We start from the raw sequence: 288,358 nt of genomic DNA, 5'->3' as shown, positions 1-288,358 counted from the left end.
ATCCTGTAAATCCTGACACAATCTATCCATTGTCTGATCTCATGATCTGCATTCCCCTGATTTTCCCAGATAATCCTCTGGAAAACCAACCAGTAAGCTGCATGACTCCTCTGCCTCCACATCCATCATTACTACACCACACCCCCTACCCAACTAGAAGTTGCCTTTTGTGAGTTCTCCTTCCGACCTTTGGACACACTGGCTTCTCTGCTGTAGATTCTCATATCCAACAGGCAGCCAGGCTGTCTCAGGTTTAGTGTGCGCTAACCATTTATCACCAGGAGGTTAAAAAAAGGCAGCTGTGAAAACATTAATTGCAATATTTCCTTTTCTTAAGGTCAGTCTCCTCAATTGCTGTTGTGCTCTTGCCTTGCTCTCATCGACAAGTTTTCAGAAAATTGGGGAAACTCCGTGGATGTGGTGTGAAATTTCAAAGCTTGTGAAATATATTTCCAGTTGAGTGACTAGCAAATGACAATAAGCAACCAACCTCTCCTAGAGGGTTATACATGATCAGCTTACCATATTCCAGCTAAAAGACAGGTTGGAGCTGTCTTCCTGAACCACATATTTTTGTCACTTTTAACCCTCACATGCATCAAATCCATATGCTATTTCAGGTTAATATTTGCATTCACTCTTTATCTTACCCTCACACTCTACCTATTTTGACTTTTCTGTTAATCAAACAATCAGGAGAAAATCAAAATTCAGTTCAGTATACAAAGATAATAATCATAAATAAGTGGCATAATATCGAAACCATAGAAACGATTATACTCCTACACTGTCTTTAAGTTAGAATTATTAGTCTGCTTGTTATGTCTCTACATGCAGGCATTTTCTTTTCTTGGAATCAGGAAGTGGAAAACCTTCTTACATTTTGTGATCTTCTTTGAAGAATTCACTTCTAACTGAAGCCATTCAGTAACTTCCTGACTGCTTCCATCCCAGTACTCTCTGTGCAAGATCTACCAACAGACATCCTTTGGATCAAGAAATGGGAAACATGGGAAGTCATTAACAAATTCCTCGTGACAAATCCTTTCTGTTGAATGAAAGGCTATGAATTACCGCCACGAGTGGTCTTTGCTAACAGGTTCAGAACAGGCTGGGGCACTTACCCACCAGGATCAAACACCACCTCCCTACACTATCAGCCATGTTCAACCTATTTCATGCAATTCTGCCCTCACCCATTCCCCTCTTTTCAGAACAACAAAATGTTTCTATTGTTGTCGTTTTCTACCCCACTGGTCTTCACATTCAAAGTATTATCTTCTATTCTTGCCATGTCCGGCAGGATGCCTTCACCAAACACATTTTCCCATCTTCTCCACTATTAGTATTCCACATGGACAATTCCAGTGTCAATCAATCATGTCCTTCCTATAATGCGGTAACCAGAACTGCACACAGTACTCCTTGGACTTTAGCTGAACCAAGGTCCTGTAAGCTCCAAAACAAAACTATCTGCTCTTAGAATCTATGCCTCAACTAATAAAATCAAGAGTCCCATATGCTTTCTTAATTACATTATTATTCTGTCCTGCCACCTTCAGGGATGTGTGAACAAGCACCCCAAGATTCCTTGGTTCCTCTTAGTTTTCTAGTGTCTTGCTCTTCATTGAGTATTCTTTACAAACACTGACTTTACAAACCTCTGTATTGTCCATTGTAATGACCCAGACCTTCAGTTAACCCCCTTAGTCCCATGGCCTTTTCCATTCTTGAGCTGCTGCAAACTTCCAATGAAGCTCAATGCTAGCTGGAGGAACAACATCTCACTTTCCACTTAGGCATCTTACAGCTTCTAGGACTCATCATTGACTTCAACAGCCTGTATGAGCACTATCATTCATTTTAATAATCCCCTGTCTCATCATCCAAACCTATAATTATCAACTATTTCACCCTACAATCTCACCTTTCCTACCATTAACATTGTCTTTTGATCTGAGCACCCTCACCTCATCCCTCCTCCTTTTTTGTCAATAGAGTGTCATCATACCAGAGAGTGCAATCTGCAAAGAGTGGAACTTGAGAGTTTGGTAAAGGTGGCAGTTTAAGAGTTAACTTCTTGCTTTCTTAAAATCTATTACGAGCAGTGCCGTGGTAAGATTAACTGTTTAATTGGGTTTAATTTCCAGAGAAGATACTTATGTATCTGTTAGACCTAAGGAAAGTGAAAACAAGCTATCCTAGTGGGTGGGATTGCTATAGCTTCCAGTAGTTAATTGGGCCGTCAATTAAAATGCTTGTTAAAACAGGTTCAAGAGGTAGTGTATAAAAATTGAATGCAATTTTTATGAAACACATTCTGCAAGGAGTTTGTAAATGTACGAGTGTGGTAATACAGAGGTGGTTATGGGGGTAGAAGCCATTTCTGTGTCTGGTCTTCCAAACCACATCCACTGATCAGTGGGGGCATGACAGCAGACCACGGCCAAGATGTGGCAGATAAGCCAGTGTGACATCACAGGTAAGTAATTAGTAGGTGAGTATTTCTCTCTTCTACCTATTCTTATTTGTGTTCAGGTTAGGATATTATTAAATTGGAGAGGGTTCAGAAAAGATTTATAAGGATATTGCTGGGACTGGAGAGCTTGAGTTAAAAGGAGAGGCTGGATAGGTTGGGACTTGTTTCACTGGAGTGTAAGAGGTTTGAGGGGTGACTATGCAGAGGTTTATTAAATCTTGAGGGGCATGGATAAAGTGAATAGCCAAGGTCTTTCTTCCCTAGGCTAGTGCTCAAAACTAGATAGTATATTTTTAAGGTGAGAGGAGAAAGATTTAAAAGGGACCTGAGAGGCAACTTTTCACATAGAGAGTGGTGCGTATGTGGAATGAACTGTCAGAGCAAGTGGCAGATGCAGGTATAGTTATAAGACATTTGGATAGTTTTTTTTTGATTAGCTTAGTTTGGGAAACTTGATTGGTATGGATGAGTTGGATCAAACGGTCTATTTCCGTGCTACATAACTGTACGACTATGACTTTAAAGGCTGAATAGAAGAAATATTGATAGAATAATTTACTATTGACCTTCAGTTGTTAAACAACAAATTGAAAATCAATTTAATTAAGATTGCCTGGTCCTGTATCTCTGTGTTGTGGTTGCAACTTGTGGGACTGCAAGACCCTCCTGTGTTTCACGATGAACACATCTGTAGCACATGCTGGGTGCACAAGGAATTTCAGCTCAGTGTTGATAAGCTAGAGTCCAAGCATCAAACACTGTGACATATCAGGGAGGGGGAAGTTACCTGGACACTGTTTCAGGTGGCTTAGGTTAATGCCCTTGAATTTGGTCAGGGACAGGAGGTGTGATTATGAGTGAGGCAGGTAGAGCTGCAGGAGCCTCAGCCTCTGTTCTGGTCCAAGAAATTCAAGATTTTGTTCCCTGTGTGGACAAGAGTAGGGAGGATGAGCAAACCGATCATGGCATTGCAGCACAGGGAGTCATTCAAGTGGAGGGAGAGAAAGAAGAAGTGTAGTCATAATCAGAGATAGTATAGTAAGGGAATAGTCACTGTTTTCTGTAGCCAGTACCGACAGTCCTGAAAGCCATGTTGCCTACGAATTACTGGGTTAAAGATATCTCATATGGCCTGCAGAGGAACTTGGAGTAGGAGGGGAAAGATCTAGTTGTGTGGTCCATGTAGATGCCAATTATACAGGTAGAGTGAAGAAAAAAATTCTGCTGAAGGAATCCAAGCAGCTAGGTACAAAATTAAAAAGCAAATACATAAACGTAATAATCTCCAGATGACTACCTGAGCTATGAGCTAATTAGCACAGAGTCAATAAGATTAAAATGATAAATACATAGTTCGAAGCTCAGTGTAGAAGAGATGGTTTTGAATTCTTGGGCCATTGGCACTGGGGAAGGAGTGAGCTGTTCTGCTGACAAGGGTTCCAACTGAATCATGCTGGGACTAGAGTCAAGGTGGATCTCATAACTAAATCTGTGAATAGGACTTCTAGTTGGGCTTTGGTTGCATGGAAAATTAGAAAAATCAAAAGTATAAGGAGAAGATAGTCATACAGTTTAATGATAAAGCTGATTAGTACCAGAAAATGAAAGCAAGGGACAGTGGGTGTGAATCTCATAATGCAAAAAGAATCATACAAGAGAAGGAAAATTGATAATAGGTCTAAAAGACTGTATAGTAAAAAATGAGGTCTGCAGATGCTGGAGATCACAGCTGCAAATGTGTTGCTGGTCAAAGCACAGCAGACCAGGCAGCATCTCAGGAATAGAGAATTCGACGTTTCGAGCATAAGCCCTTCATCAGGAATTCTCTTATTCCTGATGAAGGGCTTATGCTCGAAACGTCGAATTCTCTATTCCTGAGATGCTGCCTGGCCTGCTGTGCTTTGACCAGCAACACATTTGCAGCTAAAAGACTGTATATCTGAACATGCATTGCATTAAAAATAATATTAATGAGATAACAGCATACAAATAAATGGGTATAAGTTACTGGTGATTACTGAGACATGGCTGCTGGAAGACTGGGAATTGAATATCCAAGGGTGCTGTGTTTTGGAAGGATACACAGTGGGGAAAAGGAGGTGTAGCTTTGTTAATAAATCAGTCTTAGTTGAGAGAAGTAGCAAAAGAAAGAAGTCCCTGGTGGGTGTAATTTATTAGGTACACAAACAGTAGTTGTACTGCATTAACCAGGAAATATTAGTGGTTTGCAGTGAAGGTACAACAATAAACCTTGCTGATTTAATGTCTGTGAAGTGCACTAATCAAATTGGCAAGGGTAGTTTTGAGGAAGGTTTCATAGAGTATATTAGAGATTGTGTTTCCTCGAGCAATATGTTGAGTAATAAACTAGAAAGTAGATTATTTTGGATCTAGTATTGAGTAATGAGATGGGACTGGTTAATGATCTCATAGGAAAGAGTGATCATAATATGATAGACTTTTAAATTCAGTTGCAGACAAGAAACTTCTGCCCAAACATGGCTGGATCTGGAGCAGCAACTGAAACCAGGAACTAACTGGACAAATCGAATACAAGCAGAAACTTACCTTCTCTATTGGGTCCTAAGCAAACTCTCTCCAGTACAAAAACACACATTATCTGCTACACTGGATCCTAAGCAGACCATCTGCAAAAATACACGAAACTGCAACCTACCTGCTCCACAGGGAAGGATCACTTAACTGGAAGCAGTCACAGTCCATTCCACCAGACCACAAAAACATAAGAAACCTGCACGGAAGTGGGGTAAGCATACCGGCCTGCTAGTAGGACTGAAACAACATGGTTTCAAGACCAGCCTTGCTAGCTTACTCCTAGCAAACTTACATTCTCTGGAGAACAAGATGGATGAACTCCGATCACAGCTCAGCTTCCAGCATGAACTGTGGGACCATTGCACACTCTGCTTCACAGAAACCTGGCTCATTCCCGACTGTGCACTTCAGACTGATGGTTTTTCTATCCATTGTATAGACCACACAGCATCCTTGGGTAAGACAAAGGGTGGAGGGATTTGCTTTCAAATCAACAATTTGTGGTGCATGGACATTGCAACCCTGGACAGCCATTGCTGTTCAAACCTTGAATTACTCACCATCAAATGCTGCCCCTTCTATCTACCACAGAAATTTACCTCTGCTATACTAACTGTTGGTACATATTGCCCCAAGCAAAGGTTGAGGAAGCTCTGGATGTTCTACACTCCACCACTAACACCCTGGAGACGGAACACTCCGAGGCCCTGTTTATTGTAACTGGCAATTTCAGTCAAGCCAATCTAAGGAAGGTATTGCTCAAGTACCTCCAAAACATTACCTGCCCCACCAGGCACCTGAACATTTTAGGCCACTGCTACACCACTGTGAAAGATGGCTATCACTCCATCCCCCACCCTCATTTCAGGAAATCTGACCTCAATGCCATGTTTCTTCTCCCAGCTTACAGGCAAAAGCTCAAGCAGGGACCCCTCGCGGACACAGGTCCAGTGTTGGTCAGAGGAGGCAGAGGATCAACTCCAGTGCTGTCTGGGAATCGGCTGATTGGGCCATGTTCAAACAGTCTGCAGTATCTCGGACAGGTACATCAACATTGTCACATACTTTATCAGTAAGTGTGTGGAGGACTGCATACCAAGGAAGTCAATTCAGTGTTCCCAACAGGAAACCATGGATGAATCAGGACATACAGAACCTGCTAAAAATCAGGCATGAGGCCTTCAGATCAGGAGACCCACTCAAATACACGGAATTCCTGTATGACCTTCGCAAAGCCGTTAACACAGCCAAGGACCAATACTGATCCAAACTAGAGACCCAGACAGATACCTGGTGACTATGGCAAAGACTGAATGACATCACAGGTTCCAAAGAAAATGCAAGATAGCAGAGGATGACACATCCCTCCTAGATCATCTCAACGCCTTTTATGCTCGCTTTGAGCAGAATTTTGGCAGAGGTAGCACCTACTCCGACAAGTCCTGATGAACCTATCCAAACAGTCACTGCATCAGATGTCAGATCAGTTTTCCTTCATGTGAATCCAAAGAAAGAGATGGGACCAGATGAAGTACCAGGCCTTGCACACAGAGCATGTGCACATCAGCTGGCAGAGGTATTCTCGGACATCTTCAACCTCTCCCTGCAGCAGGACACTGTCCCTGCCTGTTTGACGAGGGCCAACATCATCCCTAAGAAGGCTCATGCAACACGTCTCAATGACTGCCACCCAATGGTCCTAACATCAGTGGTCATGAAGTGCTTTGAAAGGCTGGTCTTGTCATTAATCTACTCGAGCCTCCCCATTACTCTTGACCCACTCCAATTTGCCTATCAGACCAACAGATCCACGTCAGATGCCATATCACTTGCCCTTCATTCCTCCCTAGAACATCTTGACACCAAGGACAGCCACGTAAGAATCCTACTCATTGATTATAGTTCAGCCTTCAATAGCATTATCCCCTCGAGACTGATTACTAAACTTAATGATCTCGGACTAAGCCCCACTCTCTGCAACTAGATCCTCAGTTTCCTGACCTACAGGTCACAATCAGTAAAGACTGGGGACAATATTTCATCCTCACTAACACACAACACTGGAGCCCCCCACGGACGAGTCCTCAGCCTCTTACTGTACTCACTGTACACTCATGACTGCATTGCCAAATACCAAACTAATGCCATTTACAAGCTCGCTGATGACACCACCACAGAGGGTCGAATCTCAGATGGCGATGAAACAGACTCCAGATGGAAGGTGGAAGACCTGGAAAAATGGTGCACTGAGAACAATCTAGCGCTCAGTGCCAGCAAAACCAAGGAATTCATTATTGACTTTCGGCAGGATGTTACTCATGCCCCCCTACACATTAACAGCACAGAGGTAGAACAAGTGGAGAATGTCAAGCTCATGGGAGTGGTCATCCACAACAAGCTTTCTTGGACTCTTCATGTGGTCGCACTGGTTACAAAGGCCCAACAATGTCTCCTCTTCTTCAGGCAGTTGAGGAAATTTGGCATGATGGCAAATACCCATGCCAACTTTTATAGGTGTGCCATCGAGAGCATTCTGTCTGGATGAATCACTACCTGGTACGGCAACTGTACCATTCAAGATTGGAGATGGTTACAGAGAGTGATGAACTCAGCCCAGACAATCACAAAGGCCAACCTCCCATCTATAGAATCCATCAACCAGGCCTGTTGTCAAGGAAAGGTCGCCAACATGTGGGCGGCACGGTGGCATAGTGGGCGGCACGGTGGCACAGTGGTTAGCACTGCTGCCTCACAGCGCCTCAGACCCAGGTTCAATTCCCGACTCAGGCGACTGACTGTGTGGAGTTTGCACGTTCTCCCCGTGTCTGCGTGGGTTTCCTCCGGGTGCTCCGGTTTCCTCCCACAGTCCAAAGATGTGCGGGTCAGGTGAATTGGCCATGCTAAATTGCCCGTAGTGTTAGGTAAGGGGTAAATGTAGGGGTATGGGTGGGTTTCGCTTCGGCGGGTTGGTGTGGACTTGTTGGGCCGAAGGGCCTGTTTCCACACTGTAAGTCTAATCTAATCTAAAAAAAAACATTCTCAAAGCTCCATCCCATTCTGGCAAAGTTTTTCTACAACCTCTACCAGTGGGGAGAAGGTACAGAAGCCTGAACATATGCACCAGCTGGTTTCAAAACAGTTTCTATCTGGTGCTAGAACACTGAATGGACTCAAACTCTTATCAGTCACCTGTACCTGTGTTTTTGTTTATGCCGCTATTTACCTATTATTTACATATCGCTGCTACTCAACTGTGTGATTTGCCAGTACTGCTCGCAAAACAAACCTTTTCATTGTGACTCTGTACACGTGACAATAAATAAATTCAATTCAATAAATCAATTCAACTGAGTCCCACACTAGCATTATGGTGTTAAACAAAGGACATTATATAGGTTTGAGGATGCTTTTGGCCCTCGTGGACTGAGAAGAAAGACTTAAAAAGTAGGACAGTTGATGATCAGTGGCAAACATTTTGGGATTGAGCAAAGATTCACAAGATCTCTTCCAGGGCTGAGGAACTTGTTACCTCGATAGATTGGAGATGTTGCGATTGTTTTCCTTGAAAGAAAGGTGGTTAAAAAGAGATTTGATTGTGGCATTCAAAATCCTGAGAAATCTGGACAGAGTAGAGACCAAGTGCAGCCTATCTTGTTAAACTTCTCTTCCCTGAGTCCTGCACTGTCATCTCTAATTATAAGTATGGGGATCCTGAACCTTTATTTCTCTGCTATCTCCCCTTCTGCCCTCTCTAAGTTCATCTTGTCCAAGTTCAACCTTTTCTCCCTCAAACCTATTCCCAGAAAATGCTGAGTATCTGACTTCACCTCGTGATCATCTAACATCTATAACAGACAAGCATCTATATTCTAAGAAAGCCCTCTTTGTTTCTCAATTTGATTCACTTGTCTACCTCTGTTTCTCCTCCAGTCCTAGAAATCTCTGAAATATCGTCCTCTTGGAATCCTGGACTATGTAACATACCGGAGAAAAGAGCTGGAGTCTATCTTTAAATTCAAAATGATTCTGGAATTCAGTAAGCAGTCTATGCAGCCAAAGACAGAATCTAATAATGTGTTATATGGTTCAGGTAGTTCTGACTATAAATGGGTATGTTACCCTCTAAGCAGCTTGTGTCTATTGAGTTAAAGAGTGGAGATGACTGCTCTACCAGTGGGTATAACAAGGTTGATAGAGAATAATAGTTTAGGGCATCCAAGGTGAAGACAAGGTTGAAGAAATCAATAGCTGTAAAAGTGCAATGGCACATTAGGGCTTTTAGGAAGAGCAGTTTTAAGGGGTGAGAGAATGTTTGTTTGTTTGTTTTTCAGAGATGGATACAACAGAAGAAAGATTGGTCATTCAAGGGAGTTGCACATGGAATGCTTCAGAATGATTCATTTGTCTATGTTTGGTTCAATGTGAAAAGCCATGTGAAACGACAAGGCCCAGGGGAGCCCAAGAACATGCACTGGTGAGTTGACAATGGAGGGAGAGATTCAGGGAGGGCCAGAGATCAGCATGATGAGTTGAGACCAGGTGGAAAAACAATCATTTAGCACAGGGATGAGGGGGGAATGATGCAATATTTGGCCCATCATATCACTACTATTCTCACTTCATTCTCAAGTGAACAGATATTTTGGAAGAAGATACATAGAGGTCCAGTGAACTGATTTACTGTCAAAATCCACAGGGGGAAGACGGAGTAGGGCAGGGTCAAGGTTGCTAAGATTAGCCCACAGTAGGAGCACCAGGCAAGAAGATCCATGAGACAGTTGAAAGGGACAACTGTGGTAGGTGCTCTAAATTGCCGAGACCAATTACTTCAATAAGCTCTGTAGAGAATGTCCAGTGACTTATAAAGGAAACTTTCAGGTTTATCTGAAAGCGAATCAAATTTGGGATAGTAGAGGAGTATTGGCAGGTTGGGATAAGAAACTAGAGTTGGGAGGCTAGAGTACGCGAGAGAAGATACAAAAGAGGTCATTACAATTGTAAAGAGGCACCTGAGGGGTAAATGGAAAGAATATTGTGAAAAAATTGTGAAAGAGTGATAGACTTGGGTGCAGGGTGGCAGCCTATATGTGCACATAAATAGACTCAAAGTTCAAGTTACATAGATATATAAACTGCAAAATAAAATGTGTTTAAACATTGTTTTAAAACAAATTCTCTCATGACCTCAACATTTTGGGAAACAGACAAACAAATAGTTTAAAAATAGTTTTATTTAACAGTTAAGCCAGTCAGTGAAGCCACAGGCTTGTGAAAGATATTACAGAAATGTACATTCTGTATTTTTAGAAAAAAACCTTTTTAACTTTCATAATAATCACATATTATTTTGGGAGAAAATACTGTACTAAAAATAACAGTGAATGCAAGAGATGTCTGTATAAGATGCAAAGGCCTAATACCCATCTAACCAGTACTAAATGGGTAGTCCTGAGTTTCAAATTTCTCACAGTTTGTCAGATAACTGATATTTATCTGTAGTAATGTCCATGCATATGTATTTTATAGTAAGAGTCATTGAGGTCATCATCAGATACCTGAATTGGGCAATCAGAATAAGTAGGAAAAAGTGAGGACTGCAGATGCTGGAGTACCAGAGTTGAAAAATGTGGTGCTGGAAAAACACAGCAGGCCAGGCAGCATCCAAGGAGCAGGAGAATCGACGTTTTGGGCATAACTCCCTTCTTCAATTTCCTGAAGAAGGACTTATGCCCGAAACGTCGATTCTCCTGCTCCTCGGATGCTGCCTGGCCTGCTGTGTTTTTCCAGCACCACATTTTTCAATCAGAATAAGTGCAATGCTAAATAGTATTCCTTTACCTTAGCTGAGAAAAACATACTCAACATGTACCTGAATCATATCACGTGATGTTTTCATAATCATTGAGAGTTCTAATTCAATCATTTGAATGATGAAATTGCAAAAAAGTTTAAAGACTAGTAATTCATTCAAAGCAACATTTGTTATATAGAAACTTGTCAATGACAGTGACATCTGTCTGCACTGATATCACTGAATTGAGTAGAACAATTGTATTGAAATAGAACAGTTAATTGCAGAACACTGACCACAGCCTGACGACAGCACAGGAAGAAACCTTTACATAGCTTGGGTGAAAGCAAATAACTTGGAAATGTGCCAGGAAACCAACAGTGAATCAAGCAACTAATTAATAAATGCAATTCCAGAAGATTTGATTTGAATTTTTACCATCATGTATAACAAGGTTCAGTGAAAAATGTTATTTTATGTGCTTTACAAGCAAATCACACTATACAGTTACATCAGGGTTACAGAACAGAGTGCAGGATACAATGTCACAGCTGCCAAGAAGATGCAGAGAGAGATTAGCATTAACATTAAAAAGGTCCATTCAAAGGTCTGATAACAACAGGAAAGAAGCTATTCTTGAATCTGCTCGTTTGCATATAATTTTTTATATCTCCTGAAGAGAATTGGATGTGAACTCTTTCAAGACTGTATTTATTCTATAAGCCCATGAAAATGTTCACTGGAGACTTTAAAAAGGAAGTTAAAAGATCTGTATTGGGGGTCAGGGTTCCCACGTCGGGGCATTGTTGTGCTGGGGCGGGACAGGTCATGGGCTAGTTGTAGGGAAGGTGATAGGGTGGTCTCCCCGTGGGTGGGCCTGGCGCGTTGCGTCTTCCAGAGCGCCTTCCGGCCGGACGCTCACCCCCCCGTCCCTGCCAGAGGCTGAGGCATTGGAAGCCTCTGGCTTAGCCCCCGCTGCCGGGGCTTGTGGTGTTGAATTCGGGGGAGGGGGAGTGGGTGAAGTAGCGCCACCCTCAGCCATTGGTGTGGACTGGGCAGCCTTCTGGGTGGGGCAGTTTTTCCTTGTGCCCCACCTCACAGTACAGGTGGCACCGCATGCCGTCTGCCATCCAGAAGACACAGTAGGCTATGCCGTCGTCGAGGAGGTTAAACGAACCCTCGGTGACCTGCTCCCGGGCCAAGCAAATGAACACCTGGCGTCGGAAGAAGTATATGTGCCGGAGGGCAGGGTCCTTAAGACCGAGCAGGAGCAGTTGGACACCTGACCGGATCTCCCTTAAGGTGTTGAGGTGGGGAAGAAGGAGCTCACTGGCGATGAAGGGCAGGATGTTGGAGATCACAATTCTCTGGGCCGTAACCTCCAAAGGGTCGCCAGGCAGATGTGTCCCGCCCACAGTGAGCCCCCTCGCCATAGCTAGGTGGACCGCCTGCTCGGTCTTGAGGAAAAAGACGGCCTTCCCATACATCCTGGCTGCAGCAACGATGGCCAGTGGGCTGACCACACTAGCCATGGCCCTGCTGCAGGCGTCGATGGTGATGTTGGGGTGGGGATAGGCCTTGACCCCCAGGTGTTTAGTCAGGTGCCTAAAGGGGGGTCGTGGTTGCAGCCAGGGTTGGAACAGCCGAGCCAAAGGCAGCGGCTACCCCAGTGTAGGTGCGGCTGGGCCCTGCGACCTTCGGGCTCGCCATGCTTTTGCTGTCTGCCACTGGTGGAAACAGGCATGACAAGAGTCCAGTCGGGGCCCCAGGCAGCAGCAGCGTGGAGGCAGGCCTCAGTCAACAGCAGCAGTGGAGGCAGGCCTCAGACAAGACCCAGGCAGCACCGGAGTGAGTCCCAGGTAGGCCCTTGGACACAGCGATGGGGGCAGGCCTGTTGGGGGGAGGGGTCCCCAAGGCAAGTCCCGGGCAGCCCCAAAGAGTCCCAGGCAGCAGTGGTGGAGGTGGGCCTCTAAAAGCAACAGCGGTGGAGGTCCTGGGAGAGGCCCAAACTGAGTCCCAGGCAGCAGCAGTGAGGCAGGCCCCAAGCAGTAGCAGCTGAGGCAGGTCCAGATGGGGTCCCAGAGACTTCAGTCCCAGGTCAGCAGCAACACTCCCTTGACCTAGGTGAGGCCCAGGCTGCAGCTCAAAAAGCAGGCCCAGGACTCAGAGCTCTCACCTCCTTCTACCTTTGTCTTCTTCTTTCTTTTTTCTTCTTCTCAGAGCTCTGTGGATGTGGGGCAGCTAGTCCAAAGACAGTTCGCTTCGCAACAGACCCCCCACCACCACCCCCCCCAGCACGACAATGCCCCCGCGGCCGTGCCAGCGTCACCCTGGCGTGGGAACCCTGACCCCCAAACCTGTACCTGATCCTGGCCCTGCTGCACCCACTGACCCCACACCCAACTCCTGCCCCGTTACAGTAACCCCTGGGGCATGAACACCTGGCCCAGGAGTCCCCGAGCCCGTGCCCTGCCACTAACCTGGGAGGAACCACCACTGCCTCACCTCCTGCAGCAACTGTGTCTCTGGGCCACTGCCCTGCCCTGCTCCACCCCAACCCATCAAACCTCACCAACACCTGATAAACCTGGGGCAGTGCAGGGCAGGGGGCAGGAAGTGACACAGCTGACCCTCCCCACCCAAGCCATGCCCCCCTGCCTTCCCCCAGCCAATAGTATTCTGGGAAAGACTGGGGGGGGGGGAATCCTCGGGCCACATGACCACCAAGGCGGGTGGGGAGGGGAAGACCCATAAATTCCTCTCCCCCCCTTGCTCTGGGGAAGAGGTGCCACCCTTTGGAGGGGAGAGATATCCTAGCAGCATGTCGGTGGCACTGTGCCTCTCCAAGGGATGAGCCTACGGTGTCTCCTACATGTCCCGCACCACGGACTAACCTGCCCGAACCCCCAGGGGCTACAGCAGGACCTTCTGCTGCCATAATTCCTCTGGCCCCTGAGGAGGACTTTAAAACCACATAGGCCGTGGTGCAGTTGACAACAGTGAACTCTCCGCTGGGTCGTCGAGCGGTGGAGGGGAGGAAGGTGTTATCGTCACTTCTCCCTCACAGACTGTTTTTCCAGGGGCCTTGTCCCTGGGGGAGGACCTTTTCTCTGAGGAGCCTGGCATCCTGGTGTTGGGAGAGGAGTGGGGCCCCAAGCCTCTGCTGCCCGACAACCCGTACTCGGGGCATTCCGGAAAGGGGTGCGCCGAGGAAGGTACCACCGGTGACCCTGGGGGTGGTGTCGCTGGGGGTTTGAGGCCAGTTGGCGGATCCGGACCAGCCCCTATTCTCTCGGTGGGGGAGGGGTTGGTGACCGAGGGCAACCTACTGGAGGAGGGTTCGGGATCGGTGGTGGACACTGGGACGACGTGGAGTCTGTCTCCAGTGACATTTTTGAGTCCCGGGTGCCCGCCACTGATCACCCACTCGAGGAGCTCTGGGAGTTTGTCGAGGAAACTCGGAGTCGCCGGGATAGAGCCCAACTGGCGCTTGACCGCTGGAGCTCCTTTGAGACCGTCTACTGTTCGGCCCAAGCTGCTTGCCAGGCGCCTGGGCTCAACGTGAATGAGCGAAAGCGAATCAGGAACTTTCTGGGGACACGCCTGCTGAGGGATTTCTGTGCCCCTCCCTCATCCTCCCAGTAAATGTATATAGTTTGTAACTGTACTGGTGGTGGTTGCATAATGCTCCCGACATGAAGACAACTATAACCAGACTCAACATCAAAGGCAGCAGGGAGTCACAGCGCAAATTCCAGACCCCCTTGGTCCTTCGGGATGGGAGGTATGCGGTGTGCTTTCTGCAAGCAATCCACACTACCCCGGGAGACGAAGCCACCTGGCTCCTGGAGTGGCAAGGTGAGGTCTACATAAGTCACATCACCCGCAGATCTGGTGGGGTGGCTATATTGTTGGGTCCTGCATTTTCAGCCAGTGATCTTGGGAGTCAGGGAGCCTGTGCCTGACGTTTGCTTCACCTGACGGTTTGGCTGGAGGGCGCGGTGCTTCACTAGGTGAATGTCTACGCTCCCCTGCCCGAGCCAAGGCAAGCGAGCTGATTCAGAGAAGTATCCGCTCATCTCCCCTCCATCGACGAAAGCCAGTGCGCCACCATCAGGGGAGATTTAACTGCGTCCTCGAGGACAGGGACCACGGCGGTGCCTGCAACAGTTGGGCGTCAGGGAGGAGGTTGGCGGACTTGGTCAAGTCCTTCGACCTGGTGAACGTCTGGTGGAATCTCCATCCCGACTCCATCGCCTTCACCTTCATGAGGCCTGGGATCAGAGTGTCCAGAATCGACTGCCTGTACGTTTCATGGGCATATGCCTCCTGTTTTCTGACGGCCTCCACACAGCAGGTGTCGTGCACGGACCATCACCTGGTGTGGGTGGAACTCCTTCCGTTCGGCGCCCGGCTTGGCTCCACGCACTGGCACTTTAACAACCTGCTGCTAGAGGACGAGTGGTTCCGGGATTCGTTTTGTCATTTCTGAGCTGGCTGGAGAAGGAAGTGGGGAAGCTTTCCCTCCCTGAGGCTATGGTGGGACGTGGGCAAGGCTCACGTCCGCGTTTTCTGTCAGAAGTATGCGAAGGGGTCAACAAAGAGGCGGACATCCAGGATCTGGGGAGTTAGAGAGGGAGATGCTCGACCTGGAGTCACGCCTCGGTCAACCTGACGCGGACCTGCCATGAGCGGGGTGTACGAAGAGAAGAAGGTCACGCTCTGAGACCTGCAGCGCGTCGGGGAACGTACGTGAGACTGTGGATCCAGCTCCTCCAGGACCTGGCCCGCGGCTCCCCCTTCTTCGACTTGCTGGAAAAAAGGCATAGCACCCGTCAGCAGCTCCTTGTGCTGCTGGCCGACGACAGGACCCTTGTCTCAGATCTGGAGGGTATTCGGCCCACATCCAAAGCTATTATACGGCTCTGTTCTCTCCAGATCCATCCAGGAGAATGCTCGCAGAAATCTGTGGGAGGACCTGCTGTGGCTCGACGCTCCCGTCACCTTAGACGAGTTGACCGGCACCCTCGACCGGCTCTCGAGTGGCAAATCCCCAGGGCTGGACGGGCTGACTGTGGAGTTCTTCAGGGCGTTCTGGGACATTCTGGGGAGCGACTCCGCACAGGTCCTGGGGAAATGTCTAAATGCCGGAGAGCTGCCCCTTTCTTGGTGCAGGGCGGTCATCATCCTGCTGCCAAAGAAGGGGGACCTTCGTTCTTTAAAGAACTGGGTCTGGTCTCCCTCCTCGGCACGGACTACAAAATCTTTGCCACGGTATTGTCTTCCAGCCTGGCTTCTGTGCTGGCCCACATGATTCACCCGGACCAGTCCTACACAGTCCCGGGCCGGAGGATACACGACAACGTCTACCTGGTCCAGTACCTGATCCATTTCTGTCGACATGCTGGTCTGCCGAGCGCCTTCCTGTCTCTCGACCAGGAGAAGGCGTTCGATAGGGTCGATCACGAGTACCTGCTCGGGACTTTGCGGGCATTCTGGTTCGGGACGCAGTTCGTCGCCCAGATCTGACTTTTGTACACCGCCAGAGTGTCTGGTTAAAGTTAACGGGTCCCTGATGGCGCCCCTTCGCTTCGGGAGAGGAGTATGTCAAGGCTGCCCCCTGTCCGGCCAGCTGTATTCCCTGTGCGTGGAGCCTTTCCTGCGCCCCTTGTGGAGGAGGTTGTCGGGGCTGGTTCTGCGCGGCATGGGCACGGGGGTGGTCCTCTCGACCTACGCCGATGACATGCTCCTCATTTTTTCACCTCCCCGGCTGACCTGGGGAGGATGCACGAGTGCCAGGCCGTGTACTCGGCAGCGTCTTGCGCCAGGATCAACTGGGCCAAATGTTCCGGATTACTGGTTGGTCCATGGCGGGTGGACTCTCTGCCGAAGGAGTTACGGGGGTTCAGCTGGAGTACCACCCATTTCCTCTACCACAGCCCAGCTGAGGAATCCTGGCCAGCAAACTGGCAGGAGCCGGAGGCCAAAGTCTTGGCTCGCCTAGGCCGCTGGACAGGACTGCTCCGAGTGCTATCTTACAGGAGTCGAGTGCTGCTCATAAATCAGCTGGTGGCTGCCATGCTGTGGTACTGGCTGGTCACTTTGGTCCCTCCTCCTGACTTTGTCGCTGACATCCAGAGAACGTTGGTCAACTTCTGGGACTAAAAGTTGCACTGGGTCGCTGCACAGGTTTTGAGTGTCCTTATTGAGGAGGGCGGTCAGTCACTGGTGTGTGTCTGCACCCAGGTCACGACGTTCCGCCTTCAGACCTTGCAGCGATATCTTTACGTCGAGCCTCCTCCTAGGTGTTGCGCCCTGGCGACATATTTTTTCCACCGGCTGCGTAGCCTCAACTACGACATGCAGCTCCTATTCGTCGACCGTGATGGTTTGGAGGTCGGCCTCAAGACGCTGTCTGTCTTTTACCAGGAGCTGATCACTGTCTGGAACATGTCGATTTGCGTCGCGCCTACCGTCTGGCAGGAGTAGCGTCTGTCGTCAGGGAGCCGTTGCTCAGGAATCCGCACCTCCGTACTCGTGGTTTCAAGTGGCTGTCAGAGGGGAGAGCCATGGCGGCGAGGGTGACCAGGCTCAGGGACATGCTGGGTGCCAGAGTCCTACAGCAGCTTCCAGCCCAGGCCATAACGAATAGGGCAGCGGTATACATCTGGTACGTGGCCACCGCCATCCGATGCCTTAAAAGGCGGTGCTCGGACCCGACATTGTACACCAGTTGGAGGATGCTCAGGTGTGCGTTGGGACCCCATCTGCGCTCACCCTAGCCCGGAAGGAATTTCACATTGGCTCCAAGGTCCTGTACTTCCCATGGGAGCCTGTGCCCCACAACCTGAACCGCCTCTGGAATTTTAATTTTGCCCCTTTTTACGGACGTAAAAAGGCGGGCCCTGTATCTACTGCTGCTGCACACCGTCCACCTCTTCTCCCTCATCCACTGTCTGAACACGCTTTGGCGTGCCCACTTGCCACCAGGCGGTAGGAATCCCCAGTGGAGGGCTCTCTACGCGGGAGTCCTCCCCCTTTCTCTCGGGGATCTGGGGTGGAGGGTGCTGCACGCAGAGGCCCCCTGCAACCTCAGATTGCGGTGGTTCACGGACTCCCAGTCCAACTGCTTGTTCTGTGGAGTCCGTGGACCATGTGTATATTGGGTGTGGGCGTTTGCACTCCCTTTTTGATTTTCTTAAAAACCTCCTCCTCTGCTTTTGGTTGCACTTCAGTCCCACGCTCCTGCTCTTTGGGCACCCAGTACAGAGGAGGGAGGGCCGGTCTGAAGACCTCCTTGTGGGTCTGCTCCCGGGCCTGGCCAAACTGGCCATAAACAGGTCCAGGCAGCGGGCCATGGAAGGGGTCGTTAGGGCCAACTGCCTGCCTCTCTTCCACAGCTACGTTAGAGCCTGGGTGTCCTTGGAGAAGGAGCATGCGGTCTCCACCAACACCCTGGAGTTGTTCAGGGAGAGGTGGGCGCCACAGGGAGTGGAGTGCATTATTTCACCTTCCAACTCTATTTTGATTTGATCTCTGCCCTCGACTTCACTGTTTGATCACACAGCATTGCCCTTTGATGTGAAGGGCACTGGCCACTCAGGTGTTTCCTTCTTCCTGGTGGTGGAAATTTGAATAAAGATTCGTGCACCTTGTGTCTTTCACTGTGTCTCACAACTGCACACACACACACACAACATGGGTGCTGTGGGAAAAATATAAGCACTATCATGGTTAGGCAGTAGTGTGTGGGTTAAAAAAAAACAGGAGTGTCAGACCTCCTGTTCTGAGAGCTGTCTCTGAGAGATCAGTGTCAAGAACTCTCCACAGCTAAGGGTGACTTGGTGACATGTGCAGTTCCTTCCCTTGACAATGCTTCCATTTCAAGGATTTGAGTTTCTTCCAATTCCTAGTGTTGAAGTATCTGAGGAGAAGAAGCCTGTCTCAGTTTAGAGACACGTGGTTCACACTGACATTCACGTGTGGGTATGTCCATGAAGTTCCAAACTTCTGATTTTTCAGATGATGACAATACTATTTTAGTAATTTACTCCCCAGTAAGGAGTGGAGCTAAACGGAACTACAGTCACTGTCGTAGCTGTTAAAAGCACTAGACAGTGTAACAATAATGTGTCTTCAAGAGATGTCTGTCCTGTTTCTATTGCAGACATTCTAATCTGGTCTATATAGCTATAACTGCCACCTCTGTGCAAGATCATAATTAGCTTTCAGACAATGCAATCCTACTTCTGTACTTATTCACTCGACATCGAAAGAAGCCCACTAAGAGAGATGCATGACCACCATTTAGAATGGAGAAATCACTATGTAGTAGGCTCTGCATGTCTCTTGACAGAGTGAAACCTTCCTCAAAAGATGAAAAAAACAAGACTTTTGAAGGCTTTGATTATGCTGCGGCCTTCTTCCAATGGAAGAATTAATATTCCAGATGGAACATCTTCCATTAGCTGCTCTGCCATTGCAGATCTGTTTTCCAGAGCCTTAACAAAGCTTTTGACAAGGTCCCACTCAAGGGATTAGTGAAGAAAATTAAAGCTCATGATATCAGAGGTAATGTATTGACATGGATAGAGAATTGGTTGGCAAACTGAAAGCAGAGATTTGGAATAAATGGATCCTTTTCAAAGTGGCAGGCAGTGATGAGTGGGGTGCTGTAGGGTTCAGTACTTGAACCCCAGCTGTTCACAATGTACATTAATGATTTAAACAAATGAATTGAATACAATATTTCCAAACTTGCAGATGACACTAAGCTGGTTAGAAGTGTATGCTGTGAGGAGGATGCTAAGAGGCTGCAGGGTGACTTGGACAGACTGGCTGAGTGGGCACTTATTAGGCAAACGCAGTATACTATGGGTAATTATGAGGTTATTTACTTTGGTCACAAAAACAGGAAGGCAGATGATTATCTGAATGGTGGCAGTTTAGGAAAATGTAAGGTGCAACAAGACTTGGGTATCATGGTGGAACAGTTACTGAAGGTTGGCATGCAGGTGTAGCAGGCAGTGAGGAAAGTTAATGCCATGTTGGCCCTTATAGTGAGAAGATTTGAGCATCGGAATAAGGATTTCTTGCTGCAGTTATACAGGGTCTTGGTGAAGCCGCACCTTGAGTATTGTGTGCAGTGCTGTCCTCTAGTCTGAGGAAGGACATTTTTGCTATTGAGGGAGTCCAGCGAAGGTTTGCCAGACTGATTCCCAGGATGGCAGGACTGACATATGAGGAAAGATTGGGCTAGTATTCACTGGAATTTAGAAGAATAAGGGGGTCTCACAGAAACATATAAAATCCTGATGGGGCTGGACAGGCTAGATGCAGGAAGAATGTTCCTGATGTTGGGGAAGTCCAGGAGTAGAGGCCACAGTCTAAGAATAAGGGGTAAGCCATTCAGGACTGAAATGAGGAAGAATTTCTTCACTTGGAGAAGTGAAGCTATGAAATTTTCTCCCACAGAAAACTGTTGGGACCAGTTCACTAGACATATTCCAAAGGAAACTGGATATGGCCCTTGTGGCTCAAGGGATCAAGTGGTATGGAGAGAAAGCAGAAATGGGATACTGAAGTTGCATGATCAGCTGTTACCATATTGAATGGTGTTGCTGGATTGAAGGGACAAATGGCTTATTCCTGCACTTGTTTTCCATGTCGATTGCTGAATACTCCTAGGGTTCCTGACAAGCCTTCACAGTAACCAAAACAGCTCAGGACATAAGGATGTCCAACTGTACTTCACCCGGTTTTGATCAACAACTTATGAAGTACTTTATATAAAGAAAAACACTCAACTTCATAGAATCACAGAATTGCTATGGAGCAGAAGAAAACTATTCATCCTGTAATGCTTACATCGGTTCTATTACCTAATGTCAATCTCCTGCATTTTCCCATTGCCCTACACATTTCTACCCAAATGACCATTCAATGCTTTCGATGAGATGCATGAGGCAACAGATATCATTGCAACAATACTCAATTAGGATTCAGTACCTTCAGGTAAGAAAGGCACATGCAGGTATACATTATTTTTAAAATTGGGAAGCGTAAGAAAGCAATTGTGTTGCATCTTCCATGCTCCCAATATCCCAAAGCATCATACCAAAGTAATCAAGAATGCATGTTTGTAAGTTAATCATAGTTGTTTCTATATTTAACTTTGCATGGATAGATGAATGCTGATGCAGACTTCTACCTGCTGTAGAATATCGGCAAGCAATATTTCTCATTTATCCTGAATGGGAGAAGGGAATCTCCATTTAATTATTGCATAAAGAAATAAGCAGGTAAATGACAATGTAATTATAAAGAACATGGGAACAGCAACAGCATGCAAAATGAGTTGACTTGTTTCCTACATATTTTAATGAAACACTTGAAGTACAGAAATATTCAATCACTTAAAGCTGCATTGCCAAAAAATTGTCATCCAGTGTGCCTAGAGGACAAAGTCTCTAGCTGCTAGAGAGTTTAATAATAACTGCAGCAAAAGCACATGTGTAAATTAATATCTTAAATGGAAAGGAACCCAAGATGAGAAATTTAACAGCAACAATTCATCCCAGAAAGAAATGGAAAGTATTTGTATTTTTTTTATCAAAATAAACCACATGGAGTCAAAACTCCTGTAAATATCAGTGTCAGAATGGGTAGTGCTAACTGGACCAGAACCAAATCAGAACCATTAACAGCAGTCACCACAACCTATCCTTCAATCCTTGCAAATCCTTGTTGAAATCTTTGATAGAAACTACTCAACAATTTAAAACAAAAGAAACTTGAGCTTGCCCCTCTAATTGCCCTAACCTTATGGGTGGCACAGTGGTTAGCACTGCTGCCTCACAGCATCAGAGACCTGGGTTCAATTCCCGCCTCAGGTAACTGTCTGTGTGAAGTTTGCACATTCTCCCAGTGTCTGCGTGGGTTTCCTCTGGGTGCTCTGGTTTCCTCCCACCGTCCAAAAATGTGCAGCATAGGTGAACTGCCCATGCTAAATTGCCCATAGTGTTCCGTGAAGGGGTAAATGTAGGGGAATGGATTTGGGTGGGTTGCTCTTCGGAGGGTCGGTGTGGACTTGTTGGGCCGAAGGGCCTGTTTCCACACTGTAAGTAATCTAATCTAACATACTTCAGTTGTTGGAACTTGCAACACTGCATTGAAAGATTTTGGGCTCAAGACCACTCCCTTTCGTAGGTACAGAAGCTGTAAGTATCGTAATAGGGAGATAAGCAGAGAACGCAAAGAATGAGGAGTAAAAACAAAGTGCTGGAGATATCCAACTGGTCTGGCAACATTCTATCAAGACAGAAGCAGAATTTATATTTCTAGTCCAGTATATTATTTCCAAAAACTTTCTGTTTTTACTTCAGATTTCCAACATGATTATATTTTTGCTTTTATCCAAGAACAGTGAGATCTATTTTAATATATTCTTTTGTGTGTGCCTGGCATTTGGTCAGACAGGCAGGCTAGCTGGAGGTAGGTGGCTATAGCCAGGGAACTAAAAGGACAAGACCTAGGAACAAGAATTATGGATGGAACATGAGGTCAGGCTAGGAGAGAAGCAAGAACATTGAAGGATTGGGAGGGTTGGAGATGAGGCCTGAAGTGGGAAAGGCCGCTGATCGAGGCAGCACGGAGAGAGAAGTTGCCGAGTCAGCCAAAGATAGTTAGAAGTTTTCTTATGGGGTCAAGGAGAGCACTCCTACTTCTTCCAGTCCACAACAAGGTCACTGTGTATGTTTCTGGCTGAGATAAGTAGATTCTTGATTAATAGAAGAATCAAGGGAAACAGAGAATAGACATGAACGTGGATGTGAGAAATCTCAGGTCAGTGAAGATCCTGTTGAATGGTGTTCCAGGCTTGAATACGGCCTTCTGCTGCTGAGACTTAATGGCCTACTGCTGTTCCTACTTCTTATGGTCTGACATGTTCTGAAACACATTCTTGAGACTGCTGCATCTATCTTTATTTTACTGTCATGTTTTCCAGGTGAAAGCCTAATTTGAATATGCTACATGTCCAACCTCCCAAAAGCATGTTTCTTCAATTTTCCAGATTTATCCTATCACCTTTGCCCCTCAACCCCACAACAGGAGTTGTGTTGCCCTTATCTTCTGTCTACTAGCCTTCAAATTCAATTAATGAAACATTTCCAACACTTTCGCTCTAACATTACTAAAAACAACCTACATTTGCCCCATTGCTATGGCCAGATTCACTCCTCAACCACCCTGAATGGCCTTTCCCAGTAAGGGACGTCACGCACACACAGGAAATATACCACAACCACAGGGATGCCAAGACAGCAGACTTCCTAGCAGCACTAGAATGCACACTCAGGAACAATGGACTGACAGAAGAGACACAACAAACAGTGAGACAAACGGTCATACCTATGATAAGAAAAAGACAAACATACAACCTCAACACCAAGGAGAGGGAAGCACTGAAAGCACTAAGAAACGATAAGAACATAATCATACTACCAGCAGATAAAGGCAGAATGACGGTCATCCTAGATAAATCAGATTACATCAAAAAAGCACAACAACTACTCGCAGATACCAACACCTACCAAATGAAGGATTCTGACCCCACACCACAACTCACCAATAGAATAAATAACACACTAAGGAATCTACAAAAAAATGGACAGATAACCAAAGCTGACTTACAAAGAATGAAACCGGAAAGCAACAACACCCCCAGATTCTATGGACTACCCAAAGTACACAAACCAGACATCCCACTCAGACCCATAGTATCACTACCAGGGACACCAGCATACAAACTGGCCAAAGAACTACAACAGAAACTGAAACACCTGGTCAGCGGATCCAAACACTCCATACAATCAACACAGGAATTCTTGGACGTCATCAGGAATACACACATAGACAAAGAAGAAACCATGATCTCATTCGACGTGACGGCACTGTTCACTTCGATTGACAAAACCCTAGCCAGAGAAATAATAGCCAACCTACTGGACATACAGAACAGAAAACAGGAGGCGGAACCTATCAACAAAGACGGCATACTTAAACTACTGGACTTGTGCCTCACTACACACTTTACATTCAACAATCAGATATACGAACAAATCAACGGAACACCCATGGGATCACCAATCTCGGGACTCATAGCAGAGGCAGTTATGCAAAGGTTAAAACAAACAGCCCTACTACAAATTCAACCCAAACTCTGGGTCAGATATGTCGATGACACGTTCGTAATCATCAAAAACACGGAAATAGAAAAAACACACCGGATCATCAACGCCACACTCACAGGAATCCGATTCACAAGAGAAGAAAAGGATAGCCAACTCCCATTCCTAGACGTGATAGTACAGAGAACACCGAACGGAGAATTCACCACAAGGGTACACAGAAAAACAACACACACAGACCAAGTCCTAAACTATGAAAGTAACCACCCCAACACACACAAACGAAGCTGCATCAGGACACTATTCAAAAGAGCCACAACACACTGCAGTACACCAGAACTGCAAAAAGAGGAAGAGGAACACCTACACAAGGTATTCGCCAAAAACGGATACCCGCGCAACTTTATCAACAGATGCCTAAGAGACAGACCACGGAACAAGGACATGCCACAACCAAAAGGACTAGCCACACTACCATACATCAGGAGCATTTCAGAACTGACAGCCAGACTACTGCGACCCTTAGGACTCATAACGGCACACAAACCAACAGCCACGTTCAGACAACAACTCACTAGAACAAAGGACCCGATACCCAACATGAGCAAAACTAATGTAGTTTACAAAATACCATGCAAGGACTGCACAAAACACTATATAGGACAAACAGGAAGACAGCTAACAATCCGCATACATGAACATCAACTAGCCACGAAACGACACGACCAGCTATCCCTAGTAGCCACACACGCAGACAACAAGCAACATGAATTCGACTGGGAAAACACTACTATCATAGGGCAAGCCAGACAGAGAACAGCCAGGGAATTCCTAGAGGCATGGCATTCATCCACAAACTCCATCAACAAACACATCGACCTGGACCCAATATACCAACCACTACAGCGGAAAGCTGAAACTGACACCCGGAAGCGGCAAGGACAGACCACTATAAATACCGGAAGAAACATCAAAGAAGCGCTTCGCAGGAGGCTCCAGAGCACTGATGATGTCGCCTAGCCAGGGGATGAAACGTTTGCAACAAAAACTTCCAGCTCGGCGAACAGAACCACAACAGGAAATATAGCACTTACCTTTTTATCTTCTCCGTCCCCATCATCCAAAGCTGCAATCCCTCCTTTGACATGAAACAGCAGATTGCATCTGCATTTTTTGCTTCAATTTAATCCACTGTATTCAATGCTGAGATGTAGTTTCCTAAATGCTGAGGAGACCAAACACAGACACTCCATTCAGCCTCCAAGCATAACCTGACCTTTCAATCGCCCATCATTTTAAATCACTGACCATCCTCAATCTTACACTTCTAGCTAGTAAAGCTCACATTCCAAGAATAAAGAAAAAGGGTCCTCAATACATTTTGAAATTGTGCCTTTCAAACAAGCTTAAGCTATTACTGTAGATTAAGTATTGGTCCTAGTAACAAATTCTGGATAACTCCCTTTTCCACCAATATCATTTCTTTTGACTCAGCCAACTTCCTCCTGGTTTATATGAAAAGTCATTGACCTGAAATGTTCACTTGATTTCTCTCCTACAGATAGTACCTGATCTGCGTATTTCCAGTATATTCTGCAGTTACTTCAGATAACCAACATTAATACACAGCATTTTGCTTTTTGCAAGAGTAAACCATTGTTGGGGGAAGGGGGTGTAGGGGGATGAGGGAGTCACCCCCAATCCATTCCTTTTCTTAATGGACATCTATTAACAAATACATTGCCGATGGTTGTCAGTCATGAACAATTGTTACTAACACTTCTTTCACTCCACCAAATTCCAGGTTTTAGGAGCCCAGTGCAATATCTGTGCTATTATGAAGTGTCTTTTCTGTCATGATCAAGTAGTGGTAGAGATATAATGACCAATATGTTTGAAGTTTTTGTATTTAGACAAAGTAATGCAGGGATAGGGTAGGGGGATAGGTCGGTGTGGACTTGTTGGGTCAAATGGCATGTTTCCACTCTGTGGGCATTCTATGAAGGTGATTTCAAGCCTTTTGTGGGTGGCATGGTGGCACAGTGGTTAGCACTGCTACCTCACAGCACCAGAGACCCGGGTTCAGTTCCCGCCTCAGGCGACTGACTGGGTGGTGTTTGCACATTCTCCCTGTGTCTGCATGAGATTCCTCCGAATGCTCCGGTTTCCTCCCACAGTCCAAAGATGTGCAGGTCAGGTGAATTGGTCATGCGAAATTTCCCGTAGTGTTAGGTGTAGGGGTATGGGTGGGTTGCGCTTTGGCAGGTCGGTGTGGACTTGTTGGGCCGAAGGGCCTGTTTCCACACTGAAAGTAATCTAATTCAACCTTGCAGAGACATTATCCTTTTGCTTACTCTACTAGGAAAGCAAACAAAAATATAACCCAATAGCTTAATTGGAATGTATGCTGCTGCTGCAGATCTTAGCTGTGCACATCAAGAAGGTCCGGTTTTGTTCCTGAGAGGATATCATGGCATGAACAACTGACTTTGGTATCTTTAGGTTGAGCAGGTCAGGGTTCCTTCTCCAAATGCAACCTAACCATATTTCTCCGAATCATGTGTGGCTGGGCATTAAATAATGACTAGGTTGAAGCTTCTGTACTAAAAACAAAAACTGCTTGAACTCCTCAGTGAGTCAAGTAGCACCTGTGGGGAGAACGGTTAATGGTTGGATTTTACTAAACTTCTGGGAATTTGGCTGGGAAAGGAATATGGTAGAAGAAGTCACCACAGGATATTAGCAAAGATGAGTGGGACAGCTTCTGAGCAACTAGAGGTGGACATCCAATCAAAACAATGAATTGACCAGTTATGGTCTATGCCTGGCATTTTACGACCATCAGGAGCTGCTGCCATGTGGGGAATTCCAAGCGATTTTCATTCTGCCCACTCCACAGTCCAAGCACGGGTTCCTAGGTATGGCCTAGTGGTATTATTGCTTGACTATTAATCCAGCGAGGAGAAAGTGAGGACTGCAGATGCTGGAGATCAGAGCTGAAAATGTGTTGCTAGAAAAGTGCAGGAGGTCAGGCAGCATCCAAGGAGCAGGAGAATCAACATTTCGGGCATGAGCCCTTCTTCGAGAAACTAATGCTCTGGGGACCTGGGTCCGAATCTTGTCATGGCAATTGGTGAAATTGAATTCAATAAAAATCTGGAATTACGAATCTAATGATGATCATTGATGATCTATTGTCCATTATCGTGAAAACCTATCTAGTTCACTAATGCCCTTTAAGGAGAAAAACTGTCATTCTTACCTAATCTGGCCTACATATGCTTGATACTTAACTTCTCTGTGGGCGATTCAGGATGGGAAATATATTCTGGCCTAGCTAGTGATACCAATATCCTGTGAATAATAAAAAAGTAATCTGCCTCATAAATAGATGTCCTGGTTTTCCAGGGTGTCTCAGCACAGAGGTGCCTGTATTTCACCTTCCTGCAGCTCAGCACCAGGGAACTCTATGGATGGCACTACCAAAGGCTGTGGATTTCTGAATGAGCCATCAGTTCTGGGAGACAGACAGCTTTCCCAGCAGTGGCTCCTTAATTAGTGGTCACCAGGAAAATGTCATGGTGCCTATCCTCACCCTTTTGGGTCTTACTTTCAATCCTGTCAACCAGCCAACTCACTTTTATGGAAGTGTTTCGGGTCACTGACATTTCATCAAAATTTACTTTTGTTTTCAACGTAGATTTGTCAATTAACCTGTCAATACCCACTGTCAGGTTTGTTACTTTGTTACATCAAATAAAATACTTAAGTGAGGTACAGATGGGCATCCTCATCCCAGTGATGCATCAATACATCTGGAGAGGAAGAGAAAGAATGATAATTAGTGTTGAAATGGATGAGACTATATCTACTTTAAATTAGTAATCATTTGTAGATTGGATGTTGAGTCAAACATAATAGACCACAAAACTAAAAACAGTTTTCATACATATGCCAGCAACTGCCACAATGAAATAAAATGCCAAGCATCCTACGCTAATTAGGCTGCATAAATGAGATAATGCTGTAGGCATAAAAAGAAATACTGAAAATGCTGAAAGACTGAACTTAAAAAAAAGAAAGGGCACAGTGAGCCAGTCAGTATTTGTGAAATAACAGGTTTTGAGTAACGTTCATCAAACCAATAACTTTCCATGATTACATGCAACATTATTATGCCAAATGGTCGGGGCAGGGCAATGTCCCATTAAAAACACCCATAAATTTCTACAATTAACACATGCGGCAGAGTTCACTGCCTGAGATCAGCAGTTTTGCAACGTTAGCCCTCAGGGATCATCAACATAGTTCTGAGTGGATCTATGCAGTAGCAAACTGCTTGTTTTAACAAACCACATTTCTAAATATAAATCACATTGCAGACCAACACAAACTGTCAACTATATGATGGTGTGTTTTATTTTATTCAAAATTACATAAAATGAAGTGTATAATCACAATATAATGATATCATGAGGGTTTGTGCAGGAAAGGCAGGGGAATTGAGGATGCATTTGGAAAACTAGTCAAGAAACTATGGGCTAAATGTTCCCAGCTGTGATTGATGTTGGCATTTGCAAGAAAATTAAGAAAATCAAATGAGATTTGCTGTAAGGAAATTCCCAACATCAAGAGCAGAAATTCGAAGTGAGTGGCAAAAGGACTATTTGCATTCATTAACATCACATTACTAGTTAATACCATCTCATTGATTTGCAGATTCCCATTCTTCCACCCACCACTAGATCATGAATGGCAACAATTCCTAACATGGAAGTCAACGTTGTTATCTGGCAACTCCAGCTTGCCACTTGCTCTACCAGTAGTCACCAACATTTCAGGGTATGTTCAATGGTCAATGACCACATGCACCTCATGTCGACCACGACTCCAGGTCCCTGTCGGCAAAGTGGAGCGCCAATTTCCCTCTGTCCAACATGCCTGGGGCAATTGACAGAAGCCTTGCAGATCCATACTGCCAGAACTTGACTTGATGCAAAGTACAGCAGACCTACAAAGGTGGCACAAATGCCAGGAATCAAAGGAGATCCCAGCAATACAAGATACCTCTGCTTCTGGTGAAGGAGACAATTCAAGATGCAAGCTGTCATGGGCTGTGGTGCATAAGTAATGAAGTGAGTTTGGGTGGAAAAGCCCTCCATGCAACTCAAGAAAATAAGCACTTAGCCAATTTCTGTTAAAATTCAGCCCTATCATGGTGAACCATGTAATTATTAGCTATTTGTTGACATCTTTTACTTAACAACAGAGTTTTGTATTGAGAAACCCCACTGTAGAGAACACTGATCAAGGTTGAAAAAAGAGAACAGGATAGCGTCTAGCTTAAAAGCCAACAAACAGAAGGAAAGTTCCCCAAGGGAGCCTTCCACATCCATCAAAGTTTCATCTGCACATCCACTAATGTCATTTATTGTATCTGTTGCTCCAAATGTGGGCTCCTCTACATTGGGGAGACTGGACGCCACGCTTCAGGGAACATCTCCAGGACACCCACACCAATCAACCCCACCGCCTCGTGGCCCAACATTTCAACTCCCCCTCCCACTCTGCTGAGGACATGTAGGTCCTGGGCCGCCTCCACCACTGCTCCCTCACCAGCGACGTCTGGAGGAAGAATGCCTCATTTTCCGCCTTGGAACACTTCAATCCCAGGGCATCAATGTGGACTTCAACAATTTCTTCATTTCCCCTCCCCGCACCTTACCTCCATCCTTCCAGCTCAGCACTATCCCTATGACCTGCCCTACCTGCCAATCCCCCTCCCCACCCTATCCACTCCACCCTCCCCTCTGACCTATCACCTCCATCCCGATCCCCATCCACCTATTGTACTCTTTACTACCTTCTCCCCAGCCCTACCATGTCACCTCCTCTCCACCCCCCACCCCACCCATCCCCACTTATCTTTCCACCCTGGAGGCTCCCTGCCTCTATTCCTGATGAAGGGCTTTTACCCGAAACATCAATTTTCTTGCTCCTAGGATGCTGCCTGACCTGCTGTGCTTTTGCAGCACCACTCTCAGCTAAACTTTGGTTTCCAGCATCTGCAGGCCTCACTTTTGCCTAGAAGGAAAGTTAGCCCAATTGAGGTATGGAGTCTGGCAGTCCTCTAATGAGTTAAAAAAAGACAAAAGTTTCAATTAATCTGTACCTCAGTAGAAGATCCTGGGATTGTGGACAGTTACATTTATGGGGTTTAGAAAAAACAAGACAGAAGTGATAATCCACCTAATTTCCATTTAATGTAATAGAAATCTTGAAATGCTTCATAGAGGCATTCCATAATTTGGCATAGGATTACAGAATTGTTACAGTAAGATGACATTTTGTCCATCGTGTTTGCACCAGCTCTTGTAATTCTCTTCGTGCTATTTTTTTCACCTTCACCCCATATTACTGTACAATTTTCCTTTTCAGGTAACAATGTAAATACTCTTTCAATTGTTACAATACAGGATAAACCCTCCTTCTTAATTTAAACCAGCAATACAGAAATGACTCATCCCATGCAGTAAACTGTGAAAATTTAAAAGGCCAAGAACTATTTAAAGTAAAAACTAACAACTTTATTTCTTAAGGTATAACAGAGAATAATTAACTAACAACTATTTACAACCCCTTCCTCTAACCTATCTTTTACCTTCCCTTCTATAATACTAGTCTGATAAAAGCCTCAATTAAGATTGACCAAAATTCAACTTTTCAAAAAACTAGCCAGATGTTGAATCTTCTTTTCTTCTTCTTAGGGATTTCTGCTTTACAGGTTACTGATCCAAAAAAGGTACCTTTAAGAGAGTTATTCTCCAGGCAGTCTGTAGATGTCATTGGCTTGGCAGTTCTCCTTCAACTGTTCAGGGTTTCCCGGTCTTATATTCCAAAGCATGGAATTGTGTCATTGGCATTTAAGATTGTCAATATACTAAATTGAAACTTGATTGGAATTTGGTATTTTGAGGGTAGAATTTAAACTGATTGGCCGAATTTGAATTTGTTTTTGTCATCTCCAGGCAACCCAGCTAACCTAGCTTTCGACCAAGTGTTACGCTGTTACCTTATTGAGAACACTTGGTGCTGTCAGGTAGTTCTGCTAGCTTTTAACATTCTTAAAGGTACAGAAAACCTACATGTTCAGAATATGTCACCCCTTAAGAAAAAAACGAACCACCAAATTGAAAAAGTTGCTTTTTTTTATTCTTTAAACACATTACCCTAACATACAGATAACTTTAATCTAAGTTCACCTTATTGTCTTCCCACATGTATACAACATTAAATAAAGACAAATCTCATCTAAACTTTATCAGTTAAATCCACGCATCTGCGATTACATTTTATGACCCACATGTACAATTTTTAAATTAATAGTCTGTAACATAAGACTCTAACAAAATTGTCTCATATTCATGTCTTTAAAGCGTTCTAAGAACGTAAGTGGATTGTGATCCATGTACACAACTATCTCCGACACATTGTTCATGACATACACATTAAAATGTTGTAAAGCCAGTAGCAAACCAATAGTTCCTTTTTGATTGTGGAGTATTTCCTTCGGTGAATGTTGATCTTCGAAAAGTAACCAACTGGCATTTCAACCCCAGCCTCATCTTACTGTGGGGGTACAGTCCAAACTCTTATGTCACTACCATCAATGACAACTTTAAGAGGTTTTGAAAAGTTTGGTGTAGCTAAAACTGGTATATCCATTTCAAATGGTCGAATGCCTCCTGACATTGTTCGGTCCACTGAAACTTTGTGTTCTTCTTCAGCAAATCGTTAATGGTGCCACTACACTGATGAAGTTTGGAACTAACTTCTGACAGAATCTGCTGAGTCCTTAGAATTGAAGCACCTCTTTCTTTGAGACTGGTTGTGGAAATTCCTCAATGGCCTTCATCTTTGGGTTCCATGGGGTCAATCTTCCATGATCGATGTTATGTCCCAAGAATATCACCTCTGCTTTCGTGAATTTAGTTTTATTTAAGTTTAATCACCAGTTTTACTTCTCATAGTCATTCAAAGAGCTCTGCCAATTGTACCATGTAATCTTTCCAGGACTTACTAAGATCACTACATCGTCCAAATAGACTACACAATGTGTTAACCCAGCCACAACTGTGTTCATGAGTCTTTGGAATGTGGCAGGTGCAGTCTTCATTCCAAAGGGCATCACTTTAAACTGATATAGCCCATTTGGGATTAAAAACACAGAAATTTATTTCGCCACCTCTGATAACGGTACTTACCAATAACCACGCATTAAGTCTAACCTGATGATGTTACTGGCTTGTCCTACTTTCTCAATACAGTCCTCTAATCCAGGAATTGGATATGTGTCCAATTTTGTAATGGCATTGACCATCTGATAATTCATGCAGAATTGTTGAGTCCCGTCTGGTTTGGGAATTAAGACGATCGCCAAACTCCACTCGCTCTGGCTTGGTTCGATGATGTCCTCGGGGAAAAATTGAGGACTGCAGATGCTGGAGAATACAGTCAAGATTAGAGTGGTGCTGGAAAAGCACAGCAGGTAAGGCAGCATCTGAGGAGCATGAAGCTTGACATTTCGGGCAGGAGCCCTTCATCAGGAGCCCTTCCAAAACATCAATTTTCCTGCTCCTCAGAAGCTGCCTAACCTGCTGTGCTTTTCCAGTACCACTCTAAGCTCAATTATGTCCTCGTTGAACATGGCCTCCACCTCCATCTGGACCTGTATGGCTTTGAAAGAGTTAAGCCGATAGGGGTGTTGTTTTGTTGGAGCAGTGTCCTCTCTGTCTACTTCATATACAATAGCATTAGTCCTCCCCATCTGATTCTTATATATGTACATACACTGCAGTAACAAATCTTTCAACTGCGTTCTATGCTCCTGAGACAGATGGCTTACTAACCTATCCCACTCCTCAAGGACTTCTTCATTTTTTAATCTATTTTGAGACACATCAAAATCCATATCATCTGGATTTGATTCCTCACTCTGCAGAGCAGTAACTGACACCTGTTTCTCCAGTTCTTTCTCTCTACTATATTACGGTTCCAACATGTTCACATGACATACCTGATATCTGTTTTTCTATCTGGAATCTTTACTAAATAGTTCACTTGACTCAACTTTTCCTCAATTTGATAGGAACCACTAAACCTGGCTTTGAAGGGATCTCCTATCACTGGTAACAGCACTAACATGTCATCCTTCAGGAAAACGTCCGAGTCTCAGAGCTTTTATCTGCCACCTGCTTAATTCTATACTGTGCCCTCTTCAGGTGCTGTTTAACTAACTCACCTACTTGATTTAGTCTCTCCCTCACATCCGATACATAATCTAAGTGTGAGAATTCTGACTTGGTCCTGTCAATTTATCTTTAATTATTTTCAAGGGGCCCCTCACTTCATGTCTGAATAATAACTTGAAGGGAGTGAACTGGGTAGATTCATTTGAGGCATCTCTAATGGCAAACAATACGAATGGAATACCTCTATCCCAATTATTCGGGTAATCCTGACACTATGCTCTAAACATGGTCCTAAAGATCTGATGCTACCTTCCCAAAGCTCACTGGGATTCAGGATGATAAACATTGGATTTAACATGCTGTCCATAACCTCTTTAAACAGCCTACCAGTAAAATTTGACCCTTGGTCTGACTGAATCTCCCTGAGTACCCCAAACATAGAACATAGAACATAGAAGGATACAGCGCAGTACAGGCCCTTCGGCCCTCGATGTTGCGCCGACCGAATCCTACCTAACCTATACTAGCCCAATAACTTCCAAATGCCTATCCAATGCCCGCTTAAATGACCATAAAGAAGGAGAGTTCACCACTGATACGGGCAGGGCATTCCATGAACTCACAACCCGCTGTGTGAAGAATCTACCCCTAACATCTGTCCTATACCTACCACCCCTTAATTTAAAGCTATGTCCCCTAGTAACACCTGACTCCATTAGCGGTAAAAGGTTCTTAGTATCTACCCTATCTAAACCCCTAATCATCTTATACACTTCTATCAGATCTCCCCTAAACCTTCTCTTCTCCAATGAGAACAGCCCCAAGTGCCTCAGCCTTTCCTCATAAGATTTTCCTACCATTCCAGGCAACATCCTGGTAAACCTCCTCTGCACTCGTTCTAAAGCTTCCACATCCTTCCTATAGTATGGCGACCAAAACTGCACACAATACTCCAGATGAGGCCTCACCAGAGTCTTATACAACTGCAACATGACCTCAGGACTCCGGAACTCAATTCCTCTGCCAATAAAGCCCAGTACACCATATGCCTTCCTCACAGCACTATTTACCTGGGTGGCAACTTTCAGAGATCTGTGTACATGGACACCAAGATCCCTCTGCTCATCCACACTACCAAGTAGCCTACCATTAGCCCAGTAATCCATCATCTTGTTATTCCTACCAAAGTGAACGACTTCGCACTTAGCTACATTGAATTCCATTTGCCACATTTCCGCCCAGCTCTGCAACTTATCTATATCCCGCTGTAACCTACCACTTCCTTCCTCACTATCCACAACTCCACCGACTTTTGTGTCATCCGCAAACTTGCTTACCCAGCTTTCAAGTCCTTCCTCTAGATCATTTATAAAGATAACAAAAAGCAATGGTCCCAAAACAGATCCTTGTGGTACACCGCTAGTAACTGCGCTCCAAGATGAACATAATCCATCAACTACTACCCTCTGTCTCCTTCCAGCCAGCCAATTCCTAATCCAAACCTCTAATGTATCCTCAATGCCATACCTCCGTAGTTTTAGCATTAGCCTACCATGGGGAACCTTATCGAACGCCTTACTAAAATCCATATACACAACATCTACTGCTTTACCCTCGTCCACTTCCTTAGTCACCTTCTCAAAGAACTCAATAAGGTTTGTGAGGCACGACCTGCCCTTCACAAAACCATGCTGGCTATCCCTGATCACGTTATTCCTACCCAGATGTTCATAAATCTTATCCCTTACCATTCTCTCTAAGACTTTGCCCACCACTGAAGTCAGACTCACTGGCCTATAGTTACTAGGGCTATCCCTACTCCCTTTCTTGAACAATTAGAGGAGGTGGAAGGGTGGGAGGCACTACTCGTGTAGTGCCTCGGGTGACTCGCCTACGCGTTTAAATAAGGGGAGAAAAAAAACCTTACCCAAGTAACCTAGCGCGCCTTCCGGGTCTGCTACCGCTTTTTTTGAAAGAAAACTTTAAATTTTTAACTATTAAATAAACGACCAAACTTACCCACCAGCCGTCGCGAAGTCTTCCGAGAGACTGAGGCCTAAAACTCGGAGCCCGCGTTTAAATAAGGGGAGAAAAAAAACCTTACCCAAGTAACCTAGCGCGCCTTCCGGGTCTGCTACCGCTTTTTTTGAAAGAAAACTTTAAATTTTTAACTATTAAATAAATGACCAAACTTACCCACCAGCCGTCGCGAAGTCTTCCGAGAGACTGAGGCCTAAAACTCGGAGCCCGCGTTTAAATAAGGGGAGAAAAAAAACCTTACCCAAGTAACCTAGCGCGCCTTCCGGGTCTGCTACCGCTTTTTTTGAAAGAAAACTTTAAATTTTTAACTATTAAATAAACGACCAAACTTACCCACCAGCCGTCGCGAAGTCTTCCGAGAGACTGAGGCCTAAAACTCGGAGCCCGCGTTTAAATAAGGGGAGAAAAAAAACCTTACCCAAGTAACCTAGCGCGCCTTCCGGGTCTGCTACCGCTTTTAACCATGTGAAGAAAGCTATTAACTCCTCTACCACCTTTGTTGCCTTGATATTCCAGAATGGAATTGTCTCTGGAAATCTGGTAGAAACATTCATTATGGTTAACAAGTACTGGTTCCCACTTTTAGCTCTTGGGAGGGCACCTACATTATCAATTATAACCTGCGTGAAAGATTCTTCAAATGCGGGAATTGGCAACAACGGTGCTGGTTTAATTACCGCCTGTGGCTTACCTACCATTTGGCACGTATGACACATTCAGCAAACGATAACCACATCCTGTTGCATTCAGGCCAATAAAATCATTTTTGTACCTTGGCCTGAGTCTGTCATGCCCCTAGGTGACCTCCTACAGGTAGTTCATGTGCTACCTGTAACACCTCCTGTCTGTATGCTACCAACAACACAATCTGGTGCACTTCGGCCCATTTCTCCTCTGCACTAACCTGCTGTGGGTCTCAATTTCCATCATAGATTTATATCTTTCAGATAATAACCCTCCAGAATCTTCTCTGCCTCCTTTTCCGAGTACATACCCACATATGTATCTTCTATTGTCTTGTCTTGCTGGTGAAAGTCTCTTAGCCTTTCAGGTGTAAACACTTCTGACTGACCCTCTGCCTGTTCAGGTTTTTTTCCTGCACCATTATGTCAAACAGGGTATCAGCTAACTGAACCTCAACTCCTTCATCTTTCTCTTTACTTTTCGCTTTACGTTGTGACTTACGATTGTGGGATCTGGTTTCCCACACAGTCTGGGAAAATACCAGGATATTTCTGTTTTAACTCCTCAGTTTCTTGGTCTTCCTTGGGCTTCTCCACAACAAGGGGTGTCACTCCTACCTTGGATCCTGCCAAATCACTCCCAAGAACAAACTGAATTCCTGCAACTGACACTCTGCCAATCACTCCCACTGTAACTTCCCCCGTCTTGAATTGGTACTCCAACCTGATCTTACATATGGGAATGCTAAATTTCTGTCCATCTATTCCACAAATTACCACACTCACAGGTAACACATCAGAAAGAGTATATATTTGTGCATCCCTTACTATCAGCGACTGGTTAGATCCTGTATCTCTTAAAATTATAACTCTTGTCCTTCTCCACCTATTTTTTCTGAGTAAACTTTACTCACAGAAGCAAATTCTTTATAGAGATCAGGCACTAACTGCATTTCCAACCCCTGCCAAGACTGTGCATTGTCCTGCAACTCCTCAGCTCTTCTTAGGGTCTCCTCTACTACCTTCACTAATGCCACTGGCTTAGCTTCTTTTAACACATCTTTTCCCACAGTACCTTTCTTTAATGACCAGCACTGTAATTTTATGTGTCCCACCTTCTGGCATCGAAAACAGCTTTTCCCAGTGCCCTTCTGAAACCAAAGTCACTGTAATTTTCTGCGTCCCGCTCCATTACAGAGAAAATACCTCAGGCCTTTTACCTTCTGTCCACACTCTTGGGCTTCTCTTTTATCCTGTGGTAAATTCTTACCAGTGCTCTCTACTCTTGGTTTCATAGTGTAGGATCTCCCCTTCTCCTAAATTCTTTCACTCACAGGACGAAATCCTGGCCGGAAGCTTGACTTATGCACCAACATGTACTCATCTGCTAATTCTGCTGCCCTCCTCATTTCCTGAAATTTCTGTTCCTCCAAGTGAATTGTTACCATCTTTGGAAGTGAGTTTTTAAATTCCTCCAGCAGAATAATCTCTCTTAGAGGCTCAAATACCCTATATATTTTCAAAGCACGCACCCATCGATCAAAATGACTATGTTTAATTCTTTGGAACTCAACATAAGTCTTACCTAGTTCCTTCTTTGTGTTTCTGAACCATTGTCTATATGCTTCTGGTATCAATTCATAAGCACTTAAAATAGCCCATTTAACCTCTTTATAATCTCTTGACCCCTCATCTGACAGTGCGGCAAATACCTTACCAGCTCTGCCTACTAGTTTAGCCTGAACTAGCATTACCCACAAATCCTCAGACCACTCCATCCTGGCTAGCCAATTTTTCAAATGCAGTAAAAAAAGGCTTCAACATCTTTCTCATCAAAATGTGGCAGAATTTTGACATATTTATATATATCACCACATTCTCTTTTAATCTCCATCCTGTTAACTTGACTTTGCTGACTATGTTGCAACTTCTCAAGTTCAAATTCTCTCTCTTTTTATCTCTTTTCTCTCGCTTTCTCTTTCACTCTCCCTCACTTTTTCTCTTTCCCTTTGTTTATCTTCCAACTCCATTTTCCTCAACAGTAATTTAGGTTTTCTATCTCAACTGCACTTGTCTGTTTCTCTGATACACCTAAGTGTTTGAGTAATTCCCTTACAATTTCAGCTTTACTTTTGTCCTTGGTTAAACCCAAATCTAACTTATTTGCTAATTCTAAAAGTGTGATCTTTTTCTTTCCTTCTAAACTTGCTTGGCTAATTTGAGAATCATCTTCAAATCCCAGAACCTCTTTCACAATTTTAGGAGCCATTTCTCTCGCTTTTAATTTAATCAATCACAGGTCACCTGTTACGAAGATGTGGGTGTACTGTACATTTAAGAGAGTTAAAAGCTAGCAGTGAAAGCACCAAGTGTTCTCAATAAGATACAATGTAACATGTGCTCCAGCTACTTGGGGTAGCAGAGTAGCTGTTGGCTGGAAACGACAAAACAGATTTGAGTTAGACCAATCAGTTTAAATTATACCCCAAAAAATACCAAACTCCAATCTAGTTTGAATTTATTATATTGACTATCTTAAAGGCCAATGACAGAATCTGATGCTTTAGGGTATAAGACAGGGGAAAATTGAACAGTTGAGAGGAGAGCTGCCAAGCTACCAACATGTAAATACTGTCTGAAAAATAGTTCTCTTAAAAGGTACCTTTATTGAGGTAGAATTCCCAAGAAGAAAAGACAGGAATACAGAGAAAACTGAAAGCTGCCAGGTTTTGAGATAAGAAGTTTTGTTTTGTAAATCTTAATTGGGAGTTTTATCAGACTAGTATTGTTGAAGGGGAAGATAAAAGATAGGAGAGGAAGGAGTTGTAAATAGTTGATAGTTAATTATTCTCTGTTGTACTTTAAGAAATAGAAGTTGTTAATTTTTACTTTAAATAGTGCTTGGCCTCTCAAATTTCCACAGATTACGTGCACGGGATAAATCTTTTCTGTGTTGCTGTTTTAAATTAAGCAGGAGTGTTTACCCCATGTCATAACACACCAAAATTATCTCACCTATGTTTTATTTAAAGATCTAGGACACTAACCTGCAAGTGTTTAAATCTGCTGAGATTTTTCGTACCCCCAAATCTATTCAAATCTGTCTGAACTAGTTCAAATCCTGATGACAAGCCCCCAAACTGTGACGACATGGGGTAAACACTCCTGCTTAATTTAAACCAGCGACACAGAAATTATTTATCCCATGCAGTAATCTGTGAAACTTCGAGAGGCTAAGGACTACTTAAAGTAACAATTAATAACTTTATTTCTTAAGATATAACAAAGAATAATTAACTAACAACTATTACAACCTCTTCCTCTAACCTATCTTTTACCTTCCCTTCTACAATACTTGTCTGATAAAACCCCCGATTAAGATTTCCAAAATTCAACTTTTCAAAAAGCCAGCCAGATGTCGAATCTTCTTTTCTTCTTCTTAGGGATTTCTGCTTCACTGGTTACTGATCCATAAAGGTACCTTTAAGAGACCTATTCTCTGGGCAGTCTGTAGATGTCGTCAGCTTGGCAGTTCTCCTTCAACTGTTCAGAGTTTCCTGGTCTTATATTCCAAAGCATTGGATTGTGTCATTAGCTTTTAAGATTATCAATATACTAAATTCAAACTTGATTGGAGTTTGGTATTTTGGGGGTAAAATTTAAACTGATTGGCTGAATTTGAATTTGCTTTTGTCATCTCCAGTCCACCCAGCTAATCTAGCTTTTGACCAAGTGTTACATCGTTACTTAATTCAGAACACTTGGTGCCATCAGGCAGTTCTGCTAGCTTTTATCTTTCTTAAAGGTACAGTATATCCACATTTTCATAACATAAAAGAACCTGCCTCCATCACAATCTTAGGCAACACATTCCAATAATTAACCATTTGATGTGTGAAAAAGTTTTCTTTGATATTGGTTTTGCTTATTTTGCTAATAATTTTAAATTTGACTTTATCAATTCTTGTCATGTATACTGAGGTACAGGGAAAAGTGCTGTCTTAGGTGCCTTAAAAGCAGATTGTACTATACAAGTGCATCAGGCTAACAGAACAGAGTGCAGGATACAATGTTCCAGGTGCTGAGGAGGAGCGAAGACCAACAATAATATTAAAGAGTCCATTCAAAAGTCTGATAAGTGGGGGAGAAGCTGTGTTTGAATCTGTTAACTGATGTATAGAAACTTTTGTATTTTCTGCTGACATGAGAGTATAATGAGGTGGGAGAGGTTTTTGAATATGTTGGTTGCTTTCCCAAGGCAACAGGAAGAATAGCTAAAGTTAGTGCATGGGAATTTGGTTTGCGTAATATACTGTGCTGTGTTCACAACTCTCTGTTGTTTCTTTTGGTCTTAGGAAGAGCAGTTGCCATACCATTCTGTGATACATCCAGATAGATACATCTACAAAAGTATGTTAGAGTATTTATGGACGTGCCAAATTTTCTTAGCCTCCTAAGTAAGTAAAGGTGTTTCTGTGCTTTCTTGACCATAGAGTCAATGTGGATGGACCAGGGCAGATTGTTGATGATTGTCACTCCCAGGAACTAGAATTGGCCATGCTAAATTGCCCGTAGTGTTAGGTAAGGGGTAAATGTAGGGGTATGGGTGGGTTGCACTTCGGCGGGTCGGTGTGGACTTGTTGGGCCGAAGGGCCTGTTTCCACACTGTAAGTAATCTAATCTAATCTAATCTAATCTAGATAGTATCAACCACCTCCACCTCAGCACCACAGATGGGGCATGCCCAACACTCTGCTTCCTGAAGTCTCAGTCCTTTCACAAGTGAGAACAGATTCTCCCTACCTACTCTGTCAAAGTGTCTCATGACTTTAACTAATTATCCTCTCAGGTTTGTTTCTTCGGAAGCAAACAGATCCAATTTCTCCAATCTTATCTTCACAACCGATGTTCTTCATCCCTGGATTCATTTTTGTGAATCATTTCTGCACCTTTGCAATGCCTTCACATTCTTCGTAAAGTGCAGTATCTAGAACCGAACACATTACTCCAGCTAAGGCCAAACTTGTATGTTATGCAAGTTCAGCATAACTACCCTGCTCTTGAACTCTATTCCCCTATTATTAAATACTGGAATGCTATAGGCTTTAATAACCATTCTCTTAACCTGCCCTGGACAGGGCTTTTGCCCGAAACACCGATTTTCCTGCTCCTCGGATGCTGCCTGAACTGCTGTGCTTTTCTAGCACCTTTCTACTCCTGGACAGTTAGTGATTTATAGATGCATATGTTCCTCATTTAGTGCTCTTTATTTATTATCTCTCTAGGTTTTGCCAACCAAAATGAATTACTTCACATTTCTCCACACAAAACTTATCTGCCACTTGCCTGCACATTTGCCTGCCTGTCCCCGTGTGATACCGAGTCACCTAAAGAAATATTTGTTCAGATGACCAAAGATTTCATCAAAGGGGTAGGTTTTAATGAGTATCATTAAACAGCAAAGGATATTATCAAGGCAGAGAGCTGTAGGAGGGAAATTCTGGGGTGTGGTGTCAAATATCTCAGAGGATTTTGAAGTTGGAGAAGGTTAGAGACGTAAGAGATGGGAAAGGCCACTGAGAGAAGGATGAAAATTTTCAGATCAAAAGCTTGCTTCACTGGGAGTGTTTCAACAGCAAATGAATTGTCACAGCAGCAATGTTTGCTGATGTTACAATAGGCAGTGTTAGCAATAATGTAAATATATAGTCAGAGGACCACCTTGGGATAAAATTCAACATCTCAGTTGCAAACAGACTGGTACAAGCTCAATTCTTCACCAGAGAATAGCATAGAGTTGATAATTAGGAAATGAAGTTCAGAGGTTGTCCAAATATAATGCGTAAGCCTTCCAAACTACCTGGATGAGATTTCTGCTCATCTAGTTCTGTTTAGGGGATGAGAAATCTGAAAATTTAGCAAGAGTGATGGACTCAAAATAGATGCTAATGAGGTTGAGATGGGCATCTTCAGCATGAGTGTGAAACCTGACACTGTACATTCAGCTGATGACCTCAAAGACTAGCATGTTATTGAGAAATAGGAATAAGCTTTGCCTTTTAACTTTGTTCAAAGGTATGAATGTTGTACTTCTCTGAAGCATCTACTACTTCAAAACAAAGTACATTATGCACAGTGCAACATACTGTCCCTGACCAGATATGTCATTGCCCTTTGAAACAAACTGTATTGAGAAAAGACAGAAGTCCCACAAAATCAACATCAGCTGGAATTGATAAACCCTCTGTTCCCATCATAATTTTTCTTTTCCTGAATTTAAGCAAGTGTATTAACACTGGGGTGAGTATACATGGCAATAGGGGTAAACACAAGTGGAAAGGCAATGGCATTGTGGCATTAATGCTGGACTGTTCATCTAGAGACCCAGGTAATGTGCTGGGGACTCGGGATTGAATCCCATTATAACAGATGGTAGAATTTGAAATCAATAATAAAAATATGAGTCTAATGATGACCAAGAATCCGTTGCTGATTGTCAGAAAAACTAGTTCACTGATGCCCTTTTAGGAATGAAACTGTCACCTTTACTTAGTCTGGCCTACATGTGACTCCAGACCCTGTAATATGGTTGATGCTTAAAACTGCCCTCTGGGCAATTATGGATGGGTAATAAATGTTGGCCAAGTCAGTGAGGCTCACATCCTGTGAATGAACATTTTTTTAAAAAGTGCTCATTTTAATCCCTTCTCCAGACTTCTATGTAAAAGCCAAAACTCAAATGAAAGGAAAAATCCTTTAAAACTTCAAATATTTTAGCACCATTGCTTCCAGACTGTTTGATGGTTCATAGAGACTGCACACAAAGACATTTAAAGCAGAAGAAGAGTTCACATGATAATGAGTAAGCAAGCTAGGACACCAGAGGGGCAATTACATTTCTCCAAACATTCTCCTTTTGCTACAAAAATAATAAAAAGTACATTACATATTTGTCATTAAATGTTATGCAAGTTACTATTATGCATGGTCAGAAAGAAAATTATCATTCCTTACCAAAACAGTGTATTAACTCGAGTCAGTTTTACTTTTTTTGTGTCTGGATATGTATTGTGCAGGTCTCCTAATGGTATGAATAGGTATTGTCATTGGCTGTTCTTCTATTAGCTACTCATTCGTTTTTTCTCAGGTGAGTATAATTCTCATACTGGGTGTTGTTGTCATGGTAACTGTTGTTGCTATCCATTTCTGTTGCAGAAGAACAGTGAGTCTCTGGGACTGGGAGACTTTCTGTACACATTGTAGGTGGCAAGATAACTTCTTTCTGATCCACTGCCTGCAGTGCAGGCACAGCTTTTCCAACACAGATGTCTGCAATAATGACAAAATATTTGGTCATACATTTGATATATACAATTGGTTTGACAATTGTTCAATGCAGGGCATAAGTTTCATTTATTTGGATTCTTGTTAAGAATGTTTAATATTTGAACTCTGACTGACTTGTCACTGCTCAGCAAAGATTTGGCATTTTTTTTATCAAATAACAATTTGGTTTTCTTACATTCACTTTAGTTTTGTCACTTACATTAGTTAGTGTTTCCAGCTTCAGTAGTCTTGGAAGAATAGTTTAATTGTAACATGCCATTAATCTTTGGGCTGGACAATTTTCCATCCATTTAGTAGGTCTATTTCTCATTCGAAGATTGCCCTGGTGCTGGATTCACTCAATTTCTTTAAATTCCTTTGCAAGTTTTCATGTCACCTGAGCCTTTCAATTTGACTCAGGACATGTAGAGATGGTGTTTTCCCACTGTTTTGTTCAGTGGCTGAGTCTCATCTGAAAAATCGCAAGACAAAGGTCCTCCACCAGCCTGGCCCGGTATTGTAGAGTGACGACCCCAGTCATCAAGGTCTTTAGAGAGTGTTGAAAATGTGTTGCTGGTTAAAGCACAGCAGGTTAGGCAGCATCCAAGGAACAGGAAATTCGACATTTCGGGCCAGAGCCCTTCATCAGGAATGAAGGGCTCTGGCCCGAAACGTCGAATTTCCTGTTCCTTGGATGCTGCCTAACCGGCTGTGCTTTAACCAGCAACACATTTTCAGCTCTGATCTCCAGCATCTGCAGACCTCACTTTTTACTCTTTAGAGAGTGTTGACAACTTCTAAATACCTCAGGTGTACCCTGTCAGCGAAAGCAGCTATTGAGCTCTTGAGCACAGTGTGTTAGCTAGCCATCGACCATCTGAGGAAAAGAGTGCTCGAGGACAAAAACATTAGATCCAACACCAATATCATGGTTTTACAGAGCTGTGGTGGTTCCATCCTCCTATATAGCTCTGAAACATGGACTGTCTACAGCACACACACCTCAAGGCACTGGAGCAGTATCATCAACACAAGATCCTGTCTGCACAAGATTTTGCGAATCCGCTGGGAAGAAAGACACACAAATGCCAGTGTTCTCAACCAGGTCAACAGCCTCAACTTTGAGGCAGTGACCATCCTTGATCAGCTGTGATCGGCCGGGCATGTCATTCACATGACCGACACAAGATTCCCTAAGCAAGTACTTTGCTCCCAGTTTTAAAACGGCAGGCGACCCCCAGGACGACAAAAGAAGTGCTTCAGTGATATCCTCAAAGCCTCACTGCACTCCAACAGACACCTGCGAATTACTGGCCCAAGACTGTCCCAAGTAGAAGAGGACATTCCGGGAAGGTGTTGAGCGCCTTGTGACTTGCTGTCGGAAAATGCAGAGGCCAGGGGAAAACATTATAAGGAGCGTGTTGCCATAGCAATAGCCCACCCATCCTTTTCCCATGACCTTTTTCTGCCCCAAGTGTAAGAGTATGTGGAAGCCGGATTGTTCAGTACAGCCACCTACTGACTCACCCTGAGAGTGAACAAGAGTTATCTTTCTCAGTGAGGCATCGCCAATGATGATGGTGATGTTGAATGCTGAATTGAGGCCATTGTTATTCATCATAATGTTGGAAATAGCAGATTGAATGGAGTGTGCTTTCTGGCAATCCATAGCCTCACTGGTAGTCATTGATGCCAGCTGGTCTAACTTTCAGTAATCTGAACAGAAGTCAACAGTGACCAGGTAATCAGTTCCTGTGAGAGTGAAGACGCCAAGCCTCATCAACAGTCTCTTTGGGATATTATGTGCCATAGCTGGCCCTTTAGATTGTCAAGCCTGTTATTTGTTAATAGCACTGCACTGGCTGGCATGGTCCTGGATCTCATCATTCATATTTCATCAATAAAACATTTCTCTTGCCTTCCTTAGACTAGAATCAATTCCATGGTGGCTTGCATGAATGTACTCAGCATTGCTTTTCCCATCTTATTAGAGGTAATCACTTTATTTCCTTTGATGAAGATGCTATCTTGAGTTATCATTTCATCTCTGTAAGGTCAATACTCACTTATGGCAACGATGTCTGTCATTGGTGCTTTTAGGCTAATCTCCCATCACTGCTTCCTGCAGCACTCAGAGTATTTTGTTGCATAGTTTGCTTGATTTGATCAAGACACTTGTCTTTCAGACTCAATATGCAAACCTTTTCAGGCCTGCTTGGAGCATTCAGAAGGGTGGGTTAAAGAGTGTGGCAGAATTCTTTGGGAGGCAAAAGTTCATTTTCCTGATGATGGGTTATATATTGCTATTAAGTTTTCAAAACCTTCCAGGAAGGTCAGCTTTCCAAAGGTTCATGGTCAGGAACACTTTTGCATTCATTAGCATATCATAAATATTCATTAACACCTCAGCCAACTGGAATTACATTCACAACCAATTGTGTAGGCCAAAAACAGGGAGCGTATATTGTTCACAACATGACTATCTGTATAAATGTATATTTGATGTGCACCTGGCAGGATAGAACATTTCTTCAATACTCATGTGAGTACAAACTTCTTCCGTTACTTGTCTCCTTCACAAAAAAATTATTGCACAAATTCTTAAAATGTATGAAGCTGTTCCAAATTAATCAGTTCATGAGAAGTCTCAGTTATATGCACTTAAGCCTGTTATTATTACATGTCTAAAGTAGAGGCCTGATAGGGCCAGCAAGCCTGCCGAAGCAAGGCAATCACGTTGGTTGACTTCAGCAAAACTGAAGGAGGCAAGACAGCATTGCTGAACTCAAAAGGGGACTCAACTCAATTGCCATCTTTTGTGGTTGTATTCTTGGCCATTGGTAGCCTTTAATAAAAGCTATAAAATATGAATGTTCTCTGAGTTATAATGAAAGGTGTTTGAGTCTAGATTATAGTGGTGCTGGAAAAGCACAGCAGTTCAGGCAGCATCCGAGGAGCAGTAAAATCGACGTTTCGGGCAAAAGCCCTTCATCAGGAATACAGACAGAGAGCCTGAAGGGTGGAGAGATAAGTGAGAGGAGGGTGGGGGTGGGGAGAAAATAGCATAGAGTACAATAGGTGAGTGGGAGAGGGGATGATGGTGATAGGTCAGAGGGGAGGGGGTAGTGGATAGATGGAAAAGAAGATAGGAGGGTCGGACAGGTCATGGGGACAGATGGGGGAAGGGGAAGTTCCAAACTTCTAGCTCAGCACTGTCCTACCTGCCTATCTTCTTTTCCACCTATCCACTCCACCCACCCACCCACGACCTATCACCTTCATCCCCTCCCCCACTCACCTATTGTACTCTATGCTACTTTCTCCCCATCCCCATCCTCCTCTCACTTATCTCTCCACCCTTCAGGCTCTCTGCCTGTATTCCTGATGAAGGGCTTTTGCCCAAAACGTTGATTTTACTGCTCCTCGGATGCTGCCTGAACTGCTGTGCTTTTCCAGCACCACTCTAATCTAGACTTTGGTTTCCAGCATCTGCAGTCATTATTTTTACCATGAAAGGTGAATGAGCTGATGGTGCATGTATTCTGGATTATTGTACCTCGTTCTTTGTTTTAAATGTGCACTGTGGCAAATATGTGAAATATAATATCATTCTGATACAAACAGTGCAACATTGGTATCTGCAATGAAGTGACAGGCATTGCTTCCATATGAGGGATCTGATGGAGATGCCTGGTACCCAATCTTGTGCATGACAGTTCTCAGCATGTGGAAAAAATGCCAAATCACACACTCGTAAGAGCATGAAACAGTGTATAGATTGTGATACATACCCTGGCACAGCATAACAGATCATCCATTCTCCTGTGGTACTGGAGCATTGTTCACTGGCACTGACTTCCACAGCCAACTCTGTCCAATATGTCTTTTCAGTTAGTTGTACAGTCGTGATTCCAACCTCAGGAAAAAAAAATCCATCTCGCTTAGACAGCCTTCAGGAGAACGTCCCAGAATACATCATGAAATTGTGGCACCCATTTTTTGTCTGGTCTATGCATCTCCAGAAGTAGGAAGGGGTGACAGAGTTTGATTGATGCTCCTGGTTTGCAAAGTGTAAAGTGCTGACTAGGTGCCTTTAAATATAAAATGCAGAAAATGCAGCTTGGAAGGTTTATGCAGGTGCCATAACCTGCTGCCTGGCCGTCACTAAAATTTAGTTTTACCTGCACATCCACCAATATCATTTGTTGTATTCGTTGCTCCTGATACAGTCTCCTCTACCTTGGGGAGACTGGACGCCTCCTAGCAGAGCGCTTTAGGGAACATCTCCGGGACACCCGTACCAATCAACCCCGTGGCTCAACATTTCAACTCCTCCTTCCATTCTGCTGAGGCCATGGAAGTCCTGGGCCTCCTTCAGCGCCGCTCCCTCACCACCAGATGGCTGGAGGAAGAACACCTCATCTTCCACCTTGGAACACCTCAACTCCAGGGCATCAATGTGGACTTCAACAGTTTCCTCATTTCCCCTTCCTCCACCTCACCCTAGTTCCAAACTTCCAGCTCAGCACTGTCCCCATGACTTGTCCTACCTGCCTATCTTCTTTTCCACCTATCCACTCCACCCTCCTCCCTAACGTATCACCTTCATCCCCTCCCCCACTCACCTATTGTACTCTATGCTACATTCTTCCCACCCCCTAGCTTATCTCTCCACCCTTCAGGCTCTCTGCCTTTATTCCTGATGAAGGGCTTTTGCCAGAAACGTCGATTTTACTGCTCCTCGGATGCTGCCTGAACTGCTGTGATCTTCCAGCACCACTAATCCAGAATCTGGTTTCCAGCATCTGCAGTCATTATTTTTACCTTAGCATTCCACCTGTACATGAATAAGTAATGAACTTAAAAGAACTTCATCATCATTAGAAAACCTGCCCCCAACTCTATGCAGAAATACCTCTCACTTTCCGGCCTGCCCCTACACTTAGTCTAAAAAAAACTAAAGTTCCACTCAATGTCCCTGATGACTTTCAGATCATGTCGTCAAAATGTTGGCAAGGCCTTCAATTAACCAAAGAACTCACTTATCTTCTGCCTATCCACTCGTATGAGTTTTGTTTTGGTGGTCTGTTGGTGGCTTCCTAATGGGCTCACTACCAACTTGGAAATAAAAGGGAAAGTTGATCCATTGTTGATCCCAGACACATATTGATTAAAATGTTCACAAGCAAAAAGAATAGCCAGTGCTTTTCCTTTAGCTGAATGTGGCATCATCCAGTTGTGTTAACATCGTGGATGCAAAACAACAGGTTGTCCTTGTTGTGTAAAAGTTGGCTCCAGGACCTATCTCACTGGCATTACACAGCAAAGTAAAATTTATCATTAGCATCAGCACTGGCATTGTCATCACTGGTTCTTCAAATCAAGTGAAGGCTGCTTCTTCTTCCATGCCCCAATGTCACTACAGAACATTAGCAGTGAGTATGTATAGAGTTTACACTCTGATTACAAATTAGACATTAACTTTGTTAAATAGTTCACAAATCCTCGCACTGCTTTCATATCTATTGGTCACTGCATCTCTGCCGCAGTTCCCATCTTGTTAGGATCATGATAAAACTCTTCTGCTGTCAGTACATGATCTATGCATTTGACTTCAGGCACTCCAATTGCATACTTTTCTTGTTCAACGTCAGGTTCATCAGGCAAATTTTCTCTAGCAGTTGTATTGTTCTGACTGTGGCCTCTGATGGCTTCTTCCATTCTCCACAGCCATAGACTAGTAGATCAACTACAATAATTTACATTCGAGAAGGTTACTGCTGAACATTTGGCAATATTCTTCTTCTGGAGCAGTGGAAATGTCAAGTCACATGCACAACTATCTGCTTCTCTCAAATGGTTTCCAGAATGTAATTAGAAAGTTGTTGCTTTCCTCCAATGTCACTTGTTAGTAATCATTCTTCAAAGCAAGGAAAGTAAAGACTTATGCTTGACAGGTTGTGGCAAAACCTCTTCAATAGTTGGCATAGGGTAGTGCAATCTCTTCAAAGGTTTATTGAGTTAATATGGATACATATGTATTCTCAGTTTTCAGGTTTCTTTTCACCATTGCCATGCTGTCAATCTAATTTATAAGAGTTGTCACTTCCTTGATGACTCCTTTCTTTTCCAGCTTTTTAGTCTTGTTTTTCAAGGTTGGACTGCAGGCAACGAGAGCCTTCCTTGGTAAATGCTACATTGGTATCACACTTTCATTCACTTCAAAGTGATTGCACCAGGAATCACAGAATTTCTATAGTGTGGACGCAGGCCATTTAGTCCACAGTTCGCACCAACCCTCTGAAAAGCCTCCCACCCAGATCCACCCTGCTACCTTACCTCTGTAACCCTGCACACTATGGGTAATTTAGCATGGCCAATCCATCTAACCTGCACATCTTCAGACTGTGGGAGGAAACCCACACAGACATGGGGACAATATGCACACAGTCACCTGAGGCTGGAATCGAACCCAGATCTCTGGCACTGTGAGGCAGCAATGCTGACCAATGAGCCACTATGACACCCTCTAAGGCCTGTAGAAACACCTTTGTAATCCTTCAGGATCTGTTCGGCAGTCAATGGCTTAATGTCTTGCAAAACTCTGCAAACCACCTTTGGCACAGTGAGGCTTACTAGTCCAAGTTTTAGACTTGATTCAGGTCAGCTGTTTGAATTGTTTTCAATATATACTATCTGGAACTCCAGATGTTTGTTTTTTCATTGAATTGGGCTTCAGCCTATTATTCCACTTGGCATGAATATTGTTCCAACGGTTTATCTCAACTATACTTTCAACAGTTTCATTTATGGGTTGCAGTTTTGAACAACTTTGCACAGGTTGCTCATGATTTTGTACAATGTAGTGTTTTTTTATCTGACACTTTACATTTTTCTTAATGCTTTCCTTCTGCAGTTATCATTCCTGAAGTCACAATCTCTTTATCACCTTTAGACCAAACGATGTTAACGTTTTGTATAGCGTAAAGTGATCTGTCAGAAATATTAGCTAGCATCCCTCCAGCAGACTTATTTTGCTTCTTTCTAAATAAAATGTATTTACAAATTGATGCAGATTCTTGAAATTGAGATATGACGCTTGACATGTTTCCTTTCCTGTTGTGTGACATCCTGAGCAATATTGACATCCTGCCCTCTGTCCTTGACCTTACTGCAAATATTTCTTCCTAGTTTACAGTATATTTTTCAGCCTTGGAATGACTCTTAGCATAATGCAAAACTTCATTTGTTCTCCTATTAAAACTCTCTTGCTAATAATTGACAAACTCAAAGCTACTGAATATGTCGAGAGCTCTCTTGAGTGTAAGTTTCTCCTCTTTGAGTAGGTATATAAATCCTCAGGACCTGATCAGATGTACCTGAGAATTCTGTGGAAGCTAGAGAAATAATTGCTGGGCCTCTTGCTGAGATATTTGTATCTTCAATAGTCACAGGTGAGGTGCCGGAAGAATGGAGGTTGGCTAATGTGGTGCCACTGTTTAAGAAGGGTAGTAAGGACAAGCCAGGGAACGATAGACCAGTGAGCCAGACTTCAGTGGTGGGCAAGCTGTTGGAGGGAATCCTGAGGGACAGGATGTACATGTATTTGGAAAGGCAAGGACTGATTAGGGATAGTCAATATGGCTTTGTGCGTGTGAAATCATATCTCACAAACTTGATTGAGTTTTTTGAAGAAGTAACAAAGAAGATTGAAGAGGGCAAAGCGGTAGATGTGATCTATAGTGACTTCAGTAAGGCTTTTGACAAGGTTCCCCATGGGACACTGGTAAGCAAGGTTAGATCTCACGGAATACAGGGAGAACTAACCATTTGGATACAGCATTGGCTCAAAGGTAGGAGACAAAGATGGTTGTGGAAGATTGTTTTTCAGACTGGAGATCTGTAACTAGTGGAGTGCCACAAGGATCGGTGCTGGGCCCTCTACGTTTTGTCATTTACATAAATGATTTGGGTGCGAACATATGAGTACAGTTAGTAAGTTTACAGATGACACCAAAATTGGAGGTGTCGTGGACAGCGAAGAGGGTTACCTCAGATTACAACAGGATCTTGACCAGATGGGCCAATGGGCTGAGAAGTGGCAGATGGAGTTTAATTCAGATAAATGCGAGGTGCTGCATTTTGGGAAAGCAAATCTTAGCAGGACTTATACACTTAATGGTAAAGTCCTAGGGAGTGTTGCTGAACAAAGAGACCTTGGATTGCAGGTTCATAGCTCCTTGAAAGTGGAGTCGCAAGTAGATAGGATAGTGAAGAAGGCGTTTGGTATGCTTTCCTTTATTGGTCACAGTATTGAGTACAGGAGTTGGGAGGTCATGTTGCGACTGTACAGGACATTGGTTAGACCACTGTTGGAATATTGCGTGCATTTCTGGTCTCCTTCCTATCGGAAAGATGTTGTGAAACTTGAAAGGGTTCAAAAAGGATTTACAAGGATGTTGCCAGGGTTGGAGAATTTGAGCTACAGGGAGAGGCTTAACAGGCTGGGGCTGTATTCCCTGGAGTGTCGGAGGCTGAAGGGTGACCTTATAGAAATTTACAAAATTATGAGTGGCATGGATAGGGTAAATAGACAAAGTCTTTTCCCTAGGGTCGGGGAGTCCAGAACTAGAGGGCATAGGTTTAGGGTGAGAGGAGAAAAGTATAAAAGAGACATATGGGGCAACTTTTTCACACAGAGGATGGTACGTGTATGAATGAGCTGCTAGAGGAAGTGGTGGAGGCTGGTACAATTGCAACATTTAAAAGGTATTTGGATGGGTATATGGAAGAAAGGGCTTGGAGGGATACGAGCCAGGTACTGGCAGGTGGAACTAGATTAGGTTGGAATATCTAGTCGGCATGGACGGGTTGGACCGAAGAGTCTGTTTCCATGTTGTACATCTCTATGACTCTATGTTCTCTCAAGGTTGGTTCTCTCATTCCAGATATAATCTTATCTTTGATTTAGACTGGGTAATTCTGGAGGACAAGGAGCCTGAATTCTGTTGCAGTGTTTATGTCTCAGTTTTAACCACAGGTTCATGTGATTTTCAGCCGGTTGAAGCCGGATGTAACAAGGTTTCATGCTACAGGAGGCACAGGAAACCTTTTATTTCCATCAATGTTATATGAAGACCGGAATGACCAGGAATGTTCCGACTGCTAACACAAAATGCACTGAGCATAGTGTTGTATATTCTAGGTCGGTTATATTCCTTGAACTCAGCTGATCTTCCATCATAAACCATTCCGTCCCTCCAAACACTCATCATTCATCTATCCTCCAGGCATATAAACATATTTTGAAATGCAACTGGTTCTTTATAATTTGATTTTATTTATTACTGTCATGTGTACCAAGGTACAGTGAAAAATGTTGTCTTATGTGCTTTACAAGTGCATCAGGGTAACAGAGTAGAGTGCAAGATACAATGATATGGCTGCCAAGAAAATACAGAGAGAAATAACAAAAATATTCTCAACTTAGTAACACAGCCTTATTCCTCCATCTTTCATTTTTATAACTGATAACATTCAAAAAGCATTTAAAAATACATCTTTTTGAAAATCTCTACATTTTTCTCCTGCAGCAGTGTCTTGGAAAAGAATCTACAGTTTATGGAAACTTCTGGACAACCGTTTAGGTTTACCCAACTCACTTAGGCTTCTCACTTCCTCAGGCCACAGATATGTTGTGCCCTGCAGATCTGTCTTTGCCTTGCAAACAACTACTTCAAATAATCCCTGACAGCCTCATCAATCTTACAGACCAATAGTGATTTAATTTCTGCTGGCTTTGGGCAGAGTTCAGATTCAGAATGATAAAATCTTCACCACTATTACCATCTTGCAATGGTTTGGCTAAACTGAAGGGCTTATGCCCGAAACGGCGATTATCCTGCTTCTTGGATGCTGCCTGATCTGCTGCACTTTTCCAGCAACACATTTTTCAGCTCTGATCTCCAGCATCTGCAGTCCTCACTTTCTCCTATATCTTCAGATGTCAACATCTGGCACCATCTCATGATTTATCTCAGGTTTCTTATATAGATTCAACACTGCCAATCTCTCTCATGATTATTAGTGTACAGTCTACATTAATGTAATCTAATACCTGTAGGAAGGATTGGTGACAGTAAAGACTGTCTACACAACATCAGGGAAGGATGTCCACATGATGTCTTGGGCGAGAGATTGATTCGGTTTTGGTTAACAGTAACTTTCTTTCTTTGGTTAACTTTCTTTCATATTATGTAATAGCTAGTTACATTACATCTGGGATACACGATGGTCTCTTGTGACCAATTATGCTCAACTTAAGAGTATGTTCGTGTTACCTCCACTGCTAGTGAAATATTTTGGTACATACATTAAACTACATTGTTACAACATGTTTGAAATTCAGGGTGATTCCTCCCAGAAACAGTCCTTTATATCTTGATAGGTACAGTTTATTTGTGATAAAAATAGAAAGTGTTGGGAAAGTACAACCGGTCTGGCAACATCTGTTGAAATACAGAAAAAGAGTCTACATTTTGAGTCCAACAACTTTGCTTTGGAATTTTTTTTGTGCTTATCTCATGTTGTCAGTTAACTCTTTTATGTACTAATAAATTATGCAACAGATGAAAATGAGATTCTGGAGTACCATTAAACATTAATAAATAATAAGGGCCAGGAAATGGTGGGTGCCACAAGGATGAAGAAGTCTTGCCCCATTTTCTGCTGGTATGAGAAAATAAGTCCAGCCCAAATTCAGCAGGGCAATCTGAACTCAATTCAGAGTTCAAACAGATCCCTTTTGCAGTTTTAAGCATCTAAACTTGTAACGTGGGAGTCATACATTCATGGGGTACATGCAAACACCCTTGAGCTGTGGATGTGGACTGTTTAATTATCATGATCTGATATTGTCTTCATGCACTCACTTTAAACTGTAGAAAAAAATATATTTCCAATGGACTATTATTGGCAGACTTTCTATAGTAGAGTTATGTCCCAAGCAGGTATTGGGTTCACAGCTTAAGGAGCCTTTGAGGAATAACTGATTTTGATGTGAGATATAAATATGAGTGTGAATTTATAAGAAATTAACCACTTGATATTTAAAAGATTTAACAAGGCTTCAGGATTGAAACCTTTTTCCACTACCAGATATGTAGGTGGAGAATTTGGATTTTTAGATTTCTTCATGGATTCTGAGATCAGCTGATATGGATACTAGGTGAATTGGCATTGTATTGGCATGGAAGTTTTGCTTGCCTCATTACTATGTCACAGATCTTCCCTTTTGTTCTTCGTCCACCCTCCCTTTGTTTAATATCTCTAAATTTTCAAAACCAATTTTTGCTCAATAATTCCACCTCAGTTTAAAGCACCCATTCAGAGTCAGATCTTGCTCTCAAGGGCCTGCTGACTCTGGAAACTGATCCTAGGCAGCCATGATAGTGAGGATTGTTAGTTTTCTGTGAATTCATCACAATTGTGATAACAGCAGTTGGACCCTCTAGCATCTGCCTCTCACACCTGTCAACCCTCCCACTAATGTTCCATGGCCCCATGTTTCATACCAACTCAATGCAATCCCATACCCTCTCTGCCTGTTGATGCCAACCTATGTTCCTCATCACCCTCCATGACTTTTTGTACCTCCCATGCCAACTTAATACCCCCACTAACCCCTCACTTCCTCAATCCCTATTTTGCATCTCCCCACAGAATTCATGTCAGATACGAAAGAAAAATCTTGTGGAAGCCAGAAATCTGAAGCCATAATAGAACCATACCTCATTCAGCCTGCCAACATCTGTGGAATGAGAAAAAAGAATGAACATCTTTGGGGTTGATCTTCAAAACTGAGAACAGTTTGAAAAGTAATAGGCCTGAAGGGCAATTGAAGGAGGGGAGGTTAGGAAAAGAATAAAAAGGAAGGCCTGTAAAAGGGTGAAAGACGAAAGGTGGTGCACTGCCAAAAGACTTTGTGAAGGAGCAAGCAAAAAAAAACAAGTACCTTCAGAAAGAGTTGGTGACAGGATTATATAATCATATAGAGCAGTCATTATTGGGTAGCTCGGATGTTCATCAGAAATGCAGGCGGGACACTGACCTCATTGGAATGTCAGTTGGCCTGCCTCTCACTCCCTGTCAATCAAGACCTAGTCCCCGCCCCTCATGCGCACCGAATGGCGGGCGGGCATAGGACAGCTGCTATTGGCGTCCATTGGATCGAGAGCATGTCAATCCGATAGAGGCGGCCGGGCATAGTGGGCGTTACGCCTTTCGATTGGACAAGGGAGCTGTCAGTCCATGGTTGGGGCGGGGCACTGCTGGAGTGACGGTTTTGGGCCTAGGTGATATTTTTGTTGTGAGAGGAAACAGTAGCTTGAAGAGAGAGAGAGAGAAAAATAATACGGGAGAGAGAAAAAGGTCAAATCAAAGACGGAGGCGAGTCGGTGACAGATCGGGCTCGACAACGGGAAGCGTAAACAAAATCGAAATGTGACATTTTATTTCTTCCAGTTTCGAAGATGACACCGTTTGCTGCGGGAGCCGGTTTGGGAGGGAGCGGGCGGGCGGGTGATTTATACCGGGCCGGGCTGCAGCTGGACGGATCAGGCCGCTTCCTCCAGCAGGGCCTTTCGTAAATGACCAAGTGTGCTCAGGCGGGAGCCGGGACCCCCAAAATTGACCACCATTTGGGCGGAGGAGGGAGGTTGGTGTTGTGGAAGACTCTGAAATTTTTCCCCTCTCTCTCCCCCTGATGTCTCAGTTATCTTTCTCAGGCTCGTTTTTTTTCCCCTCCTCTTTAAAAACTAGCTTTTAAGTTGTCCGCGCTCGAACAAACAGCAATTTTGTTTTCTTTTGTTAGTGTTAGGACGCGAGAAGTTTGATTTTTACCTTTAGTGGATATAATTGCTGACTTTCCTGAGTTGTTTGTCCAGATATACTGTTTCTCAGTTTTTGTGTTAGATAAATACAAGTACGAGATTTTGGTCTCCTTGCCACTTTCCACCTCTCCTTTCGCCCCATTCCCATTCTTCCCCCCCCCCCCAAGTTATTTTTTAATTCATCAGTGTATTGCTTCTCATTTGTTTCCTGTCAATTTGTGATCCTATTTGGTCGAGAAGTGTCAACTACTTGGCATTTGTAACGATGTCCTAAGAAATGTTTCTCTCTCCGTCCAATCCACATGCGATCAATGCGCTCCAATTGTATTTAATTTCCCTGTCCTGCTATCCCTTCCATTCAGGCAGTGGTCAAGCTGCATATCGAGATTGGACGTTGATAAGTGTTCAATGAATTGAGTAATAGATATTAGCTTTGCTATGAGGTTTAGAGGTGTTGGTTAGAGTTTGTATGCATAGGATTTTTTCAAACTAAATTGATTTCCAGTGGGATTACTTTTGTGAAGACTCAGGTAAAGGGTGTTATTTTACTTGATTGTGCCCATTTCTGCAAGTAGATAGAAAGGAAGGGAGTAGCTAAAATGAGTACTGTTCCTTAAGGGATGACATTTGTGAGTTAAAAATGACAGCAAGGAAATATATACTTTCAAAAGTATTTTATATCTGTCTCTGCAGTAAAAGACATAAAAGTTTTAGTATTGGGAGAAAATTGAGGGCAAAAGGGATGTAGAAACTTAATCACTAAGACGAGAGGTATAAGTATTTGCAAATTTCAAGTGCTAAGACTTACTATTACACTGGACAGATGGCTTGCATCGATATGATCTTAAACGAAGTGGTATCAAGGTTAATGGATACATTATTTATAATCTTCCAGAATTTGCTAAAAAATGGCATATCTGTTCAAGGATAGTAACTGAAATCTGGAAGCTCGGTCAGTAAGCATAAAATTGTTTATTAGAAAAATGTTGGGTCAGTTGTATGTCATAGGGCATTTAGAAAACCGTATTAACCCTGCTTGATTGTATTATCAGATTGAAATCATATTTGATGAACTTATTCAGTTCCATGAGGATGTAACAAGCAGGGTAAAGAGAGACTAGAAGATGTTTGAATTTCCAAAAGTAATTGAGGTCCCATGGAAGGTTACTGCTATGCAAAAGTTAAGAGTTTTTGATGTTGTGTAATACAGATATATTTTATTAGCTTTAGATCGAGGATTGACTGACAAACTGGGAGCAACGAGTGGGAATAAGTTGGAGATTGTCAGGTCAACAAAGCAAAATTTTTCAAGTGCCATTGAGTTCACAGGGCCTCAATGATTTACATCCACATGCAATATAGACTGTAGGGGCTAAGAACATTTTAGCCAACTGAGACACAAAGAGAATTGGGAAATAAATCTTGAAGAAATGTCAGAAATCTACAAAAGAATATAATTTTGATTATGGGAATGAGTAGAAATTTGACAGTACAGGAAACTGATGTATACTTTAGCAAAAAAGAAGATAAAAGTACAATATTACTCAATTGAAAGAGAGTGCAGGGCGTTGTAGTGCAGAGGGATTTGGGTGTTATTGTACATTGAGTCAAAAGATAAGCATGTATTTACAGCAAGTAATTAAAGGAAATGGAATGTTATTCTTCATTAAAAGAAGAATGGAGTATAAAAATAGGGAAGTCTTGTTACTACTGTATCGACATTGTTGAGACCTCGCCTAGAGTATTGTGCACTGTTTGGTCTTTTATTTAAAGAGGGATAAACTTGCATTAGTGTCACTTCACAGAAGGTTTACTCCGAGGATGAAAGGTGGTCTTATGACGAAATGTTGAGCAGGCTTAGCCTGCACTCAGTGGAGTTTAGAAGAAATAAAGATCATCTTCTTGAAACCAATCAGATAGTAAGAGGACTAGACAGGATAAATGCTGAGAGAATGTTTTTCTTCTTGAAGGAATCTAGAACCAGGGACACAGTTTCAAAATAGTGAGATTTGTATGTGAGGCAGAGGTGAGGGAGAATTTCTTCTGAGGATTGTTAATCTTTAGAATTCTTTATTCACCAGTAAGCTTGGAAGACTACATAATTGTCTAACTCAGCCTTGAACTTTTTTTACATGTTTATTATGCAAGGAAGTTGATAGTTATTGACAGGCCGGCAGTAAGGTGATGTTAAAGCCTCAGTCATGTCAGCAATGATATTATTGAATGGCAGAATTGCATTTCTTTACAAATAACCTAATGCTGCTCCTGTTTGTTTTTCAGCAGGCCAGATTTTCTGGATATTGAGTAACAGCAGGAAATAATTATTCTTTCTTTTTAAACTTCAGTTATGATTTGTTTATACTTGACATGAGTTAGGAGTTCTAGAAGTAAAGAATATGCTTGTGTCTGTAAAATTGTTTGTGATGATTCACTTTTATAAGGACAGGAGTGTTTTCTGCTAAGCTGGAGTGGTGTCTCTGAGGCCACAAAGTCTAATTGTCAAGTAAACAAGCTCAGGTCAATCATTTAATTATCTTGTCTGGAGCTTTGGAGACTGGGAAGTGCTGATAATATTTAGACTTCAAGCAATGGTTGTTACAAATTTGAGAGTATTAGGTCACTAGAAATTTGATCTATTTTCCATGTTTGTTTGAAAATGTTAAGCTCCCTGCTACTGTGGTTGAAAGTCGGAATTGACTTTATTGTAAAAGTAATGTTCATGTTACTGTGATTGAATTAGATCTCCCATCATCTATTCAAATTAAACGTATGAGCTAATATACACTGTTACAGTGTGTAGAATCCTTGGTACTGAATGTAATAAACAAGAGGAATAGCTATAGAATTCCTAAGTAGAAAGACTTCAGCAAAAAAAACACTTCAGCAACAAAGTTCTTTTTTAACATTTTTAATCCCTGATGTTTCAACCTTGGCTTCAGTAAAACACATTTACCGGAGTGAAATATTGTGCATTCAATCCCACTGCAGTGATTTAAATTCATAATCTGGCTACACCTATCTAATAGTGCACTGCACTTCTGACGATGTTACTTTTCAAATGAGACATTAAATTGAGGCTCCATTTTCCCTTTTGCGTAATTGTAACAGGAGCCATGGCACTTTCTAAAGAAGACTAGAGGAATTCTGTAATCCTGGCCAAAAAATCATTGCACTGGTATTATATGCCGTTTCACTTGTGGGACTTTGCTGTGCACTAATTGGCTGTAGTGTGTCCTTGTATGACAATGGTGACTATATTTCCGAAGTAATATAGTGACTGAAATGCTTTGAAATGGTCTAAGGTTTTGAAAGATTTTAGGCATGAATCCTTTTACCTTGCTTCCTTCATTTGAAAAATGTGTTTTTAGTCTTGCTAGTTGCCAGCTGAACTTTCAGAGGAACCTTGGGGAAATATAGTTAATACTAAACCATCATTGTTAACGACGACAGTTAACCTTGATGCATAACAAATCTGCCACTTTTTAAGGAAGGGAATTTATGTTCAGTCTTTGCTTTACAATCCCTATGCTGGTCAGATTGTCCTGTGGGTAGTACCTTGACTGCATTATTTTCATCTCTTTAATTTTGAATTTACTGTATTACTGTCTTTTTTCCCCCAAAAGATGGTTGTAACTTAGCAGTGGCTAGTTGGGTAAAGAACCATGTTAAGTTTATGCAAAGATTTTTTTTAATCCAAAGAGGCTGGGAATTGTTTCCTTTTATTTGTAGCCAGGAATTTCCTAATTCCCCAGAGGAAAGAATACAGTTTCCTTTACTGAGACAGTCCTGGAAGTAATGACAAAGCGTATTGTCATTTTCAGCTATTTGGGGAATGTGCCTCAGAAAACACAAGTTATGACATGACAGTATTCTCTGTTACTTGCCCACAGTCTTGAAATATAATTGAACCCTTAATTTTCTGACTGAAGAAGAGTATTGCATGTTCAGCTAACAATAGACAGAAACAAAAATGGTTCAGAAATGTTTCTTAAAGTACTTCAAAGGTCAGGCTGGACATTCAACATTATTTACAATTGCCATAAATTGGCTAAAGTCGTAGAGATGTACAGCACAGAAACAAACCCTTTAGTCTCCGCGCAGACCAGATATCCTAAACTAATCTAGTCCTGTTTGCCAGCCCATATCCCTCTAAACCCTTCCTTCCTATTCATATACTCATCCAGATGCCTTCTAAATGTTGGAGGCTGGTACAATTACATCACTTCTCTGGCAGCTCATTCCATACACTCACCATTGTCTGCACGAAAAAGTTGCTCCTTGGGTCCCTAGTTCTGGACTCCCCTACACCAGGAAAAAGACATTATTTATTTACCCTATCCATGCCTCTCATGATTTTATAAACGTCTATAAGGTCATCCCTCGGCCTCTGACGCTGCAGGAAAAGCAGCCTCAGCCTATTCAGCTTCGTCCTAAAGCTCCAACCTGGCAACATCCTTGTAAGTCTTTTCTGAACCATTTCAAGTTTCACAACATCCATCCTATAGGAGGGATATCAGAATTGCACACAATATTCTATACATGGCCTAATTAATGTTCTGTACAGCTCCAACATGACCTCCCAACTCCTATACTTTATGCTGTGACCAATAAAGAGTCTGTTGTGTAATTGTTTCACAGGCATTCATCATTGGTGTCATTCTAGTGATAGTAGAGTAGCAAAGATATGTTCCATGACGTTCCTTCCAAAGAGTAATGTGGACCTTTTGCTTTCCAGCTTGATATTTTTATTCAACCTGTTCAGTGATGTTATGTGGAGCAGATGGGACTTGAACCTGAACTGCTGGTGTCAGAGAAAAGGACAATACCACTTCACCACAAAGCCCTGCTCCACAACTAGAAACTTTTTTTTTAAAAAAACCTGTTTAGAGATGTTACGCCACAGTTTTGGCGCAGATGGGACTTGAACTCAGGTCTCCTGGCTCAGAGGTAATGGCACCGTCACTGTGCCACAAAGCTCAGCCCTCCAGCTGCTACTTTTATTTACCTATCTTCTCAATCAGCCTGTTCAGAGATGTTATTACACTCCTCGGAAACAGGTGGGACTCAAACCCAAATTTTTGGACCAGAGTTAGAGCCACAAGAGGGCCCTTCTGCTTTGCAGCTAAAATTAGACACAAATCAGGTTAAGGCCTCTACCCAGTTCAAGGCAAATGCATGACTGTGGCCCTGCACACAAACAGAATTTTGTCTGTCATGTGCCTAGCTTAGGGCAAACTTTTGGAAAAGTTTCATTTGTCTGAACTCAAAGTAATTGACATATTTGCTAATACTTATAAATAAAGAGCAGTTGACTGCAGGAAAAGAATTAACAATGCTAGTTAAGGTTAAGTTGAAGGCAGGTTATTGATCTGGTTATATGGTAGAAGGCATAAAGTATAAATCATGGATATATATTCAAATTGGTGGGAAATGTCAAGTGATGAACCAGATTTGCTTTAGAACCTTGGTTATTCACGAATAATACTTTGCTGATATAGAACATACATCTGAGTTGCTGATGAAGAAGTTTGGTCATGAAGTCAATAGCATAAAATTACCAAAAAGTTTTGATAATTTAAGCAAATGCATCACAGTAAATGTGAGGCCATCCACTTTAAACCAATAAGGGCTAGATCCTAGATTTATTAAAACTGGAATTTTGGAAAGTGGACATCAACAACAGCATGTTAGGGTTCTGTATAGATAGATCACGGAAATATGGCGATTAGGCAGAAAAACATCTGTAGCTTCAGTCATTTAGACCATTAGTTGTTTTCTTTAGGTGGTTAAAATGTAAAGGAGAGGAAGTTTTCTAGTCATGTAAAACCTTGCTTGCATCATATCTAAAATGCAGTGCACTTTTCTAGACAGCACAACATTTAAAGGATACGGTAGCGCCTCGATTTACGAATTTAATCTGTTCCAGGACCCGGTTCGCGAACCGAATCAATTTTTCCCATTGTTTGGATAGCGCAGGAATACTTAGACGGCTATCCACAGCGCACACGCCAAAGATGGACTGAATGGGATCACAAGGGGCCTGAGAGCTTTTGCATTCAACAAGCGCGTAGCAAAGCAGAACAATGAAACCACGTGGTCACACAAGGGCTTTTTGCTTTCGTACCTTCGTACGTACCTTGAATTTCGTACGTATGTTGAAGCAAAATTTTACATACAATCCTGTTTGTAAACCGACTTGTTCATGAACAGGGTCGCTCGTATGTCGAGGCGCTACTGTTTTTTGGTTTTGAAAGGAATGAAGTGCTCTAAGGCTAAACTATGGAGAGAGATTACATGACAAAAGGTAGTGAGTCCTGGTATATAGGTAGGCAGAATGGCTGCCTTCTTGGATTACATATCATGGCTTTGTCGGCTTTCCAAAGGAGCAATATAGCTTGGGCTGCATCCTGACTTGCTCCCTGTTCCCCTGCAATTTCTTCCTTTCCAGATAAAAAGCAAATTCCCTCTTAAGTGCTTTTATTGAACCTGCTGGTCAGGCAGCCTAGCAACTTTCTAAGTGTTTTTTTTTCCCCTCCTAGAATCCCTACAGTGTGGAAACAGGCCGTTCAACCCAATGAGTCCACACCAACCCTCCAGAAAGCATCCCGTCCAGACCCACCCTGTGACTCTATCCCTATAACCCTGCATTTCCCATGGCTTATCCATCTAGCACATCCCTGGACTTTATGGGCAATTTTGCATAGCCCAGCCACCTAACCTGCACGTCTTTGGACAGTGGGAAGAAACAGGAGCACCTGGAGGCGACCCATGCAGACACAGGGAGAGCACACAAACTCCACATAGACAGTCACAGGCTGTAATTGGACTCTGCTCCCAGAGCTGTGAAGCAGCATTGCTAACCACTGAGCCATTGTACTGCCCATTTCCTTTTCTTTTGTCAATACCTTAAATATGTGCTGTTTGGTTCTCAATCGTACCACCACCAGAAATCGTTTATCTTTTATCTTTTCTGTCCGTACCTTTCATGGTTTTCAAAATCTTTTCTGAAATCTCCTTTCACATTCCATTCTGTTAAGGAAACAACTCGAACTCTTCCAATTTATATACGTCACTGAAGTTCCTCATTCCTGGAACTATTTTTGTTATCTTTGCACTCTAAGCGCTTTGCATCTTTCCTAAAGTATGGTGCCCAGAACGGAATACATTATCCAAGGCTGAACTAGCATTAAGTTTAACAAGTGTAACCAATTGAAAGATGATTTAATTGCAAGGATTTTGGATTTTGAAAAGAGTTGATAGGATTTATGTTGATGGACATTTAGGATTAAGCGACATCATAGCTGGTCCATTCAGGAAAGGAGTTCGGCAACACAATGCAGAGTGGTAGAAGTGTAGAACACTGAGTATTCTAACTCTCAGAAGCTAGATCAGTTGATGTTTTAATTTTATTTTTAATCTCCTTGTTCAGAAATGTTGTGACACACCTCCATGGCAGATGGGTTTGAACCTGGATATTCTGGCCAAGAGGTAGGGTCACTACCACTAAGCCACAACAGCCCCAATTAATAATTTCAATGATGATCAGTAGGCCTTTGTTGAGGAAGAATATTAAGGAAATGAGGGCTGTTGTGAAGTTGCATTGTCTTTACCCCTGAACCAGGAGGCCTGGGTTTAAGTCCCATATGCTCCAGAGGTATGTAATTGCACAGGTTGCTTAGAAATGTCTTTTAAAATAAAGCCATAAGATACATGAATTAATTTGGGATTCAGGTTACCCATGATCTCATTGAATGGTTGAACTGTTTGGGTAGCAGGCTGAATGCAATAAAACATATTAGTAGGTCACAAATAGATAATGTGTTTCGACTCCAGAAATTGATGTTGTCATTTCTACTGTTCCTAACTATATATGGATTCAGAAATGATTTGGGGCAAATGGTTTACAGATGTTGAATTTAGTTGGAGCGCAATTGACATCTTGAAGATAGTAAGTAAATGACCAAAAAATTGGCAATATTTACAAATGAATAAAACAAAATCTGATGGACCTTAGGGGAAATGTTAGAAAAAAATGTGTACGTTGACAGTAAGTCAAGGTATTGCAGATTAGAAGACTGATAAATGATTGAGTGGGATGAATCTCACTGGAAATACTGGAATATATCCAGAAGTGCAGAACAGTATGTCAATAAGCCAGTAAAATTCTGAACTGTGCAGTATTGCCAGTTATCTAGCGTATGTATTTTGAGGCCATATACTAGAGCAGTATGGTACACTTTGAGTATCTGCCCTCTAACATCTGGATGAGCACAAAGGATAAGTTTGAGCTTTAATGTCTAAAAATTACTTTATAAGCTTTGTTTGTGCATGCAAGTCAGTTTTTAAATTTTTAGCTAAAAGGGGAAGATGTTGACAATAGGCAGGTAAATGATTAATTTTGGAAATGTAGAGAATCAGAGGAAATTGATTTAAGGTAATTGACAAAAAAAACAGTGCTGACATGAAGGAAAAGCACTTACAGCAGTGAGTAAAGGAAGGTGACATCTAGGCTTCAAAAAGAAAACTGGATTGTCATGTGAACAGGAAAATATTACAAGGCTGCATGTAATTTGTGGAGAGTGGGACCTTTTTGCAGAGACCTAACACAATCTATTTTTCTAATCATCCTATTCAGAGTTGTATTGCACACCTCTGGAGCAGGTGGGACTTAAATCTCAGACTCTTGTTCCACGGGTAGGAATGCTGCCTCTAGGTGCCAAGAGGGCCCCCAGAAAACTAGCACAAATGCTTCCGGCCAAATTGTCACCACCTGCGCTGTATCCAATGATTCTGTGAAAAAATTTGCTGTCTTTGAACAATGAGTTGGAAGCAAAGGCTCTGGTTTTTTGAGATGCAGAACTGGAAACTGATGAAAGGGAGCTGAAATTGTAACCTCATTTACAGTGTTATCTTTTTATATACTGATGACCTCTTTCATAAAATCTTAATTTGTGATTTGTATTCATTATGGGTAAATTTCAGACTGGTGTGTTTTAACCCAGTGACAGGGCAAATGGCCCACCTAAATTTTCAATTGAACACAAACAGAATCCTCATTAAAATGAATACATTACCGTAGTGCTTAACTTTAGAGCAGCATTGATGTATCTTCAATTAAGCTCTCAATCAAAACCACAGTGAATACAAGGTTGTAGGAAATTTCACAGTTCAGTCTTTTCTGACTATAGTCCACCGATCATAAAACCTGAATATTATCTAATTTTCTAGCCCAAGCCTTAAATATGATTTAAATTATAAGCTCGAAATATTGATGGTGCAAGTTGAAAGATTGAATTCAGAGTTTGGCAACCAATTTGCACTATTACAGCACTGAAGTGCATTGGTTGCAGTGATACTTTTGCCCTCAATGTGTAGATTAAAAACACAAATCTTTATTGACAATGTTTTTGTTGCCCTTCGAAGGCAGTTCCATGGAAACTGAGGATGACTTTTTCCAATATGGTATTGTGGGTTCTGAAGTAACGAAATAGGCCGCTGTATTAGAAAACACTGCCACAGATGGGACAAGTCAAGTTTAAAGACATGGTAGGTTGAGGTGCTTGGGTGTTCGCAAGCTCCTTTGGCTCTTTGCACTTGACCTTCATCTCAGTCTGTCAAAGATGCTCAAAGTGGTTGGAATCTTTGTAGTGCTTCTTCTTCAGTCTGAGCAGTCTTGAGCAAGAGTTTCCTATCAAATTAGTGGGTGTACTTTTTTTGTTTCACAAGAAGGCTTTGAGGACATGGTTGAAAAATTCCCTTCACCCTCTGGATAACTGTTTGCTGTGACAGAGCTCAGAGTAGAGAGCTTCGATTGGATGTCTTCTGTCAGGTATGCAGATGATGTGGTCTGTTCAGCATGTCTTATTGTCAGTAACCATTATTTCTGTCCTGAGAGAAGACACTGATATTAGACTACATGTCCTGCAAGTTGATTTACAGCAGGGTTTTGTACAAAACTGCAATGGTCAACACCTTTTGTTTCCTAGCCTGTACTGTCAGTCATAATTGAAGATATTTTGGAGTTTGATTTATATTCAGTACAGTGAGTTATTCAAGGTAGTTTATGTTGCATTATTCATATTGATTTCAAAGTAGAGCTGAGAAAAGACTTCTAAATTTAATAGTTGTTTATATTTTTCATACAACTTAAGCAGATTTTGGAATACTTCCCAAAAACTATTTTCTCTTCCAGTTTTCTGATTTGTTGGCCTTTTTACCTTTCGAAATAAAAAAAACGGCAGATGCTGGAATCCAAAATAAACAGGCAAGAGGATGGAAGAATGCAGCAAGCCAGCCAGCATCAGGAGGTGGAGAAGTTGACCTTTCGCATGTACCCCTTCTTCAGGACTGGGTCCAGAAGAAGAGTTACACTTGAAATGTTGTCTTCTCCGCCTCCTCATGCTGCTTGGCTTAGCTGTATTCTTCCAGCCTCCCGCCAGCCTTTTACCTTTAGCACATTAGAAGTAAAAAATGGATCCTGTGGATGAAATATAGTGGTTTTTTGATATTGACTTATTTATGTTGATGCTATGTCATGGCTGACACAATTTGATATATAGTATTCAGTAAAGCAAGCCAAAAGTCAGTCATAACTTTGTCATTTTTGTTATCTTCCGAACTGCATGTCGCTTTATCATTTGTCAGCCCTGACAAGGACAAGTTCTGTGTCATGTTTTAAAATCTTGTCAAAGGCATTTTGCGTCAGCTCACCCGAACAGCACACGTGCGCGCACACTCACTTTTTTAGTGTTTCACTGCCAATATCAATCCTCTTCAGTGGCCGTGAATTGGTCTCTTTGAGTTAGAAGTTAGACCCCCATAGAGTTTATGATCTGGATGAATGTCTTGAACATTAATGAGGATACTACAATGCCAGAGGTACCAATTTTTAGATAAGATGTCATCCAACATATATTTGTTCAGATGGATGCAAAAGACCATGTGGTGATCAGGAAGTTATGCAGTGTCCCAACTAATAGTTATCTCTGAACTCATGCCATCAACATACATCAATTTGTCACCTGTTTGCTCTGGACAAATCAGCTACAGTGTTTCCCTCTGTAAGTAACCACAGTTCTGAGGTAATTTATTAGCTATAAATCATTGAAATATCATGATCACCTGAAAGAATGTATATGAATACAAATTCTTTCTTCCTAATTTGTTTCATCTAAACTTTGCATTTTAATTTGACACCTTGCAAACATTTTCCCTTGGGTGTTAATGTCTAGGATAGCACCAGGGTACCATGGGGTGGCACAGTGGCTCACAGCATCAGGGACCTGGGTTCAAATCCACCCTTGGGAGACTGTGAAAACTCCATACAGACATTCTGCCTGCCTGCATGGGTTTCCTCCCACAGTCCAAAGATGTGCAGTCAGGTGGATTGACCATGCTAAATTGCTCATAGTGTCCAGGTGAGGTGGATTAGCCATGGGAAATGTAGGGTTACAGGGATAGAGTGGGGGGGGTCAGTGTGGACTCGATGGGTTGAATGGCGTGCTTTCACACTAGGCATTCTGTGATACTACCAAAATTCCAAGCAGTGTTGTCTGAGACTAGGTAGTGAATAAAATGAGCTTGTGGTGAGTCTACTTCAAAGCATTGCTCTCACTTTATCCTTTAGAAGTGCCTCCTGTCAACTTTGCAGCTCCATCCAGTCTGGTATAACACTAAATGATAAAGGTAAAGCTGCCATAGTCTTAGACTATAGGGTTCCTCTCACTTTGAAGAGAGATGATAGGTGGTAGTTTAATCTGAGGGACACCATGCCTCAGATATGGGGAGATGTTGAGAAGGGCAGTCTTCATTGTGCAGTAATTGAACCCACGCTGCTCGCATCACTCTGCATCATAAACTAGTCATCAAGCTAACTCAACTAAACTCTGCAGTCTACCTGTGAATTGTGGTGGGCAATTGAATAATTCATTGGAGGAGGCTGCTCCATAAATATCATCTCCAATGATTGGGAACCCAGTACATCAGTGTACAAGACACGACTGAAGCATTTTGCAACAGTCTTCAGCTGGAATTGGATGAACAGTCTTGACCTCCTCCAGAGTTCCCCAGCATTACAAGCAGTGATATTAATAAACATTTGAAGGCACTGGATACAGCAAAGATTTTCCCTCCAACATAAGGTCACAAGTGAGGATATTTGCTGATTGTACAGTGTACTCTCAACCTCAATTGTGACTTCTCATACTTAAGCAACATATGTCTAATCTTAGCAAAACTTCGAAATGTCCTGGTTTGGGTTGACAAATGGAAAGTACATTTGTGCCAGATAACAATCCTATCCAACAAGTGAGTCAAACTATTGTCACTTGACACTCAGTGGCTTTACCGTCTCCTACTATCAACATTCTGAGGGTTACCATTGACCAGAAACTGAACTGGACTAGATCAGAAACTAGGAACCCGTAGCAGGTAAGTTACTACCTAACTCCTAAATCTCTTCACCATCTACAAGGCTCAGGTCAAGAGTGTGATGGTATATTCCCCACTTGCTTGTTGAATGCAACTCCACCAACACTGAAGAAGCTTGACACTATCTAGGACAAAGCATCCTGCTTGATTGGGCCCACATTAGTAAATTTCCTCCCCCACTGACACACAATTACACTAGTGTGCCCGTTTATACGATTCACTGAGGAAATTTACCAAGATTCCTCAGGTAGCACCTTACAAATCCTTGGCCACTGTCCATCTATGAGGACAGAGGCAGCAGATACACAGAACATCATCACCTTCAAGTTCCCTGCTGAACCACCCACAAATGTGACATTAAGCTATTGGCGATCCTTCAACTTCACTTGATCAAAACTCTAGAACTCCCTTCCTTACTGTGTTTTAAGTGTACTTTGCCCAATAGACTACAGCAGTTCAAGAAGGCAGTTCATCATCATATTCTGAAGGGCAACTTCAGAAGGGCAGGAGTAATTAAAAACTGGCCCAACCAACAAAGGTAACATCCCAGGATTGAATTTAGAATCAGCTTAATTGTCATGTACTCAAATGAGTACAGTGAAAATTGTACAAGTTGCTGATGTGGTTCCATCTTCCTTAGAAAGGTCCCTAAGTACAGCTGCTTCTCTTACAGTTCTGAGAAAATTAGAGAAGTAAAAAGTCCAGCATTGCAGATTTTATGAATAAATGATAAAATGAAGGGAAAAAAGTTCAGAACAATTATCTTCCAACCCAGTCCAGGCTGGCACCCAGCCCCCAGTCCGCCTGGGCCTTGACTGCAGACCACACCATGCTTCACCTCTGGCTTCATGAAGCTGGGAGATCACTCTGGAATTGCCTCAAGACCAAAGGTCCAATAGGTGGTGTTGGCTTAAGGTTTGGAGCACAGACTCATCTGCTGCCTTTCACTCAAGGTAATTAATTTCTTTTAAAACTTGTCTGTTCACTAGTTTGAATGGTGCTCATTATCTGTTTGTGATGAGATAGGAAGAGCTATTAGTACCTCCAAGGAAATATTGTCCAGGAGTTTCTGTTTATCTTTGAAAATGTTCATTGAATTTAAAAAAAAGGTCTCTTGTGATTTCTTCTTAAGATTCGTGTAGTTTAGTCTTGATACCAGCTGAATCTGCAGAAATAGTCATGTGACTTCTCAGCCATTTTCTTAGCTTTTCTGTCCATTTCAAGCCAGATTAATTTTCTTTATGAAATAAAGTTACAAATCACAACACCAGGTTATAGTCCAACAGGTTTCGGAGCGGCACTCCAAAAGCTAGTGTTTCCAATTAAACCTGTTGGACTATAACTTGGTGTGTGATTTGTAACTTTGTATACTTCAGTCCAACACCAACATCTCCAAATCATGACTTTATAAAATATGTAGCAACGCATCCATGACTCTTTAAAAGTACTGAATTTATTGTCTCAGCTGTAGGACGTGGCTGGGAGAGGGCTAAACCTAAAGTTGAATGACTGATTTGCCTAACATATCTCCACATGTCCAGCTGCAGGGTTCAAGTGAGCAATATGGCATGTTGAAGATGGATCACTGGATTGAACATTTAAATTAAAGCTGAAGTTAATTAGTGCAGATAAACATAAAGTATCTTTAATTGAAGTTTCTCTGATTTGATCTCATATGTATGTGATAACCTTGTCAATCAAACTTTTCCAGACTCCTTCCATATTAGTAAATTGTCAGATTGCATACCTGCCATCCAATCTTGATGCACAGAAATATCCTCCAATTAAATGTTGAGAAATATTGAAATTTGAAGCTAATGCGTTTTGTCTCAATTTCAGAATTCTCTACCAATTTAGTCTCTACAGTGAGACTAAAACCACTTTATTTGTGATATTTTTATTATATTTGAAATCCTAATCCATACCTTTTTTTCCTGAATGTGACTATTTCAGCATACTATTGGATTCTCGCACCTTACTCTCTGTAAACATGAGATCATCTTAAACTGTCCTCCCTACAATCTTAATATCAAGTCCCACTCCCCATGCTTGCTAACCTACAGTGGCTTCATCAACAACGTCTTGACTCCTCATCCTTGTTTTCAAATTCCTCCATAATCTTGTCCCTTACGATATCTCAGCAACCTCCAAGATATCCACGCTCATCTATCTATGAACTCTCCTATTCTAATTTTAATTAGCTTTAGTTGCCATGTTTTCAGTTGTTTCATCCTAAGTTCTGGAATTCTTTTCTGTATCTTGTTCTGTTCATTTTAAGACATTTCTTTAAAGCCAGTGCTTTGCCCAAGTTTATTTTGTTTGTTCATGGGATATAGGCATCATTAGGCAGGCTTGTAATTATAGCGCATACCCCGATGCCCTGTAGAACTCAAAAGTCAATCACTTTACTGAATCAAATGTTGACTAAACTAGATAAATGCCTTATTTGTTTCCCCACTAGTAAACCAGATGGATTTTTATGATAATCAACAGTAATTGCATAGTCACAAGTTTTTTTTTAATTTTCTGGTTTTCGTATTCACATTTTCCCCAGCTACCATGGTGGGTTTTGAATGCAAGTCCCCAGAACATTAGCCTAGGGCTACACTGTGCTTCCTCAGCATTTTAGTAATCTAACCTAAATCTCTTTTGTGGTTCAGTGTTATATTTTATCATGCTCCTTAGAAGTGCCTTTATAGACATTTATTAAATTTTAAATGCTATATCAGTGTAATATATTGGCACGTACTGCTTTGTATGCCATATTGATCAGGAGATTCTCTGTTTTGAAATGCTTCATTAGCCACGCGTTTGATTTCAATGATGAAAATCATAGACTTTTGACCCAACAGTACCCTCAGCCTCACCATCTTTAGCATCATAAATTGCCTTCTGTTCTTTGTAAGATCTTAAAATGTAGCTGACACTGCTTTGCTTTCAGCTCCAGACACAATTGTGCTGAGGCTTAAAACAAGAAAGAGGATAAATCATGTTTTTAAAATCTCAGTGCTATCTCGAATTGAGCAGTCAGTTGGTGTACGTGCCATTCAGTGTCTGCCCTGCCACTGTCAGGTACATCTTAGTTGAAGAATGTACTACATTTCACCAAAATGTACTTTAATCACATCTCCCAGTCCTGTGACCTCCAACTTTGGGATAGGTCAGAGTAGCATTGAAGCATTATATCCATTGTGGCACACTATCTTAAACTTGTAATATGTGTTTTTTTTATTGCTGGGTCGAAAGTGCTACCTAAAACTATTATTTATATATAATTTGGACAAAGGGTACAGGAGTTCAAGGAGACAATAAGCAATAAATAAAACTACGTCAGTGTTCTCCATGTCCTGTGGGTGGTCAGGATTTCACAGCTGGTCTTAGATTAGATTAGACTTACAGTGTGGAAACAGGCCCTTCGGCCCAACAAGTCCACACCGACCCGCCGAAGCGCAACCCACCCATACCCCTACATTTACCCCTACCTAACACTACGGGCAATTTAGCATGGCCAATTCACCTGACCTGCACATCTTTGGACTGTGGGAGGAAACCGGAGCACCCGGAGGAAACCCACGCAGACACGGGGAGAACGTGCAAACTCCACACAGTCAGTCGCCTGAGTCGGGAATTGAACCCGGGTCTCAGGCGCTGTGAGGCAGCAGTGCTAACCACTGTGCCACCGTGCCGCCCATTCCTGGAAGTTGGCAAGAGAAAAATTAATGATTATTAATCCTAATTACCATTCACCAACAATGTTTCAGGAAATTAGTGTGTCGTGAGGACTGAATTGTTGTCTGTGATTGACTTGGAATGATGGTTGAGTGAGGAACAAAAGTGATTGATAAAGCTGAATTTGGTGAGGATGAGCATACTTCAGTTGAGTTAAAAATCTTGGTGCGCTATACGTCAGGTATAATTCTAGTCCTTGAAATCAAACGTGTAACTGATGTGATAAATCAAAATGGCGAGTTGCCTGACCAATATGGTTAACTTTCAAGTTTGCTATTTATGGCTATCACCTTCAAATGGAAAAGATAAGTTTAAAAAGAAAAACGTATGTTGGCTTTTTCTCTGGCTTATGTTGTGGAAAAGAGCATTTCACTTGTTTATTTCAAATTCTCTAGCCTTTGGATGCAGACATATTTGTATTTTCGATGACCAAATGTAATGTGAGAATTATTTGCCATGTTTTTTTTGAGGCTGATACTCATTGTTTTGCCTAACACCTGTTGATGATTGGGGGAAAGTTTCCTGTTCATTTACATTCACTGGGCCTATATTGCTTTCAACAACAATCACCTTAAGATTTTTCTTGAAAATTATGTCCAGTTTCCATAATTTCCAGTCTCTGTTTCTTAAAGGGTTCTATATATGTCATCCGACCGTGTTTACCCACATAAAGATTCAACTTTGTTTTTTCAAAAATTAAATCTTTGTGAACTTGCATTGTGAGAATAGATTCATCCTACTGACTCATTCTGATTAAAATTTTAGATAAACATAATCCCTATGGCTCACCTCCCTAAATCTGCTGATAGACCTAGCTCTACATTATTTCCATAACTCCAAGCTTTCCTATGATTTTAAAAAATCTAATAACCTAATTAAAATCTGGCTCCTTCATTTTGAAAAAATATTATTCGTTGTGAATTTATCTGCTACTGATCTGTTAGTGGATGCTCTCACAATCCACTTTATGACTCTTGATTAATTCTGCTCACGATATAAAAATTATGCCCTCTGGTTACTTATTCATTGACAAGTAAGAGTAATTTATCCTCTGCTTTATCAGTGTTTGAGAATTGCTTCCAAATAAGGTCTTCAGTCTTTTACAGTGGGGACATATGCTAATGTGTTCACGGATCCACCAGCTGAAGACAACTATGCTTCAGCCTGCTTTAAGGTAGATTTGACTTTGCAATAATAACAGTTACTTGTATTTCTGTAGCACCTCTTTAAGGCAGTGAAAAATTTAAGTTTCTTTCAAATTCAAAGCACTTAGAAAATATTAATTTCAGTTCAGAACTGGAACTGTTTAATGTTGGTTAATGAAGGTAATCAATCAGTAAAACCTGCCTGTAGCTCTGGTCTGAATTTTGCCAACAATTTTCACTTTCACCTTCCAATGATAAAACAAAGGAGGAAGCAGTAATTATCTCAATTAAATTATTTATAAAGCACCTCTCAAAATTTCAGGTTGCAATTGTTTTAATGTATAGAGTCACTTTGAGTATATTAAGATCTTAGCAGCAATTAGATAAAAGATTTAGTTCAGTTTTGTTTTGGTTGAGGGATATATATTTGTAAAGAAAAGGGAATCTCCTTTTTGGAATAGGCCAGTTGAAGCTTTGCAGAAGGACAGCATTTTCCACAGTGTAGCACTCCTTGATCTCATTCCATCATGTGCAGTTAAGTCTCAGGAATAAAATTGAACCTATGACTTTGACTTGAAGGGAAGTGTGTTATTACTCTGACAAGGCTGACTATCTTGGCAGTGCAATTTGTGTGGAATATGTTTTGTGAATGAAAACTTTTAGACCTGAGTAGGACATTTAAAAGGAGCTACTTTTAACAGACGTGAGTTTAAAATAAGTTGTTACCCATGGTAAGTTCACCCTTTATTGAAAGAACTCATTAAATTCACTTTTATCCTTTCACTTAACACTGAGGGTGTGACCAATTAATCAACTGTAGGGTCACAAAAATAACTTGGGTCAGTCTGGTGCGTTTGTAAACTTTCTCACCCATTGAATTGTACGTGTATCTGCATACATGTTCTCAGAATGACTGAGTTAGCAGACTTTCTGGAAAAACAAACTAATGAAGTTGTTCAAGTTGTGTTGCAATGCCTCATTTCATTTGAAATTTGTTTAAAACTTAAAGCCATTGGTTAGAGGTGACCTTGGCTAAAGTAATAACTTGTGTTACTGCAATATTGGCTGTCTTTTTTGTATTTGTGTTTTAATAAATGCAAATTTATTCTTAATAAGTTATTTATTAAAGTTTGGTGGTGAGATTCTAAATGTTTTTGAGATGTTGGGGGGTCACACAAGATTTGAACAGGGCCTGCTGGTCGAGGTATTGCTGTGCCGTGAGCCCTTTTCTGCCAGAAAATTTGACTGAACTGTTTTCGAGACAAACAGTTCGCCACTATCCTTCTCAAATGTGAAGTTTGAAGTTGTTGCCTAATCAATTTAATCTGAGACGATACTAAATAGCTCTACAGTAGGTGGGACTTGAACCTAGGCCTCCCGGCTCAGAGGCAGGGGTACTCCTACTCCATAAGAACTTGTCTATGGTGCAATTCTACTATTTTACTGTTCAGGCATGTATTGCATCTCCTTGAGCAGATGGGACTTGAACCTGAGTTTCCTGACTCAGAGATAGAAGCACTACCATTATGAACAAGAGTTTCCTTGTACGGAATAATGGCCTAGCCAGCCACTTTAGTTTCCATTAACCCTAAATGTCAACCGTTATAAGTAAATTTTGGATATTTTTTAATCTGCTTGTTTAAGGCCTCTTACCGCACATCTTTGAAGCAGTTGGAACTTGAATTGGAGTCTCCTGTCCCAGAAGTAGGACATAACTACTGTACCACATAGCCCTGGTAGTGCATTGTTTCTTTTATATTTAGACATATTCTTAGACTGCAAGTGAATGGTTTGTTTTTTATTACCCATCACCAAATCACCTGTGGGTTTTTTTTTCCATATGTTAACCCCCACCACCACTAAATTGACCATGTTGTCCAATTTTTTTTTTAATTTACATGCAAACCTCATGAAGAGGAAATTGAGATTCTAAAGTTGATTCTATTATAGAGGCCATCTGTAGCTAATATGGTGGAAGAATCGAGTACGTCAGCTAAATAAACTTAAGCTGTACAGGTAGCATTGCTTCTGTGCTACAGTTGTTGTAAAACACTTTAATATTAGTCAAATCAGTCTTGTATATGAAGCAATAATAATATGTGGGCCAGAACATTCAAGCATTATATGCCCCAAAAATGCCTGACATGCCTGAACAGGTTGATTTAAGAATAGTTTTTAATATTATTGATGTTTTCATGATTTGTAAGACTTCCCAACTGAAGTGATAAGATATTTTCTACCTTATTTAAATGGTTCATGTCAAATCCACATGCTACTCTAAAGGTGCACTAGTTTGTTCTATTCGAATATTTGAGTGTGAAATTAAGGTATGGAGAAAAACAAATCAGCACAGACTGGATTGGCTGCTTGTCTTGTGTTTATTGTAGCATTCTATAATTCTTTGATTTGAAGCATGATTTCTGTTTTGTTGAATCGGTGATATTGTGATCAGTAGTCACATATGCCAATTACTATTCAGAGCAATTGGTGCATTAATTAAAGGCCCTAGGAAGCCCTTGTTGGATTATTCTATGAAATCTGATAGGATAGATACGTAGCTTGAGTATATAAATTAACTGCAGTAAACGTCATCTTGACAAAACCAAATTAATGCAAATCTAGTTTATTTACTGTTTTAATGTTTTTTAAGAATGGAGCATTAGAATGGCCTTCTGTTTTCACTGATAGAATTCCCATGTGGTTTGATTGCCAAGAAAGTGAAGACTAAAAATTATCAATATATAGCTTACTAGTTTGCCATGCCATGAAGTGTATTTTTCCACAGACAAGTTAATTCATTTTTTTTACTTGTTATTACTCCAAATTAAATGCATTTTATTCCCACATTAATAAATTGCAGGGAAAGACTGTTCAAAGTTTTGTCCATTCTGAGACAAGTCAACAGGTTATTTAAGTGTTGTAATGACTGACAAATGAGAGAGCCACTTCATTGCATCACTCATTTGTGTTGTACCAATTCAAAACTGAAGCATTTGGTGGTTTTGGACTTCGGCTGTATAAAAGCCACTTAAACTGATGACAGTACAGAGAGTAATGTCAATGTGCTTACAAAAAGAATCAACACTCCTGGCCTCCCAAGGTATTCATGAGCTCTCTCAATATTCTTACTGTGGCACATTCTTGACATCTGTGTGCATCGGTATTCTAATTATATTATAAGAAACCATTTATCTATTGTGAACTTTGTCACCAGAAATGAATCTAAATAGTCCTGGAGATTTTCTGGGAGACCTTGCAGTAATAAATGTTGCTCATACCTTTTTATTAACTATCAGGTCATATAAAAGTGGTTGTTAAGGGCATTAAGTTTTCTATTTCAAGTACGTTGCTGTACTAAATAAAGCAGTGAGACTCGCACTAGGAGGAGCAAGTAGGCTAATGAAAACCCAATTATTGGCCTTCTCACATTGTTTTGAAATCAGAAATACTAAGTGATAAACTTGACTGGTTTTAGGGTATGCTTATATCAATAGATCAAAATAGCTATTTTTAGAATAGTTTTGGTTATGCATCAAGTTAGTCAGTATACTGTACTATGAATTTATCATTATTAAAATGGTCTGAGTTTGAAAAACTATGCCCCTTAGTCAAATTAAAGTCAGTTTGAATTGTACTTTTATATGATCTCATGTTTATTCCTCGTCCTTCTCTCTTCCTTCCTGTTCCTGTCAAACTAAAAGTAGTTCCCTGTTTTTGCGAATTCAGATGGAAATTCCTGCAGCTTGTTTTGTATATTGGCAGGTGTTCTTTTCTGTCTTTACTTGCCTCACGACTTTAACCGTTTTCATGTTACTTAATTTAGGATTTTGTTTCCACACATCTGTGTATTCTGTTCATACACGTGTGATATCTTTCTTAAGTCATCAAATAACATTCAAGCCCATGAATTATTATATATAAATTTGTGTCCTTATTTGAGTCAAAATGCTTTAATGATCAAGTGTTTTATTGAATTTTCTTTCATTTCCTTTTGAGAGAATCACGAATAAATGGAAATAATCGTCCAAAGCCTTGTCTAAATTGGCATGCATTGTTTTGGCATGATGAAGCTTAGCTGTTGGAAACATGTCCTGACTTGGATCATTTTTTTTTGTCTAAAGTTCCCTCATGCACTCTTTTTCCGTGCTGGTTGACGCTAACTATTGCAAGTAAAATTCCTGGCAAATGACTGGACCACTTCTTTTGTATTATCTCCCTTGTATTGGTACTTGGATCAGTTGAAGTGCAGTACACCTACTGGTATCCTTTTGAATATGTTGCTGTTGACTGAAATTTATTTGTGTATTGGCCTTGCATCAGGTTTGAAACTGATTTTAAGGAAAAATTACAGAAGAAGCCACTAACAATCTGAGGGTGTCCTCCAGCTGTTAAACACTAAATTTATGATTCGCCAAAACTCCACAATCAAGTTGCATTTTCTTTGGAGCTCACACTGAAGTATGTTTTCAATATTTAATGAACAGTAGTTGCATTTTTAAAAGCATCTACCATCACTCATGTATGTTAGCTGATTTCTGTCCAGTAGAGCATATTGAAAGTCTCAAAAGTAAGCTTTTTATTATTAAATTTTGCAAGAAATATCAGAATAGAATACTACCGTTACAAAATACTGCTATTGCCGTTTGTCTTTAAATTTAAGAAAATGCCAAAAATTATTTCATATTCCCTCCATTCCTACTCTACTTTCTTCCAAAATTCCTCCAAACTGAGAACTTGTTGTTCTGAATCATTACTTCTGTTTCTTTTTCCTAGGCACTATTTTTTGTTGCATTGCATTTCCAACATTTGTAATATTTTGCTTTGGACTCTAGTAAAGATCCAGATTTTAGTCTGGCTGCCAACATGGACTAAACAGCAAGCTAGCAGAGAGCCACTTGATCCAGGGGAGTTATGTCCAATGTACTTTGACAAGCTTACAGCATTTAGCATCCATAGATTATTTACTACTTGAAATTTGAAAGCTTTCATCAAAATGCAATTCAATTGGCTATTTTTAAGAGATAGCATGTAAAATAAGAAACATCAGGAATTGGCTGCATTTTCTCTTGCATAATACTTTTCAGAAAATTAAAAAAATCTATGTAGTAAACACGTCAACAGATATTTTACTTTAAGTATTTTTTCAGTACATAGGAACTGGTGACAGTGTTCAACTCTGTGCGAAGCATTGCCTGATGTAACTTAAGCCCCACTCTGACATGATAGTCTCTGTCTTGTTTGCTGCACTGGAAAGCAGTGAGCTGGTTTGTTTGGTCCCTCTGTTCTTCCAGCTGAACTCCTCTTTCCTGTGCACCTCTTCCAATGCTTTTGCATTGTATTACATTGGAGTCTAACTCTAGAGGTCACAGCTGTCATAACTGTCTCCCAGTTATTAGTGTCAGATCCTACTATTTTGATATTTTGCTTGCAGTTTCCCTTTCAATGAAGTTACAGATGCCCAGAATGTCACAGTGACTGTACAGAAGATCATGAGGTATGCGGCCATCTTTCATCAGTTAATCTGACTGAGCCAAAATATAGGTGTAGCAATGATAGTATGCGAATGGAATTGCTACACACCAAGATCTTTTTGTTGGTAATCTTGCCCTGTCATGATGTCAGGGATATATCTGAGACAGTGAAGGTGGAAATTGTTCAGTCTTCTACAATGGTGAGAAAAAACTGAATGTATTACTTGCACATCTGTTATCACCGCAGAGGCTTGTATGGTTGAGCAGTAGCTTCCTTTTCTGAGGTAGGCAAGCTTTAGTTTAATTGCCTGCAATATTTCAAGGCATCAGTCTCCATCCAAACAAATGGCTGAAATAGCTTAGAGGTAAGGAAACCTCAAATAGTCTACGTTGAAGTCAGAGTTTGGAGTCAAACTGCTGCTGAGAATATGTTCTCTCTGTCCCAATTCCCTGCAGTCAACCCTTGCGAGTTTGAATACTCGGGCATCCATCCACTTTGAAAGAATCATTTTATAAAGTGAGGATTTTCTTCACAACCAAAACACATTATTTAAAACAGAAAGTAATATCATATACAGAACCAATACAGCAGTGTGGAAAATTTGACATTTGACTGATTTGTTGAATTAACAGGCTTCTGTTTGTTATCAAGCAATTTACAGAAATTTTAAGTTTATTTTGGATATTTGCAATAGCCAATCAATGTCTGCATTCAGGCACTTACATTCAATCATGAATATAAGAGAGCAATACAAAATTAATTTCACAAATTCATAGAGACAGAAGGTAAATGGTGTTTTGCTGGTACTTTGCAGGTGAAATCTGAATTCAGAAAAATCTGGAACTAAAGGAAAGTTGAATGGCTGCCGTGTAGCCACTGTCAATTGTCCTAAAAACCCACGTGCTTCCCTCGTATCCTATAGAGGAGGAAATCTTTCCTCTTACCTGATCTGACCTGCATATGTCTCCAGATCACAGCAATTGATTGACTCAAAAATGCCCTCTATGCAATTAGGAATGGGTGATAAAGGTTGGCCCAGCTAGTAATGTCTGCATCCATGGATTAATATTTTAATTTTCTTTGAAACTGGAAATGAACTTTTGTTTGTGATTTGGGCCCATAATAAGATACACTATTGAAATTTGTGGACAAGGACTCGAGAGGGACTCCAGATTGATACTCTGAAATTACATATTTAATTGATAGGACTAGAATTTCTTGGGTTAGAGTGTCAGAAGACCATGTCGTCACTTGGCTACTGAATAGCAAAAGGCAAAAACATGTATTCTGTATAATGAAAAATTTTGTATTCCTGCAAAGTTGAGCTCATTAGTTTGTCAAATATATCCACCATGTATAATGAAGTAAACTTCAGCTGCTAAGCTTTTCTCACTTATTTACATACTTTTACTCAAATAAGCCCACTTGTTTCAATGACCATCCATCCAGAAATATGACCCCACTACTTAGTTGCTTTTTAAGACCAAGTTTTAACCAAGCAAATCTCGTTGTATTGTCTTCAGTAGATGGTTCCTGAGGTCAGACTGTAGTGTTAATCCCAATTTGCCAAAGCTGCTTTGATAGCGTTTTCCAAACCTTCAACTTCTACTATCTTGCAAAGGAAGGGCAGCAGCTGCATTGGGACAACATACTTTCTAAGTACAGCACCTGGAAAATTGAGCCCGTTGAGCATTTATTGAAACTGTGACTGATTTGCAACATAACTCCGCATACCCATATCCTTTAAATTTCAGAACTGCACACTGCTAAGAATGAAGATCTTTCATTCCTTTGTGTCTGTGCTGGTTCTCTGAGCATTTTAACTTTGTACCAATTTCTCCTGCCTTTTTCGATAACCTAGTGCATTGTTTCTATTTAAGTACTCATCAGTAACCAAGAGGGCATCTTGAATGTCTTAATTAAGACAATCTGTACTGCTATTCCACACCCCAGTGTCTTGCTGGTGTGGATACACTTTTTTTTTCCACTCGCCTTTTTCATTTACTTCTTTGGCAAAACAATTCAAAACTGTACCTTTTGCTTCTTGATTCATTCTGAGGGGGAAAACTCTGTCCAGATCCCTCCATGATTTTGAAACTATTGAATTGCCTTTGAGCATTCTCTTCAAAGAAGACAGCTACTCCAATCTTAACTCATGATGGAACTGCCTCATCTCTGGAATCATTCTCATAAACACCTAAACAGCTTCCAATGATTTCACATCCTTCCTATAGCATGCAATCCAGAACTAGACACCATATTCCAGCTGAGTATTTTTTATTATAAGCCTAGAATTATTTATGCTTTGTCAACTGCTCTCTCCAACAATACTGGTGTCATCAATGATCTTTCTACCCCTGTTCCTGCTTTAGAATCCTATCCCTTTATTTTATTTTGTCTGTCCATCTTAATCCTACCAAAATGCACCACCTTACTGCATTGATCATCTCCACTATTTTGCAAATGTTCTGTTGAAGTTCTGCACAGATCACACAATGTTTCCAAGTTTTATATCGTCTGCATACTTTGAAATTGCCCCCTGAACACCAAGTTTTAGATCACTGATATATAGCAGAAAAAGCAATGGTCCCAACATAAACCCCTGGAAAACTTCATTACAAACCTTCTAGCCAAAGAAAATCCAGTATTATTCTTTGTTTTCTATTTTGTATTAATAAATAACTGCCAATTTTGTAACCACATTGCTACTGTCACTTTTATTCCATGAGCTATAATCTCAAGTCTGTTGTGTAGCATTGTGTCAAACACTTCTAGGAAGTCCACATATACTATATCAAAGAACATTACCTTCATTGACCACCTTTGTTAACTCAAAGAAAACTCTAGCAAGTTTGAGAAACATGATTTCCCCTTAGAAATCCATGCCAACTTTTCCTAAACAACCCACCATTTTCCATGAGGCTACTAATTGCTTCCTGAATAATTGTTTCTTGAGTTTTCCCATTTAAAAATGTCAGTTTAATTTCAAAATTATTGGGCTTATCACTGCAACCTTTTCTGAACAGGAGTGTTGTGGAGCCTCTTCTTGAGATTATGAAACATTATGACCAGTATCCCTGCACTCAATTCCTTCACAAACTAGGGTGTTTCTCCTCCAGTCCTTGTGTCTTGTCAACTTTTAAGTACCAACCATCTATATAACACCCCTCCTAATCCTTGAACCCTACTAGAGAGAAATTTTCATGCTTAGCCACCATGGTTTCAGTCACATTGATATCACCTGATGAAGGAGCGGCACTCCAAAAGCTAGTATGCTTCCAATTAAACCTGTTGGACTATAACCTGGTATTGTGTGATTTTAAACTTTCTGAACAGCCTCCTATGCATTAATATCCATCTGTAAATAATGTGGCCAATCTAATGCACAGTACACCAGATGCAGTCTCACCAGTGCCTTGGACAGTTGAAGCATAATATCCCACTTTTGTATGCAGTGCCCCTCTTGAAAAATGATAACGTTGTTAGCTTAAATACTTGCTAATGTTTGGATTTGTGCAGAAGGGCATCTAGATCCCTCTGCATCTCAGACGTAAGGAAATTTCTCACTGTTTAGATCATGTGCTTTTTTATTCTTCAGTCTAAAGTGGACAACTTCTTACTTTCCCAGATAGTATTCCATTTGCCATATCTTCACCCCCTCAGCCTATCTTTCTACAACTACCTTGTGTTGTCTTCACAACTTAACTTCCTACCTATCGTATGTCATCGGTAAATTTGGTAACTTACATTCATCTAAATCTCGTGTAAATTTTAGACATTTGAAGTCCATGCCATTGGGGGAGGAAAGAGCATTCATTATCTCTTGACAACCTAAAAAAGACCCATTTGCACCTACTTTCTGCTTATTGTTAGCCCACCAGCCTTCTATCCATGTCAACATGCTGCTTCTAACAGCATGAGCTTTTATTTTCCACAATATTCTTGATGTGCCATCTTGTCAACTGTCTTCTGGAAATCCAATATCTGTATGAGCCCCTTTATCAATAGTACATGTTACCCATTATCAAAAACTCCAATAAGCTGGTTAAGCATGTTTTCCTTTCACAAAGCCACGTTGATGTAACTGATTCTTTGAACTTATCCAAGTTGTCTGTCATAGCTCCTTCAATGATTAGCTTCTAACAAATTCCTTATTACAGCTGTTAAGCTAATTGACCTGTTGTTTGTTACAATTGTGCACTCCATAATCACCTGATGAAGGAGCAGTGCTCCGAAAGCTAGTGCTTCCAATTAAACCTGTTGGACTATTATCTGGTGTTGTGTGATTTGTAACTTGACCTGTTGTTGCTTACTTTCCATCTCCCTCCCTTTAGTTACATTTGTTACTGTCTAATGGGACCATTCCCAAATGAAGGTTTTTTTTAAACAGGTAAAACCAATGTAACTACCTCTTTTAGGGCCCTATGGTGCAGTCCTGTGAGGACCAAGGAACTCGTTCACCCACAGGGGCAGCACTTACTCGGTATTACTACTACTGTGATGATTGTAACTTTCCCAAATTCCTTCCTCCCTTCTGTTTCCTGATTTATTTCTGCTTCTGGAATGTTTCAAAAGTCTCACCACTTTAATTATTTCAAGCAAAAGCTGCCATAGTGAGATTTGAGCCCATGTCCCTAGAGTATTAGCCTCAGTGTCTGAATTACTAGTCTATTGACAATGCCATTCTACCATCATCTTTTTGTTTTTCAAACAATAATCTTATGCTATGTAGCTGATTATGCCAGGTCTCGTGGTATACTGGCATGAACAATTTGTGGTGATAAATTGGGATAGCAATTAAAGGCCAGAAAAGGAGATAATCACAAATAACTACGGGAAAATGTTTAACTTCCGGATTCATTTAATTGCAGTTGAAAGCTGATTTCTTTCCCTTCCAAATTGCTGTCTGAGTAAGTTGGTGGCTGGTGTTTTTCTTTCTCACCATTTTTGTGTTGTCTTAAAATCAACAATTTGAGAACAAAATGATATAGTTTCCTATCATTTCTAGAGGAACCAGGAACAAGTTTTTTAAGAAATGAGTTTTTTTCTGCAAGTGTAGATGCATTTTTTTACTAAAGCGATTTCCTCATTGTTTGCATAAAATGTCTTTTTTTTTAGTTATAGGGGAAGGTAGTGCAATGACTTAATTTTTGATGTTTCAATTCTATATCTATTTGCAAGTGTAAAGTTGGCTGCAGAGCAAAAATATATTTGGCCTTTGACAATGGGGAAAAAGAGACTTTTTAATGTTACATAAAGTTTGGAAAATAGAGGAGGGGAGGTGGTGATGCCAAATCTTCTTAACTTCTTAAGGAAGCTTGAAGGTAAGGAGCAGCAACTTTGAGATTTTTTTTTCCCTGTTGCATATCTGGTTTCTTGTATTCTACATGATTTATTTATTCAATTTTATTAACAAGTTGAGTTGTAAGTTGTATCTTGGAATCATGGATATAAATCATCTCTTCTCAATTTAGAATTGGTATTTGCATGGTAGTTTTGCATGACTATTGATCACCCATATACTTCAGAATTGGCTGACTTAGAAGTGATAAGCAAAAGCTTTCAGAGATTTAGTCTGACTGTATTTCAAAGAGCAATGCTTCTCTACATACAGTAAAAACCGGAAATGCTTAGCAGATCTGGCAACACTTGTAGCCAGAGAAACAGTCATTTTGTATGCTTGGCAATTCAGTAATTATGTTGGCAACCAATGGTTGAGGTGATTTTTGCTTTTGCTAAAGGATATAGATAAGCTTCATAATCATGAGCATAAAATATTCAACTAATAGAGGTGAAAGAGGTTAAAACAGAACATTAATTGAGGTAATGGGGAGCGATTTGGATTAGAATTAAACATTTACAGATCGTGGAGAAAATTAAAACATGTAGAGGGGTTAAAAACGCATGTAATTTTTGAATGAGTAGACTTGAGGATAGAGAAATGAAACAAAGACAACTTATTTTAAATTGAGGTTTGCACAGTGAATTTATTTTACTGCAACTCCAGAAAAAATATTTAGCTCAGCTTGTTATTTGTTCTAATGGATTAAAAGTTTATATGTTCTTCACATGATTTGAATCTAGTTTTTTTGTCTTTACCACAATACAATAATCAGAATAAAAACTCTCAATATGTTACTGTTTTGCATATTAACAAAACTGCCTCATTATAGCCATTCACTGAAAATTGTTCTTCTTTTCAGAGAATTTTGAATTGATGCTGAATAATGAGTATAATCTTCTGGTTTGGTTAAAAATGGTAAGTAGCAAATAACAGGATAAGTTATAACTCATTTAATATGCAAGTAGATTTTATGGTTGAATAACTAGTTTTATTTTTGAACCATGCCCATGCTTCTTTCAACACCACCAGTTTTAGAGTAAAATTGAGTTTGAAGATTAAATTCTAACATAAATAGTGTTTGTTACCATGGTGGGTTTAGAGAGCTAGGACCTTTTGCTCTATGAATGTAAAATTGATTTTGTGGCCTGCTTATTTGGACCTGAAAAACATATGATGTGCAGGTGCACCAAGAATGCTTGTTCTGCTTGTATGGAAGTCAGTCCCTTATGTTTTCTTGATAATTATAAGTTCCTGAATAAAAGATTTTACAAGGATGTTGCCAGTGTTAGAGAGTTTGAGCTATAGGGAGAGGCCGAATAGGCTGGGGCTATTTTCCCTGGATCATTGGAGGCTGAGGGATGGCCTTATTGGGGTTTATAAAACTGAGAGGCATGGGTATGGTAAATGGACGAGGTCTTCTCCCCTTGATAGGGGAGTCTAAAACTAGAGTGCAAAGGTTTAAGGTGAGAGGGGAAAGATTTAAAAGGGACCTAAGGGGCACCATTTTCACGCAGAGTGGTGCATGTATGGAATGAGCTGCCAGAGGAAGTGGTGGAGGCTGGTGCAATTACAACATCTAAAAGACATCTGGATGGGTGTATGAATAGGAAGGCATTGGACGAGTTGAACGAAAGGAGCTGTACATCTGAGCTTTACATCTCTATGACTCTTAAGTTCCACATGGTAGACTGCTCTGGAATGTTTAGATTGCATGGAATACAGGGCAAGCTGGCACATCGGATATAAAATTGGCTTGATGGTAGGAAGTGGAGGGTAATAGTGTAACAATGCTGGAGGCCTGTGACTAGTGGAGTGCCTCAGAGGTCCGTGCTGAGCCCATTACTGTTTGTTTATCTATATCAATGATTTGGATAAGAATGTACAAGGCATGTTGTAAAAGGTAAGTTTGCTGATGACACTAAAATTGTGGACAGTCAGAAATTGCAGCAGGATCTTAATCAGCTGAGGAAGTGAGATGCAATATGGCAAATGGAGTTTAATATAGATAAGTGTGAAGTCTTGCATTTTGGAAAGTCAAATCAAAGTAGGAGTTTCATGGTGAATGGTTGGAGCTTAAGGAATCGAGTGGAACAGGAGGATCTTGGAGTTCTCTGAAAGTGGAGACACAGGTAGGCCGGACTATGAAGGCAGCTTTTTCCTCACTGGCCTTCATCAGTCAGGGCATTGAGTATCTAAGTTGGGAAGTTATGTTGCAGTTATACACTGGTGAGGCTGCACTTGGAAAATTCTGTTCAGTTTTGGTCACTTTGTTATAGGAAGGATGTTATTAAACTAGAAAGAGTGCCGAAGAAATTTGCAAAGATATTTCCTGGGCTTAATGGCATGAATGATAGGGAAAAAGTTGAACAAGCGAGGGCTTTTTTTCTTTAGAGTGTAGGCAACTGAGGGGGGGACCTTTATAAGATCGAGAGGCATGGTTGGGTGAATGCATTCAGTCTTTTTCTCAGGATCGGGGAATCAAGGACCACAGGAATCAGTTTAAGGTTACAGGGGAAAGAATAAAAGGGAACTTGAGGGTCAACCTTTTTACATAGAGGGTGGTACGCATATGGAATGAGTTGCCAGCAGAAGCGATTGGTGCAAGTACATTAACAACATTTAAAAGGCATTTGGACAGATACGTGGATAGTAAAGAATATGGGTCGAGTGCAGGGCAATGGTGTTAGCATGAATGGACATTTTGGTTGGCATGGACCAGTTTGGGCCAAAGGGCACTTTTCTGTGCTGGAGGTCTCTGACTCCATTAGAAAAGAAAAATCAATTTTAAATTGATAATTTTACTTTTTTTTCTCTCTTTCTGGAAGCTAGTTAAGTACTTGAATTTCTAGGTTGAACCTGTACTTTCTCAAAGACCAAAAGAGATTTTACAAAGTGTGATTCTTAATCATAATGTTAGGTTACAGAATGGAAGTTAGATAAAATAAGTTAGTCTGACTAGCTGACATGCATTGTTAGGACTTTTTTGTGTTCTCCATGACTCCCATGATGCCTCATTTAGTGATATTCTTCTGTGTTGCCTACAAACTAAGAATAAGTGGACATTTTTTGATTTTTGTAGCATGAAGTTGAGAAGTGAAAATATTATTTTTTTTTAAATTGGTTTTTTACATATTGTAGAAGAAACTTAAGGTTCAATAGCAAATTCATGAGCAGTTGCAGATTTTTGAAGTGCAAAGGGATCTAGTTGTTCTAATGCATAAGGTGTAAAAATTTAATATGTAGGCACACCAACTAATTGTGAAAGCTAATGGAATGCCATCCATTGAACATAAAAGTTAGTATTCAAGCTCCTGTTATGCAATCATTCCTGATGAAGAGCTTATGCCCGAAACATCGAATTTCCTGTTTCTTGGATGCTGCCTGACCTGCTGCGCTTTTCCAGCAACACATTTTCAGCACAGGAAATCAATGAGACCATGTCTCTCATACTGGTGGAGGTTTGGTCTCCTTATTTAAGCAAGGCTGTGAACACGGTTTAGAGGAGGTTTACTAGATTGATACCCAAAATGAACATGTTTGATTAGATTAGATTACTTACAGTGTGGAAACAGGCCCTTTGGCCCAACAAGTCCACACTGACCCGCCGAAGCGCAACCCACCCGTACCCTTACATATACCCCTTACCTAACACTACAGGCAATTTAGCATGGCCAATTCACCTGACCTGCACATCTTTGGACTGTGGGAGGAAACCGGAGCACCCGGAGGAAACCCACACAGACACGGGGAGAACATGCAAACTCCACACAGTCAGTCGCCTGAGGCAGGAATTGAACCCAGGTCCCTGGCGCTGTGAGGCAGCAATGCTAACCACTGTGCCACCGTGCCGCCGTGTCTTAGAGAAAAAATTGGACCGGCTGCCCTTGTTTACATGGACATATAGAAGAGTAAAGGTTGAGTTGACTGAAGTTTATAAGACACTGAATGGACGTGATGAGATGGATTTGGAAAACATGTCTCCTTTGTGGGTGAGTCCATAACTTGTGGCACTTTTCAAAAAAAAATTTAACGCACACTTTCAGGGCACAGATGAGAGGACTATCTTTTCTGGTTGTCTGACTTTAGTACTCGACCTCTGAAGGCAGTAGAGGCAGAGTCATTGAATATTAAAGTGGAGGTAAATATATTCTTGTTGGTCAAGAGCATCACAGGTTATTGGTAATAGATGAAAGTATGAAATTTGGAGCAAATGATCAGCCGTGATTTTGGTTAATACCATCTCAAGCTTACTCCTAACTCATATGTTAATGTGTTACCCACAGCTAATGTTGCATAGTTTAGTACCTTTGTGTCTGACACTGTTTTGTGCTCTGATTCTCTTTTCTGAAATGATATAATGCAACCTACTTTTAGCAAATACTCCTCTGATGACAAGATTAAAATAAAAGCATACGTTGGAAATACTCAACAGCTCAGGCTGTAGAAAAAATCTTTGTAGAGAAAATTAACCTTTCAAGTGGATGATAACACTTCTGAACTGACAAAAGAGAAAACAGTAAGAATTTAACTTGGCAACTTAACACTCAGTAATGATTGACCAACAGTGTCATCAAGCTACATCAGTGTTGTCATATTGAATATCATGGTGGCATTTGACCAAATCTGACACCATGGAGTCACGTTAATAATTGTACAGCAGAATGTTGTTCAAACAGGTACAGCATAAATATTGCATACATTATTGTTCTGCTTTACAGAAATATTGGTGACAATACATTTTCATGTTGGATCTCTGGTCAAAATGCAGTTGTGGTTTGTTGCTGTAAACATCCCCGACTGGAAGCTGTAAATGTCTCTCCAGCTTTCAGTCAGATGTTTGCGGCCACCGGCTACATCTAAACAGATTCTTCAAAATGGTTGGAGTTGCTTGATCTTTTCCTTTTTTAACTTTTGACTCACTTGGACATAATTAATTCCTCCAGGATAATTACCTTAAAAAATTACTTCAGAATACATTCACAATTCTCTTCATATAATTTAAAAATAAAATGTTAGAAGATTTCTGATGTTTTGGCCTAACTGGTGAGGAAGCTAAGCTGACTGAGATTTTGAAATTTATCTCATCTGGATTGGATTGACGTGACCTTTATGCAATAAAGTATTCAACTATTGCCTTCAATGGTTAAGTAACTACTAATCATCCTTGTAACATTGACAAGAACAGAATGGCAGTAAGAACCCCCAAGAATCAAAGATTTGGCTTGCTGTCTGTGCCATGTTCTTCCAGTTCAGTCAGGTGGATTTCAGAAATTATCACTACTGTTTTCCCCACCTGTTCGATTTTCAATTGGTTGCTCATTTGATGTGAGGTTGCGATAGAGATTGGTTGACAGCTTCATAACTTTTAGATTAGATAGTATTGTGCCTCTCTTGATTTTGGATTCAGTTGTTCATTTTTCCATGACATCATTGTCAGGCAGGAAAGTGTTTGGTACTCATCCAAGCTGCAACAGTTTTAAATTTAAACACAGCTGTCAGCTGAATGGTGTATCCTTTCAATCCCAACATGGTAACGATTCAGTCGTGAGTACCCTTCAAATGTGCCTTTCTATGTTTTGAAATTGATGAGTTTAACATGAGCATTGTTTTAAAGTTCATTTTTGGTGGAGAAACAGAACAGCGTTGCAGTTTCTGAAATAATAACTAATGGTTTATTCAAAGGTGGTAAGATTGGGAACCTAATACTTGCAACATGATATTCTGGGGAAATTGGAGAGAGAGAGGGTTACAATATTGAAAAAAGATTTGATTGAAGGGAGTAATATGATTGAAGAATTTATTTGATATGAATTAAAGAACAATAGACGAGCTATTGTGCTACTGTGTCATTATTATAGACAACTGAATAATGGGAAGATGATAGAAGAATCAAATTAATGAATTTTATAAGACTTTAGACTAAGAATAAAAGGAGACCTCAAATATCCTAATATTGACTTAAAGTCAATGTAAAGGACAAAAAGGGAGGAATTATTGAAAGATTTACAAGAGAATATTTTGGATCATGATGGATGGAAGCAGTGCTGATTCTGGAAAATGAAGTGGAGTAAATGTCATGTTTTGGTGGAAGAACTTTGAAGAAAAATATTCATATTAGGATTGTAATAGTTAATGAAAATGATAAAGTAAAATTAAGCTTAAAATACTTGTCTATCAGAGGGTTAACATCAATGAGTAATAAATTATGGGGTTCAGGTATGTTGGAATAAATTGCTGGATAGACTTGTAATTGAACAATGACTGTTTCAGAGTAGTTGCAGTCCCAGTTTAGTGAATGGACATGCATGCAAGCTCAGGCCGCTCTGGAAGATGAAAGAAGTAACAATAAGAGACAAAATAAACTTATGAAAATGTTAAAGTTCGGGATAGACTAAAGAGCCCCAACTGAATATATAAAGTACAGAGTTTTAAAAGGAAATAAGCAAAACTATGAGAGCAGGGGTTGTAGCGGTACTCCTACCTCTGGGCCTGAAGCTGCAGGTTCAAAACCTACCTCCCCATAAATGTGTCATAACATGACTGAACGTGTGGATTTAATAATATGTAAAAATGGATTTAAAACATTTTCTAAGCTGAAAAGAGAGCTTATTTATGATCAAAAAGTAAATAATACATATGTAGAAGGTATATTTTAAGTTGGTGCTTTGCATCTGTCACCAAAAGAGAAGAAGATGGCATCAGTGTAGGGATAAGGAAAGGTCATACTAGCTATGATGAAAATAAAGAAGAGATCACTTTAAAAATTCACATATTTTCAAAATAGAAAAGCCATCTTGTCCTGATGGGCTGCATCCTTGATTACTGAGAAAAGTAAAGGTAGACATTGTAGAGGCTCTAGCCACAATCTTACAATTTTCTTTGGATTTGGGAGTAATTTCAGAGGACTGGAGGATTGCCAATATTATAACCCTGCTTTAAAAAGTGGATGGAACCTAAACCTAGTGATAGGCCAATCAACCAACTGTTATTAAAGGAAAATCTTTGAGTGGATAATATGTAAAATGAATTGGCATTTAGAAAAGTATGGACCATGAAATCCAACCAGATTTGTTAGAGGTTTGAAGTCCCTGAGAGATTAATTAGGGTAATGCAGTTGAGTTTATTTATGGGACTTTCAAAAGGCATTTGACAGATAACTAATTGTAAAATTAAAGCCCTTGGGATTAAAAAGATAATGACCATGTGGACGCAAAACGAGTGTATGGTCAGAAAGCAGAGAATAGTGCTGAATAGTCATTATTCAGTCTGGAGAGATATGTGCAGAGGTATTGAAAGAAGTTGGTTTGGGGACTTCTGCTCAGGACTTGTGTATGCAAGGCATAATTTCAAAGTTTGTACAAAATTTGGAACGAAGTAGTTCATAGGGTAGTAACTGACTTCAGGAAATCTTAGTCTGGTGAAATGGGATGACATGCCAAATTAAATTTTGCAGTGAAGTATAGTGGACAGATTTCTAATCGTTAAAGGAATCCAGGTTTATGGGATAAGGTGAAAAAGTGAAGTTGATGATTATCCGATCTGCCATGATCTGGTTGGGCCAAATTCCTACTTGTCGTCTTATGGTCTTGAGTGTGAAGTAATGTATTTATAGGAAGAATAAGAGTCAAAATCAATTTTAAAGGGGAGTAGTTCCAGAATTTCCAGAAGCTAGGGGAGGTGGTGACTTGGAAGTATAGTAATCCAGAACCCCTGAGGATATGAGTTGGAATCCTATCACAATGTTAAATTTGAATTTGATAAAAATCTGAAATAATGTTTCTAAAAAAAATCTATTGGTGGCCAAGTAACCACTGTTTGTCATAAAAGCTCACCTGGTTCACTAATATTCTTTGGGAAAGGAAATCTGCCACCCTTGCCTGGTCTGGCCTACATACAACTCCAGATCCACAACAAAGTGGTTGATGCCATTCTGACAGTTAGGAATGTGCAGGAACGCTGGCCTAGCCAGCAACGTTCATATTCTATGAACAAATAAAAAGAAATTTTTAAAAAGCTAAAGTCCTTCAGAGTCCAGAAAACAAAAGGTTTCATCTTGATGGCAAAGCTGAGGAGAAACGTTTCCAGAAACGAAAGGCTGGAAACCAAGGACTCAATTAGGTCATGGCAAATGAACCAGAGGCATTTTTTAAAATACAAGTTGTCATCATTCCTGATTATCCACTGTCTTAAAGGTTGATGGGAACAAATTTAGAAGTAAATTTGAAAAGTACATTGGATTAACAGTTAGAAGGGAATACAGTGCTAAGAAGGCAATGGGGAATTGGGGACAACTTGGATAACTGTACCAAATAACTGCCACAGTTATGATGGCTAAATGGTCATCCATGCTGTAGCATTTTGCAACACAGATTTTTTTAAATGTGTATTATTACCATTATGGTGATTGCTCTAGGAAGTGGTGCTGTCTGAGAAAATGGTAGAACCAAACACAAGATGTTTTTCTGCTGATTTGAATTTGCTAGTACTGATCTTCGTGTGTAATTATCTTCTGTAATCCTGCTTATTTACTTTCTGACGGTATTCTTCTATATTTATCCTTTCAATATTACTTATCCATCTCTTTTCTAAATAATGTTACAATGTCATCGTCTTAATTACCTGTGATAAATAGTTCACAGGTACTGTAACATGCTGATATTATAAACTGATAATCCAAAGACCTCAAGTAATAATCCATGAAATGTGTTCTTTATCTGTAAAGGATCTTTTAAATGTATTACATAAAAAAGGAAATGCCAAAAATACTTTGTCTAACAGTAACTGTAGAGCAAGGGCAAGTTGGATTGAAGGGTCTGATTCCAAGCTGTATGACTTTGATTTTGAGAAGGAAATTGATAAGGGGTGAGATTTATTGCTCCTATCCATTTTGTCTGGGGGAGTAGGGGTTATGAGGTTAGGCAACCAGGTGAAGTGTGCAGATCCTCTCACCTTTCTGACTCCCTGCAATTTAATGTAAGGATCGTCTTTATAGCCAAAGGTCAGTTGAGACAACCCCTTATCAGCTATCTTAACTTTCACTCACTTCGCATTTTAATGCTCACCGCATCTGTGCCTTTTTTTGCACTTTGCTGCCTAAATTAGAACTACAGGTTCGCCATCCTGTCTTGCCTTGCATGTTAGCACAGACAGAAAGCTCGGTGACAGTGTTGTTAGCATGGTCAGTGAAGGTTATGAATGTGTTGTGGTATGTACTATGCTACATCAATTTATCACCAGTACCAAGTGCCAGCATTTTGTGTGGCAAACACATTGTGTGCATCTACTAGATTACCTTGTCTAAAGGGAGCAAAGTAAAGAAATGCAGATGCTGGAGATCAGACCCAAAGAAGAACAGAAATTGCTGGAGAAACTCAGTAGATCTGACAGTATCTGTGGAGAGAAATCAGTTATCATTTCAAGTCCATCGATTTTTCTAAATGTGTGATCTGCATTGCCTTCTATCCATACATAAGTTATAAATGTAAAAGAGAAATGGCTGAAAGCATTGTGGTATGGATGGAGTTTTTTGTAACATTTTTAGTAATGAGGTCTTTCAAGGGACAATTGCATTAATCATGCATTTTAACAGTGCAGAGTGATATCTTTAATTATAGTACCCTGTAAGCGAAATACAACTGTGTGGAATACAAACAAAAACAAACTGCTGGTAAAACTCAGCAGGTCTAGCAGCATCTGTGGAGAGAAAAGAGAGTTAATGTTTCACATCCAGTGACCCTTCAGAGCTAATTGTCGATAGGAAAAGAATGTATATATGCTGAAGCTGGAGACAGGGCAGGAGTAAATGATAGGTGGAGCCCAGAGCAAGAGAATAACAGACAAAAGGGTAAAAGTCAGCCTAGGAGAATCAATAGCTGCTAATTGGGACTATTGGTAGCTGACAGTGGGATGGTTGTGGTAGTAGTCCATATGATGTCAAAGCCTGTTGTGTGGACATTGGGGTAAAGGATTGGAGAAAGTGCTCAAGCCCTAATATTATTGAGTTTGATATTGAGTTACGAAGGCATCAGCGTAATCTGGAAAAACAGCATTTCATGTTCCACTTGGTGACCCTGCAGCCTATGTACCCTCAAATTGCTTTTCTCATTCCCCTCTGACATACACCTGGTTTGCAGTGCTTGGCTGGGTGGACAGCTGAGCTTTAAATATGCCATCGGTGCCAGTAATCCCAGAGACTCCTTATCAGTGGTAAGTACTTTCACCATTGCAGAGTGCACAATAGTACGACACAGTGCAAACAAGATGATGCAAGGTGTAGAAAATTGTGTGAAACAATCAGTGGAGCTCGTGGCAAGAAGCCCTCCATGCAACACCACAAAATTAACACTTCAGTTTGAATTTTACTAAAAAGCAACTGTTTCTGCATGCACCAGTGTAGCAGACCTGAATATTTCAAGTATTTTCTAATTTAAGGTTCCCAGCATCTATGGTATTTGTCTTTTCTTTAGACTATATAGATGGCACATGTAAATCAGGCGAGCTTTACAATCATGAGTGGCTTTGTATGTTTATTAAAGAAACAAATCACTTCTGCTCCCCAAAGGTAATGTTCTAGTTCCTGTCCATTTTAGTACCAATGAGAGCTTGACCATGTATAACTGAGCTCCAGGCACTGTAAACATCCTACACTCAGCTGTAACAAGAAAGAGGCTGAGAGACGGTTGTTTACTCTAACTGGTGTAGAACAGCAACTCTCCAAAATGAAGAATGCCTTTGGAGAAGATTTATGAAGGATGTTTGGATGATCTTTTCTAATTTACACGGAACTGGAGAAGTTAAGGGACATATTTAGAAAATATTGAGCTGTATGGACAAGAGTTCCTGAATTCATAATATTTGGGCTGTTTGGGTACCATTGGGCTGAAAATATTTTACTATTAAGGAATTTTTTTCTGTCATGCCTCACTATGGGAAACTTGGTCAGCATGGACAAGTTAGACCGATGGATCTGTTTCTGTGCTGTATGACTGTGACTCTAGGACTTTGTCTGAAGTATAGTCAATTTCAAATGTGGTTATTAATCCTCAATTTTTTATTGTTAGCCTTAATATGGAGCTATTATATGTTTTTTAAAAAAAACTTAATTTTTATGAATAAATATAAAACCAGCTCAGCTACAATGAATTAACAGGAAACACCAAAGGTGTTTTGTTACTTGGACAGAGAAGCTTTTGCAAAATAGCAAGGCTCAGTGTCTCACATGTTCCCAAGAATGATTTGATTGGAACAAGTGCTAACTTGCTTGGCTTTTAATTGAAGTGCACTGCTTATACTATCTAATCATTTCAACAAGAATTGCATTGCTTTATGCAAAACAGAATAACACAGTTGAATTTGATAGTGAGAGAGTAACTCCATTCTCTCGAGTTTACCAGCATGTCCTGACGAGGTCTTCTAATGTGCTGAACTGACATTACTTTGAACCAATGTGATATCTGGAAGTAAAAATAAGCTGAAATATTTTTCATGTCTTCAAAACATCACTTCAAAAAGGTTATTTCCTGAAAGCTGGAGGTTAATTTTAATATCAGTTATATACTTTTTAAGAAAATGGTACCTTTATATCCTAGTGAATATACCATTTTGATGACATCTTAAATTTTATGATATTTTAACTGTAAATTTTGCACTTAGCTGTATTGATACTTTTTAAATAAATGTCTAATTTTACTGTAATAGCACAAGTATGATGATTAGTAAAAACAGCAAGCAGAAAATTGGCAGCGTTGAATTTCAGTACATAAGCTAATTAAGTTCCTGGTGCAGACTTGATGGGTTGAATAGCTCTCTGTACATGGATTTTCTTTTATTCTAAGAATGTAAACCTTCATACATTTTAAAATTCTGAGCAAATGAATAACAAACAACAGGAACTCTTCTTAAATTCCTTATTATTATTGGCAATTAAAAGTTAGTTTTTCTCTTTCAAGTGTTTATAGTATTTCCAGTGAAGGGATCTTGTCCCACAGTAAATGGGAATAATTTTTTGAATTCCTTTTGGCATAGGATCCCAAACAAATTTTAATCCACCTATCCACAAACAACACAAGTTCTATCAGATTACTGAATGTTTATCCAGTTAAAGTTAGCATGATTATTTTCTGCAAATAAGCACAAAGTGTATTATTAAAATGCACACTGTCAGCACTCAAGATGCACCCATGACCTATTTATCAGCTAACGGGTTTTGTACTGTTACAGAAAGTTATAGTTCCCAAAAGGATTGTAATGATGGTTTAATTTGGGTTAACAGACCTTTTCTTAATCAAACTAAAGTGTTCTGCTAGGCAGCATAATGATGGAGATATGGTTACAACTATCATTGATGTTATAAAAATGTGACTTGGTCTAGATTAACTTCAATTTATAAAAATATATGTGCAACCAGACAAAATTTTAATTTTTGGTTCACTCAATTTGTCTACTTGCTAAAATGTTACTGTCCATTGAATGTGAGCTACAATTTGAGGTGCCAAAGTCTACTGGAGACAAAACTTTTTTTTTAATTTCCTCAGTGATTAAGGTCCATGCCCTAAGTATCAACTTCTGTGATTTTCCACAGATAACTGATGAGTATTTTCAGATTTTGCTTTTAATGAATTCAGTCTTGTTCATTATAAAATGTTGAATGAAAATATAGTTTTAGGCTGTCAAAATATCTTTGAACCAATGTTTGTTTATAATTTGTGACAGATGTGTAATTCTACGTATGCCCAATAAATTTTCTATGCATTTTAAAAGCCAGAACAAATTTGTAATTTTGGAGTTGGATGTGGTATGTATTGCAAGCAGCGGCTCAAATGTTCTGTCTGTATTCTGTTGTCATACAGTAATAAACAGTATGTGAAATTGTTGCACTGTTTTTCATTCAATTGTTGACATTGCCTTTCAGAAGTTAAGATCAGAACTTCCCAGGAGAAAGTCAATTTATGCAGGAGGGCCCCAAAATGGCACAATTCCAAAACTTTTATGTAAATAATACCATACTACAGTTCTTAATCCACTGGTCATTGCTCAGCTAATATAGTAAATAACCCTCTGTATTTTTAGATACAAAAGAAAATATTTGCAAATCAATAAACTCTGCCATTGTTGAATGTGTGTGGCAACCACATAGGTGACAATAGCTTTATAGAATCTTCAATTCAGTACCACTTGCTGAATCGTAAAACATATCTAAATTGTAACTACAATTCCTTCTATATATTTTTGCAAGTGGTTAAATACCTCATTTTTTGAAGTGCTTAATACTTAGAATCTCAGAAGTGTTGCAGCGTAGAGGAAGACCATGTCGTCCCTGCACTCGTTCTCTGAGCAATTTATCTACAGCCACTCCCCCCACCCCACCCTATAATTCTGTATATTCTTCCTTTTTCAGGTAATATATAATTTCACTTTTGAATGTTTTGGTTGAATATGCCTCTCTCTCACTTTTGGGCAATGCGTTTCAGATCTTAACCATTTACTTTGAGAAAATATTTTTCTTCTTGTCGTGTTTGGTTTTGCCAATTACCTTAAATCTGTGCACTATTATAGGGGAATCCTTTCATAGGGGAATCGGTTTTTTGACATCTACTGTATCCAGACCCTTCATGATTTTGAATGCCACTATCAAATCTCCTCTCAGCTTTCTCATTAAGGAAAACGATTCCTTCTTCTCCAGTCTATCTTTGTAGCTGAAGTTCCTCATTTGTGGAACCATTCTCATGAACCAATTCCATGTGCTTTGCAATATCATCACAACTCTCCCAAAGTGCAGACCCAGGATAGGGTACAAGGCTGGTATTTTACCCATCCCCAGTTGCCTTTGAATTGAGAGGCTGGTTGGACCATTTTAGAGGATAGTTCAGAGTCAAGCACATTGCAATTCTGAGGTCACAAATGAGTCAAGACTAGGTGAGGATAATAGATTTTCTTCAGTAAAGAACATAAATGATCAAAACATGTTCACAATGATTGTTGATGGTCACATGGTTGCCATTAGACTAGCTTTTTTAATTTCACAGTTTATTGTATGCAAATGTCACCATTGCCATGGTACAATTTGATTCTATGCACCAGAACGTTGGGACCCGAGGTTCCACCTTACTAATCCAGTGATATTACTCCTATGCCACTGTTTTCCCTGATACAAATTTAGCATATATATCTTTGCTGTTGGACACTTTAACCCTATTTTGAAAGGCTTTGGATACTGTGTGAAAGCACAGCATGTCACAGCATCTGAGGAGCAGGAGAATCAGTGTTTCGGACATAAGCCCTTCATCAGGAATGATGAGTTTGTACATTCTATACATCTCTGTGGGTTCCTGCTGGGTGCTCCAATTTGTTTCCAGAGTCCAAAGATGTGCAGGTTATGTGGATTGGTCATGCTTTATTGACCTGTATTGTCCAGCGGTGTGCAGATGAGATGGATTAAAGATAGTAAATGTGGGGTTATGGAGACAGGGTTGTGGGGGTGAGTGGCTCATCTAGGGGAGGTGCAGACTCAGTGGGACACTATAGGGATTCTGTAATTGAAGTAACATTTCATTTGTCCTTTACTTCTTGTGCTTCTCTATAAAGACCTTCCATATGTGTTTGTTTAGGTCCCTCGCATTAGTTGCTGGTCCATGTTAACACAGCAATGGAATTGTACCTTCTTTGTTCCTTAGCTGTAGTGTAATAGATTCTGACCTTCATCCACTCTGAACTATACGCCTGGAAGATCAGCAGGCATAAGGCATCACCACCACCTTCAGGTTCACATCTAATTCACATACCAACAACAAAACCAAGTTGCTGGTAAAACTCAGCAGGTCTGGAGTATCTGTGAAGAGAAATCAAAGTTAACATTTCCGCTCCAGTGCCCTTCAGAACTGAAAATAGCAAAGAAAATGTTGGTTTATGTGCAGGTGAGAGAGGTGTGTGTGTGTGTGTGAGAAGGAGTTGGGGGAGAGGAGGAAGTGTGGGGCAAGGAGTAAACAGTAGTTTGGAGTGAAGCCCAAAGCGAGAAAAGAACAGTTGGACAGTCAAAGGAGTGGATAATGGTTTAGTTAGGACAGTGAATAGCTGTTAATGGAAATTGTTAATGGCTAACAAGACATAGTCTTGTCATTATACACTATACACTATGTGATAACAAGACTTGGTGTGTAGGGGTTGGGTACTAGGACCTGGGAGAGTTTAAGTCCTAAAATTATTGAACTCAATATTGAGTCTGGACGGCAGGATCCCTAAGTGGAAAATGAGGTGCTCTTCCAGCTTGCGCTGATCGTTATCGCTCCTTTGTCTAACTTTGTTCTCTCTGTTTGGGGTCTATCCCCATCTATCATTTACTCCTTGCCCCAATCACCCTCCCCTATCTTCTGCCCATAATTGACATTATCCTAGTTACCATCGGCTCTGAGGAAGGGTCACCAGACCCAGATTCTGATTTTTCTTCACAGATGCTGCCAGACCTTGAGTTTTTCCAGCAATCTTTTTCAATTTCTGATTTACAGCATCCACAGTTCTTTCGGTTTTTAGTTCACATACCGTTCTGGCTTGGAAACATCACTGCTAATTTACAAACAGACCCCAGATTAGAGTCCCTAAATTATTCCAGTTCCTGATAGGATATTCCAAATTATCAAGTTCCCTAGTGAGGTGGGCTGAATCCGCTTCCCTTCTTTATGCACTTGCCCTTCCAAATCCCCACCCACTTAGGCACAGCAAGATTAATTTACATAGGATCCCAATGCTTATCAATGCTTTTCTCTCACTCTAAATGAATTTATTTTGTAAAGGACTAATTTCATGATGCTTTCTTGAGTTAACAAAGTTGTGATTATCAGTTTAAGTTGTTAAGAGTTATTAGTTACTAAATGTAAGAAGAAATAAGTCATCCACAATGATGAGACTTGAAAACTAAGTGAGTTCAAAAAGCTCAAATTGTAAAAAATGTGACTGTTCAATCTCTGGACCATTTATTTGGAATTGACAGTTTTATGACATCAGCTGACGTTATTGAACAAAAAGATCTTTGACTGAAATCCAGCTTGATAGATCATGTTTTCTGGTTTATTATGAAATTCTGGTCTTTTATGAAATATAAGCACACAATGGTGTAGACTTGGTTTTAACAATAAAACCAGTTTATTACACAAAAGAAATGATAAAATAGAATAAACTAAACTATTTGCACATAACACACTTATAAAGAATACAAAACAAATGGTAACCTACAATCACATTAATCACTCCTTTACAACACTCCTTTACAGTACTCAATCACCAGAGAGGATTGTCTTCTGTATCACAGATTTTAACTTAAACGTGGCTCCAATTTCTGCTTTGGATCACCACTTCCTTGAGGCTTTCTCAGGTTAACCTTTCTCATTTTCAAATAACACTATTCAGGGTTTTACTCAGAGTAGTAAGGGTATGGAATGCTTTGCCTGCAACGGTAGTAGATTCGCCAAGTTTAAGTGCATTTAAGTCGTCATTGGACAGGCATTTGGATGTACATGGATTGGTGTAGGTAGGATACGCTTCAGATTAGTATGACAGGGCGGCACAACATCGAGGGCTGAAGGGCCTGTACTGCCCTGTAATGTTCTATGTTCACAAATACTGCTGGTCTGAAGCATTTTAACCAAACCTATCCGTTCTAGATTACCCCATTTTCTCTGGAACAACTATTCCGTACATCCAGCTTTCGTCAAAATTTCCACTAAGCTACCAAACTGAACTCCAATGGCATCTTCAAGCTATGTGTGTTTCCCCTCATCAAGAGAAAAGATCGGAGCTTCTGAACTGAAAACCTAATGTGTAGTTGTTTACTTTGTTCATAAAAAACATCCCAATGTTAAAAAAAACTTGGTTTCCAAGAACGATTTCTGATTTTTAGAAAATTCCTCCCTACAAAAATGTAGTTATTCATTTAAACTTCTTCAGATTAAAACACCTGCCACTAGCTCCAATCCAAGCTCTAAACAATATTAAGATAAATCGCACACTTTGCATCACAGTAGAAAACATTTGATAACTGAGCAGTCAATTTTGAAATGTTTGAATTGAAGTCATATTGAAATTGGCTCAGCAGTTTGAAATTCTTCTATGCTATTCCTTTTCCCTAACATTCTGGCTTCTATCATTCAGTCAGAAGAACACTTTACCTGCTATGCGGGGAGCAAGTGAGTACTTGTAGTTGACTTTACACCACACTAGTCTTTAAACTCCGTATAGTGAGTATCTTATTATCACTAGCACATTCAGACCATGCCTGGTGTTGCTTTTCTTATGTACCTTTGGAAGGGGAAGACACAAAGCACAACACTTGTCAAGGCATTTTTCTCTAAACTTCACTGTCTGATATACTCAGGGGTTTGCAGTTCCTTTTAGTGCTTTTCTCCCTTTAAAACTTTGATACTGGCCAGAATGCCATTTAAGTGTCTCACTCTCTTTCTCTACCCCTGCACCTCTCTCCACTGTCATTATCTCGAGGTCAGTCAAAGGATAAACATTAAATGCTGACTTTGTCAGCTTTGCCCATACCCCATAACCTGATGAAATTCTTGAATGAAGAAAATGATATGGATTGCTGATTCATTTATTTGCCTGGTATTTTATGAAAGAGAAATATTAAATTTTAGAGACATCTCCCAGTTTCTGTCCAGACATGAACTGTAGAAAAGACACCTTTTCATTTGGATACATGTGTTTTTTGGGGAAAAAATGCTTTGCTTTTAAATTCAAATTGTGATTAATAACATTTTGAACTGATTAATTTAGTGGGTTACTGCTGATGACAACTTAATCTGATAAATTAAAACCACTCCAATAGGATTTAATTTCATAGCTCCTGTTGCCTGGATCTCTAAAAGGCAGAGTCTGTGTTGGCTGTCATCAAGACCAACTCCATTATAAGAAAATTAGACTTGCACTAACTGTCTGTGTAAATCTAGTAAGTTATCTTTTCTGTTGCCACAGCAATAAAAAGACTTAGTATTAAAGTGTTCTAAAAGCAACACAAATGTCAAAAAACATAGATTGGATCGAGTCGAATTTTGGACCGATATGATGAAATAGCCAAACAGTATCATGGAAATGCTTCTAATGAAGTTAAGATCTTGTGTCTTCCTTTGTCTGTTTCAGTACTACATGCTTGAACCTTAAATAGCTTTCTCACAGTTGCTCTAGTACATGTTTTGGAAGTGATTGAAGTTTGAATTGTGTTTTGTGTAGTATCACCATAGAGTTAACATTACTGAGTGTACAAGTCTGCACACAGCACATACCTCCCCTCTCCACCACGTCCTTGCAGGATTTAGAATTCTAAGTATTGTGTTCTACCTTCATAAAGTGTATGAGCTAGATTGTGCAGACACACTGCATTGTACCTACCAACACAGTCCTCTTCCATCATTAAAAACATGTCAGATGAGATGATATTGTGGCAGCAACGTGGTGTTCATCACACCAATCTTCCAAATTATAAAAGTGATTGGATGTGGAAATTGAAAAAGCCTGCCACCATTTTGACAAGCCATGAGATTTGTTAACCTAATCATCTGCAATTTGGGGACTGCTGGCTGTATTTTCTGATGCCGTGTGAGAAAATACTTTGAATGTTTTAGCAACTGGTGAGGTGGTATCAGAGTGGAAGAAAATATCTATCTTTGGAACCATGGTTGAATGTACCAGTAGATACTTCTGCACAGGTGGGAGCCCCTGAGTATATTTTTGTCAATATTATTTTTCTGGATCTTCATTGAAAAATTGATACTGAATCTGAGGGCAAGGGACTTTTATAGTTCTAACTGTGACTGATTTCTTGTTCGTGACCTTGCCTAACGATTGATTTCAGAGAGACTTCTCCTCTAATTCTGCCCCTTTGGCCTCATTCCCTCAGGGCGCTCACTAAATAGCTATCTGATGTTTGATTGGAAATGTTTAATCAGCAGAAAGCCACATTTCAGGCAATGACAAGGAAGACAGAGTGGGAACTGCCTGCTTCCATCTTGTCCAATCGAACATCAGATAGCTATTTAGAATGGAGTTGATGCTAAATTGCAGAAGAGAGGCTTTGCCATTTTGAGATAAGCAGGAGCATTCAGTAAGTTCAATCATTTGACATAAAATGTTCATTTCCCCCAATGAGGAAAAAATCATTGTTGAGAGAATTTTTTTTCTGTGCTAATATATTGTGCTGTTATAGAATTAGATTTTGGTTAATGGAAATTTTGCCAGGGTCCTCCTGCTCATCTGTATTTGCTTTGGTAGAAGAGCTATAGAAATCCTGATAAGCTTTTAGAGGATGAACAGTAGAATTCCTTTTGACAGTCTAACCTTTAAAACCACCCCATCTCCAATACCCTGCCTTCTAGTCCCAGGCAAAAATCTTTAATAGTCACTTCTTCCTTTAGTGATGCACAGTGTCAGAATGTATACCATCTACAAGATGCACTGCAGCAATTCACCCAGATTCTTTCAACAGTGACTTCCAAAGGATAAAGATGGCAGATTCATGGAAACAATACCACCTGCAAGTCACACATCATCCTGACTTGGAGCCATACCACCATTCTTCACTGTCAATGAACACTTCCTTTCCAGTTGCAATGTGGATGTATCTATCCACACCATGGACTACAGCAGAGCAAGAAACAGCTTACCGTCATCTTCACAAGAGCAGTTAAGGATGGACAATAAATTCTGGTCTAATCAGTGATGCCCAGATCCCATAAATGAATAAACAAAACAATGATGTTCACTCACAGAAGTGAATAAAGAATACATTTCTGCATCTGATTGCAGTAGATATGATTTATTAGGCAGTAATTTATTAATATAGCTCAAAAATACATTTGATTGTTGGAGCCCAATTAGAGTGGAAAGGCTAGCTGTAATTTACTTCATTCAATCTTATTATTATCCATGTAAGATATTTACAGTAGAAAAACAAACAGAAAATTTCCATTGAGAAAATTAATCCTCAGAATTGCCACATGCATTTTCCAGCAAATTTGATAGAACTCCCTGAAAAATGTAAAAATGGTGGGTCATGCAGTTTTTTTCTGAGGGTTCTAATAATGTCAACAAAATCTGGGTAGGATGGTCCACCTACAAATTTGAGGTCATTATTTCTAGAAAGCACAATTGCTTGACCCTTAGAAAAGTAATCGATAAATAAATAAATGAATACTACATTGATAACATATCTGCATGCTTCAACATTAAAAATGTGTATTCCATCATGAATTTGAGCAAATAAACAAGTACAATATTGAAGCAATCCTACCTTCTTTACACATATTCTGAAGTGTGATCACCCAATTGAGATATTATACTGTGTGCTCAAGTGGATAAGTGAGGACCCCATTAAATTATTTAAAGGAAAAAGTTTGATTATGTCCTAAGAGCATTCGTTTTCCACCTAAATTATCAATATCAAACTATCTGTTTATGACAATTCATTTTGCTATCACCATACTATCTATAAACCTTGTCCTCTGCCTGCTCAGAACATTGATTGTTATTCAGAAAATACCCCATTGGCTGTGATTGTTATGTCTAAAGGTGATGATAATTAGTTGTAGGTCCTTTCTTTTAATAACTAAGTCTACCTGAAACAAATTTGAAAAGGCATCATCCTGCTTTTCAGGGGAATCTGTGAGATAACAAAAGAACTCCAAAACCATGCTGTGGTGTGCACTATTGATAATGCATTTTCTGGAAGTCAGGTAGTTTTGGTGCCTTTCTCTGAGCACTGAATCTCCACCTCCCTGAAACTGACTTCAGTTGTAGGGAGCAAGAGACAGTAAATTTAGTGAGGTTTGGCTTTTATTTATATATTGTTCTAACATTGTAGAAGATCATGAAAGTGCATGTGATTCTATTGTAATCTGTGTATTATAAAAGTGGTATGACAACCAAGGGGGCTCAATTGACTCTCTGTCCTTTCCTCATTTGACAGCAATTTTTTTTATTTGTTTGAACTATGTACTTGCCAATTCAGTGGGTACTTAATTGTTGTACCCTGTGATCATAAAGGAGCCAGTGGGATAGATTTCCTGAAGTTTATTGTACTGTAACAGCCAGTCCCTGAGTAAGGTGCTACAATATACTACATTTCATGATAGAAGTCTTCAACTTTTCAAGCTCCCAGTGAGAAAGCATACATTGGTTCCTCTTCTTTACTCATCCTCTTGGTGGTCACAACAAGGTTAATTTTAAAAATGGCACCCCTTCTTCTGCCAGACCAAATTAATTTATGTTTAAAATGAGTCAGTTTAACCAGGCTTTCTTAAATAACATGACAGTAAGTTTATTAGTTTCTAAATGCAAAAGTAAATATTGGAAAATGTATACGTGTTGATTGGAAATAAGTGTTAAGACCAAGGAAAGATTAAAATTGAAAGAAGATATATAGATCAGTCTTTGAATTCTGTGATGAGTAGATGATGGGATGTTGCAGCTACTATATTGAATAACACCAGCAGCACTGGTGTTGGTAGTGAGCAGAAGATTACAAGATGCTCAGCTTTGTAAGCCAGCTGAACAGTCCTTGTTCTGTTTCATTTTAACTGATTTCTGGCTTCCAGAAAAAGAGAAAAATACTTTTTAAAAAAAAAATTCACTCGGAAGTAGGCTTGCTGGCTGAGCAGCATTTATTGCTTGTTCCAACTTGCCCTTGAGAAGGTGAGCAACCTTCTTAAACTGTTGTAGTCCTTTTGCTGTAGGTTGACTCACAATGCCACTAGAGAGGTGATTCCAGTGAAGGAACAGTGACATATTTCCAAATCAGAATGGTGAGTGGCTTGGAGGCAGTCTTGCAAATGGTGGTGTTCCCATGTTTCTGCTGTCGTTGTTGTTCTGGGTGGAAGTGGTTATGGGTTTTGAAGATGCTGTCTAAGAATCTTTGCCAATAGTACATGCAACTGCTACCGAATGTCTGTAGAGGAAGGTGATGGACGTGGTGAAAATCAAGCAGGCTGCTTGTATTGTTGGAGCTGTCCCTGCAAGTAGGGAGTCAAGAGGTGAGTTACTCGCCACAGTATTCCTAGCTTCTGACCTGCTGTTATAGCCACTGTATTTATGTGGTGAGTCCAGTTGAGTTTCTGATCAACAGTAACCCCCAGGATGTTGATAGCAAGGGATTCATTGATGGTAACATCATTAAATGTCATGGGGCAGTAGATAGATTGTCTCTTATTGGTGATGGTTGGTGCCTGGCATTTCTGTGGCATAAATGTTACTTGTCACTTGTCAGCCCAAGTCTAGATATTGTGCAGATCTTCTTGCATTTGGACATGAACTGCTTTAGTATCTGAGGTGTCGTGAATGATGCTGAACATTGTGCAATCATTGGCAAACATGCCCACTTCTCATCTTATGAATGGAAGGGTCATTGATGAAGTAGTTGAGGGTGGTTGGGCCTAGGATATAACCCTGACGAACACCTGTAGAGCTGAGATGACTGATCTCCAACAACCATAGCCATTTTCCTCCGTGCAGAGAGTTAGCCCCCAATACCCTTTGATTCCAGTTTTACTAGAGCTCTTTGATACCACTTTGTCAAATACAGCCTTAATATCAAGGGTTATCACTCTCACCTCACCTCCACTTTCTCTCATATTGCCTGTGGTGCAGGGATGACTAGGGGTTTTGTTTTATTACAGAGTCTCTCTTCACACTGACAATTAACACAAGCCTTCCACTCACTAAATTATGGTGTGCAGAATGTAGATTTCAGATTATTTTATTTTAGCTATATGTCCTCTATTTGAAAAACACTTGTAATTAAAAACTCAACTTGCTTATTGGTGATCTGGCATTATGATCCATTGACATGACTTGAGATTAATTTTGATGAGAAATGGAAGAAAAGCAACAAAAGAAAACCTTGAAATCTGAGATATGTACACATATTCATTCCTGGTTTTTTTTGGGTCGATATAATCTCTTCAGTTCAATCTGGGCTTTTTAGGGTCTGGACAGGGAGTCTGCAAACACGTTCAATTTGGGTTATAATAATGTGGGTAGTTTTGAGATGGTAGGGCTAAAAGAACAATTTTCAACAAAATAATCTGGCACTGTGAGTTTTAAATATTTCCACAAAAGTTACTGAACTGTTGAAAGTGTACGTTGGTTTCCCCATATCCATTTTGAACAAATATCACTAAGTATTTGAGGCCAGTAATAAACTGAGAGTTTCTACCTTTACTGTCGACTACACCATTGTGTTGTCTTTTGGAGAAGTAATTAATTGGTGTCGTTTTTCCAGATTTATCTGCCTGAAAGGAGACAGGAATGTTTCTTGCGTCGTTGGTTACTTTAAATGCTTGATTAAAATTCAGAGTTGCAAGTGTAAGCTTACTTATTAAAATGGCCTTCAGCTTTTGAAAGCTGTCTGGCATTTCTCAGTCCATGCTTTTTTTTTCCCCTTTCTTAACTAGGTCTATTTGCAGGATAGTTACTGTGCTGAAGTTTGGGATGAATCTTTGTTGAAATGCACACATCCCAAGAACCTCATGATTTTTTGCTTTGTTATTGGAATGAGGAGCTGTACTCCCATTTGTATCTTTCCAACCTTTGCCGGTGCTTGTCCTTAACTCTGTCCTCAATAGGTCACTTAGGCTTTAGCAGTAGCAACACAAGTGGTTCTGCTGTCAACTACAAAGACATTCTGCCCATCGCATACTTGAGAACAGTGGTTTAAAAAATTTAATGTTGGTGTGATGACAGTTATTTTGGTTGCACATCCTGAAGATTGGTGGATCCTGTCCAACAGAAAACACTTTGGCTGTTCACAACAAGCAAAATACTGACTGCATCCAATTAGCCTACACTTGCAATACAGTTTCTAACATATTAGATGTGATTCCACGATTGGATGAGATTTGCTGAATTATCCAGAGTGTGCAAAAAGTTATGCTAATAACCATTTTAGGATTGTCACTTGGGCTCATAGTGTGGCATATTTGGGTGCACTCAAAGCTACTTTCTTAAAAGTCAATGCAGAGTTATTGGATTGAGACATATGTACATGCATTGTCCATGTATCAGTTTAACAAAGTATGTGTCACACATTTGCCATTTTATTTGCCATAATGGCCAACACTCTGATATATCAGAGTCAACCTTCCTGGGTTAAAATGTAAATAAAGCCTGTAAATTAATTGTTAGTCATCAATAATTGGTATATTCTCCACGGCAATACCTTCAAAAATCAGAGTCCACTTGCCAACCAAACATCACTCTTCTCTCATGCAGTATAAATGTTGCTTTTCTCCTTGAATTCATATTCTTGTGAAATATCCCGCTGGGTGCAAGATGAAAAGCCTTCACAAAATGTGCCTTTTTATAGCAATATCATGAGATATGTAATTTTATGTTGATTCTATTTTAAGTTTTAAACAGAAAGCTCAGTGGAAAACAATTTCACAAGTCAGGATGTTTTATAGAAAACAGGCACTGGAGTAGAATAAAGAACAGGAAAGCACATGAATAGGCCCTTTAGCCCACCAAGACTACACCAACACATTTTGCCTTCCAAAACTAAAAACATTTTGCCTCCATACCGTACATATTCCTCTATTCCCTGTCTATACATAATGTGTCAAGAAGCTTCTTTAATGTTGTTATTGTATCCACTTCCAGCACATTCCAAGCACTTTCACCCTTTGTGTAAAGAACTTGCCTCCCACCTCTCCTTTCAACTTACCTCATTTTACCTTAAGCTTGTGTCCCCTAGGAATTAACATTCTACACTGGGAAAATGACTCAGACTACCTATTCCATCCATGCCTCTCATAATTTTTTAAACTTCTGTCAGGCACCTCTCATTTTTGATGTTCACCTGAAAACAAACCAACTTTGTCCAATCTTTCCTCATATCTAATACTGTCCAAACCAGGCAACATTCTGGTAAACTGTTTCTGCCCCTCTCCAATGCCTCCATATCTTTCTGGTAGTGTGGCAACCAGAACTGTACTCAATGTGCCAAATGAGACCTAACTAAAGTTCAAGACAGATGCAACATGGTATGACAAATTTTAGACTATATGCCCTAACTAATGGAGGCAAGCATGCTATACACCTTCTTGACTACCTGATTCATTTGTTTTGCCACTTTCAGGGAACTGTGGACCTGAACGCCTAGATCCCTCTGTATGTTGATGCTATTAATGGTTCTGCTTTAACAGTATCCTTCCGTCCTGCATTAGATCTTCCAAAATTCATTATCTTGCATTTTTCAGGATTAAAAAGCTGTTATTTTTCCACTCAAGTCTCCAAACTTTCTATACCTTGCTGTATTCTCTGGTAATCCTCCTCACTATCTACAGCTTCCCCAATCTTTGTTTCATCTGCAAACGTACTAAGCAGGCCACCTACATTCTCCTCCAAATCATATATATATGGTCCCAGCACTGATCCCTGAGGAGCACTACTGGTCACAGAGAAACACCTTCCACCGCTACTCTCTGGCTTCTATGACTAAGTCAGTTCTATATTCAAGTTACTAGCTCACTGTAGATCTCATGTGACTTCACCTTTTGCATTAACCTGCCATGAGGGTCCTTGCCAAAAACCTCGCTTAAGTTCATATAGACAACATGCACCACCGTGCCCTCATAAATTCTCTTTGTCACTTTCTCAACAAACTGAAAGAAGTTTGTGAGACATGACTTTACCTGCACAAAGCCGTGCTGCCTATCACTAATAAATCCATATTTTTACAAATGTGAGCAAATCTTATCACTGTGTTTATAAAATTACTAATAGTCTACTCGAAGGTTCATAGTTAACTTGAGCAAGATATTGGATGACTTGAACTCTACCCTAGTAAACCATGCACCATCTTCATGAAGAGATTGGAGAAAATTAACGGTCAAACAGTTATTATTCATGCAAGAATTGACAGTGACCAACAGGTCATGACAGACAAGCCTGTTGCTGTCCTCAAATGTTTACATATTTATGCTTTACAGTAAGGATTACTGGATACCAATCAGGAGCATTATTCAATTTTCCTTCAGTTTTGTACGCTGAGGATATTCAGGGATCCCTTCCCTTGCCCTTGGTTAGAATAGTTAAACCACAGTCTAGGTTTCAAACCTATCACAACCTAGGGATCAGATATTTTATAATCTGAGTTGAATTTAAATATTACATAGAAACACATCATTTATTTTTATTTCACTAACAAAAATGAGAAATTTTAAAGATCACTAATTTAATAATTTGGAACATTCATATTTCCAAGGTACAGTTAATATAAATGGAGTTGGGAACACAGCTCATTCAGTGGAATGTACATAAGCAATTTGTGTACTATTAATAGTGTGAATCTTATAAAGACTTTTCTACTTTCTATAGTAATGGAAGTCATAAACATTTAGAAGATCATTGGAATCATAGAATGTCAGATAATGTACATTGTAGCCTAATTTTTCCACTGTTGATATATTTTGAACTGGAATAACTATTTGTATTATGGTGTGATTGACAAGTGTGATCACTTTATTAGCAGAGCTACAGCACTCATTTAGGTGGAATTGGAAAGTTATATTTTAGTGAAAATTAAAGGGATAAGGACAGAAAAATAAGGTCAGAAAATATTTGGAGAGCCTAAACCCTTCTCAACCCAAGGTTGGTAGGGTTGAAGAAATAAGAGGCAAACGTGGAGGAAAAGGACATCTAAGAAGCTGAAATTAGATTGCAACAAATGATTGAGTGATCCTTTACTTAGTTTCCTGTGTGATTACTTATGAAGTAATGCAACAAGAGCTTATGCCACATCCCAATATTCCCAATATCCCATGGATAATTGGGGAATGTCTACAAGGAGATGGAGCCAGGTTTCAGGCCACATTTTACCATTATTATCACTGGCTTTACAAACTTTAAAGAATATGGCAGCTGCAGGTAGTATTGGAGCAAATTACATATCTCTGCATTTGCCTTTCAGCTGACTTAGGAAACATTTTTCTCATGTTCTATGAGCATTGTCATGTTAATCCTTTGGGACCTTCAAAAATTGAAACATGTGAACATGCTGACAATTTGTCATGTCTTTTTCTCATAGAGTCTTTATGGCACAGGAGGTCATTGGGTCATTGCCAGTTCTCCATTGAGCAATCCAGTCAGTCATATGCCCTACTCTATACCTGTGATCTATTTCCCTTAAGTGCCTATTGAATTTCTTTTTGAAATAATTCACTGTCTCTGAACTAACTCCATGAAAGCTAGTGTCCCTTCATCAAGTCACCCTTTATTTATATGAGCATAGTACATGACACTGACCCAGCTAGCTCAGAACTGGCTCTCAGAGTGAACAGAACCCCTGCCATTCCTGTTTACGTCTGTCAGCCAGGGATCCCTGATTGGACCAGGATAACAGCCCTAATCAGGGAACGCATATTCTATGAGGTTCATATGGCTGACTGTATCCCTTTCCCTCTAAGTGTTGCAATGTAGACACTTTGTTTTTCCTGTAGTTTTATTCTGGGATGATTTTGGACCAGCTCCAGTTCCTCCAACTCTGCCTCAGATCCTGGTAACATGTACTGGACCATAGTTTAGATCAGAGTGGTGCTGGACAAGCACAGCATGTCAGGCAGCATCCGAGGAGCAGAAAAAGCAACGGATTCCCGATGAAGGACTTTTGCCTAAAATGTTGATTTTCCTGCTCCTCGGATGCTGCCTGACCTGCTGTGCTTTTCCAGCACCACTCTGATCTAAACTCTGGTTTCCAGCATCAGAAGTCCTCACTTTTGCCTGTACTGGACCATAGAAAGCCCCTTGTGTCTGGAGTGTCTTGGCCGAAATTTATCTTCAGGCGGTAACGGCATCAAGGATGTGACATCTACTGCGTCCCTCTCATCCTGAGAGATTTCTTCACCACTATGCATGTAAGGACAGTTCCATGCCATCCATTGTGCAATGGTCTTGCGGAAACTTTGAAGGCAGTCTTAGAGAAGCAACCTACAGCTTCATTCAATACCAAACTGTCCCAGTTCCTGGTTGATTAACGGAACACCCATCAGGTTCTGACAGCTTTGCCGGATGTTCTGAGGGGTCGGTTCAGCTCCTGCCCATTTGCGAGTTTGCAGCTTTCATGTGATCTACATGCTTGTTCAGAACCACTTCACCTACTGAACCGAGTTCACGACAACCAGGCCTTTAACAATGCAAAGCCATTCATCACTAAACTTCATCCCCTGAAGTAAACTGCGTCTCTCACTTAAAGTCTGGCATCAGTGTCCCTGATACTATTTCACCCTTCCCCTGGGAAGATTAAGTTTAACCTGCTGTGGAATCTTCTCCTGTTTAGCAACTCTGCTGGAGCTATCCCTGTAGTTGCATGATGAGTGTTCCATTAATCAACCAGGAACTGGGACAGTTTGGTATTGAGTGAAGCTGTAGGCTGCTTCTCTAAGACTGCTTTCAAAGTTTCTGCAAGACCACTGGACAATGGATGGTACGGAACTGTCGTTATATGCTGACGTTAGGAACACTCAAATTCTCTGGACAACCCTCTCTCCCTCTTAGCCCTACACACGGATGAAAAAAAACACCATTTCGACTGGGACAACACATCTATCCTGGGACAGGCTAAGCAAAGATATGCCAGAGAATTCCTAGAAGCCTGGCCTCCAACCACAACGCCATAAACAAACACATAGATCTAGATACCATCTATCAACCCCTCAGAAAGTGAACAGGAAATGACATCACCACAAACCCCAGGAACCCCATCCAGCTCAAACATATAAGTAGAAAGCAGGCGACAACAGCTTCGCTTCACTTGGAGGTCGCCACTGATGATGTTACCTAGCCAGGTAATGAAACGTCTGGATATCAAACCTACAGCTCAGCGAGCAGACCTACACCCTAAACCTCAACCTAAGCTACAAAACTTGCAATAACATACCTCTGCCAGTCATCTTAACCTCACCATAAATCTCAACATGGATTTCCCTGGTTCTCAAACTACCAAATAAAACCAATAGTATCTCAGAATTAGAGGAGGCTTGGGTCATAATATTCCTTAATTAAATCTATCAATTCTTGAAAGGTTTTTGTGGTGCTTCTGGAAACATTCAGCTCCTAATAGCCGAAAACGCGGGTCCACAAGCTGGCAGAGAAGGCTGGTATCCCGTCGCCACATCACCCTTTATTTACATGTGCATTGTATTTATCACTGGTCTGGCTAGCACAGAGTTTGCTCCTAGAACAAGAACCCCTGACAGTCCTGATTATTTTTTTTTTCTTTTTTTTGGCAATACTGTGTGAGACTCCTGTTTATTTTTTTCTTTTTACCCCCACACTACCGCCTAACTGCGGTAGTGCTTATTTTTTTCCAGCACCCATGGTGTGTGTGTGTGTGTGTGCAGCTGTGAGACACAGTGAGAGACATAAAGTGCACAAATCTTTATTTAATTTCCACCACCAGGAAAAGACAGTCCTGATTTTTTTTTTCATGATCAATACAAGATTTTATTCATTTCCATTCAGGTGGTACAGCCATTACATTCTTGCCAACATGCTCCTTCTCTCTGGGTGGGGGAAGCCAGATTGTCCAAGTGAAGTCAGTAATGCATTCAGACAGTCCCACAGTCCTGATTATATCTGTCAGCCAGAATTCCCTGATTGGACCGGATTAACAGCCCCAATCAGGGAGCACATATTCTGAGGTCCATGTGGCTGATCTGGTTACAGTCACTGCAGTCTCTGTTTCTAACATGCTCACAGGAAGTGAATGCCTTGTCACTCCTGTAATATAATTGGTAAAATCATAGACTTGGGGAAAGATATAATATCAAGGGTTAAGTGTGATGAGCTAATGTAAGAGATTACATACTCAAGGAAATCGATGCAATGTCAGATGATTTTGCTAATTTCTGCAAACTTGTAAGATGAAGCCAGGGTGAGATGTTTCTTCAAGAACGGTGATACTTTCCTTGCCTAATGTGGCTCTCCAGATTTTTTTTTAAATCGTAAAGATCAAGAATATTATAATTACCATAAACTGCACACAAAATGGTTCTTCCTTACATTCCCTCTTCATCTCCAGCCAGAAACCTCACAACATGAACCATCAACTACAGGGAGTACTCTTTTTTATCTATTTACCTATAACTGTCATAATCTTGGACACCTCTGTCAAATCACCCCTCAAACCACTTTGCTCCAAAGCAAACAACCCCAGCATCTTCAATCTAACCATTCAGGTAAATCTCATCAGCAACCTCTGAAAAATCCTCACATTTCTCCTAAAGTATGGTGATAAAAACGATGCAATAATCTAGTTGCAGCTTTAAAAGACTTTTATAACAGTTGAGCTAAACTCCTCACTTTCTTCTCAATATCTCTTTTTGTGAAGTCTGGGATCCCATGTACTCTGCTCACTTTTTTTGCAAAACCTCCTTCAAAAATGTATGCATATGAGCATCCAGATCCCTCTGTACATTCTTTAGAACCACCTATAACTCCATATTACTTCTCCCTATCCACTCTGCCCCTTGTCTGTCCATTTTTTTTACGTTGTTTAGCTCCCTTCAGTACTTCTAAATGGTTGGCATACTATGATTATGTGCGCCCCATGCCAGCAGGAAAAGCAATAAGATCTTGATTAGGATAGTAGACCATAGATGTTTTCCGTGCTGTGGAAAGTCATGTGGCCTGTTGGGTCACTCCCTGCTCTAAATGTTTAACTTTTAATAGAGACAATGGTTTCTCCCCTAACTCCCTGTGGCAAAGAATTGCAAGCCTCATCAAGACTGTGTGAAGAAATTCAATTAATCTCGTTTCTCTTCCTTGGTGACAATCTTAATTAATGATCCCTAGTAAAGGAAAATTGTTTTTCTTTCCTTTCAAAACATTTAATAATCTTAAAAATCTCTTTTAAATTCCAGTCATCTTTGCTCCACTGAATATGTATAAAATGCACTTACTTTAACATTGCTGGTGTCCTTTCTGTGACCTCTATATACTTAACACTGCCTAGCAACCCAGATCATCCATTTCTCCTGGGCGTGATTAAAAACTGAACTGCTGCACGTACCCAAATTAATATATTAAAAAAGCATTCATGCATTTGAAGTATTTCCACCACCGCTGACGCAGTTACTGAAAATTATCATGAGCTATAAAGTGAGCAAAGTTCTCTAATGGCAGAAATTATGCCTGTTTGTTATTTCTCGTCACTCATTTTTCATTACTACAATAGGCAACCCTGAGCAGACAATAAAATGGCTATTTATAATTAAATATTTTTTGACTCATTAGGTCCAAAATATATATATATATATATAAGCTGCAAGTTATGAAACTGACCTAATTCATAAAGAAGATACCAGATATGACCCCTAAGCTGTTTAATTTATCTTGGGTTGCTGATGTTAAGTATCAGTATTATTCAGTATTGAAGGGCCCAAACCTACCTTCCAGTTGAAGTAGTGCTTTACTGGTACTGCACACAATCTAGTCCACTGCATTCACTGCTCACAATGTTGTTTCCTTTACACTGGGGAAACAAAGCAAAGACTGGATGACCGCTTCACAGAATACCTATGTTCTGCCCTTAGAAAAAAACCCTGAGCTTCCAGTTGCTTATCATTTCAACACACCACACTGTACCCTGACCAACATCTCTGTTTCAGGCCTGTTGCAGTGCTCCAGCGGAGCTCAATGCAAGCTGAAAGAACAGCACTTCATTTGCTGCTTGGGGACTCGACAGTCTTCTGGACTCAATATCAAGTTTAATAACTTTAGGGTTTGACCTCTCCTTGGCCCTACCCCCAAAACCCAGTCCTTGTTATCACATAGTCTGTTGTTATACACAACCTGTTGTTAGCCAGTCCCCATTAATAGCTTTGCACCTTCCTAACTAGATCGTTATCAACTTCTTTGTCTTTCTGACTTTTGTCTCTCTTTGGTCTTTATCCCCACCTATCGCTTATTCCTTATCCCCTCCCCACTTCCTATCTTCTGTATAAAAAGCAACATTTTCCTAGCTACCATCAGTTCTGAGGAATGGCACCGGATCTGAAACATTAACTCTGATTTCTCTCCACAGATGTTAGCAGACATGAACCCGCTTGGACAAATGAAAGAAATATCCCTATGCATTCCAAATTCTGCTGGCCATTTTGTGATCCCTGTTGGTAGTGCTTTAGTATAGGCATCTATCAAGTGAACGCTGGTGTATTGGCTTTCACAGTCAAACAGCCTGTACAACACTCATTGCTTGAAAGATGGCCACTTTAATGAATTACTTGAGTGCTGCTGGTAACTTAAATCACCTGCCTTAAGATTAGTGTTATTTGGACAATAAATCACTGTTCTACTGCTTATAACTATTAGTCTTTAGTGTGTCAGGCCAGGTACTGCAGGAATAACTCTTCAGGAAAACATCCCTATACTAAATCAATTGGTCAACTTTGATTGAATATTGCCCATTGATCAATCATTGTTGCCAAGTGAATGGTAGACTTAGAATTTAACTTTCCCAATGTGTTGGCAAAAGGATAAAGCTATTAAAAATTCAAACAAACATAAATAACTGCCAGGGAGAGCATATGTTTTGAATATGTATTGTCAAAGCAGAGAAGGTATCTAAATTGATCCCAGATCTGTACTAAGTTACTTAAATGCAGTGTGCATTTAAATACAAAATGTAAAAATTGTCTCAGTAGCCCCTGCATTAGAGAGCAGAAATCAGTCAAGCTCTCTGCTTTTTGCTGCTGGCCAGTACTGTGTGTGATAGTTAAGTCTTTTCTCCCGTGGTAGAATTGCCTGCTGACACTCTCTAGATTCTTATTTGAATATTGCTACTTGGATGAAGTACCAAGGGTGCCATAAAGCCATTGTTTAGCAAGAGGCTAAACTCTTTAACACTTTAGCAATTCAGCATTCAGTGTTATGTTCACATAAAGAGTTTTAGGTAGATGTTCTCATGGGGCTATCATACAAGAGGAGATAAATATGAAATAATGTCCATATTTCCTCTTACAGCTCACTTGAGGAACTATGCATAGTATATTGCTCCAGATAGCAGTACAGTCTATTTTCCAGTGAGCTGATGGATTTTAGCCTTAATGGTTACAAGTCTACTGTATTAACCAAAAGCTGAGTTGTGTGGAGCCACATGCTCTCCTGGGAGCGTGAGAGAAATGTTATCATTTCATTTTCCCACAGAACATTAATCCAGAAACAATACTGAATAAAAGAAGATAGATTAAGAAAATGTCAAGAGGTCAATGCTGAATCTTGCAGTCAGCTTTCATCTGATGGTGTTTGACTTCACATTAGGTGAGCTCATGTTAATAGTCTGGGAAGACTTGTGATAGAGATTAGCATTCCTGCCTCTGAGCCAAAAGATCTTGGTACAAGTCCCATTTTGGTGACTAAGGCAAATATATTCATAATATAATCAAACGGGTTAAGTATCAACATTTAAATCTTTCTGTGGTGTACAAATTGCCTAAAGTGGCTGCTGGTAAGTTATCTGCTGTGGTAAATTACCATTATACCCTTTCAAGGATAAGCATAGAGTAACACAAGTTCATGGTAACTGTTTCACAAGGGCTTCAAGATCCTGGAGTAACTTCAAGAGTTGCACATCACTAGCATAAATAGCACAGTATGGGTGGGTGAGCTGTACTAGACGACACATTAGAGAACTCGTATGAACACATGAAGAAGATACTTTAGTTCTCAATAATGAAGTGATAAGATCAGAGCCTGGTGCATCTATGATTACCATGTATAACAGTATTTAGTATAAATGTATAATAAATAATGTTACTTTGAAATCTAAGCCTGAATTTAGTTCTTGACTTTGCCTTAGAAATCAGAAAATAGGAACAGAAGTAGTCCATTTTGTAATGATTGTAATGAGGTCAGCCATGTGGACCTCATAGAAAATGAGTTCCCTGATTGGAGCTGTTAACCTGGTCCAATCAGGGAGTCCTGGTTGACAGATAAGAACAGGAGTGTCCCCCCTCCAACGCTATTTTGATTTAGTCCTTGCCCTCCCCTTCACTGTTTTTGATCACACAGCTTTGCCCTTTGGTGTGAAGGGCACTGCTTGTCACAGGCCACTCGGGTGTTTTCCTACTTTTCCTGGTGGTGGAAATTGAATAAAAATTTGTACACCTTGTCTTTCACTGTGTCTCACACCTGCGCACACACACATCATGGGTGCTGGGGATAAAAATAATAAGCACTACTGCAGTTAGGCGGTAGTGTGGGGGTTTAAAAAAAGAAAGAAAAAAAATAAACAGGGATTCAGCATTGCCCTTTTAAAAAAAAGAAAAAAATATATAAAAAAAGAAAAAAAAATAAATAGGAGTCCCCCTTTCCTCCCCTTCACTGTTTGAAAAAAAAGAACAGGAGTGTCCCCCCTCCAACGCTATTTTGATTTAGTCCTTGCCCTCCCCTTCACTGTTTTTGATCACACAGCTTTGCCCTTTGGTGTGAAGGACACTGCTTGTCACAGGCCACTCAGGTGTTTTCCTACTTTTCCTGGTGGTGGAAATTGAATAAAGATTTGTACACCTTGTCTCTCACTGTGTCTCACAGCTGCACACATACACGATGGGTGCTGGGGATAAAAATAATAAGCACTACCGCAGTTAGGCGGTAGTGTGGGGGTTAATAAGAAAAAGAAAATAAAAGAGGCATGTCAGCATTGCCCTTTTTGATGTGAAGGGCAGTAAAAAAAAAGAAAAAGATAAAAAAATAAATCGGAGTCCCCCTGTCCTCCCCTTCACTGTTTGATCACACAGCATTGCCCTTTTGTGAAGAAAAAAGAGAAAAAAAAAGAACAGGAGTGTCAGACAACCTGTTCACTCTGTGAACTGGCTCTGAGAGAGCTGAATCAGTGTCAAGGACTCTCCACATGAAGATAAAGGATGACTTGGAGATGAGATACCAGCCTCTGTGAAGCTTTTTCACTGGATGCAGACATAGCCATGTTGGTGGCACAGTGCCAGCAAGGACAAAAATTACCTCCAACAGCTCCCTCACATTCATGGGAATGGCCGGGTAAACCTTAGACTCAGTTACACATCAATCATGCAAGTCCTTGTATAAGCAGAATGTTCACTCTGTTCACTGTGAGAGCTAGCTGTGAGGGAACTGGGTCAATATTAAAGATTCTCTACATGTTAATAAAGGGTGATTTGGTGACACAATACCAGTTTCTGTGGAGTTATTTCGCATTCAGTCCTTTGAGCTAATGTGCCATTCAATCAACCAATTATCATGTCTGATCATCCAATCCTTCTCTTCAACCAGCCTGTATTGAACCCAAATGCATTGTGTGGCATCAAACCACATAACAAAAAAATAACCAAGTCTTTTTCTAGGCATGGTGTCTAAACAAAGAGAAACTTTGAGTGTGGTTGTTGGCAGTGATGTGAGCATAGAGAATGGGAAGAGTGCAAGGAGGCATTGTTAATGGTGAGAAATGTTACTGTTGGGAAATGTTGCAGTATTCCTCATTTGATGTCACCAAGTTAGATGTGCTGGAAATAGCCCATTGTTGAGAGGACAGATAATGCTGCAAATCCAACATAATCATTTAACATAATAATCTGGAGATTATAATTTACTATGGGAAAGATCCTCTGATTACTCTGGAAAGCTTAGGCGTCACGACACCAGGTTATAGTCCAACTGGTTTATTTGAAATCACAGTCTTTTGGAGTGCTGCTCCTTTGTCAAGTGAAGGTCTTGTGAAGAACTTTCAAAGTTTGTGATTTCAAATAAATCGTTGGACTATAACCTTGTGTCGTGTGACTTCTGATATTGTCCACCTCAGTCCAACACTGTCATCTTCACATCAGAAATATATGTAATAGGTAAAGCTAAAAAATGTGTTGCTGGAAAAGCGAAGCAGGTCAGGCAGCATCCAAGAAGCAGGAGAATCGATGTTTTGGGTATAAGAATTCTTCAGGAATGAAGAATGAAGAAGCTAGACAGTTTGCACTGTTTCTGTGTGCAGGTAACATGAGTAGAATTAAAATCTGATTGAAGATTTGTAGCTCGGGTATCCGTTGTTGTGGTTCTGCTCGCCGAGCTGGAAGTTTTTGCTGCAAACGTTTCGTTCCCTGGCTGGGGAACATCATCAGTGCTGTTGGAGCCTCGTGTGAAGCGCTGCTTTGATGTTTCTTCCGGTATTTATATTGGTTTGTTCTTGCCGCTTCCGGGTGTCAGTTTCAGCTGCAGTGATTTGCCAGACAGAGAACAGCCAGAGAATTCCTAGAAGCATGGCATTCATCCCCAAACTCCATCAACAGACACATTGACCTGGACACCATATACAAACCACTACAGCTGAAACTGACACCCGGAAACGGCAAGAACATCCATCAACAGACACATCGACCTGGACCCCACATACAAATCACTGCAGCTGAAACTGACACCCGGAAGCGGCAAGAACAAACCAATATAAATACCGGAAGAAACATCAAAGCAGCGCTTCACACGACGCTCCAACAGCACTGATGATGTTCCCTAGCCAGGGAACGAAACGTTTGCAGCAAAAACTTCCAGCTCGGCGAGCAGAACCACAACATGAGTAGAATTCTCCACAGACAGGTAGGAACTCACAAAGATATACTGCCTACCATATAAGTGAGTAATATGGTACATTAATGTAAATGCTGTCATGATACAATAGGTATGTAGACAAAATGTCCCAGTGACTGACTGATCGTGTCTCCCTTCAGCTATTCATAACGGCAGAATATTGACTGTATTTAATCAGACCGCTCATGCAAAACTCAGAATATAATGTCCAAGATTACATGAGATGATTCCACAATTAGTCAGTACGTACTGTACAATCTGTGTGCTACAAATTATATTAACCAATTTATGATTATCAGTTGGGTATAATCATTTTTGATTGCTAGAAACTACAAATATGCATGTACAGAGCTTGATCCTCTGCAAGAAAAAGGTATTTATCCAGGCATTTAACCTTTACAATTAAACAAAACCTTGGAGGAATACTGTTCCCTGTTGTTTTCAACATGTAGTCTGGACCAATCTGAACCTCCTGCTTTTTTGAATCTCGACTAACTCTTCAGGATAACTGGTCACTAGCGCATTTTCTGTGACAGAGTCAACTTGCCAACAAATCAGCACCCTGTTTCTCATCACAGAATTGTTCCAGCACAGAAGGAGGCAATTTGGCCCCTTGTGTTGGACAGGTCTACAACCTAATATCAATCTCATGCCTTTTCTTCATATCCCTGCACACCATTTCTATCCAAATAACCATTCATTGCCCTCTTGAATGCCTCCGTTGAATCTGCCTCTACACATTTCCAGGCAGTGCATTTCATATTCTGACTACCTGCTAAGTGAAAAGAGTTTATCTCACATCACCCTTGCTTTGTATGCACGTCACTTTAAATATCCTTGTATCTGCTTCTGATAAGTGCAAGGCAAAAATCTTCAACAGCATGTCTCTTGATTCAGCAATATTCAATATATGCTCAGCCAAGTGACTAGTTCATTCTTCTGTGGTTGTCTGTTTAATAGCAAATCCTTAGAATTATTTGCTGAACCACAATAAAGCATTGTGATTTCAATCTACAACCAAGGCACAGAGTGCTGAGGTTATTTCAGTCAGAATGGGGAATTGAACGTTGTGTTGTTGGCATTAATCTGATCTACACACTAATTATCTTACCAACTGAGCTAACCACATCTCTGATATAAATTATGAAACTGAATTCAATAGATTTGATAGTAGTGTGCTAGTACAAGAATGAATTACAAGATTGTTAGTAGAATATAACTGGTTCACTAAAAATCTCTGACGGAGAGAAAATGTTATTCTTACTGTTATTTAACTTCAATTCTATACGGATGACGTGCAATTTCTCTCTAAAGTGACCTAGCTAGCTGCTCAATTGTAAAAACAATTGTTATAGGAAAGCACATCAGTATGTGCTTTTCTCTGTGCCAATAAATTTTGTTCCTATTTATCACATAGATATTTCCTGTGCAAAGCTTAACTCATCCAATACTAAATAGATTTTCTACAACGTAAACATTAGAATTCCTTCTATTTTCCTTTCCAGCTGCATAGGCCACCAATGTCCATGTCACATTTGGCATGCTGATGCCAATTGTCTTGGGTGGAAGTTTGCAGCCATGCAGCTTCAGGGAACATTGGTAGACGTTTTTCTAATGTAATAGTTACAGACTACTGTCTTTCCACCATGCACTCTTTAAACATTTTTCATTTTCTATCCACCATCATCTCTCTAAGTAACTTTCCCCAGTTTATCATAGCTAACTCACGCCATTATACATTCCTTTATTTAGATTTGGGACTCTAGTCTCAGAATTGACTACATCACCCTCCATTTGATGAAGAATTCTTCATATATGGTTACTGTTCCCCAGATGGCCTCGCACAGCTAGATTGCCTTTTCTTTTATGAACTACACAATACTAAAGTGATCTGTTCTTCATTTGGTTACTCAATGTATGACTCCAGAAAATCATCTTTCACATATCCCAGACATTCCTCCTCTACAGCATTTGTTTTGTTTAATCTATATGCAGATAAGGTCACCCATACTTATAGCTGTACCTTTCTTTGCCTTTCTAATTTTGGTTTAATACCTTCCCCAATGTTAGCACTAAAAAAGGACATCTGGTTTATGTAGGAGATTCAAGTCCAGCTACATACTAGCTGGGAAGAGAGTCCTGTAGCAGCTTTCAATAAAGCATTCTGGGAAGAATGTCAAATATAATGTAGAATGAGAAGAAAAAAACTAGTCAGTGATGTCAGGCAAGTATTTACACTAACTATATTGTTTATAGTTTCTAAGATTTTTATTTTGGGGTTACAATTTGTAAAGACAATTATGTTGAGGTCCAGAGAAGAAGGATTAATATTATTTGATTTTAAGGTATTCTAAGAGTTTAATTTAAAAAGGTAAGTCTTGGAAGGAGAAGACAATGTGGGAGTTGGGCATAGTTCCAGAGCCTGGGACCAGAATGTATGTAGTAAGTGTCTCCCAAGTGCAGTTGGGAATCTATATACAACACCCACTATCATTTCTGTCCCTTGATGTTTCTAAATTCACCAGAGTTACTATCCTTCCTCACTTAGTTCTCTTTAAACAGCAGTGCCACCCCACTCCCTTTTCCTCTTTATTTATTCTTCCCAAAAACTGATTACTCTTAACTATTCAGTATCCATCTTTGGACATCCTACAGCCAATCTCTATACTCCCAACTGTATGACCTGTTTATATCTATTTGCATGACTAATCCATTCACTTTATTGTGAATGGTCCACTCATTAAGACACAAGGCTTGTCTTTCTCATTCTTAGTTCCATTTGCATTATTTTTCCATTGTGGTCCTATTTGATTCTTGCCTTAAATTCTCGTCCTATTACTTTTCTGATTTCCCATTCTGCCTTTTGGTTTTGTCTTTGTTTCTCTTTCTTCTATCTCCTGTAAAGATTCTGTCATCCCCCTGCCATTTTAATTTAAAGCCTCTCCAACCACACTTACAAGTACTCCTCCTCCAGGCATCCATCTCACTCCTGCCCAAGTGTAACCTATCCAGTTTGGACTGGTTCTACCTCCTGTAGAACTGGTTCCAATGCCCAGGAATATGAAAGTTTCCTCCTATTTCTATCAAATTAGCTTGTGGGACAGGTAGTAATCCTGAGATCACTATCTTTGAGGTCCTATTTTTTAAATTACTTCCTAACTCACTATATTCTACTTTTAAGGCTTCAAATCTCTTTTTTTTTCACATATATTATTTGTACCAATGTATGCAATGTCCACCCACTCCAGATTCCTGTAGCTGTTCAAAAACATCCTTGATACGTGTACCCAGGAGGCAACATACCTTCATGGAGTCTGACTGATGGCCACAAAACCATTTATCTATTCCCCTTACAATTGAACCTTCTATTTCTATAGCTTCCCCCAACATATTCCTCTCTCCTTTGCAGCTGAGGCAATCATGGTGTAACAATTTGACTGTCACTCCTTTTTGCTGAGAGGCTATTCCCTCAAACAGTATCCAGAACATTATGTCTGTTCTACAGGGGAATGGTCATGAGAACAACAGTCCAAACTGCCTACCTTATCCACTTTTTTTTGCCTGTTGGTCATGATTCCTTCCCTGCCTTGGAGTGACCACGTCTCTATACAAACTATCCTACACCATACTCTCTACTGTGATCCCAGCCACCACTCCAGTTCCGAAACTTAGGGTTCCGAGAGCTGCACTTGGGAGACACTTACTACATACGCTCTGGTCCCAGGCTTTGGAACTGTCCCCAGCTCCCACATTGTCTTCTCCTTCCATGACTTACCTCTTTAAATTAAACTCTTAGAATACCCTTAAAATCAAATAATATTAATTACACTTGGGTCCTTCTGCTCTGGACCTCGACATAATTGTCTTTACAAATTGTAACCCCAAAATAAAAATCTTAGAAACTATAAGTGATATAGTTAGTATAAATACTTGCTTAACCTCAGTCACTAGTTGTTTCTTCTCACTCTACATCATATTTGACATTCTTCCCAGAATGCTTCATTGAAAGCTGCTACTCTTCCCAGCCAATATGTAGCTGGACTTGAATTTCCTGCATAAACAAAGTGTCCTTTTGTTTTCACTAGTTTCCTTTCTTCTGTATAAATATATTAACTTCTTGCTTAGGGAGCGAGATCAATTTGTGTTCATTACCATGCAATCATTTCCTCTGTGGCTATTGTTGATGTATGAGGTTCAGCAGAATATGCTGACTTGGGCCGAAAGATCTGTTTCCATGTTGTTGGACTCTTTGACACTATGACCCTATGACTAGCTATTCAATCTTGTGAGTTAACACAACATAATATTATGCTTGTTTAATATTCGCATGCACTCTTCTATGCCTGGAATCTTTATCTCTTTATACCGCAGCTGTTGTTTTGTTTAGACTGATGCTAACCTAGTCTATTTTCTCTCCCACACTGCCTGAATGACTTGAACTGAATAATACTCCAAAGTACAATCTTTCCTTCAACTTGAGGACCTCAGGTTTGTGCTTTTCACTTGGACAATATAGTTCAGAGAAGTTTTCAATTGTTCTTGAGTAATGACCAGACATTGGGTAAAGTGTATAATTGGCCTCTGTTTCCCATCTTGTAGTATCAGTGACAATTCCTAGACCTCTCTGGCCTCTCCTTGGCAAGTTCACCACCACTCATTGTGCCTATACTTATATATTAACATGAATACAGGACTGGCTAACTAATAAAGAGTTGGAATAAGAGGTGTAATTTTGAGATAACAAACTATAAGCAAAGTGAAAATTCACACAATACCAGGTTATAGTCCAAAAGGTTTATTTGGAAGCACTAGTGCATTATCGGAGTGCTGCTTCTTCATCAGGTGGTTATGGAGCATAAGATCATAAGACACAGAATTTATAGCAAAAGTTGACAGTGTGATGCAACTGAAATGATATCTTGAAAAAGACCTGGATTGTTTGTTAAGTCTCTCATCTTTTAGAATGACCATGTTGGTTTCAGTACTTTCATATGGACACATGCATCTCCATCATGGATGAGCACCTCAGCACCTCACTCTACTACAAGCCCACAGATAATCTCATGATGCTACACTTCTCCAGTTCCACCTGAAACATATTAAAATAGCCATCCCCTACAGACAAGCCTGATGCATACGCAGGATCTGTCAAATGAGGAGGAATGTGATGGTCACTTGGAAGTACTCAAGGATGCGCTCATAAGAAGGGGGTACAATGCTTAACTCATCGACTATCAGTTCTGACATGCGACAGTGAGAAACCATAGTGACCTCCTCAGGAGATAGACACGAGTTGCAACCGATGGAGTACTCTTCGTTTTCCAGTACTTCCCAGGAGCCGAAAAACTGCCATGTTCTTCACAGCCTGCAACACATTATTAATGAGGGTGAACACCTCACCAAGACTTTCCACACGCCTCCACTTCTCTCCTTTAAACAACCACTAAACCTCAAACAGATTACTTATCACAGCAAACCGCCCAACCTTCAGGACAACATTATATAACCCTGTCACAACTGACGCTGCGAGACATGTCTGAGTGTGGACATGAATACCGTCATTACACGTGGGGACACCACATGTGTATGGCAGTACTCATTCAACTCGGCCAACATTGTCTATCTCATAAACTGCAGGCAAGGATGCCCTGAGGCATGATATGGTGGTGAGACCGAGCAGTGGCCACGGCAACGGATGAACGGACACCACACAACAATCACCAGATAGGAGTGTTCTCTCAGAGTCGGAGAACACCTCAGCAGTCCGGGACATTTGGCCTCAGACCTTTGGGTGACCATACTCTAAGGCACACTTCGGGACAGGCAACAATGAAAAGTTGCTGAGCAGAGGCTCATAGCCAAGATCGGTAACCATTGGGATGGCCTCAACCAGGACCTTGGGTTCACGTTCCTGCAGACCCATACACTCACGCAGACTTTCTTTCATTCACAAGCTCTGTCTCATACGCTCACATGTGCACATTTTCACACCATCTCACAGACTTATACCCCCTTACACTCTCTCACACGCTCACACCGTAACCCCACACACAACTACATGCATGCATCCACATATAAATTTGTGGGGTGAATTTGCACTTGCAGAATTACATTTTATTTTGCTCAAAAACTGCATGACTCCATGTAAGATTATGTAAATTCCTTTTTTAGAAGTAGAATCAGTCTGAACATTGGGCACAGACTTTAGCCTCACACCTTCAATGCATTATCTGAGCTGACATGGCACCTATTGTTAAAGTTCACTTGTGAGTGTAACTTTTTAAAACAGTTCTGAGATTTACATACGAAAGAACTGAAACCAACATGGTCATTCCAAAATATGACAGACTTAACAAATAATCCAGGTCTTTTTCCATATATCATTTCAGTTGCATTACATTGTAAACGTTTGCTATAAATTCTGTGTCTTACAATCTTATACTCCACAACCACCTGATGAAGAAGCAGCGCTCCGAAAGCTAGTGCTTCCAAATAAACCTGTTGGATTATAACCTGGTGTTGTGTGATTTTTATCTTTGTACATCCCAGTCCAACATCGGCACCTCCAAATCAAAACTGTAAACAATGGTGTGCCACAGGGGCCAGTGCTGGGACCACAGTTATTTACAATATATAATAATGACTTGGATGAGGGAAATGAATGTATAATAGTCAAGTCTGAAGCTGACACAGAAATGGGTAGGAACGCAAACGCTGAGGATAACATTCTATGGAGACATTTGGACTAATTAAGACAGTGGATAAGAATGTGGAAAAGAATGCTGGGGAAATGTGAAATTATGCACTTTGGCAGGTTAAATAGTGCACGAGAATATTACTTAAATGGAGAAAAATGCAGATAGCACAGAGGAATGTGGGAGCCCTCTTGCATAATAAAAAATAACTAGCCCCCACGTTCAGCAGATAGTTGGGAAGGCAAATGGAATGTTGGCATTTATTTAAAAAAAAATAGGGTATGAAGATAGAGGAGTTTTGTTAAAACAATATAAGACATTCGTCAGACTGCAGCTGGAATATTGCAAAGTTATTTAACGAAAGGTATATGTGCATCAGAAGCAGTCCAAACAAGGTTCACTGGGCTGATACTAGGTAGGAAAGAATGTTTTGTGAGGAGAGGTTGAGTAGTTTGGCCCTGCACTTATTAGAATTTAGAAGAATGAGAAATGACTTTACTGAAATATATAGTGGCAGCATGGTGGCTTGGTGTTTAGCACTGCTGCCTCACAGCGTCAGGGACTGGACTCAATTCCACTCTCGGGCAACTGTCTTGTGTCTGCATGGGCTTCCTCCCACAGTCTAAAGATGTGCAGGTTAGGTGATTTGCCCATGTTAAATTACCCATAGTGTTCCGGGGTATGTTGGTTAAGTGTGTTAGCCATGGGAAATGCAGGATTACAGCAATAGGGTTTGGAGATTCAACTCAGTGGGATGCTCTTTGGAGGGTGAAGGGTAGTAAGGACAAGCCAGGGAACTATAGACCAGTGAGCCTGACGGTGGTGGACAAGTTGTTGGAGGGAATTCTGAGGGACAGGATATACATGTATTTGGAAAGGCAAGGACTGATTAGGGATAGTCAACATGGCTTTGTGCATAGGAAATCATGTCTCACACCCTTGATTAAGTTTTTTGAAGAAGTAACAAAGAGGATCGATGAAGGCAGAGCGGTAGATGTGATCTATATGGACTTCAGTAAGGTATTCGACAAGGTTCCCCATGGGAGACTGATTAGAAAGGTTAGATCTCACGGAATAAAGGGAGAACTAGCTATTTGGATACAGAACTGGCTCAAAGGTAGAAGACAAAGGGTGGTGGTGGAGGGTTGTTTTTCAGACTGGAGGCCTGTGACCAGTGGAGTGCCTCAAGGATCAGTGCTGGATCCTCTACTTTTGTCATTTACATAAATGATTTGAAGACAAACATAAGAAGTACAGTTGGTGAGTTTGCAGATGACACTAAAATTGAAAGTGTAGTGGACAGCAAAGAAGGTTACCACAGATTACAACAGGATCTTGATCAGATGGGCCAATGGTCAGAGAAGTGGCAGATGGAGTTTAATTCAGTTAAATGCAAGGTGCTGCATTTTGGGAAAGGCAATCTTAGCAGGACTTATACACTTAATGGTAAGATCCTAGAGAGTGTTGCTGAACAAAGAGACCTTGGAGTGCAGGTTCATAGCTCCTTGAAAATGAAGTCGCAGGTAGATAGGATAGTGAAGAAGACATTTATTATGCTTTCTTTTATTGGTCAGATTACTGAGTACAGGAGTTGGGACATCCTGTTGAGGCTGTACAGGACATTGGTTAGGCCACTGTTGGAATATGAGGTAAAAACAATGACTGCAGATGCTAGAAACCAGATTCTGGATTAGTGGTGCTGGAAGAGCACAGCAGTTCAGGCAGCATCCAAGGAGCAGTGTAATCGACATTTCGGGCAAAAGCCACTGTTGGAATATTGCGTGCAAATCTAGTCTCCTTCCTATCAGAAAGATGTTGTGAAACTTGAAAGGGTTCAGAAAAGATCTACAAGGATGTTGCCAGGGTTGGAGGATTTGAGCTGTGGGTAAGGGCTGAACAGGCTGGGGTCGTTTTCCCTGCAGTGTCGGAGGCTGAGGGGTGACCTTATAGAGGTCTAAAAAATTATGAGCGGCATGGATAGGATAAATAAACAAAGTCTTTTCCCTGGGGTGGGGGAGTCCAGAACTAGAGGGCATAGGCTTAGGGTGAGAGGGGAAAGATATAAAAGGGACCTAAGGGGCAACTTTTTCACACAGAGGGTGGTACGGGTATGGAATGAGCTGCCAGAGGAAGTGGTGGTGGAGGTAAAGGCATTAAAAGGCATTGGATGGGTATATGAATAGAAAGGGTTTGGAGGGATATGGGCCGGGTGCTGGCAGGTGGGACTAGATCATGTTGGGTTATCTGGTCGGCATGGACGGGTTGACTAAAAGGTCTGTTTCCATGCTGTACATCTCTATGACTCTATGAATGGCCTGCTTCCACACTGTATGGATTCTACGAAATAAAATTCTTATGAGCCTTGATAAAGTGGATGCCACGAGGTTGTTTCCCCTTGTTGAAGAGTTTAGAACGAGAGGTATACTCTCAGAATGAAAGATCACAAATATTGCGTGCAATATTGGTCTTCCTCCTCTGGAAAGGATGTTGTGAGATTTGAAGTGGGTCAGACAAGATTTACAAGATGTTGCCCAGAGTTGGAGGATTTTAGCTATAGGGAGAGGCTGAATAGGCTGGCGCTGTTTTCTCTGGAGCATCAAAGGCTGAGGGGTGACCTTATAGAGATTTATAAAATCATGAGGGGCATGGATAGGATAAATAGACAAGGCTTTTTACCTGGTTTGGGAAAGTTCAGAACTAGAAGGCATTGGTTTAGGGTAAGAAGGAAAAAATTTAAAAGGAACCTAAGGAGTAACTTTTTTAAACAGAAGGTGTTACGTGTATAGAATGAGCTGACAGAGGAAGTGGTGGAGACTGGTACAATTACAACATTTAAAAGGCATCAGGATGGGTATATGAATAGGAAGACTTGAGAGGGAAATGGGCCAAGTGCTGGCATATGGGACTAGATTAGGTTAAGATATCTGCTCAGCATTGAAGCGTTGGACTGAAGAGTCTGTTTTTGTGCTGTACATCTCTATGGCTCTATTAAAGACAGTGATGAGAGTGAATCTTTACCATAGAGCACTGTAAAGGTTGGGTTGCCAAGTATATTCAAGGCTGACATAGACAGAATTTTAATCAGTAAGGAAATCAAATGTTATCGGGAAAAAGGTAGAAAAGTGGAGTTCAAGATTATCAGGTCAGCCATGGTTTCATTGAAGACAGAGAAGAATCAATGGGTTGAAAGCTGTACTTCTGCTCTTATTTCTTATGGTTGAGTGTTTTCTGTGTCCACCTTTTTGAAGGTTAAAGTAAATATTTGGACCTGTCATGATTCATAACTATGCAAACTGCAGAACTGCTAGAAAAGTGAACTTTTAGGTTTAATATTAACTCATTTTCACCCTCAGGTAACCACACAAAAAGAAAATCAATGGCACTATTTGAAGTGGATCAATGCATTTACCTGGTATCCTGGCCAACATTCCTGAACCAATGTTACTGAAAGAAATGATTATTGATCTTTCACAAAGGATGATAGACATTTGGAATTCTCTATGCCCACCATAGGATGGTAGATATCTTAGGTTGTTTTCTGCAAATGTCAACAGATGGAAGACCAGTTCTAACTCTTACGTCTGAAACTGATAGATGTTAGTTACCATAAGGCTAATATAGGGCTAAGGGCCAAATGGAGTCAGGTTGTAGCTCAGCCAATAGGATTCACAGCAGAGCTGGCTAGTGAGGCTAAAAGGCCTGCACCTCTTTCCCTGTTCTTGTTTGTCTCATTGCTGTTTCCAGGACCTTGCTGTATACAAATGAGATGCCATAATAGACACTTTGGAAGATCTTGGAAGGCGATTTTGTCCATTTTTCCACTAACAACATGGGTAACAATCGGGTTTTTGAAGCAAAATGTACTAACATCAGTTTAAAAAGCTTTGAAATGAAAGATAATTGATAATCCCAGGTAATCTGTGAATGTTCCCTGACTTCTCCAATGATTTTCACCACAAGCATGTAAAGCAGAGACCAAAATGACTGTTAGTTTTTGAAATAGAAAGTCGTTAGGGCATACTCTCACTCAGACACAGCAGATTTAGGCTTTGAGAGTATGATTGAAAATTATTTTAAGTCAAGAAAGATGTAGGCATTTTTGTGCACAGATAAATTGTACAGTTTTGATTAATGACAATTTCTAACATCAAAGCTAACTGCAGACACCTTGGATGGAGTTTCTCCATCTCTAAACAATGTGGTCAATGGTGAGAAAGTTGGGAAAATAGGCTAAGAATATAAAAGTGAGATTCATGGTGGAAGGAAAAGTCAGTGAAGTTTGAATGGCTAGATGAAAATGACAATAGTGAGTGATTAATTGGCACACATTAACATAGTTTTACAATTTAATCTCACTTCATTCACACACAGGCTGTTATTCCCCCTGAAACTGGTGAGAAATTAGACAGCACCAACTCCTGACTTGAAAATCAAAGGGACTGAATTTTAATTAAAATCAGCTAAGTGACATTTTGTGGAGTTTCTTGGGGTGTTTCTCTCCCTGAACCTAAACATGTTTTCTCATGCAATTGTACACTGCTCATCTCATTATGTAAGTACCCTTCCTCCGTGGCAGTATACTCATGGTATCACTTTCAGTGGATGTACTGTCAGAGCTGGGACTAACTGGCATGTCCACCACCACTGCCATCTTCAAATCCCATCTGTGCTGCAGATCAATTGCTGCCAGCCAAGGAACTGCTCTTCGCAGCTGCAGTTTTGGAAGAGCTGTCCCAGAGATGGCTAACAGAAACATGTTGACACCCCAATTTACTGATGGACAGGATAGTGGAGAGAAAGGCTATCCTTTTTCCTCAGGACCACCAGCAGAGATCACATCACTGGATGGTGCCAGACCGCCTTTAGTTACCATCAGCTCAGTGCGGGTTCGCACTGTGGAGGAATGTCCAGCAATGCCACAAGATACTTCATGATCTTCTGTGCTCTGATCTGCATTTTGTTACCTCACACTCTCTAACTCTGGTACTACATCCACTTTCCACCAAAGCTTATGATTTACTTGTCACAATTGCGTGGAGCACTTTCCTTTGCATCTTCTTACCCATCCCAACTCCTGAGATTACTAACCCTTCACAATTTCTACTCACTCACACGGCCAGCTCACCACCTACTTTCCTCCTGCACCAGCTGTAAAAGCTGTACTAGCCACCTTTGTCTCACTCAGTTCTTCCCTTTGTCTCATTGCAGGAGACGAAGAACCCCACAGTAGGTTGGAGAGAGAGCCAAGACAGTTGACAAAGTGCACAATATTCTTCTCCTTGCCCCTACAAGATGGAAGTCCTTAACCTAGAGGGAAAGGACTGTGACTGCTTATGTGAAGATGCGAAGACTTCCATGTAATGGCAACCAAATACAATTCATTGTCTCATGCTGCGTTGCTCTTCCACTACTCTCACGGTGAATGTAGTCTTAAACTGCTCAGGCAGCCACCTCTATTTCACAACGCATTCATTCTTTTGTTTTCTGCAGGCACCATCTAGCCCCTCAAGACACCACCTCCTCTTCCACTTCTAAGGAAACCATCGATCATTCAGAGGAAGCAGTGATAAGGCTGTCTCCTGCACACTCCCCAGATCAGATATGGACATCTCAGAGGGTACATTTGCTAGATTAGAGTCAGTAACACATTCTGGTGACAGCATCACCGCCACATCTCCACAGTGCCAAAGGAAGATGTACCACATTTAGAGAACAGCTAAGTGTACTGTTTGTAATGAGGTCAGCTAGGTGGACCTCATAGGATATGAGTTCCTTGATTGAGGATGGTAATCTGGTCCAATCAGTGAGCCTAGACTGACAGATATAAACAGGAGTGTCAGAGGTTCTGATCAATCTGAGAGTTGACTCTGAGGAAATTGGGTCAGTGTCAAGGTCTTTCCACATATAAATAAAGGGCGACTTGGTGATGGGGTAGTGGTCCCTGTGGAGTTATTTCACTCCTTGACAATGTTAAGAATACATTCATTGTGGTGATGATGAGGATGAGCCGGTGTTAGACTGGGGGGTACAAAGTTAAAAATCACACAACACCAGGCGATAGTCCAACAGGTTTATTTGTAAGCACTAGCTTTCAGAGCACTGCTCCTTCATCATGTGGTCCACCTGATGAAGGAGCAATGCTCCGAAAGCTAGTGCTTCCAAATATATCTGTTGGACTATAACCTGATGTTATGTGATTTTTAACTTTTCACTGTGATGGTAATGGGACAGTAGCACAGCACAATGAATCTTACTTGATTGCCGTGACATGGAAACCATGGCAACCCAGCATGATCATCTTCCGCAAGCTCGGGTATTATCTTCTTATACAGGGCGAGAAGGTGAATATTGCCCATGTCTTGGCTGTTTTAGCCCTATCGTGGCCCATCTTCTCCTGGAATGAGTGAAGTGAAAGTGGCTGGCAAAACTCTTAGTATTGATGTCGGAGGAAGAAAGTTAGTGAGCTGTCCTGAGTGAGTGAATAGGAAGTGCAGGAGGCAAGAAGGGTTAGTAATTTGGGGGCAATGGCATGAATGAGAGCTATTGGGTAGAAATGCTGGTTGGAAAAGTGAGAGTGTAGAGCATGAGCTTCTATGAGAGATGAGTGTAGTAACCAAGTTCGACTGAGTATGAGGTAGCAGAAAGAAAGTAGTGTACACTCATGGAGCACAAATCATTAACCTTTCTGCAGCACTTCTGGACAGTGGAAATGGCACTGATCCAATTGGCTATTTGAGACCAGGCTGGTAGCCTATGATGATGTGATTTCCTCTGACTGTCCTATGAATAGACGATAGCTCTCTTCTCCACTATCCAATCCACCTCGGAGTCATTGCTGACAAAGCAAGGTGTAACCTTCCCTCTGTCAGACTTCTGCTTTGGAATTGTACAGTGGCCCACTGTGAAGGGAAATTCCTGGCTTGCAGCATTTCACATAGTGCATAGCTGGGTTTCAAACATGGCAGTTTGAATGCCATGAGTATTTCCATGCTGCCGAGCACAAGACTGTATGATAGTGGTGTGTCGTGGTGACATGGTATGTACTTAATGATGTGAAAAGCTGAGAATTGCCTAGAAACAGTCATCAGGGTTTATGGAAGGAGACCATCTGTGAAACTCCCCAAAATTAACAATTAGCCAAAACATGAAAAAATTCAGCCTTCTGTTTCCCTGGGGGCATGTGTTAATTGTTAAAATCCAAATTTGGATTTAATCTAGTTGGTGTAGTGGTGAGAGAGCATAGCATTGTCAGAGGTGTCATCCTTTGTATGAAATGTTAAATTGACAGCTCAGCCCAGTGTTCAGCTGAACGTTGAACAATACAATGGTGTACTGAAATGACATGAAATGTATTTAAAAATATTTTCCTTAAATTATCAAACTCACATATTCAGTTGTGGCAAGTTATTGTCATTATTTCTGTAACAGTAATCTCATTCTAATCTTCAGCATATCAGTAGCTAACTGCTTGCCTAGCATAATATGATCCATAAGAATGCAGTTTTGTGCTGCTGAATGTTAATCTTGCATTAAGTATGTTTAGGTTTGTGCTGGTGGAGGTTCAGTAATTTTCACTTCAGCACAAATAAAGAGACACTTAATGCAATTGTGAGTAATTGAATTAGGAAAAAATGTGTTTCACATTGTAAATAAATATAAGATTAAGTAAAGGTTGCTTCTCTTATTATGAGTTGCCAATTGGCTTTCTGGAATATAACACTGAATTCACTGATGTCAGCAATGTAATAGTAGATATGCTACATGGTCTGTTCTTAAGCCAATGTGTTTGATAAAAAAGCATAGGGAAGAATTTGATATAAGCTCAGTGCAATATTATGTGTATTCACACCGAAAGGATGCATTGTTAATGCTCATTTCTAGGAGAAAGTGAGGACTGCAGATGCTGGAGATCAGAGCTGAAAATGTGTTGCTGGAAAAGTGCAGCAGGCCAGGCAGCCTGTCCTGCTGCGTTTTTCCAGTAACACATTTTCAGCTGCTGCCTGACCTGCTGCACTTTTCCAGCAACACATTTTCAGCTCTAATGCCCATTTCTACCCTGGTAATGTTTGATCAGACTCATGAAGGTCAGGTAGTCAAGGGCTGCTGGAACCAATGATCTAGAACCTTTAGTTGGAAGAAGGAGAAAATTGGAAGAAAGTGGAAAGATGCAATCACATACTGTGAAACTAATAACATCATTAACTATTGCTAAAAAGTCAAAGTTAGAACGTCCACAAGGTCATTCTCATGCCTTCAAAACATTTTTAAAAATGTTTTGGAAGTTTCCATGTTCAAAATCGTTTTTTATGAACCCTATAAAATGTTTAATGAAGTGCAGTTTATGTTCAGGAACAAATTGTAAATCAAGGCATTTAGTGGTAAGTTGGTCGTATACCTGTCACACATGAACAGAAGGTGCCTTGTGTGCTGTTTACTTCAATAAAGGCATTAAGGTGCATTTTCAATCTGATGTAAATGTTGAGCAAGGAGAAATGTTGGAGATTTGTGAGAGTGAAGTTCAACATGGATGGTGATGCAAAATGTTTGATATTGCATTTTCCATCCAATATTCATTTCCCAATTTTCATTATACTGAAAATAACTAGTAACAGTTGCAATAACACACATCCAAATTTTACCAGCTGTTAATATCCTTCATAAAGTGAGAAATCATAAGGGTTACATTTGGCTTGAGATACCTAAACTTTTCATATGATTCTTGAGTTTTGTTTCCTGAGGTAATGAATTGCAAATGTGACTCTTTATTTCAAAAGAGGGAGACAGAAAACAGGAAACTACAGGCTGGTACGCAGAATATCCCCATATTTTTAAGGTCTGCTGGTTTACCCTGAGTGAATCAGTCATTTGAATCCTTTTTTTAATTAATTCATGAGATGTGGGTTTTGCTGTCTAGCCAGCATTTATTGCCTGTCCCTAATTGCCCTTCTGAAGGTGGTAATGAGCTGCTTCCTTGAATTGCTGCAGTCCAGCTGCTATGGGGTGACCCACAATGTTGTTCGGGAGCAAATTCCAGGATTTTGACCCAGTGACTGTGAAGGAACAGCAATATATTTCCAAGTCTGGATTGTGAACATCTTGGAGGGTAACTTGTAGATGGTAGTGTACCCATGTATCTGTTGACCTTATCCTTTTAGATGGAAATGGTCATGGGTTTGGAAGGTGCTGTCTGAGGATCTCTGGTGTATTTCTACTGTGCATCTTGGAGATAGTACACACTGCTGCTACTGAGCGCCAGTGAAGGAGGAAGTGGATGTTTGTGGATGTGGTGCCAATCAAGCAGGTTGCTTTGTCTAGGATGGTATCACACCTCTTGATTGTTTACTTAGATTTAGATTACTTACAGTGTGGAAACAGGCCCTTCGGAACAAGTCCACACTGACCCGCTGAAGAGCAACCCACCCAGACCCATTCCCCTACGTTTACCCCTTCACCTAACACTACGGGCAATTTAGCATGGCCAATTCACCTAACCTGCACATTTTTGGACTGTGGGAGGAAACTGGAGCACCCGGAGGAAACCCACGCAGACACGGGGAGAATGTGCAAACTCCACACAGAGAGTCACCTGAGATGGGAATTTAACCCGGATCTCTGCGCTGTGAGGCAGCAGTGCTAACCACTGTGCCACCATGCCACCCACCCTGTGCCACGGTGTTGTAGGAGCTGCACCATTCCAGGCAAGTCATATTCCTGACTTGTGCCTTGTAAATGGTGGATAGGCTTTTGAGAGTCAAGAGGCGAGTTACCGCAGTATTCCTAGCTTCTGACCTGCGCTTGTCGTCACTGTATTTTTATAGCAGGGTCAGTTCAGTTTCTGGTCAATGGTAACCCGCCATTGATAGTGGGGTATTCGGTGATGACAACACCAGTGAGTGTCAATGGGCAGTGGTTAGATTGTGTCTTATTCGTTATAGTCATTGCCTGGCTTCTATGTGTTGCATGCCACTTTGAACCTAAGCCTAGTTATTGTCCAGATTTGTTGCATTGAACATGGACTGCTTCAGTATCTGAGGAGTCACGAATAGTGCTGAACATTGTGTAATCATCAGCGAATATCCCGACTTCTGACTTTATGATGGAGGGAAGGTTACTTATGAAGCAGCTGAAATTGGTTGGGCCTAGACACCACCCAGAGGAACTGCTGCAGAGATGTCCTGGTTCCAAGATGATTGACTCCCAACCACCATGACCATCTTCCCATGTACCACGTATAACTGCAACCAGCGGAGATTTCCCCCCACTTCCTATTGAATCCAGTTTTGCTAGAGATCCTTGGTACCACACTCAATTGAATACAACCTTGATGTCAAGGGGTGTCACTTTTCCCCTACCTCTGAAATCGACTGTTTTGTCTGAGTTTGAACGAAGGCTATACTGAAGACAAGAGCTGACTGGCTCCAGTGGAACCCAAACTGAGCATCACTGAGCAGGCTGTTGCTGAGCAAGTGCTGCTTGATAGCTTTGGTGATGACACCTTCCATCACTTTACTGATATTCGAGAGTAGACTGTTGGGCGGTAATTGGCCGAGTTGGATTTGTCTCTAATGATCATGTTCCTAAGCACTGCATTGATAATAGGGTGTATACGGTGGAAAATGCTAGAATCTACTATCAAGGAGGTTATAGTATAACATTTGGAAAATTGTTATACAAACAGGTAGAGTCAACGTGGTTTCTGAAAGGGAAATTATGTTTGACTAATTTATTAGTGTTCTTTAAAGAAGCACAAGCCTAGTAGATGAAAAACCAGTAGATGTAGGTTTCCATAAAATGTTTAACAAGTTGCCATCAAAGGTTACTATGAAAATTAATGGGCTAAAATATAAGCATGGATAGAGAATTTGCAAGCTAAGAGGAAGCAGAGGGTAGGCATAAATGGGCCATTTTCTGCTTGGCAGTGTTGAAATTGGAGTCCATTTAAAACTGATTTCCTGTATTTTGAGAGCATATGTAACTGTTGCTACCATTGTTATTTGGTTTCCCCACACATAAACAAGTTCTCGTTAAAAAGACAAAAGAAAAGTGACATTAAAGGCCACCTTTCTGTTGACATCAAAGAACCATCTGGCACCATGTGTACACTATTAACAATGCAATATTTTGTAAAAAGAAAGAATGAAAATGAAACTGCAGATTAAGGTAGCCAAGTAAGGATTGGTGACCCTGAAGTCATGTGCAGCTATCCAATGATCATTGGACAGAATGATTCAAATGACTGATTCTCACAGCATAACCTAGCAGACCTGAGAAATTAGGGATATTAACAAGCAGCTACTGTCACAGGATAGTCACAGAGTCATAAATATGTACATCACGGAAGCAGACCCTTTGGTCCAACTCATCCATGCCGACCAGATATCCCAACCCAATCTAGTCCCACCTGCCAGCACCTGGCATATCCCTCCAAACCCTTCCTATTCATATACCCAACCAGATGCCTTTTAAGTGTTGCAATTGTACGAGCATCATCACTTCCACTAGCAGCCCCTTCCATACACGCGCCACCCTCTGCATGAAATAGTTGCCCCTAAGGTCTCTTTTATATCTCTACCTTCTTGCCCTAAAGCTATGCACACTAGTTCTGGACTCCCCCACCCCAGGGAAAAGATCTTGTCCAATTACCTTATCCATGCCCCTCATGATTTTATAAACCTCTATAAGGTCACCCCTCAGCCTCTGACGCTCCAGGGAATACAGTCCTCGGCAGGCAGCTCTTTAAAGGGCAGTCTCATCAGGGAGTTGTCTTCTTGAATGGAAGATGGACCAGGACAAAATTGAGGGAAGACCTAGAGAAGAGTTTTCTATCACCAACATTCTTCAACGCACCCTTTGCTTGGATCCTCAGCTACCTACAAATTTTCAATTCTGCCCACTGACCTTGACGTATTTCTATCTGTTTTGGGTGGAAAACAATTCATAGCAATTCAAATAACCCAGACATCATGCTCAGTTCTCACAGGATAATTACTGCCCATTTCCAGTCAAGAACAGTTTACTAAATTTTACAAGCCCATGAAATTGCTTGTGACTCTGAAGGGATAGAATTTCAAATTGACATCTGATACTGCCATTTGGCCATCTATTGGGAGAAACAATCTGATTTTTGTTTCCAATAAATTATCGAGCTAGTACTGCATTCCCGAGAACTTTGAAGTCTAAGAAGTATTTTTTAAAAGGCGAATTCATAAGGGAATGTGGACTTTGCTGGCAAGGCCAGTATTTATTCCGCATCCCTAATTGCTATGGACAAGATGGTGGTGAGCTGCCATGTTAACCCACTGTAGCCCAATCAGTGTATCTGACCAATCCCGTCAGGGAGGGAGTGCCAGGTAGTTGACCCAATGATAATGAAGGAATGGCAATATTATTCCAAATCAGGATGGTATGTCACTTGGAGGTGAATTTGCAACCAAATGTGTTCTTACCAGCTGCATGGGCTTCTAGAACTGAAAGTCAATGCCACAATCAGTATACCAACGGGCTAAGTGCTTATGTCAGGTTGGTTTACTGAGGTGGTAGTTGGGGGTCAATTGGGACAAGTCTGATCAGGGGTATGGATTATAGGCTTGGTGGGAGGGGGAGTTGGGTTGAGTTGGGTAGGAATGGATGTGGTATGGATAGGAGAGAGGGGAAGGTAGAACAGAATGTTGGGTGCATTGGAATTATAGTGGGGCAGCCATGAATCAGGCTGGGATGGGTGTGGGCTCTGATGGAGAGTATTTCGGGTCCAAGAGGATTTGGGGGAGTCAAGGTTGGGTGGGTCTGGAGGTCTCAGTTGGAATTGGAATCCACTCTGGGGTATAGTGTATCTATGGGGTTTTACAGAGACAGTCGAGTGTGGGGGGGTGGGGATAGAGACTTGGGCGTCCACAGGTGGTCTTGGTGTAGGGCATCAGTAAGTTAGAAGTTAGAGCAAGTTTTACTTTCTCTAAGTCTTCCTGAGTAACTATTAAGGTAAGTTAGTTAGAAGCCTCTGACGTTTCTGACTCTAAATCAAAATTGTGGATTTTTTTGGGAGTTCCCAGGTGCTGGGTAATTGCCCATCAGAATTTTCAATGTTCTGAATAACTTGAGTGTAAGTCAGCTTAATCATGCCTTCAGCAATGGTCCTGGTTGGCAGCTTTACCTTATAATTCAGCAATAACTTTCTTCATGTTCGAATGTCAGGGCACTTCAAAGAAAGAGGAAACCTTGAGCAACCACAAGCAAAGGGTTTTCCTCTCAGGTTGAATGAACGAACCCAGACATACTGCAGCACATTTGTTACATGCTTTTCTAACCATTGGTGTGGTCTGTCATGACTACAGCAATATTCCTGATCATAAGTTTTTGTTCTAATTTTAAATTATTATGAGACCTAAAATATAACAAGGCAAAAACAAGAGCAATACTATCACAGACAAATTGCATGGGAGAATGATCAGATAAGATAATAGCAAACAATGGGCGACATTCAAACAGGAAATGCTCCCCATAGAATTTAGAAGTAATAGAGGAAAAGCTTGTGTTGTTTAGCAGAGTAGAGGGTGGTGTTCAGTCCATAGGGGTGGAGCCATAATTGAGAAAATGGGCCTGTCAGGGAGGTACTACCCAACACTCCCACACATTAATCCCACACTAGGCCTTCTCCATCCACTGTAAAGATTACTGCCAGGTACATAGTAAGGACATCCACAGATGTTTAGATGCCCCATTCTCACCTGCAAACCACCCCTAGCCCAGTCAAAGCAAGGGACCATAAGAGTTTGCCCCGATTTCTTTTCATGACTGTACCAACTAGTCGTACCTTCTTCATAGATATACGAGCCCCTAGGTATGTGTCTGTTCCTGCACTTGCTTTAAAATGTTTCCTAGAGAAAAGGCACAGGAGAGTAAAATCAGCAAAAGTTAGCAATCATTCTGTGGTGCTCCTAAAAGAAATAGTGAATACAACAGTGTGATGATTTTATTTTTGTTAAAACAAAATTGAATCTTGACTGAGTTTTGAAACCACCATTTAAATTAGTGACACTGAACAGACTTGAAGGCTTCTCATTCACATCTAATTTTCACTGTGACTGTTGAGTTCAATCAAGTTAGCCTCAGATAGTGAGGGGAAGAGAATTAGCTCAATTCCCACTCATAACCTCTGGCTTATAGTTCATTTTATGTTGAGATATGATGGGATTCATTCAGCTAATCAAAACTAGTTAATTAATATATACACATATGTGAATGATGGTTGCATGGTTTAAATTACCATAGGGTGTCAGCAGCCGGAAATCTGTATCCAGAGCAGAAGTCACTGTGTTTCAGAGAGGAAATTGAGGGTGCAGGGAGTTGGCCTTCCGATAGCTGTGGGAAAAACAGATCAAGAAGATGTTGGCTGCAACACAACCCTGTTCCATGTTTACATTTGACAGCAAAAAGCAAAATCAACACCAGTACAACTACAGGCATTAAAAGTCTAATCATTTCAGCAACATTTTCCTTTAGCAAACTATTTTATATTTGTTTACAACCCACGAGAAGCTGATGTATCTTAAAACCCAGAGTAGTTAAGAATTTTGTCCTGCCAAATTTCCACAAATTCAAGTTTTTAAACAGGAACCCAACATTGCTGAGGCAGTTTAGGTATGAAAGTGTGGCGCCAGAAAAGCATAGCAGGTCAAGCAACGTTGGAGAAGCAGGAGGGTCAATAATAAGCCCTGATGAAGAGCTTGTGCCCGAAACGTTGACTCTCCTGCTCCTTGGATGCTGCCCGACCTGCTGTGCTTTTCCAGCGCCATACTTTTTGACTCTGATCTCCAGCATCTGCAGTTCTCATTTTCTCCAAGTTTGGGTATAATCCATCTTCAAGTTCCTGAATAAATGTGGGTCCAAAAACATGCATGAATCCTGGACAAAATAACTTGCTTGGTCAGCACCACATTCACCAACAGTGTATATGTAACTTGACACAGGGCAATGAGTGAGCATCATACAACATTGAATGACAAAGCAGATGCTAACAACAATGAAACTTGGACTTCTACAGCTTTCTTAACATAATATGAATACTGTGAGAATCACACAGAAAAGTAGGATTGGGTATGCTTTTGAAAGTGGGGAGAGAATTAGCAAGGCTTTAAGTCTTAGGAAAAAGACTTTCAGAGGTTAGGGGCCAGTTGGTCACCAGCAGAAGGAAGGGAATGTGTAGAAAGGTAACATCAAAAGGCATGAACATAAAACAAAGAACTGCAGATACTGGAGATCTGAAACACATAAATTACTTGAGGAACTCAGCAAGTTTTACAGCATCTGTCCAATGACCATTCTTCAGAATGTTTTCTCTCCACACATGCTGCCAGACTTGCTAAATTTCTCTGGAAATTTGGTGTTGTATATATCAACATGCAGGAGTTGTTTTCTAGTTATAGGTGGTGACTATGCTAGGAGAGGTTTGTAATGAGGGAATTGAAGTTGAATTTGATGATCTAAAATGATCAAATTGTGAGATTTCCATTGATTTATAGTAGGATTATTAGGTTGGAGGTGGAGTTAAACAAATGCAAAGTAGTGGAGATAGGAAAGTCATTTCTTGCTGATTGATAGGAAGTGAGATTGGATATTTTGCTTGAGACCAAATCACCAACAAAGTAGCATGGCTGGTTCAATTTTAATGAATTGAACACATTGATACACAGGAGTTTCCTTGAACAAGAGCTAAATAAGATGCCTTCTGTCTGTGGAAACTCCTAGTTCAGCCAAACCTGATGTCAGACAGGTAATCTAACAGCTGGATGATGGTGATGGTGGAAGTAGGACTGAGTTCCATCATCACATACATCAAAACTGATTCCATACCTATAGACTATGGCATCACAGGCATGAAGAAAATCAACAGAGGCACCAATAGGATTTTGAGGTATCTCAAAAGTAAAGAAAGGGTCACGTGATAATTAAATAGAATGCAAGTTCAATTCCCGCTTTACAAAATTTGAGTTTAAATTCAGTTTATACAAAAATCTAAATCAATCCAGATTTTATTTTTAAAAGCTTTGAAGGTATCTGATTAAAATGAAATCTTAACTAGTTCACAAATATCCTTTACAGAGGAAAATCTGTCATCTATATCTGGTTTATAAATGATTCCTACCCCACATCAAAGTGGTTAACTTTTAACTGCCTTTTGAAGGGGCTCAGCAAGCCAGTTGTGACAAACTATTACAAGAGATGCAGTTGGATGCTAGACTCTGGCCTACGCCATAATCCTGTGATAAATTTACTGTTTCACTTTGTTTTGCTACTGCAAAGTTACTGTTTGTAACTAACCTGTACTGTGCTTTTATGGGTCTTGCAAGAAATCATTTCTGAAGCTGAAGTGTTGGCAATGCAAATTAACTGTTAAGAAACTTTGTATACATACATGAGTATGCACTTGTTAGTGCTTCTGTTTTTCAATTAGGAGCCTATACCAATCAAACAGTTAACAACAATGCATATTGAGCGGCACAGTGGTTAGCACCGATGCCTCACAGCGCCAGAGACCCAGGCTTAATTCCCACCTTAGGCCACTGTCTGTGTGGAGTTGCACATTTTCCCCGTGTCTGCATGGATTTCCTCTGGGTGCTCCGGTTTCCTCCCACAGTCCTAAAATGTGCAGGTTAGCTGAATTGGCCATGCTAAATTACCCGTAGTGTTAGGTGAAGGGATAAATGTAGGGGAATGGGTCTGGGTGGATTGCTCTTCGGAGGGTCGGTGTGGACTTGTTGGGATGAAGGGCCTGTTTCCACACTGTAAGTAATGTAATCATAAATATAATTTGGAGATCTGCATGATTTAAATATTATGTATGCAATATATTTGAAAAGACTAACAGAAATGAAAGTTGGTGGCACAGTAGTAATGCCTCTGATATTATAATCCAGAACCCCAGGCTAATCTTCTTCTTTTCAGCATTAATGTTTGTTTTGGGTAATATCATTTAATATGGCTCAAGGAATTATTTTCTGCAAATCACTCATGTCATATGTTTGGTGAGTGCTCAAGAATTAATATAGTAGATTTATAGATTGGATCATCAGTCATTAAATCAAACTGGAATTTTAGTGCATAGTGATATTGCCATTCCAGGATCAGTGTGAAGTAGTTATGGAAGCTGATTGACACAAAAACTATATCACTTGAAAATTAATCATAAATTAATGCTAAGTGTTTAATAAATACCACAGATGGTTCACAATGGGCACTTATAGAAGAAGTTTATTTGGGGCAGGGAAGCCAATATACAGTGACCACAATTGCATTCCTCAAAAATGCACCTTATCATTAAAAAAAATCATACACTTTCATTTAGAGTCAAAAATTTTGCAAGTTACCCAATATACAGAGACACAAAAGATAAATCCCTGTTAACAAAATCAACAGTAATTACATGATCACCATGAGGCCTGTATTTTCATTCTGTATTTTTAATAAATCTGCCATATTGGAAGATTAGCGTGGGGTTAGCATGATTGGTAAATGCGCGTTCCTAGGGTTATTTTACTTCACTAGGTGGGGGTGTTGTTCCTACAGCAAGTACTGTTGCCATTGTAATGGTTGTTACTAATAAAAGTTGCTCCAAATCCTGTCTCAATGTCATCATATGGCAAGGTGTCTTCATCATTCACATCTTGGTTCCTCCACACTGCCAATTTAATCACTAGTTACAGCAAACTTTATTTCAGCTGGCTCTTTATGAGCCAGCACTCTCGACAAACTGGCAAAAATTATATACCTGAAATACTGAAACTTTATCATTATGAACTCTGCAATGTTTGAGTAGTCAGTTGCGAAAACTCTCTGCTGCTAAGTTTATTATTTAAATGATTTATGCTGTAAATAAAACATCAGTGATGTGAATACCCACACATTATGTTGGGTATTACTCAGTATGTGTTTTTACATTGACTGCATATGGACCTCTTGATCAACTGGAATATTTGATCAACCACCACACTCCTGGCCCTTTAATAAACAGCTTGCTGTGTTTGATTTTATTGAAAGCTGCTTCTTGTTCTGCACTGCACACCCTTAGCACTGACCTTGCACAGATATTCGCACTCTGATACATTAAACAAGAACTTTGCAAATCCAATAAATCACAGCATCACTTTTAAATTCATTGGCTACTGCATCTCTGCAATTGCTCTTACCTCATCAGGTTCTAAGCAAAATCCTTTTGCTGTTAATACATGACCTATTAAATTGACTTCAGGCATGTACGGTTGTGTTGGAATCTCGTTCACCTTCAGGTTCACCTGGCAGACTTTTTCTAGCTATTGCATTAGAATCTAATCACTGTTTACAATGGTTTCTTCCATTGTGTCTCCATAGGCATAGGCTAGGAGACCATCCACAGGTTTCCACTTCAGGGAGAACACCGCTGAAGATATTGTGCTGTCTACATTGATATCTTTTTATAATAGCCATTCCAAACTATATTCACAATTATCTGTATCTTCTGAATGGCATCCAGAATATCGATAGAAAATTTCTGCTTTCATTCAGCTTTACCTTCATATCAATATTAGATCTTTGCTTTGGCAATTTGTGTCAAAATTTCTTCAAAGATTGACATAAACAGGGAGACTGTTGAAGATTTATACAGATCCTGAGGATCGATTCATATTCTCATTTACGGAGTGTGTTCACTATTGTGCTGCTAATCCAGCCTTCAGTGTTGTCATTTTCAGGTTGGACTTGAGGGCAACTGGAACTCTCTTCAGCAGATGTTGGTCTCACCCACTTCAAGGTGATATTTACCAGGAAGGCATCTGTAAAATCAACCGTTCAATCTTCTATGATGTGTTTGGTAGTCAGGGGCCTGCAAAACACTACAAATTTCTTTTGTCATAATTCGTGTTTTTTATTCATTATTCTGTTCTGAAGAAGAGTCATTGGGCTAGAAATATTAGCTCTGTTTTCCTCTCCACAGATACTGCCAGACCTATTAAGTTCTCCAGCACGTTTTGTTTTTATTTTATATTTTTTCAGCTGTGATGAGTAGATTTCACATCATGTCTACTGTCTGGAATTCCAGATCTTTATTCTTCTCATTATATTGAGCTCTCACCATCATTTGTCCTCTTGACATCAGTATAGTTCCATCATATAACATCAATCATACTTTTGAGGGTTACATCTATGGGTCATCACTTTATGCCATTCAGCACAGGTCTGCGAAAATCATAATAAACTCATTAAAGCATCGCAGATTTCACCTTCATTTGACAGGTTCTTTCTGAAGCATCATTCTAACAGTCAAAACACTAACCTGCTATATAGTATAAAGTGATTTTCAGAATCATTGGTTAATATATCTCCAGCAACCATAAAGTTTTAAAGGCTTGGTTTACATTTACGGAGTTGAATGCTTAAATGTAGTGTTTGAACTTATTGCAGTTAAAGCACAGCTTTCTCTTCAGTGTGATGTCCTCTGCAATATTAACACCCAATCCTCTGATTGTCATCTTTCTGACTGCTTTTCTGTAAATCTTTGTTTTCCCCAAGCTTTTGTTCTCATTCAGCTGGGAATGTCCGTCAGCATTTATGTGAAGCCCTGCCTGTTCGCCCATTAATACAGGTAGAAAGTGAGGACTGCAAATGCTGGAGATCAGAGTGGAGAGCATGGTGCTGGAAAAGCACAGCCAGTCAGGCAGCATCCGAGGAGCAGGAGAATCGACATTTCGGGCATAAGCTCTTCATCTGCCTGATCTGCTGTGCTTTTCTAGCACCACACTGTTGACTTCCATCAATACACTTTAGCTGAGATTGACAGCCTCAGAGTTTCTGCATATGTTGAAAGTAAGTTTCTGTTCTCAGCAGACGTGTTATCATGGCAGGATCTCTTATGCCTAAGACAACCTCATCTCTGATTAGATCTGATTATGTTGTCTTACAGTCATCCAAACTCAGGTGATTCAATTAAATGTGTAAGTGCAATTAGATGCTTATCAATAGTCTCCTACTGCCCTTGAACTCTGATGTTGAATGCCTTTCATAGACATGTATTGCAAAAGATGTGTGCAGTTTGTCTTTTATCACCCAGTCTTTGACGAATGAACTCTATGCACATGCAGCCACTTTGAGTGGGCATACATAATGACTAAGAACGTTAAGCCCATGAAAAGACCTGAATAGTTGATGTGCCATCGAGTCCATGGTTTACTTGACTATAGCCACAAATGTGGGGGAGCTGATGGTGGTAATGTTTGTCCTTGTTGACACTCTGGGTACTGCCTCATCAATGCAGCTATGTCTGCATTTAATCCTGGCCACCATAACTTAAGAATCATAGAGAAGTACTGCACAGAAACAGACCCTTTGATCCAACTTGTCCATGCCGACCATATATTCCAACCCAATCTAGTCCCACTTGTCAGCGCCTGGCCCATATCCCTCCAAGGTAAAAACAAGGACTACAGATGCAGGAAACCAGATTCTAGATTCTAGATTAGGAATCCTGATGAAGGGCTTTAGCCCGAAACGTCGATTTCCCTGCTTCTCAGATGCTACCTGAACTGCTGTGCTTTTCCAACCCCATATCCCTCCAAACCCTTCCTATCATATATACTCATCCAAATGTCTTTAAATGTTGCAATTGTACCAGCCTCCACCACTTCCTCTGGCAGCTCATTACATACACATACCACCCTCTGTGTGAAAAGGTGCCCCTTAGGTCCCTTTTATATCTTTCCCCTCTCACAATAAACCTATGCCCTCTCGTTCTGGACTTCCCCAAGGAAAAGACTTTGTCTATTTATCCTATCCTTGCCCCCCATTATTTTATAAACCTCTATAAGGTCACCCCTCGGCCTCTGACACTCCAGGGAAAACAGCCTTAGCCTATTCAGCCTCTCACTACAGCTCAAATTCTCCAACCCTGGTAATGTCCTTGTAAATCTTTTCTGAACCCTTTCAAGTTTCACAACATCTTTCCAATTGGAAGGAGACCAGAGTTGTGCACAATATTCCAACAGTGGCCTAACCAATGTCCTGTACAGCCACAACATGACCTCTCAATTCGTGTACTCAATACTTTGACCAATAAAGGAAAGCATACCTAACGTCTTCTTCACTATCCTATTTACCTGCGATTCCACTTTCAAGGAGCTATGAACCTGCACTTCAAGGTCTCTTTGTTCAGCAAGACTCCCAAGGACCTTACCATTAAGTGAAGTCCTGCTAAGATTTGCTTTCCCAAAATGCAGCACCTCACATTTATCTAAATTAAACTCCATCTGCCACTTCTCAGCCCAGTGGCCCAGTGATCAACATCCCGTGGTAACCCTCTTCACTGTCCACTATACCTCCAGCTTTGGTGTCATCTGCAAACTTACTAACTATACCTCTTATGCTCACATCCAAATCATTCAAACTTCTCACCAACATCTTCATTTTGGAAATGCCTAGTGGAGTTTAGCTAGTATCTAACGGTGGCCTTTGCTCTGGACAATCACTGTTGTACCCCACAATAATATGCCATCCTCTACCTAGATCTGGTCTTTCTGATCCTAAAAGGTTTCAATTCTTGTTGAGACGGTCATTTGGTTTCCCCATCACCACCAGCTGTTTCAGTTTTGCCAAGGCCAGATCTTTCTGCATCCAAAGTTTGATACTGCCAGTTGTGACTGGAAATGTGTCCAGAAAGTTCAAAACTATTACAAGACTCTTTCAGTGGCACTACTACTAGTGGTGTATCTACCAGTGGGAGGCAGCTCAATACATCCACATTCACTACTTGGCTTCCTGGACGGTGTTCCAACTTGTAATTATACACACTTAATATTAGAACTCACCACTGAATTTGGCCTGAAGTTATGGGTGGCACTGTCTTATCCTCTTTAAGTAGACCTAGCAGGGGTTTGTGGTCAATTTATTACAAATTTACATCTGTAAAGGTATCGGTAGAACTTCCTAACACCAAATATGACCGCCAAACCTTCCTTCTCTCTTTGGCAAATGTGGAACATAAATACAATGTCCTGGATGCATAAGCTGTTGGTGTTGCATTCCATTGGGCCACATATGAGCTAATACTACCAAGATGCCATAAGGGAAGGCATTACACATCAATATCAGATCTTGCCTGGGATCATAGTGTGCCAACACCTTAACAGGATGATAGCTGTTTCTTCACTTTTCTGAACGGTATGGCTTGGCTACCTGATCATTTCCAAGGCTGACCCTTTAAAAGTTGATACAAACATATCAGGATGGAGGCCAGGTTAAGAATGAACTCTCTATAATAATTCACCAGCTCAAGAAAAAACCTAAGTTCCAGTACAGACAGGAAAGCCAAAGCACCTTTGGTTGTCCTCACTTTATCTTCCAACGGGTGTAACCCACCTTGTCGATTCTGTAACCCAAGTTGGTCACTTGGGATGCCTTGAACACACAGTTTTCGCTTCTAAGATGTACACCCATCTAGGAGAAACATCTAAGGATCCCAGCCTTCTGATTTCTGCCTCTACTTTTGCCCATAAGGCAAATAGCACTGAGCAGATCTTGCAGAGTCATGGGCTTGCTTCCTGCTCAACATGCAAGCTGGCCTTGGTCCCTTTCATAGTCCCTAGACTTTACTAAAAAAATTTATGGGTATTTAAGACTTCACTCAGGCAGCCATTTTCTAATCGAAAAATGTTAAACCAATTGAAGTGAATCTTTCTCAACCAATTTCATCCCATCAGGCTTGGGCATGAGTCTTTTATGACAGTCAGTGGTAACTGAACCATCTGCTTCTCATAAGAAATCGGAACCAAAATTGTACCCTTAATCTGTAAAGGCTCCCTGATATAGGTTCTCAGTCTAACTGAGGTCTTGCAAAAGCTTAAGGATTGGAGTCCAGAGCAAATTTGGTTAATGACAGGTTCTGTAATTACTGAAATGGCCGCACTGGTATAGACATCAGTTAGAACAGGGTGACCATTTAACTAGATGTTTATTTTGATTGGCTCTGACTTGGATGTCGCTAAGCAATTTAACTGTTCTAAATCAGTTGTAGATAGACTTTCCAGGATGTGCACTCTCCTGGATACTGTCCTATGAATTCTTTTACTCAGTTTAGGTCTAATGGGACTCTAATTTGCCAGCCAAGATGCTGAAAAAAAATGTTAACTTGCCAAGACTTGGCTTTATTTTGGGTTTTGCTGTGGGCTGACCGTAACTCCGTCTGTACAGAATATATTCTGAGTGAGGCTATGCTACGTTCGTCAAGCTCAGGTTGACTGGCGAGGATGTCCACTTCCATCGGAATACCCTTCAACTCATGCTCCACTTGCTGTATTTTCCAATGATAGTTGTAGTGCCTCTTTGAAGTCCAGTTAAGTTTCAGCTAGTAGACACTTTTGAATGGTTACATCATCCTACATACTAAACATCTCTCAGCATCTCATCAGGGGTTAAACCAAAGTTATATGCCTCTGCCCATCATCTTAACATCGTCAAAAATGCTGACACGGATTCCCCTGGTTCTCAAATTGCTGAGTACCAAAGGAAGCCAATGACACATGACTCGTTGGTCTAGGGGTATGATTCTCGCTTTGGGTATTCAACTCCGCAGACATGCGAGAGGTCCTGGGTTCAAATCCTGGATGAGCCCTCATTTCTGGGCAGCACAGTGACTCAGTTGTTAGCACTGCTGCCTCACAGCGCCGGGGACCTGGGTTCAATTCCAGCCTCGGGTGACTGTCTGTGTGGAGCTTGCACATTCTCTGCGTGGGGTTGCTCCAGTTTCCTCCCACAATCCAAAAATGTGCAGGTAAGGCTAAATTGCCCAAAACATTAATGCTATGTGCATTAGTCAGGGGTAAATGTAGGGGAGGGGAATGGGTTTGGGTGGGCTCCTCTTTGGAGGATCGGTGTAGCCTTGTTGGGCCAAATGGCCTGTTTCCATTTGGAATCTAGTAGGGGATCTAATCTTCAAAAAAAACCAATACCATTTCAGAATTAGAGGCTGCTTGGGGTCGTAATATTCCTTAACTAAATCTGACAACTCAGCAAAAGTTTTAGTATTTGGTGGCAGGAGCAAAGTTCGGCTCCTAATAACTAAAAAAGCTGTGGGTCCACAAGCTGTTAGGAGAATTGCTCATTGCTTTTCACCTGCCCCAATTTCACTTGCCCTGAAAAAATAATGTATTCTTTCCACATACTGGGCCCAGTCTTCGACAGCAGTATTGAACAAATCAAGCTTCCCAAATAATGGCATTATGCCAGAAATCCTTACTCCAACTCAAAGGCAACCGGTGCAAGTGAATTTCTTTAGGAGCTTGCTTTTATTTTGGCACCACTGGAAGAACTCCAAAAGGCTGGTATTCTTTACAAGTGAAGAGTCCTTGATACACTTGCAACTTCCTCACAGCCAGCTTTCAAAGTGAACACAACTCTGATACTCCTGAACTGAAAAATGTGTTGCTGGAAAAGTGCAGCAGGCCAGGCAGCATCCAAGGAGCAGGAGAATCGACGTTTCGGGCTTATGCCTGAAACATCGATTCTCCTGCTCCTTGGATGCTGCCTGGCCTGTTGCACTTTTCCAGCAACACATTTTTCAGCTCTGATCTCCAGCATCTGCAGTCCTCACTTTCTCCTCTGATTCTCCTATTTATATCTGTCAGTTAGGATTCCCTGAATGGACCAGATTAATGACCATTATCAGGGACATCCACCTGGCTGGCCTCATTACAATCACTCCAGCCTCAATTTTCATGGTGGAGAAAACTAGTACCATTCCAATAATAACCTGTAATGTTCCCAGGACCTGATGAATTACATCCTATGGTTTTAAAAGAAGTGACAGCAGAAACAGTGGATCTACTTGTTATAATATTGCAAAAATTCCCTGGATGTGGGAAAGGTTCTTGTAGATTGAAAAAAATGCTCATCTAACACACCCTTATTCAAAAGGGAGGGAGGCAGAAAATGGTAAATTATAGACCAGTTAGTTTAACATCTTATCATTGGGGAATTATTGGAATACATTTTTAAATCATAACTGACATTTGGAAAGTCAAAACACAAACCATTAGGGTCAGCATGATTTCATGAAGGATAGATTTTTTTTGAGTAATTTGCTAGAGTTCTTCGAAGAAGGACCATGTAGTTGTATATCTGGACTCACAGAAGATATGTGATTAAATGCCACATAAAGAGTTGTGCAGAGTGATACCAACAGCACAGGTTAAATTGCCACAGCAACTGAGGTTACCATGAAGTACTCTCCTGCTGCATGTCTCGCCTTGCCTGAAGCATAATGACCATCAGATCAATCCACCATCAGTTGTCTCTCTAATGGGAGAGCAGCCCTATGGTCCGGTAAGACAATGGCCACTTTACCTTTACCTATTGATAGACACTGTCGATAACTGTGGTCCCAGCATTGATCCCTGTGACACTCAACCAGTTACAGTCTTCTATGAAATCCGAAAGAACTGCGGATATTATAAATCAGAAACAAAAACAGATGTTGCAAGAAAAACTCAGCAGGTCTGGCAGCATCTGTGAAGAGAAATCAAAGTTAACATTTCAGGTCCGGTGACCCTTCCTCAGAACTAATTGTAGCTAGGAAAATACGGGTTTATATATGCAGAAGGTACAGTGGGAGGAGAGTAAGGTGGGGATAGAGCCCAAAAATATAGAAGAACAGTTTAACAAAGGACTGGAGAAAGCTCTGGCTGAGAGGGTGAATAGCTGTTAATGGAGACTGTTAGTGGCTAACAATAGGTAATGTGTAATGGCAGGCTATGTGATAACAAGTCCTTGTGTTTGGGGTAGGAGGCCATGACATGGGGGCCTTCAGGACCTAAAATTATTGAACTTGATGTTGAGTCCAGAAGGCTGCAGGGTCTCCAAGTGGAAAATGTTGTACTGTTTTCAAGCTTGTGTTGATCTTCATTGGAGCACTACAGCAAGCCTGAGACAGAGATGTTGGCCTTCTATGAGTTAACCATGAATTTTTCTATCAATGCTAATATCCTACCTCCAACATTATAGTTTCTTCCTTATCATATTAAGTAGCTTAATGTGTGGTAACTTATGAAACATGCTTCAGTTCCTGAGCAAACAGTGTCAGTGTTCCAAACACAGGAACAGGCACACCAAATAAATTCCGATTTAATCTCAGCACTTTGAATCTGAAAGTGTGATTATATCCTGCAAGAAAACAATGGACTGAATGGCCTCCTTCTGCATCCTAACATTTTTGAGATTCTTAAAAGCAGAAGGCATTAAAAACCCGATCTGCAGTTTGTTTTATTTTTACTCTGGCTATCACAGCTCTGACTAAGGACTGGCATTTTTCCGTGTAACAAATTCCAAAAGTAAACTGGGGCAGGAGACACTTGGGCTTTAAGCCTTCACTTTATACATGTAGAAATACTGTAATTTTTGGTCTCACAATGTACTTAAAAACCCAAACTATGACTCGCACGAAAACACCACGCCCAAGACATCGAGACGCGAAACATCAAACTCTTGCAAATCGCTCTCTGGGAGGACTGCTCCCTGGGAGGACCGGGAAGCCTCGCTGGCTGGAGGTGCTCTCTTGCCGCCCTCGCAGCCTCCTCCGCTGCCGGGATGCACGCCGGGTAAGGGGAACCGCCATGTTGCTTCCGCAGATTCGTCAGAAAGTGAAAATATATTAATATTTCTGAACAAAATACCGCAATGGTACCCCGGGGGATAACGGCTAAATATCAGTCGAATTTATAAACGCACGCATTTGTATGGAAGCTCATGGATCAGCGAACCCCAGGTAAGAATTGGCGACCGGGTTATTTTCCCGTTCCTTCGCTGTTTTTCTGAAAGGTAAAAGTAGCGCGAGCTGCCAGATCCGAGCAAAAAAAACTCCACCTGAGACATTTTATTTACAAATAAAAGTTTTTTCGACTTGTGCACGCAGGATGGCGGATAATAAACATATAAATTGTAAGAAGTTTTTGGAGATTTTTTTTAAAAAGTGCAGTCGTTACACCACTGTCAACGGTCGGCCTTGGATGGCGCTGATTGGCTGCGCGCGTCCAGGGCCCTCCCCCTCCTCGCGCCTGTTGCTTGGACGTCTGTCTGCAGCAGGAGATGGTCCTGGGAGTATCAGCAATGTCTGTCTGCAGCAGGAGATGTTCCTGGGAGTATCAGCAATGTCTGTCTGCAGCAGGAGATGTTCCTGGGAGTATCAGCAATGTCTGTCTGCAGCAGGAGATGTTCCTGGGAGTATCAGCAATGCCTGTCTGCAGCAGGAGATGCTGCTGAGAGTATCAGCAATGCCTGTCTGCAGCAGGAGATGTTTCTGGGAGTATCAGCAATGTCTGTCTGCAGCAGGAGATGTTCCTTGGAGTATCAGCATTGTCTGTATGAAGCAGCAGGAGATGTTCCTGGGAGTATCAGCAATGTCTGTCTGTAGCAGGACATGTTCCTGGGAGTATCAGCAATGCCTGTCTGCAGCAGGAGATGCTGCTGAGAGTATCAGCAATGCCTGTCTGCAGCAGGAGATGTTTCTGGGAGTATCAGCAATGTCTGTCTGCAGCAGGAGATGTTCCTGGGAGTATCAGCAATGTCTGTCTGCAGCAGGAGATGTTCCTGGGAGTATCAGCAATGCCTGTCTGCAGCAGGAGATGTTCCTGGGAGTATCATCAATGCCTGTCTGCAGCAGGAGATGCTGCTGAGAGTATCAGCAATGTCTGTCTGTAGCAGCAGGAGATGGTCCTGGGAGTATCATCAATGCCTGTCTGCAGCAGGAGATGTTCCTGGGAGTATCAGCAATGCCTGTCTGCAGCAGGAGATGCTGCTGAGAGTATCAGCAATGTCTGTCTGCAGCAGGAGATGTTCCTGGGAGTATCAGCAATGCCCGTCTGCAGCAGGAGATGCTGCTGAGAGTATCAGCAGTGCCTGTCTGCAGCAGGAGATGTTCCTGGGAGTATCAGCAATGTCTGTCTGTAGCAGCAGGAGATGGTCCTGGGAGTATTAGCAATGCCTGTCTGCACCACGAGATGTTCCTGGGAGTATCAGTAACGCCTGTCTGCAGCAGGAGATGTTCCTGGGAGTATCATCAATGCCTGTCTGCAGCAGGAGATGTTCCTGGGAGTATCATCAATGCCTGTCTGCAGCACGAGATGTTCCTGGGAGCATCAGCAATGCCTGTCTGCAGCACGAGATGTTCCTGGGAGCATCAGCAATGCCTATCTGCAGCAGGAGATGCTGCTGAGAGTATCAGCAATGTCTGTCTGCAGCAGGAGATGTTCCTGGGAGTATCAGCAATGTCTGTCTGCAGCAGGAGATGTTCCTGGGAGTATCAGCAATGCCTGTCTGCAGCAGGAGATGTTCCTGGGAGTATCAGCAATGTCCGTCTTCAGCAGGAAGTGCTCTTGAGAGCATCAGCAATCTTCCGGTCACAGCCCATTTCACTTCCCCTTCCCACTCTCCGACTCATCCATCCTGAATCTCCACCACTGCCACAGTGAATCAGACCACAAATTGGAGGATCAACACCCACAGCCTGGTTGATTTAACATTTGAGTTCTCCAGTTTCAAATAACCTTCCCACTCTCTTTCCGGCTCCACCTACTCTCTTCCATCCCTCCTATTGACCCTTCCTTTCAGTGACCAACTGGATTCATTTCTCCTATTGACCTACCAGGTCATACCTACCACCTATATTCACCCATCACCACCTCGCCACTTTGTCCATCTCCCCACCCATAACCCTTTCCCCTCCTCTCATTGTCTGCCATTTCCCCTACTCCACCCCTATTCCTGAAGAAGAGTTATACCCGAATCGTCTGTCTTCTCCACCTCCTAAAGCTGCCTGGCATGCTGTGCCCTTCCTGCCCGCTTGTCTACTGTATACTCCAAGAGGGAACAGCCTGCGACCATGGGAAATAAATAACCAATAAAGTGATATAAAATCTAATGACATGAAAACAACCCTGTTTTTAAATTTAGCACCTTTAAAATTGCAAAAACATTCTAGTGCCCTATAGAGGGAATCTATAAATTTTCAATTCTTTCATAGGATGGAAGTGTCCCTCCTAATCCCTTATAGAACTTCACATGTAAGTAGTGAACCGTCTTTTTGATTGCTGTTGTCCATCTATTGTAGTACATGCATGGTACTTTTAGATTAGAAATTCCAGGATTTTGACCCAGCAGGAACCGCTAGATTCCTCAAGAACAAACCACGACAAGCAGACAAAACGCAGCCAGAAACCCTAACCACCTTACCATATATCAAAGAAGTTTCAGAAATGACAGCCAGACTACTGAGACCCCTTGGAATCCTAGTAGCACACAAACCCACCAACACTCCTAAACAAAAACTAACAAACTTAAAAGACCCAGTACAACCCATGGACAAAACCAACATCATCCATAAAATTCCATGCAAGGACTGCCACAAACACTACATAGGACAAACAGGAAGAAAGTTAGCCACCAGGATACACGAACACCAGCTAGCCACAAAAAGACATGACCCCCTCTCCCTCATAGCCCTACACACGGATGGAAAAACCTACCATTTTGACTGGGACAACACATCTATCCTGGGACAGGCTAAGCAAAGACATGCCAGAGAATTCCTAAGCGGCCTGGCACTCCAACCGCAATGCCATAAACAAACGCATAGATCTAAATACCATCTATCAACCCTTCAGAAAATGAACAGGAAATGACATCACCACAAACCCCAGGAACCCCATCCAGGAGAAAGGGAGAAAGATATAAATAGAAAGCAGGAGACAGAAATAGAAAGCTTCGCTTCACTTGGAGGTCGCCACTGATGATGTTACCTAGCCAGGTAATGAAACGTCTGGATATCAAACCTACAGCTCAGCGAGCAAACCTACACCCTAAACCTCAACCTGAGCTACAAACCTTCACAAACCTTGCGATAGAGAAGAGAACTAAACTCCAGAGACAAGATGAGAATGGTTGACCTTCGCATCAAAGCAGCAGTTAACCAAGCACGGAATCAAGAATTCCTAGAAAGAGCTAAAATCAATGGGAATCATGGGGAGAACACTGATGGTTACCATCATACCGAGAAAAAAGGTTATGGGTGTTGGAGTTCAGTAGGTCAGTTATCTGCAGGAGTCCCTCAGGATAGCATCCAAAGCTCAACCATCTTCATTTGCTTCATCAATGACCTTCTATCCATCATTAGGTTGGAAATGGGGTTAGTAATTATACAATGTTCAGAACTGTGACTTCTCAGATACTGAAGTGGTATGGGGGCTCAGTATACTGCTTCCTCTCAGTATCAAGGACCAGGTTCGATTCCAGCCTTTGGCAACTGTCTGTGTGGAGTTTGCATATTCTCCCTCTGTTTGACTTGGTTTCCTCCCACAGTCCAAAGGTGTGCAGGTTAGGTGTACTGACCATGTTAAAATTGTACATTGTGTCCAGGTATATGCAGGCTAGCTGGACTAGCCATGGGAAATGAAGGATGGCATGGGGGGGTGAATCTGGGTGGGATGCTCTTCAGAGAGTTGGTGTGGACTTGATAGGCTGAATGGCCTACTTCCACACTGTAGGGATTCTATGAAGAGTCCATGCTCATACGCAGCAGGACCTCCACTCCATCCAGCTTTGGGTTGATATATCCTGATGTTGCCTAGCTTGCTGTGTTCTTCCAGCCTTCTGCTTGTCTACCTTGGGATTTTACGAGGCAAGGAATATTTATGTCACCCAACTACTACTCAATGACCATCGCCAACAACAGAAAATGTAATTACTGCCTTTTGACATTTAATAACACTATTCTGGCTGAACCCCCTACAATTAACATTCTGGGGTTACCATTGACCAATAACCATGAGAAGTAATGGCCTTATGGTATTATTGCTGGACTGTTAATCCAGAGTTTTCTGGGGACCTGGATTTGAGATGATTGAATTCAATTGAGCGAAAAAAATCTCGAATTTAAAGTCTAATGATGATGAATCCATTATCAATTGTCAGGAAAAACGCTCTAATTCACTAATGTGCTTTAGTGAAGGAAACTGCCATCCTTACCTGGTCTGGTCCAGGCTACATGCGACTCCAGTCCCACAGCAACGTGGTTGACTCTACACTGCCTCTGGGCAATTAGGGGTAAGCAATAAGTGCTAACCCAGCCAGCATTGTCCACATCCTGTGAATGAATAAATAAAAACTGAACTGGACTCACCTTCATGCATATATAAGTATGACACATATACATCAACTAGAAGATGCAGTCAGGAACACGTTGGAAAACTCTTCACATGCCTGGATGGCTGCTGCTGTAACATTTAAGAAGCTTGATGCCATCCAAGATGTGGAACCTACGTGATTGACACCCCCTTCCTCATGTTAAACATAATGATTTCACCACCAATGCACAGTGGCAACACTGTATGCCATGTATAAGATACATTACAGTAACTCCCAAATGCTCCTTTGACAGTGCCTAACAATCCTGCAACCTTTACCATATAGGAAGTAAATGGGAACACCCGCAAGTTCCCTTCCAAGTCACTCATCTTCCTGCCTTGGAAATATTTATTACTCTTTTTGCCAGCCAAAATTCTAGAACTTCCTCCCTAACAGGACTGTGGTTTTTACTAAACCCTGGTGACTGCAATGGTTTAAGAAGGAAGCTCACCACCACCTTCTCCAGAGCAATCATGGTTCCACAACAAACTCTAGCTTATCCGCAATAATAACATTCCTTGAACAAATAAAAATTTGGAGCCTGCAGATGATGCAGAGCCCATGCATCTGCTGCCTTTTTCCTTCTTGGTGATAATGGTTACAGATTTGGAAAGTGCTATTCAGGAAGGTTTGGTTAGCTACTCCTGTAAAGCTTTCGGATGGTACTCATTACTGCCATTCTGCATTGATGATAGAGGGAGTAAATATTTAAACTGGTGAATCTGATGCTTGAAAGTGCTGACCTTGAGTGATGTTGGAGCAGTACTTCTCCAGGCAAGAGGAAATGTTTGTTGCTACAATATTTATGTGGCTGGTCCAATTAGGTTTTGGGTCTGTGAAAAATGTCTAGGATGTTGAAAGGGTGAGTTTAACCCTTTATTTCCTCTTAGACCAGATGAGACTCCAGTTTCTTTGTTAAAACATTTATTCATGCATGCTCGGGAAATATAGTCTTCAATAAAGTAGCATACAGCTCAAATGTTATTGCAAGAATAAAGGTATTATACTATTTTTACAGATAACAAATTTCCAATCACAGGTTACCATCTACTCATCCCTAACTCCATCTAATCCTAATCACAGTTCACATTCCAAGTTAGAGCACATGACTATATCATCCAATCATATTCATATAGGTGATTGGATAATCTAATCATATTATTACATGTTCATAAGTCAAATAGTGAATACATACTTTAAAATTCCAGTAAATACACTTTTCTTTCTTTCAGTCCGTCCTCCCATTGCCTATACTGAATATTTTTGTTTTCAGTGTTCATGAAAGTCAGTGCAAAGTGTGCTGGTTGGAGATAATAATCACCTACCACTTTTCTGGCGCACATATCACTTGCCATTTATGTGCCCAGACCTTGTTGCATAAGACATGAACTGTTTCAGTTTCAGGGGTGTTTTGAAAGTCCTGAGCACTGTGTGGACATCTGTATTCCTATGTTTGGGGGTTGATGAAGCAATTGAAAATGATTTGGTTCAGGACACTACCTTGAAAACTCTCACAGCAGTGTCCTGGGATTGAGATGGTTGATCTCCAACAATCTCAACCATCTTCCTCTGTGCTAGGTATGACACATTGGAAAGATTCCCTTTCATTTATAAAAAATAAAACTAAAAGAACTGCAGATGCTGTAAATTAGAAACAAAAACAGAAGTTGCTGGAAAAGCTCAACAGGTCTGACAGCATCTGTGAAGAGAAATCAAAGTTAACATTTCAAGTCCAGTGACCTTTCCTAGATTCCTATCTCAGATTCATGTTGACTTCAATTTTGCTACAGTTCCTTGATGTCACATTTGATCAAATACTACTGTGAGATCAAAGGCAGACACTCTTATCTCTTGAATTGAACTCTTTTGTCCATGTTATGACGATATGTGACTTTAAGAGGCATTTGTTCTGCCCTGGATCTCTTGAAGAGGGTGTTTTTAACCTGGTGCTGAGGTATCTGCTCCATGAATAGCACAGTAAATAATTTATTTTTAGTCAAAAGAAACTTGAGAGGGTGGAATCAGGCTAACACAAGCCCGATGTTTTAATTTTGTTTTCAGTTGTTGAAGTTGGGGGTTTTTAGAATTGAAGCTGATGGATGCAGCTGCCTTTTTGCTACAAGATTATTTTCATTTGTTTTTTTTTCTCCTGGACAGGAGAAGATAGCAAATCTAGTTTGTTGAATTTGCCTTGCTGAGGGTATCTTTATGGATGCTGTTAAACTGGAACAGTTGATGATTGTTAGTTAAATAATATATTATTTTGTTAAGTATTTTGGTAGAGTTAAAGTTGTGCCAATTTTGTTTTTTGTTTGTGGTTTACCTGTGGTGTAAGAATGAAGAATGTTTTGCTTAAAGCATAGTAGTTTGACCAGTTGAATTACATCTGGAACAGAGTGCCTTACACTTTCCTTTAAATAAGATAAAAGTTAGGGTCTAAACTGTCTCCTTGAAACATTTTGAGGGGGTTTGGTCGGGTCCATAAATTGGGAGCTCTTGTTGGGATCAAAACCTCTAATTCTGGCTGGGGTTGAGGATTGTTGGACTCAAAGACAGTGAGCGAGTGATGAGTGTTGATGTGCCCTTTTCCATGTTGCTTTTGGTTGGTTTAAAGAGGGTGTGCCCTGTGTAATGCCTCTTTCAGAGCTAATAGTTTCCTAGGTATGGAAGAACTCTTTTGGGGTGGTTTACGAAAGATATGCAAGGCAAAGCTTTTGGCTATGGCAGACAAGCTAAATTTGTGGTTGCTTTTGAGGAAAAGGGAGGTAATTGCAGCAATACCTCAGCATTTACAATTGCCAGGCATGCAATCGAATTTGTGGAAATGGCTAAAGTTGAATTGCAAATGCAGCAATTTGAATTAGGGGCAAAAGCAAAAGAAAGAGAGAGAGAGAGATAATTGCAGTGGAACAAAGAGCAAAAGAATGAAAACAACTTGATTATGAAAAGGAAATTAAATAGATAGAAAGCAGAGGAAAAAGAAAAACAAATAATAGTTTTATCAGAAGAAAAAGAAGGAATAACCCTTGCAGAAGAAAGAGATGAAGAGAGAACTTTTGAACTTCAGAAGTTGGAACTGAAAAGTGAAAGTCAACTTAATATGGTGGAGACAGAGGTGAAAGGTGGAAGTAGTGATGGAGAGCAAACCCATTGTAGGTAAAGACTTGGTGGGGATCTGTTTAAAAGTTGTTCAAGTATTGTCTAGTTTTGACAAGAAGTATGTAGGAGCCTTTTTTCATTTCATTTGAGGAAGTGGCTAAACAAATGAAATGGCCATTGGTCATGTGGGTGTTGTTGATTCAAACAAGTTTGGTAGATAGAACTAGTTTTCATCATTATCAGAGCAGGTATCTAGCGAGCATGATGAGGTTAAAAATGCCATCTTAAGTGCACATGAATTAGGATTTGGAAAGGCAAGGACTGATTAGGGATGGTCAGCACGGCTTTGTGTGTAGGAAATCATGTCTCACTAATTTGATTGAGTTTTTTGAAGAAGTAACAAAGAGAATTGATGAGGGCAGGACGTGATTTATATGGGCTTCAGTGAGGGGTTCAACAAGGTTCCTCATGCAAGACTGGTTAACAAGGTTAGATCAAATGGAATACAGGGAGAACTAGCCATTTGGATACAGAACTGGCTTGAAAGTAGAAGACAGAGAGTGGTGGTAGAGATTTGCTTTTCAGACCGAAGGCCTGTGACCAGTTATGTACCACAAGGATCGGTCCTGGGTCCACTACTTTTCCTCATTTATATAAAGGATTTGGATGTGAAGTTGGAAGGTATGGTTAGTAAATTTGCAGATGATACCAAAGTTGGAGGTGTAGTGGACAGCGAAGAAGGTTACCTCAGAGTACAATAAGGTCTTGATCAGGTGGCCAATGGACCGAGGAGTGGCAGATGAAGTTTAATTTAGATAAATGTGAGGTCTGGATTTTGGAAAGGCAAATCCGTGCAGGACTTATACACTTAATTGGAAGGAACTGGGGAGTGTTGCTGAACAAAGAGACCTTGACGTGAATGTTCATAGTTCTTTGAAAGTGGAGTCACAGGTAAATAGGATAGTGAATAAGATGTTTGGTATACTTTCCTTTATTGGTCAGTGTACTGAGTATAGGAGTTAGGAGGGCATGTTGCAGATATAGAGGACATTGGTTAGGCAAGTTTTGGAATATTGTATTCACTTCTGATCTCCCTGCTTTGAGAAGGATGTTGTGAAACGTGAAAGGGTTCAGAAAAGATGTACAAGGATATTGCCATGGTTGGAGGGTTTGAGCTATAGGGAGAGACTGAATAGGCTGGAGCTATTTCCCTGGAGTGTTGTAGGCTGAGGGGTGACCTTATAGAAGTTTATAAAATCATGAGGGGCATGGATAGAGTGAGTAGCCAAGGTTTTCCCCCAAAACTGGAGAGCATAGGTTTAAGGTCAGTGGCGAAAGATTTACAAGGGACCTAAGGGGCAACCTTTTCATGCAGAGAGTGCTGCATTTCACGCAGCGGGTGCTCTCCCTGTCTCTGTTTCTTTCTGCCTCTGTCTCTCTCTCTCTCTCTCTCTGTGTACATGTCTCTGTGTGTCTGTTGCTCTCTATTTGTCTCTGTCTCTCTGTCTCAATCTCTCTTTGTCTCCCTCTTTATCAGGGTACCTCTATCTCTCCCTCTCTCTCTGTCCGCTTCTATCTCTGGCTGTCTCTCCCTCTCCCTCTCTCACCTTCAAGCAGTTGGATTAAGAGCAGCACCAATGGGGCCAAAGAGAGTTCACTTCTCGGAAGGAGCATTGCATGGCCAAGGAATGAAGAAAATAAACCTTAAAACCATAATAAGCGATTTCTCTCAGAGAGGAAAAGAACGCAACAGCTTCTCAGAGGTTATGGGGTGTTGTGTAAGGGGGAGCCAGGCAGATTGCGAGAAACAAAGGCCATACCCAGCTGTTCTGAGCTGGAGCAGGAAATGCAGCTCCATGGTGGTGAACCTGTTAGTGAACTCACTGCAGTTCACATCTTCTCTCAGAAACAGCTGATTTGCAGGTGTTTGGAACATCTGAGCATCCAGCTTGTGTTGTCGAATGAGCTGTGGCTTGTTATTTCATCGCAGTGTTAACTCCGTACCTTTTAACGCAGTAACACACTCCAAGGTGCCCTACCCAGAACATTAACCCTTTGGCACTGACACACAGGGAGTGGTTTCCCAGGCCTCAATGAGACACAGTGGGCGCCTGGTGTCCCTGCACTTCCGTGCCGTCTCCTGACCGCCATTCGCTTCCTCTGACAATGATCGTCCATCAAGGAGATAGCACAACCTGTGCCCTGACCTCGGAATGTCAAAATCTGCTTTACAATAAATCAAGGACTTTCTGACATGTCGTTAGTATTGTCATGTGAGAGACGTAGCACCCAGTTTGTGGGCAGAGAGCTCTGGCACTAGCAAAGTATGGAGGGAAAGTCTATGGAGGAAAGGCTGAGGGACTTGAGGCTGTTTTTGTTAGAGAGAAGAAGATTGAGGGGTGACTTAATTGAGAAACATAAGATAATCAGAGGGTTATTTAGGGTGGACAGTGAGAGCCTTTTTCCTCAGATGGCAATGGCTAGCACGAGAGGACATAGCTTTAAATTGAGGGGTGATAGATATAGGACAGATGTCAGAGGCAGTTCTTTATTCAGAGAGTAGTAGGGCTGTGGAACGCACTGCCTGCAACAGTAGTAGACTCACCAGCTTTAAGGGCATTTAAAAGGTCATAGTGGTCAGCACATTGGCACAGTGGTTAGCACTGCTGCCTCACAGTGCCAGAGACCCGGGTTCAATTCCCGCCTCAGGCAACTGTCTGTGTGGAGTTTGCACATTCTCCCCGTGTCTGCGTGGATTTCCTCCGGGTGCTCCAGTTTCCTCCCACAGTCCAAAGATGTGCAGGTTAGGTAAATTGGCCACACTAAATTGCCCGTAGTGTTAGGTGAAGGGGTAAATGTAGGGAAATGGGTCTGGGTGGGTTGCTCTTCAGAGAGCCGGTATGGACTTGTTGGGTCGATGGGCCTGTTTCCACACTGAAAGTAATCTAATCTAATCTATGTATTAAGCTGCCAGAGGAAGTAGTGGAGGCTGGTACAGTTACAGTATTTAAAAGGCATGTGCGTGGGTATAGAATAGGAAGGGCTTAGAGGGATATGGCCTAAATGGTGGCAAATGGGACTAGGTTAATTTAGGGTATCTGATGAGTTAGACTGAAAGGTCTGTTTCCATGTTGTACATTTCTATGACTCTAATGTCAGAAGCCAATGAATAACATTTTAGGAATCTAAGAAGGGTATGTGGTTAAATGTACAAAGAGTTTGAAAGTATCAAACAAAGGAACTCTGATAGATGGATAGTGGCATTGAGAATTGATCAAACAAACGACACTGTTAGAGAAGCAGTTTTTTTTAGAGGAGTTCAGAAATTCATTTCCTGAGGTAGTGAGAACTCATGGAGCAGAGAGTTAAAACTGCAAGATTAGCCTCAGAAATAGCAGGTTATTATTAGTTCGTTCATAATTAAAGTTTGGCTTTTGAACTTGGGGAAAATAAATCCTCAAGTGGTCAAGGAAAAGGAGAGCTCATTGAAAATAGTAAAGATAAGTTTACCATAGATTAAAAAGGAGACCCATGAGGCAGAAAGAGAATTAAAAAGCCTGAGGTGTTTTCACTGTAATAAAGTAGGATACAAAAAGTCGCAATGTTGATGGTTTAAAAAAAAGCACTGGGATGAAGAATGTGTGAAAACAGAATAAGCAGATGAGTAAAGGAAAGCCCAGGAGAAGCTAAAAAGCTGCAAAAAGATATACAACCTGGCCAGGGATTGGTTGAGAAGGAAGTGCCAGATCTCTTCATAAAATTTACTTGGATGGATAAGGATTACTCGTGTACCAGGAGTAGGAAAAGAAATTAAGTATTTAAGAGAAATAGGAGCAAGCCAATCTTTGATCGGGAGACATGAGAAGATAAGAAAGAAATATTGCCTGGAAAGATGGTAATATGTGAAATTTATGGTGAGAAGAGTCATATTCCATTACAGAAGGTAAGGCTGGAGAGTCTAGTGAAATGGTGGTAGGAGTAATCGAGAAATTCTTGGTTCCAGAAACACAGTTCATCCTTGGTAATCACATTACTAGATCATAGGTGGGAATGATGCATACTGTGGTTGAAAAACCAGTGGAAAATCAGCCAACTGAGGTATTACAGGAGGTATATCCTGAGATTTATTTTCTGACTGTCTAGTAAGTTTGTCACAAATCCACAGATTGAAACAGGAGGAGAAATTAAAGCGTTAAGATATAGAATTTGAAGTTCAATTATCAGAAACTATGTTTGATCAAATGGTTGAGAGAAAACAAGAAGAGGTGGAGGAAAAAGTGGAAATTTTCACTTCAGAGAAATTAGCTGAATTACAACAGAAAGAGGAAAAGAATAGTTGTATCAAAAACCCAATAAAGAAGAAGTATCTGAGTGTATCCAGAATGTTACTATCCCACAATGAAGTCTTGATGAGGAAATGGAGACCATCACCTATTCAGCCTGGTGAAAATTGGGTAAAAGTTCATCAAGTTGTACTACCGGTGGGGTATAGAAAGGAGGTATTACGGGCAGCACGTGAATTCGGAGGTCATTTGGAATTAAGAAAATCTCAAGCCAAAATACAGAAACATTTTTATTGTCCTGGATTTCATACAGATGTAATTCAATTTTGCCAGACATGTCACATGTGCCAAGTAAAAGGAAAGCATCAGGCAGTGATAAAACCGGCACCTTTAATACTCATTCCAGCGGTTGAGGAACCTTTTACAAGAATCTTAATTGAATCCATAGTACAACTACCTAAAACAAAAAAAATTGAAATCAATAGTTGTTGACTATAATGGATGTGTCTACTAGATTTCAAGAGGCCATTCCATTACCAAGTATCATGGTTAAAAAGATTAGAGAAGTGGGACTCAATTTTTTTCTATTAGATACAGACTACCCACAGAAATACAACTGGATCAAGGATCAAATTTTATATCAAAATTAGTCAAATAAGTTGAATAGCTTAGGAATAAAACAATTCAAATGCACTGTGTACCACCTGTACTTGCAGGGAGCATTAGAATGGTGGCATCAAACTTCAAAGATCATTTTGAGAGCCTATGATCAAGACTATCTGGAGGATTAAAATAAAAGAATTCTATTTGTACTTTTTGTAATTAGGGAAGCACCTAATAAATCAATCAAATTCAGTCAATTTGAATGTTTTATGGGCATGAGGTGAGATGACCATTGTAATTAATTATGGAAGAATTGGTGAGTCAGAGTTCGGAGACTGTATATTTGGACTACATGTCAAATTTTCAGGGAAGATAAAAAAGAGCAAATGAGTTAGTTAGACAGCATTTAAAAATATCCTAGTATATGATGAAACATGAAGCAGACAGAAGATCAAAAATGTGTAATTTTAGTAGTGGAGATGAGGTGTTAGTATTACCACAGTAGAGTCATAGAGATGTACAGCATGGAAACAGACCCTTCGGTCCAACCCGTCCATGCCGACCAGATATCCCAACTCAATCTAGTCCCACCTGCCAGCACCTGGCCCCTATCCCTTCAAACCCTTCCTATTCATATACCCATCCAAATGTCTCTTAAATGTTGCAATTATACCAGCCTTCACCACATCCTCTGGCAGCTCATTTCATACATGTACCACCCTCCATGTCAAAAAGTTGCCCCTTAGGTCTCTTTTATATCTTTCTCCTCTCACCCTAAACCTATGCCCTCTAGTTCTGGACTCCCCGACCCCAGGGAAAAGATTTTGTCTATTTATCCTATCCATGCCCTTCATAATCTTGTAAACCTCTATAAGGTCACTCCTCAGCCTCCGACGCTCCAGGGAAAACAGTCCCAGCCTGTTCAGCCTCTCCCTATAGCTCAGATCCTCCAAACTTGGCAGCATCCTTGTAATTTTTTTTGAACCCTTTCAAGTTTCACAATATCTTTCCAATAGGAGGGAGACCAGAATTGCACGCAATATTCCAACAGTGGCCTAACCAACGTCCTGTTCAGCCACAACATGACCTCCCAACGTCTGTACTTAATACTCTGACCAATAAAGGATTGCATACCAAACACCTTCTTCACTATCGTATCTACCTGCGACTCCACTTTCAAGGAGCTATGAACCTGCACTCCAAGGTCTCTTTGTTCAGCACCACTCCCTAGGACCTTACCAGAAAGTGTATAAGTCCTGCTAAGATTTGCTTTCCCAAAATGCAGCACCTCGCATTTATCTGAATTAAACTCCATCTGCCACTTTTCAGCCAATTGGCCCATCTGGTCCAGATCCTGTTGTAATCTGAGGTAACCCTCTTTGCTGTCCACTACACCTCCAATTTTAAAGGCAAGGTTTAGTGGGTCTTATCAAATTAAAAAGAAGTGTTATCAATTTGCTATTGATTGGCAGTGGATTGATGGGATGGTAACTGTTTGATTTGCATTTATCCTGCCTTATGTGGACAGAACAAATGGTAAAGAACAAGTGGTTTAGAGGAGGTATGAGAAAAATCTTTTGACTCAGAGGGTGGTAAACACACGGAATGTTCTGCCTGAGAGTGCAACATTTTAAGAAGCATTTGGATGACTACTTAAAAATGCCAGGGTACGTTTAGGCTTTGGGCCAAGTGCAGGTAAATGGGATTAATTAGTTTGGTGTTTATTGATTGACATAGACATGTTGGGCCAAAGCCTATTTCTATGCTGTATGACTCTAGATAGGCCTGCTTTTGTACTCAAATCATATATTTATAAAGCCTAGGATTCCATCTAGTTTATTAGCTGTTTAATTAACTTGTCCTTGGTTCAAAGGTTAATGTGCAAAAATTCCCAGGTCTTTTTTGTTACCTTTAAAAATGCCACTATTTAGCTCACATTGTCTCTCCTCATTCTTCCTATCAACAGGTAGAAAAGTGCACCCACCCACCCACTATATGTCTTGTGCCAAATTATAAAATTGAAAAGACTTAGCAAGTTCATCTTGAAATCTCATTGCTTTTGTAACTTGAAATTTTATGATTTGCCACTTCAGAAAAGGAACTTGAAATTATGAACCCTGGGCTTCTCAGGCATTCTGCAACATTTTCATTTTTAATTTCTTTTTCTGTAGGATTTTCGCCAGCAGCCAGCCCGGATTTCCAGGTAACATTATTTTCTTAAAGCTGTTTATTTTTCTGTCATTCACTATTTTTCTTTTCTCTTTTCTAACCACACGTTCAGAGCTGGTTTCCATCTTCATGTGCAAACTGTGCAATCTGTTTTCCCCAAGTCGAGATGAGTTACTAACTCATGTCTCTGAGAAGCATGCTGAGGAAGGTCTGGCTTCAGAAGATCTTATTGTTCCATTACGACCTCTTCCTGCGTCTGAAAATACTGAGAGAAATGAAGAAGGTAGGAACCTGAAATAGTCTTGCCTAACTGTTGTCACTCTTGATTCTACTCCTGAATAACTCTTTTTTATTATTATTAAGTTAAGACAATGAATTATAACACGACTAGATCTTAAAGCCAGTTTTGTTAAACTCCAAACCAAATAAGAGTTCTTCAGTAGGGCTAAAGATGTAGAACCAGAATTAATATTGAAGATCTGTTACCACAATTTTCCGTCATGCTTATAACCAAGCTAAAATTAAGCACTAACTTTTTACAATAATACTGTCCTACGTAAAACCTGTGTTTGTTTGTGTGTGTATATATATCCCTATCTATGGTCATAGAGTCTTAGAGATGTACAGCACGTCCAACTATTTTCATGCCGGCCACATATCCTACATAAATCTAATCCCATTTACCAGTATTTGGCCCATATCCCTATAAAAGCTTCCTATTCATGTACCGTCCAGATACTTTTTAACTGTTGTCATTTGTACCAGCCTCCACCACTTCCTCTGACAGCTCATTCCATACAAGTACCACCTTCTGCATGAAAATGTTGCCCCTTAGATCCCTTTTGATTTTTTCCCCTCTCACCTTAAACCTATGTCCTCTAGTTTTTGACTCCTTCATCCTGGGGAACAGACCTTGTCCATTTACTGTATTCATGCCCTTCATGGTTTTATAAACATCTATAAGTTCACCCCTCAACCTCTGATGTTCCAGAGAAAATAGCCCAGCCTACTCAGCCTCTCCCTACAGCTCAAATCTTTCAACTCTGGCAATATCCTTGTAAATCTTTTCTGAGCCCTTTCAAGTTTCACAACATCCTCCCTATAGTGAGGAGACTACATTTGCACACAATATTCCAAAAGTGACCTAACCTCTACAGCCAGAACATTATCACCTGACTCCTATATTTGATGCACTGGCCATTGGCAAGCATACCAAATGCCTTCCTCACTGTCCTATCTATCTACGACTCCACTTTCGAGGAACTATGAACCTGCATTCCAATGTCTCTGTTCAGCAACATTTCCCAGGTGCTTACCGTTAAGTGTGAAGTTCCTGCCTGATATGCCTTCCCAAAATGTAGCAGTTCACATTTATCTAAATTAAACACCATCTGCCACTCCTCAGCCCATCTGATCAAGATCCCTTTGTATTCTGAAGTAACCTTTTTCACTATCCACTACACCGCCAATTTTGGTGTTACCTGCAATTTTACTAACCATACCTCCTATGTTCACATCCAAATCATTTATATAAATGTCGAAAATCAGTGGACCCAATACTGCTCTTTGTGGCACACGGCTGATCACAAGCAGGAGAAAGTGAGGACTGCAGCTGCTAGAGATCAGTGTTGAAGAGTGTGGTGCTAGAAAAGAACAGCAGGTCAGGCAGCATTGGAGGAGCAGGAGAATGACATTTCGAGATGAAGCCCTTCATTAGGAATGACCTCTAGTCTGAAAAACAACTGTCCACCACAAATCTCTGTCTTCTACCTTAGAACCTGTTCAATATCTAAGTGGCTAGTTCTTAACTTTGCTAACCAGTCTAGCATGAGAAGCCTTGTTAAATGCTTCACTAAAGTCCATGTAGATCATGCCCACTGCCTTTATCAATCCTTTTTGTTACTTCTTCAAAAAGTCAATCAAGTTAGTGAGACATGATTTCCCACGCACAACAACATGTTGATAATCCCTAATCAGTCCTTGTCTTTTCAAATACATGCAAATCCTGTCCCTCAGGATTCCTTTCAACAACACCACCGGTGTCAGGCTCACCGATCTATAGTCGAAAATGTGTTGCTGGAAAAGCGCAGCAGGTCAGGCAGCATCCAAGGAACAGGAAATTCGACGTTTCGGGCATAAGCCCTTCTTCAGGAATTCCTGAAGAAGGGCTTATGCCCGAAACGTCGAATTTCCTGTTCCTTGGATGCTGCCTGATCTGCGTTTCTCCAGCAGCACATTTTTGGCTCTGATCTCCAGCATCTGCAGACCTCACTTTCTTTCTCCTCACCGATCTATAGTTTCTGGTTTTTCCTTACCACCATTCATAAATAGTGGTACCACATTAACCAACCTCCAGTCTTCCGGCACCTCTCCTTTAGCTATTGATGATACAAATATCTCAGCAAGAAACCTCTCTAGCTTCCCACAGAGTTCTAGGATGCACAGGGATTTATCCCTTATATGTGTTTTAAGCACCTCCTTCTCTGTTATATGGACGTTTTTCAAGATGTCACTATTTATTTTCCCGCATTCTATATCTTCCATATCCTTCTCCACAATAAACACAAAATACTCATTTAATATATCCTCTGTCTCCTGTGGTTCCACATATAGGTAGCCTTGCTGATCTTTAAGAGCCCCTAATCAGTCCCTTGTTACCCTTTTATCCTTAGTATATTTATAAAATCTCTTTGGATTCTTCTTAACCCTATTTCCCAGGGCTTTCTCATTTCCTCCTTTTGCCCTCCTTATTTCCCTCTTAAGTATATTCCTACTAGCTTTATACTCTTCTATGGATTCGCTTGATCTCTGATGTCTATACCTGACACATACTTCCTTCTTTTTCTTGAATAAAGCCTTAATTTCTCTCATCATCCAGCACTCTCTACATCTACTAGCCTTGCCCTTCATCCTAATAAGAACGTACTGACCCTGGACTCTTGTTATCACGTTTTTGAAGGCTTCCCATTTTCCGTCCATCCCTTTACCTGCAAACGTGTAGCCCCAATCAACTTTTGAAATTCTTGCCTAATACATCAAAATCGTCCTTCCTTCAATTTATAACTTTAACTTTTAGATCTGATCTATCCTTTTCCATCACTACTTTAAAACAAGTAGAATTATGGCTGCTGCCCCCAAAGTGCATCCCCACTGATACCTCAGTCACCTGCCCTGCCTTATTTCCCAAGAATAGATAAAGTTTTGCATGTTCTGTAGTAGAACCATCCACAAAATGAATCAGAAATTTTTCTTGTATGCAGTTAACAAATTTCTGTCTATTCATGCCTTTAACACCATGGCAATCCCAGTCTATGTTTGTGAAGTTAAAATCCCTTACTATAACCACCTTATTATTCTTATAGATCTTGTTGCAAATTTTTTTAAAAATTTCCTGCTGACTGTTGGGGGGGGGGGGGGGGCGTCGAATGTACAGTCCCAATAAAATGATCATCCCTTTCTTATTTCTCAGTTCCACCCAAGTGACTTCCCTAGATGTATTCCCTTGAATATCCTCTCGAAGTACAGACGTCATCTTATCCCTAATCAAAAACTCCACTCCTGTCTTGTCGCCCCTTTCTATCCTTCCAATAGCATTTATACCCTGAAACATTTAGCTGCCACTGCTGTCCATCCCTGAGCCTGTCTTTGTAATTGCTATGATGTACCATGCCCGGAGTTCAAATGCCTTATCTGTTAGGCCTCTTGCATTGAAATAAATGCAGTTTAATTTGTCAGTCCTATGTTGTTCTCTGTTTTATCCCATGAGTAGCCCTTCTTCCTGCCTGCCCCGACTATTTGATTCACTCCCTTTCCCAATTGTACCAGTCTCAGACTGATCTCTTTCCTCACCATTTTCCTGGGTCCCCCTGAACAGCTTTAGCAACTCTCCCTGCCAGTATATTAGTCCCCCTCCAATTCAAGTACAATCCGTCCTTCTTTAAAAGGTCACTTCTACTGGAAGAGATTCCAATGATCCAAAAATGTGAACCCTTCTCCCCTGTACCAGCTCATCAGCCAGGCATTCATCTGCTCCATTCTCCTATTCCTACTCTCACTAGCTTATGGCATTGGGAGTGATCCAAATATTACTATCCTTGAAGACCTCCTTTTTAAATTGCTGCCCAGTTTCCAATATTCACTCCTCAGAATCTCATCCTTTTCTCTCCCTGTGTCATTAGTTTCAATTGTATCACAACCTCTGCTAGCCCCACTCTCCTTTGAGAATATTCTGCACCTTCACCTTGATCCTGGCACCAGGGAGGCAACACACCATTCTGATTTGTCCTTGTTGGCCACAGAATCATCTGTCTATGCCTCTGACTAGAGAGTCCCCTCTCAAAATCAATTGCTTGGAACCCCTCATTACATTAGAGCCAGTCTCGGTACCAGAAACTTGGCTGTTCATGCTACATTCCACTTGAGTCCAAGACCCCTACATTTTCCAAAATAGCACACTGGTTTGAGATGGCAATAGCCACAGGAGACTCCTGCATGACCAGTCTCCCTCTCCTATCTTTCCTGGCACTAATCCATCTACCTGACTGTATCTGTAGTTTTTCTTCCTTCCTACAGCTGCTGTCTACCATGCCCCCTATCTTCTGTAAATTCCTCATCACCTGTAACTGCTGCTCCAACCAATCCATGCATCCAATAAGATTTGCCCAATCACACTTCCTGCTGACATAATCATCAGTATCATGGAAACTCTCCCTAATCTCTTACATCTGACAGGAAGAGTATGTCACTGCACTAAAGGCCATCTTTGCACCTTAACTATTTATAGACCCAAAAATAGTCTTACTGTTCTAAAAACATTGCTCTGGGCTAAATTAGTTTTATATTTTTAAAGTTTAACCAAGAGACAGATCTCAATAAAACATATAATCAATAAAGAACCCACTTTACTCACTATTTTAGCCTTACAAAATAAACAGTAAGGTTACTCTTTAAAAAACCACTTTGCTGCTCCTCTGCTGTGAGCTCTTCCACACAGGTTTGTCCAAGGTCACCTGTGAAGTTCACTGTTTGTTAATTTTTCTTAGACCAATTTCAATGTCCAGAAATACTTGAAATCAGATAGCAGAGGCAGCTGTGCAGATTCACTGTGCAGATTTCTTTCTGCAGTTGAAACACTTCCTATGTGGACACTGCCAGTGCCTTTGTCTGTCTTCCTCCTTTTTTAAAGTACCATTGTTTTGATTTTTCCCAAAGTTCCAAGCCAATGCAATAGCTTATAAAAAAGTAATTATTGCTCCCAGAAACCAGCTCCAACGCTGAAAATATCTCTAAAAAGGAGCAGCTCTTAAAGCCACAATATTTTGCCATTGTTAAATGTTGGATGATCAAGAATCTGTGTTTATTATTCCTAGGTCTTTACAACCATTAAACACATGGAAGTGTTACACAGTAGAATTTCTGCTGGTTTATGCCCCTCATGCATTTTTTTTTTCATTTTTTGGCAGGAGCCAGAAGGAAACCTTTTCACTGAATTTAGATTTTTCTATACAGTAGCCAGAATGCCTTGATGCTGGCAAGCATTTGCAAAGCAGCGACTAACAAGTGAATGCCTGTATAATTTTCCCCACTTTTCTGTGCATGAGATGAAGATAGGGCATGATAATGAATTGAACCGAAACCCATGGCCATGGAATATTGCAAAATATGCTTAGGTAAAGGAGGGTGGAAGAAAATCTTTCTCCAACAGTGATGCTGACAACAAAGATCTAAGTGTTTAATTTTGGTTGTGAACTATATAATCAGTAAAGAAATATAAGACACTTTAATGGTTGCTGCAGTTCTAAAATAACATCTTTAAAATGATCAAACGAGCAGGGGAAGCATTCAATTACAGTTATTCATTCTTTGGAGGAGAAGGCACTGTCATCATAATTTATGGTGGCTGATGAAGCTGGTTTCTATGGAGGCGGGAAAGGAAAATTCCATCTTTCCTTCACTAAAATGAAATGTGAGAACCATTGGCTATTTTGAGGTAAAGTGCAGTTTAGGAGAGTTAATTAATTTATTCTCTAACTAGACTAGTGAATATTACATAATTCTAAGATTTTCTTCCACCCTCCTTTACCTAAGCATTTTCAATATTCCATAGCCATGGGTTTCGGTTCAATTCATTATCATGCTCAATCTTCATCTCATGCACAGAAAAGTGGGGAAAATTATACAGGCATTCACTTGTTAGCCGCTGCTTTGCAAATGCTTGCCAGCATCAAGGCATTCTCTTAAATTGAGTGAAGCTTAATAAATGAATAGGTTCTTTTTGTATTGTATATTCGATCTGAAAAAGCTGGTGTTTATATGGCGCAAGCCATGGGTTTCAGTTCTTGTTCAACCTCCTTATAGTCTGTTAGGTACATTTTGAAATAGTTGAGAGTGTGTTGCTGGAAAAGCAGAACAGGTCAGTCTGCATCCGAGGAGCAGAAAAATAGTTTTTCGGGCCTGAGCCCTTCATCAGGAATCATTCGTGATGAAGGGCTCTGGCACGAAACGCCTATTATCCTGCTCCTCGGATGCTGCCTGACCTGCTGTGCTTTTCCAGCTCCACACTCTTAACTCTGATCTCTGTCATCTGCAGACCTCACTGTCTCCCACTTTTTGAAATAGTTTGGTATGTACTTTCTGTTTCAATGTAGGGAAATACATTGGCTAATTATGTAAACAGCAAGGCCCATAAACAATTAAAAAAAAAACAAATAATCTGGTTTTGTCATGTATTGATCGATCCATAGTCATTGGTTGAGAATCCAAAAAAAATTAAAATATTCTCCATGGTTTCTGTTGAAGATCTACCAAAGTGGTAATGACTGATCAGTTCAATCACTGTCTCCTTCCTAAACATAATTTCCAACATGAGACTAAATAGACAAGAGGCTGGTGTCGAGAGTGTGGTGCTGGAAAAGCACACCAGGTCATTAAGCATCTGAGAAGCAGGAGAATTGACGTTTCGGGCAAAGGCCCTTCATCAGGAATGAGGCTATGATCTGAGTGGGGGACAGGTAGCTGAGAGTGCGATTGGTAAGTGGAGGTGAGGGTAATAGTGATAGGTCAGAGAGAAGGGTGGAGTAGATGGGTGGGAAGGAAAATGAACAGATAGGAAAGGTCAGGTGGGTGGTCAGGAGAGCTGGAAGGTGGAACCGGGATAAGATGGGGGCATGGGAAATGAGAAAACTGGTGAAATCCACATTGATGCTGTGGGGTTGGAGAGTCCCGAGGCAGAAAATGAGGTGTTCTTCCTCCAGGCATCGGATGCTTCGGGAGTGTCGATGGAGGAAGCCCAGGACCTGCATGTCCTTGACAGAGTGGGAGGGGGAGTTAAAGTGTTTGGCCACGGAGCAGTGTGGTTGGTTGGTGCGGGTGTCCTGGAGATGTTCTCTGAAGTGCTCTGCATGTACGCTAGTGCCAGGTGAAATCACTTGTCCATTCAGTGAAGAGCTGCAGCAGCGACTGATAGTGGTATAATGAGGTTCTCAACATTTCATTGTAACAAGAGTATGGTCCAAACATCAGCTAAATTAAATAGTGTGAAGAATGTGCATGCTTTTGCCACTAGGAGATGTGATTTGAGAATATAGCAAACTGCTGCAATAAGTGTATTGTGGAAATTCAGGCTCTGAATGAGAATCTGCGGTTCTTTGTCGGTGAACGTGTTCATTTTCTGGCCCTTGAATGTAATTGGTAAGTTTAGCATGCTTAATACACATTTATTTGGAAAATAAAATGCTTTAATAGTAGTTGCAAATAAAAACCGGCTGTTGGAATTTTCATTAAAGCCAAATGACTTGAGGGGATTTTTGTTAGCTTCCATGTGCTGCTGAAGGAAATGTTGTTGAACTTTAAGATCAAGACAATCCGCTATGAAAATTCCCATCTGATCTACCATTTTTGACTGTCCAAAAAATTTGAGGGCATTAATGGATACATATCAGCCAACTGTGTTTCTTTCATAAGGAGAAAATGGCAAATACAATTAATCTATAATTGCAATTGCAAATTCCTGTAAACTTGTAGAGATTCAGTGTCGTATCTTAGACTTTGCCAGTATAGTAGCATTCCTATGTGGTTGGCTGCCTTTTTTCTGTAGATTTTTAATTTACCTAATATAAATTTTGCAAATAGGAAGGATTATAGACCATGGCAGTGATGAATACTAGTTCCTAATAAGGCTTCAGCATCATACTGAAATCATAATCAGTGCTACATATCTCCTAAAATGCCATATTTGGGCCTTAGAAACTTGCTTTACAAATGAGCTAAATGATGTCACAATGGTGTTGACGTTGTGAAGAACAATCAGTTTGTATTGTAAATCATATAAATATGTACGACACCATAAAGTGGTTACATACCTTGAAGCTCAGGCACAGCAATGTGTTCCAAGCGACGAAAAGTGCGAAAGCGCAGAAAATGTAAACGTCGTCGCAGGGTCGCCAAAAAACGTGTCTGTTAATAAGATGGTCAGATAGTAACAAGGTCCAGACCTGAAGTATAAACAAGAAACAGAACTGACTGTTATGTCAACATCCACTGGCCTGGAAGATAATCTGCTTCACCGCGTAAAACTTTTTACTGTACCTTATCATTGTACAGCAAAATAAAATTCTCAAGTAGCTTGAGTGTTCAATATAAATTCTAATGTGCACTGTATTTAATTTGCTTGAGGAAAACTTGCTTCCATTTGGGATGGGTTCAGGGATGGTTGATATGTCCGTGCAGTCCGTGGTGCTTGAAAGGTTGAGTGACCATTGGTGTATTCCCTTCAATGCTTTTATTCTCAATGAAGACTCTTAACATACTCACTGTAATGAGCTTTCTTCCTCGACATTTTCTGTACACTCAGACTATTTCACTGATACAAACACCCTTCTCTTGTCCGCATAGGCGTTGGATGTAGCTGTAGCTTCAACAGGCTCCCCCAGTAAGAGAGAAGTTGGAGGTGGTAGAGAGCTATAACATGGAAGTGGGAAATTTCTATAAGGAGAGAAAGGAATGAAGAGAACAATTCTAAACTCCATTAACTCTGCTGACTCGGAGGCATGAAAATGTGGAAATGTGCCATATGACTGCATTACCTAAATTAGTGAGAATGAAAAAGTAGCCCCAAAAACCCAAGTTAAGCCCTCAAGAAAACATCAATAGGAGCCCTCAAGGGCAAAATTATGACTCCTGTTGAGGTGGGGTGGAGGAAGGAGCTCAACGGAGGTGTCCTGATTCCAGACTTTCTATTCCTGGTGTTTCTGATTTTCAGGAGCATCTGTTACAATTACATTCTGCTTCAGGTGGCTAGCCTGCATTCCTGACCAAACCATTTCCATTGTGGATATAAGGCATATTTCTTTTTTTGCTACAATTTTCATGAAGTCAGGCTGGCATTTCAAAGAGTGACTTACAATACCTCAGAGATGTCATGAACCATAATATGTATGAAGGGATCTTTTCAAATATAAGTTCAGAAAGTCATGTCTCCACCCACCGCCCATGCTTACCTGCACCATCGCTGATTCCAAAATATGCCCACTACCCTCCTCAAATCCCATAAGATAAGGAACTTCCATGCCTACTCAACCTCCATTCACCATCCAAAACTAATGAGTAATGCGGTGACAGTAGTAATTTCATTTATTACTTTCCACTTTCTTTCTTCCTCCCTTTTAAATATATGGACCATGGGAAGTAACAATAGCAGAAACTGTTAATACTTGAAACTTCTAATCTCTGTGTAAACAAACACTGTGCAATTGATTAGAGAAAACTGAGATCCAGAGTTGTAAATCAAGCTTTCTGTTTCTCCCTGGTGCTTACAAGATGACCTTACCTTTAGTGACTAGGTTAAAAGTAGCATCAACATTTCTAAGTACATGGTAAATGTGATTGAGGCCTTGCAGTTAAAGAAATATTTTGTATCAGCAAGTCAGATTTCTTAACAAATGAAATAAGTTTAAGAATGAAGCTGGGAGGCATTTAATGATTTTACAAACTGCTTATAGGTTCTGAAAAGGCAGGTATGATTCTGACATTCCTTATTTGGGTTCTGCAGACTACCAAGGATTTTCTGAGTTTTTATATAAAAGCTCATTATCTCAAGCTGGTTTTGATCACATGAATGATACTGGTATTGACTAAATTTGGAAATCTAAAGTGATCACCGCATATTAGGTAATAGTGTATATTTTTAATTTTCTCGTGGATAACTGGTCTTGTCAGCTGTCTTTTGGTAAATTAAAAATCAAAATGTATAGTCTGGAACTTTATTAATTGTGTGTTTGAAGTAAACTTTGAAAAATGCCAGATTTATTTTATACAAAGTGGTGTTGGTAAAGTAGAATTTCCTATTTGGGATAGTTCAGGTAGGAACTTCTGGAAAATTGAGACAGTCTGTTGAAGTTGTAAAGATTATTGATCATTTGACAACCATCTTAGCTATATCTTAAGTATCCATTTTTAAAAAAAATAAATGTGCTAGAAGCTTCCATGGGAACACAGCCTATTTTGAAATTATAAATATAATATGCATTTACTTTGCTAAATAGTGGGTCTGTCTTAAACCTCTGCACATCTTATTGACAACATGGCCAATAACCTGCTTGATGTCTTGTGCCAAGTTATGAGCTGAGTAAAATATGTATTTCTGAGCTGAATTCTAAAATGAGTAAAACATTTCCTATTGAGGAAAGTTGACTTCAATGTCAAATAAAGGACTAAACTCTCACCACCAAAAATTAGCATTATCATATACCCCATTGCCTACAATATATTATTTAAGACAAAAAGGACCAATGCACAAGACTCTTGATAAACAATGAAATTGAACCTAAACTTACAAGAAACAGCAAATAAGATTAAGGGCAATCATAAGGAATGGAAGAAAGATAATAAGTGAGGGGAAAATTGTGGAATTACAGTGTTAAAATAGAGAATGGAGATATTCTTTCTAGTTTTTAAATGCTGGTAAAAGAAGTAAGTCTTGCTACTTGTGAAGGATGAAGATACCTTGCTGCCATATTTGGAGTGTCGTAGAGATCATTTGTCATGCAGAGAGACGCCAACAGCATGGAATCAAATCCCACACTGAATGACCTGAATGACCCTGCTCAACTTCTCCCCATAGTAAAAAGTGAGGTCTGCAGATGCTGGAGATCAGAGCTGAAAATGTGTTGCTGGTTAAAGCGCAGCAGGTCAGGCAGCATCCAAGGAACAGGAAATTCGGCGTTTCGGGCACAAGCCCTTCATCAGGAATTAGTTTCCTGATGAAGGGCTTGTGCCTGAAACGTCGAATTTCCTATTCCTTGGATGCTGCCTGACCTGCTGCGCTTTAACCAGCAACATATTTTCAGCAACTTCTCCCCATGCCTGATGCATGGTGACTCTCAGGTTAAACCACCATTACTCATCATTCTGTAATAAGAGAACAACCTATAGTTAGGTAGGACAATGGCAACTTTACTTTACCTTTAGTGACTAAGTTAAAACTGAAATAGTCAAAATTTATAAGTACATGATAAATGTGATTTGAGGCTTCAGAGTTAAAAATCTTAAGTGAGGTGGCAAATAGTTCCATGTCTGCACTGGCCACCATAGTTGCAATTTTTATCCTAAATTGGAATTGGGATTTATAAGAATAACTGTCTGTCTCTCTGATATTGCACCTTTGTTCACTATAATATGGAAATATCAGTTGCAATCTCAGTAATTATGGACAATTCTGATTGCCTATCTTGTAATTCTGTTTTAACTTAAGCATCAGCTGTGAAAAGAAAAAGGGGAAGACCCAAAGGTTCAAAGAAAAAATTCTACACTGAAGCAGAGGAATTAGGAGAAGCTGGCAATTGCAATCTGAGTGCAGAGAATAAACTTGACCAAGAAGAGGAGGAATTGGAGGAGTCTGATAGCTTGGACTGTAGGAAATGCAGTCGGAAATTCTCGAACAGGAGACAGCTGCAGAAACATCGCTGCTTTGTTGTTCTGAAGGATGATGGAGAAGAAGAAGAAGAAGCAGAAGATGGTAATAGCTATTCATTACCAAACATTACACTGCATTCAATATTGTATTTTTCTACTTTTGAAGATTGGGATATTACTTTATTTTTCTGTTGGATATGATTTGAATTATATATGTTGTTTATGTATCGGGAGTGGAGGTGAAACAATTTAAGGTGTGGTTTGGAATGACGTCAGTGGCACAGGTTCAATGTGATGGTTCATTGAGAGCTGCCTCCTTGTTTTTGCCCATGCTTGAGTAAGAGTGGTGCCCCTCAAACTATACAACATCCTATCTCTCTATAACAAGAGATATGCCTTTGATACCACGTATTTGCTTTTTACTTTATGATCATTCTTTGATGGTATGCCTGAGACAGTGGGCTAATATTTTGAGCTTCATAGTGTCATCTATTGAGAGTTAAATGGGTGCCACACGCCCAATTTTGGACACAATCTTTATGAAGCCCAAAGAACTTTGAGGCAAGTCCAATTTGAAGTATGGTCAAGCCATTGCTGCCACTTTAAAAAGTAGGTGTTAAAATTAAAATATATAAATCAGGGGCCATCTTTCTATTTCAAGCTCTGGCAAAGATCTGTTCTTGCATACAGTTCTGGTCACAGAAAGAATGTGGAAACTTTGGAAAGGGTTTAGAGAAGATTTACTAGGATGTTGCCTGGTGTGGAGGGAATGTCTTATGAGGCAAGGCTGAGGGACTTGAAGCTGTTTTCGTCAGAGAGAAGAAGTTGAGAGGTGACTTAATTAAGATAAATAAGATAATCAGAGGATTGGACAGTGAGAGCCTTTTTTCTTGGATGGCAATGGCTAGCACGAGGGGACATAGCTTTAAATTGAGGGGTGATAGATAAAAGCCAGATGTCAGAGGTAGTTTCTTTACTCAGTGAGTAGTAGAGGTGTGGAATGCACTGCCTGCAATAGTAGTAGACTCGCCAACTTTAAGGGCATTTAAATGGTCATTGGATAGGCATATGGACAAGAATGGAATGTGTAGGTTAGATGGGCTTCAGATTGGTTCCACAGGTTGGCGCAACATCGAAGGCTGAAGGGCCTGTACTGCGCTGTAATGTTCTATGTTCTCTGAAGAAATTAGGTTACGAAGAATGAGGCAGTCAATTGTTGCGTTCCCCTCTATGTACCTCGTCCTTTTTTTGAGATTTACCTTTGGAGTGCTACTGGCATTGCAAATTATCTAGCATTTGTGCTGCTTAAGTAGGTGAGCTGCATTTGGAGTGATCACTGACTGCAGTGGCGTTAAAAGCAGCTTGATGCTTTCCTGGCCGCAGTACTCAAGCAATAATCTAACAATAGTAAAAATATGGATGAGTTTCTTTTCTCTCTTTAAGGCATGGGTGCTGGGGTCAGTTGTAACATCTATACTTTATATCTTATTTGAAATGATCTAATACTACATAATTTGTGGATATATCTAAGATATTTCTGCACCAAATACTTTGATTAAAATATTTAACTTAAGTCACTGGGTGAGAGTTTTCATCATTTCTACTATACTACTGGTAAAAATGCAAGCTAGTTGAGAAAAGCAATATTGACCAGGATGACACCGGTTTTAAATGGATCCATGTTGAATTATTTGATTTCTGCTGGAATGGGCCGAGATGATTAGTGAGAATGCAGGTTTTTGTGTTGCATCTCTCATTTTGAAGTGGTCTTTCTGAAATTCCTTAATCCCCTTCCAAATATGGCATTTTATAGTCTCCCTTGAAAGCGTAATCCATACAGAATATTTCAGACACTAAGTTTCAATCAGGACAATCTCTGACACTCAGTTTGTGCCTGTCAGGCCTACTCATCACCTGACCTAAATACAGCTTTGGTCTAAGCAAAGACAAAAGGAAAGATCCAATGGAGGTGTATAGAATTAGAAGGGACATAGATATGGTGGGTGGGAAGACTTTTTTTTATTCGTAGAGAGGTCAATAATCAGGGGGTGTAGATTTAAGATAACAGGTAGAAGGCTAAGAGAAGAGTTGAAGAGAATTCTTTTCACCCAGAGAATTATAGGAGTATGAAACTCTTTTAAAATTAAACAGTTTTGATATTCACTTGTGTTACCCTACTCTACCCGAGAGATTATTAGCCAAGAGTTGGAAAAGGAGATTAGTGTAATCAGATTTATGTTGACCAGTGCTCACGCATTTGATCGAATTGCCTTATTCTGTAAACATCCATAAATCTTTGAGCTGAATTTTAGGGGTGAGGTGAACATGATTGCACTTGACACTAAGACAACATTTGACTGAGTATGGCATGAAGGAGCTCTAGAAAAACCGCAGTCGATGGGATTCATGGAGAAACTCTTTGCTAGTTGGAGTTATACCTACCACAGAGGAAGATGGTTGAAATTATTAGAGTCAATCATCTAAGACCACGAACATCAATTCAGGAGTTCCTTGAAGTAATGTCTTTGACCCAACCATCTTCAGCTGCATCAACAATGGCCATATCTTCATTGTAATTCCAGAGTGGAGTGTTCACTGATGATTGTGCAATGGTCAGCACCATTTGTGACTCTTTAGATATTGAAATAGTCTGTGTCCATGTACGTTAGGTTTTAGACAACATCCAGGCTTGAGCTGATAAGTGGCTAGTGCCAGGCCATGAGTATCTCCAAAAAGAGAAAAGCTAACTATTTCCCCATAATGTTTAATGGCATCCCCAGGGCAATTAAGATTGGGTGATAAATGCTTTCCCAGCCAGGGATCTCCAGGCTGCAGAATTTGGGGTATATCAGGGCCCAATAATTAGAACTAGGATTCAAGGGATCCTTCTGGGCTTGGGTTGAGGCAGCTGTGATCAGGCTGGGGACTGAGGATTGACTGAGTGCCTGGTGATTCTATCCCTACCTTGGAAACGCTGACCACTCATGAACAAATAAATAAAAATTACTCCACATACTTGTGATCACAAACAAAAGTGAATGAGCCATAATGCTGCGGTGACAAAAGCAAGTCAGAGACTCGAATCTTGCAGCAAGTGACTCAGTTCCTGCCTGTCCACCATCTACAAGGTGTAAGTCAGGAGTGTTGATGGAATATTTCCCATTGCCTAAATGGATTTGGCTCCAATAACATTAAAAAAAAACCCTTTTAGCACTCACCAAAAGGTTCCTTGGCAGCATGTTCAAAATCTGTGACCTCTACTAATTAGAAGAACAGAGCAGCAGATGCATGCGAATATCACTAGCTGCAAGTGCCAATCCAAGTCACAAACTATTCTGACTATATCATGGTTCTTTCACTGTGCTTGGGTCAAGATCTTGGAACTCCGTCCCTACAGTACTGTAGGTAGGCTGCATGGATTCCAGTGGTTCAAGAAAATAATGGGTGGGTTGCGCTTCGGCGGGTCGGTGTGGACTTGTTGGGCCGAAGGGCCTGTTTCCACACTAAGTCTAATCTAAAGTCTAATCTAGTCTAATCTAAAATAGTTCACCACCATCTTCTTGAGGGCAATTAGGCTTGGACAATAAACACTGGCCGAGCCAATGAAAACAACACTTATGAAGGAATAACAAAAAATAATGAGTTGGTCAATGGGCCAAAATTACACTACTGAAATTCTAAAATAACTTCTAAATCTGAGGATTCATATCTTTAGGTCATGAGGATTTTCAGAAGAAGAGGAAAGGAAGTCTGAAAACATTGCTGAAGAGTGAAATGAGAGAACATTTCTCTGACATGCAACATTAATTCAATGTTATTGCAATAATGTAATTCAACCTTGAAGCTTTTACCTACTTTTGATTAATACTTTGTAACTAAATAGCCAAATAAATAAGTAATCTTATGAGGAACTTCTATCCCACTGAAGACCTTCAGATCAACTTTTACCCAAAAACCTGCTCTGAAAGCTACTCACATTTTGACAGTTTTGGTGTGACAAAGTCCATCATAGCATCTGAGACAATTCACCAGATTCTTGAAAAAATCATTTTGCCATATCAAACAGTGTCAACAGATACCTAAAAATATTCCAGAATCAGGATCATTGTCAGAAACTATACATTTCTTCCTTGGGCCATATCTTATTTCTCTATCAAGTTTCAATGACGTTTATCCATTAGGTGTTGAGAAATAAAGGTAAAACCATGAACTGGAAGGAGATAAGTAAAAGATTAAAATATGAAGGATACAGCACAATGATAACTTGAGATGTGAAAGCAACTCTTGTATTCCAAGAGAGGTCTTCAGATCGTATAGCTAAGATTGAGAATATAATATGTTGATCATACTCTCCACGGCACAATGATACTTTGCTTTATTCTTTTATAGTGCTCATTTGTTTATGAAATGCACTCAAAGTTAATTTTACTGGATTGGGATAGGATTAAGGATAAATGATAGTACATCAGTATTGTAATGGAGCTCTGTTTCCCTCTGTAGACAAAACAGATCCTGAAGTGGAGTTGGATGATGAAAGAGAAAGGTCAATGAAAAGGCCACGCTTACAAAAGAGTGAAAGTTTGACATTTAAGGATCTTGATCAAAATTCAGGAGGAAAGAAGCCAATTGTCAGTGTGGTTCTTGCAGCACATGAAGCTATTCCAGGTGAGTGGTGATAAGCTTTTATTTACTTTCTGCCTTTTCTCCTTTTAAAATGCTTGACCTTCACTAAATGAACTTTTCAGTACAGTTGCAATTGTTTTGTGGAAGTCCTTTGAGGTAACCCATGCTACAACCTGTCAAAGTAAAGCTTTAATGTAATGGTAGATGCAGAAATATTTCATTCCCCATTGTTATGATGCATGCTAAACCCCTCTGCTAATTTAAACTGGCAGCACAGAAAAGATTCACCCCATGCTGTAATCTGTTAAAATTCGAGGGACAAAGATTGTCCCAAAAGTCACTATTTAAAGTAAAAATTAACAATTGTACTTTTGTTTTAAGTCTAACAGAGAATATTAACTAATAACCATTGACAACTCATTTCTCTTAAACCTATCTTTTACCTCCCTCTCTACAATACCCGTCCGATTTAAAAAAATCCTGATTACTATTTGCAAAATAAATATAATCATGTTTCAAAGCCAGTCAGCTTTGCCGAGTTTCCTCTGTAGACGTTCCTCTGTCTTCTTTTCTTCGTCTCAAGGATTCTGCTTCACAAGTTTTTGATAGATTAAGGTACCTTTAAGAGAGCAGATCTTTATGCAAGCAGTCTTTCTAGTTGGTGTTGCTGCCCTTTGCCGCTGTGGCTGACTATTCAAAATATCTGATATTTTTACCCCAAAATATTGGATCATTTCACTGGTTTTAATATTGTCAAAATACTAAATTCAACCTTGATCAGAGTTTGGTATCTTGTGGCATAATTTATACTGGATCAATTTGAATTTGCTTTTGTTTCATAGCAACTCAGCTACTGTAGGTGTTCGACCAAACGTTACATTGTTACCTTGTTCGGAATACTTCATCCTGTGTCAGGTAGTTCTGCTAGCTTTTCAACTCTCTTAAAGGTATAATACCCCTACATCTTCATAACACTCACCCCCTCTTTTCTCTGCTGAAGGTAAATCATGTTTAATTAATTTGGTTTGCAGATGTTTCATCCCCTTTCTAGGTGCTTCCAGTTCCCGCTGCTTCCAGTTGTGGTTATTCGTTGCAGTGGCCTATACATATAGACAACAAAAACCACAAATTCGATTGGGACAACACAACAATAATAGGATAAGCTAGAGGACAACCAGAGAATTCCTAGAAGCTTGGCACTCATCCACTGACTCCATCAATAGACACATTGACCTCAACCCAATATACGAATGAACAACTGGAATCGACTACTGGAAGCAGCTGGAACAAAACCAAATAAATTCCAACTGACACAGTACAGCAGCACTTCACATGAGGCTGCATAGCACTGAGGATGTCCTCTAGAAAGAGGATGAAAAGTCTGCGAACCAAATTCCCAGCTCAGCGAACATACCCACAACTGCAACCAGCACCCGAGTTACAAATCTTTACACAAACCTTGAACATGCTTAATTAAGTTGATGAGATTTTCAATGAGTTAACAGAGATGATTGATTAGGTTAGTGTGATTGATGTGATGTAAAAGGTATTTGATAAACAGCCAAATATTAAATTGACAGCAAAATTGAAATCTGTGGAATAAAAGGGGCAGTGACAATATAAGTATGACTTTGGCTGAATGACAGGAAATAGAATACTAAAGTTTTTTTTTGTTTTGGTTTGTAGAAAGGTATATCCTTGGCTCTCATCCAAAATCTTCTAGGAGAAAGTGAGGACTGCAGATGCTGGAGATCAGAGCAGAAAATGTGTTGCTGGAAAAGCGCAGCAGGTCAGGCAGCATCCTTGGATGCTGCCTGACCTGCTGCGCCTTTCCAGCAACACATTTTCAGCTCTCTTCCAAAATCTTACTGGGACCATTCCTTTCCTTGGTCTACTCTAATTAATTGGATATGAATTGTCAATTTCAATTGTACATGGCACAAAACCTGGAAATATTATGAACGGAGAGGAGGCTAATAATAGACTTGAAGTGAAGATAGGCTGATGAAATGATTATCATGTGGCAGATAAAATTGAATGTAGTTATATGAACTTGGTAGTAATAGCAAGTGGATGCAATGTAAAATAAAAGGCACTGTTCTAAAGGGAGTCCAGGAACCAAGAGATATGGGAGTATAAGTGTAAAAATCATTGAAGTTAGCAGGGCAGGCTGAGAAAGTGGTTAAAGCACAAATGGAATTTGGGTTTTATAATGGGAGGTATAAAATAGAAAAGCAAAGACCATTTAAAAATCTCTGATTCAGCTTCAACAGGAAGTGCTCTTTAAAAAGAAAGTAAAAACATTGGGGACAATACAGAAAAGATGTACAAGAATTGTTCTAAGGATAAGGGTCTTCACTTACTTGGATAACTTAGAGAAGCTGTGGTTGTTGCTCTTAGAAAAGAGAAGGTTAAGAGGAGAATTAACAGTTATGTTTAAAATCATATAGGCCCTGGACAGAGTAGACCACTGGATGAAGATTTGAGAAAATGAAGACACCAATTTAAGGTGATTGATTCTTTTTCCAGTGGTTATGCTAAGGAAAGTGTTGTTGTGCCTGATTGTTTAGAATGCATTAATGGTGCCAGATACACTTGGTGTTTTCAGGAGATTGGATATACACTGAAGTGAGAAATTTTATAGAGCTATATGAAAAAGGTGTGGGAATGGAATTAGTTGATCTTTAGAAAGCTAACACAGCCACGGTAGCTGCAGGTCCTCCACCTGTGCTGTATCCATTCCAAAATTTTCCTTACAACAAGTTGACATCAGAGAACTAATCGGATGAAGTAGGATTGATAAAGCAAAACAGGTGGGGTGGATGATGTACTCTGCAAAATGTAATGACTATGCTACAATGGTCATCTTTTGATCGCCTATTAATGTGATTATAACCTTTTCTGCATTCAATCCAGAAGCATGCTAAATAATTCTATTATTGACTTCCTCCAAGATCTTTGATTATGCTTTTTTGGCCTCAACTGTTGGTTTTTAGCTCATGTCACTACAGAAGTGCATTTCTCTCCATCTACTTACAGACCCCAAAAGTATATCTAAGGAAGTGACAGTGAAACTGCATCTTTATGTATCTGAACTCCTTTCTGATACCTTCCTTCTGGCTAGCTCCAGCTCTTACAACTTTAAATACTAGACTTGTGATCAATTCATATATGTCCAAATCATACTTTCCATGACTGATTAAACTGGAAACCTGGACGTTGCATGGAATTAAATGGCTGATTTTCAAAAGCAAATAACGATGCATTGAATTTACTACTTCTGAGTGGCCCACTCACTTTCAAATCAGGCCCATCCCCAATCCCAGAGCATCACAAATTTAAAGATCAATATCTCAGACCAATCTAATTTCAGATGTTGATCAATCTGTTTGAAAGACATCTAAATGTTTACGTCTAAATAAAATGTTATTTTTGCCAAACTTTGTGCGTGCTAGACTTTATGATGACTTGAAATATTCTGTTTGTGTACTTTAGGTGCCACAAAAATTATTCCTGTAGAGGCCACACCAGCTGAGGAAATACCAGCAGCTGATCCGGAAACTATTAGCCAAGATTCATCTCTACGCAAGGGTTATCAGGAATATGCTATCCAGCAGGCACCAGTGGAACTGCCTCAGAATTCTTTCAGGTGTGTCTGTGTGCAGAAAAAAATAGCTTTGGATGACACAGAATCTTTTGCTTCAACTAATTTATGTCCTTATTATTACCCCCACCACTGCAGGTGGGTGCAAAGTAACCAGGAAGGAGCACAGACAAGATAGCTGTGCAATCAGCAATCGGTTTATTGACTATTGACTATTGATGGGCATCTGGGTTTAGAAAAAGAATCTGTGTGATCCTGTTGATGTTTCAGTTGCAGTTCAGTAGGAAATATTCTTAGTTTTGAGTTGCAAGATGTGAATTCAAGTTCCATTAGTGCTTGAGCAAAACACCAGATTAGCTCACGAGTACAATCCTGAGCATGTGCTACACTTTTGGAAGTGTGGTCTTTTGGATGAGTTGTTAAAACAAGTCCCTATTTGCTGCTCTGTTGGATATAAAAGATCCCATGGCACTATTTCAAAGAAGAGGATATCTTGGCTTTCTTCAGTCATTAGCATAGTGCTATTTATAGGCATTTCTGTGCCATGTTTTTTGCAATGTATCAGTAACTGCATTGGCTATAGAGTTCTTGGAGATGTCTGATGGTCTTCAAAAATGCTATATAAATGTAAATCTTTTTCTTTCTTGAAATTGTCAGTTGAACGTACAGGTCTCCAAAATATATTCCCTGATATCAGGTAGTATTGATATAAATTAATGCGTATTTTGGGTTACAGTATATTTGTACTTTGAAATATGACATGTGAAAATTGTAAATGCTTGGGAGGAACAGGTGATTTTGTACTTGTGCTTCCCAAAGCTCTTTTCTGATGGGGTTTTCCTTTATCATGTTTGTATCATGTATTGTTTACTAACTCGGCAGATGAATCAGTACTCCTCCATGTTGAACAACACTTTGAGAAAGCACTGAGGGTGGCAAGAGAGCAAAATGTACTCTGGGTGAATGATTTCAATGACCTGTGCTTCAGAACTTGCTGCTTTCAAGCCAAGTCTTCCAATACAGTTACAACACTGACATCTTTCTTACAATGTGAAAAATTGCCCACGTCAGTCTTGTGCACAGAAAGTAGGACAAATCCAACCTGGCCAATTATCGCCCCATCGGTCTAATCTCGATCATCAGTAAAGTGATGGAAGGTGTCATCAACTATGCTATCAAGCAGTTATCAAGAATCCTGATTAGCAAAAACCTGCTCAGTTACACCCAGTTTGGTTTTCACAATGGCCACTCAGCTCCTGCTCTCATTATAGCATTGGTTCAAACATGGACAAAAGAGCTGAATTTCAGAGGTGAGTTGAGAGTGACAGCCCACGACATCATGATCTCATTCAACCTAGTGTGGCAGCAAAGAGCCCTACCAAAACTGGAATCAATGGTTGTCAAGGGGCAACATCACTGCTGATTGGATTCCTACTTGATGCATAGGAAGATGATTGTGATTGTTGGAAGTCTGTCATCTCATCTCCAGGACATCTCTGCAAGCGTTCCTCAAGGTAGTCTCCTAGGCCCAAACACCTTCAACTGCTTCATTAATGACATTCCCACTATCGTAAGGTCAGATATTTGCTAATGATTGCACAAAGTTCAGCACCATTTGCAACTCCTCAGTTACTGAAGCAGTAGGTTTCAAATGCAACAAGTTCTGACAATATCCAGGCTTGCGCTTACAAGTGGCAAGTAACATTCACACCACACAAATGCCAGTCTATGATGATTTCCATAAGGGACAATCTAACCACCACCCCTTGATATTCAATGATGTTACCATCATTGGAACCCCCACTATCAACATCCTTGGGATTTCCGTTGACCATAACCTCAACCAAACTCATTACATAAACATAGTGGCTACAACAGCAGGTCAGAGGCTATGAATGTTGAGGCAAGTTACTCCCCAAAGCCTGTCCAGCATTTACAAGGCACAAATCAGGTGTGTAATGACATAGTCCTCACATGCATGATTGAGTGCAGCCTCAATAATACTCAAGAAACTTGACACTATTTAGGACAAAGCAGCCCACTTGTTTGGTACCGTATCCAATCCCTCACTATTAGCAGCAATTTGTACTATCTACAAGATGCACTGCAGAAGTTTGCCAAAGGTCCTTAGACAGCACCTTTCAAACCCACAACTACTTCTACCTTGAAGGATGAGGGCACCAGATACATGGTAATTTGCAAGTTCCCCTCCAACTCAAACACCATCTTGACTTGGAAACATTTCGCTATTCCTTCACTGTTGCTGGGTCAAAATCCCTCTCTAATGGCATTGTGTATCAACCCACAGCATGTAGTCTGCAATGGTTCGAGAAGGCAGTTCAGCACCACCTTCTCAAGGACAATTAGCAATAAATGCTGGCCAGACAACGATGCCCATGTTCAAGAGTGAATCAAGAAAAACTGATATAAACAGTTCATTGTGATTAATCAACGACACCATTGTCACTGTACAGTATGGTAGAATATTAATAATAAAATTTAATATATTGTTACAAAGCAGAATACATTTGTTTTTTTGTTCATGAATGTGGTTGTTGCTGGTTCAGTTATCGTTTCCTTCCCATTCCTAATTGCTTAGAGGGCAGGAAAAGAGAGTCAACCACTTAGGCCAAACCCATATAAATAACGGTGGCAGATTTTCTTCTCCAGAAGACTTTTGCAACATAGTTGGGGTTTCATCAATAGATGTTACATGGTCACATTAGGATAGCTTTTAATTCTAGATTTTTATTGAATCCAGATTTCACCACCTCCCATGGTGTGATTCAAATAGTGTAAGGTTTTTTATATGATGCAGGCCATTTGCAGGCCATGCAAATTCCATCCTGTATAAGCCCATGATTAAGCCTTTCTTAGAATATAGTGTTCAGTTTTGATCCTTACCAAAGAAGATACTCGGTATTTTGGAAATGGTGCAGAAGAGGATCACAAAATTAATTCCTAATTGAATGTTTCTTAGTCAGTCAAATAGCTTGGAAGAATCTGGTCTTTGTCTTAAGAAACGTGTGATGAATCATTTGCAACTTATCAGATGATAGATAAATTGTTTTCAGTAGAGTATGAAAGCAAAAAGCACCTCGTTCAAGGGAATATAAAAAAAATGTCATTGGGAGGAACAATGTGGATTTATTAGAAGAAATTGGTAATGTAAAAAAAATGTAAATTTATTTTAAAAAGTTGGAAGATACTCACGTCATAATTTTCCGAAGTGCTGTAGATTTAGAAAATTTTTTTTGTTGGATAATTATAAATACTACTCAATCATTTGAGAGATGTTAGGGATGGGGTTTGAAAGAAAGGAGGAGATTTAAAGATTTTGAACAAGTTACTATAATTTAAGGCTAGATTATTGGCTATTACGCACTGCACATGGAATACCATGGCTTTATAAATAGAAAGTTATGTCCGACCAATCCAGTTAAGTTTCTAGAGGATAGAATAATAGAGGAGTGTCTACGTATATTGACTTTCAGAAGGAATTTGATGATCTTACGCATGTGATTGGAGAAATTTTAAATCTTTGCAATTTGTGTAATGGAGTTAGGTGAAGGAACAGAGTTGCACATTCAGATTTGTAGAGGAATAGTAAGTTGTACAGCTGAGAACACAAAATTACAGTAAGGCAATAATAATCTAACAATTTGGCAGAAATCTTCTCGCAATTTCATGGAATGAAGAATTTTCTTTACACCACGCCCAATGCTATGTTTTTTCATTTGTTCATGGAATGTGGACAAATCTAACAAGGCTGATGTTTCTTACCCAACCCTAATTGTTCTTTGAGACGGTGCTGGGTCAGCTTCATGAACTGCTGCAGCCATTGCAAACTTGGTACACCCAAGCTGCTGAAAGGGAGGGAATTTCAATGTCAATCCTCTTCCATTTAAAGACAAAGTGCAAAACCAGCGTTACACCTGATTTTCAATTTCTGTTTGGGTTTGTTAAAATTGTCCTTCTTAAACCCATTCTGTAGAATGTGGCTATCACTGGATAAGGATAAAGTTATTTACTTTAGAGCAAAGTGTAATCATAATTTAGAAACACATAACACAGGAAGAGGCCAAGTGTCCTATTATGCATGCGCCAGCTCTTTAAAGATTTATCCAGTAGTTCCACTCTCCTATTCTGTTAATTTTTAGCTGCAAATTTCTTGTTATTAAGTATTGCATTTCCAGTGTCGAATAGAATCCTTCAATATTACAATACATAAGAACATACTGCATAGAGCAATTTCTTTTTGTGATTTTTTTCCTTCTGTTTTTTCTCTTAATGTTGACAGATAGAAACTGTGGAGGAGCAAGAGAGTTGAGTTGTCCAGGTTGACAATTGTTGAAGGCTAGTATACACCTTTTGAAATGTGGAAATCAGAAACACAGTTGGAATGCTTTCAAAAGGAAAGTAGACAAGTACAAGAACTGTAGAATGATTACATTGCGGAAGAGGGCTAAGTTCATGTTAGCTGCCGACAAGAACAATTTAGTTTGCTTGTGTTTTGTACGTTGTTGTCCCTCCTGCTAATGAGAACAGTTTCCCTTTGTCTAATCCCTCCAGCCCCGTCATCGTTTTGAACATCCCTAACCTCGTCTCAACTTTTCTCCTCTAAGCAGATGGACCCAAATGTCTCAAATATTTACAAATATCTGAAGTCATTCATCCCTAGAAACTCATTTCTGGATCCCCATTAAAGTCTTTCTAAAGTGCAGAGTGGAGAATTGAATCAATTTTTCAATCAATTTGTTAAGGCCAAGCCAGTATTTTATAAAAGCAAAATGCTGAAGATAGTGAAGATCTGAATACAAACACAAATTTTTGAAAATCTCCAGTTTGGCAGCACCTATGGAGAGAGAAACAGAGTTAACATTTTGAGACCAATGACTCTTCTTTGCAACAGTATTTTAAAAAGGTTCTTCGTAATTTCCTTGGTTTTCAACTTTGTTGCCCCATTTCAAAATCCAGCATTCCCTTTTCATCACTTTTACAACCTTCTCTACCTCAATATTTTGTGCATAGGTCTTCTAATTTACAGAGCCCTTCTTTGTTCTTCCTTGCCTCAATTCACATTTTACTGCTTTAACTTTAATCCACCACATGTTCACCTATCTATCCTTTTTAGGTTTATCCCTATCTTCTCACAATACAGAATATTTGCAAGTAGTGTGTGTCATCTGTAAATTTAGAAATTGTTCTGTACACACCAAGTGTAATCCACACTGAGAGAAGCAATGGTTCTAGTACCAACCTTTCGGAAACCCTACTGTATATCTTCCTCAAGTGTAAAAGATCTTCACTATTCTGTTTCTCATTACTCAGTCAACTTTCTTATGTATGCTATCACTGTCCCTTTTATTCTATGCTAGCAGCCCAAAAGGAAATAGAATATTCTATGCAATTTTATGTTAACCGGACTTTGGTGATTCCTGCTTACCGGGATGGTTTGAAAAGATGCAAAGGAATACCTCCTGTGGGAATCAAGATAGTGACCCTAATGTGGCAAGTACTCCATACTAAAAATAACTGCACTCCCAAATCCGTCTTCCACAATGTTTCTCTAATGATTTATAATGATCAAACATTGAAACATTTAACTTTCTTCCTTAATGGGAAGCCTACTGGCTTTCTGTCATTTCTATCAGCTTCCAATAACTTATTTCGAAACAGTTAGTCATGGTATTCCGTCCTACTTGCATCAAAGTTTTGCAACCCTTAATTGGCTTTTACGATTACTTACATGCCTATGAAAACTCGAGCAAACGCTGCAGATGATGAACATGATGACTTTTGTCGCAAAGGAGAAGCAAGATCAATTTCTAATTTAACTTCAGTTTCTAATGCATCTTGCTTTTATTTTGGTGATTTGCATTTTTACTTTCTACTCACGACATGATCTATCACTAAATTGTAATTTGACTAGTGATGCTGAGTCCATTTTCTTGGTCTTCCAAAGTTTAGAGCATTGGTTTGGAAACAACTTTCAGTCTTGTTTGGACAGTAGGATAAATTGTTATCTGCTGAACTATAATTTGCCTAATTAACTACAATTAATTGCTGGTTCTGTCAACAGATGGAGAATCATGACTATTTCTGAAACTTTCTGACTTGTGTGTGATCAAAGTCAGAAATTGTTCGTCTAAATGTTCTGATTGTAATTATATTACTGTTTTGATGGTGCCTTTGGAAAATTTAGGCTGCAATGAATAACCCGTGCTGCCAGAACAAATCAACTACTTACTAATTTGGTAAGTAGTTTCTGAGGCTGTGGTAACACTGTTCTGTATTCAAGTGGCTTTTTTTATTTCTGTTATCCAGTGTGGGAAAGTAGTTTATTAAGTAATTCCCAGATATCAGAGTTTCTAGCAGCCTCAATATCCAAAAGGTTAACCTTCCACCACTGCAGTGCATTCTTAGAATGTGAGACCAATATATATGAATTTGGTTGTCATCATTTCAGAACATTAGTTAGGAACATAAAATATGGGAGCAGGCATTTGGTCCATCAAACCTGTTCTACCATTCAGCTCAATGGTTGCCAGGTTCTACTTCAATGACATTTTTCTGTACTAGGTCCACATCCTTTGATCTCTGTCTTGAATATACTCATGATTTGGAGATGCCAGTGTTGGACTGGGGTGTACAAAGTTAAAAATCACACAACATCAGGTTATAGTCCAACAGGTTTAATTGGAAGCACACTAGCTTTCGGAGCGACGCTCCTTCATCAGGTGATTATGGAGGACTCAATCACCTGATGAAGGAGCGTCGCTCCGAAAGCTAGTGTGCTTCCAATTAAACCTGTTGGACTATAACCTGGTGTTGTGTGATTTTTAACTTTGAATATACTCAATACTGAACATTCATAGTCCACTATGATTGAGAACTCTGAAGATTCCCCACGCTCTAAATAAAGAAATCCTATCAAATCTCAGTCCAAAATGATCAATTTACATGCATTTGACTTATATCCCTTAATGTCTGTGATTAATAAAAGTTATCGATCTCAATTTTAAAATTAACAACTGATCCTGTGCATCCACTGCTGTTTGTGGAAGAGTGTTCCAAGCATCTCCCATCTTTTGTGTATAGAAGTATTTCCTAATATCTCTCCTGAATAATCTGGCCCTAATTCTCAGATTATGTCCCCTAGGTTTCGAATCTTCAACCAGTGGAAATAGTCTATCTTTGTCAACCCTGTCTTTTCCTGTTAATATCTTGAAGACTTCAATCAGACCCCCCATTCACCTTCTAAACTCTAGGGAAAGTTTGTAAAATCTCTCCACCTTAGTTAACTCCTGAAGTTCAGGCATCATTCTTGTAAACCTGTAATGTACTTACTGCAATCTTTCCTGAGGTGGGTGCCTAGATCTTCTCTCAATACTCCAAGTATGGCCTAACAACGATTTTGTATTAGTGGAGCATAGTTTTTATATCCTTGCACTGCAGTCCTCTAGATATCAAGACCAGAATTCCATTAGCTTTCTTGATTATTTTCTGCATCTGTTTGTGACACTCATACCATCTAGCCTGTGCCCTGATCTACCCTTTTTGGTTTAAAATGGATATTCACCTAGTCTATCAACATCCCTATGCTATCACCTCTACCATTTACAATGCTGCCTGACTTTTTATATCATCTGCAAATTTGAATATAAGACTTTTTATACCATTATTCAAGACAGTAATAAATCATATTAATAGTTGGGCCCCTAACACAGATCCTTGTGGGACACCACAGGTCGCAATTTGCCAAATTGAGTATCCACCCATTATCCCTACTTTGTCACCTGCAACTCAACCAATTTCCAAGCCATGTCAGCAGCTTGCCCTCAATTCCATGGGCTTCCATCTTTGTTAACAGATTTTCATGTGAGACTTTTCAAGTGCCTTCGGGAAAACTTTATATAAATCCTTACATAGAACAACATCCATAGATATCCCATGTCCATTATTTTAATTGCCTCTTCAACAAATTCACTAAGGTTTGTCCGGCGTGACCTACCTGTCAAGAATCAGTGCTTGCTCTCCCTGATTAACTGGAAATGTTCGAGGTGTTTAGTCACCTCACCCTTGATTATAGAATCCAACAATTTCCCAACCATCAATGTTAGGCTGACTGGTCTGCATTTCACTGGTTTTCCGCTTTTGCCCTACTTAAAAGTTGAGTGTTATGCACAATTTTCCAATCCAGTGGTATGACTCCTGTGTCTAACTGTGAAAGATCATAGTTAGAATGATTATAGTAAGAGAGGACTTTTTTTAATCAGTGTTCCTGTTGCTTATTGCTTACGAGTTTGTGGGCGGCACGGTGGCACAGTGGTTAGCACTGCTGCATCACAGCACCAGAGACCCAGGTTCAATTCCCGCCTCAGGCGACTGACTGTGTAGAGGTTGCACATTCTCCCCGTGTCTGCATGGGTTTCCTCCCACAGTCCAAAGATGTGCAGGCTAGGTGAATTGGCCATGCTAAATTGCCCGTAGTGTTAGATAATGGGTAAATGTAGGGGTATGGGTGGGTTGCGCTTTGCCGGGTCGGTGTGGACTTGTTGGGCCAAAGGGCCTGTTTCCACACTAAGTAATCTAATCTAATATAAAAAAAAGTAATCTTTTCTTGATGTAACCAATAGATCAGGACATAATTGTACTTAGTTGTGATCAACTAGGAGAAAGTGAGGACTGCAGATGCTGGAGATCAGAGTCAACAGGTGTGGTGTTGGAAAAGCACACCAGTCAGGCAGCATCCGAGGAGCAGGAGAGTCAACGTTTCTAGCATAAGCTCTTTATCATCATCAGCATTGCTGATGAAGAGCCTATGCTTGAAACGCCGAGTCTCCTCCTCAGATGTGCCTGACCAGCTGTGCTTTTCCAGCACCACACTTTTTGACTTTGTTGTGATGTCCACTGTGATTGAATAGCTAGCCAGCTTCAATGGTGAGGATTTAGTAGAAACTTACTCCAGAAATGCCTTAAAAAATAAAATGTTGCTTTTATTGTTCTTTCACGATCTCAAGATGTCCCTTTGAACTTTACAGTAAAATATTTTTACTGTTGCATTGTAGGAAACTTGACATTCAATTTGTATATCAAGATCTCAGAGACAGCATTGAGGTAATAACTTGATATTCTGAGTATTTTATTGGTTGAAGGATAAATGGGGAACATAGAATTGATAAGCATTCTGGTCATAACACCTCTTCTTCAAATAGTGCCATCTCGTATTTTATGTCCATCTGAGAAAGTAGGCAGCCCCTCGGTTTAATGTCTCATTCAAGAGATTGATCTCTTTCATTACTGCACAAGAGCATTAACTTAAACTGCGTGCTCAAGTTTTTGAAGTGTGATTTGCCTTTACAACTTCTGAATTTTTTAATATTCTAAAGTGAATTATTATCAAGGTTTCTACAACATAACAACAATCAAAAGATTGTGTAAATAGGCTGAAAACTCACAAGTGAATTTTTCTGTTCTTTCAGACAAGGGACCACACAGCTGAAGATTTTTACCTGTGAATATTGCAATAAAGTATTTAAATTTAAGCATTCACTTCAAGCCCACCTCAGAATTCACACTAATGAGAAACCTTATAAATGTTCACAGTGTGACTATGCCAGCACCATCAAGGCTAATCTTATTGTCCACATGCGTAAGCACACAGGGGAAAAGTTCAGCTGTGACTACTGTGCCTTCACCTGCCTCAGCAAAGGGCATCTGAAAGTGCACATAGAACGTGTGCACAAAAAGATAAAGCAGCATTGCCGATTTTGTAAAAAGAAATACTCTGATGTCAAGAACTTACTCAAGCACATCCAGGAGAGCCATGACATGGATGAAGAGAAAGTTAAAGAGGTCTATGATGAGCTGCGCCTGCTAACGAGGGAGGGTAAACGGCAACTGCTATATGATTGCCATGTGTGTGAGCGCAAATTCAAAAATGAATCAGACCGTGATCGGCATATGCTGGTCCATGGCGATGACCGCCCATTTGCATGTGAGCTGTGTGATCATGGTGCCACAAAATACCATTCACTGGAGGCACATGTCCGCAAGCATAAGTTTATCTACATCTGTTCAGTGTGTACAAAGAAATTTGTCAGCTCTGTCAAATTAAAATGTCATGTCAAGGATGCTCATAGCGACTTGGGGGAGGATGCAGTGTTCAATGACTCCATTAATCAGAGCTTCTATCTTTTGGAGTCAGGAGGTGACATTCAGCCAGAGGCCTTGGAGGATGCTGTTGATGGTACAAACTTCAGTGGCTGTGACCAAAGTGTGCATGGGCACCAGGTTGTTATAGAACTTGAAAATGAAGGTGCAAACATTCCCATACAGAGTCTTACTCAACAAGGAGAGATTATGCAGGTCCATTCGGAGGGCCTTGACAATCCAGCAGATGGTCCCAGGGCCGTCCAACATGAAGAAGTTTCTTTGGATGAAGTCAGCATGTCAACAAACAATGAGCATAGGTGTGTGGTTGAGTGTAAGGGTGAAATCTTGCCAACTTTACGTCTCAACAGTGACACTGTGGTAGATTCTGAAAGCACAAACCACCGGTCTAGTTCGACAGAGCAGGATGGTACTGATTCCCTCAAAGAGTATGAATCTTGTGTAGTTGAAAATGAAAACTCATTTGAAATGGTCCAGCTTGATGGGGCTAAAGATTTGTGCAATTCAGCTGGTACTCACTTGACTTTTGAGAAAATTCCATCAAGAACAGAAGCTCAAAAGGATGGTGTGGATCTTGGAGCCTTCCAGCAAGTACTTGACAGCTTGCAGAAGAGACAACTGAATGTCGGTCTTTTTGAAAAGATCAGGAAGGTGTATGGTGATCTGGAATGTGGATACTGTGGTAAGAAATAGTCTAAATGATATTGTTAAATTTACCTGTTGAAACTATGTCTTTCACAAATAATAGTGAATTTGCATGTGTTGCAGAATTTTTTTCTAAGGGAAGAACTGTAACCATGTGGGCTGTAGTATTCTCTGTTTTTCACCTGGTATACAATTGGAAAAAAAAGTTCTACTTTTAGTATGGGATAGAGCTTCTGTTCTCATTGAGGATTGGAGTTACAGCAAACCTTTTTATTAACCAGCGCACATGGGACCAGGATTGCTCCAGTTGATCAAATATTCCTAATAATCAAGACGTCCACATAATCAATGTAAAAACGTATTCTAAGTGATAGAACATAGTGCACGGGATATACACATCACTGTTAATTTTTTATTTACAGCATAAATCACTTAAAAATAATGCAACTTTACCCAAAATAAAACTTGCCAGCAGAGAGCCTTCTCACTCACATCCCCAAATGACTACACTGACATCGCGGTAGACCAGGGTATTTGAGGAGAAATTGACTCAAAATTGAATCACCTGATGATATTTTGTGTGGCCATTCAAGTGAACAGCAAAAAACATACATTGGGGCAAATAAGTTAATAAACTTTAATAATTATATGGAATAATGCAATAAGCTTTGTGGTATTTGAGGTCTTTAAATTTTGCCAGTCCGCCGAGAGTGTTGATTCATTAGATGCTGGATAAAACAAAGTTTGCTGTACTTATACAGTTATTTATTGTCATGTTGAGTCTTTAAATTTCCAATAATATAAGTGAGCACTCAAAATCGTCAGCAGTAACTTTGAATTTTGGATATAAAGGTACGCTGTCTGATTGTTTTTACCTTGTTATGAACAATGACTGCAGATGCTGGAAACCAGATTCTGGATTAGTGGAGCTGGAAAAGCACAGCAGTTCAGGCAGCATCCGAGGAGCAGTAAAATCGACGTTTTGGGCAAAGGCCTTTCATCAGGAATACAGGCAGAGTGCCTGAAGGTGGAGAGATAAATGAGAGGAGGGTGGGGTGAGGAGAAAGTAGCATAGAATACAATAGGTGAGTGGGGGAGGGGATGAAGGTGATAGGCCAGGGAGGCAGGTGGAGTGGATAGGTGGAAAAGAAGATAGGCAGGTAGGACAAGTCATGGGAACAGTGCTGAGCTGGAATTTTGGAACTGGGGTAAGGTGGGGAAAGGGGAAATGAGGAAACCTGGAGTTGAAGTGTTCTGAGGCGGAAGATGAGGCGTTCTTCCTCTACGCGTTGGGTGGTGAGGGAGCGGCAGTGAAGGAAGCCCAGGACCTCCATGTTCTCGGCTGAGTGGGAGAGGGAGTTGAAATGTTGGGCCACAGGGTGGTGTGGTTGATTGGTGCGAGTGTCTCAGAGATGTTCCTTAATGTGCCCTGCTAGGAGGCGTCCAATCTCCCCAATGTTGAGGAGACCGCATCGGGAGCAACGAATCCAATAAATGATATTGGTGGATGTGCAGGTAATTTTGATGGATGTGGAAGGCTCCTTTAGGGCCTTGGATGGAGGCGAGGGAGGAGGTGTGAACGCAGGTTTTGCAATTCCTGCGTGGCAGGGGAAGGTGCCAGGATGGGAGGGTAGGTTGTAGGGGGGTGTGGACCTGACCAAGTAATCACAGAGGGAACGTTCTTTGCAGAAGGTGGAAGGGGGGGGGGTGGGAGGGAAAAATATCCCTGCTGGTGGGATCCGTTTGGAGGTGGCAGAAATGTCGGTGGATGATTTGGTTTATGCGAAGTTGGTAGGATGGAAGATGAGCACCAGGGGCGTTCTGTCCTTGTTATGGTTGGAAGGGTACGGTCTGAGGGCGGAGGTGCGGGATGTGGACGAGATGTGTTGGAGGGCATCTTTAACCACGTGGCAAGGGAAATTGCGGTCTCTAAAGAAGGAGGCCATCTGGTGTGTTCTGTGGTGGAACTGGTCCTCCTGGGAGCAGATATGGCGGAGGAATTGGGAATACGGGATTTTTGCAGGAGGTAGGGTGGGAAGAGGTGTAATCCAGGTAGCTGTGGGAGTTGGTGGGTTTGTACATAACACTCTACAGAGATTATCCTCTTGAAACAGACAAGTGGGTAAAACACACCACTGGGCTAAAGGTTCAAACTCAAAGAATAAAAGGAAAGCTTTTCAGAGACCAATGAGTTATCTGATATTTAATAATATTCCATAATAATAATATTTAATAATAATGTAGGGGATTATTTTCATCTGTGCCTGCTTTGAGATTTTTTTTCTCTAAGAGAGAGAAGCTGATTCTAGCTTCCTTTTGCAAGATTTCTGAGATTTCTTTTACCCCAGACAGACCCAGAAGATCCTAGAAAATTGCAACTAACTTGAGAAGAATGTTGTGAGATCAAAAAACAGAGGCCAGTATCCCATCACGAAGTCATCCTTTATTTACATGTGCACAGTACATGGGCTCTGACCAGCCAGTTCAGAGCCAGTCCCAAGAGAGAGGAGACTCTATGAATCTCCTGTTTATGTCTGTCAGCTAAGATTCCCTGATTGGCCCAGATTAACAGCCACAATCAGGGATCCCATGCTCAATGAGATTCATCTGGTCCTTATTCCGATCACTGCACTAGGCAACCTTCAACATACGGGCCCCATCTATTCCAAACCAAGTTTGTCCATCAAGCGAAGGCATGAAATCCAGCTCTTATCTCTCTCAAAATCTTGAACTTACAAATTAATCTGACTTCTCATAAACAGCAAGTGAACCATCGTACATTTTGACTTTTTGATTTCAGTTCCAAAAAGTCACATTTCAAATTCTTTTTAACCCAGAAATTGGTCCCTCTTCTAATTCATGGTTATTTTAAAAGAACTATATAATCCTAACAAAATATTTTGAATTTTGCAAAATATGAGATCTGTCCATGCAAAACAAATGTTTTTGCTTTTGTACCAAGTGTCAGCATTAACCACTCAAGTTAGATGCACCTCAGGTCAAGTGCAAGCTCCTTGTGTTGCAGCATGGAGTGCTTTTGTTCCTCACATATCTACAGATTGGCGCTGCATTTAAACCCTTGGATTTAACGAATTTGGAAGAAAACTTTAAAATGTAGGCAACAGACTTGACATAATGTACAAGATAGGAATTTGTCCATCTATAAAGGTACCGATTAAAGCAGGAATAAGCCATTTGGCATCATGAGCCTGCTTGTAATTCAATCTGATTGTGGCCTGCACATTTCTGTCTACCTCCAATACCTTTTGACTCCCTTGATGAAAAAGAATCTACATAATATAAAAGTAAAATACCGTGGAGATCTGAAATAAAAATGAAGTGCTGAAAAATGCAGCAAGTCTAGAAAGTGCAAGTACACTCTTTGGAACTAAAGAGAAGTCGAAACATGATGGATTTTATGCTGTTGAATAAAGTGGCCAGAGGTCAGATGGACTAAAAGAGAGAGAGAGTCAGGGATGGATCAGAGGGGTGCTGGAGATTAAATATCAAAACAATCATGGAATGGAACAGGCAAAAGGAGTGTTTGCAATGGTGTTGGTAAAGAAACAAGACATTGGTGCAGAGTAGATGTTAGCAGTAGAATTTAAGTCAATACTGTCTGAATACTAAAACGTGCAAACAAAATAAAAAGTGATACTTGGCAAATTAAATCAAAATTGATGACAGTGTACATGCTCTGAACTTGATATTAAGTCCATAGGTTCTAAAATCTAAAGCCTAATCAGAAGATGAAGTGTTTTTGTCACCTAAGGTTGAGCTACACTGGAACACTGCAATAGGCTGAGGATGGAAATGTGAGCATGTGAGCAAAATGTTGAATTGAAATGGCAACTGACCGAATGTCAGAGTTAAGTTTGAGGACTAGATGGAGGGGTGCTGCATTGCAGTGACTCAGATTGCATTTGATCTCCTCAGTGTACAGGAGACCACATTGCAAGCCGAATATAAAATAGACTAAAATTGAAAGAAATACAAGTAATCACTGCTACACCTGGAGGGAGTGTTTGTGGGCTTGGACAGTGAGGACAGAGAAGGTCAAGGAGGTGTTAGGCTTCACTGAATTGCTTGGGAAAATGCAAAATTAAGAAGATGAGATGTAAGGGTGACATAATAACGAAACATGGGAAATAAAAGCAGGAGTAGCCCTCAATCCTGCTCCATGTTTAACTAGATCATGGTTGAACTTTTTAAAACTTATTAAATGAGGGTGATACTGTTTGGGCAAATGTACATTGCCCAAGCGTAGTAGCTCTTGAAAAAATGGTGATGCCAAGGTTATAAGGGTGTGGACTAAGTGTGGAAAATGGAATTAGAATGGTTCAGTATTCAGTTTTGACTGGTGCAGACTTGATGGGCAAAAGGGTCTTTTTTCTTTGCTATTACTCTATGAGAATATGATTTGTGCCTTGTAGATGATCAACAGGCTTTGGGAAGTCAGCAGGTGAGTTATTCACTGCAGTATCTTAGCCTCTGACCTGCTCTTATAACTACTGTATTTATATGGTTAGTCCTACTTAGTTTCAGATCAGTGGTAAATACAAGGATGTTGAAGTGTCAGATTCAGTGATGGTAATGCTATTGATTGTTTTTTTGACAATGGTCAGATTCTCTGTTGTTGGAGATGGTCATTGCCTGGCATTCATGTGGTGAGAATGTTACTTCCCGCTTTTCAGCCCAAACCTGGATATTGGCCAGGTCTTGCTGCATTTAGATATGGTAGAAGCGGGTACTGCAGATTCTGGAGATTAGAGTCAAGATTAGAGTGGTGCTGGAAAAGCCCAGCATGTCAGGCAACATCCAATGAGCAGGAAAATAGATGTTCCGGGTAAAAGCCCTTCATCAGGAATGTAGCTGGGAGTCTTGGAGGTGGAGAGATAAATGGGAGGGAGGTGGGACTGGGGAGAAGGTAGCTGAGAGTGCACTAGGTGGATGGAGGTGAGGATGAAGGTTTAAAGGCGGAGAGGAGGGTGGAGCAGATGGTGGGAAGGAAGATTGACAGGTGAGACAGGTCATGAGGATGGTGCTGAGCTGGGGGGAGGGGAAATGAGGAAACTGGTGAAGTCCACATCGATGCCATGGGGTTGAAAGGTCCCAAGGCCAAAGATGATGCGTTCTTCCTCCAGGAGTTGGATGGTGAGGGAGTGGCGGTGGAGGAGGCACGTTCTCAGCAAAGTGGGAGGGGGGAGTTGAAATGTTCAGCTACAGGCAGTGGCGTTGATTGGTAATGTTCTCTGAAGCGATCTGTGAGAAGGCATCCGATCTCCCCAATGTAGAGGAGACAGCATCAGGAGCAACAGATACAATAAATAACGTGTCGAAGTGCAGGTGAAACTTTGATGGATGTAGAAGGCTCCTTTGGGGCCTTGGATGGAGGTGAGGAGGGTGGTGTGCACGCAGGTTTTGCAATGGTTTTCCTGCAGTGGCAGGGGAAGGTGCCGGGAGGGCAGGATGAGTTGTTTGGGAGGCGTAGACTTGACCAAGTAGTCGCGGAGGGAACGGTCTTTGTGGAAAGCGGATAGGACTGGAGAGGGAAATATATTCCTGGTGGTGGGGTCGATTTGGAGGTGGTGGAAATGTCGGTTGATGATGCGATTTATTCAGAGATTGGTGGGGTGGAAGGTGAGGACCAGGGTGTTCTGTCCTCATTGCGGTTGGAGGGATGGGGTTCAAGGGCAGTTGAACAGTTCATCAACTTCACCAACACATTCCACCCCGACCTTAAATTCACCTGAACAATCTCTGACACTTCCCTCCGCTTCCTGGACCTCTCCATTTCCATCAATGATGACCGACTCAACATGGACATTTTTTTACAAACCCACCGGCTCCCACAGCTGCCTGGATTACACCTCCTCCAATCCTACCTCCTGCAAAAATGCTATCCCTTATTCCCAATTCCTCCACGTCTACCACATCTGCTCCCAGGAGAAGCAGTTGCACCACAGAATACACGAGATGGACTCCTTCTTTAAAGACCACAACTTCTCCTCCCACGTGGTTGAAGATGCCCTCCAACGCATCTCATCCATGTTCCACACGTCCGCCCTCAAACCCCAACCCCCCCCCAAACCGCAACAAGGACTGAACACCCCTGGTCATCACCTTCCACTCCACCAACCTCTGCCTAAATCGCATCATCCGCCGACATTTCCACCACCTCCAAATGGACCCCACCACCAGAGATATATTTCCCTCCCCACCCCATCTGCTCTCCACAAAGACCGTTCCCTCCGCGACTACCTGGTCAAGTCCACACCCACCCAACAACCCATCCTCCCCTCCTGGCACCTTCCCCTGCCACAGCAGGAATTGCAAAACCTGCACCCACACGTTCCCCCCTCACCTCCATCCAAGGCCCCAAAAGAGCCTTCCACATCCAAAGTATCACCTGCACTTCGGCACATGTCATTTATTGAATCCGTTGCTCCTGATGCGGTCTCCTCTGCATTGGGGAGACTGGACGCCTTCTCACAAAGCGCTTCAGAGACATCTCTGGGTCACCCTCAACAATCTACCCCAAAGTCCCGTGGCCAAACATTTCAACTCCCCCTTCCACTCTGTCAAGGACATGCAGCTCCTGGGCCTCCTCCACCGCCACTCCCTCACCATCCGACCCGTGGACGAAGAATGCATCATCTTCCACCTCGGGACCCTTCAACCCCATGGAATGAATGTGGACTTCACCAGTTTCCTCCTTACCCCCCCACCCACCCCCACCCTGCCCCAACTTTACCCTAGTTCCAACCTTCAAGCTCAGCACTGTCCTCATGACCTGTCCCATCTGTCAATCTTTTTTCCCACTTATCCGCTTCACCCTCCTGTCTGACTTTTCACCTTCACCCCCACTTCCATCCACCTATTGTACTCTTGGCTACCTTCTCCCCAGCCCTACCTCCCTCCCATTTACCTCTCCACCCCGGAGGTTTCCATTCTCATTCCTGATGAAGGGCTTTTGCCCGAAATGTTGATTTTCCTGCTCCTTGGTTGCTGCCTAACCTGCTGTGCTTTTCCATCACCAATCTAATCTTGACTGCATTTAGACATGGACTGATTCAGTATCTGAGGAGTTGCAAGTGGTGCTAAATATTGTGCAATTATTGGTGATCATCCCTACTTCTGACTTTGTGATAGAGGGAAGGTCATTGATAAAAAAGGGGAAGATGATTGTGTCTAGGGCACTGCCCACTGGAACATAGGTGCTTTTCTCCCCCACATTATCCCTATATCCCTTGATATCTTTAAAGTATAAATCTATTCATTTTTCCATTGAACATACTCAATGACCGAGCCTTTACAATCCTTTGAGGTACAGACTTCCAAAGATTTATCAGCTTCCAAGTGAAGAAATTCCTCCTTATTTTGATCATAACTGGCCTACTTTTTATGAGACTATGTCTCCAGTTTCTAGTCCAACACCCCTCAAACCTGGGGAAATATCCCTCATGCCTCTACCATCTCATATGCTTTGAGAAGAGCACTGTCAGTTATCACAATGGAAATGGTCCTTTGAAAATGCTGGGGATGGGGAAGGGATTATGTGTTTGACAGTGGCATTATGTTGGAGGTGACCGAAATAGTGGAGGACAGTTCTTTGAATATGGAAGCTCATGGGGTGAAAATAAGGAAAACCCGAAGAGATGAAATGGGTTGTATACACTTGAGAGCCCTGTCAACCACAATCAGGTAGTTGAAGTCCTCAGTTTAGGAAAAAAAAAATTGGAAGTGCCATTGTGGAAGGGATCATCATCACCGAGATTGACAACCTGGGAGAAAGGAACTGACTCAAAAGAAGCAGGATATGTGGAAGAATAGTTTGAGGAACCTGTGGGAATAGTGTGTTTGGAATGAGTATCACCAGATAATTCATTTATAGAAATGAAGAAAAATTGAGGAATGAAAAAGAAGTATGGGCCATGCAAAAGTGAGAAAAGGAAATTGGAAGTATAAGTGATTGATTAATTTTTTTCCACTTTTGGACAAGAACATGAAGCAGCACAACTACAGTTATTGATGTACTGGAAAAAGAATTGTGGAAGGAGGGTTGGAAAAAGGAATCATAGAAACCCTACAGTGCAGAAAGAGGCAATTCAGCCCATTAAGGCTGCATTGACCCTCCAAAGAGCATCCTACCAAATCCCACCTCATCCCATAACTCTGCATGGAGTTTTTAGATATGTCTAATCCACCGAAACTGCATATCCCAGGACACTGCTGGGTTTTACTTTTAAGAGTAGCCAATCCACCTAACCTGCACATCTTTTGACGGTGGGAGGCAACCCACACAGACACTGATTGAATATGCAAACTCAACACAGCCAGTCACCCAAGACTGGAATTGAAGCTGGGTCCCGAGCGCTGTGAGGCAGCAGTGCTAACCACTGTCCCACCATGCTACCCTGTTCCACATAATCCAGAGAAATTAAATGCTTAATTAGAATCCTATGAAGGTTTAATTTGGAGAATCTATTTCAGGTTTAAAATATTCAATTCGCCACCTTCCAAATGGGACTAGATTAATTTGGGATACCTGGTCGGCATGGACAAGTTGGACCACATATGACTCTAATCCCAAAAGCTGATTAATTTGTTCAATGTGCACCTGACCTCCTTGCAAGATGTCCCAAAATCCAATCCAAATAACTCCAGCAGCTTTAGACATTTTCGTACCAAGTCTATAACAAAAATTATTTAAACTGACCTAGAAGAAATCTGCAATTTCCAATTGACCACCAGATGGCACCATTACAGCATATTCAACTTTCCATCATTTCCTTTTCACACTCCTCTGCTTAACATTGTCTTGCTATGCTCTACACAAATGATTTGTTCTTCGTTGTCAGGATTATTAGATCTGCAGTAGAATGGAAGACTGATTATTTTTGAATAATCAATCTTTATAAAGCAATTTAATATCTAATTCATTTTGTATAGCACTCCTATTTCATTAGATTGCATGTCAGTTAGTTCAATATCTTCATTAAAAGATATTTTGGTGAAGATAAATGCAGCAGTAGTAAACAAACTTCTCGCTTGAAACCCATGTCAAGGCATAATGGTACTGGATATTAAATGCTGTGGAATACCAGCATGTGGAAATGTGTTCACCATTGCCCACAATATGTTCTGATCACAGGCTACATGGATGATCCAGAGATAGTTTCAACATATTTTCCAAGGGAAAGGGATTAAAACCATTGAGAGAACATCAACTTTTCTGGTATTCCTATTTACAGGTGTTGTCCTTTACTTAAAAAGAATATCAGGCATTTGAGGGAAATAGATATTTGGGGCATCGGAGAGTTGAGGGCATGAAGAATTTTTGACTCTTGGAGCAGATCAGCCATTCCCTTATTGAATGGTGGGGTAAGCTTGAAGGGCTGAATGGCCTACTGCTTTATGTTCTTATGGAATGTACAGGAATGCAATATTGAGGTTAAAATCAGATTAACTATTACCTAATTGAATGGCAGAGCAGGATTGGAGGGCGGAAAAGTCTATTTTGTTCACTTGTTTGACGGTTCTTGTCTTCTTATGTCCTGTGCTGTTAACAATAGCAGGGTTCAGTGTGACATTTTGGGTTGAGAGGAATGTAGAGGGTGTGATACAGCCTTCAAATAGAATAGGAGAATAACCTGAATACTTTGTTTAAAAGTAATTACTTATCTTCTCCAGTAACTTATTTCCCACCCACCATATCGGACAGATCCTATTTTTGTCGAGATCAGCTAGAAAGAAGATGGGAAATGACACCCATCTGTGGGAACCCCAAGTTCAGCAAAGCCATTCAAATGGACCTGTTTTTCATTAGAGTAGAGTCCTTATCCTGTGGTATGGGATTTAAGAATCCTTCGAGAAGTTTTAAATGTTCTCGAGGAAGGATAAATTCTGTAGAACAATCAAATTGCTGAATCAATTCAATAATAATGTAAAAATGATTTTAAAATATCTTCCTTTATGAGGGTTCAAATAAAAAGTTGTTTAAATGACCAGCCTTTCCAAAATTGAAAATAAAACCGCCTGCTTATCTCTGTGAGTTGGAAAAATTAAAGTACCACTATTGTGTATTACTAATGCTTGGTTGTTTTCCACAAACTATCCTTATCTTTGTGGGGAGTTAGAAGTTCTCTAAGAGTTACAACTCAGACCATCCTTTTTACCTCTTAGAAATTTTATGCTGAGAATACTTATTTTTCTGATTTTGCTTTACTATGTATTTTGCATCAGTATTTACTGTGGAAAAGGACATGAAAGATATAGAATGTAGGGAAATAGATAGTGACTTCTTGAAAAATGTTCATATTACAGACAAAAAGTGCTGGATGTCTTGAAAGGCATAAAAGTGGATAAATCCCCAAGACCTGATCAGGCATACCTTAGAACTTTGTGGGAAGTGAGAGAAGTGATTGCTGGGCCTCTTACTGAGATATTTGTTTCATCAATAGTTACAGGTGAGGTGTCGGAAGACTGGAGGTTGGCAAACGTGGTGCCACTGTTTAAGAAAGGTGGTAAGGACAAGCCAGGGAACTGTAGACCAGTGAGCCTGACATTGGTAGTGGGCAAGTTGTTGGAGGGAATCCTGAGGGACAGGATGTACATTTATTTGGAAAGGTAAGGACTGATTAGCGATAGTCAACATGGCTTTGTGCATGGGAAATCATGTCTCACAAACAGAGCTTGGACTTCAGTAAGGCATTTGACGAGGTTCTCCATGGGACACTAGTTAGCAAGGTTACATCTCATGGAATGCAGGGAGAACTAGCCATTTGGATGCAGAGGTGGCTCAAAGTTGGAAGACAGAGGGTGATGGTGGAGGGTTGTTTTTCAGACTGGAGGCCTGGAGTGCCACAAGGATCGGTGCTGGGTGCACTACTTCTAATCATTTATATAAATGATTTGGATTTGAGCATTAGAGGTATAGTTAGTAAATTTGCAGATGGAGGTGTAGTGGGCAGCGAAGAAGGTTACCTCAGATTACAACGGGATTTTGATCAGATGGGCCAATGGACTGAGATGTGGCAGCTAGAATTCAAATTTAGATAAATGTGAGGTGCTGTGTTTTGAGAAAGCAAATCTTAGCAGGACTTATACACTTAATGGTAAGTTCGTAGGGAGTGTTCCTGAACAAAGAGACCTTGGAGTGCAGGTTCATAGCTCCTTGAAAGTGGAGTTGCAGGTAGATAGGATAGTGAAGAAGGCATTTGAAATGCTTTCCTTTATTGGTCAGAGTATTGAGTACAGGAGTTGGGAGGTCATGTTGCGGTTGTACAGGACATTGGTTAGACCACTGTTTGAATATTGTGTGCATTTCTGGTCTTCTTCCTATCGTAAAGATGTTGTGAAACTTGAAAAGGTTCAGAAAAGATTTACAAGCATGTTGCCAGGGTTGGAGGATTTGAGCTATAACGTGAGATTGAATAGGCTCGGGCTGTTTTCCCTGGAATGTCGGAGGCTGAGGGGTGACCTTATAGAGGTTTATAAAATCATGAGGAGCGTGGATAGGATAAATAGACAAAGTCTTTTCCCTGGGGTGGGGGAGTCCAGAACTGAAGGGCATAGGTTTAGGGTGAGAGTGGAAAGATATAAAAGGGACCTACGGGGCAACGTTTTCACACAGAGGGTGGTACGTGTATGGAATGAGCTGCCAGAGGAAGTGATGGAGGCTAGTAATAAAAGGCATCCGGATGGGTATATGAATAGGAAGGGTTTGGAAGGGCTGGCAGGTAGGACTAGATTGGGTTGGGATATCTGGTTGCCAAGGATGACTTGGACTGAAGAGTCTGTTTCCGTGCTGTACATCTCTATGACTATGACTCTATGCCTATCTTTCACTGTTTGCTTATTCAGTGAGCACTTTTATTTCTGTCACATTCAGTTATGCACAGTAACTGGCGACAAGCTTATAATCTTCATCAGTAACCTTCCCACAGCTTATCCAGAAACACTATAATCTGTGCCAAAAGTGGACATTTAATCAAAAATAGTCAGCTTGAATTTAATGGAAGCATATGTCTGACCAAGTTCAGGGAGATTATGCTGAAACTGCATAAAATGCTATTTCAGTTGCAGTTAGAGTAATGTGAAGAACTTTTGTGACCACACTGCAGGAAGAATCTGGTTGCAATAGAGAAGGTTGAGAAGGTAAGTTGCTCGGACTGGAGATTTTGAGGAATGATATAAATTTGGATAGAGTACTGTTGTTTTCTTTGGAACATAGAAAGCTTGGAGGAGGTTTAATTGAAGTGTACAAAGTTATGATGAGCAAAGGTAAACTAGATAGGAAGCCACCTGTTTCCTTAGCAAAAGATATTAGTAACTGGGGGAATAGATTTAAAGTATTTGGCAGAGGGACTGGAGGGAAGTTGAGTCATTTTTAGCAGAGAAAATCTGGGACCTGAAATTCACTGCATGAAAGGGTGGAAACACAGAAAACCTCAATATGTTTAAAAATTGCTTATATATGCTCTTGAAGGGCCATATTCTACATGGATACAGACCAAGAGTAAGTAAGTAAGATCAGCTTATCTAGTAAAAGCCTTCAGTATGTAAGTAACATTCAACTTTGGCACGGTACACCACTGTCAATATTGAATTCACTGACAATTTTAAAACATATACTCTTTCCGGAAACATGTCAGTAATCATTTAATAGTAGCAGCAATATTGTGTTATTAATGAACTATGCTTAAAGTTACAGCATGGATGTGGGCCATTTGGCCAAGCCACTGCATGTTAATGTTTACCTATCCAGTCATAAAGTAACTTTTGACATAAAAGAGGGCATTTTGGCTCATCAAGTCAATAGTTGCTTCTCACATGCATTTCATTCAGCCCCACTCCTCATTTGATCTCTGTAGCCCTGTGACTTTACTTCCTTTTCCATTCCACTTCCTTTTAAAGTAATTAATTGTTCTTTCTGTCACAACCGTTAAGATAGTGAGTTCTGGGTAATTATCACTGGTTAAGTAAAATGTTCTTCCTTGTGTTTCTTCCCAAAATCTTAAATCTGCGAATCCAGTTCTTCTACCATAAGCAAAAAGAAGAAAAATCTTTATTTATCCACCTCATCTAAGCTTATCATAATCTGTAGACGTCTATTAAATTTCTCTCAAGATTTCAGCTGCAGTTAGAGTAATATGAAGAACTTTTGTGACCACACTGCAGCCTTTCAAACCTAATCTTGCAACTAAAATTGTGATCCCTAGAATGATTCTGATTCATCTTTTCAGCATCTTCTCAAGGGCTTCACATCTTTTCCGCACTGCAAGCAGTCAAATCATATGTGCATTCTTTTGTCATGTTTAATGATTCTTTCATGCATCAGTACAGTCAAATCTTGAGAATTGGGCTTAAAGCTACGTTAATTTGACAAAGTGCCAGCTCCATCAAGTTTCACAGAGGGTTTCTGTCTTTGAAGCCTAGTGAGAACCCTTGACGTAGCTTCCTAAACTCACCTCATTAACTAACTAACTTGCTCCAAGATGCTCCTCTTGCTTGATTCTATACCTACCACTCACTGTACCTCAAACAACTTGCCGCTGCTGCGATATCCTGGAATGGATCACCATCTGTGGCAGCAGGACCATCTTTAAATACACTATTATTCTGGAGTTGGCCCCCACAGTTGCCCTGAACATAGTGGAGAAAGGAAATTAGCACCTCACATTACTGGCACAGTCTTGGAGGGCCTGATGATGGAGTGGTGCAGTAACCCCAGGTCTAAAAATGGAGGCCACACGTTAAACCATGCCAGCTTGTCCTGAGGTTGTGACCCAGTCAGTGCAGTCTGGGATGTCCAGAAGAATGCACGGTAATGTATGAAGAAGATCAATTACCTTCTACACTTGTAAGTGAATTGAAGTGTTACCACCTGCTCGCCGATGCAACACATTCACTTTATCTCTGCTCGTGTACCTGTCTCTCAAGACTCCACCATTCCAATTCTTGCCTGTACTTCCCTCACTCACTGGCATCCATCACAATTCGTTGATAGCATTAACCTTGCATGCCTTCTGCCTGAGGAAGGGCTCATGCCCGAGGCGTCGATTCTCCTGCTCCTTGGATGCTGCCTGACCTGCTGCGCTTTTCCAGCAACACATTTTTGGCTGCCTTCTGCCTTGCCTGCTCTCCAAGTTGGGTTACCTCCCCACCTACTCCAAAATTAACAGTTGTGCTAGCCATTTTCATCTCCTTTACTACCTGCCTCTCTATGATTCCAGGGGGATAACAACCCACAATAAGATGGAAAGAGTAGGGATGGATGATGTGCTGTCTGATATTCAGGTCCTCACCCCTTATGGGGAGGGCACTCTCACTCTGAGTGCCTGAGCAGCTGACTGACCTTATCAAAACCCCTGCCCTTGCAGGCTGCCCTTTACGTACTGTGCTGAAACCCCCTGCCTAAAGGCTATTTCCCTTCATTCGACTGAGGCCAACTGGCAACTTTGTCGAGCTCCTGGCTTTGAGTCTGTGCTAATTGTCACAGCAATATAGCAATCCTGTGATCCTTGTGAGCTTCAAAACCCTTAGAATCTCTTGAGGAAGCAGAGGATGAGAAAAGCAATATAACATATGGATGCTATTCACGTCGAGGTAGGCGCAAAATGAGCGAGCACTCAGAGAGCAAATGAATAGCTTGGACTCATAGAATCCCTACAGTCTGGAAATAAGCCATTCAGCCCAGCCAGACTCCCAGCAACCACCTCCTTCCCTCCCAGCCCCATTCACATAACCCTCCATTTCTTTTGGCTAATCCACCTAACCTACACACCCCTGGATACTGCTGGAAATTTAGCATAGCCAATCCACCTAACCTGCGCATCTTTGGACTGTGGAAGGAAACCGGAGCACCCTGAGGAAACCCACATAGACTCGGGGTGAATGGTCAAACTCCACACCTGAGGCTGGAATTGAACCTAGGTCCTGGTGCTGTGAGGCAGCAGTGCTAACCATTAAGTCAATATGCTATTCCTAATTGCAGCCTGAGTGCATGTCCCTCAATGCAAAATGTCTTGCTGTAGTATTACAATAATATTTGCTCTGGTGACTCAAGGTAAAGCATTGAAGTGCAGGAGCCATTAAGTTTCTTAGAAGCTGGCATATATTGATGTTGATGCCAGTGTCTGTCGGGTTCATGTGGCCAGTGCCCATACTGTGAAATGCTGGTTCCTGGCGTGCAACATGCAGGTCTCTTGGAGTAAGCAGCAAGTTGCCAGGCACCCATTCTGCCTTCCATGTCGAGAATTCTCATCTAGTTTGCTAACAATGTTGATATTGTAGGTAGGAGCACTTATTAATAAGGTGAGATGTGCAATTAATAAAGTTGTTGAAAAACAATGATTCCACTTCTTAGGCAATTCAATGCCATCTAGCGAAAGTTTCTCCTTGATGCCCAGAGCACAGTGAAAAGATGCATTGAGTTGTTCCCAACATCGAGATAGGTCTCACTGAACGCCTTGTGCACTTCTGCCGCATTTCTCACCATAACCCATATTGTTCAGACCCCCATAAGGTTCTGATAATTGAAATAATTTATCCCTCAATCATGAACTCTGGAAGTAAATCACAAATAATACTTTACCTAAATTTGATTTAAGTAAAAGTACATGGAATCACACAGAACAGAAGAGGCCATTTGGCTCATTGAGTCTGTACTGACTGAAAATGGCATTCTTTCCAGCAAATGGGCCATAGTCTTAAATGTTATGACAGTTCTTTTTCCAACACTTCTCCCCCAAATTTTAAATATTTATTTCTTGCCATTTCTCTATCCCAGTGAATTCATGGGAAAGTCGTAGAACCGTAGAAATGTTATGACATGGAAAGAGACTATTCAGTCCAATTTACCTGTGCAAGCAGTGAAACAAACAGTTTATAGTAAATAACAACCAGCTGTGCATTCTACTGCCATCTTCTAACACTTCGTCCATGCCCTTACAGATTAGAACAATTCAGGTAGAGATCCAGGTACCTATTTAGAATTGAGGGTATCTCCTCTACCGTTAAACCAGTCAGTGAATTGCAGAAACCCACTGCAATCTGGATGAAAATGCATTTCCTCATGTCTGTTCTAAACCTAAGTCATCTAAAATCTGTATCCCCTGGTAACTGAAAGAAAACTGATTTTTTTTATCCATTCTATCTAGGCCTGTCATAATTTTGTGCACCTCAATTAGGTCACCCCTCAACTTTGTTTGAATGAAAATATCCCTAACTTATTCAATCTATGTTCATTGCTGTAATTTTCAATCTCTGACAACATTCCTGTGAATTTCTTCTGTACCCTTATCTTCCTTCTTGTAATGCAGTGTACCAAAGCTGTTTATAAATTTCAGCAGTCACCTAATTAGCATTTTATACAGTTCCAGCTTTGCATCACAGTTACTGTGTTTAATTGTTCACTCAATGAAGGAAAGTGTTCAATGTGCTATTTTTAATCACTTTATCTACCTGATCTGTCACGTGCAAAAAAACTTGTAGATATGCAGTCCAGAGATCTCTATCCCTCTGAAGATCCTTCTGTTTATTGTATATTCCCAAACTTGGTTTGTCCTGATCAGCATTATCTCTCAGCTGTTCTGGATTAATTCCATTTCCACCTACTTAACCAAATATATCAGACAATTGCTCACTCAATCACTTTCAATAGATGAAAGCTGTTCAGTCTGTCCTTCTTACTGCACTGTCCCGTTAAATAATAGTTGTACTGTGCTGCAGTCTCATTTACGAGAATGTGAGGACTGTAGATGCTGGAGATCAGAGTTGAGAGTGTGATGCAGAAAAAACACAGCAGGTCAGGCAACATCCGAGGAGCAGGAGAACCGAGGTTTTGGGCATAAGCCCTTGGTCAGGAATGAGGCTCATTCTTGATTAAGGGCTTATGCCCGAAACATCAATTTTGCTGTTCCTTGGATGCTGTCTGACCAGCTGTGCTTTCCCCACACCACATGCTTGACTGAAGTCTTGTTTGAAAGGAAAACATAACTTGATATGAGTTGCTGTGTGCTTGTATCATGACAAAATTTTTGTTGGTTGATTCTTGTATGATTGAAACAATAGTCTTGTATTGTTGAGGTAGTAGAAAAAGTATTGCCCACTTCATTCCTTTCTTACAGAGACTATTTTGCAGCTAATTGATAGTGGTTTCCATGTATTTGCTACCCTTGTCCTTCTAGATGGTAAAGAAGACTTTGCAGGGCTGAAGGGGCTGAGTTTTCCATTATCGTTTCCAATACCTAAATAAACCAAAATTAATTTTGTCAGAAGCCTCCTTTAAATAACTTGGATACCATACCTTTTGTATATATGCTTGGAAACCTAGCAGTGAAACATATAAAATCATTAACAACGTGAATAACTGAAGAATATGAGTACTTCAGAGACGGATGTGTTTGCAATTATTACATTTGACCCTTTCAGCCTCCTGTCTTGCAACTAGGTTGTTTTAGCTATGATGTAGTTTCTTTCACGCCTAAGGAAAATGGCCAGCATTTTAGTCTTAATTATTTATTTTCCTCCAAAATCCTACTTTCCCCTGCCTCTTCTCTTCCCATTCTGCTCCTTATTAAAGGAAAATTATACTGGTACCAAGTCCATTATGATATGCACATTCGGACGCACACCCGGGAGCACCTGTATTACTGCTCTCAATGCAGCTACTCCTCCATCACCAAGAACTGTCTCAAACGTCATGTCGTGCAGAAACACAGCAACATTCAGCTGAGGTGCTCATCTGAGGGATGCGGTTACACCACTGCGGACAAGTACAAGCTGCAGGCACACCAGAAAAACCATGGTGAACTGGTAAGTTCTTACCCCCAACACTCTCTGCCAATAAGTGTTGCTATGCTGGGTTGGGAAATATTACTGAAAGGAATTACATTGAATGTTTGCCACTCCATATCCAAAGAGTGAACTACAAAATTATCTATTCCTGTTTGGTACAAAGAGAATTGTGACCAAACAATGGTTTATGAGGGAAGTTATAGATCATACTAACTGCAAAGCAGAGGCATACAAAGTGGCAAAAGAACAATAGACCTAAAGATTGGGAACAGTTTGGAAGTTAGCAAAGGAGGACCAGGTATTGATTAAGAAGTGGAAAATAGAGTATAACTTGCAGGGAACATAAGAACTGACTGTAACAATTTATTTTGGTAGGTAAAGAGAAGAGCGTTTGTGAAAACGAATGTAGGTCTTTTACAGTCAGAAACAGGGGAATTTATAATAGAGAACAAAGAAATGCCTGACAAAACCAAATTCTTACTTTGCTTCTGTCTTCACAGACAAAGAATAAATAGCATAGCGGATGTGATAGGCAACACCGGGTTTAGTGAGAGGGAGAAACTGAAACAATTCTGTATTAATAGAGAAATCATGTTGGAGAAATTGATGTGATTGAAGACTAATAAATCCCCAGGGCCTGATAATCTACATCCCAGTGTACTTAAGAAAGTGGCCCTAGAAATAGTGGTCCCTTGATGGTTATTTTTCAAGATTATTTAGATTCCAGAACAGTTCCTATAGATTTGAAGTTAGCTAATGGAGCCACGCTATTCAAAAAAGGAAGTAGAAAAAAAGCAGGAAACAATAGATCACTGGCTCTAATGTCAGTAGTTGGAAAGATGCTAGAGTCCGTTATCAAACATTTTATAGCAGAACACTTAGAAAACTTTGGAAAGCAGGAGAGTCAGATTAACTATGTTAGCTAACCTCCAATCTCCAATCAAGAGATTCAGACACAGTCAGCATAGATTTACAAAAGGGAAATCAAATTTGACAAATCTACTGGAATTATTTGAGAATGTAACTTGTAAAATTGATCAGGAGGAGCCAGTGGATGTGGTTTATTTGGACTTTCAGAAGGCTTTTGACAAAGTCCCACATAAGAGATGAATGTGTAATATGGGGGATTTTGGACAGTGTATGACATGGTTAGAAAATTAGTAAGCATTAAGGAAACCAAGAGTAGAAATAGGTCTTTTTCTGGGAGAATGCGCAAACTCCACACAGACAGTTGCCTGAGCCGGGAATTGAACACAGGTCTCTGGTGCTGTGAGGCAGCAGTGCTAACTACCATGCCACCCATGGTGAGCTTGTGGAAAGTGGTTGAGGCTAAAACATGTACTTTCTAGAAGGAGGTAGATATAACTCTTGTGGGTAAGGATGAAGGGCTATGGGGAAGGATGTGATTAAGACATTGAACTTAATGATCACCTATGGTCATATTGAATGGTAGAGCAGGCTTTATGGGTTGAATGGACTACACTTGCTCCTATCTTCTATGAGTCTTTATAGCCAATGAATACTGATCCCAAAGTAATATTGATTCCAGGGTTTAGCATCAGGCAACCAGATCTTTTCAACTTTTGAATGGACTATCTATAAATCTTGAATTCAAACCAGCTATTAAGTAAAACTGTTTTTCTCAACCTCACTTAAATATATGCATCATTATGTGATGATATTAAACTTTAGAAAAGTGTCACCAATAGTATTGCATACCATTTGAAAACCTTGAGTTGAAGCTCCAGTCCAAGACTTGAGCATGTAGGTTAGGCTAACAAGTCTGTACAATAATTAGTGAATGTTGATTTATCAGCAGTGTAAGGGAGAAGTTAAGGAGGAATTTTCATTATAACCTAAGCTGATGTGGGAAATGTAGCTTTGCTGTTGGCATCACTTTGCATCATGAGCCAGCCCAACTGAGCTAATCGCAATGAGGGAATCCTTAAATTAAACCACCACCAGTTAATCTCTCTCTCTAATGAGAAACAGCTGTACGATCTAATAGGACTATAGCAACTTCTACCTTTAATAATTTGGATGTGAAAAAATAGTGATTTGTCCAATTGTTGAGATGGATATAAAAGTGCTATTCAAAGAAAAGTCCTTCCAGGTGTTCCCAACAAACAAAGCTAAATACAGATTCATTTGCTACATCTTATTGCTGTTAGTAGGTTTGGTTGTTTCTTCAATGAATATAACAATGGGGCTCTGCTTTAAAAATAATTTATTGATTGTTTATCATTTTAGAATGTTTTGAGGAGGTAAAGACAAGCAAAAAAAAAGCTTTCTTTTTCTTGCCTGATTTTTTTCACCACCAGCCACAGTAACAATTAAAATTCACTCTTACCATCATCACTCCACATTTCTGTCGGTCTAGGTTGGACTTGGAAAATGAACAGATAGCTCATCAGAAATGCTATCCTTGTTCTTAATATCATGAATTAGCTTCCTTGACGTCTATATTGGCCAATATTATTCTTTTAATCACTGAATTATTAAAATTATGCACTATATTCTGAAAGAATAAAAATACACTGATAGCTAATCTGTATGCCACACTGCCTGAATGTATTATTTCCACTTCACCTCAAAGCATGCCTGACTAAGTAACTTAGCTTTAATCTGTCCAAATTTTTGTCACACACAACTGCTGGAGCTGGAACATTCAGCAACTGAATTGGAGAACTGAGGCAATTATTTTTGACCCCCAACCTAACTTCTAATCCCTAGCTACAGACCCCAACTTTCTTCCCTGAAACTGTCTGAGGTGAATTCTGACCGTTTGAACTTTAGTCAATATTTGACTCTGAGATGAACTTTTGATCACTGATTTGCTGCACCAACAAAGCTGCCGACATCCATATGTGTAAAATAATTTGATTTTGCCTCATCTCCTCTCAACTGTTGATGAAAGCCTCATCCTTTGTTAGTTACCTTAAGACTAGACTCTTGGCTGGTCTTATTTTGTCCACACTCCAAAATATTAAATTCATCCAAAACTATGCTTCCACCTCGCATTAAGTTATGTTTACCTCATCACTCGTGGTGATTGAGTAAAAAATGAGGTCTGCAGATGCTGGAGATCACAGCTGCAAATGTGTTGCTGGTCAAAGCACAGCAGGCCAGGCAGCATCTCAGGAATAGAGAATTCGACGTTTCGAGCATAAGCCCTTCATGATGAAGGGCTTATGCTCGAAACGTCGAATTCTCTATTCCTGAGATGCTGCCTGGCCTGCTGTGCTTTGACCAGCAACACATTTGCACTCGTGGTGATTGACCTACTTGGTGTCTGGCAACACCAAAAAAATGTCATTGTTTTCAAATCCATCCACGGGCTCACCATTCTCTAGATGTGTATGCTACTCCATCCCAATGCTCCAAAATGTCTGTCCTGTTCCAATTCTAGTCTGTTTGCATTCATTTTAATTAGCATATTATTGGTGGCTGTGCTTCCAGTTGCCAAAGTACTAAGCTGTAGAATACTCACCCCTCCTCTCACCACTTCTTCTCTGTATATTTTTTCTTTTAAGATAGACTTTAAAACCTACCTCTTTAACCAAGCTTTTGTCTGTCCTAATATTCCTTTTTTTTGGTTCGGTGTCAGATTTGATTTGTAGACACTCAGAGTCATAGAGATTTATAGTACGGAAATAGACCCTTCAGTCCAACTCATCCATGCTGACCAGATATACTAAATTAATCTAATCCCATTTGTCAGCACTTAGCCCATATCCCTCTAAACCCTTCCTATTCATATACTCATCCAGGTACCTTTTAAATTGTGCTAGTCTGCACCACTTCCTCTGACAGCTCATTTCAAACACACAGTACCTTTTGCATGAGAACGTTGCCCCCTTAGATCTCTTTTAAATCCTTCCTCGTTCATCCTAAACCAATGCCCTCTAATTCTGAACTCCCCCAACCCATGGAAAAGACCTTCTCTATTTTTCATATCCACGTCCCTTATGATTTTATGAACCTCTATAAGGTCATCCCTCAGCCTCAGATGCTCTAGGTAAATCAGCCGCAGCTTATTCAGTCTCTCCCGATAACTCAAATCCTCCAACCCTTGCAACATCCATGTAAATCTTTTCTGAACCTTTTCAAGTTTCACAAAATCCTTCCTATAGGAGGGAGACCAGAATTGCATGTAATATTCCTCCCGTGAATTGCTTTAGGAAATGCTTTACTGTATTTCCCTATAGCCTGGATTCCTTTAGCCCCCAGAACAGTATCAAACTCCTTATTGAAAGCATTCAAATGTTTTGGCCTTAGCCATGATCTGTGGTAGATGATTCTGCAGGCTCAACACACTCTGGATGAAGAAATTTCTTCTCATCTCTGTCCTAAGTGGCCTACATCATATCCTTAGACTGTGATTCCTGATTCTGGACTCCTGGCTATTGAGAAAATCCCTTCTGCAAGTATCTTATCTAATCTTGTTAGAATTTTATAGTTTTCTGTGAGATCTGCTTCTTCTAAAAGCCAATGAATTTAGACCTAATTGATCGAGTGTGTTATTTTACGTCAGTCCTGACATCCCAGGAATCAATCTGGTAACTTTCATTGCACTCCCTCTATCCTTTCTCATTTAAGGAAACCAAAACTGTGCAGAATATTCCAGATGTAGTCTCACCAAGGCCCTGTGCAATTGCAGCAAAGCATCCTTCCTCCTTACTTGAATCCGGCTGCTGTACATAAGATAGAGTTCTCAAGCCTAAAGGGATCAAGTGACATGGAGACAATAGGGAGCAGAATATTAATTTGGACAGTCAGCTGCGATTGTGTTAGGTAGCCGAGTGGCTCATGGAACCAAGTGACCTGCTCCAATACTGTATACCATTTGACTTCTTCACTGCCTACTGCACCTGTGTGCTTATTTTCAGTAACTGGTATTTGAGGACATCCAGACCTCATTGCATCTTCCCCCTTTTCCAATCTACTTTCCTGTTCTTGCTATGTCACATTTATTCCCATTATGCTTTATTGGCCATTCATTTGCCCACTTTCTCAATTTGTTCATATCACACAGGAGAATTTTTCCATCCTCCTCTCACCAAGCTTTGTGTTGTCTTCAAATGTGGAGAAATTACCTTTTGTTCCATTATCTAAGTCATTCATGACATTGTGAATACCTGGGAGCCGAGCACCAATTCCTGTATTACCCCACTACCACCATTCAGTTTATTTCTATTCCTTGTTTCCTGCCTCCCAACCAGTTCTCTATCCATTTCAATGCACCATCTCCAATCTGTCACTCATTAGTTTTATATGCTATCACAGCTACAGGTCCTTTACTTGGAGTTTTGGACCAAATAAATCACATCCACTGCCTACCCGTTTATAACTCTACTAGGTACATCCTCAAAATATTCCAATAGATTTGTCAAGTATGGTCTCCCTTTTTGTAAATCCACACTGACTCTGTTCATTCCTGTCACTGTTTTCCAAATGCTCAGTTATTAAATATTTTAAGTGGACTCCAACATTTCCTCAACAACTAATATCAGGTTAACGGTCTGTAATTCCCTGATATCTCTCTACCATCTTTTTTAAGTAGTGGTGTTACATTAGCTACCCTCCAATCCATAGGAACTGATCCATAGTCTTGGAATCTTGAAAGATAACTATCAATGCAGCCACTATTTCTTTGCTAACTTCCTTAAGCATTCTGGGATGTAGATTGTCAAACCATAGGATTTAATGGCTTTTAATCGCATCAATTTCCCAACAGTATTTCCGTAATGCTGATTTCCTTCAGTTTCTCCCTCTCACTTGGCACTGTGTTCTCCAACATTTTTGAGAAGTAGGACACTATTTGTGTCCTTTTTATGAAGACAGAATCAAAATATGTATTTAATTGCTCTGCCATCTCTTTGTTCCCTATTATAACTGACTTGTTTCTGATTAAAGGCACCTGTATTTCTCTTCACTAATGCTTTTCTCTTCCTAAACCTGTATGTGCTTTTGCAATCATTTTGTGTAATCCCGACAAGCTTGCTTTTGTATTCCGTTTTCCCCTCTCAAATCAATCTCCTTGTCCTCCTTCGCCAAAAATCTAAACTGTTCCCAATCAATCCTCAGCTCTTCTATGCTTTTTTATTGAATTTGTATGCCCCTTCTTCAGATTTAGTATTATCTCTAATTTCCCTTGTTAGCCATGATTGGGTCACCTTTCACCTTTCTTTTATGTCAGACAGGAATGAACGATTGTTGTTCCTCCGTGAACTTTTAAAATCTTTGCCATCACCAATCTACCATCATTCCTTTTAAATAATGCTCCCCAATTTATCATAGCCAATTCATGCCTCATACCATCATTGTTTACTTTATTTTATTGAGGTTCTAGACTCAGAAACAACTACATCATCTCCATTTTGTTGAAGAGTTCCATCATGTTAGGGTCCCTCTTCTCCAAAGTACCATGCACTGTTATATCGCCAATCATTCCTTTCTCATTACATACTAATTACTCTAGTTGGGCAGTTCCCTAGACGGTTCCTCAACATATTGATCCAGATAACCAGTATTCATGACAGGTAGATGATTGGTTGATCAGTTTTAAAATGTTATCCCTAAATGGTGGGACTTATTTAAGCTAATATTGGAGAGGTACATTTATGGCTTAAATAATTAGACTATTGATTAAAACTACAGGTGACAGTTAAGACTTGAAACATAATTTGTGGAATATAACACAAGAAAGGTAACCGAGCAGGTGATGTGTTACAGTTGTAGCATTGGGATTCTGGTGGACACCAGCATGTTCATTTCAATGAACTTAGGGCTGAGTTGGTAATCTGGAACTTGAGGTTTGGACATTGAAGTGCATCAGAGAGAGGAAGGTTACAGGGGCATATTTTTTCCAGGAGATGTCACGCCCTTTGGGCAAGGTATTTCATATTTGATCTGTGGTCATGGACAGGTGGCTGTAACTGTGATTGAAGCAGATATACTAATACTGAGGAAAGAGAAAGCTGTATCACGGAGATCAGCTTCATCTGAACTTTGCTGGAACTGGTATTCTCGTGAGGTGTATCACTAGAGCTGAAAATAGGACTTTAAACTAAATAGTAGCAGGAAAATTAGCAGGAAGGGAGATTTGGAAAATTAACAGTTGGCAAAGAAATAGACAGGATAGTGATATAGCTAACAATGTACAAGCAAAGAAGTGTACCAAAACATGGTCAACCAGGGAAAAATAGCTTTAACAGAGGGGGAGGAAGATTTTGGTGAAAGAAGATTTCAGTATCCAAATGTAAAATTGAAGTAATAAGAAATTATTTGGGTAAAGACTAGCTTAGTGGAACAGAAAAGGCCAGAGAATTTAATGGTAATATTGCATCAAAGAATGCTATTTGTGTGAAACAGTAATTTTAAAAAATTAAACCCACTTTAATAGAATTTGGGGAGCATAGGTTACAACATAGGTAAACTTTTTAAAAATTCATTCATGGGAAGTAGGTATTACTGACTAGGCCAGAATTTATTGATTAGATTAGATTAGATTACTTACAGTGTGGAAACAGGCCCTTCGGCCCAACAAGTCCATACCGACCCGCCGAAGCGCAACCCACCCATACCCCTACATTTACCCCTTACCTAACACTACGGGCAATTTAGCATGGCCAATTCACCTGACCTGCACATCTTTGTGACTGTGGGAGGAAACCGGAGCACCCGGAGGAAACCCACGCAGACATGGGGAGAACGTGCAAACTCAGTCAGTCGCCTGAGTCGGGAATTGAACCCGGGTCTCAGGCGCTGTGAGGCAGCAGTGCTAACCACTGTGCCACCGTGCCGCCCACACCAGTTGCCCAAAGAACAAAGAGTCAATATTTGATTTAAAGTGTCATCAACAGTGGTATCAAGAGGCACTCAGTAAGCAATAACCTACTGTCTGATACCTAGTTTTGGTTCTGCCATAGCCACTTAGCTCCTGACCTCATTACAGCCTTGGTTAAAAAATGGACAGAAGTATCAAATTCCAGAGACTCAATGAGACTGTGACTGCCTTTGACATCAAAGGTGTATTTGACCACATGTGACTCAAGGAGTCCAAGCAAAAGTGGAATTAAATTGAATTGAATTGAGTGTCACGTGTACCAAGACACAGTGAAAAGTTTTGTCGTGTGAGCCATACAGGCAGATCACATAGTTAAGTAAATAATCGGTAAACAGCAGCAAAAACAAAAACACAGGTACAACAGGCGAATGTTAAGAGTTTGTGACTCCATTCAGTATTCTAACAACAGTAGGGTAGAAACTGTTACGAAACCAGCTGGTGTGCGCATTCAGGCTTCTGTACCTTCTTCCCAATGGTACAGGTTGTAGAAAAACATTGGTAGAGTGGGATGGATCTTTGAGAATGCTGGCAGCCTTTCCTTGACAGCAGGCCTGGTAGATAGATTCTATAGATGGGAGCTTGGCCTTTATGATTTTCTGGACCAAGTTCACTACTCTCTGTAACCATCTCCAATCTTGAATGGTACAGTTGACATATCAGGTAGTGATGCATCCAGACAGAATGCTCTCGATAGCGCACCTGTAAAAGCTGGCAATGGTATTTGTCGTCATGCCAAATTTGCTCAGCTGCCTGAGGAAGAAGAGACGTTGTTGGGCCTTTGTAACCAGTGCGTCCACATGAAGAGTCCAAAACAGCTTGTTGTGGATGACCACTCCCAGGACTTTGACACTCTGCACTCGTTCCACTTCTGTGCTGTTAATGTGTAGGGGGGCATGAGTAACATGCCACCGAAAGTCAGTAATGAATTCCTTGGTTTTGCTGGCACTGAGAGCTAGGTTGTTCTTAGTGCACCATTTTTCCAGTTCTTCCTGTATTCTGCTTCATTGCCACCAAAGATTCAACCGACTTTGGTGGTGTCATCAGCAAACTTGTAAATGGCATTAGTTTGTTATTTGGCAACACAGTCATGGGTATACAGTGAGTACAGTAAGGGGCTGAGTAAGCACCCCTAGGGGGCTCCAGTGTTGTGTGTTAGTGAGGATGAAATATTGTCCCAAGTCTTCACTGATTGTGACCTGTAGGTCAGGAAAATGAGGATCCAGTTGCAGAGAGTGGGGCTTAGTCCGAGTGGGGGTGGCACGGTGGCACAGTGGTTAGCACTGCTGCCTCACAGCGCCAGGGACCTGGGTTCGATTCCTGCCTCAGGCGACTGACTGTGTGGAGTTTGCACATTCTCCCCGTGTCTGCGTGGGTTTCCTCCGGGTGCTCCGGTTTCCTCCCACAGTCCAAAGATGTGCGGGTCAGGTGAATTGGCCATGCTAAATTGTCCGTAGTGTTAGGTAAGGGGTATATGTAGGGGTATGGGTGGGTTGCGCTTCGGCGGGTCGGTGTGGACTTGTTGGGCCGAAGGGCCTGTTTCCACACTGTAAGTAATCTAATCTAAGTAATCTAATCTAATCTAATCTAATCTAAATCATTAAGTTTAGTAATCAGTCTTGAGGGGATAATACTGTTGAAGGCTGAACTGTAGTCAATGAATAGGATGCTTACGTGGCTGTTCTTGGTGTCAAGATGTTCTAGGGAGGAGTGAAGGGCAAGTGATATGGCATCTGACGTGGATCTGTTGGTCTGATAGGCAAATTGGAGTGGGTCAAGAGTAATGGGGAGGCTGGAGTTGATTAATGCCATGACCAGCCTTTCAAAGCACTTAATGACCACCAAAGTAAGGGCCTTGGGCGGTAATCATTGAGACATGCTGCATGAGCCTTCTTAGGCACAGAGATGATGTTAGCCCTCTTGAAACAGGGAGGGACAGTGGTCTGCTGCAGGGAGAGGTTGAAGATGTCCGAGAAGACCTCTGCCAGTTGATCTGCGCTCTGAGTGCACCGTCTGGTACTACATCTGGTCCCATCACTTTCCTTAGATTCACACGAAGGAAAACTTCTGACCTCTGATGGAGTGACTGTTGGGATAGGTTTGTCAGGACTTGTCAGAATAGGTGTTACCTCTCCGCCAAAATTCTGCTCAAAGCGAGCATAGAAGGCATTGAGACGATCTGGGAGAAATATGCCATCGTCTCCCATCTTGCACTGTCTTACTTTAGAACCTGTGATGTCATTCAGTCCTTGCCAGAGTTGCCGCGTGTTTGTCTGGGTCTCTACTTTGGATTGGTATTGATTTTTGGCTGTCTTAATGGCTCTGCAAAGGTCATACTTGGATTCCTTGTATTTGAGTGGGTCTCCTGATTTGAAGGCCTCATGCTGGTTTTTAGTAGGTTCTGTATGTCCTGATTCATCCAGAATTTCCTGTTGGGGAACACCTGGATTGACTTCCTTGGTATACAATCCTCCAGACACACTCAAAGGTAATCAGGGAAGAAACACTCTGCTGCTTAGTGTCATACCTGGTACAAAGAAAGATGGTTGTAGTTGTTAGAGATCAGCCATCTCAGCTCCAGGATATCTCACCTGGGCTCTGCCCTAGACCCAACTATCCTCAGTTGCATTATAAATGACCTTTCCTCTATCATAAGGATCAGGTGGAGGTCATGGAACATGTACCATTTACCTATGACAAAGTTAAAAAGAGAAATGAGGTCCTGCACAAAAAAAAAGAGATCTAGGAAATATATTAAAAGGCAGGACCTCAAAGCTTACTTAGGATTACTCCCAGTACCATTTGCAAGAGCGATCAGGAATAGGAGAATAAACTAGTGTGAATGTGTGGATGGAGAATAGGTTTAGGACAGAGGGATTTAGTTTCTTGAGACATTATGACCAATTCTGGGGATGCCGGGACCTGGAAAGCTGGATGGGTTGTATCCCACCAGGCCAAGACCAATATCCTCATAGATATTTGCTAGTACTGTGGAGGAAGGGTATAAATTAGAGTGAGTCTCAGTTAAAAAGGGGAAAAAGAAATTAGAAATGGACGATAGAAAAGTAGAACACAAAAATAGAAGGTGGATGAAGTTAGGGTTAGTAGTAAGAGGGGCTGTAGTACAAAAAATTTGTGTAAAACATTCACAAAGTCCAAAGGTACTATATCTGAATGCATAGAGCATTTTCAATAAGGTAGACAAATAAACAGCATAAATAGTGGCAAATCGTTGCTGTGCAGTTGCAATTATGGAGGTGTGGCTGAGATCTGAAGATAGATTGGGTAGCATTGTTGATGAATGATGGCATCAATGTTATAGTACAAAAGGAAAGGGAGTAGAAATTCCTGATGTTGAATCTGTCTGCGTGGAGCTGGGAAGCAACAATTTGTCTCAAGGCCCCTGAAAAGTACTGTTAAGGTATGGGATAGCATTAAACAGGAAAATATAGATGCATGCAATAGGGGTGCTATGGACTGAGCAAAACATGTTAGGAACAGGATGGCAGATGAATTCCAGTACATTGAGGTACCAGTTAGGGAACAGGCTATCCTAGACCTGGTTTTGTGTGATGAGAAGAGGTTAATTAATAATCTTGAAGTAAGAGGTTGCTTATGAAAAAAAGTTACGGAATTCTTCATTGGAATACTGTAGAAAGTGAAACTCTGAAACTGAAACTAGAGTCCCAAATCTAAATAAAAGGAGCTATGAAGGTGCTAAGGATACATTAGTTGTGACAGACTGGATAATTTCATTAAAAAGAAATGACAATGATTAATATTTTAACTAATGAATGTGTGCATTATATTCAGTTACACACTTCATTTGAGCAAAAGAACATAAGAGGAGAAGTATACCATTAACAAGTGGTTAACAAAGGAATCTAAGGATCATATAAAATCCAAAGACAATGTTTGGGGTGAAGGAGTAAACGATAGTAGAGACAGACCCCACAGAGAAAGACAGATAACCTCTGGGCGGAGGGGAGATTAGAGTCAAGATCAGAGTGGTGCTGGAAAAACACAGCAAGTCAGGCAGCATCTGAGGAGCAGGAAGATTCCTGCTCCTCGGATGCTGCCTGACCTGCTGTGCTTTTCCAGCACCACTCTGATCTTGAAGATAAACTCTGGGCTCTATTCCCACACTTTTGTTTACTCCTACTCCCTGTCCTCAGCATATATTCCATGTTTCCTAGCTGCTAATAGTTCTAAAGAAGGATTACAGGACTCAAAATATTAACTCTGTTTTCTCTCCATTATTATTGCTAGTTCAATTGAGTTTCTCCAGCAATTTCAGATTTCCAGCATTCGCCAGTCTTTCTTTTATTTATATTACCCTAATTCTATTTGCTTTGATTTTTCACACTAACCTCTTTTATGGGCTTTTATCAAAAGTATTTTGAACATCAAAATACTTCAAATTCACTCCCCTGTGTATTTTACAGGTTAAGTCCTCAAAAAATACCAGTTTGTCAGGCACAATTTCTGTTTTATAAATCCATGTTGACTTTGTGTAATCCTGTTGGTATTTTCTAAGTGTTCCATTATCACAACCTTTCCAATAGCCTGCCTAATCAGTCTTCTGTCTTTCTGGGCCTGTTCTTCACCTATTAATTTAGTCCCTTTCCTCACTCTCTCTTATCTTCAACACATATACCATAATGTCCTAGCTACTCATGAAGAAGGGTCACTAGTCTTGAAATGTTAAGTTTGTTTTCTTTCCATGGATAAGAGTAATATGTGGCACAGACTGAGAATTGGTTAGCAGACAGGAAACCAAGAAAAGGAATAAATGGATTGTTTTCAGAGTGGAACGTGGTGACAAATGTTGTGTACAGAAGAGAGGGCTTGGACCCAATTATTCAACAAATGTATCAATAATTTAGCTAACGGAATCAAATGTAATGTTTCCAAATTTGCTAATGACGTAAATTCCTGCTCCTCGGATGCTGCCTGACCTGCTGTGCTTTTCCAGCACCACTCTGATCTTGAGTTGTGAGGAGGATGTAAAGTGGCTTCAGAACAAGTGGACAATTACATGGCAGATGCAGGAACATGAGGATCAGTATGAGGTTGTCCATTTCAGTAGGTAAAACAGAATGGCGGAGTATTGTTCAAATCATAGGTGAATTCAGAAATGTTGAAATACAAAGGAGACATGGCGATCTTGTAAATTAGTCATTGAAAGCAGGCATGTGCATGCAGCAAACCATTGAGAAGGCAAATGGTTTGTTGGCCTTCTTTGCAAGAGGGTTTCAAAACAGGAATAACAAAGCTCTACTGCAGCTATATGGGGCCTTGGTTAGACCACAGCTGGAATATTCTGTAAGTTTAGTCTCCTTAGCTAAGAAAAGAGAATTTCTATCTAATTCCTGAAATGGCAAGTTTGTCATATGAGAAGGCATTGGGTTGACTGAGCCTGTATTCACTGAATTTTAGAAGAATGAGAGGGATTTCATTTAACCATATGAAATTCTGCCAGGCTAGGCTGGATGCAGGTGATGTTTCTCTTGACCGGGGCTCCAGAAAAAGGGTCATGGTCTCAGGAAACATTGCATGCCATTTTGGAATAAGATTAGGAGAAATTTCTTCACTTACATGGTGTGTACCTGTTGAATTCTTGAACACAGAATGTTGTTGAGATGTCACTGAATATAAGGTAATTAATATTAGCAGAGAAAATGCACTGCACAAGCACAAGGGAATAGAATAAATGCCCAGGACCTGAAGATTAATATCCTAGAATTTGAAGAGATTCGCTGCCGAGATATTGATACATTGCCAATGATTTTCTAGAATTTTCTAAATATGGACACAACCCCAGAAGATTAGAAACAAAAATAGAAGTTACCGGAAAAGTTCAGCAGGTTTGGCAGCATCTGCGAAGAGACATCAAAGTTAATGCTTCGTGTCCAGTGACTCTTCCTCAGAACTGATGATAGCTAGGAAAGTGTCGGCCTATATGCAAAAGATAGGGTGGCAGAGGGGGTAAGGAGTAAACAATAGGTGGGTTTGGAGCCCAAAGAGAGAAAAGAATAGTTGGACAGTCAAACGAGTGGATAACGAGCTGGCTGGGAGCGTGATTGGCTGTTAGTGAAACTGTTAGTGGCTAACAATAGATAGTGTGTAATGACACACTATGTGATAACAAAGCCTGGAGTGCGTAGTAGAGAGCTCAGCACTGGGAAGTTCAGGCCCTAAAATTATTGAACTCGTGAGTCTGGAGGAGTTTCTCTTCCATCTTTTGCTGGGCTTCACTGGAACACTGCAACAAGCCTGGGATAGGGATATTGGCCAGGGAACAGGGTGGTGAATTAAAGTGGCAGGCAACTGGAAGCTCAGGGTCATTTTTGCAAGCAGAACGTAGATATTCTGCGCTTCAATCCCCCAGTGTAGAAGAGACCATATTGTGAGCAGTGAATGCAGTAGGCTAAATTGTGAGAAGCGCAGGTAAATGCTGTTTCACCTGGAAACTATGTTTGGGCCCTTGAATACTGGGCAGGTGTTACACCTTCAGCAGTTGCAGGGCAAGGTGCCATGTGGCTGTGGGGGAGTATTGAGGTGTGAAGGAATAGTGGAGAGTGTAGTGCTGGAAAAGCACAGCATCCAAGGAGCAGGAAAATCAATGTTTCGGGCAAAAGCCCTTCATCAGGAAGAGTGGACCGGGGGAAAGGGCCCTGGAAAAGGCAAACAAGGGAGAGGAGGGGAATGTGTGCCTGGTGGTAGAATCTCGCTGGAGGTGGCAGAAATGGTGGTTGATGATCTTCTCGGTGTGGCTGCTGGTGGGATGGTAGGTAAGGGCAAGGGGAACTGTTTGGGAGGGAAAGAGGGTTTAAGGGCAGAAGTAGGGGAGATGGGTCAAACCAGGCTGATGGTTTGAGGAAGAAGATGGACATTTTGGAGGCTCACTTGTCGAAGTTGGCCTCATTGGAGCAGAAGGATAAAACATTGCAACAGAATTAGGTCTCTTGGCCCATCAAAACTGCTCTGTCATTTAATCATGCCTGATGTGTTTCTCAAACCTATTTTCTTGCCTTTTCCCGGTATCCCTTGAGCCTTTTACCAATCAAGAATCTGTCTAAATAAAAATTGAAAGAACTGAAGATGCTGTAAATCAGAAAGAAAACCAGAAGTTGCTGGAAAAGCTCAGCAGGTCTGGCAGCATCTGTGAAGAGAAATCACAGTCAACGTTTTGGGTCCAGTAACCCTTTCTCAGAACCTGTCTATCTTAAATACACTTAATGACTTGAGGTCCACAGATTAACCACCCTCTGACTGAGGAAATTCCTCCTCATGCCAGTTCTAAAAGGCTATACCTTCATTCTGAGGCTGTACCCTTGGGTCCTAGTCCGTCCTACTAGTAGAAACATCTCCACATCCACTCTATAGTCCCCTCCTGATGAAGGGCTCTTGCTCCTGCTCCTTGGATGCTGCCTGACCCACTGTGCTTTTCCAGCACCACACTCTGGACAGTACAGTGAAGACTCACAATTGAAAACAAATATAAGAGATTTGTTAGATCTCAGCTGGAATATTGACTACAGTTCTGGATGCAACATTAGAGGAAGGAAGTGAATATATTGGAGAGAGTGTAAAACAAATGTATACAAGCCCAGTCGCTCCAATCTTTCAACATATGATAGTCCCGCTACTCCAGGAATTGACCTCGTGAACCTACGCTGCACCCCCTCAACAGCCAGAATGTTCTTCTTCAAATTTGGAGTCCAAAACTGCATACAATACTCCAGGTGCGGTCTCACCACAGCCCTGTACAGCTCCAGAAGGACCTCTTTGCTCCTATACTCAATTCCTCTTGTTATGAAGGCCAGCATGCCATTAGCTTTCTTCACTGCCTGCTGTATCTGCATGTTTGATTTCATTGACTGATACAAGAACACCCAGATCTCATTGTACTTCCCCTTTACCTAACTAGACTCCATTTAGATAGTAATCTGCCTTCCTGTTCTTGCCACCAAAGTGGATAACCACACATTCATCTACATTAAACTGCATCTGCCATGCATCCATCCACTGACCTAGCCTGTCCAGTCACCCTGTGTTCTCACAACATCTTTCTCACATTTCATCCTGCCACCCAGCTTTGTGTCATCAGCAAATTTGCTAATATTACTTTTAATACCTTCACCTATACCATTAATATATATTGTAAACAGCTGCAGTCCCAGCACCGAACCTTGTGGTACCCCACTGTTCACCGTCTGCCACTTTAAAAGGGACCCATTTATCAGTACTCTTTGCTTCCTGTCAGCCAGCCAGTTTTCAATCCAAGTCACTATTTTGTCTACAATACCATGTGCCTTAATTTTGCTCACTAATCTCCTATGTGGAACTTTATCAAATGCTTTGTGATTGTCCAGGTACACTGCATCCACTAGCTCTCCCTTCTCCATCTTCATAGTTACATCCTCAAAACATTCCAGAAGATTAGTCAAGCATGATTTCCCCTTTATAAATCCATGTTGACTCTGACCTATCCTATTACTGCTATCCAAGTGAGTCATAATTTCATCTTTTATAATTAATTCCAGCATCGTTCTCACCACTGACGTTAGGCTAACTAGTCTATAATTCCCTCCAATCCACAGGAACTGATCCTTAATCTACAGAACTTGGAAAATGATTACCAATGCATCCACAGTTTCTAGAGCCACCTCTTTAAATACTCTGGGATGCAGACCATCAGATCCCAGGATCTTATCAGCCTTCTGACCTAACAATCTATCCAACACCATTTCCTGCCTAATATAAATTCCCTTCAGTTTATCCATTACCCTAGGTCTTTCAGCCACTATTACAACTGGGAGATTGCTTGTGTCTTCCCCAGTGAAGACAGATCCAAAGTACCTATTCAACTCTTCTGCCATTCCCTTGTTCCCCATAAAACATTCACTCGTTCCTGACTTCAAGGGCCCAATTTTCATTTTAACTTTTTTTTTCTTTTCATGTACTTAAAAGAGCTTTTACTATCCTCCTTTATATTTTTGGTCACTTTGCCTTCATACCTCATTTTTCTCCACATATTGCCTTTTTAGTTATCCTCTGTTGCTCATTAAAAGTTTCCCAGTTCTCCGGCTTCCCACTCATCTTTGCTATGTTATACTTCTCTTTTATCTTTATACAGTCCTTAACTTCCCTCATCAGCCATAGCTGCCCCTACCTCCCATTAGGATCTTTCTTCCTCTTTGGAGTGTACTGATCCTGCACCTTCTGCATTCTATCCAGAAATACCTGCTATTGTTGTTCCATAGACCATAAGACATAGGAGTGGAAGTAAGGCCATTTGGCCCATCGAGTCCACTCCGCCATTCAATCGTGGCTGATGGGCATTTCACTGACCAGCATTCTCCCTGTTGCCCTTAATTCCTTGTGACATCAAGAATTAATCAATATCTGCCTTGAAGACATTTAGCGTCCCGGCCTCCACTGCACTTTGCGACAATGAATTCCACAGGCCCACCACTCTCTGGCTGAAGAAATGTCTCCGCATTTCTGTTCTGAATTTTCCCCCTCTAATTCTAAGGCTGTGTCCACGGGTCCTAGTCTCCACGCCTAACGGAAACAATTTCCTAGCATCCACCCTTTCCAAGCCATGTATTATCTTGTAAGTTTCTATTAAATCTCCCCTTAACCTTCTAAACTCCAATGAATACAATCCTCGGATCCTCAGCCGTTCCTCGTATGTTAGACCAACCATTCCAGGGATCATACGTGTGAATCTCCGCTGGACACGCTCTAGTGCCAGTATGTCCTTCCTGAGGTGTGGGGACCAAAACTGGACACGGTACTCCAAATGGGGCCTAACCAGAGCTTTATAAAGTCTCAGTAGCACATCTCTGCTTTTATATTCCAACCCTCTTGAGATAAATGACAACATTGCATTCGCTTTCTTAATCACGGACTCAACCTGCATGTTTACCTTTAGAGAATCCTCGACTAGCACTCCCAGATCCCTTTGTACTTTGGCTTGACGAATTTTCTCTCCGTTTAGAAAGTAGTCTATGCTTTTATTCTTTTTTCCAAAGTGCAAGGCCTCGCATTTGCTCACGTTGAATTCCATCAGCCATTTCCTGGACCACTCTCCCAAACTGTCTAGATCCTTCTGCAGCCTCCCCACTTCCTCAGTACTACCTGCCTGTCCACCTAACTTTGTATCATCAGCAAACTTCGCTAGAATGCCCCCAGTCTCTTCATCCAGATCATTAATATATAATGTGAACAGCTGCGGCCCCAACACTGAACCCTGCGGGACACCGCTTGTCACCGGCTGCCGTTCCGAAAAATAACCTTTTATCCAACTCTCTGCCTTCTGTCCGACAGCCAATCCTCAATCCATACCAGTAGCTCACCTCGAACACCTTGGGCCCTCACCTTGCTCAGCAGCCTCCCGTGTGCCACCTTTCAAAGGCCTTTTGGAAGTCTACATAGACCACATCCACTGGGTTTCCCTGGTCTAACCTACTTGTCACCTCTTCAAAGAATTCCAGCAGGTTTGTCAGTCATGACCTCCCCTTACTAAATTCATGTTGACTTGTTCTAATCAGACTCTGCTCTTCCAAGAATTTAGAAATCTCATCCTTAATGATGGATTCTAGAATTTTAACAACAACCGAGGTTAGGCTAATTGGCCTATAATTTTCCATCTTTTGTCTTGATCTTTTCTTGAACAAGGGTGTTACAACAGCGATCTTCCAATCATCCGGGACTTTCCCTGACTCCAGTGACTCTTGAAAGATCTCAACCAATGCCTCCGCTATTTCCTCAGCACCTCTCTCAGAACTCTAGGATGTATCCCATCAGGGCCAGGAGATTTATGAATTTTAAGACCTTTTAGCTTTTCTAGCACTTTCTCTTTTGTACTGGCAACCATACTCAACTCAGCCACCTGACTCCCTTTATTGTTGGGATATTACTCATGTCTTCCACTGTGAAGACTGACGCAAGGTACTTGTTAAGTTCTCGTGCTATTTCCTTATCTCCAATCACTAGGCTTCCAGCATCAGTTTGAAATGGCCCAATGTCTACTTTTGCCTGTCGTTTGTTTCTTATGTATTGAAAGAAACTTTTACTATCATTTCTAATATTACTGGCTAGCCTACCTTCATATTTGATCCTCTCCTTCCTTATTACTCTCTTTGTTATCCTCTGTTCGTTTTTGTAGCCTTCCCAATCTTCTGACTTCCCACTGCTCTTGGCCACTTTATAGGATCTCTCTTTTTCTTTAATACATTTCCTGATTTCTTTTGTCATGGCTCTCTAATCCCTCCCCGGATAATCTTTCTTTTCTTGGGGATGAACCTCTATGCAGTGTCCTCAATTATACCCACAAACTCCTGCCATTTTTGCTCTACTGTCTTCCCCGCTAGGCTCTGCTTCCAGTCTATTTTTGTCAATTCCTCTCTCATGCCCTCATAATTACCTTTATTTAACTATAACACCATTACATCCGATTTTGCCTTCTCTCTTTCAAACTGCAGACTGAACTCTACCATATAATGATCGCTGCTTCCTAAGGGTTCCCTTACTTTAAGATCTTTTATAAAGTCTGGTTCATTACATAGCACTAGGTCCAGAATAGCCTGCTCCCTTGTGGGCTCCATGACAAGCTGTTCCAAAAAGCCATGTAGTAAGCATTCCATGAATTCCTTTTCTTTGGATCCACTGGCAACATTATTTATCCAGTCCACCCCTCCCATGATCACCGTGACCTTGCCTTTCTGACATGCCTTCTCTATTTCCCAGTACATGTTGCGTCCCTGGTCCTGACTGCTGTTAGGAGGTCTGTACAAAACTCCCATTATAGTTTTTTTGCCATTGTGGTTCCTCCCTGCTAGGGTATTGAACCATTGAACTTTGGCCAGCTCCTCCCTCATAGCTCCACAGTTCCCTTTGTTCAACTGCAATACTGACACTTCCAATTCTCCCTTCTCCCTCTCAAATTGCAGATTAAAACTTATTATGGTCGCTACCTCCTAATGGCTCTTTACTTCAAGGTCCTTGATCAAATCTGGTTCGTTGCATAACACCAGATCCAGAATTGCCTTCTCCCTGGTAGGCTCCAGTACAAGCTGTTGTAAGAATCCGTCTCAGAGGCACTCCACAAACTCCCTTTCTTGGGGTCCAGTACCATCCTGATTCTCCCAGTCTACCTGCATGTTGAAATCCCGCATAATACCTTTGCTACAGGCCAATTTCAACTCCTTATTCAATTTGCATCCTACGGTGGCACGGTGGCACAGTGGTTAGCACTGCTGCCTCACAGCGCCTGAGACCCGGGTTCAATTCCTGACTCAGGCGACTGACTGTGTGGAGTTTGCACGTTCTCCCTGTGTCTGCGTGGGTTTCCTCCGGGTGCTCCGGTTTCCTCCCACAGTCCAAAGATGTGCGGGTCAGGTGAATTGGCCATGCTAAATTGCCCGTAGTGTTAGGTAAGGGGTAAATGTAGGGGTATGGGTGGGTTGCGCTTCGGCGGGTCGGTGTGGACTTGTTGGGTCGAAGGCCCTGTTTCCACACTGTAAGTCTAATCTAATCTAATCTAATCTAATCCAGACTACTGTTGGGGGCCGGTAGATAACTCCCATTAGGGTCTTTCTCAGCTCTAATCCATACTGACTCTACATCTCCTGATTCTATGCTCCCCCCTCACAAGGGACTGAATATCATTCCTCACCAACAGAATAGCTTCCTACTGCACCAAAACACTCCTGTGATTCTCTGTGGTCCCTTGAATGAGAGGTTCTTTAAATTGGCTTGTCCATTCTTTGAAAATCAGAAGAATGAAGGATGGTTTCATTAATATATTCAAAAATACGAAAGTGGGCCCGAAGTACATATACTAAGATTTTGTTTCCTTATTGGGGGAATCAGCAACAAGGAGGACAGTTTCAAGATGAAATTCTGATAATTTTTAATTTAGATAAGGAGAAATTACTTGACGAAAATGTTTGTGATTGTTTGGAATTCTCTACATCAGACTGTTTTGGATTGTCATCATTGGACATATTTAAGGATGAGACAGAAAGATAATTGATCCATTAGAAAATGAAGGGATTTGAGAAGCAGGTGTGAAATTGGAGTTGAGATCCATAGCAGCCATGTTCACATTCAATGTTATAGTAGGCTTGACAGAATGCTTATATTTCCTATGATTTGGAGATGCCGGTGTTGGACTGGGGTGTACAAAGTTAAAAATCATACAACACCAGGTTATAGTCCAGGTTTAATTGAAAGCACTAGCTTTCGGAGCATTGCTCCTCATCAGGTGGTTGTAGAGTACACAATTGTAAGACATAGAATTTATAGCAAATGTTTACAGTGTGATGTAACTGAAATTATCCATTGAAAAATACCTTGATTGTTTGTTAAATCTCTCATCTGTTAGAATGACCATGATAGTTTCACTTCTTTCATATGTAAATCACAAAACTTTTTTTAAAATTTACATCTCAGGTTAACTGTAACAATCGGTGTCAGCCCAGATAAGATGTTGAAGGTGTTAGCCCACTGCGTCCTGTCATCTGTGCCATAATGTTTAGACTGATTCTAATCTAAAAAAATGAGTTGACAGAGTCTTACGTGGATTCATGCAGTTTTTGAGCAAAGTACAATGTAACTCTGCAAGTACAAAATCACCCCACAAACGTATATGTGTATGTGTGCATGTGGGTTTGTGTGTGTGTGTCTGGGGTGGGGAGGTTGTGAGTGTCAGTGAGAGAGAATATATATGTGTGAGAGTGTGTGTAAAGTTGTGTGGGTGTGTGCGTGTAAATGAGCAGAGGCTACAGCAATGGATGAATGGACACTGCACAAAAATCAACAGGCTGGAGTGTTTCCTCCCAGTTGGAGAACACTTCAGCAGTCCAGGACGTTCAACCTCAGACCGTCAGGGAACCATTCTCCAAGGCGGACTTCGGGACAGGCAGCAGCGAAAAGTGGCCGAGCAGAGGCTGATTGCTAAGTTTGGTACCCATAGGGAGGGTCTCAACCGTGACCTTGGGTTCATGTCACACTACAGGTGATCACCATTGCACTATACGCACAAACAGAAACTCTCTCAGACACTCACAACCCTCCCATCCCATACGCGCGCGCGCGCGCGCACACACACACACACACACACACACACACACACACACACACACACACACACACACTCCCACACTCAGACATGCACCCTCTCACAGACTTAGACCCTTTTACACTCACACACACACACCTATATATATACTGTCTCTCACAGACACTCACAACCCCCCCATCATCGACACACACACACGCACGTGCGGGCACACTCCTACAGACTGACACAGTCCCACACTCATAAATGCATCGTCTCACAGACGTAGACCACTTTACACTCTCACACCGACATATATATTCTCTCTCACACACACTCATAGCCCCCACCCCAGACATACATACACACACACACACACACACACACACACACACACATATTTCTACAGGCACACACACTCCCACATGCACTCTCTCACAGACTTAGACCCCTGTACACTCACACACATACACTGTCTCTCACAGACACTCACAACCCCCACCCCAGATAGACAGACAGACACACACCCCTATACAGACATGCACAGAGACACTCACACACACTCCTACAGACATGCACAGTCCCACAATCACAAATGCACTCTCTCACAGACTTAGATCCCTTTACACTCTCACACATATATACTCTCTCTCGCAGACACTCTCCACCCTCCCATCCCAGACACACACACATGCGCACACTCCTTCAGACAGACACAGTCCCACACTCACACATGCATCCTCGCACAGACTTAGACCACTTTACACTCACACACACACATATACACTGTCTCTTACAGACACTGACAACCCTTCACCCCAGTCTCTCTCTCTCTCTCTCTCTCTCTCTCAGAGATTCGAATCAATCTAAACGTTATGGCACAGACAACAGAACACAGGGGGCTACCACCTTCAACATCTTATCTGGGTTGACACCAATTGTTACAGTTAACCTGAGAATGTAACTTTTGAAAAACGTTTTGTGATTTACATATGAAAGAAGTGAAACTATCATGGTCATCCTAACAAATGAGAGACTTAACAAACAATCAAGTATTCTTCAATGTATAATTTCAGTTACATCATACTGTAAACTTTTGCTATAAATTCTGTTTTACAATTGTGTCCTCCACAACCACCTGATGAAGAAGCAGCACTCCGAAAGCTAGTGCTTCCAATTAAACCTGTTGGACTATTACCTGCTGTTGTGTGATTTCTGACTTTATATTTCCTATGTTCTTGTGTTATAATTTAAAATAAACTCATAATCTCATGTCCACTTAAGACATTCAAAACATCGGAACAAAATTAGTCCACACAACCTTTGAACGTTTTCCTCTGTTCACTGAGATTTTGATTGGACTTCTTGTTAATTCCATCCACCAAACTGGATTCAATATCTGATTTCTACCTTTAAAATTCAAAGACCTTAAAAATTCTATCAATGTCTGAATTAAGATTATTGATTGTGCTACCATTTATTGTTTCAAACTTCGATAACCACTTGTGTGAATAAGTATTTGCTGACTTCTCTCCTGAAAGGCTTTTCTCTTATTCCAATGATATGATCCTTAATTGAGATCCCCTGTAGGCATAAAAAGTTTTTCTTCCTCCTTCTTCCTTATCAATTATTGTCAAAATCCTAAAAATTTCAATTAAATCACATTAACCTTTAATGCTTCAGGTAATTTAAACTCTCTAATCTCTGATATTCTAACACTTTAAGCATGATGTTGTGAAAAGTAACAGGATTGTTTAATGACCTCAGAGTAAATGCACCTCTAAGTAGTAGTGACCACAGTAAGATTAAAATTTTCATTCCGATTGAAAGGGAAAATATTATAGAGTCATATAGGATGGAAATAGACTCTTTAGTCCAACTTGTTCATGCATACCAGGTATTATAAACTGAACTAATCCCATTTGCCTGCATTTGGCCCATATTCTACTAAGCACTTCCTGCTCATGTACCTGCCCAAATGTCTTTTAAATGTTGTAATTGTACCTGTCTGTACCACTTCCTCTGGCAGTTAATTCCATACATGCAACACCCTCTGTGTAAAGAAGTTGTCCCTCAGGTCCCTTTTAAACTTTTGCCCCTCACATCAAACCTATGCCCTCTCGTTTTGGATTCCTCTACCTTTGGAAAAACATCTTGGCTATGCCTCTCATGATTTTATAAACCTCTATAAGGTCACTCCTCAGCCTCCAATGCTCCAGGGAAGAAAGTACTAGCCTATCCATACTCTGTTTATAACTCAGACGCTCCAGTCATTTCAACATCCTTGTAAATCTTTTCTGTATTCTTTCTGGTTTAATAACATCCTTCCTATAGCAGGGCAACCAGAATTCTATGCAGCATTCTAAAAGTGGCCTCCCCAATATCTTGTATAGTTACAATATTGTGTCCCAACCCCTCTACACAGTGCTCTGACCAATGAAGGTAAGCTGACAAATACCTTTTCACCACCCTGTCTATCTGCTACTCCACTTTCATGAAATTGTGAACCTCTACACCTAGGTCCCTCTGTTCAACAACACTCCCCAGGGGTCTGCCACTAACTGTATAAGACCTGCCCTGATTTGCCTTCCAAAATGAAACACCTTGCATTTATCTAAATTGTCTCCACCTATCATTTCTTGACCCATTGGCCCATCTGATCAAGATCTTGTTATACTTAGATAACTTTCTTTACAGTCTACTATACCACCAATTTTTGTGTAATCTGCAAATATAATAGTCAAATTTCCTATATTCTGATCCACATCTGGTAGAAATTATGAACTCAAAACAGATTGTTGTGACACACTGCTGGTTACAGGCCTCCAGTTAAAAAAAAACTCTCTACCCCATGACTCTGTCTTTTACTGTCAAGCCAGTTGGCTATTTATCCCTGGATCCCATGTGATCTAACCTGACTAACCAGTCTAACATGCGGGACCTTGCTAAAGTCCTTGTGGACAATGTCCACCACTTTGCCTTCATCTGTCTTCTTGATAATCTCTTCAAAAAGCTCAATCAAATTTATGAGACATGACTTTCCACGCAGATAGCCATGCTGACTATCCCTAATCATTCCTTGCCTTTCCAAATGCATGTATATCATATGTCTCAGAAATCCCTGCAACAATTTAGCCACCACCGATGTCAAATTTACTTGTCTATAGTTCTCTGGCTTTTTCTTGCAGTCTTTTTAAACAATGGCACAACATAAGCCACCTTTAGGTTTTCTGGCACCTGACCAGTGGCTGTTTATGATAAAATATTTCAGCAAGGGGCCCAGTAATCATTGCCCGAGCTTCCTACAATGGATACACCTGAACAGATCCTGGAGATTTATCTTCCTTTATGCATTTTAAGACCTTCAACACTTCCTCTTCTGTCATGTGGACTCTCTTTAAGACATCACAATTTTCCTCCTTCCATGTTTTTCTCCACAGTAAATATTGAGACAAAATATCTGTTTTGTATCTCATCCATTTCCTGTGGTTCCAATATCGTCAGCCTTGTTGATCTTTAAGAGGCACTAGCTACCTTACTCTTTTGCCCCAATGTACTTGGATTCATACAGATGTACAGCATGGAAAAAGACCCTTCGGTCCAACTCTCCATGTCGAGCAGATAGCCCAAATAAATCTATTCCCATTTGCCAGCATTTGGCCCATATCCTTCTTATTGAAATATCCATCCAGATGCCTTTGAAATGTTGCAAATGTATCAGCCTCCATCACTTCCTCTGGCAGCTCATTCCATACATGCACTATCACCTGTATGAAAAAGTTGCCCCTTAGGTATCTTTTAAACTTTTCTCCTCTCACCTTAAGCCTATGCTTTCTAGACTCCCCACCTGGGAAAAAGGTCTTGTCTATTTAGCCTATCCATTTCACTCATGATTTTATAAACTTTTATAAAGTCACCCGTAAGCCTCCATGGAAAGTACTCCCACCCTATTCAGCCTCTCCCTACACCTCAAACCCTCCAACTCTGGTAACATTCTTGTGGGAGTTGCACATAGTATTTCAAATGTGGCCTATCAATGTCCTGTGCAGCCGCAACATGACCTCCCAACTCCAAAACTCAATGCACTGACCAATAAAGGCAAGCATACGAAATCCCCATTTGGAGCCCTTCTCACACTTGGAAATGCATGAAATTCAGCCTGAACACGGGGGAACAGTCTGCCCTCAAAGGCAAGACAGTGGGCAGAACCACCGGGTCAAATCCAGCTGAGTTACCCGGCCCCGAATTCCCAAAGTTGGTATGAGCAGTCACATTCACCCCATCCCCATTTGGACCACTTACCACCGTGGGAAATGGATGAAACTTGACCTGAACACGGAGGGCCGTCCACCCTCGAAGGCAAGACAGTGGGTAGAACCGCCGGGTCAAATCCGGCTGAGCTACTCAGCCTGGAAGTGTCAAGGTCGGTATGAGCAGTCACATTCACTCCCATCCCCACTATAACATCTACCTGGGAAACCACTTTCAACAAATACGAACCTGCACTCCAAGGTCTCTTTGTTTAGCAATGCTACTCAGGACCTTACTAATAAATGTATAAATCCTGCCTTGATTAGCTTTTCCAAAATGCAGCACCTCATGTTTATCTAAGTTATACTCCATCTGTGATTCCAATTGTCGAATCTCTGAGGATTTTCCTAATCTTAATCGCCCAACCTCTCATGACCACTTTTTGCCCTCCTCATTTCTCTTTTAAGTGTACTCCTACTCTCCCTATACTCCTCAGTGATTCACTTAATCCCAGCTGTCTATGCCTGACGTATGCCTTCTTTTTCTTGACCAGAGCCTCAATATTCTCTCGTCATCCAATGTTCCCTAAATCTATCAGCTCTACCTTTCACATGAACAGAGCACCCTTTCACTGAACTTTTGTTATCTCATGTTTTAAAGCCTCCCACATGCCAGAATCAACTTTATAATCTGTCTAATTCCTGTCTAATCCCATAAACATTGGCCTCATTTTAAACTTAAATCTGGATAACAATGTATGCATGAAAGCTTAGCTAGAAGAAATAATCTGCCATTGGTTAGATTGATAGAGACACAGCAACAACTGTTTAAAGAACAAAGAAAATTTACAGCCCGAGAACAGGCCCTTCGGCCTCCAAGCCTGAGCTGATCCAAATGTACTGTCTAAACCTGTCGCCCAATTCCTAAGCATCTTTATCCCTCTGCTCCCCACCTACTCATGCATCTATCCAGACGCATCTTAAATGAATCTACCGTGCCTGCCTCTACCACCTCTGCTGGCAACGCATTCCAGATGTCCACAACCCTCTGTATAAAGTACTTGCCACGTGTATCCCCCTTAAACTTTCCACCTCTCACCTTGTGATCCCTCGTTACTGAATCCTTCAACCTCGGAAAAAGCTTGTCTCTATCCACCTTGTCCATACCCTTCATGATTTTGTAAAACTCAATCAGGTCCCCCCTCAATCTCCTTTTTTCTAATGAAAACAAACCTAACCTACTCAACCTTTCTTCATAGCTAGCACCTTCCATACCAGGCAACATCCTCGTAAACCTTCTCTGCACTCTCTCCAAAGTGTCCACATCCTTTTGGTAATGTGGCGACCAGAACTGGACACGGTATTCTAAATGCAGCCGAACCAATGTCTTGTACAATTTTAACATGACTTGCCAGCTTTTATATCAATACTCCGTTCAATGAAGGCAAGTATACTATATGCCTTCTTGACTACTCTATCCACCTGTGCATCAATCTTCAGGGTACAATGGATGTGTACTCCCAGATCTCTCTGCCCATCAACTTTTCCCAAGGTTCTTCCGTTCATTATATAATTCGCTTTAGAATTAGTCTTGCCTAAATGCATCACCTCACATTTGTCTGGATTGAAATCCATCTGCCACTTTTCTGCCCAACTCTCCAGTCTATCTATATCTTCCTGTATTCTTTGACAGTCCCTTATGCTTAATACTACTCCATCAATTTTCGTGTCATCTGCAAACTTGCTGATCATGCCAACAGTGCCCCCTTCCAGATCATTTATGTATATCACAAACAACAGTGACCCCAACACTAACCCCTGTGGAACACCACTGGTCACCTTTCTCCATTTCGAGAAACTCCCTTCACCTACTACTCTCTGTCTCCTGTTGCTCAACCAGTTCTTTATCCACCTAGCTAGAACACCCTGTACACCATATGACTTCACTTTCTCCTTTAGTCTACCATGGGGAACCTTTGAGGAGAAAGTGAGGTCTGCAGATGCTGGAGATCAGAGCTGACAATGTGTTGCTGGAAAAGCGCAGCAGGTCAGGCAGCATCCAAGGAACAGGAGATTCGACGTTTCGGGCATAAGCTCTTCCTGATGAAGGGCTTATGCCCGAAACGTCGAATTTCCTGTTCCTTGGATGCTGCCTGACCTGCGCTTTTCTAGCAACACATTTTCAGTATGGGGAACCTTATCAAACACCTTACTAAAATCCATGTATGTAACATCAACAGCCCTTCTTTCATCAATCAACTTGGTCGCTTCCGCAAAGAACTCTATTAAGTTGGTAAGGCATGATCTCCCCCGCACAAAACCATATTGCCTATCACTGATAAGCCCATTGTTTTCTAAATATAAATAGATCCTATTCCTCAGTACCCTCTCTAGCAACTTTCCTACCACCGACATCAGGCTCACTGGTCTGTAGTCACCAAGAATATCTCTATTACCCATCTTGTACAGGGGGACAACATGAGCAACCTTCCAGTCCTCTGGCACCTCACCTGTGTTTTAAGGATGCCACAAAGATATCTGTCAGGGCTCTAGCTATTTCCTCTCTCACCTCCCTCAGTAACCTGGGATAGATCCCATCCAGTCCTGGGGATTTGTCTACCTTAATAACCTCTACCCTACCCAACACATCCTCCCTATTTATGTCAACGTAATCGAGATTAATCAAACTTCTATCTCTAATCTCAAGATTCATCATCTTCCTCTCCTCAGTGAACAGTGTTACAAAGTAATCATTCAGAATCTCATCCATTCTCTCAGGTTCGACACATAGCCTTCCTTCATTATCCTTTAGCAGACCAATCCTTTCTCTAGATGCCCGCTTGTTTCTTATGTAAGAATAAAATGCTTTGGGATTCTCCTTAATTCTGCTCACTAAAGCTATTTCATGAGCCCTTTTAACCCACTTCATTCCTTATTTAAGACTTGCCCATATCTTCCGATATTCCTCCAGGGCCCATTCTGTTCTTAGCAGCCTAGACCTTATGTATGCTTCCCTTTTCCTCTTGGCTAGTCATACAATTTCTCCTGTCATCCACGGTTCACGAATCTTGCCCTTCCTATCCTTGGTCTTCAATGGGGCATGTCTATCCTGCACTATCTTTATCCTATCTTTGAAAGCCTCCCACATATCAAATGTGGACTTCCCTTCAAATAGCTGGGTCGAATCCACATTTCTGAGCTCCTGCCTAATTTTGATATAACTGGCCTTGGCCCAGTTTAGTACTCTTCCCTTAGGACCACTCTCATCTTTATCTACAAGTATTCTAAAACTTACAGAATTGTGGTCACTATTCCCAAAGAAATCCCCTCACACAACTTCTACCACCTGTCCTGGCTCGTTCCTCAGTACCAGGTCCAATATGGCCCCTTCCCTTGTCAGACTATTGACATACTGCTCTAGAACATTCTCCTAGATGCTTCTTACAAATTCGGCCCCATCCAGACCTCTGACACTAAGTGTATCCCAGTCAGTGTTGGGAAAATTAAAATCTCCCATCACCCCTACCCCATTGCCTCTACATCTTTCCATAATCTGTTTACCTATTTGTTCTTCTACCTCATGCTCACTGTTGGGAGGCCTACAATACAGCCCCAACAATGTAAATGCACCCTTCTTATGACGGAGCTCCATCCATAATGCCTCACTACCCAAGACTCATAGTGTCCTCCTTAAGTACAGCCGTGATATCATCCTTGACCAGCAATGCAACTCCAATCCCCCTTTTACTTCCCTCCCTGTCCTGTCTGAAGTGTCTATATCCTGGAACATTTAGTTGCCAATCATGCCCTTCCTTCAACCAAGTCTCTGTGATTGCAATAACGTCTTACTCCCATGCACCATCCAAGCCCTAAGTTCATCTGCCTGACACACTATACTCCTTGCACTAAAGTAGATGCATTCAGGCCACCAGTTCTTTTGCATTCACGTGTTCTCCACCTACTCTTCCCTTTATTAATGCTATCTTCATGATTCTTGCAGTTTCCAGTCTCCACCTCGTTATCTACTTGTTTTCTCTTCTGGTTCCCAGCCCCCTGCCACATTAGTTTAAAACCTCCCCAACAGCTGGAGCAAAGACTCCCCCAAGGACATTGGTTCCAGTCTGATTCAGATGTAGACCGTCCATTTTGTAATAGTTCCACCTTCCCCAGAACCGGTCCAAGTCCAACAAATCTGAACCTCTCCCTCCTACACCATCTCTCAAGCCATGTGTTCATCCTGCCTATTTTTTCATTTCTACACTGGCTAGCACGTGGCACTACCTTTGAGGTCCTCCTCTTTAACTTCTCTCCTAGCTCCCTGGAGTTTGTGGAGATATTTCACAATATTTGGAATAAACATATTCCTACTATGAAGAAAAATTCTAAAGGAAGAACACACCATCTAAGGTGAGGAAAGCATCATACTCAAGCATATAATTGCATCAAGTTGAGTGGATGTCAGATGATTGATCAGAATATTTAAAAAACCACAGAGAATGACTAAAAGATTAATCAAGAAGAAGAAATTGGACTGTAAGAGGGAGCTAGCTCAGCATATAAAAATAGAAACAAGAGTTTCTAATACTGGTGTAGTAGACAATTAAGAAGGTTACCTCAGCGTACAACAGGATCTTGATCAGATGGGCCAATGGGCTGAGGAGTGGCAGATGGAGTTTAATTTACATTAATGTAAGGTTTTAAACTATAGTGCTCTATCACACTGACGATGTTGTTCTGCCTGCTCGGTTTTCTCATTTTTCCTCCTTGGGATATTGCTGTCGCTCTTCTGACTCCTCAGCATCCATCCCATCTCTTTGTTTCCTGATATAGTTGTGCATAGTGCAATTTTTAAGGATTATATGACACCTATATACGCCTTCAATTCCTCCAAACTAACAGTAGCATAGGAACTCATATTCAGAAGTTCATCCATAATCTGCTCCACAAGAGTCTTGGTGAAAGATTGGGTTGCATTCTATCTCCACTCACGCTCAGTCAAGAGGTCACATAACGCATCATTAACTGTGGTCGCAGAGGGTAACGTTTTTTTGTCCCAGCAGCCATTCTTTTCAGGTATCATATCTTTGAAGTGAAGCAGAAACCTTAGAATTAGCAAAGATATAGGCATTAAGACAGCATCCAGGGCTTACACAGTTCTCTAGGATGTATAGGAAAGACGTTGTGAAGCTTGAAAGGGTGCAGAAAAGATTTTCAAGGATGTTGCTGGGGTTGGAGTGTTTAATCTATAAGGAGAGGCAGAATAGAATAAAACAGAATCCCTACAGTATGGAAGCAGGCCACTTGGTCCAGCAAGTTAACACTAACCCACCGAAGAACAGTCCACTGAGATCCACACTATCCCTGTCACCCGATATTTCTCATGGCTAACCCAGCTAGCCTATATATCCCTGGACACCATGGGCAAATTTAGCATGGCCAATCCACCTGACCTGCACATCTTTGGATTTTGGGAAGCAATCGGACCACCCAGAGGAAACTCATTCAGACACAGGGAGAACATGTAAATATGTCCAAGCACATAGGTTAAAGATGAGAGGGGAAAGATTTGAAAGGGATCTAAGAGACAAAGCTTTCATGCAGAGGGTGGTCCATGTATGGAATGAGCTGCCAAAGGAAGTGGTGGAGACTGGTACAATTACAACATTTACACCATAGGGGTGGCATGGTGGCTCAGTGATTAGCACTGCAGCCTCAAAGCGCCAGGGATCCGGGTTCAATTCCTGCCTCAGGCAACTATCTATGTGGAGTTTGCACATTCTCCCACAGTCCAAAGGTGTGCAGGTTAGGTGAATTGGTCATGCTAAATTGCCCATAGCGTTAGGTGCATTAGTCAGCGTGGGTTGCTGTTTGGAGGGTCGGTTGGACTTGTTGGGCCGAAGAGCTTGTTTCCACAGTGTCGGGAATCTAATCTAATCTAATCTAAAAGAATGGGTACATGACTAGTAAGGGTTTAGACAGATATGGGCTCAATGCTTGCAAATGAGACTAGATTTATTTCAGATATCTAAAGCAACTCTATGACTATGACGTTAGTACTGATGATCTCAGATGACTTGTATATTTATTGAATGAACATTTTTTTGATTGATGAAACCTGCCATTGTATAATATGGCACTCAAAATGCAATGTACTGTATATACAGCCCTTCTCAAGCAAATGACATAGTTCTATGATGGTGTCCCAGGAGACTGCCTGTAAGGGTGGCAGAGGTGAAACCCACATAACATTTAAGAAGTATTTAGATGTGCAATTAACATACCAAGATGTACCATGCTATGGGCTAAGTATTGGAAAACTGGATTAGAATAGTTAGGTGCTTGTTTTTGACCAGGCTTGAATGTAGACCTCTATGACTATATGACATCTGCACTAAATAGTAGCTCTCATTTGGAGGAAATGGCATCCTGGGCCTCTTCTGCATACTGAGGAGACCTTCTCTTCTGACTTCTTCATATGGCAACTTATTCTGCAACTGTTGGTGAATTTGTTCCTCCTCAATTTGTCTGTGCCTTCATTGCCTTGCAGCTACAGTGACAACACCGATGCGCCTAGAACCATGTGGTCATGGTTTCAGTGTGCCCATGTAGAAAATATCAGAAACAGAACAGGTATTTAGAAATCGGAAACAAAAACAGAGATCGCCAGAAAAACTCAACACGTTTGGCAGCATCTACGGAGAGAAATCAGAGTTAACATTTTGAATCAAGCGTCCCTTCCTCAGTTCTTCAACTGAGGAAGGGTCAGTCAACCGAAATATTAACTCTGATTTCTCTCCATAGGTGCTGCTCGTCCTGCTCAGCGTTTCCATTTCTCTATTTTTGTTTCTGATTTACAGATTCTACAGTCCTTTGGGTCCTTAGTAATTTTTTTTATAGTTTTATTTTATTTTGTAACATTATCAGTCAATATTTATGTTATACATAAATGACAGTATCACCTAGTCTTTAGTGGAAGATTCCAATAAGGAAGGCCAGAAAATGATTCTAAAAGACCCTTGGACATAGATCCAGTCTATGCAGCAGAAATGAGTCTGATTGACAATCCTAAATTGCTGTAGTTCCTCGCACATTCATGATTATGCAGCAAGTATCCAATTGCAGAACCATCTAATGTTGGACATTCTTTTGAAAGTCATGGAAACATGACCAGGTTGGATACAGTTAATACCTTGCTTATTGCAAACAGCTGTTCGAATGATGCCATCTTCCAAAACAGTGCTGCTGACATTTGTTACTTAGTCACAGATTCATTGAGATGTACAGCATGGAAACAGACCCTTCAGTCCAACTCATCCATGCCGACCAGATATCCTAAATTAATCTAGTCCCATTTGTCAGCACTTGGCCCATATCCCTCTAAACCCTTCCTATTCATATACCCATCCAGATGCTTTTTAAATGTTGTAATTGTACCAGCCTCCACCACTTAACCGTGGTTTCCCACCACTGTGGTTGACAAGGCCCTCAATTGCATCCGACCTATCGCCCGTGCTTCTGTTCTTGCCCCTTCCCATCACTCTCAATGGTGTGATTGGATTCCCTATTCTCACTTTTCACCCCAGCAGCCTCCGCATTCAAAGGATTCCACTATTTCAGACAAGTCTAGCAGAATGCCACCACCAAATACATCTTCCCCTCACTCCCACTGTCTGCATTTTGCAGGGACCATTCCCTCCAGGATACCCTAATCCATTCCTCAATGACTACCAACACCACCTCCCCTTCCCATGGCACCTTCCCATGTAACCACAGAAGATGCAACACCCGCCTCTTCCATGCTCAATATCCAAGGTCCTAAACAGTCATAGAGTCATACAGATGTACAGCTCGGAAACACCCTTCATTCCAACTCATCCATGCCGTCCAGATATCCTGGTCCCATTTGCTAGCATTAGGCCCATATTGCACTAAACCTTTCCTACTCATATACCCATCCAGATGCCTTTTAAATGTTGTAATTGTACCAGCTTCCACCACTTCCTCTGGCAGCTCATTCCATACGTGCACCACCTCTGTGTGAAAACATTGCCCCTTAGGTCCCTATTAATTTTCTCCCCCCTCACCCTAAACCTATGCCCTCCAATTCTGGACTCCCTCACCCATGTCTATTTATCCGATCCATGTCCCTTATGATTTTATAGACCTCTATAAAATCATCCCTCAGCCTCCAACACTCCAGGGAAAACAGGTCCAGCCTATTTAGCCTCTGCCTAAAGTTCAAATCCTCCAACCCTGGCAACATTCTTGTAAATCTTTTCTGAATCCTTTCAAGCTTCACAACGTCCTTCCAGTAGGAGGGAGACCAGAATTGCATACAATATTCCAAAAGTGACCTAACCAATGTCCTGTATTGCCCCAACTCCTATACTCAATGCTCTGACCAATAAAGGAAAGTATACCAAATGTCTTCTTCACTATCATGTCTACCTGCGACTCCACTTTCAAGGAACTATGAACCTGCACTCTAAGGTCTCTTTGTTCAGCAACACTCCCCAGGACCTTACCATTATGTGTATAAGTCCTGCACTGATTTGCTTTTCCAAAATGTCTCACCTTGCATTTATCTAAATTAAACTCCATCTGCCACTCGGCCCATCTGATCAAGATCTCATTTTACTCTGAGGTATTCATTCCTGATGAAGGGCTCCTGCCCAAAACATCAATTTTCCTGCTTCTCGGATGCTACCTGACCTGCAGTGCTTTTCCAGCACCACTCTATTTTTGACTCTGAGCTCCAGCATCTGCAGTCCTCACTTTCGCCTAACTTTCTTCACCATCCACTAAACCTCCAATTTTGGTGTCATCTGCAAACCACTAACTACACCTCCTATGTTCACATCCACATTACTTAGATAAATGAGGGAAAGCAGTTGACCCAGCACTGATTCTTGCGACACACCATTGGTCACAGGCCTCCAGTCTGAAAAGCAGCCCTCACTATCTTCTACCTGTGAGCCAGTTCTGTATCCAAATGACTAGTTCTACCTGTATTCCGTGAGATTTACCCTTGCTAACCAGTCTAACAAAGGAACCTTGTCAAACACATTACTGAAGTTCATATAGCTCACATCCACCACTCTGCCCTCATCAATCCTCTTCGTTACTTATTCAAAAAACTCAATCAAGTTCGTGAGACATGATTTCCCATGCACAAAATTTTCCCATGCTGACTATCCTTGCTTTTCCAAATACATGTACATCCTGTCCCTCAGGATTCCCTCCAACAACTTGCCCACTACCAATATCAGGCTCACCAGTACAATTTCCTGGATTTCCTTACTACCTTTCTTAAATAGTGACACCATGTTAGCCAACCTCCAGTCTTCTGGCACCTCACCTGTGATTATCAGTTATCCAAATATCTCAGCAAAGGGCCCAGCAATCACTTCTCTAGCTTCCCACAGAGTTCTCAGGTACACCTGATCAGGTCCTGGGGATTTATCCACTTTTACACATTTTAAGACATTCAATACCAGCTCCTTTGTAATATGGACATATTTCTTTCCCCACATTCCATATCTTCCATGTCCTTCTCCACAGTGAATACTGATGCAAAATACTCCTTTAGTATCACTCCCATCTCCTGCAGCTCCACACAAAGGCTGCCTTGCTGAATTCTAAGGGGCCATATTCCCTCCCTAGTTACCCTCTTGTCCTTAATGTCTTTATAAAATCCCTTTGGATTCTCCTTAACCCTATTTGCCAAAGCTGTCTCATGTGCCCTTTTTGCCCTCCTGACTTCCCTCTTAATTATAGTCCTACTACCTTTATACTCTAAGGATTCACTTGATCTCTGCTGACTATACCTGACATATGCTTCCTTCATTTTCTTGACCAAAATCTCAATTTCTTTAGTCATCCAGCATTCCCTACACCTACCAGCCTTTCCTTTCACCCTAACAGGAATATACTGTCTTTGGACTGTCGTTATCTCATTTTTGAAGGCTTCCCATTTTCCAGCCATCCCTTTACCAGCAAACATCTGCCCCCAGTCAGTTTTTGAAAGTTCTTGCCTAATACCGTCAAAATTGGCCTTCCTCCAATCTAGTCTATCCTTTTCCATCATTATTTTAAAACATATAGAATTATAGTCGATGGCCCCAAAGTGCTCCCTCACTGACACCTCAGTCACTTGCCCTGCCTTATTTCCCAAGAGTAGGTCAAGACTTTCCAGATAAAGCTGCATTTCACCTGTACCTGCTCCAATCTGGTCTTTTGCATTCGCTGCAGTCAATGTGACCTACGTTACATTGGAGAAACGAAATGCAGATGGGGTGATCACTTTGCAAAACATCTCCAGTCCGTGTGCAAGCATGACCCCGACCCTCGCATAGCCAGTCATTTTAACCCTGCATACTGCTCGTATGTGCCTTTATAATTAAGGGATATGGGGAGAGTGCGGGTAAGTGGCGATGAAATGCCCATCAGCTATGATTGAATGGCGGAGTGGACTCGATGGGCCGAATGACCTTACTTCCACTCCTATTTCTTATGGTCTTATGGTCATATACCCACTTGTCTGTCCTCGCCATGCTGCAGTGCTCCAGTGAATCACAGCGCAACCTGGTGGAACAACATCTCATCTTCAAACTAGGCACTTTACATCCTTCTCGATTTAATGTTCAATTCAACACCTTCAGATTGCGAATTCTCTTCCTTACTTCTGCTTTACTTGTCACATTCTCTGTCACCATGTCCCCTCTCCCCTCCACTTACTCCAGTGGGAGCATCTGTTCTTTTCAGTTTGGCAATTAGACATACCATCTTACGTACCTGTTAATACCTGATATTAATAAGATATGAAAACCACATACATGACTTTTTTATGAACGTCTCCCTGATAACTTAGTTCACAGTGCTTTCGTTTTGACTGAATAATACATTATTTTCTGTCTCACTCTCCAATTCACAAACTTTTAACATGAACTGACAGAAATTTCTATGAAATTCCGGTCTAATTTACCAACATGGAGGACTTGCAGTTTCTGGATGAGTTAATTATGGCAACATGGTGGTTATGTTGGTGAATTAGTAAACTGAAGATCTCAATTACTGACTCCAGGAAATAAATTCCAATCTCACCCTAGCACTGGAGAATTCAAACTAAATTCATTAAATTTGGAATTAAAAACTAAGTGTACATCAGCAATGATGGTGGTGAAACCACTGAATTATCAACAAAAACTCATGTGCTGCATTTCATATAATGTTTTCATTATTTATTTTCAGGATGTGGGCATTGCTGAAAAGTTTGACTGGTATTTGTTGATATGGACCTTAGAATTGTGACCTAGTGACAAGGAACAATTATAGATTTCAAAATTAGGATTGTTTGTGACTTGTCACATGAGAGATAGGAGTCCTTCAATTGACATGGGTAAAACAGATTAACAGAATTCAAAATGGCATACCAGATGCAACACTTCTCTTGTGTATGGCTATATGTATGAATACACTTGTGGGCAAAATGCTGAGAGTGTTTTGATTTCTCGTTTTACAATATTTCCATTCAGGAGAGGAAAACTTACACTTGTCCAGTATGTGAAAAATCCTTTTCAGATGATCGTCTTATTAAGTCTCACATCACCTCATATCATCCGGGTAAGTTACCACACTTGTACCACAGATATGTCTTGACATTTATGCTGAATAAACTTAGTCTCTTTTGTCTGTTAGTTTATAAATCAAAGGTCAGCTTAATAACCAAAGAGGAAAAGCGTTTGTGTTTTGAATTACATATAATTCCAAGATTGAAAGCTGAGTGACACTTGCTAAGTTCAGAGATCAATTTTTCTCTGTCAGTTTATTAACAGGATACCTTCATAATTCATCAACTTCATTGGTAAAGCCTATATTTATAATCTATGTTGTGGAAAGGAAATATTCATGCTCTGTTGACAGATAATTCACCATTTCATCTGATGCAATGGTTGAAATGCTGGATTATTCTTCAGTATCTTGAGGCTAAAGAAGGGAAAATAATTTTCCCCTTTTCCCATAAGCCTGATTGCCGTGTGATAATATGTACTTAAAATGCATGCATGTGAATATGTTAGGAACAGTTGGGTTTGATTGTAAATATTTTATGTCAAGGGCTCGGCACACATGAAGAATGGACACTTGGGGTGGAATTGATTGAGAAAGATTTTCTTTGATTAGCTCAACATTTTTTGATTAGAAAATGGATGCCTCAGTGAAGTCCTAGTGAAATACCAGGGGTATTTGAGGAAAGGCTTGGGACTATCAAAGGGGCCAAAGCTACTTTGCATGTTGACCAAGAAACAATGCCAAGATTTTGTAAGGCCTGCCCGGTGCCATTTGCCTTGTATGCAGAAGTAGAGGTGGAAATACAGAAGGCTGGAGAGTGAAAGAATTATCAATCCAGTGCAGTTTGCAGAGTGGGCAGCATCAATTGTACGGATTGAGAAGCTGCGAGCACCGTTCACGATATACAGACTCCCAGCAGTATTGGTCACAGACAATGGGACATCATTTACCGGCAGGGAGTTTGAATATTTCCTTAAGTCAAACGGCACATAAAGACCGCTCCAAACCATTCATCGTCAATGATAGTACAAACTAGATGGGCAGCACACTGCATGATTCTGTGATTTATAATTTGATAGCCTTTTATTTTTATGAAATGAAGGGATAAGTCTGATACATTTTCATTTAAAGTCTGATTTGCTCATGCTTTCTAAATTTATGTTTAGGTAAAATATATTTGGTTTCTAACATCCTGACTGGATCATTTCCAATGCCAATTTAGACTGTTCTGCTTCCTCACATCTGAAGCCCTTCATAACTGAAAGCAAGAACCTTCCATAAATTTTCAAACATTCTCTATTAATTCAATTTCACCTTTGGTATATATTTATCCAAGTCATACAATGTTCTAAATCAAAGGCTGTTTATGTGGCCTAACAGGCCATGAATTCACGTTTATTTAAGTCATTGTAACATCCACTTGCAGAGGTCCCCATGAGCACTATCTCAGAGATTCTAGGGAAACGAGTACAACTAAAAGGATTGATTGGAAAACGAGCAGTGAAATGTCCTTATTGTGACTGCTATTTCCGGAAGAATGGTACGGATCTGCAGCGTCATATTTGGGCACATGAAGGTATGAATACACAAACACACTGAGTATGTTTCTTAATTTTATTCTTTCTCCCAAAGGAACTGTGTGCTGCTGGTATACATTTCCAAGGGCTCTATCTAACATGCTCAATATTATAAATAGAAGGGCAGACAATGAACAATGTTATGTGTGATAATAATTAAAATATAGTAACTTTATAAAATTATAGAAGGTGAGTTTTCCAACCTGTCATGCATTGTGGTCCTTCGAGCCTTGGACTTTTTCTTTAAAGCAGATCTGCAGATATAGATAAAGTTACTATTTCCTAATGCGCTGTGAAGATGGCTTTTGACTTTGTCTGAATTTTTTGATGACGCACAAATAAAAAAATTAACTCCATATTTTTAACAATCCAAAAATAAAAATACACAATCTTTACCACTATGCTCCTTGATCCAGGGAAGGTACCATCAGGCTAGAGCAAATGTAACACCTTTATTCAAAAAGGGAGGGACATAGAAAAGAGGGAACTACAGGTCAGTAAGCTTCACATCTGTCGCAGGGTAAATGTTAGAAGCTCTTATGAAAGGAGTTTTACAGGGGTGCTTAGAGATATTCAACAACAAATTTTCAAATTTTCCAACAACATAGAAAATTAATATTTAACTAAACTATTGGAATACTTTGAGGAAGCAGAATTTCCTATGGGTGTACTGTACTGAAATTCCCAGAATATTTGATAAAGTGTCACAGAAAATAAAGTGTTGCAGAAAATAAAAACTCATATTTTTAGGGATAGCATGTTAGCATGACTCGAAGATTTTCCAATAACAGGAAGCAAAGAGTTGAGATAGATGCATCTTTTTAATATTAACAAGATGTACTGAGAAGAGTGCCACAGGGACGTCTCCTGTTCACAATGGATTGGATGAAGGACTGGAAAGCACAGTTGCCAACTTTGCTAATAACTGAAAACTAAATTAAAAATTAAGTTGTGAAGAGGACATAAGTAGGCAACAAAAAGACAAAAGTTAAGTGAGGGGGCAAAGATCTGGCAAAGTTTGTGTAGTGTGAGAAAATAGATATCCATTCTAATGAGAAGAATCTAAAAGATGCATACTATTTAGATGGTGAGATATTGTGAAGTTCTGTGATCCAGAGGGATCTGGATGTTCCAAATACTAAAGTTGCAAAAGACAAATACACATGTAGAGCAAATAATCAAGAACATTGATAGTGTTTTATTATTTATTGCAAAGGGCAAGAACATGAAAATAATGATTCATTTGCACTGGGCATGAGAGAGACCACATCTGGAGGGTTAAGCCTGAAATGTCAACCATCTTGCTCCTCAGATGTTGCTTGACCTGCAGTACTTCTTCCAGTGCCACACTTTATTGATCACATTATTTAAGGAAAGATGAAAATACATTAGAAGCAGTAAAGAAGAGGATTGCCAGAGTAATACCTGGAATGGGCAAAAGTGAGGACTGCAGATGTTGGAGATTAGAGTTGAGAATGTTGTGCTGGAAAAGCACAGCAGGTCAGGTGGTATCCGAGAGCCCTTCCTGATGAAGGGCTTTTGCCTGAAATGTTGACACTCCTGCTGCTTGGATGCTGCCTGAACTGCTGTGCTTTTCCAGCGCCACACTCTCGACTAATACCGGGAATGAGTGGGTTCTCTTATGATAAAATGCCAGGTTAGGCTGATATCTGTTGAAACATTGAACAGTGGATGCTGGAAAACAGAAACAAAAAACAGTAATTGACAGGAAAACTTAACAGGTCTGGCAGCATCTGTGGAGTGAAAGCAGAACTGTTTCTGGTGTAGTGATGCATCTTCAGAACTGTTCTGAGCTCCACCCTAGCCATGCTTCTCCTAATTGTATACACTTCTCTCATGTTGCTCCCTCAACCTCTGATGCTCTAGTGAAAACAATCCAAGTTTGTCCAATCTCTCCTTATAGCTAATACAATCCAGTCCAGACAACTTCCTGGCAAACCTGTTTTTCAACCTTTCCATTGATGTATATGTCCTAAATAGTCTTCACCATTGTGAAGGATTTTTTCATAATCAATAATATGGGTCAATGACCATAATTCTATTAGTTTTAAAATGTGATGAAAAAGGGTAGACTGAATCTAAAAGTTAGAGTTCTAAATTTTAGGAAGGCCAATTTTGATAGTATGAGGCAAGAACATTCAAACGTTGATCGGTGCGGGTATTCACAGGTAAAGGGATAGTTGGAAAATGGGAAGCCTTCTAAAATGAGCTAATGAGAGTCCAGAGACAGTATATTCCTAGTCGGTATAGGAAATGCTGGGTGGCTAGAGAAATTGAGGTTTTGGTCAAGAAAAAGAAGAAACCATATGTCAGGTATTAACAGCAGGGATCGAGTGAATCCTTAGAGTATAAATGCAGTAAAAGTATACTTAAGAGGAAAATCAAGAGGGCAGAAAGGGAACATGAGATATCTTTCGCAACTAGGGTTAAGGACAATCCAAAGAGACTCCATGAACACATTAAGAGCAAAAGAGTAGCTAGGGAGAGAATAGGACCCTTTAAAGATCTGCAAGGTCACCTATGCGTGGAACCGCAGGAGATAGAGGAGATACTAAATGAATATTTTGCATCAGCATTTACTATGGAGAAGGAAATGGAAGATAGAGAACTTGGGGAAATAAATAGCAACAGCTTGAAAAATGTCTTAAAATGCATAAGGCTGGATATATATATGGGACCTGATCAGGTGTACTCTAAACTTCTGCGGGATACTACAGAAGTAATTGCTGGGCTCTTTGCTGATATATTTGTATCATCAATAGCCACAGGTGAGGTGCCGATAGACTGAACATTGGCTAACATGGTGATATTATTTAAGAAAGATGGTAAGGAAAAGCCAGCAAACTATAGACTAGTGAGCCTGTGGTGGGCAAATTGTTGGAGGGGATCCTGAAAGACAGTTTTTACATGTATATGGAAAGGTAGGGACTGACTAGGGACAGTCAACATGGCTTTCTGTGTGGGAAATCATGTCTCACCAGCTTGATTAAGTTTTTTGGAAAAGTACCAAAGAGACTTTGATGAAGGCAAAGCAGTGATTGTTATCTATATGGCTTCAGTAACGTGTTCGTCAAGGTTCCGCATGGTAGACTGATGAGCAAGATTAGCATGTAATACAGGCAGAGCTAACCATTTGGATACAGAACTGGCTCAAAGGTAGAAGACAGAGGGTGATGATGGAGGATTGCCTTTCAGATTGGATGCCTGAGACCAGTGGTGTGCCACAGGGATTGGTGCTGGTTCCACTGCTTTTTGTCATTTATATAAATAATTTGGATGTGAACTTAGGAGGTCTGGTTAGTAAGTTTGCAGATAACACCAAAATTGTAGGTGTAGTGGACAGAGAAGAGTAAAACAGGATCTTGATCACAATGGGTCTAGGAGTGGCAGATGAAATTTAGTTTAGATAAATGTGAGTGCTGCATTTTGGAAAGGCAAATCAGAGCAGGACTTATAATGGTAAGGATCTCGGGCATATTGCTGAATCAAAGTGACCTTGGACTGCAGTTTCATTGTTCCTTGAAAGTGGAGTCCCCAGTAGACAAGATAGCAAAGTAGGTATTTGATATGCTCCCCTTCATTAGTCAGTGCATTGAGTATAGGAGTTGGGAGGTCATGTTGCAGCTGTAGAGAACATTGGTGAGGCCACGCTTGGAATACTTCATTCAATTCTGGTCTCCATGCTATAGAAATAATGCTGTGAAGCCTGTAAAGGTTCAGAAAAGATTTACAAGGATGTTGCCAGGTTTGGAGGATCTGAGCAATACAGAGAGGCTAAGTAGGCTGGGGCAGTTTTGCTGGAGCTTCAGAGGCTGAGGGATGACTTTATTGATGTTTATAAAATCATGAGGGGCATGGAATTAGTGAATTACACTTCCCAGGCTGGGGAAGCCGAAAAGTAGAGGGAATAAAGGTCAGAGGGGAAAGATTTAAAAGGGACCTAAGGGGTAGTTTTTAAACACACAGACAGTGGTGTGAGAATGGAATGAGCTGCCAGAGGAAGTGGTGGAGGCTGGTACAATTACAACATTTGAAAGGCATTCTGAATGGGTATGTGAATAGGAAGGCTTGAGGAGGATATGAGCCAAATGCTGGTAAATTATACTAGGTTAATTTAGGAATCTAATCAGCACGGTTGAGTTGGACCAAAGGGTCTGTTTCCATGCTGTACAGCTCTGTGACTCTATAATTTGTTAGGTGCATTACCCCTCTAGAGTAAGTGGGAATTGAACCCACTTCTGACTCAGGTTAGGCCATTACCATTGTTCCACAAGAGGCCTACAAATATGAAGGAGTCATTCACCATGTCTTTAGAAGACCTGCTGTTGTAGCAATTCAGCCAGTCATTTGGCCAGTGCAGATTGTATAGAACCAGTCATAGCTAAGATAATGTGGAAAGGAGACATCATTTTTGTGCGTCTTGGGCATCCTATCCATGCATGGACTCGTGAGTTGTGAGGATGCACCAAGTTATATATCACCTAGCTGCTCATTGCTCTTATGGAAGCCCAACAAGTATATTTAAGTTAAAAATCACACAACACCAGATTATAGTCCAACAGGTTTAATTGGAAGCACACTCATGTGGTTGTCATCAGGAACGTCGCTCCGAAAGCTAGCGTGCTTCCAATTAAACCTGTTAGACTATAACCTGGTGTTGTGTGATTTTTAACTTTGTACACCCCAATCCAACACCGGCATCTCCAAATCATAAATATTTTTAATCTTGCTTACTTGTCGAGCTGTCCAGTCACATTTAGTGGCAAATCCAGTGAAGGCAAACTTACACCCATCATTTACGACATGCATTTTGTTGACATAGTCCCATTTGTTCAAGATTAGTATTGCAGTCTCTTTGTTGGGTAACTGATAGGTAAACCCTTTGATGCCTTTAAACATTGTCAGACATATACACTACATGTAATTCAATCAAGTTGTTTACGATCCCAGTAAATCCCAGCTGGACAGGCTTTTAAGGATTCAGCTCCTCCAGTGGAAATTGATTTGTGATCAGATATTTCACAGGAGAGGAGTTCAGACTCTTTTCTTGAAGTGGGAGAGAGGCACGCCAAAATTGAAACCGTGAACAAATAACTTGTGCTCTGAGAGCATATAGTCAGAGAGATTTATTACAGGTTTACTAGCACCATTAATTGCATTGACAAACCCCCTTTAGTGAGTTTTCGGTACAGGCTTTTCTTAAACATGTTTTAAAAACTACATATGTTGTGATCATCGAATGAAGCAACATAATTGTGTAAAGGAATCAAATCAAAAAGCTTCAAAATTTTCTTATTGAAATTGGAAGAAAATAGTGATTTTTGTTAGAGAAATTGTATTTGTATTGTGGTATACACGTGTATGTGGGCGCACAATCTCTGATGGCAGTTCACACTAAATGTACTAATGCAAACTGATCTTCTAAAGTCTCTGTTTGATGTAAGCCATGACATCTATGTTCAGGGACTTTTGACTGGCAAATAAGATTATGTTTGAGTATATGAATAAATACGGAAAATTTGAGAGTTTTCACTTTATGTGGCACAAGTATTAAATGGTGCTTATAAATTTTCTCATTTCCAGGAGTGAAGCCATTCAAGTGTTCAGTTTGTGAGTATGCCACACGCAGTAAGAGCAACTTGAGAGCTCACATGAATCGTCACAGCACTGAGAAAACACACCTCTGTGACTTGTGTGGAAAGAAATTCAAATCGAAAGGCAGTCTAAAGAGTCATAAGTTGTTGCACACTGCTGATGGTGAGTAATGTTACGCAGTAGAACCTTTTATAATTTGGTGTCTGAATCAGCGAGGACACTGCCAAGTTATATTGAGTGCTCAAACATAATGTTTGCCAGCCAAAAATCCTTCAATTTAGATATCTTACCTGCAATAAACCAAGAGTTTAGAAGATCAATTTGTATTTGCATACTTAGTGTGAACTGCCATCAGTGGTTGTGCCTCCACATGCAGCTCCTGCAAGCAAATATCAATATTAGATCATCAATACTACTCATTGATGCATCCAGAGAGGAGGTTTTTTTGTTTCTGAATTTAACTGAAATCAGCATCCATGGGATCTACTGAAGAATATGGTTTCCTATCCCACAATCAGCAACTAGCTTCTCACTGGAGTCTTTAAAAGGGTATTAATCCATTAATTTGCAAATACTTGTCTTAAAGTCTCATTCAGGCATCTACCCAGAACTGGACAAAAAACACTAGGGCAGATTAGGTATCGACTATCAACACTGCCAGTTTGGCACTCTGCAAAGTTAGAATAATAGAACAGAATAATGGATTCACTGCTACTAGACATAAATAGGTTCTTTATTAGTAGGGGCCTCAAAGATTATGTAGAGAGTGCAGGAGAATTGGTTTGAGAAACATATCAGCTGTGATCAAATGGCATAGCAAACTCAATGAAACTATACTAATTCTACTTCTTTATCTTATGGCCTGTTAAAATTTATGTAGCAATCTGTGGTTACACCGTATGCCTTAGATGTTAAACAATTTGTTTCCAATCTTAAAAAAAATTACCTGTAATTCAAATTATGTTTATTTGTTCGAGCTGAAAACCATTTTAAACATTTACATAACTTGATTCTGTGTTCATTTTAATTGTTTTTCATTATTGAGTAGATTAGCATCATTTACGGACTATTTTCTAAACGGTAATTTCACTGCAAAAGTTATTGATCATATTTCCTTTCTCATACTAGCTGTTTTCTTATCCTGCAGGTAAACAATATAAATGTACAGTATGTGATTATACCGCTGCACAAAAGCCAAATCTCCTTCGGCATATGGAACAGCATGCTGCTTTCAAGGCAAGAATTATATGCCTGGAGTAAAATCTTATGAGATGCTTACGACACAAACTTTGATGGTTTGGTATTACTTTTAGAGGAGATTATTATCAGGGAATCTAACCAAAATTGTGAGTCAGGATATAGAATCATTGCTAGTAAATCAAATGGTTGATGAACATTGTTATCTATGACTATCAAAAAGAATGTGATTGACGATGCATTTCCTATCATGTTTGAAGGCTGTGCAATCTTAGCCCACTTGAATTCCTGACTCAACTGTTATTGAGTGCTGCTTTCCTGAAAGAAAAACTTTTCCAATCCCAAGAAGCAAGTTGTAGAGGAAAGAAAAGGGCCTGTAGTGTGCTTTCTCTTTTTATAGTAAACCCCATGAGTTCTTAACAACTATTAGCAGTGGAATGATTGGACACAGAGGATCGCTTTGACCAGATCCTTATCCTATTGCTCTTTGGTTCAGCATCATTCCTGACACTAACATCAAAGACAAATTGATTTATGGCAAACTAAAGGGGTGAAACATTATTTGTGAGGCATACTTCTTTTGAAGAGAACACAGTAATGTTGCATTTTTTACTGTTACCCATGATATAATGATTGCTATTAACACCTAGAGAACTTAAGACTGGAGTTTTCCCATCTCCAATCAGGAAGGAACATAGGTGGGAAAGAAAAGAAATATGTCCTGCATGCTGATCTGCTTCCTCCATTCCCAACTTGCCTAAACTCCCTGACTTTACGAAGGACAGGGGCAGGGGAATAGATGGAAATATGAAGTTCTTGTCTCATTAACTGGGTAGCTTGAGGTCATTAGGGATCTTAGAAGAGCTCATCTTTTGAACCTTCTAGATTTTTATGAAGCTAGTCAGCCTTTAAGAGCACTCGGAAGCTGACCAGCTACAACTTCCTGAAGAAGGGCTTATGCCCGAAACATCAATTCTCCTGCTCCTTGGATGCTGCCTGACCTGCTGCGCTTTTCCAGCATTACATTTTTCAGCTACAACTTGACAAGAGCAGGGCAGAAACAGTGCAAACAATTTTGTTCAATAAACAAGTGAAAGCTTTAAATGTAAAAATGTTGAGCAGCAATAAATGTTTTAGTATTCAACATTCCACTACTCTAATCTGCGTCCAGGCTCTCTATTTGCCCTGGTCCCTGTGAACACAGGGATCCTTTTTTTAAAATTGCCATGCAAAGGCAGAGGTCACAGCAATGGCTACCAATTTGGACTAGAAAGTAGCTCATTTCCCTGTTGACCTATCTTCATTCCTACCCAGCTGTTAATTTTCCATCTCTTTGATTATCAAAAGCATAAACCCAAGAAAATTCTGCTTCCTCTATGCTAGCAACAGAGGTGGGAATATCATACAGGATTAGTTCTTCTTCCAGATTCCTACTTCTTACGCAAAAATCTAGGTTCCTAGGGAATAAAATTTCATAATGCAGAATACACCTAAGTTTGAAATAGTCATAGATACATTATAGTTAATTATAATACAACAGTTTGATGCCAAACTCATTTAGCAAAAGTTATATGAGAGCAGAGGGACTGGAGGCAGTAGTGACTTGTATGAGTTTCAACTTTTGGAAAATGGTTAATTTAAATAGGACCCTCCTGGGGAATTGTACCTTTAACAGTTGAAAATTGTGTGCAACAAGGTTAAAATTTGAGAACCACATAACTACCAACAAGTCAAGCAGCCCAGAATTTTTTTTGTGAGATTAGCATTAGCCTATGGAGAAGCAACAGTTGCCGGCAGCTTGCCGCTATTGAAATGAGGCCTACTGTGAAATGTTGAGCTACAGTTATGCCTTCTTGAGGTCATATTGCCTGCGCACCATCAGTTCTAGGCCCAGCTCAACCTTTAACTTCTTTCTGACAAACGATGAAAATTCTAGGAAAGAAAAAGCATGAAGCTTACTATATTTGGAACATAAATTAAACAAAGTACAAAAGAATGCATGTATCAAAAGAACTAGAACTGTGATTATGGCTGGGAGAGAGATTGAACAGATGAGATGCATGGAATTAGGAGAATCTGGGTCCTTTAAAAACGACAGGCAGGGGCCAGATACGAAAGTCATGCTCCCTCTCCCCCTTTCCAACAGATTGAAATTTTTGTCTGTAGAAAAAGAAGGTGGAGCATGATTCACATAGGAAATAAACCTGAATTCCACAATGTCATTTGACTCCATGTTAATTTCGAACAGACAGCATTTTCGCTGTTGAAAAGTCCCTAACCAATTGTTTTGGAATCCCATGAATGTCCTGAATGACAGATGAGTTCTGTATAACTAATGATCTGAAGATTTTTAAATGCTCTACTCTATAAAATAAAGAGCTACAACTTGCATTGTGAACTTTTGTTTTAAAAAACAACCTTTGATGGGCACAGGTTACAAGAAACCATTAACATTTTTAATAGAGTTTTTGTGTACATTTCTCCAAGGACTGTTATTATGTCATTTTAAATGCTTGGCTGGATTTAAAAACTACAGTCAGCCTAATAGAAAATTCTGGTTGACATTTTGACTTCCAGTTTTAGAGTATGTCAAAGGATTAGCTATCTATGAAATTAGGTCAAATAAAAGTTTAATAATTTATAAGAGATTAATTAGTTGAGATTTAAAAGATTTGAATAGATTTTGTGAATTTGGAATTTGTCAAATGTGTAGGAGTGAGAGTTAAATTAGCTCTAGAAGTTTATTGTTTTTGATTACCAAATGGCTTCCAAGGACTGATCATGATAGATACTGGCTGAGAATATAAAGATTCTTAGGGATTGGGTACAATCATGAGTTAGTGCTGAGTTGGCGTGAAAGGTATGTAGGCATGTGGAACTGTAATGGGATGGTAGGCGTCATGAATTGACTTAGCTAGAATGAATGGCCATGGGTGGGTAGGAGGAGTGTGACGATTAGAGGGCCTAACAACTTCTAAAATAGCTGTGCCGATGTTCCAGACAACCAAGGCAAGCAACCTAATTTACCTTCCCTTGGCCCTCTGGGCAAATAAGGATGGCCATAAATGCAAGCCTAATTTATGATCCTCGTATCCTGTAAATGAATGTTAAAAATCCAGATGCAGTTTCTCCTTTTTTTTGTGGTTGTGACTCCTACTACTGCTGTTTGTGCAGATGTTGGTCCATCCCTTATTGTTAATACAGATGTTACTATTCATCCATATTTACATTGTTCTATGGAATGTGGTTGTTGCTAGGAAGGCTGGCATTTGATGCCCATCCCTAATTGCTCTTGAATTGTTTGGCTTTCAAAGCCATTTTAGAGGGCAGTTAAGAATCAACCACATCACTGTGGGCCTGGAGTCACATGTAGAGCTGGCCAAGTGACCAATTTCCTTTGCTAAAGGATCTAAATGAACTATGTGGGTTTTTATAACAATGGTCAATAATTGCTTGGTCACTATTAGAGTGGCTTTTAATTGCAGATTTCAATTAATTCAAATTTCACCACTGCCATGGAAAGATTTGAACTTAAGTTACCTGGAACATTAGCCAGGATCTCTGCATTACCTGCGTGACTTTACCACCACACTGCCGCCTTCCCAACTTGTTGATGCACATGTTGCTGTTATCTGTGTAGTTCATGCAGATACTGCTGTTATCCCTATTGTTGGTGGAGATATTGCTGCTCTCCCTGTTTTTAGTGCAGGTGTTGCTGCTATCCCAATTGATGATGCAGCTGGTGCTGCTATCCGTATAGTTGGTGGAAAAATTGCCGCTATCCTTATTATTGGTGTAACTGATGCAGAACATCCCTGCTGCTGATCCTATTTAGTGTTTCTGTGTTTCTGATTTAGTTGTTGTTATTAATAGTGTTCTCCTTATACTTCAGCCTTTCCGATGTGCACTGTGCCACTATTCCTGTAATATGGCTGGATCACTGAAGAGACATTACCACAAAAAACATCCCAATGATGAATATGTCAATGCTGGAACTGGTGTACTAGCTCAAGAAAGTGTGACACAGCAAGGTATTAGAGATTTTCTTTAAAATAATGAATGCAGCTTGCAGTTAACATTGATTCCTAAATCAATATGACATCTTACAAAATTAAAAACAACTGCCATCTTTATACTTCAAAAGTAATTTACAATCTAAAGCATTCTCAGACGCAAGGTGCTATTTAAAAGTTCAATTGACTGACATTCAATGCTTTATATTTTTAAAAAAGAATAAGTGCTACAAATGACGGAAATCCTTGAATAAATAGAAGCTGCTAGAAACACTCAAAGTCCATCATTATCTGTTGAGAGAACAGACATGTCAATGTTTTAAGTGTGAACCCTTCATCAAATAACTTTCATGTAGCAGAGCAGCTATACCTCAAAAATTAATTTGTCTGCACTTTCCATCACTCTGTTCATTCTTCTCACTTCAAGTTTCCCTCACTCCCTGCTACTCCATCATTGACAGCCACATTATCTTGACAGCCACATACAAATCCCCAATAAACACTTTGAAAGTCTCTCCTCAATTTTTTCCTCCTTTTACCAAATCAAGAGAGTATTCACTTTGTTTTTGATCTTTGTCTTTTCTCCTTAAACTCTGCTTTTACAATTTTGCCTTCCTAATGTCAAATGTGCAAATGCAATGTTATCATAGTTGGACCAGAGCAAGGTGGTAATACATCCCTGATATATCACTCCATAACTTGTCACAATCCCTCCACTACATTAGTATTTTTTGACTGATTCTCTGGCATTCAAGTTTGAATGAACAACTGTGTCCACCAATTAAATATCAATAAGTCTAACGAAGCCTCCGTCTTTAATGTCTCAAACTCAACACCCATGCCACTGATTCCAAATCTCTCCAGTAGTAGTGACTCAGGCCAATAATTGATGTCAGACTCGACCACGAAATGAACTTCCACAATCATGTTCATGCCATCACCAAGCCTACCTATTTGTACCTTCATAACATCCATCTAATGTTACCCCTTTTTTAGCCTGTCTACTACTGAAACCCAGATTCAGGTCTTCAGTACCACCTTATTAAACTTTTTCAATACATTCTTTCCAGTCTCCCACATTCTGCTCTCAAGAAACTTGAGACTATCCAAAACTTTGTCCTCTATGTCTTAACAGTCCCTTCTCACTGCTTTCTTGCTGAAATATATTGATTCCAAAACAAGCAATATCTTGATTTTAAAATTGTCACCCTTTTTTCAAACCCCTCTTTAGCCTTGCCCCTCCCTATCCCAGTAATTTCTTTTAGACCTGAGATATCTGCAATTCTCTACTGTACTCTTATGTATCTCCAACTTTAATCGCTCCATAATTAGCGAGCATAGATCAGTTGCATAGATACACTCACTGCACCTCTTAACCCTATTGTTCTTCTTCACAACACTCATTAAAACCTATGCATTTGACCAGGCTTTTAGTAATTTGACCTAATATTCCCTCAGGTGGCTCAGAGTCTTCCTTTCCTTTTTAAGGCTCCTGAGACATTTTCATATGTTGAAGGTGATGTATAATTGTAGCTTGTTTTTATGTTGGTGTTGTTGTTGTTGAACTAAACTATTCACAATTTCACCATTCTGTTCTACTCTAAGCTGAATTTCTGATCCGTTTTCCCTTTTTATTTATAGGTGGTGTAAAGTGTCCAGTATGCAGTTTTGTTTATGGTACCAAATGGGAGCTCAACAGACACTTGAAAAACAAACATGGACTGAAGATTGTGGGCAGCATAGAAGGGGAAGCCATAGAACAGGTACCTAATTCTTCTTCAAAAGGTATTAAATTTTACAGGAGTGCAGTTCCAGATGATGCCAGCTCAACACTGCATTTAACTAATTAGAGTTAGGGAGAGGGGTTCAGATGAGGGAATATGTAGGCTATAAAGCAAAAAAAAAGTCAACATTGCAGAAGCAAGTAGTTTGATAATTATGCGTGGAGTTGCACAGGAAGGGACAAAGTGTACAAGCATTTAAAAAGAGCAGCAACTTGGGTCATCAGTGGCATAAAATGTTAAAAGGTCAAATCAAAGGTACTTTACTTGAATGTATATAATGTTTGGAACATAATAAATAAATTGACAGAATCAATAGAAGATGATGGGTGTTATCTTATAGATGTCACAGAGACTTGGTTACAAGGAGATCTAAGCTGGTAACTAAATATTCAAAGGTACATAAACTTTTGCAAATGCTGGCAAGGAGTCTGCTGGGGTGGCCTTGTTAGTATGGGATGGAAGTAGTATAGTAGCAAGAAATAATCTTGAATCGGATGATTATAGAATCCACATGCATGGAGGTAAGAAATAACAAGGGGAAGAAGACACCAGTAAGAATAATTTTTAGGTTTCTTAGGCTGTGGTATAGGACAAAGAATAAATCAGAATAGAAAAGGGCATTTAAAAAAGGCAGCACATTAACCATTGGTGACTTTAATTTTCATGTAGATTGGGAAATCAAATTAGCAGAGGCAGCCATATGGAAACTTTGATTAAGTATATTTGAAAAATGTTTTCTAGAACAAAATGTTGTGGATTCAAACAAGGATCAGGCTACTTTGGAGGTGCTGCTTTATAAAGAGGGAGGATTCAAACAATTGCAGTGTAAAAGATCTCCCTTGTAGTTTGAGGCTGAGGAAATAATTAGAGAACCAGGAAATTGCAGAATTATGAATTAATACTTTGCATCAATTTTTACATAAATAGCATTCCAAAAATACTAAATAATCGGGCGCAGGTGGTGCTGGTATAGCATAAAATTATGAGGAAAGCTCATGAACTGGGCTAATAATTCCCCAGGATTTGATTAACTGTATCTTAGAGTTTTAAAGCATATAGCTACAGAGCTAGTGGATGCACTGATTTTAATCTTCCAATAATCCTTGGATTCAGTAACTGTCTCAGATGATTGAATGACTGCTAATCTAACACCCTTATTCAAAAAGGAAGGAAGACATAAGTTAACTGTAGATCAATTAGCTTAAAATCTGTTATTGGGAAAATGGTAGAGTTTATTATAAAGGATGTAATTACTAAAAATTTAGAAATGCATAATATAATGAAGCAAAGTCATCATGGCTTTGTTAAGGGGTAATCATGCCTCACAATTTTGTTTGAGTTGTGTCATAAAGTTAGACCCTTTTTTCTAAAAGCTAGTCCCTTGCCTCAAGAAAACCTATCCTTGATTTTTTTTCAGAAGGGCAATAAACTGGGCCAAATTCCGATCAGTCTGGTATGGTACAGAGATGAAAAGGATTTTGAGAGGTCTTTTGTTGATATGTGAACAGATGAGACTTCAAGCTAAAATGGTCATGCTTTAGAAGTGACCTGGATAAAGAGAGGGGAATGGTTAGTTCTCTAGCTGAGCTGAGCAGTTTTTAATTCATTCTTGAACTGGGAGGTTCAACAGGGAACTGTGTGGAAATTCTCTCTCTTTTCTGCCCTTCAACTTCAACCTGTAAGCATGTGTTCGATTTACACTGGGTTTTAAAGGAGTTTGCTTATTGGGAGTGTTATGTATATTCACAACAGCATAATTAAGTCTAGTTGGATAGATTGAGTTCTGTAGAGGCTCTTTATTCTGTTCTTAGTGTTTCATTGTGTAATTTTGTGAATACATTTTTGTCTGTTTTAAAATCTAGTAGTCAACCTATCTTACTCCAGGTAATGTTCACTGTACACTTACTGAAGCAGTCTGGAGCTGCCTGCTTAATAATGTTTTGAGTGGTCTGGCCTAGTCCATCACAGTTGTTAACAAGCAAAGTAGATAAAGTGGAATGAGTAGGTGTAATATATTTGGATTTCCAAAAGGTGTTTAATAAGTTGCGAAGTGTATGGTTAGTTAATGAGATAAGAGCTCATGGTTTTGGGGTAGTATATTAGTATTAGGATTAATTTGACTTATACTTGTCACATATACCAAGATATAAAGAAAAGTGTTGTTTTGCATACTCTACTGGCAGATTATACCGTAAAAAAAAGTTTCAGTTAGCAGAACAGAATATAGTGTTTCAGCCAAAAAGAGGGATCAACATTAACATTTGAGAGGTTCATTCAAAAGTCTGATAACAATGGGAAAAATTGAGTAATTAATAGAAGACAGAGTTTGGAAAAAGGTGACTTTTTTTTATTCATCGGATGAGGACGTCATTGGCTAGGCCAGGAAGGGCAGTTAAGAGTCAACCACATTGCTGTAAGTCTGGAGTCACATGTATGCCAGTTTCTCTCCCTGAATGGCATTAGTAAGCAAGGTGGGGTTTTTTCCAACAATCCATTCATGTCATCATGGACTCTTAATTCCAGATTTTTGTTGAATTCAAATTCCACAATGTATCATGGCAGGATTTGAATCTGGCTCCCAAGAACATGATCTGGGTCCCTGGATCAACAGTCTAGCAATAGTACAACTAAGCCATTGCATCCCCATACACTTTTAGTATGGTAATCTATACCGAGCGGAATGCCATAGGAATCAGTGATGGGGCCATCATTTTATATATATATATAGTTTGGTGATGGAAATATATGTATTATCACAAAGTTTGTGAACGATATAAAAATAGGTGGGAAGGCAAATGGTGAGAATGATGCAAGGAATTTGCAGAAGGATATTGATAGGTCAAGCATTAGGGAAAAACCTGGTAGATGGAATACAATGTGGGAAAATGTGAGATTATGCACTTTGGCAGGAAGAAAAGAAGAGTTAAGTATTATTTAAATGGAGGGAAAATCGCAGAAAACTATCGCACACAGGGGATGGGAAGGAGATCCTGATGCATGAACCATAGCTAGCATACAAGTTCACCATATGATAGGAAAGGTAAATGGACTGTTGGCCTTTATTTCAAAGGGGAAAAAATTAAAAAGGTCTTGCTAAAACTATACAGAGCACTAGTCAGACAGCATTTGGAATACTGTGAATATTTCTGATCTAAGGTAAGATGTACTTCTCCTACTTTTTATACTGTTAACCTGCAGCCCTTCTTCACATGTATTTTAATGTCAAAGGACATAAAGTGCTAAACAATAGTTATTAAAGGTCAAAGTTAACCTAATCTAATCTAGCATCAGCAACATTCAATCCATTAGGAGTCACTGCACAGGAATCAGCAGAAGCCACTCCTAACTAAAAACTAATTTTAACTAACTAAAATCTGAGTTATTTTAGATTTAATAATTGAGCCTTTAGAGATGCAGCAGACGCTCTAATACAAGATCCCCATGTTATCTATATTGGATTTAGAATTGTCAAGTTTGTTCGGTTATACAACTTATTTCCCGACAGTGCACATAAATTGTCACACTTAAATTCAAAAAGTGATCTCATGCTTAAAAATGTTGGTGATCAATGGTCTAACAATTATAATTGGAGCGTACAAGAGTTCAAAATTAGAGAAGCAGTGATATCTCAAATCATGTCTACAGATGATTATAGAGATGAGGAAGAAAAACCATGAAAGGATTTGAATATAGAAATGAAAATTTTACTCAATGTATTACTTGACCAGGTACTAATGGAAGTAGGCGAGCAACAGGGAAATGGGGATTTAGATCAGAGTGGTGCTGGGAAAGCACAGCAGGTCAGGCAGCATCCGAGGAGCAGGAAAATCGACGTTTCGGGCAAAAGCCCTTCTTCAGGAATACAGGGAAATGGTGTTTACTCTAAAACTTCATTCATGATATATGAACTACACTGGCTGGAGAAGCATTTATTGCCCATCCATATTTGCCCTTGAGAAGATGGTAGTGAACTGCTTTCTTCAACATTATGAAACATTAACTTGGTTTACAATCAATGACCTTTTGTCAGAACCAGACTCTAATCATTAAATCTGTTTTTCTCTCCACAGATGCTGTTGGATCTGCTGAGTTTCTCCAGTACTTTCTGTGTTTGTTTCAGATCTCCAGCACATGCAGTGTTTTCTTTTATTGATCATTAACATGTCTGAGTAAAAAATGAGGTCTGCAGATGCTGGAGATCACAGCTGAAAATGTGTTGCTGGTTAAAGCACAGCAGGCCAGGCAGCATCTCAGGAATAGGGAATTCGACGTTACGAGCATAAGCCGATGAAGGGCTTATGCTCGAAACGTCGAATTCCCTATTCCTGAGATGCTGCCTGGCCTGCTGTGCTTTAACCAGCAACACATTTTCAGCATTAACATGTCTGGTCAACCCATCAATACTGCTGTTTGGTTTTCAATAATTTGAAAATGTAAAATGTGCTTGTGCACAGTATCATAAGTTGTTGGATGAGTAATAGGTCAAAGAAGAGATTCAATTAACAAAAAAAGGAAATACAAAATGTATTAATAAATACTTTAGTTTGTTTTTTTTCACAAATAATATTTAATTAAACAACAAAGTTCATCCAGGCCATTCAACCAAGATGAAATGATAATTACGCTGTAAATTCAAATCATGGGAAGTGATAGAGAATGTAAAGATGGAAACAGGATAATGTACCATCAATTACCATCTAAAACAACTGTACCAATTTATACTATTTTGAAGAAGTGACAAAAGCAGAGAGACATGAGAGTTCACTTTTACAAATCCTTCCGGGCATCAGGATAGTTAGATAAGACAATTAACATTTGGGTTACTTAGCTTTATAGTGTGAATACCAATGCATGCAAATTACTAAAATTTTACAAACCACTGGTTTACTGGAATATTGTGTACAATTCTGAACACTACAGTTTAGGAAGGATATCAAAGTGTTAGAGAAGGTATAGAGGAGGTTAGTTTGAATTATGCCAAGGTGAGAGATCTTCAAAGATTGAAGAAATTAAGATGGTTTTCTTTAGTGAGTGAAGATTAATTGGAAACATAATTCAGATACTGAAAATTATGCAAACTTTCTCTTACTCTTAATATTCTGATAAACATCTTTGGATACTGCTCAATTTTATTGAATAATATATTTCTCAGTGCTGACTACATCATCTGTAGATGTTCAACCTTCCCCATAATCAGTCCTAATGGTTCATAAATCTGATGTTCACCCTCCTACTCCAGCTTTCCAGTGATGTATTCAATCACTCAGTTCTCCTGTTTCTAAGCTCAGTAACACTGTGGATTGGGAGCAATCCTGAGCTTTGTCTTTTAAGGTCCTGCTTTTCAATCTTCTTCACAGTTCCCTGAAATCTGCTTTCAGGGTCTCATCCCCATTCCTCATTAAATCATTTGTACCAAAATGGAGGCTGATCATCTACCCCCAAAAGACGATCCTGCAGCAACTCCTTTACTCTGGCACCAGGGAGGCAACATCACAGAATCAGAATCACATTATTAATACGGTCAAATGGAGGTCAATCATCCGATCGCGCTTGCACTGCCTCTATTATCTATTGATATCTCTTGCCTTTTTCCTATAACCTTGCTCACCATTAATATCCAGATAATCATCCAATGCCCCCTTGAATGCCTCAGTTGAACCTGCCCCTGCTTCATTTCTAGGCAGTGAATTCAACAGCTCAGCATGAAACAGTTTTCCTTCTCACATCACCCTTGCTTCATTTTGCTTCACATCACATTTTGTTCTTGTTTCTTCTTAGCAGGAACAGCTTCTCCCTATCTGCTTTATCCAGCCAGCTCAGCCTCAATCAGATTTCCTCTCAACCTTCTTCTCTACAATGAGAACTGTCCCAACTTCTTCAATCTGCTTCCTCATCTGAAGTTTCCCTTACCAGGAACCATTCTAGTAAATTGCTTCTGTGCTCTCTCCAATGCATTCATTTTTTTCCCCATAATGTGACGCCTACACTGCACACAAAACCCCCAGGTGAGGTCTAACAGTTGCCTTGGACAAGTTCAACATCACCTCCTTGCTCTTGAACTCTATGCCCTTATGCTCCAGAGCCAAGAACACTCTATGTTTTCTGCTCTCACCACCTGTCCTGCACCTTCAATGATCTGCTCCTGCACTTCCTTTAGAATTGTATACCTTATTTTATACTGTCTTTCAGTGTTCTTCGGACCAAATTGCCTCACCTCAAATTTCCCTTCATTGAACTCAACTGCCACCTGTCAGCCCATTCAACTCTATTAACTTGGCCTTTTGGAACTCCACACTGTGCTTATCATAGTTTACATTTCTTCCAAGTTTAATGTCATCTACAAACTTGCAAATTGCCCCTTGTATACTTGGATCCAGATTATTATATATTGAAATTTATATCCCTCTATATATTTGTTTTAAAAACACTACCATCCTAGAGTCAAGCTGACAACTCCAAAAACATCTGTCTGATCCCCTGACTATGGAATTGCCTATGGCTATTGCTCTTCCATTCTTTTTGCTTCCTCACTGTCCAGTTCAGCTACCTGTGGTACTACCAACTTGGACCTGGCTGTAGTCTCCTGGGGAACCATTGCCCTCACCAATGTCCAAAATAGAATATCAGTTAGCATGCATAATAGACTCAGAGAGTCCTGCATTGCCTACCTGGTTCTCTTAGCCTTCTGTCATTCCCTTGCTGCCTATACACCTCTAACCTGAGATATCATTATATCCCTAAAGGTGCAACCTATGTAGTCCTCTGCCTGATGGATACGCAACATTGACTTGAGCCACTACTCAAGTTCCAGTGACACTTCCTGCAAATGATTCATTCAGGGATACATAATGCTTCAACGACCTCACACAGATCATGGATTGTTCACTCCACTTGACTGAACTGAACGGCCATCCTATAACTTTACCATGATTTTATTGCAATTAGAATAGTAGAAAAGCTTTCCAGTATTCACAATCAGCTTCTTTCCCTTTACTGAAATAAGAACCAAGACTAGGAGGCAGCTGTTCATGTAGACCTTCCTCATGTCCTATTTTCAGTGTGCTCCCCTGCTGTATTGTTTTCCAGTTCTCAGAACACACCCCTCTATGGGTGATGTTGATTACCCGTCTTGGAGTTCTCCCTTGCCCAATCCTCTATCTACATTGCTACATATCCATCAGACCTGGTAAGGACAGCAGTTTTAATTTCCAAATGGACACTCATGATCCACCTATATTTTTATGGAAATCTGGTACTTACATGATCACCAATAATGATACAAGCTTTTGGTTGTGATTTGTTATTAACTGATTTTTAAAAAAATTCCAATTACCATGATGAAATTGGAGCAATTTAAGTTATGAGTTAGAATATTTTCCAGCTTTGACCAAGTAGCTGATGGAATAGAGAGCACAGAAAAAGAAAATTACAGGCAAGATTACATGTGGAGTTGGTTTCAAATTTGAGACCAATAGAGATATCTTCATATCTTGATTTGCCAAGCCACCACTCAACTCGGCCTAGTGGAAGCAAGGACACAGTAACAAAAAGCAATTTGGACAATTTTGCAAGAGTTTGCAGTTTCAAATGGACAAGAAGATTGGAATCATAAATAAGACCAGAATAAGGTAGTAAATTAATTTCAGAGTTATATTGTTGTAATAGAATGGAGGAGGCTGTGACTGTGTGATACCTAATTTGATGCCAATATGCAGTGAAAAGCTTCAACAGTCCCCACAATCCGGCGTCATTTTGAATACTTAAGAATAAAATGATGTAACTGAAAGAGACCTAACTTCATTCTGCTGCCTCCACCATGAGTCCTGAGCCCTAAGCCAACTTACCAACGATGCCTGCACCTCCATCCCTCCTCCACCACTTCAGCACTGCCTGCTCCGGACCCACCAATATAGGAGTTGCCACTCTTTAGACGCCATCTCTTCATCACTGGGTTCACTTCATTGATGCCAATGCCATGTCCTGTTGTGGACCCATATTCACCCTACAAATAGAAGCACCCATCTCCACTGATTGGCGATTTCATTCATAAATTCATGAATGGTTCAAAATAGATGACTTTTGAAAGTGTATGTAAGGAATATAAGTAGTGATATTGATTCGGTATTTAAAGATCAGCCTTTTAAAAAAAAGAGAAGAGGTTTAGCATTTTTAGATAAGATGAAAAGTTTCAGTCAGTAGCTTCAAGCCAGTGTCTGCAGGGATTATTTTTAAAACAAAAATGTAGCCACTCTCACGTGTCACTGTCCTTTAGAGTAATTGATGTAAATGCTGTGTACTAAAATGTGAAAATATTTGCTTCAATTTCATACAGTCAAAATCCTAGAACATCCTGTACAAATACAATGGGTATACTCACAACGTATGGACTACAGTGGTTCAAGGAAGCAGCTTGGTCCTTCTCAAAGTCAAATGGGCTTGAGAAAGTGCTGCTCTTGCTAACAACCCTTGCATCCCAGACACAAAGCAAAACAATGTTGCTTGCCCTACTAGTCACAAGAAATTCAATTTTTCTTTCATTGGACAAAAGCGTAATGGAGTACAATAAGTGGTTGAGAATGTATTTGCATTTGTATTCAGGTTCTTGAAGCTTCTACAGAGCAGACTCAGACACAGTATTTTCACATAACAGAGAGTGAAGAGGACGCTCAGGGCACTCAGGCAGCTGTGGCAGCTCTTCAGGACCTACGGTACAACACAGAGAATGGTAAGTATGGGAGTCCAATTGTGGCCTTTAACTGCCTTCTCCCTATTCCCCATCCCAACTCTCCTTCACATCAGAGAAGCACATTGGTGAGTTGTTGTGAAGTAGCTTGCTTTACTTCAATTTGACCCAACTCGAGTACAAAGACAAGATATAATGCTAATGAATAAATTAACAGTATAGTGAAGGACTTAGAACATATTTTATCTGGAGCACTTTAATGATTGGACCTCAATCTTTTCTGCAACTTCATCCTGACAGTGTTCAGGGAGTTATGAATTTCCATTCACCATTGTCTGTCAACGTATACCATTATAAATTGCAATGGCAATATTTTGCATTCATATTTATCAAGTTACAGTTGTAGATGACAGTGTGAATTGAGTCTCTGAAGACTAAAGAATAAAATTGTAGTCATTTGGTGTGTGCAAGACCACAGACAGCATCTCCACTTTACATGAAAATACAAAATGCTGTAAAAATACACTATTTGGAATGTTTTGGTACAGTATAATCTTTAATCACTGAATTTAGGTTGTATCATGCTACACATTATGTAATATGCTATTTCAAAATTCTTTCTGGTATCATACTTGATCATTAGCAAGTATTGATTCAGCCTCCTGGAGTCTCATATACAGAAGCATCCTTTACTAAATCAAGCATCAGAAGTTCCCAGATCGACTTGCTTATTTCAGTTGTAGGGAGCAGCTCTGCTGCTATTATTGACCCAACTGCCCGAAAATTAGGGAAGGAAATCAGAACCAGCTCTTGATAACTATCTAATGTAAATGTGTACTTATGTCAAAGCATATATGCGGATGATGGATGAGGACAGAGTCAGGTTTAACTATGATAAAGTGGCCAAGATTTATTCAGTGTTTAGCTACAGACATTTAAAATAGTACTTAAACACTGTTGAAATCTGTGGAATTACAAAATAGACTCAACATGTCTGGAGTTGAAAGAGAAATTGGGAAAAACATTTTACTGATTTTGTATGTTTCTTTTATTCCTAGGTGATAGAATGGATTCAACAGCAGTAAACATTCTTCAGCAAATTATTGGTTTAGCTCCAGAACATCATGATGGTGCTGTTGCTTCTGTGGTGACCATGGCACCAGGCACATTAACAGTTGTAGAACAAGTAAGATTTCCATTCCCTCTCAGTATTATAAAGTCCAATATGAAGTCAAACTCAGAAGACACAAAACTCAAAAGAGGAGGGAGATGGTTCACCAAGGGAGGGCAGCAGTTGCCAGAATCATGGCACCGTGTCAGGTTCTGCTGTTCAGAAGGGCAGGAAAAGGACTCGTAGGACCATAGTCATAGGGGATTCCATTGTAAGGGGAGTAGTTGGCGGGTCTGTGGCCGAAAATGAGACTCCCAGATGATATATTACCTCCCAGGTGCTAGGGTCAGGGATGTCATCAATCGGCTGCAGAGCATTCTGAAAGGGAAGGTGAATGGCCAGTTGTCATGGTGCATATAGGCACAAATGATATAAGTAAAAAATGAGATGAGGTCCTGAAAGCAGAATTCAAGAAGCTAGGAGAGAAGTTAAAGAGGAAGACTTCAAAGGTAGTGATCTCAGGATTGCTACCAGTGCCACGCGCTAGCCAGGATAGAAATGAAAGAATAGGTAGGATGAGCACATGGTTTGAGGGATGGTGTAGGAGGGAGGGGTTCAGGTTAGTGGGACATTGGGACCGGTTCTGATGAAGGTGGGAGGTATGCAAAGATACGTTGAAGATAGTGCAGGATAGGCATGTCCCTTTGAAAACAAGAAATAGGAAAGGCAAGATTTGTGAACTGCGGATGACAAGAAAAATTGTCCGAATAGCCAAGAGGAAAAGGTCCAGGCAGCTAAGTGCAGAACAGGCCTTGGAGGAATATCGGAGAGTAGAACCAATCTTAAATGAGAAATCAAGAGGGCTAAAAGGGGTCATGAAATAACTTTAGCAAGCAGGTTGAGGGAGAATCCCAAGGCGACACGGTCGCATAGGGGTTAGCACTGCTGCCTCACAGCACCATTCCCGACTCAGACTGTGTGAAGTTTGCACATTCTCCCCGTGTCTGCGTGGGTTTCCTCCGGGTGCTCCGGTTTCCTCCCACAGTCCAAAAATGTGCGGGTCAGGTGAATTGGCCATGCTAAATTGCCCGTAGTGTTAGATAAGGGGTAAATGTAGGGGTATGGGTGGGTTGCGCTTCAGCGGGTCGGTGTGGACTTGTTGCGCCGAAGGGCCTGTTTCCACACTGTAAGTAATCTAATGCTTTTATTCATATATATGAGGCAAGAGGATAACTAGAGAAAAGGTTGGTCCTCTAAAGGATAAGGAAGGAAGATTGTGTGTTGAACCTGAGAAAATGGGTGAGATTCTCAATGGGGAAGGGCTGAAGAAGGACTTATGCCCGAAACATCGAATTTTCTGTTCCTTGGATGCTGCCTGACCTGCTGCACTTTTCCAGCAACACATTTTCAGCTGAGATTCTCAATGATTGCTTTGTATCAGTGTTCAGTGAGGAGGAGGGCATGATGAATCTTGAGATTAGAGATAGAAGTTTGGTTACTCTGGATCACGTTGACATAAGGAGGGAGGATGTGTTGGGTAGGCTATTATGTTGGACAAATCCCCAGGACCGAATGGGATCTATCCCAGGTTGCTGAGCGAGGCAGTAGAGTAAATAGCTGCGCCCCTGACAGATATCTTTGTAGCATCCTTAAACATAGGTGAAGTGCCAGAGGACTGGAGTGTTGCTAATGTTGTCCTCCTGTTCGAGAAGGGTAGCAGGGATATTCCAGGTAACTACAGACCAGTGAGCCTGACTCACTCGTGGGAAAGTTGCTGGAGAAGGTACTGAGGATAGGATCTATTTATATTTGGAAAAGAATGGGCTTATCAGTGATAGGCAACATGGTTTTATACATGGAAAATCATGCCTTACCAATTTAATAGAGTTCTTTGAGGAAGTGACCAAGTTGATAGATGAAGGAAGGGCTGTCGATATCATATACATGGACTTTAATAAGGCGTTTGATAGGGTTCCCCATGGTAAACTAATGGAGAACATGAATCACATGGTGTGCAGGGTGTTCTAGCTGGGTGGATAAAGAACTGGTTGAGCAACAGGAGACAGAGAATAGCAGTTGAAGGGAGTTTCATGAAATGGAGAAAGGTGTTCCACAGGGATTAATGTTGGGACCACTGTTGATTGTGATATACATAAATGGTCTGGAAGAGGAAATTGGTGGTCTGGTCAGTAGGTTTGCAGATGAAATGAAGATTGGAGGAGTAACAGAAAGCATAAGGGACTGTCAAAGAATACAGGATAATATAGATAGACTGGAGAATTGGGCAGAGAAGTGACAGATGGAGTTCAATCTGGGCGAATATGAAATGATGCATTTTGGAAGTTCTAATTCTAGAGTGATCTATACTGTAACGGCAGAGACTTGGGAAAACTTGATGAGCAGAGAGAGTTCAGGTCCATTGTACCCTGAAGGTGCCTGCACAGGTGGATAGCGTGGTCAAGAAGGCATATGATATGCTTGCCTTCATTGACAGGGTGTTGAATATAAGAGCTGGCAGGTCATGTTAAAATTGTACAAGACTTTGGTTCGGCCACATTTAGAATACTGTGCACAGTTCTGGTTGCTTCATTACTCAAGGATTAGATTAGATTAGATTACTTACAGTGTGGAAACAGCTTTTTGGCCCAACAAGTCCACACCGACCCACCGAAATGCAACCCACCCAGACCCATTCCCCTACACCTAACACTATGGGCAATTTAGCATGGCCAATTCACCTAACCTGCACATTTTTGGACTGTGGGAGGAAACCGGAGCACTCGGAGGAAACCCGTGCTTTGGAGAGGGTGCAGAGAAGGTTTACGAGGATGTTGTCTGGTCTGGAAAGTGCTAGCTATGAAGAGAGGTTGAGTTGGTTAGGATTATTTTCATTTGAAAAAAGTAGATTGAGGGGGAACCTGATTGAGGTCTACAAAGTCATGAAGGATATACACAGGGTGGATAGAGAGAAGCTTTTTCCCAGGGTGAGGGATTCAATAACGAGAGGTCACATGTTCAAGATGAGAGGAGAAGAGTTTAATGGGGATACATATGGAAGGTACTTTACACAGAGGGCGGTAGGTACCTGGAATGTGTTGCCAGCAGAGGTAGTAGAGATAGGCATGGTAGATTCGTTTAAAGTGTGTGTGGACAGATGCATGAGTAGCGGGGAGCAGAGGGATACAGATCCTTTGGAATTGGGCGATAGGTTTAGACGGTGGATTTGGATTGGCACAGGCTTGGAAGGCCAAACGGCCTGTTCCTGGGCTGTAAATTTTCTTTGTTCTTTGTTCTTCTTTGTTGTTTGACTACTTCTACTGCATTTCTATTCACAATAATGATTCAAATCATCCATCAGTGTTGTAGCTTTGCATTGTTGACTTGTAGCCTCTAGAACCAGAATGTGACTAAACTCATCAACTGAGAGAAAGACAATTGATGTATTTTCATCAGTTTTAACTGCATTGGAATGCTGTGCCTCCCTATTACTTGAATTATATTTTTTAACAAAGGAATCTACCTTTAATAGCCATTCATCATCTAATGCATCTAAACTTTGAGGATTTTCTGAAATCACCAATAGTGAGTGTTAAGTGAGGTCTGCAGATGCTGGAGTATCAGAGGTGAAAATGTGTTCCTGATTAAAGCGCAGCAGGTCAGGCAGCATCCAAGGAACAGGAAATTCGACGTTTCGGGCAAAAGCCCTTCATCAGGAATGAAGAAAGTGTGTCCAGCAGGCTAAGATAAAAGGTAGGGAAGAGGGACTTGGGGGAGGGGTGATGGAGATGTGATAGATGGAAGGAGGTCAAGGTGAGGGTGATAGGCCAGAGTGGGGTGGGGGCGGAGAGGTCAGGAAGAAAATTGCAGGTTAGGAGGGCGGTGCTGAGTTCGAGGGAATCGACTGAGACAAGGTGGGGGGAGGGGAAATGAAGAAACTGGAGAAATCTGAGTTCATCCCTTGTGGTTGGAGGGTTCCCAGGCGGAAGATGAGGCGCTCTTCCTCCAACCGTCGTGTTGTTATGTTCTGGCGATGGAGGAGTCCAAGGACCTGCATGTCCTTGGTGGAGTGGGAGGGAGAGTTAAAGTGTTGAGCCACGGGGTGGTTGGGTTGGTTGGTCGGTCCGGGCGTCCCAGAGGTGTTCCCTGGAGCCTACTTGCGGAACGCTTCAGGGAACACCTCTGGGACACCCGGACCAACCAACCCAACCACCCCGTAGCTCAACACTTTAACTCTCCCTCCCACTCCACCAAGGACATGCAGGTCCTTGGACTCCTCCATCACCAGAACATAACAACACAATGGTTGGAGGAAGAGTGCCTCATCTTCCGCCTGGGAACCCTCCAACCACAAGGGATGAACTCAGATTTCTCCAGTTTCCTCATTTCCCCTCCCCCCACCTTGTCTCAGTCGATTCCCTCGAACTCAGCACCGCCCTCCTAACCTGCAATTTTCTTCCTGACCTCTCCGCCCCCACCCCACTCTGGCCTATCACCCTCACCTTGACCTCCTTCCACCTATTACATCTCCATCGCCCCTCCCCCAAGTCCCTCCTCCCTACCTTTTATCTTAGCCTGCTGGACACACTTTCTTCATTCCTGATGAAGGGCTTTTGCCCGAAATGTCGAATTTCCTGTTCCTTGGATGCTGCCTGACCTGCTGCGCTTTAACCAGCAACACATTTTCAGCAATAGTGAGTGTTACTCCATTGAAACTGACGGGCTAGAAAGGCTTTGATAATTGAAACTAAATAATAGTAACCATGTGAGAAATTGTTGTTCATCACACCCTTTCTCACTCCTGGACACTTGATTATGAAGTTCTCGAAAGTCACTTCACTTTCTTACTCTTGAAAGTCATTCTCTTACATTCCCAATTCTTTTGCTATATCATAATAAGGAACAGCTTCTGTAACTCTGCCTTGCAACTCTGATGAAGAACAAGAAAGCAGGACCATCTTTTCCTTGGGCAGTGTCACTGTCCCTTTCTTCCACTCCAAAATTGTGAGTCCTTTGGTGACTAAAACGTTTAATACCAAATCCACACAATTTGTCACACATGGTACAGGTTGTGTTTGAAGTGGCAGGTGGATAGGATACTCAGGTTTTCGGGAATTTTTTCACCATTTGTACTTGACCAACATCTGGGCCTGTTGGAGTTACTTAACAACAATTGCTTAAAAACAATTAACATCTTTGCAGCTGCTTCTTTTCCAACTTGGTTAGAGAGAAAAAAAACTGCAGATGTTGGAATCCAAAGTAGACAGGCAGGAGGCTGGAAGAACAGAGCAAGCCAGGCAGCATCAGGAGGTAGAGAGGTCAACGTTTCCACCTCATCTTCCGCCTGGGCAACCTACAGCCTGGAGGACTCGACATTGAGTTTATCTTTATCTACAGCTCCCCTTACACTCACCCCTAGTCCTGAAGAAGGGTTACACCCAAAACGTCGACTTCTCCACCTCCTGATGCTGCCCGGCTTGCTGTGTTCTTCCAACTACCTGCCTGTCTACTTTTTTCCCAACCTGGGCAGTCTTAGGTAAGAGATTCCCACAGCGGTACTGCATTTTTTCAGGGAGGCTGTGAAGACAGCCTTGAAGCCATATATTGTGATAGTTGGGTGACAGTGTTATCCAGAAGGAGCAGGCTGGTTGTGGTCTGCTGGCACCAGGCAGTGGAGAGAATTATGGCATAGTTAGTGCATTGTCTGTGGGAGAAGCAGACTTGATAAATTAAAATACTATATCTCTTTTTTTAAACCCTTTCATGGAATGTTGTTAAGTTGACTGGATCAACATTTGTTGCCCACTGCTAATTGCTCTTAGAATGTTGTAGTGAGCTACGTTGAATTATTAGTCTGCCTGGTGCAGATTTGCTGTTAAGAAAGCAGTTCCAAGATTTTACCCAGTGACACTGATGGAGTGGTAATACAGTTCCAAATCAGGGTGTTGTGCAGCTTAGAGAGATCTTGCAGTTGTTGGTGTGCTCATGCATCTACTGTACTTGGCCTTCTGGTAGAGGGCCTAGGTCTGGAAGTTGCATTTCAAGGAGCCTTGATGAATTGCTGGAGTTTATCTAACATATAATGTATACTACAGCCACTGTGCATCATAGTGGTGGAGTGAACATTTACTTTTTGGATGTAGTGCCAACAAAGAGACTATTCAACTTCTGCCTAGTAGATGGTGAACAGGTTTTAGGGAGTTGGGAAGTGAGTTACTGACGTCAGAATTCCCAGCCACTGACCTGCTGTTTTAGCCACAGTATTTAGATGACTGGTCCAGTTCAGTTTCTGGTCAACATTAAGCCCCAGAATGTTGAAAATGGGTTATTCAGTAATGATAATACCATTGAATGTCAAGTGAAGATGGTTAGATTCTCCTTTGTTGGAGATTGTTGTTGCTTGGCATTTGTGTGACTTGAAAACTGTTTGCATTTTATGTCCAAACCTGGATATTGTCCAGTCTTGGCAATTGGACAAGGACATTTTCAATCACTGAAAAGTCAGGAATAATACTGACCATTGTATAGTCATCAGCAATTATGACAGGTCACTTACTGATATCTGTAGCTACCTGGAATGAGATCCGCTGAGTCAGGTGGACCCGCATTGCCTGTGGTCGTTAAGGTATGGGTCAGTAGAGACTCACAGTATATCCCTCTTGTCATCCTGGATGTCTGTCTCACCCTCAGGTTGTGCAAGGACAGAAAACTGAGATTTATTTGAGTTGAATTATTTGCATTATGTCAATGAATGAGTTGGAGACAGGATGGAGTTTATTCAAACAGACCATTAACTCAGAAAAATGGAGTCTATTGACAAAAGAAGTCTGGCAAATAGTCCCATATCTGAAAGTGTATCATATGCTCATGATAAAATGATGATTATTCTCCCAGCAATATTCACTGAGCAGAGGATTATACAAATTATATGGGTAGTGTCTATCCCAGTTATTTAGACCAGTCTCAAAGTTTAATTTTAGTGGGCCCCATCATGCATTGCACATGCTGAGGTTAAGAGCTTCCTGCAGAAGTTATGTTTCAAACATTGCACATAGCCTTCACAGTCAGTGACCCAAGTTAGTTCCACATATGGTCCTTCAGTAACAGCTGTGTTTGAAAATGTATCTTTCCCAGCTTTGCGTCACTCAGAAAGTATAGTCATTTATTGTCATTGAGGTTTTAGGTAAAAAGCCAGCACATTTTGGAGAAGAAGGAAGAAAATTGGAGGAGTTTGGGAACTCACAAAAATGTATAGCATTCTGTGGTAAGATATCTCTGAGGTTGGGACTTGAGTTGGGAAATTTCTCTAATTCCTTCCTTTTTGGTTCATTTCTTATCTTCAGGCTGAGGATGAAACAGCAGGCAATCATGCAATGATGATCCAACAAGCCTTGGAGCAAGCTTCAGTGGAGCTCGGAGAGGGTCATCATCTGGTAGAGCAAGTTGTAGTCTCTTCTGATGATGTGGAAGGGATTGAGACAGTGACTGTTTACACTCAGGGCGAAGAAACATCCGAATTCATTGTCTATGTGCAGGAGGCTGTGCAAGCAGAAGACCAAACCACAGAGCAGCAAATTGAGGAACTGTAACTGCTTCCATCATTTTTAACCAGGACTTCAGCTGGTTTGAACAAGAAGGCTCTAAAGCCCCTGTTTCTATTTTGCGTAAATAGTGGCAAAAATATTGGAATCAGTGTAACCTGTTCAGGTCAGACTGGCAGAAAATAACCAAACAGGAATTCTCCAGAAAAAAGGGCAATACATTTCCTTCTGTTACTTCATGTCTCTATTTTGTAACTAGCTTTTTCCCGGTTTACACATATCCTTCCTAGTCTCCCATCTACTCTTATCCAGTCAGTCAAGCTACTTTCCCATGCTTTTGTTTGAATTGATCAGGAACAACAAGATGGCTAAATCAAGGAATAGTGCCACAGAAGCACTCAAAGTAGCCCATATGTTTAGATCCATGTAGTCAGTCATGAAGGTGGAGGAAAGGGCTTAATAATTTTCTATAATACCACCTCACATGGACAGATTGAAGGGAGCAATTGGGAGACAGAAAACCCAGACTGGAGAATCTCAGGGAGCCCACAGCTATGGACGCCTGACAATAGAGTTTGGTTTTTCTTTCTGTTTTTTTTAAAAATAGTTTCTGCCTGACATTATCGTGAAATACAAGTCTACTTGGATTACAGATAAAAATAAGATTTGTATGAAGGGTAAGGACATTTTTAATTTATTTGATCTTGATCTTGACACAGAGCTATATTCAGAGCCTCATATCTCCTGAAAACTGGTCAAGTTATATTGGAATGTCATTAGATCAGAGGTGGGAGCATGTTAAACTGATTTTCTTCTGTGCTGTAGGCTGTGAATGAAGTATCAGTGTGACAACCACATTGAATAAAGCATCGAAGCAACATGATTTTGTGCAATAATTTCTACTTGATTGTTATTTAAAAAGTAATGGTATAACTGCAAAAAGAAGTATAAAGATGCGGAAAACTTGCAGATGTTGGAATTCTGAAATAAACCAGGAAATTCTTAGAAGACAGAACAGATCTTCCAGTATGTGTAACTTTAACAGATGCTGACCTTTAGTGATGAGCATATGATGAACACAATAAAAAAGCATTTTTCTCATAGTCATCATGACATGACTGACTTCAGTTTGGGCTTGAATTTTCACTCTCAGGTCAGGAGTGTAGTATTGGAACATTTCTGTGATTTGCATTTCCAATCAGAGTAAGTGACCCAGAAGTTGGAACCTTAATTCCAGGATAGCCAGATTTTCCAGAAGTTAGGCAAAGTGAACCCAGAACAAATATAAGTTACTGATTGTAGAGGCAGGCGAAACGAAATGCCTTCCTCAGTAATCTAGACCTTTAAAGAAAGTTCATGATTTACAACAAAAAATTACATGGTAGCACAGTGGT

At 40.8% G+C, this 288,358-nt stretch overlaps 1 protein-coding gene across 4 annotated transcripts; it reads left to right on the top strand.

The window, feature by feature from the left end:
* Positions 1-154,208: 154,208 nt before the first annotated feature.
* Positions 154,209-287,849, top strand: LOC132815077 (zinc finger protein ZFAT-like). 4 transcript variants are annotated; one of them, XM_060823788.1, is made up of 16 exons: positions 154,209-154,381; positions 169,060-169,230; positions 180,697-180,960; positions 185,358-185,522; positions 188,976-189,129; positions 198,570-199,942; positions 217,493-217,725; positions 255,412-255,499; positions 256,872-257,021; positions 262,627-262,800; positions 263,786-263,874; positions 267,728-267,866; positions 269,490-269,611; positions 278,231-278,357; positions 279,374-279,501; positions 286,767-287,849. In XM_060823788.1, exons 1-16 carry the CDS (start codon positions 154,363-154,365, stop codon positions 287,010-287,012), a joined length of 3,642 nt encoding a protein of 1,213 aa, XP_060679771.1. In that variant the 5' UTR covers positions 154,209-154,362; the 3' UTR covers positions 287,013-287,849. The 4 variants fall into 4 exon arrangements, with proteins under 4 accessions (XP_060679771.1, XP_060679774.1, XP_060679775.1 ...); XM_060823789.1 differs by lacking the exon at positions 154,209-154,381 and adding an exon at positions 156,635-156,674; XM_060823791.1 differs by lacking the exon at positions 262,627-262,800.
* Positions 287,850-288,358: the final 509 nt, after the last annotated feature.

The sequence above is a fragment of the Hemiscyllium ocellatum genome, chromosome 4 (assembly GCF_020745735.1).
Source record: "Hemiscyllium ocellatum isolate sHemOce1 chromosome 4, sHemOce1.pat.X.cur, whole genome shotgun sequence".
Classification (NCBI taxonomy): Eukaryota; Metazoa; Chordata; class Chondrichthyes; order Orectolobiformes; family Hemiscylliidae; genus Hemiscyllium; species Hemiscyllium ocellatum.
The sequence above is the reverse complement of the archived record's forward strand: the minus strand, read 5'-3'. Positions and strand labels throughout refer to the sequence as shown.

What these genes read in the sequence shown, in the direction of transcription:
- LOC132815077 (XM_060823788.1), top strand. An exon ending in AACAGCATGCTGCTTTCAAG is followed by an intron (nt 263,875 to 267,727) that starts GCAAGAATTATA and finishes CTTATACTTCAG; the next exon opens with CCTTTCCGATGTGCACTGTG. An exon ending in ACGGTACAACACAGAGAATG is followed by an intron (nt 278,358 to 279,373) that starts GTAAGTATGGGA and finishes TTTTATTCCTAG; the next exon opens with GTGATAGAATGGATTCAACA.